Source organism: Numenius arquata, chromosome 8, assembly GCF_964106895.1.
Source record: "Numenius arquata chromosome 8, bNumArq3.hap1.1, whole genome shotgun sequence".
NCBI classification, from domain to species: Eukaryota; Metazoa; Chordata; class Aves; order Charadriiformes; family Scolopacidae; genus Numenius; species Numenius arquata.
Genome location: NC_133583.1, coordinates 57,270,923 through 57,559,280, shown reverse-complemented (window position 1 = coordinate 57,559,280; position 288,358 = coordinate 57,270,923). Strand labels below are relative to the sequence as shown.

Sequence of the window (288,358 nt, the reverse complement as noted above, 5' to 3'; positions counted from 1 at the left end):
TGCAAGCCACAGCGTTCCCAGCGCCTCCGTGATGTGAATAGCTGCACGCTTCGTTATAACCCTCACGGAGCAGGGTCCGGGTCCTGGTGGCTTCCAGATCTTGTGTATTCGTAATGTATCTATCTCCACTGATGTCCTTGTAGTGCTCGCCTGCGCCTTTATCTGAACTGCTGTTCCATGCCATTCCCATGTTTTCTCCTACTGCTCCAAGGCTGATCTTTGCCCACTGGACTTGTGTGGCAGCCGTGGCTGCTGCAGGGCAGCCTATGAGAAAGGTGTTTTGCAGGACCCGTCCCTCACATCTGGGCACCCCTGGGCCACCCCCCCCCAGCACAGGCCAGGGTGTCTGGCTGACACTATGGGGCTGTTCCCTAGGACAACAATGTGTCTTTTGGCCCATTTCACAAGCTGATGTGTACCTCTCTGTGTTGTGGTTAATACACAGAAGGAGATTGTGGGGTGCTCTTGGGGATGGGTGAGCCATCTCGATTTTTGTCAGCTTGTTAGCAAATTCCATCTTTTATACCCCGTGCTTTGGGAGTTTGTGAGCAACGATGGGGATAATGGGGAATATCAGATGCATTGAGAACAGAAAAAAGCACAGGAAGGTTTTGGCCACCCAAAGACAAAATGGGATCGTTTTTCAGTGCCTTTGGAGTTTTTAGAATTGATGAAGATGTGGCAAAGATTTTAAATAACCCTGATAAAGAATTTACGCATCCTTCTGACCCCATACGGTTCTGCTCTCTGTGATGCTCTGCTCACATGTGCAGCCTGACTCTCTCTTAATTTACTTATACCTTGAGCAGAAACAGGGCAGGCAGAGAAAGGCAGCACGAACACCAACCCACCATATGTTGTTTCTAATGATTGAGAATAGTGGATGTGCGCGTCGGTCTCCCAACATATTCCTCAGGCCAGGGGCCTGTGGCACTACAGCTGTTGTGCTTTTATTTCCCCCCACATTCTCGCCTCTGCTGCTGAAATCCACAGCCAGGAAGCTGAGGATGCTGTTGCTGTGATATGCCTTTGGAAGACGGCTCTTCTACGAGGATACAACTGCCGCCTCCCCCGAGTTACACAGACCAGTACCAGTGCCAAATGGCAGGGAACATGGTTATGGGTTGGGAATTACAGGTTTTTCCAAGCCTCCGGCATTAAATATTTTTGTTCCCATTGATGCGGCAGAATCGCAGAATCCACTGCGTTTCCATGATTTGGGGTTGGTCGCTGTGCCCTGCTGCTTTTGCACATCCACGCAGGGCAAGGTGGTGCCTGAAATCAGCAATCTGAAGAGACGGTAGAACCGTGTCATCGCACTATTAGTTCATATTTTTATGAAACGGCAGGAATTCGGAATATAGCTCTTTTAATGTCTCATTCGAGCAGACAGTAACATTGAAATGTATTTTATTTGATGCCCAAGAGACACACGCTAGCGTTTATAGTGACAATAGAAATCTACTTGTATTCCAAACTCTTCAGGAGAAACATTGATAGCTTTATTCAAAATAATGGCATTCAGAATTGCTGAATCGCGTTCCCAGAGCGTCTATCCTGGAGGAAAGTCAGCGGCGTCATTCTAGTCATAGTTCCAATAATTAAATAATGTCTAAGTGAAGCACGTGTGTCTTCTGGTCCATATTGCAGGGAGGGGATAACCTGTGAATACAGAGGGGGAAAACGCATCAGGATGGTCCCAGCTCTGCTGTGGTCCCTCTTCTCTTCTCCCCCATTTTTGGGGAGAGAAGTTTTCACCCACTATGAGTTACTGAATTTTGTGAGTTAGGCTGGCAGGGATGCTGAACAAAAAAGCAATAAGGGTAGTTACACATTAAATACACTTTATCAATCTGTCAGACAGCGTTTATTTGTTATATTTTTTGATGCAGTGTGGCATTATCCAACAGTAGTGAAGGCTCGGGCACAGGTGACATTGTGGTGAATGTTGGCCTCTTCATTTTGCTAAGGGTTAAAGGGAGGCTTGTTTCATTTTTATAGAAGAACTGAGGTCTCTGTATGAGCTCCACAAGAAGTAGCAAGATTCTGCTATTACATTAAATATAAGACCTGCTAGGCGTTAAAATAAAGTGGAAGTCTGTGTTAAACTGGCACAAGGCAGAAATTACCCTCATATTCTGAAAGAGGCACTGATACCACGCAGAAAATAGTCTATTTGGAGATCATTCTGCTGATATTTTTCTCTGCTGTATCTTTTTGGGGAGGAAAACAAGCTCTCAGTAGCTGAGGAGTTCATTTTCTCCCGCTGCTGCTTTTTCCATTGAAGTCATCATAATCCTCCATTTGTGACATCAGAGTTACTGGCTAGCGAGATAATTATGATTTCACAAACTGAAGATTATGACCTTCAAATGAGGAAGGCACAGCGGGGAGGACAGATTCCTAAGCAACAGCCATCAGATATTTGTGAAATATTTGCGAAAATGTCCTTGCAGTTTAAAAAAAATGAGGCAGAGAGGGCAGGAGGGAAACATCCAAAAAATATTATCAGCAGAATGAGTTGCCAGCCAGGGTTTTTTTCCCGAGTTTTCCATTTGGTGCCCATGATTCTCTAACCTGTCTCATTTAGCCTTAATGAACACGAGACATTTTTTTAGCATGCCATATGTGCTGTGGTCCTTAGGAAAAAAAAAATGCATCCAAATAACTTATTTTTTATGGTCTGACTCTACCCAATCATAATTTACATTTTGCACAGTTTGATGCCCATCTGCAACGTCTTTACTATCAGAAAAGGTAATAAGAAAGGGAGGAAAAAAAACATAGGAACATGTTGAACGACTGACACAAGAAAACCTGGTTGGAAGAAAATCATTTTTGTCCCTGTGTGAGTAAACAACTTGGAAAATGGGTTGAAATCCTGTCTCCAGTGGTGGGGCCAGCTCCTATATCAGCAATGCCTCTGTAAGATGAACCCCAGCAGTTGCCCATGTGGCTCTGGGGGTCTCTTGCTCTGTCAGGGGGTGGGTGGGTGGTCCCCCTGTGGCTGGGGAGGCTGAAGAGCACCCAAGCATCTTGAAAATGAGCCCTGCCTCTTGGTGTGAAGTTCAGAAATGAGTTCTTTCTACAGAGGAGTTGTGCCTCAACTGGATCCTTATTTGCAATTATGGGACAAGCTATTTAGTGACCACAAACTGTCCCCTGTCCAAAGCTCCTTGCAAACATTTCGTCCTGAAAAGGTGAAAGGCCTTGAAAGGACATCTGTTCCTCTTTAGTCTTCCCTGTCCTTAAAAACACCAGAATCCCCTGTCTTTACTTTGGAGGTTGGCAGGAGGAGGAGGAAAGGAAGGAAACACCAAAGGGAGGTCCCAGATAGCACCAGGAGCCCATTTCCACTGCATGACTTCCTGTCTGATGGGGTCTAAGACAGTTCCTAGACTGGTGGACCTTCTCTGCATCCTCACTTTTGCTGAGCGCTACATGGGGCCTTGTTCTTGATGACTGCAACAAATGCTGACAATTAATTACATTTAGAAAACAATCAATGTTTTCCAAACAGAGCTCCAACCGTAACAATCCAAATTAGTCACATCAAGCCATTGGAGAGCCCTGATACGGCTAGGCTAGAGGTCTGGCGTCTCTGCAGCCCCACCATGGCTTCCATGTGACCCCACGCAGGACAGGGTGTGGGACACAGCAGCAGGGGCTCTGGTATTGTCCCAGTTCCCATTTTTCTTCCTAATCACCTCTGAGGTCTATTTTTCCCTTTAGTAGCCTAAGTCAGAAAGTGTCGTGTATCCCTTGCCTGGAATGGTACCGGCTCAGAAATGTTTCATTTTGATAACACGAGCTGATGGGAGCTATTACAGCCCAACGAGACCTTCAGTTTCTTCAGCCTGGATTTTACAAACTCAGAATTTAAAAATTGGTTGCAGTAGTCAGAGTGGTGCTTTTAGCATTTCCCAGCCTCTGTGGAAAGCCAGCCGTGATTTTACGACTTACAGACTCCTTAAATTTAGCAGGTGATTTAAATGACCAAAAAAGCAGCATTTCTTACTTAAACGACACGTAGAAGAAAAATTCCTGGCATTAACATTAACTCCCAGTGCTCCATTTGGATGTGAGGAGCAGCGGGAGGCAGAGGACTGCACTGAAGGGGCACCTGGGGGACCATGCCGTCAGTGATGGAGGGTCTGGCACATGGGCTAAGGTCTTTGTCAGGGTGAAGAGGAAAGATTTCGTGACATTGGGTATAAAAGTCAGGATTTCTCCAAAGGTCAAGACCTCCTCCACACAGCCAAAGTCATATTTGAATCTGGTTTTGCTTCCCCCACTCTAAAATAGGGATGTGGTGTTTGTACGTAGCTCTGAGACTTGGGAGGTGCTCACAGTGTAGATGATGGACTGGGGATGTTTCAGAGCCATCACAGCTAATGTAACTTTAAGCTTGGCCATCTGAATGCTGGAGCCTGAAATGCCCCAACTGTTGTCAGGAGGGATGCTTTGAGAAGCAGAGAAAGCAAGCTGTCTCCAGGAGCTAGATGCGGCCAATTTGCAGTCAGAAGTACAAATCCAATCCAAATCCTCCCATCCCACTTGAATCCGCAGCAAACTGCTCATGATCGAGATACAGACTAATAACTATTTGTATAAAATATTTAGTGACTAATTTCTCATTACAGATGCTTTGGGGAACACTGTAAGCTGCTTGCAGACAATTGAAAAATTAAAAAAAGAAAAAAAAAAAAGGGAAATTATTGCCTACATTATTCACTACACATGATTTGACCAGCTTTAGGAACGGCAGCGTTAAACCACAAGACAGGACCCTGCAGAGCATCCAGAGTGTCTTTACCCACTACTAGAGAATAAAGTAGCAGCAGGTACCATGCCAGGAATGAGTATATGTTTTGCAAAACAGAATTCATTTAAAGTTATAGCTTGAAAACATTGTGGATGGAGTGAGAATCGAGTGTAGAACTGAGCCGTTAACCTCCCTGAGCCTTCCTCCTGTATTTGGCATTACTCAGAGCAATACAGTATATTTTTTTCCTCATTAATAAATAAAAAACTCCGTTTACTTCTTCAGTTTCACTTTTGCTGAACATGTATCCGTGGCAATGAACTGAAAAACCCAGCAGAATAAATAAGTACAGACAAATACATGGAGGAGTTCAATTATCATTTTCCCCTATTGAAACTGCCTTTTAACAACTACATCTTCTGACTGACAGCTTATTAATACTAATTACATTAGATATATGCAACATAACTAATGCACTAGTACTTTCAATTATCTTCCCTTGTCTTCATTCCTTCCCTTGCTCTCCGGTCCTCCCTTTTCATGCCACGTAACCGCTACCTTGGGCTGCAGCTCAGAGCAAATGGATCTGTCTGTCCGTGAGCAAAAGCCTTTTTTTTTTTTTTTTTTCTTACGTGGGTAAAAAATGTAGGAAACCGGTGCGTGTTTATGAGGCTGCGTGGGTGCTTCCAGCTTCCAGCCCCAGCAGCGGCAGGAAATGCTTTGGATGTTGGGGGAAATTTCCTATGGGGGTCCTCTGAGTTTCCTATGGAGGTCCTGTGAAATTCCTGTGAAGGTCCTCTGAAGCTCCTGTGGAGGTCCCACACTGTCTCAGGCTGTTGTGGCCTCCAGCCCCGACTTGTACATCAATTTTCCCAGCTTCTCCAGAGCGCAGTGCAAACCCAGTGCTAGTCCTGGTGAATCTGCAGTGGGTGTTCTGGTGATCTGAGACTGAAGCAGCACTGATTGACCCTCTTCTAATTATGAGCTCGGCAGAAGGTTTCTGTGCACTGGCCTTTTTCTTTTACAAAGTCACAGTCGCTCCCCCCAGGTCCTTGTGTAAACTAAAGTCCCCAGTATTGTCTCAGCTTTGTTTGTGTCTGGTTTTTTTCCCCTCTCTAATGAACTGTCAATCGCTTATGCAAATCAGGGTAGAAGAGACATTTAAAGGTTATTTATAATGCCTGAAAACATTATGAAATCAATCATTGCAGCTTTTACAACTCCCCCTATTCAAGTGTCATTTAGATCTCTAACTTTTTACATTATATTGCTATAATAGTTTATGTAAGAAGACAAATATGTTTTGATTTTTTTGATATAAGCTTGCTGATTGCTAAAACATCTATGACAGTTGACATGGAAATCAGGGAGGTTTTGATTAGGCTTTTCTGATATGTAAATGAATATTATGTTTTGGTGTTTCTTTGAAGTTCTATTTAAAAAGTAGCTAGTAGTATCCCGTAGCAATTACACTTTAAAGAAAGAGCCTGAGATGAACGTGTGAGTAATGTGTATTTAAAGGAACTCTAAGAGTAAACTTGGACTACTCTATGTAAAAAGTTAGTGGAGAGACCCTTCAGTATCCACCAAGTGTTTACACCAGGCTCTTACACAGACAGTGTGCCTTGGCTGTAACACTTCATAATTGCTAAAAGTGAGACTGGAACCATGGTTCGACACAAAATTAAATGGTTGTCCAGTAAAAAACTCGATAAGATCGGACTACTACCGTGAACTTGCAAGTGATTTCCTATACCAGGTCCTTACGCAATGATTGTCAGTGCTTGCTCCTTGCACTGTTAATGACAAGCGGAGAGTATGTCTCTGTAGAGCAGGTTTTGTGCCTGTTGTCTTTGAGATGTCCTGAACGGTGCTGGAAGGCAACGTGAGGGGAAATAGGATCACCACACCCCTCAAGATTTATTTAAAAAAATATTTTTCTATGGAGTAAATCAGTATGTTTGACCTGGTGCCCATAAGGAAGCACCACCGGGGTCATGGGGAGCTTGAGATGCTGCAGGTGGTGGGAAGTACCCCTGTGTGTGGTCCTGCTGCAGCACCGTGGGGCTTTGAGCACCTCACGTGGGCAGGTACTGTGGGTGGTGCTCAGGCACTTCATGTTTGCAGGCTTTTTCAGTAAGAAAGAAGTCCAACTGATGACAAATCTACCGTCAGTCCTCTGCAGAAAAGACAAATAAATGGTTAAACTCAACAAGAGTTGTGACCCAAAGAAAAAGGTTTAAAATCGATATTTTGACCTGGATGCTAATTAAAGCTGAATCTTTCGTAGTCTCAGTGTTTGGAGCCCATTAAGCTTTTTGAGTGGTTTCCAGAGTGGGAACACCAAACTGAAACAAGGAAAATCATTCAGTGTTGGAGTCCTTGTTAGCTCTCCTTTTAGTTTCGGCCTCAAAGAGCCAACCTGATGTTTTCAAATAGCAAGTTTGCTCTTGTGGAGCATCTGCCATCTTCTGCAAATCACACGGCTTTGGATCAAAGGACAAACAAAAAGCCGGGATGGAGGAGGTTGAATCCAAACCTCCCCTGAAATGGGGAAGTGTGGCAGGAGGTTCTCCTCGCTGGTCCATCTGCAGCCTTGGATCTTGCGTTTGTATTGTGCCCTGCTGGCATCCCTGCTCAGTTTGATGGAGTTCAAGGCTCTGTTAATTCACCTGCTTTCTTTCATCTTTCAAAGTAAATTAACAGCTATTTTAGCAGTATCATGGTAAATCTGTAACATTTATTTTGAAAAGGAAAAAGAGCTCAAAAGATTATCTAGGTGTCCAGCTGGGATAATATTACCTGCCTTGTAAAATGCCGTAGGTGACTTTGAAGATGTAAAGCAAATTGAGGATTATATTAACTTCCTTCCGATTTGCTAAAATTATTAATTCAGTGTTGCAACTATCAAATAGTGTAGGGTTATTATTTTTTTAAGTATAAATGCATAACTATCTTTTATATGCATGGCAAAGTACTGCCTTCAAGTCAATAAAACCTGTTTTGATTATATCTGTAGTAGAGGTTGATACATCTTTTTTTTTCATTATTTTTTACTAGTGTTTTCTTTATAATACAAGCTTATAGTAGCCTGCATTCACATTCAGCCTAAACAGTCAGAAGAATGAGTGTTGCATAGCAATGTGATTTTGTAATATAATAGTTTTACCTTGGAGATTCCCAAATTTTTTTTCAATCTCTTTGCCTTACCGCAGGGCAGATTTATGTTACGCGTTACTCAGGGAGCAAAGACCATGTTCATATGCAAAGCAAGTCGATGGCAGAACTGGAGACACGGTCCCTCTTTCCAGAATTTTCTAGTGTAAAACATCCCTAGCGATTTTGGAACCCTAATTCTCCCTTTTTCCGAATAGATAATTTTTGTCGTTAATCTATCCTATGTAGCATCTTATATCAGTGTTGGAAGGTGCTCTGGTTGGCTTCGCTGCATGCAGGGACTCTTTGGAAGGGACTGACTGATTCAATCTGCACTATTTTAAGGGATGCCATTGCCAGGCAAGCTCTCGAGCGGTTTCAGTAGTTTTGTGTCTGCCACTTCAGTGCTGGCTTCTGACTCTTCCCAGAAGTCTGCGTTCCCAGGGGCTGTGGGAAGAATTGCAGGGCTTGTTAGTGGAGGACATTGCAATCGCAGTGATTTAGAAGAGGATGGCTGAGTCACAGTTCAGATTCACAAAGCTGGAGTGGATGACACAAAACTGTATTTAAATCTTTTTCAGCTCTTGTGTGTTCAGGCTGGAACATTTCCTTCTCTCGTGGAGACTTGGGCTTATTGTTTATTCATTGTTCCTTAATCTTGATGCACTAGAGCAGGGAGTAGAAAGAAAAGGTGGGAATGGCCGGGAGCAACTGTTATCCACCACAGTGTAATGACGTTTTTTGGGAGTTAGGGCAGCTCACACAGATACCTGCTGTGATACCTTGTGTACTAACAGTGAGGCAGAAAAGGGAACGAAACATTTGCCCAACAGATCAAAGAAATATAATTATCTGTTGGGGCGGAATCTTAAAGTGTCTTAACCCCAGGATTGATACTGAAACGTATTTTCCAGTTCAGATTCCCTATTTAACCAGGCTTGGCTAATCCACGTTTCCAGGGCAGATGGAAGACAGTAGTCAATGCTGTAGTCCCCTACCTGCCTGTGCTCTTCTGCCTCTGCTCTGCTCCCAACACAATGAGATCATTGTTTACATTCCATTGCCTCTTCCATTAATCAGGAGCAATTTGAAATCGTAAGAGCACTGTAGCATTTCTGTTAATCAATAACTAACCGAGCTATTAATTTTCTACTAATATATTGTTCTTTAGTGTCCAGAGAGTGAAAACTTGTCGATTACCTGTACTGAACCTACCCAGCGCCCACGAGGGTCAGTGGAGAGATTTCCCTGGACTTCAATGAGTGCCCAGGGATGCCCTGAGATGCCCCATTGGAGGTGCTAAGGGTTGCAAGAAGAGCAGGAACTCCGAAGCCCCTCAAATCACTGCTGTTCTACAACTTCAAGGTTTTAAGAGCAGCCCTAATCCCAATTAATATTGGGAGGCTTGGTTTGTTTTAAGTCTTAGGATTTTTTGGACATGTCTCCTGCCTTTCTTTTCCTTGAGAGGTATTTATTGGTAAATTTGATTCAAAACTCCCTTTTCAACTAGGAAAGAAAATAACTGGGACACTAAAATACTTTAAATTGTGGTATGATGTGTATAGTAAGTTTGGACAGACACTGCTGGCCCTTGTTGGGACCAATGATATACATTCTTCCTCTGCTGGTGTTTATCATTTCTATAGCAGGGGGAAGGAGGAGGAAGTGTCCACATTTTCATGTTCTTTGCAGTTTTGTGCGACACGTTAGTATGTACGCACCTTTAACATCTGCAACTGCCCCGGTGAGGTCTAGCAGGAGACCTCTGCTAGAGTCCTTACCAAATGTCCTGCATCAGGATGTAAGCTGGAAAATTCAATAGCTATAACATTTTACAGTAGCAGAGCTCTGATAATGAGTTTAACAAAGAATTAGCTGCAGTACCACTTTGTTTTATAAAAGTGCAGTAGTTGATGAACTTGCTACACCACAATTAGGAGCTCATTAGCAAACAAAATTCAAGGGTAACAAATACCTTAAGGGCATGTTTTTAGGAGTATTTCATGAAATCCTAAAATTAAAGGAAGAAGAGTGAAGAAATGTAAATTTTCTTCCCAGACATGCTACACACCTCCTGAGGGACTGGGGATGAGGTGAATGTGGAAGTCAGGACCAAAGCTCTCTAGGCCTTTCCATATCATTAGAAATGGTGCTGTATCCCCGTTTTATTTTGCTCAACTAGTAAAATCCATATTGGTTTTCTACTCTGTTGTTTAATTTGATGGTTTTAGAAAAAAGGAACACATTCCTTTTGCTATTGCAGGTATCTCAGGAAAGAGTTTTTTCTTTGGTTTTGATCTTTTTTATTTTTCAGTCTCGTTGAGGGAATAGTAATCCTAACAAAGCTGGCAAAAAGTATTTCCTGGGCTGCTCACAAAAGACCAGGAGATACCTTCCATGAAGCCACGTACTCCATCTAAGAGTGTTTCTAGGAAATTTTTGCTATTGTTTACAAGCTTATTAGAAGATGTCATTTTCTGTGGTTAACTCTGCCTTTTCTCCAGAAATCCATGCCTCATTCTCTCCGTAATGGATAAAGCAACAGGACAAAGAGAGCTGATTTTACCCTTGTCCTGAAAAAAACCTTTTAGAAAATTATAATGGACTTCTAACAAATAAGAAAGCTGGTTATCACTGGAGAGAATTAATCTTTGACTTGATTGAGAATACCTATGCCAAATTACAAGCTACGATATCCATCTGCTTGCCGTTATCCAGCAATATAGATTTATTGTGACATTTTGGAGAAGGAGTAAGAAAACATATGAACAACTGTTTTGGTTCGTTAGCCCTTTATTGGTAAGGCATGGTGCTCAGTGATGTTAGAGGTGTGCGAAAAGACAATCCTTTGGCTGAAATCGTACAATTACTGCATTTACAAGGCTGTGTAGAGCATCCCCAAGGACAAGCTTACAAATTAGCTGCTGCTTTATGTTACTTGACTGTGAGATTGTTCTTTTGGTTGATACTGGAGTGATTCAGCCAGTAGCTCCAGGAGATGGGAGAAAATGTTGGGGTACATCCAGAGCCCTCTGGATAGCAGCTGCTTAGGATGTCAGACTCGCTCATCCCAGTGTCAGGCAGATAAAAGAACCTCATCTTTCCTCCAGCTCCTCTGCCACCACGGCTGGAGAGGGCTGCTGGCAGGGCCAGCGTGGGCACGGGGCAGCCAGGGTCTCCTGCTCATTCAGAACCAACCTGTCAGACCCAGGGCAGGTGAAGGAAGCACCCCCAGGACAGTGTCTCCCCAAATATTTCCAGTTTAGACTCTTAGCTCCGGTTGTCATCATCAAAAACCCTTCATTTGTGGCAGGTTTCTAGGCTGGAAAATCCATTTGTGTTGTCGCTTTCTTTTCTCACAAGTATTTACTTTTAATCCACTGTAGTGGGCTATTCCACGGGTTGATTTATTTGCAATTAAGGATCTCAGAGTCAGGATCTTACATCCTTCTAAGCCAACTCCCTTTTCATATGGGAGGACCTCTGGAAATGCACTTTAGGTTTATGACACTGGCTTGGCTTAATTTAATTTACTGTTCACTTAACCGATTATTCAAAATACCAGATGTGACAGACAATAGAGTCAGCTGCAATATTACCTCACAGGCATGTTCAACATGTAGAATATGCTTTCCATATGTGAAGGTAGTGAATGTCCCCCATCTACATGCATGAGCAATCAGTTTGGTTTTGAAAGGGTTGTGAGGCTGAGTGGGGGACGAGGTCCCTCAATTCTTCTGCAACCTTTGTGATGGCTGATGTGAGAGTCTAACCAAAGCTCTGTTGGGGGAGATAAAATGTGAATATCTAAAAAGGCCAGCGGCAAAGGATTTGTCATGTGTTAAACATTTGTTCTTAATTATTTACTGATGTTAGGCTAAGTAATTCTGCTAGTAGCTTTAGTAAGTACCTTTAAGTCAGACAGTAAAATGGTGGCAGAAATGTGGAACATGCCGTGTTTTTAAGAGTGTGTGTGATGGCTGGGACGGTCTTTCTGTAATGAGAGGTCAGACAGAACAGCGTTGGTAAAAGCGTGTGTAGGTCACAAATGCTTGCTAACTTTATGGTCATTGGTGCACTAAAACCTTGAGCTGGAGTAAGGTTCAGGTGCTTCAAGAGCTGGTCTTTAGAGGTGGCGTTGGCCATCAGGCAGGAACAGAAGAGTTGCAGTAGTCTGCTGAGGCCTCCCAGCTTTTCTCACACCACTGCATTTATCCTTTGGAGCAGGGTGATATGTTTGGTCAAAACAAGAGCAATGGAGACGTGATTAATTCCAGGAGTACCTCTAGTTCAGCAGGCAAGAGACCTGGTTTCTTTCCGAGAAGCAAGCATCGGATGCCCATCATCAATGCTTTTGAAGTTTATGGTCTGAGATTCGTTCCTGTTGGGGCAGGACCTCTCTAGGGTACTCATCCAGACCTTTACTATTAAAGAAAGATTAAAAATTAAACTTTCAGTAATGCACGAACCTGAACTTCGAACTCCCCTGTGCCAGTGGAATGTTAATCTGATCTCAGCAGTACCCGATAAAGTCAATCTGTCTTCCTTGCCTAGTTAATTTTTAATTGCTTCTATGGATAGAAGAGCTGTGGTAGGTGAGACTAACAGAAGGCTGCCTTACCATAGCCCCTAGATCCCAGTATGGAATGGGGAACAACATGAACTAAACTTCTATCATTATTTATATTCTGTATTATACCCCTGTGTTTATTTATCCAAGACTTAGTATGTAGGCGTGTTCTCTGTCATTCAAGGGTAATAGTACACCAAAAAATCTGCTTGTGTGTACGTGTTCACAGTATACTGTCAGGCTGTTAATGGGAACAGTATTTCCTAGGTCTACAGCAAATGTTTTTAGCAGCACTAACTGGGAAAGAGGATTAATGTGATCAAAACCAAAACCACTTTTAGCTCCAATTTTGGGGTGATTCAGTAGTCTATCCCGGGGTACTTCTCTCAAAGTTTATAGAAATATTTAAAATTAACTTTTAAAGCATTCTTTTTAAGATAATATTTTGATTCTGCTATTGGTGATTTTTGCAATATTTCTGTCGTTCTGCATCAACATTTAGAAAGCATGTGAGGATGTAAAGATTAATGCCCTGTATCAGCACAGCACTTAACGTGCTGAATTGTATCGTTATTGTAAAGGGAGGAAACTCAGACATTTTAAAGCCCATTTTCATTACATGGACGGCCCCAAAATTACAGTGCTGAAGTAACGGCAAGCCCAGGCTCAGGCTCTTGTTGAACCAGGGCCACCTTAGCGAAAACTGCTCTAGACCTTCCTGTGCTTCCTCTGCCACCGTCTCACTGCTCATAGGGAACAGGGCAGCTCTGTCAGTGACACTGATTTGGTTTTGTGGGCTCAGGAAGCTCCCACAAAGAGACCAGCCAAGGTCGGCAAGACCTAAAGGTTCAGGTCACTGCCAGGGGAAATGTGTTAACGATGGCCATAGGACCTCAGCGGAGGAAAGTGGGAGTTAGAGGGTCCCCAGGTGGCTGCAGAAGGGGAAGTGTCTTCCTTGTTCCCTTAAACATGGACTTTTCAGAAGCATTCGTGTGCCTAACTTGTGCCGAAGTCCGAGCTGTCCGGCAACTAAAGGACTTTCAAAACCTAACCCCAATTAATTATCTGTTTGTAGAAAAAAAGCTGGATCAGCAAGAAAATGTAGAAAAAATGAAGCAAGATGCTGCAAATGCAATATAGAGAGCTGAAGCATGCACTTCTGTCACTAGATTACCCCAACACGTGCATAACTCATTCAGGCAACTGTAACCTGGAATAACATTGAATTCCCATTTTTTTTTCCCAAGGTAGGGTGTATAGAACAATTTTCTTTGCCTGCTCTCAGATCCGACCCCACCATGCCTGTCTGTCCGGTGGCCTTTAGGTGAGGTAGTCCTGTCTGGCAGTGTGGGAGGTGACAGGCTCTGTGCAAATAATTAGCAGAAATGCAAATCAACTTAAGTACGTTTTTTAATACTCCGTGCCTGGAGCTGTGCTAAACTTAGCAGCTATGAATAAACAGCATCAGCGTTCCCTTCCTTGGAAGGACGAAGAGCCTCCTGGTGTTTGGGATGTGTCTGCTACATTTGCTACCTCAGCGGAGCCAACCCCAAACATTTAATAACGTGAGCGGGTCCTCAAAAATTACCGAGATTAATAAATGTTGAATGTTTTCATTTCTGAGCCTTGAAGGTGTACTTAGCTAACATCTTTAAGCTTTTCTTTGCAACTGAAAGGCTGGGAAATTACTCCTGGTTAATGACAGTAAGATTCTCATGTAATCACCTTATTTCAGGAGCAAGACTTTTAAATAAATTCCAAGAGACTCCTGATAAAATAGCAGGAACTGGCAGCATTGAAATATGATCCTCTATCGTTAAACCATTCGCTCTTAATTAGTTTTTATTTGCAATATTGGCAGCTAATCTCCTCTCTCTATTACACATGTGCAACTTCCAGTGATTGGCATAGCAGAGTATATATGTAGTTGAAGACATAATTTGATCCTCCCCACATAAGATTTCCAAGCCACCCAGGATTTTTTAGTAAAATTAAGGTGTATAAGACATGTGGGAGAAGTGAGTAATTTCAGACCTGACCTTGATTTCCCCTGGTTTAGAGATAATGAGAGACGTATGGGACCACTGACTAGATGCAGCCCAGTGGCCTGGCTGAAAAAAGGTGGTGGATGGTGGAATAATTGTATCTGTCTTTCAACATCATCCAATTTTTGAAAAATAAATAAATAAATTTTAGTTTCAACAAGGTGACATTTGATGATGTTCACTAATTTAAGAGAGACTGATTTATGCATGTTTAATCTTCACTAATGATGACTCCAGGGCAAGAAATGAAAATAAGTTCAGTTAATAATATGTGTATATATTATTAACACCTTTACTGATGGAGACGGTTCTCTTCCTGGTAGACAAATGTACAAGCGATTTGTGGAAGATCCAAATGACTCAGGGTTGTCAGAACCTCTCTCTAACTTACCAAAATGTAGAGAGCAGGAATATTTGGACAGTAAAAATTCTTAGCTGATCAACTGTGATTCAAAACTTGTTTGAAAACTATAAGTAAATACAACAAGCAGCTCAATCCCTTATGTTTTGAGGTGCTGTATAAAAGTGAAATGCTGTGTGTTGCTGTTATTATTATACCCTGATTGTGGCTGGCTTCTCCTCCTGCCATACAAATATTAAGCAGGATGCAATCCTTGAATTTGGTCTACGTGCTGACAGACAAAACTTATTGCGAATATTAATGTGCTTAGTCTAATCATCCTGCTAGTTTTTGTGTAATTTGCTCGGTCAGGGAGTTGGAATTCCCTCCTAGCTGTTACAGATTCAAGCATTTATGCAAAATCCTCCAGTCTTGAGATTTACCGTGGATTATCTACAAATATTTGAATACATTAGTGCAGTCTTTTAAATGCTTTCCCTTTATTTACATATAGAGCAAATAACAAGCAACTTGAATGACAGCACGGTAATTCCATCAAGGAGCTGGTGTCCTGAGAAACCACAGAAATAAAGCACTTAGAGACCCGTGTGTTTGGTGGATCTTCGCCCTGGAATTACAGCTCCATAACCTGGATTTCATTCAGTTTTCATATTTGAAAAAAAAATCCACAGTTTCATAAATTGTGGAGCTGATGTCGTGTTTGGGTAGAGGGAAGAGCCGGAGAAGGGTGGGGGTGGCACTCTCTCCTGTCACCTACCTCTACCGCAATCCAGGAAAAAATTAGTTATTTCCTTGGTCTAATAATGTCCATCATTATAACAGCAGATCAGAGAGTAAGCACTGGATTCCCGTTATCGATGGGGTGAGGGAAGGTTTACTGCGATTGATGGTGGGGGTTGAAGAGCTCCTTTAACCTGACTCACCTGGGCTGAGGAGGGGTTACCCTCTATCCATGACTGTTTTAGAAGCTTATGCCATTTGCATTGATTTATGAGGCTGCTGCACTCGCGCTCAATTGCAGATTATCGCAGTGCATCGGCGGGTGGATTGATGCGAGAAGACCAGCCTGGGCTTGGTTTCTGCTCCAAATGTTCCTTCTAGAAGGAAGGGAGAATAAAATCAAACCCAAAGACTTGCAGGCTTACCTCTGAAGTAAGAGAGATGGGTTCCTGCCGATCCCAGAGGTAAAGCCCTAACACTTTCCATGGAATAGTCAATTATCTGTTTCATTGCACAAGCCAATATCTTTTCTCAAAAAGATGTATTAGAGTGTTTAGCCATTCAAGTGATCCATCTGGCTGAGCATTCTGAGATGCTCTTTAACTTGATTTATCAGGCCCAGAAGCGGTGTCCTTGATAGCTTCTGGGACTGTATGGGGACTGTCCATGCGTCCGCTTGGTAGTCACAGGGGCTTGTGACCTTCAGTTCCTAGCGGAGACGGGGCCTGTGCCATCACGCTTCTCAATCAGGACAGCCTTATTGCACGTTAGCCTGAGGCTGCAGTGTAATGGTGGGATTTAAAAATTGCCGTTGCAGATGAGGGCTGAGGGGCCACCAGATGCTTCCAAGGAAAATGCAAGAAAGCCCCCAGGCAGCAGATCCCTGATAAGACACCGTCTTTTTCTGCAGCAGAATCTGCACCTAAATCCTAATGGAGTCTCGCTAAACCCCTGCAGCATGAGATTGTATATTCTGTTTAAATCTCCTCTATTTATAAAATACACATTACAGCCCCAGTATTCACGTTATCCCCATTTCCATCGGGTATCTTCTCCGACGCAGTTAAAACGTGGCACAGTGCGGTTTTGGGGGTAAGTCACTTTTCTCGCGTTCTCGTCTCGTTGGCGGCGGGGGCTGCACCAATCTGCAGCCCCGGAGGGTTGGGCACAGCTACGAGATGCCCCCGGGAGAAGGGGGCAAAGCTCCCCCCGTAAAACAGGGAATCGGGATTGCAGCGTATCTGGGTCGGGCATCGTCGGGAATTGCTGCCGAGCACGTGGTGAGGTGCAGACCCAGAGCCTTGGGCTGCAAAGGAGGGGAGGGAAACCCACCCGAGGGAGGTGCTGGAGATGGGTTTAGGACCAGAGAGATGCTCCACGCTGAAGGTAGGACCCAACTGCAGGGCATTGCTGTAACACATATAGCAGCTAGGCTATATGTAATGTTTACATCCTCAAAGTGCATTTCAAGGCAAAAACATTTACTGTAACACAAGTAAATTAAATCAATGGTGTAATATTTTAATGACTAAAAACTTCAGGCAAAATCCTACGTATTTTCTTCTGGGCTATCATCCAGCTATACAGCATTCTTTAAAGGTAAATTATTACATTATATGAAGCTTAGGTTCCCACTTGCTGCTTTTTAAAACTGAAGATTGCCACTGGGCAACGATTTATTCTTCTCCTCCCTCCCGCCCTTTTTTTTAAGTGAGAATTGCAACAAAGTGCAAGTATGAATGCATTTTGGAGCAAGTGGAGTTATATATTTAATATAATCCGAAACAGATTGTCTACTCAAACACTGTTCATTAAATGAACTGTCTGCAAGTGTGATTTACAGTGCAACGTGGTCATGTGAATGTCTGTGTGTATTTAATAACTGCACAGTAATAGCTTATTGGCAGGAGTGGTAATTCGATTTTGGAGTTTTATCTTATTTTTGAATTTCTGGACCGTGAAATCCTGCTGTCTGACACACTTTCCCATTGCTTAATCTCCTGAGATTTGTGTAAAGAACAACAACTTCCCTCCTCACCGAAGATCCAGTGCCCTGCTGTGTAGTTTTTTATTGCTAACCCCCAAGTGCAGCTACTCACATACACCCATCTCAAATTTATGGGCTCAGTACCACAACACAAACTGGAGTAATAGACAGAAATATTGACATTTAATGAGCTATGACCTCCAGTGTTGGAGAAGATAAAATCTTCCAGTATTGCCTAAGTGCAAAAATTTTCAAGGATCATTTTCTGCATAATCTGTTGTTTTCTGTATTTAACTTTCTATGCTTTTCTATTGATTTAAAGTCAAAATGCTCTTATTTAATGTACTTAATGAACTAAACCAGTAATTCTTATTCCACACAGAGACTTGTAAGTGTGCTCTCTTCCTTATGGCTTGCAAGTTGGGCAGGTTGGCACTTGGATCAACCCACATTATACTGTACTTGGATTTTCTGAAGGCTTTGAGAAAGAGTTTTAGAACCAGGCGTTGACGTTTTTCCTTTGGAGCGATGTCCAGCGTCTGTACATTACGGCTACGCTTCCCAGAGAGGTTAGTGGCCACAGGGGCTCTGCCGAGCCCACGGAGAGCTGCCTCGAGGCTGCTCCGTAGAGCAGGATGAGGATACAACACTTGGGATGGCAAGAAGGACACAAGGCTGGTGGTGGCAGGATTCATCGAGGAGAAGGGGATCTTTCCCTTGGCCCACACTTGGGTGTGCGGGGCTCATGTGGTTATGGGGTAGGGAGGCTACATGCATAGTCTGATAGGGAATTATTATTAATTTGCATTTTTTCAATCATCTGCCTTTGCCGTGGCTGTGGAGAATGATGTCTCACAGCAAGTTCAGCTCCCGCCTCCCCGTTCTTTCTTTCCTTTCTCGCAGAAATGCTCTACACGATTGAACAAAATATTTTGAGTACCCATAATCAAATATAATTCCACCTTCTGAATCAGTCAGCAGTGTAAAGGCTTCATAAAGGGTTCCAGGGGCCCAAATAATAGCGAACCCACCCTCTTATGTGACAATACAGGCATCAACTGTCATCTCCTCACACTGGTAACGCAGGTTCTTTAATTCACTTGTCATTATTTTTAGTGTCTTTCTGCCTAGTGGAACACTATTGTCCCCATAAATGCACGTCTGAATCAGCTAATTACTCATCCAGGATTAGAACTGAAATCCTTGCTTTAAGGCTAGCTCTACCCCTGAAATCATACTATTTAAGATTTTAATTATTTTAAATCATACATAAAGTTGTTTCCTTTAAATGTTGGAGCCAATTAGTTGTCAAATATGGTGGGGCAGTGCAGATTTGAGGCAAAAAATATTTTTCTATTTATTTCTTTTTAGAGAAGTAATATGTTCGGTAATTCCTTAACCTATAATCAGCTTGATAGTCCCGAGGCAGGGTCACAGAGCAACTACTAATGGGAAAGTAAGATGATGCAGAAAGTTAACTAAAACAAGGTTCATTTATGGGGAATTACAGGTGGGAAAGAAAGTTTTACAGCGTAGAGGTTTCCTTTACCCCTACAACAGTGATAACCAAATCTGAGGGCCTGGTACAAAACCTTTGGAAACCAACAGATAACTTTTAGTTAATAGTGGCTAATTCTGAAGTTTTATTTCTATTTTATATTTGTTGTGAGGAAACAAAGAGAAAAGTAAAGAAAACAAAAAGAGGGGATGTTTGCATCAGCTTTTTTAAGCAACAACCCACGCTGAGGGCCAGGACTGAGAGGGTCATTGGAAACATTTCATGTAAAGAATTGTGAAGGAATTGTTGAGCCTGAAAAGTTTGAAAACTTTCTGAATAGGAAATCATGGCAAATAATTGTGATTTTGTTGCTGTGGTTTGATACTGTAAAATATTTTCATGTTGCTGTTTTGTTCAGCTGTATTTTAATGCTTCAGATCATACTTAAACATTAACCCTCATTATACATATTCATAGCACATACATAAGTGCTCGTTTTATGATCCGAAATTATCTTTCATTGTCTCAAGCTGAAGCATTTTAGCATTATTACAGCAAATCTTCTGATTATTTAAAGTAAATATTTTCTCCATTTTTATTTTACCAGAGAGGTTGAAATGGAAGAAGGGTTTGGTATTCAGCATGGCAGCATCTCCTGCGAGAGGCTCCAACTTGGAGCAGCTCTGGTGTTCGGTGAAAACAACAGCAAAGCAGCAGTAGAAGATATTTCATGAATGTGTTTTAAAGTGGCTTTTGCTGGCCAAACCCTTCTTACCTTGAAATCAGTGATGAGACCCCCGTGACTAGAGGGAGGCCAGCACCAAACAAAAACTCCATTTGAAACCCCCATTTTTTAAAAGAAAATGTTTATTGGAAGAGACAAGGTGTTTTTCAGAGCCAATATAACTCACAGTCATCACTTAAACGCACAATTTTCTTTCTTTCTTCCCTTCCAAAGGAGCTTCATTAACACTGGTATGTAGTTTAAGAGACATTAATATTCGCCTTCTATTCTCTTGACAAAGTGTCTGGCTGCGACGTGAAGGACCATATGCCATTAATGTAAACCCACGCACAATGCAGATTGCCTCTTATATACACCATTCTTTTGATAACTGGAAAATTAGGCAAGAAGGGGAAGAAAATATATCTGGTGAGATCAGAGCAAAAGCAAGCTTGTGTGTACAACTGCAAGAAGTGGATGAGGTGGCTTGGGTGGAATTTGGTGCCCTTGCAGTAACTGTTCAAGAATTTTAAAGGTTTTCTCCGAGTTTTGTGGGTTTTTTAGTTAAAAGACGTGGTAACGAGAGCTGAAAAGGTTGGTGAGTCTTAAGCTGCTCTCTGTGCTCCTGGGGTTTTATCAGTCTTAGCTTCTTTCTTTTGTATGTGTGTGTGTTTGTATCTTATCTCTGTACAATAATGGTATCTAGCAGGCTAGATAACTATTTGGTGCCTAGAAGTGTGTTATCTGTTTGCTCTGAAGTTTTCTATCAGGTAAGTGAATACGAACTGCGGAAGCTTTGCAAAATTGATGCGTGCGTTAGGGGAACGAGGAACCTGACTGCGTTTCTGCTGCCTGTGCTGTTCCACAGACTGACTGCGTCTATGAAGAGTTCTTGCCCTGTTAACTGTGGCTTGTACTGTTCTAATTGATATACTTGTAGGGTTCAAAAGCATTAAGGCTCTATGACAGCACCCAAGACAGTGGTCAGAACCCCCCAGAGCCACCACAGTAGCACTGAACCCCGATTTGCGGAGTGTGTGATCTACAAAGCACGCAGTGTTATGTCGATGCCTTCTGCTGCCAAATCAAAATGCTTCTATTTGCCAGCTCCTGACAGTACAAAGCACAGAAGTGTTTTAGAGTTAAAAATGGGAAATGGAAGTGAAAATTCAGAAATCTGGTTTCCTGAGTGCCAGGAGAAGTGCTGCCTTGCTTTGCCTTTTTAGGCTGTGGGCTAGTGCAGACATGACATAGCAGAGGATGTCAATCCTGCAGGAGCTTCAAATGCATGCACAAACACTGTCACAAAATGTACCGTCCTGGTACCCCTTCCTCTTGTCCCTTCCCTTTCATCTCCCCTTCTTTTCAAAGCCATGTGCATCAGAAAACATCTGGACTTGAAGAGGACTGGTTGCCCACAGAAAAAGGTGTGCTGTGGAGGGGACCAGGTGGCACTAAGGGTTCCACTGTGCCTCTCCAAACTGAATTTTGGCATCCAAGGAGGAGGGGAAGGCCATCTGCACGAGGCTTAATCACAGTAGTGTATGCTCAGCCGTGTCGGCTGTTTTATCTTGTCATTGCACTCTATGTTCGCTTCTTCCCAATGTGTCATCCGGTCCTTCAGAAATTGCTGAAATCATTCATTTGGTCCTCATCTTTGGGCTTCGTCCCGGCTTTGTTGACACTGCTGTGAAGCCTGGACCTGCTTTTGCATACATTGAGCATTCTAGGTAGCCAGTCCCAGTTAATACTTGGTATTTGTTAGCGAGTGCCTCCGAATCCCTCCCGTAGCCATCCATCCTGCTGTTGTTCCCTATTGATCATCATGAGCAGCTCTTCCCTCTTCTTCTGGGATCCAGGCACAGACCTGGTTTGCTTTTTAACTGTTCACAAAAACACAAACAAACAAACAAAAAAGCACCAAGAAAGAAAAGCAGAGTGAAATAAACACAAACCTGACATTTTTTTGCTCTTGTGTTATTGATAAATGTGCTCTCTACTCATCCCCAAAAGGCCGTTGTACATACTTACGCTGTTGGTGCCGTGCCATAACAAAACCCAAATCATTCCTCCCCACTTTGCCATATCTCATCTGTTTAGGCCTCTCAAATGTTCTTATCTTAATGGAATTTTGCCTTACGATCCAGAAATTGTACCAGGGGGCTCTTGCATATCCCAGGCAATGCTTTAGTATGCATATTATAGCACTGCATTGTCATATGTTACTATAAATAGCTCTCACAAAGAGTCCATATTTCTGCAGAGATTTGCCTGTCAGCTCTTAACAATGGTAGTCGTTCACAATGGGAAAATAGAATACCAGCTCCATCAACCTTTGACAGACTAATAGGGGTTATTTGACTTTCAATTTTTCATTATCGGGTTTGGCAGCCACAATCGTCATGTTGAGAAATACAAACTGATCCGCACTCCGACAGGAGAAAACGCTCCCGGTCCTCCTTCGGCAGGTACACGAGTGCCTGCAACGCTGTGTGGTATGTGGCCACTGAGAAAACAGGACAGAAAAACAGCGTGTCATGTTCCAGAAGTTCAGAGATCCCGCTATTGGCCTTTCCCCCCCACTTTTGATAGATGGAGTAGAGTGGAGGGATCTTGTATTGCTGCAAAAACCCCACACCTGAGTCTGACAAAAGGATGCTACCTCTGTAATGAGGGCTAAAAAGCACCCGTTCAGGACTGCTGAACTCGGGCTCATCACTGTCCTTTTGGCCTTTGCAGCTCCTCAGTTTGTCCCCTGTAATCCTACTGCCACGATGTGCTGCATCCTCTTGTAGAAATGGATTTTTTTGGGGAAGTGACATTGTCGTGAGGCAGCTGTTCTGGGCTGTGCAAAAGGTGAATCGCTCGATAAACATTTCAAATTTAGCTCAGATTTGCCGCTGGCAAAAAAATGCCACATGAGGGTTGGAAACGCAAAGGCTTTTACTTTGTCTGTGATGTGAAAAAGGCATCTTTTTACACCAGGATAACTGTCTTGGTATAAAATCTGGCAGCAATAAAGGACAGTGATCTACTTGAGGTCACTGCTTTTACCACAGAGTAATTAGTCAAGACCAGCTTTATAGGCCCTTTACAGGACCCAAACTGGCTATTTAGGAGAAATAAAACACTAACCTTTTTCCTGGAGAAGATGTAGGCTGCGTGTCACACATTTCAGTAAGGTCCCCTGTGTGCTCGGATCAGCTCCATAGGTGCCCAGGCCCTATCAAGCCATTGGTTGTAAAAGCTGAGTCAGAGTTTGGACAAGGAATATCATAATATATCATAAATATGAAGTATCTTGCAGGTTTCAGTCCTTAAACTGCAGAAGATGTGAGTCTGGTGGTGATATCCAGAGCGTGAGCGCTTAGCAGCTTTTGAATCTTGGACTTTCCTCCGGAAGGGCTCTTCAACCTCCTGCTGAGTATCCACTGCCACAAAAGACAGCACCTTGGGAAAAAATCTAGAAATGGATTTTCAAGTAGTCAATGTTCCTCTAATTACTTAAGAATAAGTATCAGTAGTAGGTAAGTCTTGTAGCATGAACCTCCGTGTAACTCAGCAAGGTGAAGAGTGGGCTGCTGCAATGACCTTGATCCATTATCCAAACCTAAATCCTAGTGGCTCTGTATTTAAGGGCCATCCAACGCATTTGAATATAAACGATTGTATGACTCTGTTAGTTCAGAACATAGTCTAGTACTGACTTACCTTTATAAATTACAAGGACTTACCCTTAAAAATGACGAATTACAAGAAAACCGGCTTTAATGGGAACCACAGCCTAAGGTACTCCAGGGCCATCCTCCTCCACAGACAACAGTGGGGTAGCTTAGTCCCAAAGCTTAGAAATGGAAAATTTCTTTGTTTCCTTCTGACTCTGGCATAGCAGCTGCGGGGATTAATTGAACTCATGAAATCTATTGATTTTCTGTAGCTGTTATTAAAAAAAAAAAAAAAAAAAGCACTTTTGCACCCCGTGAAAGGTATGACTATCTCTAAATTGTGTGCAATAAACCAACAAGGCTCCGGTCTGTTGAGAAGCCCAGAGTCATATTAGTCTCCTAATTTTATTTCAGAGCACAGAGACTTTTATGAAGTTGCTGGAACTTCTGAGATAGTCCTGCCGTGCCATCAGCATCACCTCAAGGAAGAAATCCTTCATGATCCCCATGTCTCTCTTGCAGATCAGCAAGAGAGATGCTGATTTGCCAGAGAAGCCGCCCAGCCTTGCCAAAAAGAGGTTCTCGGTTCTGCATGCTGTATGGTCAGATGTTTGACGCCAATGTTCTTTATCGCCATGTGAACTCCCACGAATACATCCGGAAAATGAATTTCATTTTAGAAGATTTGCAGTGTTCCACTTGGGATAAGATATTAAGTCTTGTATTGCTGACCTCCCTGCTGATAGTTTAGTAAAAGGAAAGCTGCTTTCACCCAAGCACCTCGGCAAAGTCCCCTCCACTCAGGCCTCAGAGAGTTTCCAAGAGCTGCATGGGTTTACAACCTTGAATAAATTACCTCCACTAATAACAGGAATGAAACCAAATCGCATGGTGTGTTTGGGGCTTGTTCTTCCTTATCATGTCAGTTGGTAGATCTACAGCACTGCAAATAGAGTGGTACACAAGCGTTAGTTTTTATTTTTAAACATAGTTACACTTATATAAAACCCGCGTTGTATTTTAAGACCAGACCAAAATCCAAAGACAGCAGTGTAATGTTTTAAATCTGAGGTTATCTATCTTAAAATATTTTGCTAATTTATATTGTCATCTTAAGTGGCACGTGGTGGTGGTGGCAGGAATCTACATATTGCTTTAAGACTCTCTTACTTATTTTAGTGATAAGGTTATGGATTGTGTCATCTCTACTAAACAATGTAGTTAAATAAATCCCATACTCCGTTCTCTATAAACTAACAATTTATTGAGGCTTGTATTAGTCATGTGCATGACGATATATTATGAGCAAATTCCGTTCTGCCTTCTGCATTAACTAGAAGGGATTTTAGAGGATACCTGTTAGATCTGATTTCCCAGATCACTACGTGCATACCAGTTTTGGTTTTCTATGTTTCTGGGGGAGTTTTTTGCTAAGTAGTTGTTAGATAACTCAGCTAATGATTGGAAAATCCTTTGCAAATGAAGAAGTACAAAATACCTGGTTGGTGGTCATAACATGATTAACACTTTAATAGCTAATTCAACTATGCGTGTCTCAGGCAGCAGGAGGAAAGGAGTCACATTTGGCATGAAAAACCAGTTCAGTCTCTGGTTTAAAGTTTTCCAGCTCTTATCTCCATTTGTCTAGGTCGAGTGCTATTTTATTTCATTTAGTTTAATGTAAAGCTTGGAAAGGCATATATATTTATTAAGATTAAAGGCATTTATCCTTCTAGTTCTCTAAAGACCTGAGTACAGGCTTATAGCTCTCCTTATAAATCGTGAGAAAGGAACGAAGAGGAACAAATAGACTTTGCTTGATGTTTGAGCAGTCCTGATGGGGTTTTGTGTGCGTGTGTCTCCTTCAGAGGAAGCATCAGCCTTTCAGGGCTGCAGTAATTGGAGTCTGTTTTTACACATTCCCTCTTTGAGCCATTTAAGCATATGGAGCCTTTCCCATTTTTCACTCCGCTGTTGGCAGCGGTGCCTTTGCGGTTTCAGAAGTTGTCCCTTTTCAAGCATGGCAGGTCGTGTCATAGTTGAGAAACATGACAATGGTGTGCAATTGTCTTGATTAGATGGATACCAGAGAGTCAAAGGCTTAATGAGGTGCTCTGGTGCGTAATCATCATCACTAATGGGTACTTGGTTAGAGTGCATTATTCAGCTGGGATATATTGTGTCCTGCACTCTCTGGCTGTAAATAATATTTGCAACATTGCACAATTTGTTGACCAGCTGAACGAGCTTTCAGTGCAAACCTTTAAAAATCCACTTTATTTTAAATAAGAGCCCGTGTCTTTCCATTACAGCACCAATGAGAGCCACTTTCGGAAGCTGTGTGGGCTCAATGTTGGAATTGGTTTATTTTGCCACAACAAAATCACCGTGTGGTGCTTACCTGAGCCTGCATGAGGCTTGGATGGGCTCACGTCTGGGGCCAATGGACAGGAGGAGGAGGAAGAGAACTGCGAAAAACTTTTTCAGGAAGAGGAATGCTGGTCATACCGTGCCACTGACGAGGAAAAATGGATGTAGACAAGGGAAAGGTCTGCATTAGCATGGGATGGGGGCTGAGGGAAGCTGATCTCAATGGCAGAATTGTCTTTTGATGTCTGGACTCACCGAACTCTTTGTGCTGGCTCCCTGTATCTTTGCTTCTTTGCTGACACCCTGTTCTTGTGGTCCTGCATGCCCAAAATGGTTTCTAATGACACCGCCCTTTAATTGAATTGCACGTGCTGACTGTCCTTTGGGGGAGAGTCAGCAGTGCTGTTGTCCCTGTCCTCTCCCAGCAGCCTGGTCAGATGGTGGCTCCAGAAGGCTGTGTCCAGCTCTTCCTTTGCAAGAGTGAGTTGGTTACAGAAAACTCTGTTGCCGGCTCAGGTTTAATTACCATTAAATTAAGGCAGCAGTTATAGTTTCAAATTGCATATTCTAAACAAAAGAAGAGTGGATGTTTAATTACCTGAAGGCAACACTCAAGGCCAGAGGTGTAGGAACAGGGATTGATCTAGAGACCTTTGGTTTGTAAAGCCGGAAGGGACCAGTGTAATAATCTCTTCTGACCTCCTGAAGGCTACCCTGAGTTAATCCAGCTGAGCTGAGGTGTATCTGTCAGAAAACATCACTTGTGAAATACAAGTTTACAATGTTGAAGAACGCGGTTTAACTCTCCATAAATCATTTCCAGTTGTTAATTACTTTCACTATTAAAAGCCGGCATCTCATTTCAAGTCAGAACTTGCCTACCTTAATTCCCAGCTACTGAATCATATTATAGCTCCATTTATTTCATAAAGAGGATTCCATTATTGAACTTAAGCGTCCCGTGTAGGTATTAATAAGCTGTGATCAACTTGCGCCCCCTCCTTTATTCAGATAAACTGAGTAGATTGAGTTCCTTACTTTTTGCACTTAACACATATTTACTATTCCTTTAATCATCCTTGTGGCTGTTTCATGCAAGACCCATCATGGGGACAGCACTACTACATTATTGCTGTGATTGTACCAATTCACATTAACAGTGTGATATAATCTTTCTATTCCAGTGTGGCTTTATTCTGCTAACACGGTCATGGAATGCATTAGCTCCTTTGCTAATGGCAATGCTTGGTCATGATTTCCAAGTTTTTCTGGGTTTTAGCCCCTGGCTTCCCAAAATAGACTTTTCCAACCTGTAAAAGTGCCATTATGTTCTTTGTTCCTAGGATTCAGTTTTTCCTAATTCCTAATTAGGATTTAGGACTCATTCAATAGCTGTACTGCAGAGCACATAATGTTTGCTTGTGTTGATCTTATCAGGTTGCTTTGAATCAATACCTTCTCCACTTCATTATTTACCATTCTCCTCATCTTTGTCAGTCATTTGACATTTTTATCAAATAATGTTTTCATATTTTCTTCTAGCTTGTTGATAAAAATGTTGTATAGCTGAGGGTCAATTACACAGGGTCCTCATAGGATCTCATTAGAAACACCCACCACTCTGTGATTCCTCTGCGGAGTGATTGAAACGCAGCAAAATCAAATGAATTGATTAGTGAAGTGATGGAGGAAACAGTGACAATTAGGAAGCTGCCACATTATACAGTGCTGCGATGGTAGAATTCGATGGCAAATCATTTGGTGGAGTTGTCTTTTAAAAGAATTTTTACTATCTCAGTAGAGAAAATAACCTCCTGTTATAATACAGTTGTTCTGGACTGGGGCTTTTTAAGGCAAAATTTTTATATTGGAGGAAGCTTCAGTATCGGTATGGCTGTGATTTTTTAAATGCTGTGGGTTTTTTTCAGGTTCTTTTTTTTGGCCTTGTTTTTCCCTTGAGGAGCCAATATGTGTTCACCTGCATAGGCAGAGCCACACTGACAGCAGGAGGGTTACCTAAATAGCTGGTGCATTGATACGCCTCCGCCTTCTATAGTAGTTTGCATTGTTATGTAAGTGTAGTGGGTGAGGATGGGGAGTGACCTTGCTAGAAACTGAGGTTTCTGAGTGCTGCTTTACACAGCAGCAGGGCAGGCATTGCAGGAGAAGCTCAGTGCGTGCTGTTGGGTGGTTGTTGAGTTTGGGGTAACATACAGCATTCTTTCTTGAAGTGTTAATGTGGAATCAAGTCTTTCCTTTTATCTTTTGAGTAACCGAAGAAACAGGTTTAAAGCAGAGAGTCTTCCTCCTCTGTCCTTGCATGCCCAGCCAATGTGTCCGTATTCCTTGTTCTGTAGCCTGTCCGTGGTCCCACCCCTGTGCAGGTCCCTTTTGCAGGGGGCTCAGAGGAGACCCCTGCTCAGCCCCTCTCATCTGCTGTGCCTGCTCCTCTCCGGCGTGCCAGGATGGGCTATTCTCGCGCAAAGTGGTTCCCTGCTGGAGCACGGGCATCCACATCCCTTGGCAGGTCCTGTCATTGCTTTGTGAATCAAGGCTTAGCTCTATTACAAAATTCCATCCCTCCCCAATTAGCCTGGTGGGCTGTATTTCCAGTGGAGAAACGGTGGAAGAGGTGTTCTGCCATTGTCGCTACTCAGATAAATATAAGCGAAGCTGATGGGCAGGGTTTTGTCAACCTCATTGCATTTACAACAGAAACTTTGCCTATTTGAGTCATGTAGATTATGGGATGTGATTTTTCACGCTCTGTAATATCAAGCCAAACCCTACCAACAAAGCTTTGTTGCCTCAAGACTAATGAGGTTGTAAAACTCTATCCATAAAATCAGAATAATAGTATTCCCTTGCATCACAAGATTGCTGTGAGTACATATGTATATTCTGCACTCACATGGCCTAATGTTATGTGCTACACAGAGAACAAAACTTCATTTATTAATGCGAAGAGCAAGTGTCTATATCTCACAAGGTTACAGTTAAAATCCCAAGGTTTTCCACCTACATCTCACTATGTAAATAGAGAGGAACACTGATAGAGTTCATTTTATACAGTGAATAATATAACATCAATTATTGCTGAAATCTTTATTTGTCTTTTCATGTAGTTATCTGCTATGGTTTCTTTCCTATGTTCTCATTTGTTTAATTAAATTACGTTTGGTCTTTTTGGAGTCCTTTCTGTCCCTGCTTGTTGTGGACATTTATTAATAGTGTCACTTGGTTGATAGTCTGTTAATTTTAATCTAGTCTGAATTTGATTATCTTTATCTATTTACACTTCAGAGACTTTTCCCTGAATTCAGAAGGACCTGCTCTTTCTTCCCACTGTTATGCAAGGCAAGTTGTCATGTGTACTCTGCCTAGGTGCTTTAATGGCACTAATTAATCAAGAAGCAGTGCAACAGAGGAAGGAAAACATTACAAATGAGTGCAGCCAATTTATATGCAGAGTACCATGACTGACCCGTACTGGAAGGCTGAAGGGGACCGTCTTTGCGCTGGCGTTACCCAGCGAGCAAAATCAGAGTACTGCAGGAGTAAAGCAAATAAGATCACCGACAAACGATTAGTGGCTATTCCTTGGCACCCATCCCTTTTGCTTTAGGTCAGGTGAGGTCTTAAAGCGCTAATCTCTAGTGCTCTAGGTTTCTGAAATCCTGTGATAGCGCGGTGTAAGTACTTAAAGGAGTCCAGTCACTTCTGGACACGTTCTGTGCACTTCAGTGTTAAGAGCATCATGTTAATGTTCAAATGAGTTTTGTCAGCTCTCAGGTGTCTTGTCTTTTTCTCGGGGCATCAGGTCTCGACCTCTCAGCTTGCTCTGCTTTTCAGTTTCTAGTGCTTATAGTTGATGGAGAAAAACTTTTAAAAAGTGAACTTGAAATACTCAAAAACCTCTCTGCAAAACAGGAGATAAGTGTAAACACTCGAATGCATGAATTTTTAATTCCGTCATCTTAGATCATTCTCGGAAGGGCTGAGGAAAGGTTGAAGGGAGCCAGCTGTGGGTGAGTGGGTGAGCTGCCCACCTGTGAGCTTCCAGGCTCGCTCGTGAGGAGAGTTGGCTCTTGAGCTGGTATGTGAGCAGGAAAGGAGACTTCCCAGGGACCTGGCTTTTTTGGAAACTGGTGAGTGCTTCCAGGATTAATTAGAAATTTGTCAGGGTGGGAAAATGGAGCAGAGGATGTTTGCATTTAGTCTATCTGGAATTTTCTTGATGGTAGCCTGCAGCAGGCAGGCATCTCTTGCCCAAGATGGGGAAGATCCTCTTGGTAGAATTCGGGTTTCTGACACCCTAAGTGCTTGGACCACCGAGGATCGCAGAGAGAGCAAGGGACACTTTCTTTAGCTGGTTTTGAACAAATACAGTCACCTCTCCTTGTTTATCCATTTTTAATAGAAAGGCAGGGCATGTCGAATCAGGGCAGAGCCTCTTGTGCAGGAGAGAGATCAAACACAAGGCACATGTGTCTCTTTGCTGGTTGTGTTGAGTGGGTTTTTGGTCTAGTAATTTCATTTATGGTAAAATTCACTCTTGGTCCCCCTTGATCTCTATTGGAAAGTGAAAGACCTAATTCTTAGTTCCAGATTCGTGTGTAGGGTTTAGGAGTTTAAGTAGCTCATAGCCCAAAGTATTGTTGTCCAATTAATAAAAGTGTTTCTTTACATTGTACCAGTGAAAAGAGTGAGAAGAAAACAGATCTTTATACCCCTGTCTATTCAAAGAGGTAATGTGTAATTAATAAGAAACGCTGTTGCCAGTTGTCTCCTTTCTCCCTCACAATGGAAGCACGGGGCAAGGATCACACACAATCACCTTTCCTCATTTTATCTAACGAGGGTGAAATTCTACTGTCAGGCATATTTTCCAGTTACAGTCGTGATGTACAGCAGATTGTTATGCACGATTATAAAGCCTAATAAATTTCTCACCATCTCATTTTTCCTGGCTGGGTAGAAGTGGGGAATTAAATGCAGTGCTGCTGGGTGGTGAGGTGAGCTGGAAGGCTGCAGTCGTAGCTCACAGCATGGGCTGCATCTCCCCCTTAAACTCCGTGTCAGGGACGTATCACTTGTGTCAGCTAATGTGGGGGAGTCAGTATCTATTTCACAATTTCGCTACCAGTTTGGGAGCTCACAAACAGGTGGGTGCACCAAGCCTGGCTTGTGGACCTGAGCCGGAGGGACTGGGACTTGCTGAGCCACAGGAGTGGGAAAGGAAGAGCTCGCCTCATGGTCACGCCAGTGACTTTGGTTTGCTAAATGTAAGATGAGGTTCTTCGGTCGCTTTGTTCCATCATTAGTTCTGATTTCTTGTAGGCAGTTGATAACCTGTTGAACGGTAGAATGTCTGCTTGGGTTATCCTGAGTAGGTGGTAGTGCCTTAGGCAGGGCCACGCTTCTCTTCTACAATTAATACGAAATAAATTGTGGGAGAAAAATGGATGAATTATGATTTGTGACTGCTCTATTAGCTGGCTTCTCCTTGAGTGGTGCAATCCTTACTGATGTTGGCTTTCATCATATGGAACAAAAGCCTTTGTAGTTTTCATATTCATTTTCTTACATCTGCATTCAGTGCTCCACACTCCCTGTGACTACTTTTTTGCTCATGGTGGTATGAAATGTTTAACATAGTGATGATCAGAGGATGAGCCTGGAAATATTAGAGAGACTGTTACATGATGAGGTTAGGAAGGGAAAACAGTAAGAAAAAATTGCGGCCTCTGTATTGTGTTAACTATTTCAAAGGTACTTGCGAGTTTTTGGCTCCTTTTAACTTCTCAGAGTTGTGAAAATGTTAATTGAGTATCTCAGAGGGTGATTAATAAGTTTCTGGATTATAACATGTTGTTAAATTGCTTATCTTTGCTAAAGATAGAGATCCATAATGCTAACAAGGGACAGACTACAGCAGATGTTTTTTTCTAGAAAGTTCTCAGCATGGACAAGCGGTTTTTGCGGTTCTGATGGGAAGACTGGCTCGGCTCAGCTCAGCACTGTCAGATTGTTTATCTCAAGGGGACTGTCGGTGAGACAGGCATTTTCCATTATTGCTTTCCTAGTGTTAAATTTGATTTGTTCTCTTACCTAGTTCTTGCTACAGAGACTAATCATGCCCTGATTTATTTCCTTTTTTTTTTTGGTTACACAACCATTTGGAAAGAACACTCCGAATGATCTATTCAGCTTCAGACTGGCACAACTCCACTAAAAGGTTGGAGTCATTTAAACTGCTTTTTTTATCTCTTTCTTCTCCCTCTCTCTCTTCTACTCTTCAGGTTACTTAAACCATCAGCAAGAAAAATACTGCTGCACCAGTAATTACTGGAAATAGAAGTTCTATTTAAATAAATACGTGCGTCACAATAAGTATTGATTTTCAAGAAGTGTGTAAAACATCCGCTGTAGATGGAAAAATGAGGGGCAAAGCGGGAGAGTGGCAGAACTGGGGTTCAGCTGGGTGCAAAGCCTGGGTTCTCTGGGTCAACAACTGACCCGACAATGCAGGTGGAGGGAAGATTGTGGGAATGAAATGGGATCTGTGCTGTAATAAAATGTACTATTCGGTTCTTGGGGAAAAACCCATACCACTAATAAGTCAAACCACCCCTAGTTACGGCTGATACTGACAAGCAGGAAGTTGCTATTGGAATAATTTGAATGACCTCGGTGGAGTAAGGTCACTCTTCCCATGACTTCCTTGATTCTTTGTAACTGTATGCCACATGTGATTTTCTGAAACAGAATTCCATATCCCTACATATAAATGTCTTAAAATTATCCTCCCTTATCATTTCATGTCTTTATTAGTTCAAATCAGTTTCTGGTCACTTTAATTTTTTTCTGTACTGACATAGTGTTTTCTTGCTGAGACGTGTTTTCGCCTGAAGCATATATTTGTGAAAGATCCTGCATGTCTGAGATTCCACCTCGTTAAAACCGGGAGTGTTCCTGAAATTGCTAAAATACAGATAAACAAACATGGATGTCCTAAATGCATTTTGCGCAGCCTGTAGCATGGGTCTTATTTCTCCTGGATGGCGCAGGATGGAATGGAGTAAGGTTTAAGGCAAATCGTGAAATGGTAACATCATTAACAAAGGAAGCTTGTTAATTGATAGGTTTGAGAGGGAGTAGCTATTTTGGTTCACTGATCCCTATAGATTTATTGGCAAATGCAATCTAATCGTTGCTTGCAGTGCAGTTCCGAAAGGGGAAGAAAAAAAAGAAAGGAAGCTTTTCAGAGCTCAACTTTATTTTAATAGGTTAGACCGGTGCAAACCTGTGTGATAGCGTTTCAGATGAAAGGACTTAGATCTAACAAGTCTCCTTTCTGTCAAAGTAGAAAGGACATGAACTATTATTTTTGACACAGAGGGGAAGTAATCAAATATTTAGGTCTTTTGTTTTCATTAAGAAGAACAGGAGGATAAAAAATAGATACCAGAATATTCCTTTTGATTTGCTTCAAGAGTAAGTGAGCCATAGCTATTCATTCTTCTTCATTTTCTTTAAAAGATGAAAATCAAGAGTAGTGCTGTCCTCCCAGAGTGTGCTCCAGTTTGTTGTGGTAGGAGCATTTTCTCTGTCAGCTTAAAGTGTCCATACAGAGCACTTTGTCTCTCTCTGTCTCTCTTTTATTTATACGAATGGCTTTTCAGCAGAAATAAGTGCTTAAGTGCTAACTTTTTTTTTCCCTTGAAGATAAGATGAACTGCGTGTCACTGTATACAGACAATGGATGGAAAACAAACAGAATTTGTTTCAGAGGTATTTTCATTTACACATTCTCAGAGCTTGATGGGAAAGTGCCTTTAAAAATGCCATAGACACATCGGCTTTTGTACTCTAAATGAAGACTGAAATTCTTTGCTTTCCAAGAGAGCCGCTCGAAAGGGTGAAATGTAACAGTTATACATTGATCCCTCTATAGAAGAGTGTTTTATAAAGATATCCTGATCCCCATTTTAGAGGTGGAGAAACAGAGATAGAGGCAAAGGGATTTTTGCAGGGTAACACAGCAGAGGGCAACAGCGAATGCAGGAGCATAACGCAGGTCTCCGGAGTCACAAATGAGAGATGGTTAAATTCTTTATACGGCAGAGTCTGGGCCATAATGTAAGAATTTATTCAGGGACTGCTGGGATGTATATTGCAATATGATAATCATTTGAATGGACAATTGTCCCACAGGCTGTCATTGAACCATCCGAAAGTATGGTTTGTCTGCTCAGCAAAGAAACTGTAAATGAACTTTTTTTTTTTTTATTCCTTTTGTTTTGAAGACCTTTTTAACTGGAGAAATCATCCTTATGATGTCAGCAGGGAAAGATTAACCCAGTACATTCTTTCTGAAGGTGAAAAAACACTGACAATTGCCTTAAGAAAATTATGCCCTGTTTAAAAGCCATTAATGCCTAAGGCGTTGGAAAAAAAAAAGGCATTGAAATTTCAAATACAGTGGACAATTTTTTTCCCTGGCATTTAAAGGAATGAGTGTATGCTAATTATTTTCTTACTCAGATTGGCTTTTGTAGGTTTTGTCCAATATTTATTCATTGTGTGAGAATTAAACATTGCAGAAACACCCCCTTTTTTCTTTCTGCAAGACATCCTGGACAATTTCTCCTCAACAGAGAATTCAGTAGCTTACAAGTCATGTAATTAGGGGATTAAAATCTAAGTGTAAAAGGAGTTCTGAGACTCAGGTAACAGCTGGAATGAGCAGGTTTTCTTTGCAATGTCTGTAGGAGGTTGTCAGAATTAGGATCCATCTTACTAAAGAAAGGTGTAAATCCTGGAGCCAAGGATTTTTCTTTCTGTGTGCTAGTGGGGAGGACCTCTTTGATTTAAATCTTGGTTATGTGAATTTTGGAGGGGAAGAAAGTTTCTAATTGATCCAAAGCATATTTCACATATGGCTTTGTGATTCGTTTCAACACTCTGACTTGCTCTCGGAAGCAAATCAGATTCACTGCATTAAAAGACTGACCAGAATAACCCATTATAGGTTTGGAAAAGCTGGACTATCTAGTAGCGGCTTTAAATCTACTATTCATGGGAAAGGGTGGGAGAAACCTTGGAATAAATGTATTTTAAATGTCTGCCACTGATGTTATTTTCTGATAAGCTGACCTTCATGCTAAGAAATGATGGAAGATTGGCAGTCCTTTGCTTCCTCTTGGACTGAAACAAATAGCACCAAGATAGAGGTTGCTGCATTTGAAATGTATTTGACAACAAAACTGATGAAGAATATTTTTTTTCAGTTCTGTACCCTGGCACCATGAAAAACATGTTTCCCTGTGTGAGGAGGAACAGCCTTTCGATAACTAGTAGCATGTAAGAATGAAGGATCAAATCTGCTGTTCCTTGGGCTGGATTTACCAGGTTGCATCTTCACTGACCCTGTTGACTCTGGAGCAAGAAAACATAACCAGCTGCCAGCGGGTCACTTCCATTGCTTTAAAAGCTGCTGTCCCCAGCTGAGATGCATCGACTGATTGTTTGCATCCTTCTAGTCCTCTGCAAAGCCAAGTGAAGCAGCTCAGGTTAACCTGCCACTGGGCTGAAGTCTGTTTTACTGCATGTTGTGGTAGATGAGGAGCGTTGAGTACCACTGCCTCTTTGATTGCTTCCTCTGGAGGAGGCAGTAACTTAAACTGCTCTAACTGTAGCTCATGCCTTCAGGCAGGTCTCTGTCTAGACCCATAATTGTTATGGACATGATTCTAGTCTTCAAACCCTCCTCTGCGTGCTCTGCAGTAAAAGAAGACGGCCGAATGTAATCATCTACATGTGTACATAGCCAAATTATTCTTTTAATTGTGTTAGTACAACCCATCTTTTGAGTTCAGTAAATGCTGTGCCCCAGCACATTTTGATATGGACAGCTGATTAGCCCACAATACATATTTCACTTTACCACCAACAGGACCTTAACCTCACTTAAAAAGAATAATGACAAAACAGCCCAATTATCTGTTCCCAGAGAAAAAGTCCATTACCGAGGGGGAACCAAAATTACCCTCTCTGTTCAAACAGCCCAGTTCTCTATTGCATTTGCATTAAAAAGGGTCTGCGATTAGGTTGCCTTTGTGTTAGGCACTGTACGAACACCTAACAAGAAATAGGTCCTGGCCCAAAGAGGTTAGAGCGTAAATTAGACAGAAGTGGAGAGAAAGGCAGTGGCTTTTTTTCTTTTCCTAAGGGGAAATGTGAAAAAAGGCACAGAATGTGTTACATAGCAGAAGTGGATGCAGTTAACTGTGAATGAGCTAGAAAAGTCCAGATACAGGTATTATACTGCCAAAAGGAGATATGTAGTGATCTGGTTAGTTTGCTTCTGGTTTCAGGATTCTGGGACACTCAAGCGATGTGCAGACATAAGCACTCATTTGAAACTTGCTTGGGTTTCCACATGGAGGTAGTGTTTTAAAAAAACATTGAAACAGATTGTGGGACCTGCAGTGTTTCTTCTCTCTCTGTCTCTCTTACTGGGAAACACAGAGCCCCAAAGCCACAGGGTCCCTGGTCATGAGTTAGGTACCCCTGCATCCCTCTCCCCAGCGTGGAGAGATGGATGTGCCAGGTGGGACTGCCCAAGGCAGTGGGCAATGGAAGTCCTGATTTCCGAGGAAACCAGCAAATGAGCTATTGGGAAGGAAGAGCATTGAAGGTTAAAACATCTCGATGTCAATAAATCAATATTTTCCCCCTGAAAATCTATTTTGTCAGAAATTTGCTGATGAACAGTGCTAAAAGCCAAGCTCTGTCTCTGTTCATCAAGGGAAGTTCCTAAGGGGAAGGCAGTAAAGTGAAGGTAGGAAGAAGCCAAGGATGGCTTTGGCCTCTCAGCTGTGTCCTGCTCCCCCTGCCAGGGCGCTCTCTGGGTCCCCTCGTGTCGGGCTAAAACAACAGCACTGATTCTTTCTTTCTATTTTCTCCCCCACCCACCCCCTTTTCTCTCCCCTTTTCTTCCCATTCTGTGTTCTGGTTGAATTTCCATACCTTACATCGCCTTTGTGTTGCTGGGAGGATAATATAGCCCTGAAGTAATCATTCATTTCAACACCACCGTATCTTTGTCTATAGTTCGAGGTCATTTTTCTGACCTGCAAGAATGAATTCTGAATCTTCAGTGAATCTCACTTTTTGCTTAAAATGCAGTTGTTGGTCACATCTTTTCTTTTTGACTATCTTCTTTCCCTCGGAAAATCCACGGGTAGAATCCTGACTTGTATGAATTTATTGGCAAAGAGGCCGAGAGCTCACCTCGTGTGTTTGGTAAAAGACCTTTCACAACTGCTACAGGAAGAACTGCCCTTAAACAAGAGCTCTGAAGAGCCTGGAGCACAGCCAAATGGGGAAACAAGGTTGTTATTGGCATGATTTTAATCATGATAGACAATTAGCAAGGCTTAATTATATTGAGAAAGGAAATCAGAGCAAGTGCCAGTAATGAATTCTCCTAGTAAATCTCTTGTGCTTCAAAATAAAACTAGCTGACCTATAAACGCAATGAAATTAGAAGAGGTGGTTGCTTGTACGGCTTAGCTCTGTGCTGCTCGCTGCTTGTTCTGTGAGTGCAGCTTCTACGCGTCCCTTCTTAAATATCTTTCTCTCATGCAGTAATAATCCTAGGAACAGTATTGCATTTTAGTCATTTAGATGACATCCAGTGTCAATAAGCGGCAAGAGGAGGCTTTTTTTTTTTTTCCTGTAGCTGAGTTTGGTAGTATTAGAAGTTAATAGGCTTATAGAACTGAGGATTTTTAAAATACTGCCGTTAGCTAAAATAAATATTATTTAGAACTTAGTAAGTGGGTTATTTTTTAATATTGTGAAAGTCTTGAATATTTCCAGAGGAATTTCTGGCTAATATAAAAATACTAAATTGACTACTATCAGCCTTAAAATATTTCAGAGAGGATTTCTCATGTTTGTGTTAGTAGCCTATAGGTCTGATACTTGGTGGAGAGTGAAAGCGTGTGGCTTAAATCAAGAGTGCTATTTAAATCATTAAACCTTTTAACAGTGCCATAGTAATGGAGCTTATAAAACAAAGAAGCTTCTGGTGAAAGCAAAGAACCCCCTGTGAGAAGTTTTATGTTGGATGTCTTTAAATGAGAGCTGTGCTTTATGGACGTGTGAGCGGTTCTTTCTCTGACTTGCTTTAAAGCCCAGGAGACCAAAATGCATCTCACTGGCCAAAGGCAGCCAGGCGGGTCCCCCTTCCCCTGAGTGGTGAGCCTGAAGTGACCTTGAGAAAGTCCAACCCGCTCATCTAGATTTGCAGGGTGGCAGGTGACTGAGGACAGAGCTCCCCTCTGCTCGTTCCACTGCGGTGCGAAAGCTGGAGGCTCCTGGTCCATTGATTTATTTGACCCCGGGTAGCCGGGCTGCTTCTCGTGTAAGGACCCATCTGTTCCATGGGTGGCAGCGCTGTGTCAGAGTTGTAAGCCCTATCAGTTCGCTCCACTTGCCCAAACGAGGGTCGCTATTTTGCAACTATTTACATACGTGCAGAGTTGTGATTTCCATGGGATTCATGGAACGAGTGAAGTTCACGGGGGTGCATTTGCAGGATCTACGCCCCAAGCTCTCTCTTCTGCTCTCTCGTTTCTGAATCGCGCTTCTCCTGACTGAAAGATGAGATGAGATGAGATGTCTCCTGTCACTGCCATGCTGATTTCCACTGCTCTGCATCCTCCTTGGCAGTTTGCAGCACAGCTGAATGCATAGAAGAGGGGTACGCTGGTCCCAACTGGCATCCAGCATGAACATGCCTCAACTGGGATCACACTTCCCTGTGTGTCCAGTTCTGGGCTCCCCAGTTCAAGAAGAACAGGCAACTGCTGGAGAGGGTGCAGCAGAGGGCTACAAAGATGATGAGGGGCCTGGAGCATCTCTCTTACAAGGAAAGGCTGAGGGACTTGGGTGTTTAGAGAAGACTGAGGGGGGATCTGATCAATGCTTATAAATACTTAAAGGGTGGATGTCAAGAGGATGGGGCCGGTCTTTTTTCAGTGGTGCCCAGGGATAGGACAATAGGAAACGGGCACAAACTTGAATATGAGAAGTTCCCCCTAAACATGAGGAGGAGCTTCTTTACTTTGAGGGTGGCAGAGCCCTGGAACAGGCTGCCCAGGAAGGTGGTGGAGTCTCCTTCTCTGGAGACATTCAAAACCCACCTGGGCATGTTCCTGTGCAACCTGCTCTGGGTGGACCTGCTCTGGCAGGGGGTTGGACTAGATGATCTCCAGAGGTCACTTCCAACCTCATATCATTCTGTGATTCTCTGATTCTGTGTTTTGGGAATTCTGTTCGTGTTTGTGTCCCTGGGGAGGGTGCCGAGTGCTCAATTTGGTTGAAACCAGAGAAGAAGCAGGGAAAGTATGTTTGTATTTTTCTGGAAGCCATGAGGATGCGCTGGGTTGCTTTACTACTCCAAATTGGCTTTTCTGTTAAACTCAGATACGGATCTCCGTGGCAAGTCACCTGCGATAGGGTCGGCACAAATTTAGATTGAACTCAGATATTCAAACCTGAGAAATTTCACATCTGGGGCTTTACTGTGGAACTCTTCTCAATTTGGCTTTTTTAGTCTCATCTCCAGACTATCTAAGCAGATGGGAGTGAAGGTCTGCTCGCGCTGCTGGTCTTAACAGAGATCCTAATTTTGACTGGCAAGTCGTATTTCCCCAAACAGAGGAGAAAACCTGAGAGAGAGTCTCTTTCCAAACCATTTCCGAAAACCAATTAACTCGCTGGAACAGTCTCTAACTAGTCTTGTTAGACACTCCAGTAGCTAAGCAAGGATACAGAGCAGGATTCTTGTTTTTTGTGGAAAGGCTGCTGTGTGAGTAGCGACAAACAAGTTCTTGCCCGTGGAAAAAATCTTTTATAACTGAAAGAAAAAATGTTTTAGCATTTCAAATAGCTAATGCTCTGAGATCAAGTGAAGTTCTTTGCTTTAGGAAGTGAAATGAATCTGTTTGACGGGATATTTTATTAATCGGTTTTAAGTTTTAGCAGTTTAGTTTTACATTTCCATTACTATTGGAGTATCATCGGAATTTGAGATAATATTATTGGGATTATTACATGCAAGTCATTAATAGCAGAGAAGATGTAAAAATTCATTACAGTCATTGAATTTTAGAGGGAAGTTAAGTCCACCTAGTTATGTGTGATTTGTGTGTGGAACTATATAAGCCGAAATAGCTCAAAGCCCTTCATCTGCATTTTGTTGTGTTACTGAGCCAGCAGGATTTCAGTTGTGACAGTGTTCAGGCAGCTTCTGCTCTGTCTTACACCACAGTAAATCCTGTGGAGCCACCTAAGATGGAGAATGGACTGGAAGCTAATTTGTCATATGCGGTGTATTACGAATATTTTCCATCTGTAGTTAAGAACACAGAGAAAATGAACAAAGTCCCGTTTTTACTATTTGCTTAAGGCAAAATCGTGCAATTAGGGGAGGGGGATAGGTCGATGTGCGAGAAGGGGCAACTTGTGTTGCTATCTTTTTTGCAGTCCCTGTTCCCGGGTTGAAGTTCTGGAACTAGAATTAATGCTGGAATTAGGAAAGAAAGAAAGAGGAAAATATGTATACAGCTCCGTACGTCCTCCTTAGCTGGGCTCTCACAGCTTCATTGGCTTCTGTGGAGCTATGCCACTATTTCACCAGCTGAACAATTGCCCATCAGGGTGTACTAAAAGCACACAAATATCTGGGATAACACCTAATAAAGCCATCATTTGCTTTGGTTGCTGAATTTAGTCCCTCGAAATTAAGTTATTGCATGGGCACCAGTTCTCTTTCTTTCTATTAAGTTTCCTTACTGATACAAAGCTGGATTCAATAATTACAAATAAAACATTTACTCGCTGGGAAGCGCGCGCCCTGGTGTTGTGCGGTTGGTGAAGTGGATTTTTCCTCTCTAGCTCCAATGATATTAGCAACTGAAAGCAAGATCTTTCTATATCCTGTCTATTCACTGCTGGACTGATATATATCTGTGGCGAGTGCCTGCCTCCAGCTGACTTCGGGGAGCGGGAAGAAGTTTCATGCGACAGTGTGGCTTTTGAAAATGAGGTGAAGGAGGGGGAAAGTTTTTGTTTGTTTGTTTGTTTTTGTAATAAGAAGTACCCTAAAATATTTGTGACCTTTCTCTTTGTGGATCCTAGCCCTTCGTGCTTTGGAATACACACTTAAGAACTAGTCACTAATTTTGAATGCCTAAATCAACCTTTTTATTGGCTTCTTGTCTACAAAGTGGGATGACATGTCCTCTTCTACGGAGGTTAATAAACACTTGGGGAAAGCTTGTATTCCATAATGCTGAGTGCCTGGAACAGTCTGTAAAGAAATGAGCAATCTCTCTCTTCAGAGACAGTTTTGAGAGGCGTGCAGTAAATACAGCGTGGATTACGCGGTGGTGGGGCAGATGAAGTACTCTTCCATAGCTGCTTGCTGTGTGAACAGCCCTCGTGGCTTCTCCTTCTGTAACCACCCTGCAACCAGGAAATGAAAAGCTGTATCCAGAGGCAGCGTAGAAGAGGGCTGAACTGAAATTGTGTGGGAAAGATGTTCCCAAAGGTCTCAGTTCTAATGCAGTGGCTCCTCTGTGGACTAGAGACTATTTCACGTGTTCTCGTGAGGTTTTGTTTCCTTTTCCTAGTTGCTGTGTGGAAGACCAAAGAGCGAAGGAATGCGTGTAGAGTTGTTTACTAACCTGGATTTATGGAAGTGCACACGGGAGCAAAAAAGCTCTACTACTTATGTATATTTAAATTAACCCAGATTCCTGTAGTAGAGCGAAATGGAAGGAGTGATCCCATGTGGAGCTGTGCCAGCAGATGGGCATGGATGGGACCTCTGGTGATGGAGAAAGGACCGATGTGGGTGCAGCAATGTAAATCAGCTTCTCTCAGAATCACATAGTCAAGGCAAAGGTGAGAGAAGTGTTTCTACAAGTTTATAATAGTAGATTTTGTGCAAAGCATTACTCCAGTCTGCATTGAGTGGTCTTATTTTCAATAAATCTCTCATTTGGGGGCAGAAGGCAGACTTCTGCTTCTATCTGTAGTAGTTAAGGAAATTAATGCAAAAGCATCCTTGCATTTAAAGGAAGATCAATGGTGGGTGAAAGCAATGGAACATTTATTCTTTCATTCTGTTTTTACCAGTGGCTGGTAACTCTAATTCAGATGGAAGAAACTTACTGTGAAATACTATACCTGTAAGTGCCAGACTCCTGTCAGCTTATGGTTAGCACCTCAGGTTTTTCATTTTTAGGAAAGAAAAGAACCATAGCAAACCTAAGAACAGTAGCAAATCCATATTATCCTACTATGCTTTAATGGTTAGCAAGGGCTGGGGAAAGGGGGTCCACAGGTTAATTATGTATTGCACAAAAAAGGAATTTCCTTTTAACAGGTTGGGTTTTTTTTTCCTGAATTCCACAGAATTTGTTCAATAAATAGCTATATGCCTGCATTGTACCATTCATTTCCTGCCCTCTTGTTTCCTCTCTAAACCCTCACTACAAGAAGGACATTGAAGTGCTGGAGCGTGTCCAGAGGAGAGCCACCGAGCTGGTGAGGGGTCTAGAGAACAAGTCATATGAGGAGAGGCTGAGGGAACTGGGCATGTTTAGTTTGGAGAAGAGGAGGCTGAGGGGGGACCTCATTGCCCTCTACAACTACCTGAAAGGAGGTTGTAGGGAGGTGGGTGTTGGCCTCTTCTCCCGAGGGAATAATGACAGGACCAGGGGAAATGGTCTGAAGTTGCGGCAGGGGAGGTTTAGATTAGATATTAGGAAGAATTACTTTACTGAGAGGGTGGTCAGACACTGGAACAGCCTGCCCAGGGAGGTGGTGGAGTCACCATCCCTGGAGGTATTTAAGAAACATGTAGACATGGCACTTCAGGGCATGCTCTAGTGCCCAAGATTGTTGGGTTGGGTGTTTTGTTTTGTGTTGTTTGTTTGTTGTGGGGTTTTTTGTTGTTGTTTTGTTTGGTTGGGTTTTTTTCGTTTTTTTGGTGTGTGGTTGGACTCGATGATCTCAAAGGTCCCTTCCAACCATGAAGAATCTGTGATTCTGTAAACCAAACAGACTCAATAATAGAAGCTCAGCCTTGTGAGAGCGCTGCTTGTGCCACAGCTCCTTGTTTGCTGTCCTGGCAGTCACAGGGCAGATGTGCCACTAAGTATTATCACCTCCTCGGAGCCGTTTTGGGTTGGACCTCACCTCTGGATGGCTTGTGCTGGCTCGTGTCGGTGCCTGCCTGAGCACCTGGCCACTGTGTCCCTCTGCACGGCATGGGCTTGCCTTTCACTCGCCTCTATGGATGCCTTTCCCCATCGTGCTCCTTCTGGTCTGTCAAAATCAACCTGAGTTAATACAAGCTGTAACGGCGGATGGTGTGGGCATTACTCCCGTGGGTCACAGCTCCTGCCACGACGCGCCTGCCACATCAGTCCTGCAAGCTGTAGAACCGGGCAACTTATTTTTAGCGAATTCCCAGCCTGACTTATCAGTAGAGCACTTTGAGGTAACGACTTCGGCGCGTTTGATGATTGTTCATTTTGAAAGATGTCATTTTAAGAATTTCTGGAAGTTTCAAAACTGCCCCGTGGGAGATCTTTTCCATGCCAAAATGTCATTTCAGATTCTAAACTACATCCTCCCTCCTACTTTCACTTTATAAATGTTTCACAGCACCTGCATTTTTTATCATTGCACTTTTATGTGACCTATGAGTTCCTTGTAGCTAACCTACAAGGCCCATCTGAGGGAAGGAACTAATATATATTTTTAAATTGGCTTTTTCCTCTGTCAGAAGATAAAACCACCACCCGATTATTTCCTCCTTGTGCATAGATATTTGTATTAATATTTTAACAAACGCAATGTTTATAGTGTCACTCATAGGTCTCATGTTAAAATGGAAATAAATGTGTCCTGGAACGTGAATGCTTAGTTTGATTTCTCGTAGTTGTTAGAATCAGGCCTTACTTCTTCAGTAGTAGATCAATCTCATGATATTTTCTGCAAGTCATCAAACTTCATCCTCGGGCTGTAATTACGTGTGAAATCCTGCTTGATCGTTTTGCCGGCAACACTACCGCTCAGCGCGCAAAGCTAACATAAAAATAACCGGAGCTAATATTTGCGTTGCCATCCTGCGCGCCATGAGCACCACTGAAACATTAACGGTGTTTCCCTTCAATGAGCCATCGTTAACGGGAAGGCCAGTGAATACTTTAAAGGTTCCTACAAAGGCTGGTTGCATGGGGAGGTGAATGTCAAGTGCAGACACGCGGCTCTAAAAATGGAAATGTTTATTAATAACAGCACAAAAAAGAGATGCACAGCCTGCGTAATGACCAGGAATCAGAAGCTCTTTTCTATCCACAGCCCTGGGAAGGCCTGTGAGATGGTGGTTTGGGTGGGGAGGAGCACTCCCAGGGAAGCCTGGTGGACACCATGGGAAGGGACTCTTTGTCAGGGAGCGGAGCGATAGGACGTGGGGTAACGATTTTAAAGTGAAAGTGGGGAGATTTAGACTGGATATTACGAAGAAATTCTTTACTGTGAGGGTGGTGAGACACTGGCACAGGTTGCCCAGAGAAGCTGTGGATGCCCCATCCCTGGAGGTGTTCAAGGCCAGGCTGGATGGGGCTTTGAGCAACCTGGTCTGGTGGGAGGTGTCCCTGCCCAGGGCAGGGGGGTTGGAACTTGATGATCTTTAAGGTCCCTTCCAACCCAAACCATTCTATGATTCTATGACGTGTAACTGGGAGCAGGGCTTTTAACCTGTCCTCTTACAGCCTGTGTGGAGCGGGACGCAGCCACAGGGCTGCTGATTTGTTCTGTTGCTTTTGATCTCTTCTGTTAAAAGCCCTTCCACTTCGTAAGAATAAATATTCATTGAGTTGAAGGGGAGGAGAACAAAAGACTGAATACTTGGACTTGAATTAGGGAGGGCATGAACTTAAAAATGGATTCCTCTTATCTCAGACTCTTTCATGGAATTTGATGAGAAAATTCATCCTGAATCTATGAACTCTTTGCAAAAAAATGTTTTAGGTAAACTGATTTATCTCCAACCTCCCACAAATGCAATGTTTTTAATGAACTAGGTTGTGCTGGTTAGTGTGCACGGTTAAAAACTAGTAGGGAGGGCAAGCCTGAGGGAAATTTGCTCATTAATGTGTCAGTCACACAAAGATCATAAGGATGTACATCCCCAGTTTTCATTGGGGGTGTCTGTACTATGCAGCTGCAAAAGTTAAACCTGCTCCTTCCACCTGTTTGGGTGTTGCATTTTGGATTTTTTTTTTTTTTTCCTCCATGAATAACTTTCCTAGGATTTCTTGGTCCCCAGAGTCCTGCATTGGATTTTTCCTTTCTACCGCGTTGTGCATAGGATGGTATAATAAGATCTGATGGTTATATCTTTTCTTACAGCTACAAAGTCGTGAACTCCAGGGTAGTATTTCCACCTCACAGCAAGTTTCAATAGAGCAATGGTAATGCCTCTGGCAGCCTTGGGCTGCTGTGTTAGGAGGAACAGTGCTGATTTAAGCTCTACAGTTAACATTATTTTTAAGGACTCCAGACACAGAAAACCTCAGAGAATAACTGGTCGTTTCTGTGTTCTCCCCACAGAGCTGATACCGAGTATCTGATGTCACAGCAGACCTTTATAGGCAGTACTGGCTAAAATTGTTCAGTGGTGTCCTAAACAGCAAATAACTAATTGCTTAAAACCAAAGATAAATGCTAGGAGATATTTGTCCATAATTTAAACATCAGGAGGAAGAGACTCTGGGCTCAGATGTAAATAGCTCCTGTGGAATGTTATTTTTATGCTGAATATGTTATTTTTGTGATGCTAATGGAAACTAAAATCCTGTAATGTCACCCTTCCTTCCATTTCCTTTTGTTGCTTGCTGATGAAGACGCGTGACCCTTCCCACCACACCCCGCACCTCCATTTCCCCGGCTCTGCTCCGACAAAGATGTTTTCATAACCAGGCACGCCAATAGATTTCCAAGGGTGGAGAAGGTTAATGAGCAATTGGCACTGATTGCCCTTTTCCAGGCCTGTGAAGCTGGGAGTCCCATGGGGATCAGGGACGCTTCCCCAGTTGTCCTCCCTGGGGACAGGAGGGGTCACTGGTCAAACGGCGAGAGATTGGTATCACTTTGTTTGCAATTAGCGCTCCCTCCCTACTCCGCTGTCTTCTGGACCAAGCTAGCAAGTGCTATAGCTTAAGAAGGAATTAATTGCAAAAACTAGTCACCCTGTGCTTCTTTATTAGGAAAACAAATGTTGTGGTTAAAACAAGCTTTTTAACCAAGTCAAAGAAATCAAGAAATATTTTGGTCCGTACCTTGAAGCAGGCTCCCAGGCAGTAGTGAACAGCTGATGGTACACCAGCATTTATTTCCAACAGTTTGCAAGACTTTATGTAAGCTTGTAGCAAGAGCACTGGCTGGAAAATGATAAAACTGCCTGGATGACGTCTCTCCACCAAGTACAGATCTGGAAAAACACAAGATAACAGGGCTTGTTCTGAAGTCAATAACCAGTTCTGTTTACTTCACGTTTAAAAAATGGCTTTTTAAACTGTGAACAAGCACTGAGAAAAATGACACGTTACTATTTCTGTTGAAAGATTAATTTAATTTGCATTCAGTTTCAAATTAAAACATTGAGTTAATATACATTTAGAACATACTGTTACCAGGAGCCAGCTAAGAGGCAGTGCTTTACTGGTTTTGGAGGAAGTGTTTGTAATCTAATTAAGAAATAATAAAAAAACCCACAACACAGGAAAGCTAGAGGGAGGTGGTCAATGAGAATAGACGCTGTGTTTGCAGTGAACTTGTGACAATAAGGGAAAGTTTGGGAAACCTTAGAGGAGTTACTCTTTCCTACAAACCCATTTATGGCCAAATTTGTTCCAACCTGTTGTGGTGATTATTTTTTTTTTTTTTTCTTTCTCTCTTCAAAATAAAGTCTGTGTAATGCTAACAAACCATATGACTTAGACGCCATTAATGGTGTAAATCAGGACTGTGGCCAGAAAGAACCAAAAGCTGGTTTTGATGTGCTTGTTTTTAAAAGCAATTATTAATTTGCTGTCCATAGACCTGCCTGTGCAAAAGCTGCTATTAGGAGAGTTTGTGGTGTTCACCCACCCACGAGCCGAGATGGGACCTGTGTCGCAGCCTTGCTCTGACTCCGTCTGTCCCTTCGGCTCTGTATCCCCATTCCAGCTTCCCTGCATGTGTGCCTTCCTCTGCCAGGCTTCCCCACCCCATCTCCTTTTGTTCTCATCCCATTAGGTTACCTAATAACGTTCTTATCCTTCATTCAAAAATCACAAATTAGAATAATAAACTTGTTGCTATGAAAATATATGTGTTCAGGGCTCCCTTCCAGCCAAAGACTCTATCAACTGTTTAGATGGTCAGTTCCTCAGGGCACAGGTCCTCCTGACCTGTTTTTATGCAGTATCTAATAAGAAAATTGGGTCTTGAAGCCATAACTTTTGTACTTTTTCGTAGTGTGTGGGTTATGTGTTCAAAACTCCTCAATGCAAGCGTATAGAAAGCACATGCTTTGGTGAAGAAAGTTACCCCAGAACCTCTGCCTTTGATTTTATAGCAATTATTGGAGAATGCAAGCTATGTGGAGAATTTCTTTCCAAATACTTGTACCTTTAAAGGGATACAGAACATCTAAAGTGATGATTAATATGTAGAAAATTACATAACTCCAGCACTATGGATAGGACTTGACAAATAGTCGGCATTCTTTAAGAGAAAATAAGTAACTATTGTAAAAAGTCCTATAAAGAAATCCTTTATTCCCTTGATCTTTTAATGAAGACATGTTAATAATCCCTGTTAAAATGTAAACACATGTAGTAAGCTATTATTCAGAAGTCTTGATAGCTTTTAACTTCATGATTTTTGAAAGTCTTTTAGACACATTCCATTCTTTATGAACCATAGCTTCCCTTGTCCCGATAAGAAACCTAAAAAGACGGCGGTGATTGAATGCTTTGTAAAGATTCAGAGGGAAAGGCTGAGAAAAGAATCATATGATTGTACTTCCTTGCCACTGCTGCAAGTAATGCACATTCTATTTTCAAAAAGTGGGAAAAAAGAAGTTTTGGCAGGCTTCACTAGAATAAGTAATTTAAAAGCTATCACAGAACTATCTTACCAAAGGACTGTTTTTAATTATGCTTATGGGATAAAGTAATATAAACAAGAAAACAGTTTGTTAAGATTGGGCGGATTCTTACACAGTTGGTTCTGTTGTGAGATGATCCAACGGGAACTCATTTTCCTGCAACGTAAGTTATGCTTATTGTACATTATCCCCATGCTATATCATGTACCTCATATATTTTGCTTTATGGGACAAATCAGATAACAGTTTAAGGCTGAGTGGTAGCTGACTATATATATTCCCAACCAGTTAAACTGCTGGTTGTCAATGGGCATCTTTCATGTGAAAGGCAATTTCAAGGGGATGAGATTCTATCTAACAGAAGTACCTCAAGTACATTTTTATACTTGCTCACACGCAGTATTTATTTCATAGCTATCTATGCAGAAGATAGATGAGAAAGGTACAATTACTGAAAATCCCTCAACCTGCTTGTGTCATGTAATTCTTTCCAGCTCAAAGAAAGGTTTCAGATGATCGTCCCTTACACAAAAATGACAAAAATGATCTTGTTTTTTTTTTTTTTAATAAAAGCAGTTTTGTCTATTCTTCTATTTCATGTTGCTGGAGAGGATTTCATAATACACGTGCAAATGTTTGTTTATATTTGATACCTTATAAGCAGTGCGACAATGACCAATTTTTGCCAGCTCAATTCCAGCAAAGAGATAATAATAGATTTTGGTTACTTCATGTCTTCTGAGTTTAAAATAATTCATTGAAAGTCAAAAATATAAATTGGATATCCTTATGGCTTTTCTGCACATTTGATTGGATGTTGAGAAACCAACAAATGTATTTACAGAATAAAGAGGTTGTCCTATAAAGAGAAAATTGGCTGAAAGAAATAATCTTTAATCCATGTCTACGGTGACGTAGAAAATGTGAGGTTGTGCTGTTATAAGAGTGATATTGTTTACTCTGTTCTATTGATATAAAATCATATCGATCGTATTAACTTTTGCATTTAAAATGTTCTCCTGGCTGTTGATATTTGTAATATCTTTCCTTTTTAAATTTTCTGTTCTTTATATAAAGGGGTGAAAATGGGGCAGTGCCTATTCCAGTTCGACTGTCTTGAGACCCTTCTGTATGGATTTTGCGTGCCTTCCAGAATAGTAATAGTAACAAACTTTCAACCAAATCTGTAAGGGCAAGATACTTTATAATTATTAACTGCACATTCCTTTCAAGTTTCTCGGTGTGCTTTACCAACGCTGCCTCATCAAAGCTCATAGTGTGTCTTGAGGTGGCTGGAAATACACCCATATCCAGCAGAATAACAGAGACACAAGACAATACGAGAGAGAGAGCTGTAAAGGTTTTTAGGTACTTAATGCATACTGATTTAGATAACGTTAAACATTTTTAAAAGTTAGGCCTTACTGTGTTTTCCCAGGGTCCTTTGTAGAGTGAGGAATACAGCCTACATTTTCTGTGGGGACTTGGTTTATAATTTCCTACGGTCCCTTTGTGCAATGGGAAAAAAGATTCACTGCAGCAAGAGCGAAGGATGCTCTGGCTGGCAAATTGGTTGTCAAAAATAAAGCTGTTTCAAAGCTGCCCAAATATTAAAAAAGAGGCAATTAATTGAAAATGTGACATTCTCCTCTGTTTCTTTGGAAAAAGATCTTAAAGTATAGTAACATAAACAATATCTTATTTTTCCTACTATTTTAATGTGATAGATACGCTGGCCCATGAATAGTATTTTACCACATGCATATCCAATATTGCAGATATGTTTTCCTCCTAAGCCTTTTCTATAACCCCTGCTACTCTGCATTCTGTAATTGTGCGGATCCATAGCATACTGCTTTTTTACCAGTTGACCTTTGCTTTTCACTGACATTTGCAAAATGTGACTAAATGAAACCAGACTAAATGGATGTTAACAGCAAAATCTTTTTGCTGCTCTTCTTTCTATGAAAAAAAGTCTATTTTCGGAAACTGCAGAATGTAAGGAATAATGCGAAAGTTCAGATATTTTCTATTACTACACTACATCCAAATGCAATTAAAGGCATTGACCACTTGCTTATTTTTATGTGCTGATTTGCACAAATCTATTCAAAGTAATGAGAAGCCCAGCTGGTACAAATCGTTACCAAATGCCTTTCAGAGCCACCTTTAGCTGGAGAGCATTTGTTCTATGTTAACTGAGAACAAACTGCTTCAAATCATGCTGGAGTCTCTCGGAAGTATTAGACACTGGTTTATCAACTGTTTTGAAAGGAAGAATTTAATTTACGTGCTTCTCTACCACCAGATGTGTGTTCTGACAGGTTGTGGTACAACGGATCCCGGTGTCTCAGTGCAGAGCCCCAGCTTTTGGGTGGAGGGGACATTGCTGGGTAAAGCAACCTTGGCAGCAAAAGCTACTCGACAACCTATTTATTAGTATCTGTACTCCTCCCCTGCTGTTATATTAATATAATGAATTGTTCACAGGTGCTTCAAATGAGGTTTAGATGATCGCTGGGAGCTTTGTTACTCAAACAAGCCAAATTGAAAGGAGCAGATGCAACAGTCCCCTAGCAAAAGTACAAAGTATGACTTAATGAAGGTCATTTTGCACATTTTGGCCTTGGTGACCCTAAGAACAGTCAGACGCTCATTATTTTACTGTTTCTAGACAGAAAGGCGATTCCTTCTTGCCCACTTGCCTTGATTTTTTTTCGGTTGTCTTTATTACATCATTGGGAGCTCTTAATTGCATTTAATCCTACTCCCTTTTAACTGAAATGAGATACTTCCCATATGATTGTTGTTAAACTGTGCTCTAAGTCATGTTTGAGCTTTAACGCTTTTTTGTGTGGCCATGTTTCAATCACAATTAGTACTCAAACACTAGGCCAGGTGAGTAGACAGTAAAATGGAAATTCTCAGCTGGAGATGCAGACCAGGGAAAAGAGAGGCATTAGAGGTCGTGCCAGATACATGGCCAGAACGCTTTCTACATCTAATATTTGTACTGTCCAAAGCTTGTGGTTTTCTCCTCTTTCCTTATTTTGGGGCAAATACAGAGAAACTAACGAACTGCCACAAGGGTCTGTGTGTGCAATTAGCTTTCTAAATGTTGATTTACTGGTCTACGAGGTCTCTTCAAAGGCTACGCACGGCGTGAAAGAGCTGCAGTCCCTGGAAGAGGAGCTCTGTGTCAGAGACGCGTGGTTCTGAAATGAAGGTGTCAACCGAGCAGTTGGCACAGACCTGGGTCCTTCCCCCTGGCTTTGCCACAGATTTCAGTGGGATTTTGGGGAAAAGCTCACTTCTGCCCTATGCCTCCTGTCCTTATTATGGAAACAGGGATGAGGATTTTTTTCTAGCCAGCCTTTTTAGCTGTGTTTAGTTTATGCATTTTTGAGATACGGCTTTTCTCTTGCTTTATGTCTTACACCACTCGTCATAAAGGGATTCCAGTCTCAGCTGAAGCCTGTAGGGGCTATAATAATTGCAATAAATGTGTACCTAAAGAGCCACTTAATTTCCACCTCCCCCCAAATGGAAAAGAGAAGAGGCTCTTTTCCTTCCCTTTTTTTTTTTAAAGATGTTTAAAGGGAATGCACTAAGGTCACAATGTGCATCAAAGGCCTATCTTTGCATCGCTTGACTATCCACTTGGCAAGCTCTCTACTGTGTATACTTTGATAGTTCAGTGACAGATATCGCCAAGGAGAAAGGACAGCATTTTAACCTTGAGCACACATTGCAGGAGAAAATTACACAGGGACAGAGAAACCCATGTACAACTCCTGTGCAATGAGCCGAAGAAAAGTGTCTTCATTGGGCTTTTCATCTAGAGAGGGTTTTGGAAGGAGCTGCCAAATGCTGTTGTTTTGTAAGAGGGGGTTTACAGTGTGTTCATACTGGCTGCAAGTGGTCAGTGATGGAATTGCCAATGGGACACCATTCCAGCCAGCAAATATTACCGATGAGAGTGAAATTATAGTGTAAAAATAAGCACAATATTCTTTGTTCCTCCCAGAAGACACATCAGTTTTGTTCTTTCTTCAGCCGTGTACATCCTTATTTGCTCCAGCAGGATATAGCGTATTCAAGATTAGATATAACCTAAGTCTTGGGTGGGTTTTAGTGTGAAAGATGGGTATTTGGATGGTTTTCTGTCTTGTGCCTTGCTAGACTTTGTTTATAAAAGTTTACGCTGGACTCCTGGGGTAGGTGTCTCTTTCATGCTTATTGGGCTTTATGGCAGAGTCCACAGAATGGAGCACGGAAGTAATTGTTGAATTCAACCATGAAAACTGCTATTACTTGGTTTCTCGGTGACATCTGTTACATCCTGTTGTGCATGCGATGAGAGGTAGATTTTGTTTCATTTTGAAATTTGCTGGTGAGCTTGAATAGTATCTAAAATAGTTGATGGCTCATCAAAACACATACAAAATCCACTCTTCGTTTTTCTCAATGCAAAATCATCTCCTGAAGGTGTAGCAAATTAGCGTTCAATAGAGAGAGGGATTCAGTTTCCAGACTATGTTAGAGGCAAAGCAGTGATTTGGTATGTCAGTCAGACTGCAAAACCCCTCGTGGATTAGAAAAGGAAGATGCTAATCGAATATGAAAAGTGGGAAGGTGGATTTATGGCTACCTGGATACAAACGTTAGCAACTTCTAGTTTTGTTTACTGGTAGTGTTTAATTTCAGCAGACTTTCCCATGAACTCTACTGTCTCCACTCCAAGTCATGCTTATGTCTTAATGGGAGGTTACGTACCAAGCGCAAACATTTACAGCGAGATGCAGGGCTGGAGCATACATTACTGCAGATCTGAAGTTAACATAAGGGCATGAGGCTGAGGAAGCTGCACGCTTCCATTTTCTCATCCAGTGTGACCCTTTGCATATGTGTTCCCTCACACTCCCGTAGCCATGAGTTTTACAGCCCTCTTTCTTCCTCATCAACAGGCCAGATGGATCTAGTCTTGCTTTACCACCCACTCCTGTGCTCTATTATTTATTGACATTTGCCAGTCCCAAGTGCTTCTATTTCAACAGAAGGTAACTATTTGGTTGAATGCTATAGATATTTTGTGATCCATTATCTCTTTAATCAAATTTGGATTCTGTTCCTCGCTAAAGACCATGTCTATGATGTATTTGAAGCCCAGCGTGAACATGCTTGCATGTTCAAAAGCTGTGGTTTTTAGACAACATGGATTTTTCCCTGCTCTGAAAGCTGACAAACATCTTGGTGTTCTTGTTTAAGTTTATTTTTATGTTGAGGAAACAAACTTGATTGTAAAGGGAGATACATTTAGGCAGATGTTGATGAGAAATGAAGGAATCAGAAAGGAATGGGTTATTCAGCTTAACAATAACTTGGGATTTCTTTTTATTCTGTACGTTACCTTGATTCCATGCAACTTCTTGTCTGGATACTGCTGCTGTTGTTTTTGTCAGTTTTCCTAGAGGTTGGCATATAGATTCAGCCTTTGATGTACAGTACAGGTGAAAGTAAGCCTTCCAAAAGTTGCAATAGTGCGTGCTTAGCACCTGAAACTGGAACTTGGTCCTCATATTGGGTTGGGGGGGGGCATTGTATTCTCTCATTTGTTGAGTGTTATCCTGATTTGGAGAAATACCACCTTAGCCAGAGGAACCATGTATCTGAAAAACTATCACTTCTTCTGTGTATATGCTGCATAATCTTAAACTGAGCCTTAAGCATAAGACAACCATCAGTCTTTTAAAAACCCTGTTTGTTAACCATCTTTGAAATTACCCTGTTGGATGAGGACTCCAAAACTGGGTTTTATAGGTTCTGTCTTGGTTCTGTCATAATTTCTTATTAAATGTGAATAAGAAAGCCAGGAATAAAAAGTGACATAGACATTTAGGAACCTAAACTGTAGCATTGAGCAGTTCTCTCATATAAATAAATAGTGTGCATTCGAGATATTTTGTTAAACCTCCATGTTTTGTCTCAGGCTAATGTTATAATCTCTTTCAAGTGAAGGATTGTCTTTTTAGATAAACAGCAAAACCCCTTTAGAAATGAAGCCCTGATCTAGTTGACACCTATAAATTTATTACAAAATAAAAATACTTCAGACATCCTTCATTTAAATTGTTATTTGAAGATTTATATTGTTGCATTCAGTTGCTATGGTGGCACTTGCAATTTACATTTCTGCCTGGAAAGCTTATAGAGAAAAAAATATGAATACCGAATGTCAGAAAGTAATGATTTGTCAAGTTTTGAAATGTACTACAGAAATATCAACTTAGGCAAATATGTTTGGATGAACCCTGGCATGCTGCCTAGAGCTGAGGTTTCCAGGCTTGGGCAGACCATCACTGTGCAGAGAGTGTGGGGATTGGGAGCTCCAGCGTCCAGCCTCGTGTTGGACAAAGAAAATTGACATCCGAGGAGATAGTTCTACTTGTATGTTAACTTCGTGGTGTGTTGTAGGGGTCCCAGAAGCACAGAGATCTTGTATTTGAAGTGAAGGTGTTAGTCCTGGCAGCTGTCCATGGAAGTCTGGAGTTCATAAGCAAGTGAAGCATCCTCACGTAATCCCTCAGTCCTTGGTCACAACGTACTCCACAGCCTGAAGGGTGGATGAGCTTTGGGGATGGTCCCACCAGCGTCAGTTCCACTTCCATCACGAAGGAACAGTGGCAAAACAGTCAGTAATAGACAGCTGTTAAAGAGGGATTGTATCTGGGTTTGGAAATGCTGATATTGGTTCTGAAATGGCAAAGGGAAACACCTATGGTTTGGTACCCATGAGCTAGACTGGGAGGCTGACCACTCAGAAACATAACAAGAGGGTAAAAGGAGTGGCCAGGAATGTAGACAGTAAATGCAAAGAGATGTACAAGTTTCTATTTAAACAATAGATTTAAAAATGTTTTATTATTAAAAGAAAAATGATTAAAAATTGATTTCATGCTTTCAAATATCATTTTACATAGCAGTGGGCTCAACTGACTTGAAAGTGGGCTAAGCAAGTCTCAAAGAAAAGTGTTAGGAATCTTTTCTAGTGCCTAACGGAAATAACACATTAAATCTCACTTGAAAATGCCTTGTTCAGCCAGTGCTCATAATACCATGCTGAGGGCATTTTTCAGGATGAGTCTGAGGTTAAGAAAAACACCTATTGAATAACTAGTGCCACTTACTTCAGCACTTGAGTTTTCCTCAGAGGTCTTCCATCCAATTACTGACCACATCCAGTGATATTTAACTTATCAGATCTGACAAGAGCTGAACCCAAGGTAGAATGACTGCTTAAACATTTATTTGTGTCAATGACACGCTTAAAACTCTCTGCTCTGTCTAAATATTTAAAGGGAAATATAAAGAGGAAAATGTAATGTGACAAAAGAGGAAAGGAAAAACAACTTTACTTGTTGAGGACATTGACTACAGACAATTGCTGTCTTCTGAATACCTGTTATTTTGGCAGAAATTGAGGGGAATGCAGTCCTAAATATCATGTTTGTCTGTCTCTTTTTAACAAAAAATGATTTTTACAATGGCAAGTGGATCTTTTGCTGTCAAAATCACGGAATATGACAACAGCCAAGATCTTTAGGAACCCCTGAGTCTGAAGTTTTTGATTGTAAAGCTAACATCTGAAAATGAAGAAATAATGAAGATAAATATATACTTAGTAAAAAGAAGTTGCAGTGCTGTCCAAATCAGAGAGCTAAAATGTGTTGACTGCTTGCTAAAGTAGACTACAGCTCAAGAACAAGCTGCAATAAGCTTTCTTCTTGGAGAAGCAGATAATTTAAAACAAAATCTCCAAACCCCCTTTTACTGTCTAATTCAGAATAAAGGCAAATTTCAAAATTCTCTATGAAACAGATCTGTATTTTCCACAGGTAGGTAGATTTTTCTATAGTAAATACACGTTTTCCATGAGAGAGATCCTTTGCTGTCAGTTTACGTGTGTTTAAACCAGTGTGAGCACTTTCTAAAGTAATACGGAACATGAGGGCTTTCCGTATATAAGGGATGCTGAAAATTTTCTTCATCTGTGAACTTTTCTTAGAAAGGAGCTTATTAAATTCAGAGATTTCTCCACGTGGATCGTCAGTGCTGTCTGGGGGGGACAAGAGAACAATGGAGCTCTGAATGTGTGCATATATCACGCTCTTAGCAACACGTTCTCTGTTGGAACCTGACACTTATGTTTGCAAAAGCAAGCCCACTCTAAATTAGTTTGCAGTTAATTGGCTGTGAAGGGAAATGCACCTTGCCAAAAAGGATTTGAAATATGAAGCAGTTTGGATTCGTGAAGAAGTTGATCGCTGTACTTGAAGAATCACAGGCTCTTTCCTGGGCATCTGGGAAATAATGTGGTCCATAATCTCCAGTGCTTTCACAAATTCTGTTACTTGGCAAGGCAGGCACCTACTTGGTGCCATCTACTTGAAGATTGATTTTAGAGGGGCAGTCGTAGAATGTATGTTGGAGCTGTTCATTTGCATTTGAGGAAGGAGATTTCATTAGTTCAGTAATGTTTTGAATATGTGATGGAGAATAAGGGGAGCTAACAGACACAACAATAAGCTTTTTTCCTATTTTTCTTCCTGGGACTCAAAGTGGAATGAATGGTCACGTGTACAATAATGGTTAGTGTTTATGTATGTCCTTCCGTGTCTCTGTGGTCTTTCCAAATATTGGTGGGGAAGGTCTCATAGTGGGCCTGTGACACAGGTGTGGTAGAGATGGACATAAAAAAAAGTATAGGTTGACTCATCCAAGGTCACACAACCGGTCAGTGATGGAGCTGGGATCTGAACCAAGCTCCTGAAGCTTTTTTGCATGTCTGACTACAAGATTGTGCAGACATGTCAAAGGAAGAGTTCTTTCTGTGACCAAGCCATAGTACAGTAGGAACTCCATCTTCAGAAACCAGTGATGAGTCCCTGGAACTTTCAAGAGTTAATTTCATTTTTAGTATTTCCACATGCTGGCTTTTCATAGATGTACTAGACTTTTCAGGATAATACACATTTCACCAGATTGCACTGTGTGGTCAAGAATTATCATAACCTCTTCCTCATGTGCCACTGCCAGAAGATAGAGGGGCTTCTCATTTTCCATGAAGGGTCACCACAATTTTTCTTCATAGATCTTTTTGATGAGCAAGAGTAGTATTCAGGAACATATTCTATTCAGTCACCTATCTGCTGAGTAGGTATATGTAGGTAAGGAAAATATCCATAATAGATCCTTAGTGAAATGAGAGTGCTGATTTTCTTCCCCTTTGAGAAAACAGAGGATGAATGCAAATGGTTATTAATTCTGCTGAATGGCTAAGGAGCTAACTGTGTGGCTACAATGGTAAGAGATGGGCTACCATAGCTACTGATAATGCAGCAGGTATTATTTTCAGTCAGTACCTAATTGCCTTAGAGGAACTTATTAAACCGAAACCACTATTGTGTGAGGAACTATTCACGTAGAGTATCTCCAGAGTGATCAAGATGATCCTGCTGTAGGCTACAATATAGATCAGTAAATGGGAAGAGTGGTTTTGTGAGGAAGCTGACATTTTGAGAACTCAGTTGGCAAGGGATGGTCTGCACGCTGTTTTGCATTTTAGTAAGATGTTAATAGCAGAAATAATGGCTGATTCTCTTTTCAAATATTTGAATACCCACTCCAAAAATCACACTTGAATCCAGTGTAACAAATATCTTTCACTTCTAGGTACTCTGAAAGCACCTCCTAAAGCTCCTTCTCGAACATCTCTCCAAATTTCTCTCTTAACATTTTTTGGTTGCCATTTATAATCACCACAGCTTGAGGTATATGAATTAGTTTAATGAAAATAAGACCTATATTCCATCTCAGAGAATGTCCAATTCTCATTAATACTAATGGCTTTTACACATCTGCACTGACAGTAACCTTGCGGGTTTCATGGCCTACTGATTTACCATTTATGCAAGATGATTCTAGTTTTACAGCGTGGATACTATCTTAGCATTTCATGTGAGAAACACACAGGCTTGCAGCTGGACAAAGCCCAGTGGATTAAATAACAGAAAACTTTCTTCTCCTTGGCCAATAGAATGCTAAAATTTTGCATTGCCAGAGCGGATTTTAGGAAGGGAAGCTCTGGAGATCCACCTTTCAGCAAAAGGTCCTCATTTGGGTCTGCTCTGAAAGGAAACAAGCTCCGTTCTTATTTTGTGTGCCTAACCAGGGCTAGCTGATGCTGATTAACTTGCCCAGGAGGTGAAAGCAGGAAGGTTTTTGAGTACCCTTTTCTTAGGGAGTCAGAAAACTTGACTGTGAATTTTCAATAATTATTCTGTGAATTATCTCTTATTTCCAGGTAAACTTTTTTGCTCTGTGGGTTACTTCTCACAGCAGCTTACTAACAACTGGCAGTTCTTACTGTAAATTGGGTGGGATAAAAAAATTACCTAAAATCGAGGTGTGAAGGTATCAGTAGTGGATATTTTAATGTTATTTTGAGGCAATTCTTTAAACAATTTATGCAGTGCTCTTGGTTGTAATACTGAATTCATCCCTATCTTAACTAATGTGTATCGAACACTTCAACAGATTATGGTCGTTGTCTTGTTAGCTCAAATCTAATTAAGAATTAACAAGATGATACTACTTTCCCTTCAGCTGTTGTAGCGAGTACTAAGGGGACTGAGTTCTGCAGAGGTGACTGTTCAACACCTTGGAAAAATAGTTTAGAGAACTGTTCTTTTAGGTTCCTATCTTCAGCTTCTCCAGCTGGTCAGTGGTTAGTGGAAATGATGTCTTTGGCCTAAAGTTTTTAATATACAACTTTTAAATGGTTTATCTCTTAATTTGTGGTGGTATGGTACATCATCAGAAAGGAGAATATGGCAATCTTGATTTTAAAGAAGCTTTACAGATAAAGACAAAAGAAGGCTATGCTGATCATCACACCAAATTTCTTACTCCTTTGCATCTTGGTCTTGTTTTTCACTAGAGAGGAGGAACTGTGACCATATATATGTTCTCAGGTGAGAATTTGTGTTGAAAAGTTATGGCCTAAAAAATATTTTACATTAAAACAGAGCAGATTGCTTATGGCAACTCTTGCATAATGAAGGAACACAATGAAGAACCGTGGTTCATATTGCTCTTCAGGTCTGTTCTATTTTCATAGGTTTTTTTTTTTAAAGTAGAAAATTGCATAGTATAATTACAAGTTCATTTGCATTCATATTACAAGCTGTGAGCTTGTACAGTCTTTTATATTTAAAAAATATTGTTAGCAAGTGTGACTTGCATCCATAAATTTCAGAAATGGAATGAAGTTGACACTTAGTCAGTCCCTTCTCTTCTTAGTCAACTGCCAGTACCCTTCCTGTAAACTGCAGGATGTCAGCAAGGCCAGCAACTTGCTAAATGCAACTTCATTTTATAGTGTAATGGGCAAGGGTGTAGTTCATTTATTGTTTTCCCAACAACAAAAAAAAATATACCTCTTGGGAACTGAGGATCACCATTTTACTGGACTTAATACTTACAGATGAGCACAGCCACATGTCATCTAGAGGATGCTGTCTGTCATTTCCTAATGGAAAAATTACTTCTATTACATTATTTTGTTTAAGTTCTTTGGTAAGAACTTCACCATCTCAGGAAGACAATAGGAAATATTACAGAATCAGAGAATCACAGAATGATATGAGGTTGGAAGGGACCTCTGGAGATCATCTAGTCCAACCCCTTGCCAGAGCAGGTCCACCCAGAGCAGGTTGCACAGGAACATGCCCAGGCGGGTTTTGAATGTCTCCAGAGAAGGAGACTCCACCACCTCCCTGGGCAGCCTGTTCCAGGGCTCTGCCACCCTCACAGGAAAGAAGTTCCTCCTCATGTTTAGGGGGAGCTTCTTCTAGTCAAGTTTGTGCCCGTTATCTCTTGTCCTATCCCTGGGCACCACTGAAAAAAGACTGGCCCCATCCTCTTGACACCCTCCCTTTAAGTATTTATAAGCATTGATCAGATCCCCTCTCAGTCTTCTCTTCTCCAGACTAAAAAGACTCAAGTCCCTCAGCCTTTCCTCATCAGAGAGATGCTCCAGGCCCCTCATCATCTTTGTAGCCCTCTGCTGTGCCCTCTCCAGCAGTTGCCTGTTTGCTCCAAATATTGCTGCAATTAAGTTTACTACTAGGATTTAATTTTTTTAAATCCACATTAGAATATGTGGGTTCAATTGATAATCCTGCCTTTCATTTCTGGAATAAATGGAATTGAAGAAAACACATAAAAGTCTCCATTCCAGCAACTACTTCTATAAATGTGGTATGACTTTTGAAGTGCATTTTTGTTACGTCGTAAAGGTGACTTTAAAGATGACTTTATCTTTTATGCTTAATACCTAATGTGCTATGGAAAGAGGAATTGAGGAACATGAAGCTGAAAATATTTGAGAATGTTATCGGATCTCTGCTCGCACTTTCAATCAATCTGTTTGCTCAGCCTTTCCCTCTGCTCTCGGATGGGCACTCCCTGCCCTGTTAAGCGTATTGCCACATTGGTTCAGATCTCCTGCCTGTCAGTTGGAGGTAAGATAACCTGTAGACATCTTTCTACCTTGTGAGCATCTTGGTGATCACTCCTTGACTGTCATCTCGAAGAGTGCACATCAGCAGTTAGATATTTGCGTGCCCGGCGTAACGTCTTGCTTGTAATTTGTGATGAGATCGGATACTCTGTAATGGTTTGAGCCCTCTTCTTCTGTCAGCCGAAGGAGACGCTGCCACTCAGACCCGGGGCGGGGGGGAATCAGATCTGCCTAGAGGCTGCAAAAAGCTTTTCTTTTAGTCATTTCCCTCAGTTAGCTAGCGCAGAGCCGCTTTTATGCCTTGATTGGAGATAATACTAGTGAAATAGCAATAACCTCGCGAATGTACTTCTCTTCTGTATGTAAATCCTTTCAGGAAGTGCATGACAGCCTCTGCTTTCTATGGGGCTCCGTTTGTAAAGAAGCTGTTATCACAGAATAAGTTTAATGGGTCGTGAATTTTGTGTTGAAAGGCGAGTCTCTCCATGACTTCTGATCTGCCTGCAATAGACCTATTGGCTCGGCAGCAAGTGCATTAGGCTAAATATGCTTCCTCCATTGACTCTGAAGGTAACAGCCCTAAATGCCTCATTAAATTTTCATGGGTGACTGAGAGAAGCCATGAGAAAAACACCACGCTAGTAGCGGTGTGACGGCGGGGCCCCCCGTGTCCCCCGTCCCCACACGGTGTGCGCCTCACGGGTCGTGGGCCACCAGCTCACGAGTGGGCCCGGTGGCGGGGGGAAGGGGGCAGCCCGGCCACGGTCGCTCCCGTGCGGGCACGGAGCCCCGCGGCTGTGAGGGACGGGAGCGGGGGGACACGACGCGACCGTGTTCACAGCGCCGTGGGCCGGGTTTCACGCGTGGGCAGGGGCTGTCGGGTCGTCCCGACTGACCCACTGACCGCTCCCCCATCCCCGCCCCACGGGGAAGCCCCTTTTTACCGACACCGCCAGATGCGGTGATGCGGGAGCCGGGCGGCGCTGAGGCGAGTTGGGCGGCGGGGCCGCCAGCCGCTCCCTCAGACGGGGGGCTACCCCGGAGGCGAGTGACAGGTTGGGGGCGAGCGGGCGAGCCGTCCTCCCCCCCCCGCCCTGAGCGGGGAGAGCCCAGCCAGCCCCCCTCCTCCCCTCCCGTCCCTCTTCTTTCTCCCTGCCCAGCTGTACCAACGGCGCCGAGACCCCCAGCCCTGGCAGAGGAGGAGGAGGAGGAGGAGACCGACCCCTCATCAGCAGCTTCCCTCCGCCACACGCCTCCCCTTTTCCCCTCCCTCTGGCCTCAGCGCCGCACTGGCGGGGGCCGGAGAGGGCAGGCAACGCGGGAAGGCGGCTCTCCCAGCATGGACGAGCCATGTGTATCCTAAGGAATAACAGCAGCTGCTGCGCCCACGATGGGGAGCAGAGGAATGCGAGGAGGAGAGGGCTCGCTGGGGCAGGTGAGGGCGCCGGTTCCCTTCTCTTTTCGGCGGCGGGGAGCGGGGTGCCCGATCTCGGGGCCGGGGGGTAGCGGGCGGCTGCCCCCCGGGGAGAGCCCCTCTCCCGGCAGCGGGCAGGGGAGGGCAGCTCTCTCCGGAGGAAGTTTGGGGTTTTTTTTTTGCCTGTCCTCTTCCCGCTCCCCGCTCTCTCCCGTCACCCGGAGTGGGGGGGGGAAAGGGCTGAAATCTCTTGCGAGTCGCGGGAACTTGCCGGGTTGGAGGGGAGCGGGGTGGGCGGCTTATCCCTCTCCTAGCCCAGTCGCGGAGCAGAGGCGGCTTCTGTCACCCCCCTAAATCCCCTCCCCATCCCTCACCAGCCCGGACTCACCGTCCCCTGGAGGGGGGTCAAGAAAAAAAATGGAAGGGGGACCCACAGACGCGGTGCGGCTGCGGGATTTCCATCGCCGCGACCCCCCAGCGGTGCCGGGGGAAGGGGTTTCCCGGGGCTGCTCCCGCTTTCAGTAGCTTCGGCGGCGGCCGTGCCCCGCTTCGCTCGGTGCGGCCGCAGGGGGGCTGTCAGGGCCCGGCCCCCGGTCGGGGAGCCCGGCGGCGGCTGGGCTGCGCCGTCCCCGGGAAGGTGCGGCAGCGGCGGGAGACGCCGCGCTGAGGAGCGGCGGGGAAATGGCGCCTGGAGCTGCGGGGCCGCTGGCCGGCGGGGGAGGACGAGCTCGCCATCCCGAGCCGGGGCCGGGGACCGGGACCCTCCTCGGGAGCCGCCCTCCGGTCCTGGGCGAGGAGCCGCCGGCCCCCTCGCCATCCCGCTGCGGGCGGCCGAGGAAGCGGGTGTAAAGTGAACCGTCGCTTTATGGGGTGCTGTGGGTTATGTATCTCTCCATTCCAATTATTTGGGGGGGGGGGAAACACCAACCAACAAACAAAAAAAAAATCCCGATATGAATGTTTTGGGTGCTTTTTTTTTGTGGTTGTGCAAGGCCACCGAGTCACCAGGAGCGTCTGAACAGACAGCCTTGAATTAGTTAAAGTTGAAAATTGCTCCTCGGCTGCCGTCTGTGGGCAGGGGCTCGCTGCCAGCCTGGGGCGGGACAGTCGTGACAGACCCTACGAGGACCGGCGGGGAATAAACTCCCCGGGAGCCAGGGCCACCTCTTTCTTTTGTGTTTTGCAGGGTGTTTCAGCCCATGGGAGCTCACAGTCGTGACCGGTACATTTGAAATGCCTCTGTGCATGGTAAAGTAGCGAGGTAGGGAACTGGGAGCGGTATTCTTCTGAAGAGTAAATAACAAAGCTTGTTTCTGGTTTGGACAGTCGTGGAGCTTGCAGATGAATGGGAAGTTTTTAATTTCCCTATGAGCTTCTGTTTTATTGTACGTTTCAAAACAGCTAAGTTCATTTTTAGGTCTTGCCCCCAACGTAGTTTTAAAAGCAAAGTCCTTGGGACTCTCTGCCATTTGTCTAAATTCTGAATGCATGTCTGAAGCATTTAATCATGTTTATTGTTTTCAACCACTCAAACGGAATAAAAATTACTTATCGTTGATGAAGCTTATCTTGCAAGCTGTTTCACAGTATGTTTCCGTTGCAAGACACAGCACTGTGTTAAACTACTGATGATTGTATTGTTTATTGTTCTTTCATTCTCCACCCTAACCCCCCTCCTCCCCCCCCCCCCCCCCCCATAACGCCAGTATCAATCTGTTCCTTACTACTATACTCAAAAATAATGGAAGAACAAGTTTTCACCAGTTAGTTTGATATTTCTACTCGTATCTGAGATTTATATCTTTTATATTTGCTCTTAAGCTATTTTTCGTTGAGTGTGCTAAAGGCAGCTGATATATTAAAAAAGCAATTAAGGCACAAAGCTAAAAGGCACTTTCAAACTCTTGAAATGAAACTTTAGGTGGAATTAGTGCTGGATTCACAGGCATCGTTTATTTCTTTAGCCACATACATAACACCTTCCTGAAACATAAGATTCCTTGCCCCTTTGTAATTACCACTTTGTTTCATTGCACCTTTAAAATGCACTATTGGCGTTGGTCTAGAAGTTCAGATTTATTGTTTGGAGTGTTTTGATACAGATGCTGATCTTGGACTATGCCTCATAGGTGATTTTGCTGCACTTCAACAGTATCTCAGCACAGTGATGGAGGACACCATCATGTTTTCTTGTAGGATTACCTTTGGGACTTTAGCGACTGCACACATCAGTGGTTTCATCTTAGGAGGATTGAAATTGATTTTCTTCTTTTTCTTTTTCTTTTTTAACTCAGCTAGTGAAAGGGGCCCTGTGTGTGTCCTTTGACCCGTGACCTCACATGATGAAGTGACACCAGTAGTGGAGGATGTAGACTTGAAGTAGCTGCTACTAGGGCTTCAAAAGTAGAGGTACCAGAGTGAATGCATTGTCCTGGTTCAAGCCTGGCTTGGTTCTTTGGGCAAGGCACAGTTTTTTTAAACATGGGTTGGAAGACCCATACATAGATGTATCAAAAAATTTTAAACCGTGAACCTTGTGATTCTTTTTTAATACTTCTAAAATGTCCTTGCTCAAGGAAAATACAGGAAGATTTACGTTTCTCTCTCATCCATAACAGGCCCGGTTTCTTGTAAATATTTTAGATTTCAAATTTTGCAAGATAGTTGTATTGAATTTAGCAACAGCCAAGCTACCAAACTAAATATTGATTAGGTGGGAGAACTTCTATTTTTACAACTGTGTTTACATTTTAAAGTGATAGCAAATACTAGTAAAGAGGACCAAGATTTTCTAGACTTTGTAGTTCAAATTGTTCAAATTAACTTTCCCAGTCAATATTTAGTCAAGATCTTGATGGTTAAAGTTAACGGTCCAAGTCAATGTTTAGTCAAGGTAATGACTTGGTTTTTATAAACACTACCCAAGCATTCTTGCAAAATTAATCAGAGTTGCTGGATCACAATACGCTTGCTCAGCCAATTACTTGGGAATGAAAGTACATTATTACTTGGTCTCTCTTATGTCCTATACTCTTTGGTGTTATTTCAGCGGTGCTTGCCTTCAGCCCATCTGTGGTTTCATTCTTACAGTACTAGTTTTATCTTAAAATAATTTCGATGGATTTGTGAGATGAAGTCATCCTGGTTTTATGCGTAGGAAGATGAGGTGCGGAGATGGCAGGTGCTGGCTTTGGGAAGTGTAGAGCCTTGCAATGTGTAACGCATACATGAAGCAACGTTCATGTATGTAGTTCCAAGAAAGTTTTTCAGGAGCCTGTGCAGAGCACCCAGCTCCTCGTACAGCGTGCGGGAAGAGGTGGGTACTTGTGATACAGCAATCATTGGATAAAATATGAAAACAATTTTTGGTGTCTGGAACAAAATTGATGAAATTGAATACGTTGGTACTTGTAGCAGTAGATTGAAGGATATGTGACGTGGGAAGGAATTGGAAATCTTTATTGCAGTTCTTTTCTTCCTTTCTTGGGAGAGTCTTCATTCTCCCAGATTGTCACTTGAGTCCCTTCAACTGGCACTAAAAACACAGTCTGGACTTCAGTTGTGCCAGTGGTTTTTTTTCTTTTCTTTCCTTTTTTTTTTTTTAATTGTACCACTTGCAAATGCATTCCATGCAATTACATGGGTATTAGAGTAGATATTCATTAGGATTTTACTCATCTGAACCTCAAGTGCTGTTCTGTGAATTTGCCAGCCTTTGTAAAGGAGTGCTTGACTTCATCAGCTGCACTGTTTTATTATGAGTATTTTGATACAGTAGAATGAAAAGCATATACTCTAAACCAAGTAATTAATCAGATTTAAACAGTTTCATTTTCATACCTTGACTTGTCACATAGAGAACCTGTAACTCTGTATTTTGCCCTTAACACTAGATTTTGCCCAGTCTAGCTACAACAAAATTACATTTCATGGTGCTGGTTTAAGAATTTCATCCATGAATCAATCTTCCCTTTCTGTTTAAAGGCAGCAGAATTGTCACAACTTAGAAAAAGTGAGTAACCCGGTACTGTGAGCTACAGGGAAGCTACCGTGCTACTGTGTGCAACCTCATCTGTGTGTCTAATCTTACACTGCCATCAAACACCTTTCAAGTGCTATAGATGTAAGAAGTGTTCATTGGTTTTAACTATGCAGTATGAAACTTCTGTTTGGAAGGGGCTTTCACTTGTTTAAGCAACAAACACTGTAAGAACTTGTGTAGAAATGGTTGTAGTGCAAAGTCCTTACCTGTCTTTATTTTCGGTGGTTCAGTCGCAGACAAGAATCCTGTGTGAGAATCTGCTTGTGTGAGCCATGCTGGTTACAGAGGGGCACGTGCAACCCATTTTTGGTGGTGGGTCTGTTTCAAGATGCATGCAGTTCTGAAAAAACAGACCAGAGAGAGACCTGTCAGCTTTTGTCTCTTAGTATATTGCTTTCTGAGGAGATGGAGTGAAGCTCATACCCTGGTGTGGCCAGTTGTGTGACTCTGCTGGTGCAGAGGCTTTAGGCTCTTGTGTCCCCAGCTGGGGGAGAAGCAGCTATCAAGGACATAGCTCTTTAGACTCAGCTGTGTGTCCAAGTCTGTCCCCAGTAGAGCAACAGGACTGCTGAAGGTCACATCTTGGTCTGACTCAGACCTCTTCTTAGGTAAGTGAAGTAGCTGGTGTGATCTTACGGCCCTTGGAGGTATGAAGATTCAGTTTAATTGCTTATAGAATCAGAAAGGATGATATTAGACTGCTTTGGGTTGGAAGGGACCTTAAAGATCATCTAGTTCCAAACCCCTGCTACGGGCAGCGACACCTCCCACTAGACCAGGTTACTCAAAGCCCCATCCAGCCTGGCCTTGAACACTTCCAGGGATGGGGCATGATAACTGTGAATAAACTTTTAAAAATACAACATTCCTGAGCCCGAGAAGCCTGCCAGGTACAGTTTCCAGCCTGTAATCTCTTTCCTGTAATCCTTTGCACTTTCTACAGATAGTGCTTCTCCTGTCATTCCATTACTGTTGGTTTAGTGAGGATGCATAAACTGTTTCTTTTCTTAAGGATATATATAATGTAAAAAAATAGGGTAGTTTAATAGCTAAGTATAAAAAAGCATTTGCTGTTTTTTTCTGTATTGAATTTTGTATATCTCTGTATATGGATACATGTATGTATGTTATATATATGCAAAGATTTATTAGCTGCTCTTTTTATTATATAAAGATTCCTCAGGTCTCCAGATATTGTCAAGCGGTTACACTGAGAGATTCCTCCCCTCCCCTCAAATAGTGATTACTCTTGTGGGTAGAAGAACATCAGTTTCTTGAGAGTCTGTGCAATTCCCCAAGCCTGAAGGCAAATGAATAGAAATTTAGTGGACCACCTAGTTCTTGACACAGAATTCTCCAAAGAGGAGTCTGACCTAATTTATATTGTATTGAATCAAATAATCCTATCATGCATGTGTGCTTGCCATTTTGTTTTCTTTTAGCAGGCATATGCTGCTGCCTTGCAAAAGAACTTCAGATTCAGATGTTAGGCAATGTCCCTGTGGTTTTAGGAGGTGCTTTTCCTCAGTGAGTAGTTACTGGAAAATTACATTTAGAGGACATTTGTGAAAAGGCAGACAATCAAGGCATAATGCTAGGGCTGCTAGAATTATTCATACCTGAATGTGAGCGTATCATTGTTTAGTACTGAGGGTAATCAAGAGTCCTCTAATACAGAATCCTCCTATTACTGCTAAAGATTGAGCTGGCATCTCCCCAAAATGCTTTTCATAGCAAAAAGTGGTATAAATATCTTTGTGAGTGTGATAGGGGTACTGATAGGTGTGCTTTGCTGTGGGTGACTGCTGCATTTTGGCTTTGAAGCTAATTGGGAGCTGATTAGCATCCAGGCACTGCAATTGTGGCCTTTTAAAGGAATTCCTGGTGTGCAAATCCATTTTCTGGTGTTATTTTTTAGGTGGTAGGACCCATCAGTCTATCTGTAAGGTCCCAAGATACTCTCCGAAGTTTATCCGTCTACATATGTTCATGTGTAGAAAGAACTTTTTTAAACCTGCACAGTTTTATTCTTGGGAAACTTAGGAAAGTTGTGCGTTTGTAGAAATTCAAGATTATAGCAACAGTTATCTGAAAGCAGTTCTTTGCTTTCAGAGTGTGTAGGTATCCCAGCTGCGGGACTCTTACATTTATTCAGTGTAATTCAGGGAGGTTTTGCTTAATCTCTTTTGACAAGAGTTGCTTTTTGGCTTAAAAGTGCCTCTCTTCTATTTTAAAATGTAGTGTTTAAAAAACTTTTGGCTTTGCAGTTAGAGATTAGTTTTGCCTCCACTTTCATTTTAGGAGAGCTGAGCATAAGCACCTCTTTAGCGTGGGTGAGTGATGAGCGAGTCAATAGGTTTGACAGTCACCGGGTGACTCTTCTTGTTTTAGGTCCCTGCAGAATAAGAAAGGTCTTACTTCTTTTCCAACTGTGGAACAAATTGTGTGAGGTTACAATTTTCTTGGACTGTGTGTGGTCAACACGAGAGAGAGAACAGAATAATGGCTGTATAGTGTTCTTAGCCCATCTAAATGATACTCAAAACCAAAAGAGGTTCTTTGATGGACACTTTCCTAATTCCCACAGTGTCACATTGCTACAGTTTTTCTCTTCCGCTTGTCTTTGAGATTCACAACAGACTTAACTAGGAAGAAAACCCACAGTCTGAAGATGTTCGGTTACAAAACTTTAAAATAATATTTTTTAAAATGGCCAAAAAAATGCATACTGAACAATAATGGGCATTAAGAATAATCACTTGATGTAACTTTTAGATAGTACTAAATGAGTTGAGTGGACGCTTTCCGGTAAGCACAAGAGGTTCCAAAGTTGCAGTGGATTCTGCAGTGTTACGGTGTTCAAGTCATGGGAAAGTTTCTTTTTTACTGTATCTGGTCTCATACCTGTACTCGTACCAACTGCTGTTGGTTAGAAGTTGAGTCACTAACGCACAGCATAAAGTAGCTTCTTAAACATATGGCTGTCTTAGTTCTACCTATCAAAAATAATTTTATCAATCAATTGAAAGGTTTAAATGAGATTATTGATATTTGTAGCTTCACATTTAGAATTTAGAAATGCAAAGACTTTCAATATGCCCATTTGAAAATGAAGAACCTGAATTACTGGGAATCCAATTGATGCAATGCACATTTCTTATTTTTCTTTTACATAACTGTCTTCTAACCTACTGATGGATTGCTTACTTAAAGAATAGCAGCATCGTATTGGTCATTTCTCAGCCTAAAGGGTTATAAATTTTTCTTTCAGTAGTGGAAGTAACTGAGGGAAAAAATGTGAGTGATCTCTGTACACTGTACAAAGAAAAAGTTTCATTTCTGTTCCTAATTACTTGAGATGCAGCTCTTAATAAACTGCGCTAAAACAGCAAAGAAAAAGAGCACTTCGACTTGCATAACCTTCCTTGGATTTATTCAGGTGCCTCAAGTAGTTCCTGAGATCAAGCCGGAATGAAGAGATCCAAGCCGGCAGGACTCATGCAGAAGCAGACAGCGTGTTAGTAATTTGACAGCGTTTCCAGGACCTGTCAGTCTCTGCCTGGAGACCGGCCATAACAGTTCAATTGGCATGTGCTTTTTGCCAGATTAACATGTAGTAGGTCACTTGAATTCTCCCCTTGTTGAGTTCCTACCTTTTCTTTGATCCTCTCTCACAGTAATCTGTCAGTGTTGGTGGGAGGCAAGAAAAACTTTCTCTGTATTCAGGATGGTGGGTATTTTTAACAGGTGGTTAGCGTGAAGAATTTAAGTTTTATCCTCTTTTTGATTTCCTTGTATAACCTTTACCAATCAAATAATTGTTAACATATCATGTTTTGCTTGTGGCTATGGTGGTGTAGGAGACGCCGCTTCCTTGATCTTTGCTAGCTCTTGAAGATAATGGTGATGGGCTGCTAATGCACCCATGTGTTGCAGGAATTTCCGACTAGCTACGTGATTAAGCCACGCATAAAGGTAATTAGGGAAAAACCAAAATATTTTTAAACTTTAATGCAGTCCAGCTGGTATTAATGAAATTGTACTGCTATTTAGTTCATCAACAGTCAATGCAGTGAATATTTTATTAATATTTCAATTTTCCCTCTCATTCTTTTATGTAATGAAATACACAGTTAAGTTGGTTTTATTGCTACTGCCTTTTACGGCAGTTGTCTTCAAGCTCTGAGGCGTATTAGCAAATTCAAACCTTTTAATGGCAAGATTAGATGACCTGTTATGTGTTCACGTCTTAACTGTAGCGGCTATACCACTAATATCAAGGGTCTTCCTAGTAGGTTGGAGATTTTTCCTCTTTTTTAACATGATAAAGGTTTTCCCATGCTAGGATTTTCCTCCCTAAATGTGCATACGTTTTAAAATTTGGCCAGTGTGCCACAGTAAAACTGGAAGTATCACTTGAAAATTTTCAAGGCCCCTGTTTAGTGTTTTAAAACACCTGGTAGTTGATTACAATAAAGACTCCCCTTTTTAATTATGCTATAATTAATACAAAACAAATCAACAGGAAGTGCTACTTCACACAGCATGTTGGCAGTTTGCTCAAGTTTGAAAACAGTAAAAAAAAAAATGTCAGTGAGTTTAATAAAGATTATAAATGGGGTTTATATTTTTTATAAATGGGGTTTTTGGTTTTGTGGTGGGTTTTTTTTGTTTGTTTGGTTGGTTTGGTTTGGGGTTTTTTTGGTGGCTGCTGAAGTAATAAAATCTCAGTTTATGGCTTCAGGACTGCTTTCCACCCACCATCCCTGTGTGGCAGTTTTCATATATTCAGCCCCATTTTTCTTCCCTCTGAAAACAAGAGAAATAAAATGTTTGAGAAGTCCTAAAGAGGGTAACAAATTGAATTGACCACTTACTGTTCCTGGCACTCAAATTTTATGATCCTTACCTCCCTAGTGATAGAGCGAGCTATTCAAAGGCACTGTTTGAGAGTCACAGCTGATGAAATTTGGTAAAATTCTTTCAAATCAGAAGAACTGGACTGATTTACATCAAATGAGCGCTTGTCCGCTGTTGCTATGTTACATTTGTAGCAAATGCTAATTGATTTTGGTGCATACAGATCCTCAGAGAAAAGTGAGAATTGTTATTGAGCGAATCCCACTGTGCCAAGCTTCAGCTGCTGGATTTCAGTGCACGATGGTCCTGGAGAGGACATGAAATCCGCTTTATGCTGTGAAACAACACTAAAAAAATAATTCTGCCACAGCTGCAAAAATGGTCAGCCCCGATTTTGGGCCTGACAAAGAACAGCAAGTGATTTTCATAAAGGAGCTCTCTGTTTGCAGCTTTGGTGGGGGTTTTTTTGGGGTGGTTTTTTTTTTTTTGTGTGTGTGGCAGGACTGTGGATCCTACAAGGTACTTACATGTGGTTGTTCCATTTGAATGTAGCATTTGTCATGTTTAATACTTGCGTAATTTTTTCTCTTGGGCTCTTGCATAAGGTGAAGAGACGGCAGAGAGAGGACTCTCCATGGGATGGTTCTATCACTCTCTCTTCTTTGTAGAAGAAGCCTAGTTCGTTAAGTTATACAAGATGCCCAGTCCTGGCAGCTAAAATTTAGGTGAGAAGAATCCTATTCTCAGTCACAGAACTCTAGTTGCCTTCCTTTTTCCCGACAGCAGAAATCCAGGGGAATGGTTCATGTGCATCAAACTTTGAAATATTGCTCAAGCCTCTGTAGAGAGCTAACTCGGTTCTTTATTGCAAAGATCATCTTTAGTTCAAAGTACAGATTGCAAATGACCCGTAAACATTGTGGGTGGCAGATTCTGCTAATCACTATTTTTAGATGGAACTTTTCGGTAGTGATGGGAAGAAGCGCAGTACAGAGAAGGAAAATAGTACAGGTACATGTCATTTGGTTTGTGGATCCAATAACACCAGAATAAATTGTCTTGATGAATACAGTGTTGATTTTCTTACTTGTGGCTGGAAGTATGTGCATAATTTGCATGTAGACAATGAGGAAGCAGCTATAATATCAGTTTTAATGTCTAATGGACTGCCTCTGAAATTATATTTATTTTTTTCCAACTTGGTGTGTTGCGCTGTATTATCTCTGGCTGCTTCATAGTGATTATTTTTTTTTATTATTTATTCATTAAAGAGAAGTACTCTTAGGTGAAGGATAGTGAATGTATTTCATTTTCATAGGTGGACATTTATTTTCATGAGAGAAACTAACATTGAATTTTTCCAAAACTGTCTAGGATTTGATTTGTTAGGAGAAACAGGCATCAAGAAACCACCAAGAATTATGCTGGTTTCTGGGAAATTAGGGTACATACAGTTTCTTCTCCAAAAAAACATGCTGGAGGTCAATGTAGGGTTGCTGTTGTGCATTGGAACAATACTGGGAAAAAACAAACAAAACTGGAAGCAGGATCTCTGAGGATAGACCTGCTTTGGCAGGGGAGCTGGACTAGATGATCTCTAGTCCCTTCCAACCCCATATCACTCTGATTCCTTCCCATTTCGGACACGAATGTTGCAGGTGTTAGGTAGAAAGAGCAATTTAAGATTAAGTTATAATCAACAAGAATAGAAATAGTTTGTAATAGCTCTCTAGTTTTCACCTTAGTAAATCAGCGCTCAAAAGTTCAGCCTGGAGTTACAGAAGATTGTCGTACAGGTTTTGATCACTGCTGACATACTTCTGTTGGACTCTGCATCCTTAACATTTTAGTATCACTGCACGAGATAAAATGCAGACGTGATGACATAGCGTATATTAATTGAGTCAAGTCCTTATGAGAGTCTTGATTGTTCCAGGAATTACTTCCTGTAAGAAGCTGGCTACACTGGATGCGTTAGGGAGAGCACAGTGCTCAATAGAATGAATTGTGTATTCAGATGGACTTTAGCTTGTACTTCAGTTGAAAAAGTGGAGAAAATCTTGTCTGCCTGTCTTGAAAGTATGAGGAAGATGTCTGGAGGAACAGTTCCAATGCTTGGCAATTAATAATAGCACTTTTAAGAAAAGCTTTTAGCAGAAGAGAAGGACATAGGTTACAAAGCAGTACGGAGAGCAATGTATTTTTTGTGCTGTTCCTGATATGTTGAGATCAAATAGCTAATTAACAGGAGAACAATTTATAAGCATGATGCAAGTGGAAGAGCAAAATTCTTCTAAATATTAATATATTGCCTATATTCTTTATTGTTGTAATAAAAGCTTGAGCAGTAAACATGGGAGACTGAAATGCCTTGCAACTTGTAGTAGAGTTCACAAAGGGCTTTTTTAAAGCAAATTTCCTTTAAATGAAAAATATAATGTTTTGGTGAGATACTTGTAATAACTTGTAATGATTCTTAGTGCATCTCTCTGCAGTAATGTGAGAGGGAAACTTCTTAATCATGGTGCGGCAACTCAGGATGTCTGCAGTGCTCTGAAAAGAGCTTGGAATGAGAGGAGTTACGGTCACTCATTCTGAGGAGCAAATACTGTGTCAATGACTTCCTCAGCACAGGAAGGACATGGACCTTTTGGAATGGGTCCAGTGGAGGGCCACGAAGATGATCAGAGGACTGAAGCACCTCTGCTATGAAGACAGGCTGAGAGAGTTGGGATTGTTCAGCCTGGAGAAAGCTCTGGGGAGACCTTACAGCCCCTTTCAGTACCTGAGGGGAGCCTACAGGAGAGATGAGGAGGGACTCTTTATCAGGGAGTGTAGCGATAGGACAAAGGCTAATGGTTTTAAACTGAAAGAGGGGAGATATAGGTTAGATACCAGGAAGAAATTCTTTACTCTGAGGGTGGTGAGACACTGGCCCAGGTTGCCCAGAGAATCTGTGGATGCCCCATCCCTGGAGGGGTTCAAGGCCAGGCTGGATGGGACTTTGAGCAATCTGGTCTGGTGGGAGGTTCCCTCTCCATGACAGGGGGGTTGGAACTTGATGATCTTTAAGGTCCCTTCCAACCCAAACCATTCGGTGATTCTATGACTACAGTGGGAGGGAGAAGGTGACTTTCCCTGCTGACTGCGGGGAGGTCGGACTAGATGACCTTTGGAGGTCCCTTCCGGCCTGGACCAATCTATGAATCTATGAATCTAAGGTCTGACTTACTGGTGGAGTATGGAACTAGGCACAGAAGCACTGGATGTTTGTGAGTGTAGGAGTCTGGTTCTGGTATGCAGCTGGGTTGCCTGAGTGAATCGAGTATGTTTGTTCTCTCAACTTCTTTAAAGACTATTTTAAAGCTTATGAAAAAATTCTTAGTATATATTATGTATGTAATATGTGTATTATATAAGTTACATAAAAGCTTTTCCATAAAAGTAGGAATCACTAATGGGGTCTGTTTTACGGTTTCATAACAACATACCACACTTGGAAGAGAAACTCTTGAGTTTTGGCACCCAGAATACAGCCTTACTGACCCTTCCACCTCCAGTCTCAACACGCCAAAGGTTACTTTTTTACAGTTAAAGAAGCCTATTACGTTTTGTTGTTATGGCCTTAGAGGCTATGCTACAGTGTCCCCAGTATTTTTTCAAAAATGTAACATGAAAAAACACATTAGGAAAGAGAGCGTGGTACAGAAAAGAAACAGTTGCTGTTATAGGTATAATGTGTTATTACACAGGGCCTTCCTTTCTCCTCTCTGAATAATTGTATATTTAACCAGTAACTTGGGAAACAGTGTAATGATCTGTTAATAAACGAGAGTGGGATACCTTTTAATTGTTGGTGTTTTCAAAGGTGTTATCTGCTGGTCTTAATTCTTCCTATCAGGAGCATGTGTATGTGTAGATGAATATGTATTCTTTTTTTTGAACAGCCCATTTTTTTTTTTTTTTATACAGTACGAAGACTTACATGTTTCTAGCACTCAGAACCCTAACATAACTCTGAATCCCCTACTGTGATAATTCTGACTAATCACTGATGCTTTTAAGACGCTAATACAACCTGTAGAAGAATTCTTAACATATGACAGAAATGTATCTTGCTTATTTTGAAGAAGTGGAGTTTGCTTATGTTCACAAAGATTTGTAAAACTGTTCCTTGTAAATCTTTGCAATGATTGTAAGTCAGACAACGAGTTGTAATGGAGACTTCTGCCGCCTTGGTATTTTGTGAAAGCTTTTCCATGCATTTCTTCTTTTTGTTTTGTTCTTGCATGATTTTCTGGCATGTGTTGATGTTAGAAAGATTGTTGTCATGTTTCAGTATGAAGGTTTGGGTAGAAAACAGCTTTTCTGATACTAACTATGTTCTAACGTTAGCAGTTAGATTTTTTGGTGTTAGTCAGAGATGCCCTTCCTGCTGTAGGTAGTTTCATATATTATTGTTGTTGATTCAGTTGTATGTAGGAATGTTTTTATGCTTAACATAAAAAATGTTGCTTGCCCTTGGTTTTACGCTGTGGTAAAACAGCCGTTCTTACACTCTCGTTTAATGCTTTATGCTGTTGTGTATCTGTAAATCATAGAGACGGGGATTCTCTACTCTGGAGACTCAGTTTTGTCTTGTATCCGAGTAAGCAGCAAAAAAGCTCTTGCTCTGCACAGAAACCCAGAGGCCTGTAAGCTCTGCATCTGCTTCTGACTTTAATTCTTTCATAGGTATTGGATGTAGGTAGAAAATGTAACACTACTTTCCGAAATGGCCATCATAGCTTTCTAATTAGACATTTGGATTTTTTTTTTCTCTCCTGTGACAGAGTTTAAATGTTACGTATTAGCAATAATGCTTAAATTGATGAAGTGTAAAACTAGTGAAATGGGTTACGGGGAAAGGAAGTGAAAATATTATGAACCATATGCCCTAATTTATGTCTTCTTAGAAAATTTGTCTAATGAAATAAAGTATTTGAAATAATTCAGCTTTAAATATTCACCGAGAGGTACAGCAGTAATGGTAGGAAGATCTTGCTTTTAACATAGTAAATGAAATAGAACTCCTATTTTGCTTTGGGGAGAAAGAGTAACATCAAATCACATTGTGTTGAGATCCATATGTATTGTCGAGACCATTTTTTTTTCTTGTCCTTCCTATGGACAGGTTTATACCATCGGGTTTAATTGAGTAGCTGTGACAGCAGTTTCTGCCATGTTCTTTGTGACCGTTAATAGAGACAAATGAGATGCACGTTCTTCGCATCAGTTCTTAATCCCGGTTTCCTGGGTACCATGAGTTGGCTCTCCTTTTCTCCTGGCTCCTTACCTAGATGCAGCACCTCTCTTATAGATGAGTGTCTCCATCCACTCTAATTCTACCCCTCCCCTGAAGCCGTTTGTGTCTCTTGACTCCCAAGTTAAACCTCCCAAGTCACAAATTCTTCTCTTCTCTTCTTGGGATACAAGTTCATGTCAAAGTCTGTTTCTCTGTTCTCTGGTCTGGTTCTTGTACCTTTTGCATTCAAATCCATCAGCTTGCTGGGTGCCTTAATGGAAAGACAAACCTCTCGCTGTTGGTTCCAGTGTTTTGTGTCATTGCAGTTCAGAGCAGTAATTACAGGAATAGCCTATTATGTGGTACAGTGTTTATAGGAATGTGCATGTGCGTTTTAGTTTCTTCTGGAGGATGCAGGTGATGGTGACAGCGTAGAGAGATTTTAGTATAAAGGAGTCGTCACTGGACAAGTTTAAGTTTATCATTTTATAATTTGGCTAGTTTTGTGGTGTTTCTTAGGATTAGCAAGAAAAACAGATCCATGATATGAAGAACAAATCTTATTTCCAGTTTCAAAACCCAGTAAACTTTCCAAATGTAAGTTCATAATGATTATTTAGCGTGGTCAAAGCATACTATTTTCCTACAGTCTAAATCTTGGAATTGATTCAACTCATTCCTCTTCCCTCATGTCCTGAAAATCACCCCGAAGCAGACACACTTGACGTGTAAAATTGTAGCCTGAACAGATAAAATTCTGGCAAAGTTGCAAGCAATTGAAAGGAGACTGTTAGAGTGGGAAGTGCCAGACAACCTTAATAATAGGTGGTGCTTCCTGTCCTAGCTTTGAGTAGGGATAATTTAAATAGGTAACTTATTTAAAGGGAATTATTTAGCAATGTTACTGTTCATAGCAGCATCATAAATAAATTGCTCAAACTTTCCAGTGAAATGTCTGACCTTGAGATCAAAGGTTTAAGAGGTAACTGGAAGAATGTGTTGCGTACGGGTTGTATACTCATTAAGGTACTCTGTGTCCGGTCATTTCAATGAAAATCCTACCTCCTTCTATCAGCACATGTGACAGTGACTATTTTGAGACCATGCGTTACACCTGATGACTTCTGTGAGGTGGAGTGTAGAGGTCATTGAGACCAAGAGTCCTGTTGACTTCTGTTGACTGGGAAGAGCAGAATTTAAACTGTGCTGGTCTTTGGGCCTTGGTGAGAAGACAATTTGAAATGGAGCTTGGAAAATGAATCAACGTGACGAGCTCTTGCACTTGGGAAGTGATGGAGAGCTTCTGAAGAAGAAGGAATGCTCTACATGTAGTCACAACACTTGGGCGAATTCAGATGCCTTGACTTCTGTATTTGTTTTGCAGTTCTAATGCTACCAAACTACCCTGTGGTGATTCAAACGTGACTTATTAGAGTTTACATAGCAAGTGGTATGTCATTAGCAAGAATACACTCAATCTATGTTCTGCCACGTAATACCGGTATCGGCTGTTGACTTGTTTTCAGGAGCATATACAAGTATTTCCACCTCTATCTTTCATATTCAGGAAAATCATGGTGGTGTTAATGGACATGAATGAAGCTTTTTGCTTAAGTAAATGAGTTTGGGATGTGGTGTGGGAATTTAGAGGAAGATATATGAATAAAAACAGTATTACCCTTCTTGGGTCCTCCCTAGAGAATTCAAGACATGCAAATACTAAGTCAGTGAGTGGAAATGTCGTCCTTCAAAACCATAAGAAATGCAAGGACTACGATGTAAGTATTGTTCACTTTAAGGTATTTGAGTTAAAAGGAAAGCTTGTAGTTCATGGAATTATATCTATGAGCCTTTTAATATACTCGGGTTGTTCTTTATCTCCTACAGAGCGCTGCAGAATTTGTTTCCCTGGAGGTGTCAGAAGTAAGGCTAGAAAAATCCTACCTGATCTTTAATAATCCCTCACACGCATGGTAATACTCGAGAATTGTACTATCATCGTATAGTTTACACTTAAATCCTTTCATCTCTCTGCTCCCACCCTTGGAAAAGTCCTTTAGTGTTCTAGGGAGCCGGTGACTGCATACTTGAAATACCTTGGTCGTGTTGCCAGTTTAGACTCACCTGCTTTGACTGATTTATTGTGGTTTGGGGTTTTTCTTTTTCGGAGAGTAAGACTGAAAAACACATTTCTCCCATTATAGTTAATAGATTCAGGAAGTAATTTGCAGATCGGGAAACAATGGATCTCATATAATAAAAGCACTGCCTAGGTAATTCATAAGGAAGATAAACTTGTATTGTTAAGCTTGCACATTTTACTCTTACTTGTAGGCCATATATTGCTCTCCTGTGCTTTCCACCATTAAGCAGTAATGTTATTGCATTAGTAAAAAAGCACTGCTACTTTGACTGGCTTTCAAAAACACACACAAAATCAAATAATGCATTTTACTGAATTATGAAGAACTGTGTTATTTGTTTATAACCGCTTACTTAGTTATTGCTCTCAGTGCTCCATGTTACAATTTAATCACTGCTCTGCATCTCTCGAGTTCGTGCAGGCTGGTGTGAGGCAGCGAAGGGACAAAGCAAGATGACTGGCAGTTAAGTGTTTCAATCAGTCAAGATACTGATTTATTTCTTTCAGGAGGAGTGTAAAGGAAATGAGAATGGCTGTTTTTTGTAACTGATGCACTCAATAGTCATCAGTTAAACAGTGGAGGTCATACATATGAGTGGAAATAGTTCTTGAGAAAGGAGGAAAAAAAACCCAACAAACAAAACCAAACCCAAACAACCACCCTACACTAGAATGTGTCTTGTCATCTACAGCGCACCCAGTCTTTGTGAAGCTTGTGATGTTCAGCATGTCCTGTAAGGGCATCACAAAGAATGAGTCTGGAACCCTTTCACTTACCGTGTTTTCATCTCAAAATAAGTTACAGGAAGAATTAAACCAGAGGGTGTTAGAAATTTTTTGTGGTCTGTCTAGTTAGTTAAAAACTTTGCAGCTGTATATCCTGTGTTCAGGATGATTTATGTGTTGATATTGCAGAATGTTTTAACTAGAATGCCACTTGGCTATCAAATAAATCCTGTCTCTTTGGAATAGAGCAGGTGGTATGAATATCTGTGAAAATGGATCCTTATGGAGTACAAACTATAACTCAACTAAGAGCAAAAACAGGAACAAAAACATTGGTGGAATTTTATATTTCTGCTGTAAAAATAGTTATAGTTATGCCTGAGATAGGAACAGATACATTAAAGATTTGATTGCCCACTTTGATGTAATAGAAATAATGTAATTTTACATTTTTTCCTCCCCCAGCTGAACTTTGTCCATTTACTAAAAATCATTTATTTTCCTTACCTTGAAGTGCGGTTTTAATATGGAAAAAAAAATATTCCGTAGCAAACCTGACAGCATTAAATGGTATTTATAAGATACAGAAAATTAAACCAAAGTTTGTTGCTAATGGTGTATTATAATTTCTTTTGCCCAATTCTATATTCCATCTGAACTCATACAGATATAAAATCCAGAGGAAGCAAGCAGACAGTGCTGAAGGAAATTAGGTCTTTCTGAGACTTTAAACCTCCAGAGCCCACTGAAAATCTGTGCTCAACAATCATTGCTTTTACAGCCAGAAAGATACCTTACCTATCAAGAGATTCTTTAGTGGGATATTCCCTAGAAAGCCCACTATAGCCTAGCCTACATTTCATGTTCCTTTTCTAACCTAAATCCTGAGGTTTTCAAACAGTTTCATAAAATGTATGCACTGAATTTGATGAAAATGTGGCTACATACAAAAAAATAGAACTACTTTAAGAGAAGCTTTCAGCGCTGACAATAGAGGAACTTTTCACTCTCTCGTGGAAAACTGCTTGGCTGAAACTGTGACTACAGAGAGAGAGAAAAGGTGACTTTTTACTCTTGGTCAGAGGAGAAGTTTCCATGTGCTCCATGTGAAGGTATCTGCGGTGTGAAATGATAAAACCAGCTCTTACTATGGCAGTGTCTGGGTGGCAAAGGGGAAGCCCCGCTTTTTAATGACACTGATTTCTGGATACTTTATGCATGTTGCATGCGCTGCATCCAGATGAATTGGTATTTCTTTTGATGACACCCATTAAGACAGAGATTTTGGGGCCCGTTTTGTCTCTTTCTCAGGGAACGTGCAAGATGTGGTGATGGATGTATGATCATGATAGTTTTGGAATGATGAAGGAGAACAGAAAGTGTGCTGTGGACAGGAAACAGAGCTACTTCAGCATTCCTTTACCCTCCTGCCTTTTTTTTCTGAGCTAACAGTCCATTCAGTCTGAATACAACAGCCTGAATACAAAGACTTAATGTGTTGAACTGCATTATTTAGCCCACCACTGCAAGCCAACTTGTTATCCCCGGGGATAAAATTGCGAACTTGATTCAATAGAGCTTTGTTAATCTAGAATTTCATTTATACCTTCTCTTGGATCTGTCCGCTGTCGGCTCTTTGTATTTATTAAGTATGATTTTGACAAAGAGGACACAAATATACAGTAATAGCAGTTATTTAGCTGGCTCTTCAATGCCTGGTAGAAGGCTGTCGAGGAGACTCTTGTCTTGTAGGAAGCGGTTGGAACTTGCCATTAAGTCCTATAGTGCCTGTGTTCACACCACATCGATCCTTTAGGAGTGAGACACCGAAGAAGCAGATCACTATTATGTTCCTGGGCTGTGAGTAATTACTGAGAAATACAGAAAAAGAATACCTGAGTGTTTTATTCATAATCCACTTAGTGGCTGCATTCCTTACTCCTGCATGTTTTGAATACCATTTGCTGGAAGGCCCAGTTGAATACACAACCGACCGCTGGCAAAAAAACATGTGCAGCGGTTAAAAATACTGCGAGGTGTGTCTGTCAAGACAGAGATCTAAATAGTCCCCTGAAAGATTATGGGTAAGGATTACATAAAAGAGAGAATTTTGCAAGTCTGGAACGTGTTTTTCCTGCGGTATCTATTTCCATTTTCTGTGAAATGACTTTCAATTTTTAGGTTATTTCACATTTTGTTATAATCTCTCAGATGGAGAGCAGATTTGAGATTTACAGTCTGAAGACAGGTTGCAGAGGTTCTTGATGATGTCTGGAATATTTGCAAAGTTTTAGCAGCCGATACGATGCAGATGAGTGCATAAAACAAATAAGTGTTTATTGTCTATGTTGCCATCCCATTGCCCAAACTGTAGAGGTGGATTGGGGCTCTCCTTCCCTTCAGTTTCCCTCAGTGGTGCCAGGCACTGCATAAAACAAAAAAAAACCAAACCCAAATCTCCTTCTGAAAATGCTCGATAGTAGAGACAGTAGCTGTTTTCTGATGAGGAAATACCAGAATGATGGGGCTCTGGTTATCAGGTAATCAGTGGTGTCAGTACTCAGATACTTACATCTTCTATCCCTTTCTTTCTCTTTCATTAAATCGCACTGTAAAAGATACATTTGAGGTGAAGTTTTAACTACAAAGAATTGGCCTTTGAGAACTGTGTGGCACTGCTTTAGGAGGGCAGCCTGGAAACCCCTTCATAAAGATGCTTGTTTGGCAGGAAGGTGTGGTGATGTAGGTAGAAAGGGTCAGAAATGGGATGAGGACAAGTTATTAGTGGTTTATGAATTTTAGGTGTGATAAAAATGACAATGACTGTATTCATCCTCCACATCAAGGAGAGATGTGATGAAAGAGGGCACTAAAATGTTTTTTGCAGTAGCGTTTTGGTTGGATTATGAGTGGAGCAAGGCGGAGGTTTGCAGACAAGAAGCTGTAGTGATAGGCTTGTGGGACAATAGCTCACACAGGCTGTGTAGCTTTAAAACTAATTTGTGGACCAAGATGTTCATAATACTGTACTGAGCCTCCCTAAAGAGGGAGGGGAAAAAAGTTTTCATAACTGCTATAAGCTCTTAGCTTTCTTATTTTCTTCAAGGACTGCATTCTGTAGACCTTTCCAGGTTGAATTTTGCATGATCTGTTGTAAGCTCTGGCTACCGAGCAAAGTAAAGTAACCCTCTCACCTGACTTCTCTAAGATTTACCATGGGCAAGAAGTCTTTCTGTAACAGGTTTTTGTAGGATCAGGCTTCTGTTTGTGGGATTTGTTTGTGTATTTCTTAATGGAAAAAGAAAAAAGTTCTGTATTACCTGTAAAATGGTGAGCCTTTAAAGGGTTCTGCTTGCTAACAGTTTTCCAGTTTGTAATTGTTTTCCCATAAACCTCTATTCTTTCCTAAATTATTCTGTCTCCTCAGAGCAATCCTCGGTTAATTGTGAGGACAGATTTGTCCCGTTAGCCGTATATTGTCTCGAAGCTGAGATTTGCGCTAAGGAAAATATGGTTGTGATGTAAGGACAAAAGGGGGGGTCTTGCCCATATTGCCATGTTTGTCCATAATTTATGTGTTTGTTTCTTGTGAGTTTCAAAGGATTTCTTTCTAGTCAGGAGTTAAATGGACCCATTCAGTGTTTACATTTATGCAAACGATCATTGTGTCACTAGGGTTGCCACATTAAAAAAAGAACTGCCAGATATTTTACGTGCCTTTGAGTATTAAAGTGATTAAAATTACCTACATAAAAGGAGTTGCTTTATTAATTAATTAACTTGGAGAAAAAAAGCTAGTGACCCTCTGAAGGAATATCAATAACTGAAACATTAATTATGCAAATAAGAACTGTCTTTACTGTTCATTATTCATAGTTTAACATGAAAATTGCCTTTTAAAATAATGCTTCATTCATATATTTCAATAAATGTCTAATCTGACTGGGCTGTCACTTGGATCTAGATTTTGAGACAAAGCCTCTGCGGTGACATTGATACAGAGAGACCGCGCGTTCCCTGTGGCGCTTCCTTCACGTCGCCAGCACCCAACTGGTGGGCTAGGACTTCTTGGAAGGCTTTGGAGGGCAGCAGTCCCCTCTGTGAATGAGTTCTTGCAAAATTTGAATTAAGGGAGACAGAGTTACTACATTTCATAGGTGAGGAATGGAAGGGAAGAAGCAGCAGAATATTTGAGGAGCTTTTGTGACTTTCCTGTGGTTTCAAAAGGGAGGCTGCAGCAGAGCTACAGAACCACCCCGGCTCCACGTCCTGCTTGAGGCTGTTGAGTTGTGGGGTTGACTTTTTCTTTGGCGAGTCAGTAGAGGTAGTACCAAGGCAAACAAATACCATGAGGAAAACAAAGTTAGACCAAGTGTTTGGTTATTCTGAACTGAGGCACTCGGTCATCTTGCTGGTCCTTTTTACATTTTGGAAATGTGACTATGTGCCAGCTCTTGGGTGATGCAGGAGATTTCATGCAGATGGTGAGAATATTGTCCTTTTAAAGAGCTCTGCCTTTTTATTTTCTGAAGTTTCACAGAGTGTGTTAGCAAATTCTGATGAAGGATTCTGGGGGAGGGATTTTTCCTTTTCAAATCCCTAAAGACAACAGTGAAAGATTTCCAGGGCTACTTCTTGCTCAGGTGTCTATAATTATTCCTATAACAGGAGAAAGAGGAGGAGCTGTGTTTTCTTTTTCATCAGCTGAAAGGCTGTGCTGCAAATAATCTTGGTTTTGAGTATGAAGACAAAAAGTAGTAGCTATGCAGTCCCAGAAAATCTCTTACTCTCCACTCCCTGAAGATTCAAACGTACCCGCTTTTAAATATGAAACCTTAAGATTTCCCTTTTTTAGTGCCCTGGAACTTGCTGTGCCAATAGCAGAAAGGGCTGATGAAGAAATATATGTGTCCCCCCCACCCCTTCCCCTGTAGCATGATGAATTGTGGAAGTCCTGATTGAAAATTCTAATCACAGCCTTGCAGTCCTTCAGATCACAACCCTTGACAGTTGATTCACTCCTTTTCATGCCTCCTGCCTCTGACGGCTTCTGGTGCCTCTTATGCATGAGTCTATCATTAGCACACAAAGCATGATGGATTGGTTGGGGTACCTCTGTCCTTAGAACCTGGGAAATGCTTCTTTTTCAGAATCAAAGAACCTGTGTGTGACATCGTCATGAATGAGAGAAGAAAGTAATACAGTATTGGATGTGCCTGTTTGCTGCCACTGTTTAGAGGGAAAATGATGCATTATGGGGAATGTAAGTATATGGCCGGTTTGTTTGGGTGTTTTACTCCTCTCTAGCAAACGATGCAGAAAATCATGGATCTTAAATAGTGCATACACTGAGTCTGGCAAATGCATGGAAGTTTTAATACTTTTTGGAAATCTGAACCGTAAACACTTCCAAAATTCTACTTGAAGACCAGCCTGTTTATGAAATCTAATAAATTTCAGTGTGATCTGATGACTAAAATGATTAGGAATAATTGGTTTTGGTACTGACTGTGGACTCATTCGCTTTTGTGGATTCTCTTCTATAGACCTTTGCGTCAGGAAACTTTTGCAAATGTTTGCAACTGCGAATGCAGATGTTACATTTGCAAATGCTTTTATTCATCTGTGTGACTTGGCATTTAATGTTTCAGTGAACAAGACAGTTAAGTTTTGGCTCCAGTGAAAGATTGATAGGAACAATTTTCGAACGTGGTATCAAAACAAAGTGAAAATATGTCATGTTCAAATACAGAGCTCTGATGCGTCGTGTGGTCCTGTAATAAATGAAATGGCACTACAAACCTGACAGATTTGCAAGAAAATGTTTTTAAATTTATGATGATTAATTTTGAAGATGAACTGCAATAAAAAAAAGTTTTAGTAGATACTTAAAGAAGGTAAGGGGAAGCAGCTTTCTGAAATGAAAATAAGCAGGTAATGATAAGGCTGCCTTCACTTTTATATCACGCTTTTGAAAATTTGTGCAGTGAGTAAATTGATATTCTGGCTGCTGCAGCTGGCAATGACAGCTACTCATGCAAGTGTAACATCTCGTGGAAATTCCACTTCTTGGATTTGTACTATTTCTTTGTACTGGTTTTGTCGGAAATAGCAGTAACACAAAGCAGAACTGAAGATTTTTTACCAGGATTGGTGATTCTCTCTGAGCCATCAAAATAAACCAGCACTGAACCTAGTGAGGAAACAGAAGTAGCTCTGTAGTTCCTTGAAAGAAACCCAAACTTTTCTGAATCTCAACATGTTCATTCTTTTTGCACACTTGCTACTCGAAGATTTACTTTGTTTCGCATTAGGACAGTAAAATGCAAAGAATGTTGTCTGGTAAGATATAAATGGATTTATTTAAGCATCGTTGGGTAGCATCGGGCTAAAAACATGCCTTGATACCATTTATACTTAGCAAGAAGTCAGCCATACGTGCCAAGTGCTTAAGTTTTATTTGTATTGATTTAGGTTTATTTTTACCGGTAGGGTTCCTTGCTTCACTTCTTCCCATTTCATTGTGTTTGCACAGATGCCTTGGCAATTGACAGGTGCAGAATAGCTTTATGCACCCATTAGTACAATGTAGTTGCTGGCAAACATGATTTAATGACGTGAATGAAGGAGTTACACACTGGGATGGATCCTGCATCCCGTGTAAATCGGCAAAGCTCTGTTGCACCAGCATAGCTGTTTTGCAGTTGTTTGTTCCATGCTGTTACAGATCAGAAACTACATTAAACTGGGTGACGATTTGCATGTTAACTCTGTCTTTGGTAGCATTTAGTTTAACCAACACTTGCTTTTTGAGTTACAAATTGCCAGTTGAAGACTGCCTTAAGTAGATATAGGCTTTTATATATATATATACACACACAAATATAGACCATCTAGTCAATATATAAAGTAATATATTGAAACAGTGATGTTATTTGAGTGTGTGTTTAGCAGTTTTTCCCCCTGCAAGGCCTCTTCACTGTATCTATTTTTGCTTGTAGTATCAACTCCTGCCAAATGCAAAAAGGGAAAATGGTGTGTTTCCCTAGCAGTTAGCCTTACTTATCCTTTATTTCAATAAACTGTATTGCTGTGAAAACTGATAGAACTTTTGCTCATGTCAGTTAGTCTGCTCTTTTAGTCAAAATCGTAAAATGGATTTATGTATAGGCGTTGAATTGATGTTTCAGATGTTTATTTTAAAACTAAGCACTGAAATACGTATTTATGCATCTAATTAAATGAAAATACTGCTACACTTTGGTGGGACCTGATCATGCTCAATGTTTCAGGTATCTTTCTAACAACTGAGGCTGCATTTCCATGAGCAGATCATCGCTGTCAAAAGGGTGAGTCTTACTCCTCTCCTACATATGCCAAGCTGTTGTTTTGTTGGGTCTCTCGTGTTTAGCAGCTGAGAAGACATTTCTGTGAGAAGATATTGGAAACCTCTTAAAAGAGGCTGTTAGGAAATAAATGGGATGGATTTGGACTTAAGCATGAGAAAGAAAGGAATGAGCTAAAATATGGTGTGTTTGGACAGAGACCTGGCTTTGTCCTAGTGAGGCCGGAAGAGAGCTTTCAGGTTGGACTTGGTGGGGAAAAAGCTTCAGAAAGGCTATAAGCTGCACTTTTTCAGAACAGGAGTTCAACAGAAAAAAAAAAATCAGAAGTATCAATGTGTTATTTTGAAAGAGCTAAAATGCATTTAAAAGGAGATGTTAGAGTTATTATTAGCACTCTAAACTTCTAGATGAGAATGTTTTGCGTTGGGAAGAAGTTAGGTGGGAAGCCCCAACAATTGTCTGCCACCTGTTAATTTCATGCACTCTGAGGATACCAGACCTGCAGCACCTTCTCGTATCTTGCCTTCCTCAACTTCAGCACCTTCTCTGTTAAAGAAACACACTTGATGGTCCTAGAATTTTCCCTGGTGCCCTCGGGGCAGTGGGTGTGCAGCTTGAAGGCAGTCTTTTGTCTATATATTAGAATTTAAGTTCACTTGGTACATAGTAGGAAACAAAATTTCTAGAAGCCATTTTGGTGAGAAATAATTTTGAGCTGGGGTTGCTGACTGAAGAGAGATCTGAATGTGCTTGCCTGTTTATACTATGTTTTTTTCAGCAGAGATGCATGTCACAAACAAGGTCCTTGCTGGTCCCTACCAGGTCCCTATCTTACTGTCCACAGAGAAAAGAAAAAATCAAGGCCCGTTATAAGAGCTTAAGGATCCAAATATAAAATTAGTATAATAAACTGGTGAAGAAAAAAAAAATAACTACTGAAACAGATGAAATAGGAAAAAAAAAATACTGAAACATCTGAAACAACAAGTGTACAGTATATTGTGCTTGCTGTCTTTAGTGTACTTCATAATGGCTTTCAAATGCAAACAAGTTGCTGTGGTCCTCAGTCCTTAATATCAGGAATTGTTTTTATCCACTAACGTCCCCAAAGAATAAGTTCAGTTCAGATCATGCTGGAACTGCATGTTCTTTTCCCCCAACTAATGCCAGTATCTGTGCTGGGAAAACAAGAATAAATCTGTCCTCTGCAGATGCTTGCAGCTGTGTGTTTTATCAGTAGCCATAGAAGGGGAATGCCTGTGTTTTGTGCTTGTCTAGAGTGCATCTCGCTTTTCAGAGGGAACCAATATTTTTCAGGGGAGTATCTTTCATCAGCACATGAGTATGTTCATGTGTTCAGTACAGATCAGCATTAATTAGTTTCTCAGAATACATACAGATTTCCAACATCACTTAACAACTGGATAGCCTATATATTTACTGCTTAATATTTGTAAAGCATTATACAATCATCCTATGTGGGCTTGTTTATACTGGAGCCGTTTTCCATTCCCATTGAATGCTTTGTCTCCACTCTGGAATTGCCAGTATTCCATTGACGATTCATCAAAACCTGCATTTTTCACAATCTTAGTTTGTTTTAGAAATGAGAATACTCTGGAAGCTTTTCATGATCGTGACTGATCAGTTATACTGTGGCATTTACATTTGGACAGAATTCAAAGTTTCTTGAGCATAAATATTCACACACATATGATGTCTCATGTGGATGTGATGTTTAAGGATTCTGATGTGTGTTAGCACCTGACATGGAGTGACCAGAAAAGTGTATTCATTACTTTCAATTACAATTGATTGTATCTCTTTTGCAGATTCTGACAAGTTTAGCTATCAAATAACCTGTAGCTATTTACCATCTGAGCTGTTAAAGCTGTACAGGTTTTGGAAGTTAATTCAGAGAACATTTGAGTTGCGCTTGCCACTGAAGAGTTCTGTACATAGTGGGCTGGATTATACTCTAAGGGTGTAAAGCCCCAGGATTGTTTGTCTTAAGGATTTATATTGTCTGTAGTTACACACAACATCTAGCGGTCTAAAGGCGCTACCAAAGTAGGGTTTTTTTAAATAATCTTTCTCCATTCTGTATTTCATATGTGTTAACTTAGATTTTCGGATATGTTTAAATCAATGAAATTTCATGGAAGTGTTCTATTACATAAGCATCAGCAGAAAAGATGTCATAAAATGAATATAAAGACTTATCCAAATTACTCTTTATTACTATGTAGAGCTGCAGTTCTGGCCTTTGTGGCTGTACCAATGTTAACTTTAACCTGGGCAGCGGGAGCACTGCTGATGTCCCACCTGGGACCGCTGAGGTTTGCAGGGGGGCAGTGCCAGCTGACCCCCACTCTCAGAGCTCACTGGCCTTACCTTGGCTCGTTCAGGGTCTGACTTTGGCATATTCACACAAGCCGCATTCCTAATAGCTAGGTTTATGTCTAAATAATTCTAGATGGATCTTCTGCGGTGTCTTGTAGTGATCCTGCGTGTGGAGGTTGTCCTCTTCCCTCCAACTGCCTCCTGACAGGGATGCTTTTGTGTTGGGTCTCATTGACTTGCCTGGAGTTTTGAATAATACTGGAATTGGCTTGAAGAAAGAGTTGCAAATTTTTTTTAAGATATCCCGCACTAAATAGACAATGTGGTTCCTGTTTTCAAATGTTAACAAATACAGATTTTCTGATGTCCTTTGTTTGCAAATCTAATGCGAAAGAAGCTTCTTATTTACAAAATAAGGTGATATTAATGATCAATGTAATGCAAGTATGTAACTTCTTAGCACACAATAGAAAATACATGTAAAAGTAGGTTGGTATTTGAGATGAGTATTCTGAATGCTATCAAGAAATGCCTAAATTGCATTCACCTCAGTGACTTAACATTTTGATATTTGCAGATGGGCCTTTGACTTTATAGTTTATGACCTTAATTTCCTGGGCTATGTCAAATCTGGAATCTACAGTTTGAAGATGGAGTCCATCTGTGTGAGCAAAAAAAAAAAAAATTATTTTATTTTTAATAGTTCACTATAAATACTGTTTATACCTGAAGATAGTTCCCATCTGTGATATGAATTACCACTATTGATATAGTTATTAGATTGGATTGATTAGTTACTAGAGCATTAGAAATAATTTGAATTTAAGAATGATTATGGGTTGCAGTCCTTATGTAAAAACTTCTGAAGAAAATGGAAAGACTCCCATTGAAGTTAGCTGACTGATCCCACAGTATGTTATTTCTTGTGATACTTAAGGCTGCGGTTGTGCAGCCTGGTATGTATGAGCCACATAGTAAGAATGGGGATTTAGGATTTGTCCAATATTTTAATACATATTTTGACGAGATGAGCTAAGTTCTTAGTGGAGGTTTTAATTTGTCTTAAATTGGAGAAATATTTTTCTTCTGAAGACTGAGTGTAGAGTATTTCATCAGGTTTTGTATGTGTTGAACTTTTCTATTTGTCGATGGAGCAGCTCATACCCCTCCTCTGTATGTGCTCAGGAGGAAGTTTTGTGTAGAGACTTCTCACGTTAAGAAAGTTGACCGTGTAAACCCAGTGTATGTGCCTAGTGATAATTGCTGGGAAAATGAAAATGTCCAAGAAAGCAAAATTTCCATCCTACTTTGCCATTGTTTGTTGCTAACGAATCATTTTTGCAATAGGTGATTCAATATTCTAGCTTCCTTTCTGACTTGTATTTTGGCAAATACAGGCAGACCAATCAAAAGAGACATTGTCAGATTACACGTGAAGTCAAGATTTGTACTTTTCCAAGGAAAATGTGGATTTCTATATAGACCATTTTACAGTCCAACACCAGAGTTTATTAAATATTAAAAATGTAATCTGTAATAAAAATGAGAAAACTGTATTGATATGTTCCTCTTTTAAGCGATAATCAGTGTGGCTTGTCTTAAATGGTCTAGACTTCCATTTTAACATCTAGTGACAAAGTGGAAAGGCTGCACAAACGTATGGTGCTTTAATTAATAGGGGCAATATTAAGCTTTGAAAGTCCTCTGGAGCTTTTGTCTCTGTTGGAGCGCTCTGTGCTGTGAATCTTCCCTAATAGTTAAAGCAAATGAACTAAAATAGCCTTTGGGCTATTTTGTTGCACTGTGTTGTTGGGGGAAAAAATTAATCCTGTGCCATTTTGCATTTGCTGTCTGTGAATCAAACTGTGAAAGCTAATTTAAAAACTTTCACACTTGGCTTGAATGAGGACTGCCAGTGCTTGGAGAATGTTAAATTGAACGCAATTAGCTCGGAGTGGGCTAGCTTAGATGTACCCACCAGCCTCAAAGCGCCCAGGTTTAGTGACTGCTCTGACAAACTAACGCAGAGGTTACAGAGAAGAATTTGAAGGCCGTAAGTTGCTACTAAAAGCTTACCCTCTGTAGAATAGGTCTTGGAAACCAAAATAGTTGGTACACCGAGGGGTAGGGGTAGGGATAGGCCTCAATGCCTCTGTTGGCAAGGAGGTGGTGGGGCCCTGTGGAAAATTAGATACAGTGGTGCTGCATCTGTGAAAGGGAAACAAAACACCTAATGAACCTGCTCAGAAGTTTTAAAGGCATAAGTAATGTAAGTAAAATACGTTGTGATAGCCATAAATTACTATTTGTGGTCTCTAGAGTAGTTGGGCATCACAGATACTTGAAGAAGAGGCAGCTGGTACAGCTATGGTAGAGAGAGGTCCTGGAATGTTTTAGGGAATGAGGGCTGTACCAATGCTAGTGCTTTCATTTGGAGACATAACATGGTTTTGAAGTTAATCTATTAATTGTATCTGTTTATCAAGTGCTGCATCAACCTGTAATGGGGATGTGAGGTCTAAATGTAATCAATAAAGTGGAATTCCATGCTTGGTGTGGGAGTTCAGAGTAGCTTTCAAACCAGAGGAGAGCAGGTCTCTCAGGCTGCAGCTGCTCTTGCCTAGGGATTTTTGGAAAAGGACTGAAGAAGAAAAAGATGATGAGCAGCTGAAGTTGTGAGCAGAGTTATCTATAATGACATTAGCTGCTACTCTTAAATATAATGCCTCTTCTCTTGGAAGATGGAGGGTTTGTCAGTCACAGCAGACTGTGGCTTTTGGGATACTGTTTTTCCATGACAACGAGTCAGAATATGTGTTTGGAGCTCATTCAAAACCTTCCCCCCCCCCTTTGTTTTTTGTTTGCTTGATTAGTTGGTTTGGTTTGGTTTTTTGTGCGTGGGTTTTTTTTCTTTCCTCTTCTTTTTCTTGGAGAAAACTCCTGCAGAGTGTTATCTCCAGGTGCTGAGTGAGGTCTCAGCTCAAGTTATTCTATGAGGATTGTACTAAGTGACCGCTGAACTTCCTAGTGGAGAGACCCTGATGGTAAATTGAAAAGAACTGAGTCTGTAAAACAGCATTTTACATGTCATACATTCTTATGTGAGCAACACGAGTTGTGCAGACAACAGCAACATTTTTAGTTAATGAACCCCGCCATAAGCACTATTCACATTTAACATGTTTACAGGGAGTAGCATCCAGTCAAAAAGTTCCATTAATTCCTTTTTGCATGAATACTGTGTGCATGAGTGCATACATTTATGTGTGGATTTGTATATGTGTGTACGCTATTAGTGTATGCAGTGTTAAAGCATATATAGTAATTCAAAAAGAACCACTGAAAAAGTTTCATTATGCATGTAAATATATTCAGCAGAAGACTTAAAATAACTATTTAATGGAAAAAAAAGGAAAAATTATGCCATTTGACATGAGGAGTCTATTTTGAACTATAGTATATGCACAATCTGTTTTCTGCCTTTCCCTTCTTGAAACTGTTGCCTGAAATATTATGATGGCATGCAAAGGCTTTGCTTTACGTTTAATTTTAAATTTAATTTGCCTGAATGCTGTCAGGACATTTTTAAATAGTAAAATCGGAACTTGGTAATATTTGGCACTCAATTTCTATAGAAATGGCATTCAGGATGCAGCTTTGGACTCATAAGTAAAATAAGACAAAATCACACGTGTTAATGAAGATTTTTAAATATTTCCAAGAACATGTAAATATAATTTCTGCCTTGATTTGGTTAGTTATATGGGCAGCAGGGGGAGGGTTTGTAACAGTCATATAGATATAAAGCCATGAATGAACTTTTTCAATCTGTTAATCCAAATGTTCTTTAATGGATAAAAATAGAATCAAATTACTGCACATATGTCCCGGTTTGAAGTAAAACCGAACCAATTTTCTGTTCTGTAACTTTACATCCTAGCTAGGCCTCCTCTAACTCTCTGAAATTAACGGCATATTGTGGAGAAAACTGCTCGTTCTCAGAATGATAAGACCAATGTTTGTGCTCCATGCCAAGGAATGGTATGCAGGGAGGCCCTTGCTTATACTTATTGCTATAACAACCAAGGTCGGCCAATTTCGTTATTTGCCCCCTTAGAGGGTCGGAAACGGAAAAAATGTAGAGGGGTCACATCGGTGGGGAGGAGTGGACAGGAGAGGTGACCCAAACCTGACCAACTGGGGTATTCCATCCCATCTGCCCCATGCTCAGTATAAAGGCTGAGGGATCAAAGGGTCAGCCCTTTTTCCTGCGATGGCCGACATGCGGAGAGGACTCTGTCTGTTCATCTGCCTTTGATCCTGATCCGTGTGTTCCTGACTCCAGAGCTGGAATCCAGTTCCCATTCGTCACTGAGTCCAGTCTGGGACTTCCCCAGTGCCTGCCAGTGATGTAACTGACATCCTGGGAGCTTGATACGGTTTTGTATATATTGTATCTATTTCATTATTTTCTTCTTTATTTTTATTTTAATATTAATTTTTCATTAAAGTAGTTTAGTTCATTCTAAACTTCTGAATCTCCTTATCTCTTTCTCCTCCTCTCTCCTCTTTTGGGGGGGGAAGGAGGGGGAAGGGCCATCTGCCGGTCCGGTTTTGGTAAATTCAGCCAAAACCACGACAACATATAAAAACCTGGGAGTTACTGAGCTTCAAACTGAATTATTTTTCCAATAATATTCTGAGTATTCTCGTGTTTTGGTCTTGAATAGACTGGCAGAGGGTTACTTTGCTGCTAAAAGGCATCCTCACCTCTCTTTGCTTGTGATCTGGTGACATCAGTTGTTCTTCAGTTACACTCCGCTCCTGATAGGAAGGCTAAGTCTCGCTGAAAAAAGTAATAATTTAAAGGCTTTTATTAATATTAAGTACTTGTTTTTAGAAGATGTTCAACCTGTTAATACATTTGTTACCAATACAACTTTCTCTTAAATCGTGGCTGACTTTGTGAAGACTTTTGTGAAGGTTACGGTGGATGTGTCTCGTGGTTTCCAAGTGGTTCCACTCTGATGAGGACCCATCCCCGGCCTCCCAGTGCTGACTCCAGCGCAGGTTCAGTCCCTAAGGGTGGACCCAGCTGCCGGAATCGATACGTTTCTTTCTGCTCTTATCAGAGCTGTAGCATTACAGTGGAGGAAAGCATAAATCACAACAGGACATCTCTACCATGAGTCTCAAGGCATATGTTCCTTTCCAAGTCGTCAATCTGGAGAAAATAAAAGGAAATTTAAACCCCATCCAGAACATAGACAGATATCCTTTCTTGTCTATCTGGACCAGAGGCTGTATTGCAGGTGTTCTGAACTTGCCCTCATGACCCCTCTAGCATCATCTTGGGCAGTTACAAGATTCATAGATTCATAGATTGGTCCAGGCCGGAAGGGACCTCCAAAGGTCATCTAGTCCGACCTCCCCACAGTCAGCAGGGACACCTCCTACTAGACCAGGTTGCCCAGGGCCCCAGATTTTGAGCTAGCCTCTCCGTATGGGAAACTAAACTGGCAACCAGTCTCGCCTTCTTCAACCAGGCTGCTTCTCAGTGTATCCCAGTGCTGGATGTGCACAGCAGCAGAATTTTATTCCCAGTTGATTAGTTGAGTCAGGTCAGGCCCAGTTGGTTGACTGGCCAGAGCTTGTAGAACCAGTAACCCTGCCACTCTGCATTCATTCTCCTGAGGAGAATCACCATGATACTTCATCGTGCGTGCGAGGTAGTGGTAGATAAAGTACTACCAGTTGTCATTAGTGTGCATAACTTGTGGAGGGGAACCGAGGAGATGAGAGAGAAGCTTTTTTTCTTGGCTGAATGTCATGTTTCCTAAGGAAAGTCTTTGGCTCAAAGATGTCACTTTTTGATACTGCTTGGGCACAGACCTGAAAGTCACAGGTACAAGCGGACCTCCTGTTTTTCTTTCCTATCCTTCTCTGCCAAAGTCTTTGAAAGAGCCACTTCTGCCACACTCTTATCCCATATTACTGAAGTAACTTTTGCAGGAGTAGGGCCTGAAAGATTGCAGCTCCCAAGATGAATGCAAGAAGACACTGCAATATGGTTGGGGTACACCTGTGTTTCCTCTTTTCCCTCTGTGTTATTACACACATACATAAAAATGTAAATTACTATTCCAGAGCCAAGCACATCAGTAAGGAAATGCTAAATTTAACGTTGTCCAGATGGAAGATAACTGAATGCAGAGTTGTGTGTGCAGTCACACAGTAACTTTTCTTTCCACATAAAGTCTTAGTGCGAAAGAACAGATCTGTGCTGGAGGAGCAGAATCAGGATGGCAAGATGAAGGCAGTCGTTGTCTGTAGGGAACTGCTGCTCACTAAGAAACATCGGAGAAGGAAGGGGTTGATCTCCTGCCTCAGGGCAGCAGGGCCAGCTCTTGGAGGCTGAACTGTATATATCACTGCTCTTGCTATGTGGCATGCAAGTCAGCTCCAGTAGATATGCTTTGGTTTGGTAAAGTTCTAAGAAGCTAAAATGAGAATTCGTAATGGGAAATGTCAGGCAACTTAAACACCACGTGATGTTACCAAACACCGTTATACTTAAACCAAAATACCTCGTCAGTCACCACAATAGCAAAGTATCTACAAAAATGACCAAAAAGGCTACTAAAATTCTTGTAAGAAACGTTAATTTTCACTCAAATTTTATTGTGTTGTTTTGGGCTACTGTAATGTGCATTTATTTGAATGGGTTACCTGAGTTAATGCATTAAATATAATGAATTGTAGCCGCTATGTAGCCACATGTAGCTTCTGTGTGCATATGAACTAGAAGTATAAAGTGTTTTCTGCGACTGTGGTTGGAAATAAATCCAGAAAACTCTTATAAGCGTAGTTTGCAAAGGAAGCAATGTTGATCTGATACCATGTCAATAGTCTTTTTTGGGGTTTTCGTTTCTTTTTTTTTAATTGACTATTGCTAGGCACTGTTCTGTAGTGTTACTGTTACCAATATAATAATAGGGAATCTGCCCTTCTTGCAGTGTTTTTGGGAAAAAATATAACTGAAGATGGAACCCAGTGTGCATGTTTTTCCAAAAAAAAAAAAAGGCAACCAAAAAACCCCAAACAGCTCTATGCTGTTATTAAAAATAAAGAATATGATGTATCTTGTTTTTTTTAAAATCTAAGCAGGATGAAGAATTCACTGCAGATGATACTGTGGAAAGGCTTTGCAAGAGGAGGGCAATCAAGTAGGGATAATTAGAGTTACTATTTAAATATGCAGAAAGCAAAAAGCTTATCTGGAAAAGCAGAGTGAAATTATAACAGCGTAAGACTAATGTAAGAATGATTTGCAAGCAATAAAATCACATCTCCCTGACTTTGTAAGTACAAAATAATAAGCAATATTGAATAATGGAGACTGTAATAGTCTAGGTTATAAACGCAGCGGTATGTGATTTTACCATTAGATCTTACCTAAAGGGGATAGATTGGTTTAACGCTGATAGAGTTGAGCTGTGAGAGGATTACAGGTATTTGGGATGTGTGTGCAGTAAGGGACGAGAGTAATTGCTCAAGATAATCTCCTACGAGTTAACTCAGAATAATGATACAAAGTTGGCAGAACTTCTCTTTTTGGGATTTACTTCTTCCTTCAAATTGGTCTGAATGTGTGGACGACTCTCAAGGAAGGAGATGTGACTCGTGCTGCTGGCGTCATTTTAAAAGTTTGATGAAGAACAGAAAAATGTGCTGTTAAGAACAAATCCTCCTTGGCAGAGAAATGGGTAGGATGGTCTTCAAGTTCTTAATCATCTCTGATTTTTGTAACTCTGTCATTATTGTCATTAATTAACTTGAGTGGGTAACACAAACATCACACGTCTTCCAAAACTAATATTACTGCTGCCTGCTATTTAGTCTGTGGAACTGAAAAAAAAAAGAAGAAAAAAAACCCCAAAAATGTTAAAGTGACACATAGGCAACAACTTAATTGAACATGTATTTATCCAAACGGCTTTAATTGGACATCGCCTACAGTCTCGCCATATTGCACTGGTTTCACAGGCTGGGCAAGGCCAGGCCTGCCTTATGCTGGGCTTCCAAGGAAAGGCTGTGATTCAGGAGCTGGTGCCCTTCCATGGGGCTGCCAAGGGTGCCCTGGCTCAAAGGAGAAATAGAGCCCAGGGCCCAGCCTCTGGTAGTCATTTGAGTTCCTGTGGCCCTTTCACAAGGGCATGGGTGCTTAACCCAACGGTCCTGGCTACCTTCCAAGTGGAGTAATTAAATTCTGCATTCCTCAGTTCCCTCTCATTTTAATTGGATTAAGTATTCCTCACCTTTTGGCTTTAAACTTGACTGGCTAAACAACTAAGTTTTTCATTATAGCAGAGTCTTTATTTCAGATTAGGTTATATTATCCCTGCATATAACGTACCTTGTTTGAAGTGGAGCAGGTGTTTCGGGAGAGCAGTGCACAAGGTAGATCCACATTTTACTTATATTTTTAATTTATTTTCTTTGCTGTACTGAAGTACACCCTCTTGATGGTTATTCCGGATTACTCACTCAATTTACAGGTCTTGTGGAGACTGTATAATCAAAGACAGTTTATAAAAATATTTTAGCTCTCCGCTGTATCCAGGAAACCCTCTGTTTGCAACTTTCTCTGTGTGTGCAACTTTCATCTCCTTTGTGTAGTCAGTGAAATCTAGGGCATCACTAGAAGTTTAATCTTCAGCGTGTATTCAGATGTTCACCTGATCGCTGAGATTGCTTGGTACTTTGCAGAAACGAGCTCATAAACAAGGGAATCTGTGCTACCTCTTCTCTAAAATATGGCTTGGTTTCTAGTGTGCCAATAACTTCTGTTCAGGTACTGGAGCCTAAATAATTGATTATTTTTTTTTTTTTTTTTCAGTGTGTGCCATTGCACAACATTTTAAAACCCAGGCTGCAGTGTGGATGTGTGCTGTGATTCTGCGGAAGTTTTAATTAACGACTGGGCGTATCCAAAAGATGTATGAAGTAATGAGAGTGAATACATGGTTTAAAACTGAGAAGTTAATTTGTGGACAGTACAAACCTTCGATATGGATAAAATTCCCATTAGTTCACTTAATGGTTCACCTGGACCTAATGATACCTAAATTTAGAATTTGCGAGCACCACTGGCCTGTGATCAGAATATGTTTTGCCCTGCATAAAGTGGAATTATATTAGTCAATTCGCGTTAGCCAAGTCTGAATTCTGTGTCTGGTTGGATTTAGTTGCACTCTACTGATGAGAGAGCTCCGTTTGGCTTTTTGTTTGACCTGGATATGTGCATCTTTCTTAGTGCTGTCAATCTTCTCTTACGTTGCTCAGTGCACTCTTGTTACTGAAAATCCAAGATCTGTAGCCCTTTATTAAATTACGTAGTATCTTTCTTGTACCTGTACTATTTACCTTTGGGCATTAGGACCTTTTTTCCTAGAAAATAACCTGGTACAGGATTTTGTGGGAGTCTCTTACTCTAACCTCTCTGAAAACTCTTCAAAGGAAAAAAAAAATAATAAAGGAACATGAAGACATCGAAGCGTATCTTTGTGGGCAAGTCTTAAAAAAAAAAGTAGTAGTAATGAACGAATGTGTGTGTGTATTATTCTTTTTAATTAAGTAATTTCTTGTAAGTAGTTGCACAGAAATCTTTTTAAAAAAGAGGATCCCACCTGTGTTATGAACTATTAATGCACTTTCTACAGCATTCTGGCCCCTTTCTCTGTATTAATTCTAGAGAGCTGCTCTAAACCGACATAAAACCTTTTTGCTGTGGACTTGATTTTGTTGGTATGCATGGAGGAGGGGGTTAAAACCAGCATCCCATCTTTCATCCTTCTGGATGAGGATTAATCATGATCACAGCTGCAGAATAATGCAGATCTTAGCTGCTGGGGCTGGAGAGGGGGAAGGGACAGGCAGTGGGGAGAGCAAGGGACATAGGCTGTCTTTACTTCCACGTGGCCTGTCTCCCCTCGGAGGCACTGCCTTTAACAGGGGAGTTGCAAGAAGCAGATTCTCAGAAATTGTTTTCCTTCTGTTGACTTAGCGGATCCCCTTGTATTTCAATTTCTGCTTGCTGTCTGCCAGCAGCATTCCTTGACTTCATGTGCACTGTCCCTTATGCAGGATACAGCACGGTGCTGTCTTCACTATATAAGAGCAGTTCGTTTTAAATAAAGGCACAGATTTGCTGTTGCCCTAGCTTACCTTTTGTATTTTGATTAATTAATTTTTCATATGTTTTTTCCTTTAATCATAAGGAATGCATTCAATTTACCAGCAAGGCACATACACACGCAATTTTTGCATGGCTTACTTGCTTTCTTGATGATGCATTAGGCAAGGGATGCCGAAATGCTGCTGGCTCGACGGTACACAGATTTAGACCAGTGACTTTTACTATGTCTCTGTAGATAGCCCCTAAATGCCTTGCAGGTCAACTGTTTTTGAAATGGATAAAAGTGTGCTAATTCCTTCAAGGTAAATCAGAAGGATTATGACATCTCGGAAGAAGGGGCTGCCAGACAGCTCATGAGCGATATAACTAGGACTGACCCAATAGCATCTCTAAAGCTTCCCATAAAATTGCCTGAGGAGTCTGCCAAGAAGCCAGATGCTGCTGCTGGAAAAATACCTTCTGTAGCTTGGCATTTGTCCTGTAATTGCTTCCAAGAGAGAATAAACTGTAGCATGACAGTAGAAGGTGAATGGCTTCTCACTGCATGCTACTTGGGTGATTTTTAAAAATATTTAAAAAATAAGCATGGTCTTGTGATGCATTACCACTAGTGCAGGTCCATATACTCGTTTCGCTGCTTAAATACCCCATCTGAATAATCATGAGCATCTTTTTTTTTTTTTCCTGACATTTTAGCTTGGCAGTGGCTTGGTGGTTTTTTTTTTTGTTGTTTTTTTTTTTTTTTCTTTCGGGTAATAGCTTTTACAGGGTCCCTAACCTGATCACTTAGGCTTTGATTCTGCAAGTGCGTGATGCGGTCACATAGACCTCCCCAGCTGCATGGTTATAGCAGGGTGGAGACCAGTGTGTTTCCCTGTATGGATGTTTCTCTGTATGGAATTATGATAGAGAAAACAACACCTGGCCCATGCAGTTTGAAGGGTTAGATTGTCATTTGGGTTTGGTTTTTTTTTTTTTTCCCTATAGTGCATTTTCCAGCTGTGGGAAGACTACTGTCTTTTATTATTTAGAGACACTGCCGAATCTTACCCATGAACAGAAAATGCGTAGAGCCTGACTTCTTGTGGGAGGTGCTTCTGCCCTTTTAAAGTGGTTAACGTTCTCACTGATCTGAAGCAGAGGCATTTGTGAGGCAGTGCAATAACATGATCAGATACAGAGCACCGCATTTGCAAACGAGATAAGACCAGATAAGTGAATTAAAGAAAATTATTTATGGTTTGAAATTTCTCCAGTAAAATCTAGCAGCCGTTCCAAATACTTCTGTTTGGTATCGCTCAGAAACCTGCCCGCTCTTCCCCTTAGCAGTCATGTGGAATTACCTTCATGAGTGACTTTGCTGATCTGAAGACTGGAGTATTTAAATGGAGTTGTCAAAAGTAAAAAGTCCAGAAAGCTTCTTGCTTTTTCCCCTAGTCAATGAACTTTGGAAGAAGTCTGGTGGTTGGGTTTGGTGTAATAAATCAAAAGTCTGTTCACGGTGAGGTGAAGTCCTCTGATTAGTTTTCCTAATACTTAACTGTCAGGGAACAAGGGCTGAGTGTTGAAAAATAGCAGTGAATAAAGATCCTGGCGTAGGGGGTTTTTGTTGTTGTTGACATTAGGAAAGTTTGCTTTGCTGTAACGTCAGGAAGCATTCAGAAAATTGAAGGGCACGATGTGTAGGTTAACTCGTGTGACTGAGCAAATCTCAAAGGGACCCGAAAAAGTTGGTGCAAAATTCATGTCCATTACGAAGGCCAGTATAAAGCATCGCTTCAAGCTCTACTTCAGCTTAAGTTAGATATTGTGTAGGTATTGTGCTGTGTTTTATTTAAAATGAATGAGAGGGTGAGTCCCAGTTCAGTCTCACTTACAATATTAAGAAAGTCATCTTGAAATTATTTTAAAAAAAAAAAAGCTGAATTAAGATATTTCTGGAAAGGACAGGAGATTAATAAGTTGCCTTCAACTTACTGTGCCACTTAAAAACATGCTGAGCTGTCCGGGATGTGAGACATTTAATTCCATAACCTTTTCTTCCAATTAGAAGGCACAGATTCTGATTGTGAGGAATTTGCATTTAAATATAAACCGTGGTGTCTCTGACATTGCTTTTACCTTCTCCCTGGTGATGCTCCTGGCTGCGTACTTCTCCCTTTCCTTCAGTGTGATGATTGCACCACTGCACTTTAGTAATCATTTAACAGCTCTAATTACAGAATACTGTGATCCCAACCGTGTACTTTGTCCTTTTTCCCTTCTTAGTCTTCACTCTGTTTCTTTGGTGTCGAGAGGATCACAAAAGAGCCGTTCTTCTGCTTTGCAAACCTAAATTCCGTAGACCCTGCGTCGGTAATGTACAGATTTGCATTTTCTTGTTGCCTTAGAGTTAATGACATTGAATTTTAGACGTAGAGGGGTTGGTTGGTCTGGTGGTGTTTACATCAGTCACGCCGGCATAACTTCACTGACACTAATGCAGATACACCAGCATAAAATTGGTGTAACTCCAACTCCATTAAAATCAATGGAGTTACGCCAATATAAGTCAAATGTAACGCTATTGATTTTGTGCTGGTGTGGCTTTATTGGCTTTAATGGAGGCAAGGCAGTTTTCTGCTAGTGGAACTCAGATCGCAGTCAGGCTGTGCCCCGGCAGTATTTGTAGCAGTTGTGAGTTCTGTTTCTCGTTTGTTCTTACACAGTGTTATCAGAAATGCTTTTTCTTATCTGCTCCAGGGTCAGCGGTGGAGCGATCTGGGGACAGTAAAGTGTTGGCATAACGCAATTCATATAGGAAAAGCATTTAGGTAATTCAGTTTCTCTGGGAGCACAGGGAATCTCTAGTCCAACCTGAACGACTTGCTATGTTATCTGGTAACAGAGCAGCCTCGCTGGATCGAAGGAACGATGAGAAGGTTTTTAGCCTGTTTTGTTCAGCGTCAGTGCTTTTTTTTTTTTTTTTTTTTTTTTTTTTTTCATGTAATGCCCTGCAAAAGCTTACAAACAGCACTTTGAGTGGAGTTTTGCATCTCGGAGGAGAAAAATACGCTTGCAGGAACAATGTGTGTTGGATTCATACCTCCCAGCACACAAGAGCATTTTCAACTCTCTGGGCTGGAGTTGCCTTCCCGGGGTCCGGTGGGAGAGTGTCAGGAATTCTCTGTGTGTCCAGCCTTTTCCAGGACTGACTTGTTTCGTTCAAGGCTGCAAATACACTTGTCTGGCAGACTTGGATGCTTTCTTACAGAATTGAAGGCATTCAGCACTGCCACCACCGTTTTTTAATAATTGCCATTCCCATTTTGATTTCTGCCTGCCCAGGGAGGTGGTGGAGTCGCCATCCCTGGAGGTATTTAAGAAACGTGTAGACATGGCGCTTCAGGGCATGCTCTAGTGCCTGAGATTGTTGGGTTGCGTCTGTTTGTGGGTAGGTGTGGGGTGTGGTTGTGGGTGTTTGTTTTGTGTGGGTTTTGTTTTGGTTTTGGTGTTTGGTTTTTGGGTTTTTTTTTGTTGGTTGGACTCGATGATCTCAAAGGTCCCTTCCAACCAAGTAGATTCTGTGGTTCTGTGATTCCAACCTTTAATTTTCCGTGGCAATAGATTGGGGGTTTGAGCCTATCCCCTCTATCCTTGCAAGACTCCTGAGAGCAATGCAGCTCACGTGGCGTGATGATGCTCCCAGGTACGTAAATCCTACCTCGAAGAAGATGTAGGTGTTCAAAAAACCTGTGGAAGGGCTGCTAAGTGTTATTTTACAGAGATGAAGCTGATACCTGATTACTGGAAATCAGACTGAGACTAACTTGAGGGACCACAGCAGCACGGGAATTACCCAGCACTAGCTCTGGTCAGCAATAGAGCAGAACAGGGGAGAGCAGCAAGTCCTGGGTTCTCAGTGCGGGGTGGTTTTTGTGATTTTTGTTTTTTTTTTTTTTTTTAAATGAAGTTTTACACTGTGATTATAGAAACTCTTTTAAGAGGATAAATTTCATGTTGAAAGGATTGAAGGAAAAAAACTATAAATACTTTTCTATTGGTCTTCAATGAGTTGACTGGCTCAAATTTAGCAGTTTTTCATAAAAGTATTTGAATATCCTTCCTCAGAGAAATTATGAACCGACATCACGTCGTTTTTCCTGAATGCAAAATGGCATACTTCTGAATATTTCACAAATCCTGTTAAGGCAAGGTTGATGTCTTCTGTTTTGCCTTTGTTTCCAGAATGCTGTCCTCTGTAATATCAAATAGAAACTGTAATATTAAAATGAAATGTTAGCAATTTCTCATTAAAAATGTTGATGAAATCAATTCATTCCCATGAAAAGCATCGTTTTAATTCAGTCAGCATTTTCTGTGAGTAGAAGATTCACAGCACTTCTGGTGAATAATTGGTGAGGTGGAGGGTAGAATTCTCCACTACATGGAGTGATTTCCAGGAGGAATTTTAGTAATTATTCCTGCTGTCATTGGAATACTAATAAACATCTTACTTTGGAAATATTTTATAGGTCAATTTTTTGGCAAGATGCTCTTCTGGTGGTAAATCAGCTACAGTGGTGCTATTTACACCATCCGAGGAACCGGGTAGCATGCCTGAAAGATGCCCTAGAGATGGAATAATGAAGCATATTGTAAACCACAGTAAATTTAATACAATGTATTATTGGCCTTAGTTACATATAGTTGTTTTGGGTTTTGTTTTTTTTTTTTAAAAAAAGAGCTTCTTGTTTTCAGGAGATGAGACGTATTTTATAAATATAGCTAAACAAATAGCAACTGGATACAACGGGAAATGAAATGTTACGGCTTGAGTAGTTTCCTCACGTCAGAAGAATTAAAAAGGGTTAATTGGGAAGTGTCATTCTCACTACAGACATAGTACAGACAGCATAGTAAAGCACATAAATCTCTTCCCTTTCTCTTAACGTATAGAGGTTGGAGCTGGAGGGGAGCAAACAAAACGAAGTATGGAGGCGTTGGTGAGTCTTTGCGAGCCGTGTAGCTTAGGGAGGCAGTAGGAGAAGTTGGGTGCTGGGTTTCAGAGGGTTTCCAGTTTGCAGGGGAATATTCGAGAAGCTAAACTGGGCACTCTGCTTCCCCCATGTTTGCTGAGGGAATGAATTTTTGTGTTGGATCTCCGTTTGCGCGCATGAACAGTAAGCTGCCTTTCTCCTTACTGGCATTTGTGTAGCCTGTAAAAGAAATCGCAGGGAAACGCGGTGATTGACATGCGATGCCATGACAAGAGTAATTTGACTTTGTCACTGGGAGCAGTTTATTATGTTGTTCTGTGGGCAAATGACAAAACTAGAGGAGGGAGACTGGGCACATGCAACAGTTTAATGGAGATTGGCTTCTTTTGCCGGGTGGAGAGAATTTTAATGCATGAGCTGTTTAGATTTTACTGCTGAACACGTTGTAGTAGAATTTGCTTTAATGAAATATATACAGAGACAGCTTCCCCGCTTTTCTTTGCATCCTCGTTTTCTCCTCTGTGTCAGTATCTTAAGATGTCTCTTTTACCTCATCTTCCTCATTTTCTGGTTCTTACAGGCCTTATTAACTGAGATATTTCAGTGGGTTTTGAACCAGTCCCTCGGCTTTCGGTTTGGAATTAGTGTAGTGCCTTCTGTAAAAGATAAATACTCTGATACCAAGGAGCTTCCCACAGGATGTTTGCAAGACCTGACCATTGGTGAAATGAACTGGTGAGCACAAAATAGTGTGAGCGGCTCCAAAGGGTTCCGTGGCCTCCTCTCTCTGGAGGGTGTAAAGGGCACTGGTGGCGAGCATGGGTTTTTCCACCATCTGCTCCTCTGCAGCCCCACTGAAGTTCTCCAGATGAGGCTCCAGGGTCAGATGAGAAGTTGATGAGTAACATTTTCCCCCCTGGATAGCAGTCCTTCGCGCTTGAGCTGTTTTCAGTTTTCCAGGATCATAGCACTTTTAAAATCATTTTGTCACTTTTATTCTACCCTTTCATTATGCTTGGGCTTTGTCTAACACTCGCAAAATCATGTGCATCAGCGACCCTTTACAGATGATTATGTTGGGTGTTTTGGAGGAAAGCAAATGCGTTGCGGGACTTCGGAGGTAGAAAAGCAAGAGCTAAGGATGGGGAGCATGGTTTTTATTTTGTCAAACCAGGGTGTGGGAGGCACCATCCTCTTGTCAAATCCCAGTTTGGGGCTGTGGAGAACTTAAATACCTAGGGAATGCCAGGGCTTAGTTACAAATCCTTTCTAAGACTGCTTTTCCTTTACATAAGCAGATGGAAACTGGTTTCAGGGGAGGGAACTTCTTAAGTTTTGAAGCCCTGGAGAAAATTAATAAATTCATGTATTTAAAAGCCAGAGGGAAAGTATTATGATCGTCTTGTCTGACCTCCTTCATAACTCGGGCCAGGGGAAGTCGCCTAATAACCCCTTCATGAGCTCGCTCAAGCGTGGTTGAAAAGACAAATGATTTGACAGAAATAGTTGTTTTACAAATGCGTGGGGGAGGCGGGAGGATCATGTGACGAATTTCCCTGCGCATAAAAGGTCCAACGTGTGTTAATCCTAACTGCAAAGTGAATTTACAAAAACATTTCTTCACTAAGGTTTTAGGTTTTATGCCAGCGTAGGAGTAATACAGAATGCAGGCTTAAGACTTCGCTTGGAATTAAGAGCCAGTTAATTCCAGAATGCGCTGATTGTGTTCCTACTGTAGCTACTTAATAAGGGAACAGAAAATGTCAGTATTTTGTTAAAACGAAGAGCTCTGAATCCTCTTTAGGAAAAGCTGAGGCATGCACGTAACGTAAGAGCTGGAACAGTAACGAGGCACACAAGAAGATCATTAGAGTGTAAGACAGTGGATTTATTATTTGTTTGTTTGGTTTTTTTTAAATGCAGCTAACAAAATTTTGTCTTTAGAGCAGGGAGAGAAATGTGGCAGAACTGATCAAAGAAAATAGCATCTCATTGATAAAACACATGCTGCAGTACTTCCCACAGTTGGAAGAGCATAGTATTTAACAACGGTGACCTAGATTGGAGGAGACAATAAAAGCTGTTGCGGTGAAGAGCAGATTGACTGCCATTCTCATCTGGGTAATAAATGGCTGAAATATGGACACTATATGAAAGTTTACTAATGTGGCTTACATAAAGACCTACACTTTTGGAGGAATTGTCTCTGTAACAAATTCAGTTTGAACTATAGCTTGCATCTGACAGATGTTTATGTGCTCCTTTACAAAGACACCTATTACGTTATTCAAGGATCTATAAGCCTGCGAGAGTATGACCTGATTAGGTTTTAAAGTAAATCAATATGTGAACCTGTCCAAAAATAGACATGCATTTATTTTAAAAAATATTACTCGGTGGGATAGCCTCGAGGGGATATAGCTTTTCTGGAGAGTTTCAAATGAGATAGCAGTCATATGTTGTTATTTTAAAATATTCAGTGCCATTCAGATGCTGCTATTTCAGCCATCCCGCTGAAAGTGGCTGACAACAGGAGATGACATTCTTGATGCTTTGTACCTAAACAGTCTTCTAAGACCTTAAAACTTGCTTAACTCTTGACCCTGGGGGTATTTTTTCTTTCCTTTGTTTTGGTTTTATTATCAATGGACCTATTATAAATATTTTTCTTTTGTTAAGTGTTTCATGTTAGTGTTTCTTGCAAAGTTATGCAGTTAACCCTTAGGTAAATATAAATCCAAATTCTAGAAAAATAAACTGTCGATCCAGCTGTGATTGAGAGATGCTTTAAGTGCCATTGAGCTGTAAAGACTGATGCATTCCTACTGTGCTGTAAAACTAAATATTGTTAAATTGGGTTGTGTGCAGGGGGAGGGGAAGGAGATGGGGGTTGGAGGGACATCTGTTCTCCGCAGCGCTTCCCTCCCTCTTTGCTGGGGGGGATTTCAAGCGTAAGTGAGGAGCGACTCCATCGACAGCAGGGTGAGGTGGTTCCCTCGCAGCACAGTGCGTGCATCGCTCGGTGCCGGGACCCAGTGGTCACTGCACGTGGTGGCCCACTGTGACTGTGTCTGGGGTAGAGACATCTCCCTGGCCATGGACCTGGCCATAGTGCGCTTCAGATCCTCACAGACTGCGGCCGTTATCTTACTCCTTTTCTCTCTTTGATCAACCTTCATTTGCCTTGCCCTTTCTTACTGTCTTCTTAACTAAGAATGTTAATGAAAATGCTTTTAGTTTATTCAGGTACTCAGAGAACGCGTATTTAGCAAGGAGTGCAACTTTAATTTGTACGTTGCTTTATTTTTCTTCCTTTTTGCAATGGGGCGCTTATTCAGACTCCACAGAGGAGGAACAGGGCACGTTGTATATCAAAATCAGTTCAGCAGATTTTAAAAAACTATCTTTGCATATTCTATAATACACATACAGATTTGAAGAGCTTATTAAAGAAAGCCCCTGACACACTTCAGCAATATTAAATCACTTCAGATGGTGCATGGCAGTGTAATGTTACTGAAGCATTTTAAAATGTTAAAAGAGCCTGGATTTGAAAGTACTAGAGGCTTCACAGCCCTTACTGTGAAAAGTGATTTAAAGTGTCAAAATTATTTCAATGTTTGCAGTGTGTTACTTTCTTAAATGACGGAGAAGGGACACTAGTAAATAACTATAACTGCAGTTAATCTCTGGCCAGCTAACCAGCTGATATGCTGGGTTAATTTCTTTATTAAATGCTTATTTAATAACTGGGCAGCTGTTCAGACAGGCCAGATGGACTTCACCGTAATTGTGCTAATAACGAGAACTTTTTCACAGTAAGAAAGAGCAATAAGAAGATGCATTTAGTGAGGGAGCATCATGACAAATGGCTTCAGGACGGTATGGTCCTCTGCCCTTAGCAGACGGGCTGAAGTAGGTGGCTCATCCTTCAAAGTGCGAGTAACTGGCAGTAAGAGCTGGAGTAATGGTTTATTCTTTGTTTGGTTGTTTATTTTTTTGTGTATTCTTTGCCTCCATAGGCCGTAGATCCCTGGTCCTACCTGCAGCCTTACAGTCTGCCTCCCTCGTACTGCTCCGGCACGTTTCTGCAGTTACTGCTGTGGGTTCACAGCAGTGATTGTGTGTATCACCCCAACATGTTATATAAAGCTGTAGCTTGCGCCCTGAATGTTCTCCCCTATCCCGTTTGTATTTTGTAGGTTTAATTAACTGTATTTTCAGTCTTCCTTGCAAGAAAAATTACTAGATGGGCGTTAAGAATTATAGCTTTGTTTACATGGAGGCAGATTCTTTTATACTGGAAACATCATCATAAGCAAGAGGAGTGGCAAAGTATGATGTTGGCAGTATGAGTAATGAATACGTTTTGCATTTGCAAGTAGGGGAACAAAAGCATTAAGAGAGCACTTGAGGAGTAAAATCTGAACTTACTATCTGGCAATATATTTTTACCTTGCGATTGTTGTATTAAGAATTGAGTCCTTGCAGAATTATTTGCTTTTGGTGACATTTCCAGCTTCTTCCCGGATCATGGTTTTTGTCCTCCAGCTGCTGGTCCAGAAGTACAGGTCTTCTGCACACCTTCTGTGGTCTCTGTAGCCTGTAAAGACATCTCAGATATGCCAAAACATCTCAAACGGGACTCGATGACTGTGTTTAAGCATCTAAAATTGTGGGTAATTGACTCTGTAGTTGGAGAACTTCAAAGGTTTCTTCCTCAGTAAGCTTGCAATGGCATGCCTTTTTTTAATGTTTTAAACTTAGACAATGACCATTACTTTTTGTTTCCTTCTTTAACAGCACTCGAAAGGAGTGAATGAGATGAACTGTTTGGGTTATAGTATCTGAAAGGCTAAATTATTCTCTTGGAGAGACGTTCTAAATGAGCCTGACCGAGATCCTGGATCTGTGTGAAGAGGACTAAGGATATAGGATGTCAACTGAGACAGAACTTCAAGTGGCTGTTAAAACCAGCACAAAGAAAGACTCCAAAAAGAAAGGTAGTGACTAATTTCTCTTTATTTGTCTGTATTTTGTACTTTAATCAGCTCCTACATCAGCTACCTTTTTATGCATCTGTGATTCTTCTGTTATCTGTGTGCTTGGTGAAAGTAAAATTGTGAAGCCCAGTGGAAGTCTGGTATAAGAACATGGGATTTTATTTTCTGACATGAAAATGATATCTTATTGAAATATATTTAAAATGCAAGAAAGGGCTTATGTATTACAGTTCATTAATTTTTACTCTATATGTATATTGCAATTGTTTCACAAATGGAAATACAATTTTAAAAATTACTCTTAGCAAAAGATAATTTTTTTTTTCACCTGTTGATAAATAAGTTTACTTCTAAAGGATTTGTTTCTACTTTGTTTTGAACTAAGCAGAGCTAAATGTACTTTCTGTTACTGGAGGTTGAGTCTTACTGACGCGTTGTGAAGTTACAGAGAATTCCGTAGCAATCTATAGAGAGATTAATTGTAACCTGGCAAAGGAAATATAAACAAGGAGGAGGAAAACTCAAAATTAAGGAGCAGCTATGAATAAATGCATGGTTGAATCAATTCATATTTGTATATACAATTTTGCATCAGATTGTAGGGCAGTTCTTTGGTCTGATAAGTATGAGAAATGGGACGGTATGAATTTGGTGCTTATGAATAGGAGTACTGAAAGATTTTTAGTAGGGGTTTTTATCCTTAGATTTCTATTAGTATTTTTTATTGCTTATGGTTGTACTGATGAACTTGGAGGCCAAGACCTTGATTTCTAGTGGTAATTCCTGTTCTTCTGTGTAGCCGTCTGATCTTTTTTAAAATCTGTACAGATAATGAGATTAAAAACAGATTTAATGTGAATTGCTCAAATAAAAGTAAAAAGTTAAACAAAAAGAAAAAATCATACTTAAATAGGTTAATACTTGAGGCAGCAAGATTTGAATTTTCATGTGGGCTTTTCAGCTTGTCGTTCTGTTTATTTTTGTGGGGGTATAATTTAGCCATTTGCTTTTGAGGATTTTTTACTTTTTTTAAGACATTCTCATCTTTGCTCCTGTATGTGTGTGTTGCAAATCTTACTCATCTTAGACATCTGATAAATAACTCGTTTAGCATCTGGGTGGCTATACAGTTTACTGCAGTGATTCTACCAAACCGTTAATTAAGGCCTTGTGTTTGCTACAGCTTTTGTATCAGAAATCTTTATATTGGCGTATTTAAAAAGAGACCCAGCAATTAAAAAATTTCAAGTGTTTGTTTGGGAAGATGGTGTAAGATCCTTATGACTGCTCTAGGCTTACACTGACAAGGAAAAAATGATTCATTTATGATAAAAAAGCTGAGGTTTGGAAAGGTAGAAGTAGGGGAACTTTGGTGGAAATGAGAATGTGATCTGAGAGAGATGTTCAAGGGAAGTAAAGAAGGTTCAGTTGTATGATCATTCAGTATTTTTGGGCAGGCAGGAAATTAAAAATTGTCAGTTTTTTGCAACTCGGGTAACATTTCTGGTGTGTGTCTCCTATGTTATTTCTTCTGCTGGAGGGTGAAACTTTTGAAAACAGCAAACAACTGTTTTAGGAACTTTATGTTAATAAAATAGCATCCAACTTTTAAAAACATTTTCATAAATCATAATAACTGAACGCTTCTCTGCACAAAATATGATTCTATTCCCCACATGGAAATTCTGAGAATTACCTTTACTGCTGAGAAGTATAAAATATGTTCTGTGCCAGCGATCAGAGCTCCCTGCAGCATGTGCAAGTACCCAAAGAACTGGAAGGGACAGTGTATGCTGTACACATCTCCAGAATTAATCTTGCTCTGTGTTGTATGTGCAAGTCCGAGTGCATCCGATCACATCCAGCCATCCGAAGGCCTCGTGGTACAGTGAATGCTATGTACAGACAAGGTATACAATTCAGACAGTGTTTGCTATTCAAATCCCCCATAATGAAAGTCAAAAGAAACTTGCTGTGCTCATTTACTTGTCATTGAATTGTATGAGTTTGCGTATATTTCAACAATGAGCCCTCCCTTGTATAGTGTGAATGATGGACATGTGAAAAACAGGAATTTTTTTTTTCCTCTTCTTTTTTCTCAAGTTCATTAACTGGGAGCAGTGACAGTTAGCAAGTACTAACATGAAGTTTCTAATGTTACTAATCAATGAGTTTGATTATGCAATGGAACTGACTATTCCCAAGAAATTAGTCTTTGCTTTATAAACAGAAATTTCAGCTCTAGTGTGTTTCCAGTGCATCAGGTTTTGTTGTACTTCTGCAAGGGCCACACGACCATTTCCATCCAGAGCAAGGAGGGGCCTCTTTTGCTGTATTATCTACTTTTCTGGTAGTTCTCCTGGTGGTTATTCAGATGATGTGACTCGTACATTTGTGGTATAGTGCCTATCTTGTGTTAAAGGCACTGTAACATAATTTGTTAAGCAAACAAATTAATAATCTGGACAGGTTAGAGGAAAGATCCAGAAGGAGCCTCATGATATTCAATGAGGATGAATGCAAAGTCCTGCTACTGGCATGGACTAAGTCCCTGCAGGAGGGTAGGATGTGTGTTTCACGTTCTTTTATGGTTTCTTGTAATGGCTTTTAGACTCTATGGCACAGATTACTGATTTTTTTGGTGACAGGGAGATAGTTTGATTTCTGCTGCAGATGGGGCACATGGCATTAAATGCTCCTGCAAAGTTCCAGATTTTACCGAATATTTTTTTTTATGTGTTGGAAACTTGTCTCTTTGTGTAGTCTTATGCAAAGCAATTCTCTTACAAGAGATTATTTAAAACATTTCTCATTAGGCACGCTGCTTTTACAGCCATAAGCTTTCTAGTCATAGTCAACTCTTCAGTCTCTCTCCATCGTCATCAGACCTGGTTTGTAAGGCCTATTTCCTTCTAACACTGAAGGATTATTACTACCGTTAGAACAAGAACTTACATATGAAATCCTCTCAGAAGCTGCTATTTAAGCAGAATCACAGCTGCGAAACTCTAATGTGCAATAGGTAAGTTCAATATTAACATGATAATATCAAATTGTAATTTCCAGTGTTAACATTATCACCCTGGATAATCTTAAAAATAGTCTATTAAAAAATCAAGTACTAATTTTGCCTTTTATACAGTCAATGTTCATCTGACGGATCAGGAATTTGATGGGCTCTAGAAATGCTGCCTGGTCGTACTCCCAGCAGAGGGGAGGAGTTTTAACTAACTTGAAGACACGGTTTTGAAAATAGAGGTGAGCCGAGCACCTCCCTTCCTCTCCAGATGTCGCTTTTTGCTCCGTGTACTGAGAAGGTGCTTATCAATGGAGGATGTGTGTTTCACCCTGACCTCCACAGCCCTCCTTTCTACACTTCACTCCATTTTAGAAGTTCACAGCACACTAGATGCTCTTAGAGGAGATTATATTTCTGCCACCCCCCACTTCCAGCCCTAATCTTCACGCCGGTCTTGACTGATACCTACCAGTAACTGCGTTGTAATTACCTTTTCTGAGAACAAATTTTAAAAGACATCCTGAAGAAGTTTCATGTTGCTCTCTAAAAGGAACTCATGCAAAATTATCAGGAGATTTAGAAAGCTCTATTCTAGGACTTTTTTTGTGACTTTTTTTTTTTTTTGGCAAGTTTGCCAAAGATCATGTGTTCTTTCAGAAGCACTTAGAGAATTAGTCATTCAAATAATCCTCTTAAAGGTTGATTTTATTTCATTTGTTTATGTCATCTGGTTCATTGAGAGGTGAAAAAAGTTTACATGTTTTTACCATTCAGGATAGGAAATTAGAATTTTTTACTAGCCAGGGCTGTTAGAAACACAAACCATGTTTGTCTTGTAGTACATGGGGGAAAAGCCATTTATAAGTGTGTATGGATTATTGAATCAAATGGAAAACATTTACTTGAGCCTATCGGAATTTAAATTGATTTAGAAACCTCTTCGGGGGAAATGTGTTGCACTGGTGTTGAATCTACATAGACAACTGCCTTGAAAAATCCCTTCTTGCAAAATTATCTTAAACAGGAAAACTGAAATGTGAGGTTGGTAAGCCTACCAAATTTGAATGTAGATTGGAGGAGGCCAGGAGACGTTTCTATGGATTTGTTTTCTTCTTCTTGCACTTAAATTCTGTAATTATTCTATTTGAAGCATAGAATTATTTTTTTTTCAAATTCGTCTCTCATTATATCTGCTATAGTAAGACTTTTGAGTCAGTTTTCAAAATGACAGGGACTTTTGAACACGGAAGCAAGATACAAGGAGTAGCTCAGGCGTGTTGACAAGCAGCATATTATGATCTTTGATGCTAAGGATCCCCATGGGTGAAATTCCCTTATTTAATAGGTTTCCACGTCAATGCGTGGGAAACACGTGGCATCTGGAAGGAGATTTCACAGCAGGCAGGTCGCCAAGCCAGGGATTGCTGTAAGTAGCCAGTAGGACCGTGATATTTAGAAGGGGGTGTGATGTGGTAAGTCTCTACCCAGAGCTAGATGCCCTTCCACGGCCATGAGTTGGGCACTTGGTTTTGACTGAATGAATATCCAGGTTCGGAAGCTGTGTTTGAGGAGGGAAAGCGAGAGCGGACTCCGCTTGGGGGGCTCCTTAATGCCAGGTAAGGAATTACCCTGCTTGCACCAGCAGAGCGGAGGGTGTTGCATGACAGTACTTTCTTGGTGGTAGAAGATCTGATTTTGATCCTCTCGGGTTAAGTGTCCCCTTTTAACTGTCTGACTGTTAATTAAAAGGAGTGCAGTGGCTCTGGGACCACTCACGTATATCGGATCAAGCCTCTGGCAGAGTCACATCTATTTCCTAGGTCTTTTAAGCTCTAATGAGAGAGTGGAGTCTGTCTAACTAGCTAAAGGAAAACTTTTGCATCCCCAGAAGCAAAACTCTAGTCATACTAAGATCAAACAGGAGGTATCTAGTTAGTTTAAAAGCCTCTGGGGGTAAGCAGCCTTTAAACAAGGTCATGTTTTGTCGTTTTCAGCTTCTCTCATAGGTGCCTAATGCTACCCAAGTCCTGTTTCAGGTTTCTTAGCCCTCATTTGAATCTAATCTTTGGACTAATCATTGCTAATTTTGAGAGTGGGATGGAGCTTTCTGGTTGATGTGAAAGTTGCAATTTTGCTGGCATGTCGAAATCTCAACGCAGTTTGTACAGGTTCATTTCCAGATCAGAACTTCAGTTTCAATTAATAAGTGTTACGAACAATCATGGTTAATTTTTTTTAAATTATTTTTTAATTATTATTATTGAACTGATTTATTTTATTTTTTTTTACATTACAATCAGCTAACAACAATTAAAGCATCCTCACTGTAATGAGGCATTTCAAGTTGTCAGGTTGGTTTAGGTTCATTTATTTTTCTGATTACATTGCTAGGGTCTGTGGAACCCAGCTAAATTCAGATTTGATCTAAAGAGTAATGAAAGAGGGGCACGGTCAGGAGCTTATTTCATTGACGGGGAGTGGATTTGCTTTGTTTCGTTGCAATAGTTAGGAGTTTTTCAATAATTTATACATCAAGTAACAGCAACGTTAATTGATACACTAATTGAGTCCACATGCCTGCCTTTAACAAATCTCTTTTGTGAAGTCGTTACTGACAATATTAATTGCACATCTTTTGAGTCTTGATATAAGTTATGAATTCATTCTCAAGTTGAAAGAGGGTGGGAAAATCATTAATTTTGACATTGTGTAGCTATAATTAACAAGAGTTATCCAATAACCTATCATAAATTAGAGAGCTCGTGAATTGTATTTTAAATACTGCATTCAACCGAAATGGGTCCATGGTTGTGTTAATTGAAGCATTCTTTGGGGGTGATGGATGCTGTCTCTTGTTGCGGTTAAAGTGTTTACTGTTGTTTTTAATTGAGAGAGAGGTCTGCCTAAGTTGAGGTTGGAGCTCTGTTACTTTGCTGCTCCTCAGGAGAGGAATCAATAATCTCTTGAGTGTTAAGAATAGCATTTCCTGAGAGCTTGTTATGTTATCATTTCTCAATGTTTTAACAGTCGTCAAAGCATTTCAGTTGAAACTAGTAATTAGGAGCTTAATGCAATGCATGTTCCATGGAGGATTTGACTCATGTAGCAGTCATTAAATACAGGTGGGTGTTACTGCGTTCTGGGGCTGGCTGTACCTTAGGAAATCTCTTGGTTGCTGGTAGCGAGGATCACCTGTACATCCAGTTCAGCCTCTGCTCTACAGTGGTTCTGGCTTCATCCACTTAACCTATTAAACTACATCTGAGATTTGGTTGAAATATGCAGAGAGTGAGGGGCTGAGGCTGGTAAGGAGGTAGAGCTTCCAAGCAGGCAAACAAAGTAATATTCAGGGAAACCTTTTATCTACTTGGCAGTCATTGAAAAGGCTCCCAGCAAAGTTTGTATTAGGACATTTGTGAACAAAAATTTTGTTTAGAGAGTTGAGGGAAGAAGATTCGGTCATGTAAGGATTGTAACTGAGCAGGAGTAACTTAATTCATCCAGTTCAGTAGCTAAAAGGCCTCTAGAGGTTTGGATTAGTGGAAGTTTCCTAATATTGCTCACATAGAAATATTCTGCGGGGACCAGTATGTTCATGATGATAATGTTTTGGTATCATTCTTCATCCAAAGATATTTGCTTGCCTAATAATTGCGTGCATTTGAACATTTCTGCTTTTCTGAAACATTTAGCCTTTTCCATTGACATCATGGGAAGTTCTGCAAGTGATAATAAAATACGTCAAACTCACTGTAAAATACAGGTTGGAGGTATCAGCTCTACTGCTAAATGCTCCCATTTTGCTGAAGGGAAAACAAAGACAAGTAAATCTGGAAAACTGAGCTTGATCCCAGTAATCTTGGAAGCATGAAACTGCTCACCTGTTTTCCTTGAAATAAACAGATAACACTTAGCATTAATGTCCACATTATTGCAGTGCATACTTTTTCATATTATTAGGGAAAAATTCTCAAAACTTATTTAATCTTATATAATTTATGGAATGTAATGAGCTTCTATGACCTGTGTACATATGGGGGAAACATAAATTGATTTCAAACATGGTTAGCTCTTTGCATCAAAAGCCAGTGCTGATCTCTCAGTTCCTTTCCTAAGATTAAACCACAAGCCAGGGCAGAGCGTGATACATAATATGAGGGCCCTGTTTCTTATTTTATGCTCTAACCAATATGTTTTGCTCTCTCACTAGTGATATCACAGTAACTTCATCTGTTAACTTGCGTATAAAAAAGTGTGGAGCAATGTACAAGTTAAGGGAAACATGCAGGGTTGTGTCCTTAATCTTTAATGTCCTAGACCTTTTGAACACTGGTCACTTAAGAAAAACTTGCCACAAAATTGGTAGCCTTTTGAAATACACTGCAGCTGAATTTGTAAGCCCTTCATTCATGTGTTATGGCATATTCCTGAGCTTAAAGAAATACACAGTGAATTTGGCCAAGTAATAGGATTGGACCTCCTGTGATAAATATGTCAGTCCCAGACATTCACTGTGCTCCTCGGGAGTAAAGAAAAGATGTGGTTGTGATTCTTGTAGATGATGTGCTCTAGCTATATAATCAATATTCACATTATTGGTCATCCAGAATAAAGGTAATAAAATACGTAATGTATTTGGGTTGTCTAACGGCGCAATGGATGAATGTGTTTAAGTATAACATTCCTCTTGAAAATGAATTCCCCTTAGAGATAAACGTGTCCTCAAAAATAATTACATATTATTTGTATTATTTTAAGTTAAACATTGTTATATATAATAGCTAGTGTTAGTGTAAAGACAGGAAAGAATGCATTTCCCTGCTTTTACAGTTGTTTGGTTTTGCAGACAACAATATATTTAGTTTTTTTAACTAAATAATGTGTTTATGGGAGTCTTTTGTCTGAAGACAAAGAGCTGAGTAAAAAGCAAAAGAATTTTTCAGTTTTTTTTCAAACTAGACCAATTCTTAGTGAACTCATGAGTATGTATATTATATGTACTTAATGTGTATTTTAATGCAAGTGTCAGATGATCAGATCTTAATGTATATCTATGGATTTGGAACAGGCATAGTAAGTATGAATAAGAATCAAGGTCCCTGCGATGTGAGCAGCAAGAAAGAGAAATTTTTTTTAGAAACTAACAAGCAATGCCAAAGACAACTGAATGCTTTTGGTTTTGCAGGAAGGGAGAAATCAGGGTACTTGTTGGTAGCTTTGCTCTTCCAGGAATATGCCCCAAAAGATGTGTGTAGAATCCTGGAGTCCTGCATGAAATAGGCTTTGGATCCAAAGGAAGATGTGTCGCTCGGGAAGGTGACAGTGGAGGAAGCCCTGGTAGAGCCAGGTAGCCATTGCCAAGGGTCAGACCAGCTTCTGTAAGTGGTTTTTGGCCCCTGTGAAATTGTGGGAAGCCTGCATTCTGAGAACAGAGTGGTGGTGTACAATAATCGTACCCAAACTGCCAAGGGTAGTCCTCATGCCGTGTACCTCCAGAGTTTTTCTCCTGTTCACCTGCTTTAGTGGTTTCTGTTGCTGATTTGCTGGTGCCTATAACATTAAAATCATGAACAACTGGAGGGTAGACTGATGGATTGTGCACCTATGATCCTGTTAACTCACTTTCAATGAAAAAAATACTCTTTCCCCTGATAGTATTAAGAGCACTTGCCACTTAGAAAAATATTGGGTCCTGTATGATGTTCAGAAAGATGGTAAATTCAATGCATCAAGTTACTGGTACTCATCAGCGGTTCACTGAAGACCTTCATCATTAGGGACCATCTTCTGAAACTTTTTCTTGCCTTGAATAACTTCTTAGTCTGCATTCAGATATCATTCCCACCAGAACTGCTTTGTGCCCTGCTATCCCAGAGCTCAGGCTGCAGAGGCATCGATCTGTCTAGTTGGACACGTTAATGGCTCAACACGAGCAGGAGCTATGCCACGTTTCACAGTTAGTGCTCTGTAGTGAGGAACGTTCCAAAGAGAATCCTTTTCCTAAACCCTGAAAAGGTGAGTCTTCCCTGCTGGAATCTGTGTAGCCTCCGTGAATAGAAACATGAATCCAAGCCGTGAGGAGCAAATACTTGAACGCTCATTGACGTTTTGCCTTCTACTAGTAACAAGAGTGAGGCCAAAGCTAATATCCCAGCATTGAACTAACCCGAGATTTGGAGAAGGCTGTCCTTCGGTCTCTTGCTGTCTGTACAACCACCTATGGAGGCACTTTTGACATCTTACAAGCTACACTTTTGTACTTTGATCCTCCTTGAAGAGCCGGTGCCTCTTTCCCACCACCTCTTTCCGTAGTTAAAGATCAGTGGAGTTGACTCACTTCTGATTTAGACACAGTGTTTATCCTGTTCTTGTTGCCTGGGCTGAAACACCAAACAATAGAGGTTATCGCTTATTTGCAAGCAGGTGAGTTTACACACTTTATTTACTATGGTGGTGTTGGCTTTTCCCAATTCTTTTTATTTATGCTGTTGTGCAGTGCAAGAGGGCAGTTGCCAACACAATATCCATTATTATTCTGACAAGAACAGAGTAGCTTTCACTTCCATTTCTTGGAGACAGCATTATTCATTGCAGCAAAACAGCAATAAAAATAGGAGAAGTAGGGCAAATTACCATTTGGCTGCTGAGTTGTGAAACCGTCCTTCCTTGCTGCAAGTAGATGAAGTTTGAAGTGAAGGTGTGAATAGAGTGTGGTCTCTCTGGGCTTTGTGTCAGCTTTGTGATGCTTGCATTCGGGAACAAAACGAGCTGTTCCTCCGTCAACACAAAAGTCACTATGTGTGGAGCCAAAACGTTAACATGATCACGTTTCCAGGATCTTCCATTAGAGGTAATTGAATTTGGTGGGCTGCAGGGCCTGGGGGATTCATCCTCTCCCAGCCTGACACAAGGCTGCTGCGGCTCTGTGTGTCCCGCTCCAGGCAGCAGCGAGGCCGAGTGTGTATTCCCTGTAGGTGTGTGTACACACACTGCAAAGAGCCCCACACGGAGCAGAGCTTTTACCAGCACCCACAGGGTCAGCAACAGCACCTGTGTACACATGGACACCGCAGAGGGCTCAGTCCTGTTCCTCTCCTCCATTTGATCAGGTGATATTAGACATCCAGTTTGTCCAGTAGCTGTCCTTCCCAACATCAGTCTCCTCCAGTTTTTGCCACCTGAACCTATGAGCCCCTCAGGATTTCAGCTTCTTGCCTCAGTGGATGGCGCTCAGACCTCTCCTCCTCGTTGGCCAGTCTGACTTGAAGTTCATTAGTGCTCTCACACTGGCTCAGAATGGAGAGCACGCCTGCAAGTGAAGTCCTGACCAGGAATACAGAGTGAGCTCAAGGGGAATAATAGAATCACGGAATTGTGTAGGTTGGAACACCTACCTCACCCATAACTGACCTCAATGAATGCAGCTGGGGAACATGGGGAGATCCTTCTGGAGGTGGTTTCAGGGGTGGTAGGATGTCCTGCTTTGGGAAAGCCCTGCAAAGTTGTCCAAAAGCACAGAAAGCTCTTGCCTTCACAAATATTAACATTTCACAGCAATATCTTCTACAAGTGTCAGGAGAAGCACCTTTCTCTGGAGTCAGCTTGCTTTTAATGTCTACCCCCATTTTAACTACTAGCAAATGTTGAACAGCTAATCTGTAATCTATAATTACACCTCTGATTCTTTTTAGTTTCGTTAGAGGAGAAATTATATAGCAAAAAGGATGATTTGGGGAGTGGAGTGAAATGAAATGAAGCATAATAAGTCTTTTGAGGTTAGCTATTAATTTCATTTTTAAATATAAAATTGCCATCAAAGTAATAAGAGGGTAATACTTGCACGTCACAATAATGGGGGTTAGCATGCTGATACCTAGGTGGAAGGCAAAAATATCAGTAGTAGTTGACTGAATTAATCTTTATTTATATACCTTGTGCTGCCTGTATGAGTTACACATTGAACTCAAATCTACAAAGTCACGAAAAGTGAATTAAATACATCAGGGAAATTGGGTGTACTCTGTACTTGGACACGGCTTAAATTTAATATCAATATGGTTACCTGTGTGTGTTTAACGTTTGCTCTATTTACTAGCCTAGAAATGTTTATCTATTGCAGTTTTTTTAAAAAATGCACAGACTCTGAAGTGTCTCTTTAAAAATAACGTCTTATCAGCTCTTTTCAGTAAAAATGGATGTGGAAGAACACAGCCCCCGCTGTTGTGAGCATGTCAAAAAGATGGCAATGCTAGAGAGACACCAGGGATCAAAACAGAAGCTAGCTACAGGGTTCTTTATCTGTCTCACCTATTTTTTTTCCTCTTTGCTAGACTATAACTAAAGCAATATATTACATCTATACCTCTGTATTTAATCGCATTAAAGAAAGGCTGGGGCTATAAGGTTAAGAACTAAAATTCTAAGGAAGCACAGACTCAAAGTTGCCTGTGTAAGCCTAATTTAACATCCCTTCAGGATATACATTTTCATACAGTTTTTAATGAGCTGAGCTCACATTGCTATTTCCTGGAGACCTTTGCCTCGTTCAGTGAATGGAAGGACAGTGGTCAGGGGATGTGCTCCATTTGGTGCTGATTTCTACGCTTGACAGCCAAGATGGAGCTGCCTGTTTTCTTTGCATGATACCCCAACCAAAGAGTGAATACACAGATCTTCTGGTGCTCCCATCAACATCCAAATTTTTGACATTTTAGCAACATTATTTTCATTCTTTTTTTTTTTTTTTTCTTCAAAAAAAAAAGTATATCTAGTGACAGGTAGTTGTGGTTTTGTTTTTTTGGTATGTGGTTTGGTTTTTTTTTTTTTTTTTAGAAGGATTTGAACGATTTTAAGGTGGCAGTCTGATAAATAGCTTTTGCAAAAGGTCACATCATAGGGCCATGAAAGGAACTGGGAAGTGCTTCTGGAAGAAGAACATAGTCACAATATCCAAGCTGATAGTGGTGCTTCAGTGAAAGAAGACTGGTCCAGGTGAGAATTAAATAAGGGCATAGAAACCATAGGTGTTCAGGAATTACTCTTGGATGTTTTTTCAGCAAAATAACAGAGGAACTTTCCTTGGAGAAGTCCTGTTTTCAGCTACAGCTTCATTAAGGAAACTTCTTCAGATCCAAGATAACATTTCAGAAAGAGCAGCTTTGTGTCAGAGGAGTTGGGGATCCCTTCTGCTTGTAGGGACAGGAGAACAGCTTGACCCTCCTGCTGAATGTGGGGCATGATTTTGGGGGGAAGTCCCATAGCTCAGGTGATCACCCTGGACCACTATGACATGTATGTGTGTGTCACCATTCTCTTCATCCTTTCTTCCTTCTTTGTTTGCTTTTGTAGCTCCCTTTTCCTTTTGGAGAATATCAGAACCAGAAAAATCTGAATATTTTGAATGTGGATCTTATTTTTGAGCCAGCCTTAGCTGGAATAATGGAAAAATATGTTTGAAATGAATACTCTGAATGACTGGAAATCAGTGCAGGGCTTCAGAGTGGTGCTGTCAGAGCAGTATTCAGGAGAGATTATTTTAATTGTACTTTCTGAACAAATAAGATGACCAGGAACCAAGTGATGAGAAGAGACTGAGATTGCAGCAGTTGAGAAGTTGGTTCAGAAACAGATGCTTAACATGGTCACAGGGTTAGGGATGAACTGTCTTTAATGATATTAAGAAGAGGTTTCTTAGGGGTCATCGAATTCTATTTAAAATGATGCAAGGGCCTGTACTTCGTGGTTTATCTGTATGTGCTTATGTTAAGGAGGTCCAAGATAATGCAGGTTTATCTTCTTTCTCTTTTGGCCAAGTCCTTCCCTGCCAGGCATGTGTAGATAGTCCCACTAGCTGCTAGACTACGTACTTCAATGAAACAAGCACAACTTAGGTGTTCAAAAATAGCTTGAAAGGAGTGCTAACAACATGAAAGCCCACTTTAATGCAAATTTTTAGGTTCGTGGGTGTTTTTTTTTTTTAATGTAGAAATATTTAAGAGAGCAACGAGGATCCTGGGGTTGGATCTTGTGAAAGCAGTGAACTTTCATTGTGTTTAGAAGTATTTAGGATGTTATATTAATTTCATTATTCATTCATTTTAAATTATCTCCTAACCATTTTCAGGGACATGGTCTTTTCATCAAATAAAGACAAGTAAGTATATTTGAAATATATTTGAAAACCTACTAAACTCTCCACAGTAATTCTTTAATTCAGTAATTCCTCATATGCTATTCAGTGCATAAACTGCCAATGTACTGAAAAGATTATGAAGATCACGGAGGAGGCTTAGTTTTCTTTTAATCTTTTGGTGGAACCAATCATTTGTGGTTAAACAGTTGGATGCAGGAATTTTAGTGAGTGAAATTATTGCATGTTTATATGAAATACTTCATGTATTTGTATTAAACTTCTCAGTTCTTAAAACAAAGGTAATTTAAAAAAAATATTTTGAGGGAAGTTTTGGATCATTTTTGTAATGAAGCAATCAATGCACATTTCAAGATGCAATAAGACCTTTTATAAAAATACTATGAAAACGTATTTTCTATTGTCAGATGATCATCCATTAGGATGATCTCTAACCTGACTTCATGACTCTTAGGTCTTACTGGAGTCTAGTTTTATTGTAAGACTTTTGCAGTGGAGGAGATTTTGAAGCCTTGTAATTTTGCAAAATCAACTTTACAAGTTGTTTTTTACCTTTTATTTGAAGTTCGGCTTCCAGGAAAGTTGTATCAACATCGAATCTATTTTTACAGTGGGGTTTCTTCTTCCTGAGAAACTGTCTTATGTAGAGCTGTTGGCAAACACAAAAGAGTAAGACACTCGGAGGTACACCTTTGTGCAGAATTACCAGAGAGGACTTCTATGTTTTATTAAAAAATATTAGATTTGTGTGCCACATAGTAGACATTGTTTTTCCATTCTGAATTCTAGGGGGATGTGCTAGTTAGAAATGGGGGGGAGGGGAGGGGGAAGAAGATACCAAAGGCGCATATCTTAGTGTGTTTTTTTTCAGAAAAGTGACGATATCTTGGGAAACATGAAACTCATGTGAATTTACTGACCATCAGATGAACTCAGTGAGGTCAGCATTACATATTCTGTCCTTTCTTCATGCTTCCTTCCATACAGTGTATCTCCAGCAGATAAGGCTGAACCATTACAGCATCATCTTTTGCTAATGCCCTATAACCTCTGCAGGCAGATTTTGTCATTCCTATTACCACACTAATTATATCCAAACACAAGTTGATTTTTTTTTTTATTTTTCAAAGCAGATGATGTTTGGAGGAGACTGAATTCTCTAAGGTTAGTAATGAAATTTCCATTTGAAGTAACCTAGTTCAAAGGGAAAAATTTCCCCTTTAGGTTTAGACCAAAGGTTCTAAAAGCCTGAGATGTGAAAATAAAGAGGCACTAGCTATAAATACCTTTCAAATTATGTCTCTTTAGACTTGCTGAAATGTGTGGTTAAGCTTCTTTCTTGCTGCTTTAAGATATTCAAGGTTATTGGCCTGCATTAAACTCAAAACCCTTTAAGTACCGTTTTTTAACCCAAGTTATTCAGAACAGACAAGCTGAAAGATTTAGAAATGGTTGTCTTTGAGGGGAAAAAACAGATTTGTGAGATGGAACTGGGTATTTTCTCCTAAAAATTGATACATTTTAATATTTTCACACACAAAAGTGAATGATTTTAATTGCCAATAGTAGCTGTGTAACACCACCAGTTCCCTATTGCAGGTACTGCTTATGTCAGCTAAGCATCCCTGGAATATGGGTATTTAGTCAGCCAGACTTTCATGTCTAAGAAACATTAATATGCTTATGCTGGTGTGACCAAGGCAAAATATTCAGAGTACACTACCTTTCCAAATTCCTTTTGCCAGCATTTAGAGTAGGATTTTCATTTGATCTGTTCTGTCTGATGCACTCTGAGGTCTGAGTTTTTGAAGTCAATGTTTCTGTTCATTGGAATTTCATTTAGAATTTCTTTTAGAGATGTTAACTTACTAGTTTACTCACCTCAAGCCTAGTAGTAGTCTTAAGTTAATTCTTAGTCACAGTTGTTGAAGGAAACTTTTTTTTTCAAGAAAATCTCAACTTTGACTCTGGAATTTGATGGAGTCCAGCTAGAACAGCCTTGTCCCAGTGTATGTACAGGTAGGTCAGTTCTTGCCAATGAGGATAACCATATTCCTCCAAATTAGAAAGGGAACCAGATCACAGCCTGATGCGAAGGCTGGCGTGAATCCCCACAGTCGTCATATTGAGCCGAAGCACTAGATTTGTTGTATGATCGGAGACAGCTCTTTATGCTCCTTTTTTTATAAACTTTGTAACACATATATGGTATTAAAGATGGCAAGATTGTGCCAAAAGCATTGAATAACTCTGAATATATTGAGCTATTGTAGCCCGCAGATTTTTATTTCCTATATAAGAGGTGTGGCTAAAGCTTCATATGATTCTTCTTTAATGTACTTAACCTTTGTACCAAAAGCATTTTTATTCATGTAGCTGGTAAGTATGAAAGGAGATTGGAGCAGCATGCCATTGCAAAACTCTACAAATGCTGTAATCATGGTATTAACCTACTTCAAAGCCTTGGGAGCACGCTCACTTTGTGAGGGTAGTAAGAATGTTTTCATCACTCCTAGTTCACTGACAGATTTTGAAACCAAATCATGTTCCTTTTATTTGTGTCTTGAAGTAGAAGGCTACAGTGGAAATTATTGGTCCAATTAGAAGAATAAAGATTTCTTACACATTTTCTGTGCCTGCATGAGAAGGTTTGTATTTATTGCTGCTATGCACAGAGGTAGAGATTTTCCTAGAGCCTGGAACGTTGTTTTAGGAAAAGGAATTAACTGCTTGCTATATCTCAAAGTAATTTGCCAGTCAACTTTGGATTCCAGCTTACAACAGCTTATAGTCATCACAAGCAGAGCCCTCGCAGGTCTTTAGGCACAAGAATTGGGTATAAAAGGCAATGCTCATGTGCACCATGTACAGTTTTTATGGCTACCATATCAAAAGATTCCATGTGTCTAAAACCAACTTGGTTCTTTAGTTAGAGACCCACATACAGAAATTTAAGTACCGTCAGGTTTGTAGCCAACTGCACACAACTTTGTGCCTCTTTCCAGTTCCTACGGCCTGCAAGTGAAATTCAGCTTTCCAGATTTGCCAGTGTGATTTTGGGAGTACAGCCCTGTTAACATGAGAGAAAGTTCAGAGGAAATCACGTTCAGCAACTCGTTCAATAAAATCTGAGTTGACCCCCAAATGGAGCCTTCAAGGACAGAAGATGAAGAAGTGGGAAGGAATAGAGGAATAGAATTGCTCTAAATACAGGAAGTAATCTGGAAGTGCATCTTTTTCAGAATGTATTGAACAAAATGGTAATCTTTAGAAAGGCCTTGACGTCGTATTTGTCATTTGAGGATCAACTTTTCTGTTCTCTTCACTCTTTGTTTTCCATAATACCAAAACTGTTAGTGCAGGTTTAGATGGAGATGATTACTGGAACTCCAGGGAGCTGGGATGTGGCAGGGAAGGGATCTGCAGTGAAAGGGCAGGGGGACATCGCCGGCGGGACAGAGAACTTGGTTGTGGTTGTAGCTACAAGACATCAGCCACTGTCTGGAAGAGTAGACAACTGGCAATACTGGGGAACTGAAGAAATGTGGACATAAAATATCATGACTGAGGGCCCAAACCTGATTAAGATGTCTCCTGGTGCTGATCCAGAGTCACAATTTATTGCAGGGATCTAATTACTCCTTCTATAGTCTTGCTATGTTGTGAGTTTTCTCCTGTATTACCCCTCAAAAGTGTCAAGGATAAAACACCTGTGGGTGGCACCGATCCCATACCACCTCTCAGACCTTGCGTGATCACAGTGCTTTCCTGCTCCCTCTCTCCATATGGTAGTGCTACTGCCTGGGTTGACCTGTTACCTGTGGACCAGGCAGGTGTCTCACCTGGAGAAACTCTTGGCTGAAAGCAGCCCTGCTAGAAGGCATGGCCCACTTGCAGCCTAGCTGCAGGGCTCAGTAGGTGACACAGAAAAGGTGTGTGGTCTCTACTGTTTGCTGTTGATCCAGTTGATTAATTTTCACCAGCCATCATGCCTGAACCAGCCCCACAGAGCTCAGTACAAGATCATGGCACTGCATCTCTGGCATGCCTTGTCTCCTTAAGAACAAAAGAGGGTGGGAGCCATTTCTAGATAAATGATCTCTGTTTTCCTTTCAGTTACTTCTCAGTGAAAAGAAGCAACAGCCAGTTTTCTAGTTTTACCCCCTCTCATAATAATAGCAAGTTGGCAGCAACAGTGAAGAAGGGAAAATGCATGCCTTTGCAGCTAAACATTTTGTTCTGAACTGTATTTTAATTACAGAATGTCACTTCATGATAAATGAAACTTTCTTCTTCTGGCTGGTTTCAATTAAGTTTTGTTTTAAGAAGGAAGAATAGGTTTTAATAAGGCTCAAAATACATGAAAGTATTTCATTTTGGTTTTAGTGGAACAAAGAGGATTTCAATATTGAATCAATATCGCATAACTGGAAGTTACCTTGGCTGTGTGCCTTGCTTTCTTGCTCTCCAGGTTGCTCCTTTTACTGGCCAGGGTCAGCACTGGTTCCAGTGGGTGTTACCTTTCCAGGCACTGAAGTGCTGTATCCCAGATGGTAGCAGGAAAAGTCAAACCAGCCTTGTGCTTACGATTCCTCTGGGCTTAGAGATTTTATGGAATTAGGCACACAAACATGGACTCACTTTATGATTAAGGATTTTGCCTTAAAGGAAGAAACTGTTTCCAGGATCTCATGAAGTTCCAACAGTTCCAGCAAAAAGATTACTATTTTGTCTTAAAAATGAAGTTGAGCCTTTATCCTGTAATACATGAAGGTCAGTGTTTGTCACAGCTGTACTCCAGAGTTCCTGGTCCTGACTCAGTAATTCGACTGGAAATATCTCACAAACGCAGAGATTCATCTGAAGCTAAGAAAGTTAATGAAAGCCATGTAGGTGATAACTTCAGATGCGTAGGAAATTGGGAGGTGCCAGAAAAGCTGGGGAGGGACTCTTGATCAGGGAGGGAAGCCATAGGAAGAGGGGTAACAGTTTTAAACTGAAAGAGGGGAAATTTAGATGAAATCTCAGGAAGAAATTCTTTCCTTTGAGGGTGGTGAGACGCTGGAACAGGTTGCCCAGAGAAGCTGTGGATGCCCCATCCCTGGAGGTGTTCAAGGCCAGGCTGGATGGGGCTTTGAGCAACCTGGTCTAGTGGAGGTGTCCCTGCCTGTGGCAGGGGGGGTTGGAACTCGATGGTCTTTAAGGTCCCTTCCAACCTGAACCATTCTATGATGAAGGAATCGGAGCTTTCTTGCGTAGGTCTCTGTGAGCAGCAGCACCCAGTGTGAATCACCAGGAGGTGACTATCCTGACACCAGCACAAGAGTGGCTTGAACTTTTTTCTTGGTGGCTTGAATGTGTGCACGGAAAAACAATTGCAGCTTCCTCTGGGAATGAGAGTGAGTTACCAATATAGCAGCGTAGGTCAGCTTGGGCAGGGATGCGCTGACATATTGTTCAGACAGTATTCTTGACAGCTTCCATTTGTTTTTCCAGTTAAGTGGAAAATCTAACCTGCAAATTGGAAACACTTAGTGAAATAAATGCATTTTAAATAAGTAAAAACCTGCCTGAAAAGAGCAGGAGTCTTTACTCTTTACCTCTGTTGGGTAACTTTGGGCTTGAAAGATAAAGGTCTCTGCTGATAGTGAGATTTTACTGTGGTGAATAAACATGATGCTGTAAAATCACAGTTTTAAATTGACTTTTGAGGTAGTGGATTCATCAGAAGACAGTTTGCTAAATATATTCTGTTTGAATCCCATCTGAAGTGCTGTATCGTTCATTAAGCTCCAAGCTGAAGTTTCTTTGGTGAGATTTCATGTAAGCAAGAAACCTGGCACAAAATGTTTGCACTCTTGTGGGAAGCTAAGAGAGAATGAATTTTTTAGTTTGCTAGAGCTATCGCACTTAAGACAAATTTGTGGTGGAGTCTGAATTGGAACTAATGCAGTTTTGCACATTTAATGTGATGGGCTGAGCTCTCAGTTGCTCCAAAATAGATCAGTGCAGACCATTTTCCCAGAAGTTACCAAACTAAGACATTATTTTAAATAGTATCTCCTGCTGGTTGAAATCAGACTTCTTTAGTACGGAAATGCTTTTTCCTAGAATATACATTTTGAAATGGACTGTTGTATTTTTGTATTTTTTAAGACTGTAAGATAAAATTGTGTTTGTTTTTCAAGATAGGACATTCCATCCTAATTGGGACCAGCTGAAATGGGCAGGAATTGTCAACATCGTGGCAAAACAGAAGTCAGAAAGGTTTTATGCTCGTGCTGATGTGCCTGGCTTGTTTATTATTGTTTTTATCTGTTCTAGTTTTCTTTCTGAATAATTGGCCACTAAATTGAGATTTATAAGGTGTTGTTGGAGTAGGAAAGTGGATTACAGAAAATAAACAGAAGTTTGGGTTTCAACTATTCTGTTGAAATATATGCATCACAGGAAACTAAGATGTGCCGGTTATAACATAGGTTGTGGTACAGCAAGAAATACTAGGATCCTCGTGGGTTTATTAGTTTCCTCATGAAACTTAATTTTTGTGTTTGGGGAAGTAAATGATGTTTCTTGAAACCATTACACATGCATAATTTTCTTCGTTATGTGGACAAATACTTTAATCTTCCGCACTCATTTTGGAAAGTTCCTGGAGGAAGGGAAAAATTACGGCAATATTACTGCTGGCACAAGGCAGGTATTTTTCTGCAAAGCTTTTTAAATTGAAGCTTTAATTAATTGAAAATTAAAAATTTAAATTAAAAAATTTAAATTTTAAATTTAAATTGAATTTTAAATTGAACACACTCCTGCATGGAATATTTTGGAGGTGACCAGTTCCTGTGCAGGGGTTGGCTGAGAGATTGGCAGTATCCTTAGGCTTGTGAGGTGCTTGTTCATGTTGCTGCCTATAAAGCTACTTATGGATTTACAGTTCAAAATAAGCATTTAAACATTACTAGGAAATTCATAGGCAACCAATAAAAGAATTTAAAAAAAAAAATAGTTGTGAGCAGCCTCTGTTCGTTAGCGTGTGAGTGGTCTTGTGGAGTTCCTTAAGGCAGGGGACATGGCAGTGATTTCAGGGAATTGATGTCCCAGGTGTCTGTCCATGGTGCAACGTTTTGATAAAAGAAAATTTGGAAAAATAGCACTATTCTCCAGATGAAGGCTTTTTCTTTTTCTTTCCCCACTGAGCTAGACATCAAACCCACAAAATGTTGCAGTGTAGACAAAGCCTCAGATTGGCTAAAAGCCTTAAATTCCCCTTATTGCTGGCTGCTGGGCAGTGCATCAGCCACGTCCAGGCTCTTAATGGAGCGCTCTGGTAAGGGAATGTGATTTTCTCTCTAAGATACCTGAAATAAAGCCGATTCTCTAGGGAGGAGAGGTTTTAAATATCTTGTCTTTGTGAAGGGATTTTAGTCCCCAGCTGTAAGAATAAACACATGTGACTCCAGGTCTGTTGCTTACAGAGTCGTGCAAAATACTTTGGGGAAAATAAATAAATATCGGTGATTTCTCTCGTTATCTTTTAAATGTAAATAAATGCACAATGCAAGGTCTGTCTAGTTTTCAGAAAGGTCAACGTAATATGGGTTGTATATGTGCAATCTAGTGCTGGGAAAAATCCTATGGCAGTAAGAGAGACGTGGCAAACCCCATGTTGGAAGTGTGTTGGAAGAGGGGCAGGTCAGTATTTAACATCGAGTAGCTGCTAAGCATGCAGATACTTTATTTTCTTTGTTAGTGGAAAAAGGCAGAGCTATTACGGAGTGCAAGCAAATTGGAATTTCTCTAAAATTTTCATTTTCTTAGAAATAGAATGAAATTGCTACTGAGGAGAACAGAAAAGCTGCTTCAGAAATCAAATTGCTATTAAATTCACTGCTTTGTAAATACTGCTTGCTCTGCGTTGGCTCAAGTTCGTCACTGTCGCGTAACATGACCTTATTCACAAAAATAAACCTTTATTTCTCTTTTTTAGACCCATTTTTCCCCCCTCAAGTCTCTGATAAAGTCATACGTCTTACTGTAAACATGTAAAAGGCTGTAAATATTTTCATCTCCCGCAGGTAAAATATGCAGTGTGAGATAATTAAAATATAAAAATATTCACTGTATTTCTTAACCATTTTTTCCCCCATCATTTGGCAGAAAGTTCTTAGGATGTTCCTAATGAACCCAGTCTGCAGCACGGCAGCAGAAGCCGCTCTCTTTCCAGTATCCCTTTATGAGTTAACAAAGAGAGAAAAGTAGGAAAAGCGTGTCGTTGGCATCGAAGAAAATGACAGGCGGCTTCAGGGGCCCGTGTTGCATCCGCACAGCTCTGAAGGTGTCGGTGTGCCTTAAAACACACTTTGGACTCCGCTTGTAGGAAATTGAGAATTCTGCCCAAGGCAGATAAAAAGGAAATTGGGATTTGGACAACTTTTGAAAAAATAACTTTGGCAGAAAATCCTTGGGGTTTTGTTTGGTTTTTTTTTTTTTTTTTTTCAAAAGGGACAGAGAAAGCACTTGTTTTCTGGGGTTTCTTTTTTATTTTTCTTCCACTTCTTTTTCAGCTGTATGGCAGATTTAGGCTATATCATGCTTGAGTTTTAAGGAATTTCTGACAGTTTCATATTTATGACTTGTCTTCCCTTGGGGAAAACCGTCATGCTAAATTGAAATTAGACATACTAGCTGGTCTGTAATTTCAGGTATTTCCTTAAACTATGTGCAAATATTACTGGAGCACATCAAGCACTTTTAGCGGTGTGTTTTCCCTGAACTGAGTGATTGCTTTGAAAACACCCACTTTAATTTGTCACTTTATACTTCACGTCCTTTGTATGCTGGGCTACCCTTGTAGTCCAAATACACCCAGGTGGGAATTTTTTCACCAGCATTGGAGGTCTGATGACAGGGAGGGCTGCAGTGTTGCTCTCTGGCTTCGGAGATGTACTCCAGCCCTCTGGGGTAAAGGAGCTGGGGGCTGCCCCTGTGGAAAGCTCCTCAGTGCCCTGGCTTACAGCTGGGACAGTTGGTAACCTTCTTTTTTCCACGGTTATTTTTTGCTTTATAATTTGGCTGTTTATGGGCAGGAGTTTGTGTTTACAAAATGAGACTGTGAGGCTAGTTATATATTTATTCTTGATGGAATGAAGCGCCTGCTGCTGTCTTCCATAACGTCCTCATAGGTGAGCTTAGGAAGTGTGGGTTAGATGAGTGGACAGTGACGTAGATTGAGAATCTGCTGAAGAGCTCAGAGGGTTGTGATCTAGTTGGAAGCCTGTAGCTAGCGGTGTTCCCCAGGGGCCAGTACTGGATCATCTTGTTCAACATATTCATCAGCGACCTGGATGTGAGGGGACAGAGTGTACCCTCAGCAACTTTGATGATGATACAAAACTGGGAGGAGTGGCTGATACATCAGAAGGCTGTGCTGCAATTGTGCAAGACCTGGACAGGCTGAAGAGCTGGGTGGAGAGGAACCGAATTAAGTTCAACAAGGACAAGTGTAGGGTACTACACCTGGGGAGGAATAACCCCCTGCACCAGTACAGGTTACGGGTTGATTTGCTGGAAAGCAGCTCTGCAGAGAGGGACTTAGGCATCCTGGTGGACAAGAAGTTGACCATGAGCCAGCAATGTGCCCTTTTGGCCAAGAAGGCTAATGGTCTCCTGGGCCACATTAAAAAGAGTGTGGCCAGCAGATGAAGGGAGGTTATTCTCCCCCTCTACTCTGCCCTGGTGAGGCCACATCTGGAGTACTGTGTCCAGTTCTGGGCTCTCCTGTTCAAGAAAGACAAGGAACTACTGGAGAGAGTCCAGTGGAGGTCTACGAAGATGTTCAGGGGACTGGAGCATTTTTCTTATGATGAAAGACTGAGAGCCCTGGGTCTGTTTAGCCTGGAGAAGAGAAGACTGAGAGGGGATCTTATCAATCCTTATAAATATCTAAAGGGTAGGTGTCAAGAGGATGGGGCCATCTCAACATGAGAAAAAACTTCTTTACTTTGAGGGTGGCAGAGCCCTGGAACAGGCTGCCCAGAGAGGTTGTGGAGTCTCCTTCTCTGGAGATCTTCAAAATTCACCTGGATGCATTCCTGTGCAACCTGTTCTAGGTGAATTTTTTTTGGCAGTGGGGTTGGACTAGATGATCTCCAGAGATCCCTTCCAACCCCTACCATTCTGTGACTGTGAATAACCATACAAGCTTTTAACCTTTGTCAGGACAACCACTTTGCATCACTTGTTGGTTACTTGTTGGTTGGGGCATCATCTTTACTAGGAGTCCAAAGAATAAGTAAATACATGTGACTGTTCAGGTTTTGTCATGTTTAATACTTTGGGTTTTTTGAACTCTTTTTAAAATAGTCTGAATCTAAATGAAAATTTTTCTTTTCAAATTGGATTTAGTAGGATATTCCTGAAAAAGGTTAATTCTTTCTCATCTCCTCATCAAAACTGGCAGCCCAGAAGTGACTTCGGGCGTATGTGAACTGCAGTATTTGCAAACAGTAGTTTCTCTAGTACAGATGTTAATCTTTACGGGTTTACCTTCATAATTAATTAACCATAACTCTAAATGAAAAACTGTTTAGGTTTGTTGGTTTTTTTTTTTCCTTAGGTGGCCTGAAATAAAATATCTCAAGTAAATTGTCTTTCAATGTCTTCCCAATTTAATTTGTCGCACTTTAATTACTACTCTGGCATCATTACAGTCTTGTTTCCATTTCTGTCTAAATATAATGTTTCTGCAATGCTTTTTCAGCGGTTGCAGGTAAAGAGCAATAACAGTGATGCAGAATGGAAAATGATAGTGCATACGCAGTCTCGCAAGGCTGAGAGACAATGCTTAGTGTAGTTCATGGAAAAGAGCCAAAGTTTAACTTCCATGAATTACTAGAAGAAGCATTTTGTAATCATGAAAACAAAACGTCGTATGGTTATTGAGTTCAGAACATAAAACCCTGGTCAGTCACCAATCATAGCAGTATATTTGTTTCGAGTATGGAAATAGATTCTTTCCCTGAAGCGTCAGGAGCTTCAGTGAACTGCACTGATTAGCCCTGGCCTGATTTTTTTTGGACCTCCTATTGCTGGGATTTTCTCACTAACACTGTTTTACAGCAGTGTCCTGGGAGGTGTTGCTGGCCAAGTGCAAGGATTGTTTAACTGTGTCCTAGAGGCTTTCTGCAAATCTGGCTTACCCTCATCTCTTCTGTTATTGCTTCCCTTATTATACCCATATATCCTGACACCATGAGCTTCCTCACAATCCTACCCATGCTTACACCCTTGCTGACAATAGTCTGAGATTTGCTTGAAAAAACTTATTCTGTGCCTATTCTTCGATAATACACTTTCCACGCAGGTTTCCAGAATTAACCTGTTATTTAAAAAAAGCATCCTTTTGCTACTTTGAAATTGAAAATAACCTGATAAAAAGATCCTCGAAATGGTTTCTCTTTATTGAACTCAGGCTGAGAATAATTTTTGGGAATGGCTTTAAAAACAGCCATGCTTTATAGCAACTTAAAGTGTGGCTTTATATAGTCTTCCCTTACCTTTGCACATTGTCTAGGAAACCAAAGGAAGGTTTGTAGGCATATAATAATGCTGTGCTTTGTCAGATATTATGTATTTGTGTGATTATGGAGTTCTAATGTATTTGCGCTCAATACAGGAAAGAGAACCCGTAACTGAGAAAGTCTGATTAGGATTGAGAACTGTATGCACTGAGTGACTGCGAATGTGGTGACACTGAACTAGAAAACCATTTTTCATGCTTCCCTTTGCAGTTAGAGAATCAAAATATAGAACAAAGAGGTCAGAGTTGCAGAAAAATGAAGATTTGGAGCAAATAGCAAATATATAAAATCCAGGTGATGGTGTATATGGGGACTCTCACCTGCCTTTTTTAATGGGCTCAGAGGAGTTTGATCTCTGTTAAAGTTGCAATTTGAAATTGTGACTTGTGATGTTGGTATCTTTCCATTCATTGTAGGTAAGATAATACATGCAGAATTGTTTTAGTTCTCACTCTTGCAGTAAATTATGATACAGTGGAGAATGTTGAGGGGACACAAAAATGGCACTTTTTACAGAAAGCTCTGCTATAAGCAAAGAGGGTAAGGAAGTTTCAGGCTAACCTTTAGTGTGAAGGAGGATAATGTAGCGACCAGTAGGAACATAGAAGGGATGAACATTCAGATGCCACTGCGAGAAACACCACACTGTGAGAATGTATTGGTAAGCCAAGAACGCTCCAGCTGATGGTAATCAAGTGCTACAGCAGCTTCCCATCCTTGCACGCTTCGCATGCAGGATATAGGCAAGTATTTTTCCATTAATTTATTTTACTGAAAAATTAAAATATTGCGCTTTTTTCCTTCGTTTTCTGTAGAATGGAAAGGAAGAGCTGCTAAATGTTGAGTCTTAACCTGACACATTTAAAAAGTATTTTTGAAAACTTGCTTTCCAAGAAGCTGGTAATGCTAATGTGCATTTTGAGCTTTCCACTGCTGGAGATATTTATGACATGTTTGAACACAAAATTAGTAGAGATGCTGTACACATCTGTAAATACTGTCTATGGAGATGGAGGTCTGCCTTTTTTATCCTACATCTCAAAGTATTATACAAACTTTAAAACTAAATAAAGATGAGATTCACAGAATGCTGCCTAGAAATCACGGGTGCACTCTTCCTATTGTGAACAGTGCTTTTTAAAATTTTATTTTAGAGCTACTTTTTAAAAATGAAAATGAACCTGCATACATCAGTGATGGGCAATGAATGCAAAAATAATAAAGCAATCAGCCACCACTGAAATGCTGCCACCTCTCAAGAAATGACAGCAATTTACCATATGCCACAGCGCATTACGGTATCATCCCTCATTTTAATATTTGATTTCGAAGATTCATGTTTCTGATATTTATGACAGATGTAAATCTTCGAAATCCAGAGATGTAAAATTATGGACTCATTGCCCGGAGTTAGGCTTTTGTGCTTCTTTTCTACTAAATAACATCAGAGTTAAAGGAAAAAAGATTCTTCTGTCTGAACGTGAGTCTTCCCAGATGTGAATGTCTTTAGGTGGTTTCTCTGATGATATGTTACCAAGTTCTGTGGTTTATCCTATATATCAGTGGAGAGTAGATATCCTACATTGATTTTACAAAAGAAAATGCTGTTTTTCTGTATTAAATGATACCAACAAAACTACCTGCTTGTAAAGCATCTTATTCTCTGCGGAGGCATCACTCTTAGGTTTTTGTGTGTTGCTGGCTTGAAGTGCTCCAGGACTGGAGAAGTTGTATCTGTTTCCGTGGAAGGACTCACTGCCAATGGGTCTGTATGAAATAAGATTTTCATTTCCAATCTCCAACGTGAGTTAAAAGCTGAATTTTTATCTCGCTATCACTCAGCTTCACTTTTGTGAAAAACTTGAAGTGGGATACAAGCCCCATAGGTGACAGCTTCAGCCCGATGCTGCTGCTCCGAGCGGTGCCGTGGTCGGTTCTGCCACTGAACAGGCACGAGAGCGAAAGGCATTGGGGTACTGAGTTCCACGTCCCATTAGTACTTCTTCACTATCAACACTCTGTCAGAGTATTAGTTGTAAATGGTATCGTTTTATCGCAAGACCGGTTTTAGGTGAGCCCTCAGACAGTGATGGTGGAAATGCTCAGCCTAGTTAAGTTCTAGCAGTGCTACGTGCAAACTTGGGGATGCTTTACTTGGAGCTGAAATGACTTGTAGGTGATTAGAAAAGACAAACGTCCGTTTCTCAAAAATCATATGAAACCAATCAAAATTAAGAAAGATGTGCCCTTTTAATGTTCACCTGAATTTCACTATGCCTTTGTTGGTAGGAGTTGAATACTTAATCTGTATTTTATACTTTCTTCTCCATGCTCTGTTTTACCTTGTCTGTCATTGGTTTGTTTTGTTTTTGTTTTTTTTTTTAATAAAGAATAGGCTTTTTCTGTAGCAAGTGAGCAATTTGTATTGTAGATTAGACATTAAAACGTTTCAGTTGGGCTGAGTCGGTCGCTGCTGAAACTCAAAGTGCAGGAAGGGATTAAGATCAGACAGAGCTGTGCAAAGTTGGCCGTCAGCTACACTCAGGCTTCTGACGGGGGATGTAAATTATACTCCACTGCGGCTCTCTTAGTTAGTTGATCTATGGAGTGAAATTGAACCTGACTACCCGGGCGGCTGTTCATCTTTCTTCTTGATTGAGAAAAAAGGTGCTAGTGGCACCGAACAGCAAGTACCAATGTAGAGGGAAAAGGCTCAGGCTGGGGGAGATGGAGGATACCGCCGACAGCCTTTGGGAGCGGGGAATGATTGAGGCCCCAGCCCTCCCTCACCTCTGCTGCTCTGTAAGGGGAGTGGGGGGATCTTAAAAAAGAATAAGAAAAATTATAGAATGGCAAATAGAAGAAAAATACCTTAAATTTAAAAAAACCCAAAACACTCAGAAACCAAAGCTGAGTTGTAACTTTCTCAGAAGTGTGACTGCAATTAATAAATATAAATATATATGAAGTACTTAGAAAAGAAAGTCAATATGAAGTCATTATTTAATATAACTTGTAATTTAAAAATGACTTTACTTTTATTTTCCAGTGCTTTTGCTTTTGTCTATTTTGAGAGAATGAGGATATGATTCTGTAAAGGATTTTCAGGTTTTACTTTTGCTTTCCAGCGTGCTGTAAAAATTATTCTTGAAGCATTGGTTTCCAAAGCAGATCTGGAAAATCGGTTGTTTTGGTTGTTGGTCATCCAGGTTATGAACTGACCAGGACTGGGGGCAAAAGAGGATATGAGTAATTCTGTGGCAGCTGAGTCTTACTTTCTCTTACTTGCATTGTTTAGCATCTAATGATGGGATTGAACTGGTGTTGCACCTTTTCTCTCAGTGGAGACCTTCATTTGAATCTTTCCCCTCTTTCTGGCTTCTGATCTTCATAGAATCTATGGGAACTTGATATCTTCCGTATTCTGTTGAATTTAATTGCAGTTAGTAGTTCAAATCGTTTTAACAAGAGAGACAGGAGTTTGGGCATCATGTCTCTTTAGGAAACAAACTTATAAAACAAGAATGGAAAAGAGATGCCTAAGGGAAAAAACAACCCAACGATAAAATACTTTTCCTTGTAAACTGCTAACTTAATCGAGGAAATATGGTATTGATGGTGCTCAATGATGAACAGCCGTGGACGTTTATTTCTCCTCCACAGGAGAGTAATGAAGGTCTTAGGTTGGAAGAGAAACCACAATGACATTACTTAAAGGTACTCTGGGGAACTTTCCTTTACATAGGGCAAAAACATGTAACTATATGTTTACTTGTAAATATAACTATATATTTACATTTGAGTCAGCACTGTGCCTGGGAAATTCATGGTGAACAATTACTATTAAGAAAATAAATGAAAAATATTGTGCTTCTTTTGACTCAGCTGAATCCTGTGCAGTTCAGTGAGATAATACTCAGCGTGGTTGTGTTTTTCACCTGAAAGAAATGCAGCGGCAAACTGCTGCCAAGGAACAGAAAGAATATCTCTAGAATTGATGACTCCATAGAAAGGTTGCAGGAGGAAGGCTGAAGATGAAAGCTGTAAACTTTTTGACTCAAGTCATGGATGGTATTAAGTTTACAGTCTTCAAATAAAAACATCTTGGCTTTATAGGTTCTTCTAGGAATTTATACATTAAACTTCCTGGCAGCTGGGAGTGGTGGGTAAATTACAAATGCTTCCATTTATCATTTAAAAACATTAGCTTACCAAAAAAAATTTAAGTGATAGTAGAAAATGAATTTGATATAATTTTATAGAGTTATGGGGCTTGAGAGTCCTTTAGAAATCACAGAGGTAAGATCTGGACCATGCCAAGCGGATGTTTGTCTAAGCTGCTCTTATAAAAACTTTAAGAAGAAAGAAGCATGTTATCTATAGGTAGGTGTTCCTGTGGTCCAAGTGCAGGACAGAAAGTTTTCCTTTATCTCTGCCCTGTAAACTTAGCTGGTTTCTTCTTATCTTTTCCCACTATACAGAGAAAAGTTAATTACCTGCCCCTTAATTTTAACAATAACATATTGTGTCTAGAGAGCTGAATAAATAAATAAAAACCTGGAAAAGTTCTGTAACACCGTTACTGGGAAGTATAGTCAAAAAGATGGTAGATAGGGAAAAGACACGAGAGAAGTTGGATAAAATTAGAATGGTTAGTGCAGAGAGTTGGCAAAGATAAATCAGGTTCTTCATGCCAATAGGCCAAACAAGAAGTAAAACCTCAAAAGCAGTAAGTTTAATTTTTAAAAAAATGAAATTGGTATATTCCTATTCCATATTGGTATATGGAACTCACCACTGCAAGATACGAGTGCTGAAAAGTTTCTCTTTAAATAATCGACAATTATTCTGAATACCTGGATAGCCCATTTTTTGTAAAAAAACAAACAAAAACAAAAAAAAAACCCAAAAAACCCCAAACAAACAAAAAAAACCAAAACCAAAACAGGGAACAAAATCCTGTCCAGTCACATCTGGAGACTTTCTGATAATGGATTTTGCAAATCTATTGAATGAATTGAGAGAGAAAAGACTTGCGTGTTAGCCAGTGAGGCACAGAGTCAGAGATAGGGCAGCTGTAAATGTTTACCTACTGTGCCTCATTTAAATGTTAAATATTACTCTCTGAATCAGTTGGCGTGTGGGAAAAGGTCACCTCTGCCTTTTCACGCTGTGGGTAGGCTGACTGCTCAGGAGCAGCAAAGATTGGAGTCAAAGGATAAAAGGTGGTGATGAGAGGCAGAAGCCTGTGGTGGATGGGGATCCTTTGCCCATGGGTGAGAAGCTCAGCCCGGCGCTCTGCAGCGCTGGTGGGTACGTCCTTGTCCTTTCCTCTGTGATCCTCCCCTTGAGCCTTCTGCAAGGAGAGGAGACAGCCAGAGGCTGCACAGGGTTCATGTTTTTCCAAGTGCTACTTCCACGTTATGAGTTGTTTTAAATCAGAAGTTGCCAATCCCTGGATCGGAGCTTCTGCAGTTGTTACAGAAGTCATTAAACTTTATCTATTTGAAAAAAAAAACCCACCAAAAACACAGGTAGTGCACCTCAGTGCTTCTGCGCCTTAAAGCAAGCACGTGTGACTTCTTTGAAATGTCTCATTACTGGTTCTCTTCTTCTCTGCCGTCATTTTCATTAGCCAGCATTGTTGGAGTGAAGCTCTCCAAGGCTGGGCTCTGATTTCAGCACACCGAGCGGCTGCTCGCTCGGCGCATCGTGACGGGAGGCTGCGGGAAAGCATTGAAGGGAGCCTCAGAAAGCAGATGGGGTCTAACGCCAAGACCACAGGCACGTTACGACTTTCAGTAGTTATCCTCATTACTCAATAGCTCCGCACAGAATCATTGTTAATAAGCCGGGCTGAAAATCCTATTTGTCAACAGAGATGTGCCAAACAGGTAAACTAGCCCTTCAAAGTGCCTGCCGGTGTGGGCAGGATTTCCTCCTGCGCTTGCGTGGCTGCACAAAAAAGCATTTGAACCTAAGAAATAGTAAAATTCAGTTGTCCATCTTTAGCATTTGTTCTCTAATTTTTCCAGTGTTATTCAAAGGATGAGCTCATAGAGGATGATAATGACATGTCCGGCCTGGCTGGGAGCAGATGCCCTTGTATAAATGAGTGCGTATTTCTACTGCTTTTTTAAGTCTGAGGAATTTTGAAATGACAGCACTAACACAAACAGTATTCAAGTCTGCTTTGTTCTTTTACTGTTGTGGCGCATGTGTTTAAGATCCAGTGTTCATCGTTTTAATTATAGGTAAGGTGGAGATGTGGTGCTGAGGAATAGGTTATGTAAAGGTCTAGGCTGTGGATTCAGATTCAAGGTAAAAGAGCTTAATTCCGGCAAGCTATTTTAGCAAAAGCCCCAAATTGACTAATTCTCATGTGACAGACCAGCCTGGAGAGGTTGTCATCACCCTGGTATTCCTCTGGGCTGCAATTAGAAAAAACTGGGCTAATCCTGCCTTGTGGACTGAGCTAGAACGGCACACGTAGCCCTGAGTTTGGGGCTGCTGTAGTTATTGGGACCTCTGTAAGCTTTAGTGATTGACATTTGACTGCTCCATCCCTGGAGGGGTTCAAGGCCAGGTTGGATGGGACTTTGCGTGTAGTGGAGGGTGTCCCTGCCCATGGCAGGGGGGTTGGAACTAGATGATCTTTAAGGTCCCTTCCAACCCAAACCATTCTATGATTTTATGACTGTATGGAGGCATCAGGATCTACTGCTCTTTCTGAATGAAGCTCATTTGTCTTCCTGCATCAAGAAGTCACAGATAACTATGCAAAATATATGTTTATTGTAGTCTGCTTCTTCAGTGTCACGTTGCTATTTCCAGTTACCTTCTGCATATCAATACTAGGCTGGGGGCAACCAGCAGAGTTGAATGTCAGGCAGATGACTCTCCAGCTGCAATGTAGTTGCTGGTTTTATTTCTTGAGCTTCTTTCTTTGCTTTCCTGGTCCCCACTGCAGGTCACTACAGTAGATGTTGTTCTACTCAAGCCTGTGTCTGATTTCTCAGATTTGTTCCACCATATCATCTTCCAGAGCCCTCTTCCCTGTTTTCCCCTAGAAATCTAATAAGCCTCGGAGGAAGATACCCGAGTGAGTAATTTGTATTGCCTTGTTTCCACGTGCCCACTACTCCTGGGAAGGCCAGCTTTAAAAGCTCCTTGTTCCAGCTATTACCACCACCCTTGTAATTTCTAGCGTTAAATGTTAAATACCCAAAGAGCATTGACAAGGTCTTTATGTAGGTCTGTTCCTTGTGTTCGTCTCCTTCACGTGTGTACTTTGACAACAGCTTTATTCTCTTCCACCTTGGTGTTGGCAAAAGGGAAAAAATCAAAGAAAGTTTTCTTCATGTTAGGCTCTGGGGTCAGTATGCAATATTTAGCCATCACAAAGCAAATAACCTTCTAATTTTTATTTTTTTTTCTTTTTTTAAGTATTGGATACATCTTAGTTTTCTGCAAATGTTTCCTTGGTTTTTTACCTGGAGAAAATGAGAACTAATCTCAGCAGGTTATAGAGAGCTCTTAGTGCTGTAGGTGTCTGCCTTCAGTGGAAGGTGAGGGAATTGGCCCGTGAGAAGTTAACGACCTAAAAGATCTCTTGTTTTCCTTCCACACCTCCCTCTAATTTACATTCCGGTTGAGGAAAAAGAAGTCTAACTGTAAATAAATACTCTATTTCTACTTTTTGTTCCTTCCTGGAACAGGCAGACAGAAGATAGCAGACATCTTCGACAGACTGAGAGAGCTGGGGTTGTTCAGCCTGGAGAAGAGAAGGCTCCGGGGAGACCTTATAACAGCCTATCAATACCTGAAGGGAGCCTACAGAAGAGCTGAAGAGGGACTCTTTGTCAGGAAGAGTGGTGACAGGACAAGGGGCAATGGTTTTAAATTGGAAGAGAAGAGATTTAGATTAGATATAAGGAAGAAATTCTTTACAGTGAGGGTGGTGAGGCACTGGAACAGGTTGCCCAGGGAAGTTGTGGATGCCCCATCCCTGGAAGTGTTCAAGGCCAGGCTGGATGGGGCTTTAAGCAACCTGGTCTAGTGAGAGGTGTCCCTGCCCATGGCAGGGGGGTTGGAACTAGATGATCTTTAAGGTCCTTTCCAACTCTAGCCATTCTATGATTCTATGATTCTATGATCTTTGCTGTACAGGTTGAGGAAAAAACAGCTGGTTTTGTAGCATATTATTTCAAATTTCCAAGGACACCGGTTGTCTTTTAAATGAGCAAATAGAAGGTGACTATTTTTAGGGGGGTTGTGACGCGCGGAAACAAACCCTACAACTCGAATAGAGTTACAAAGCAGGTATGTTTATTGCGGCGCCGGGTGCAAGGGGGATTTCTCCTCCTAACTTGCACACCGGCTCGTAAAAACAAGCATCTATTTATGATAAAAAGCATACATATTCATTAATGTGGGCTGGGTTATTATAATTAATTCTAAGAAAAGGCATTACTATTCTAATTATTTCTAGGAACTCATTATCATAAGTCTCCTCCCCTTGCCGCATGCGTACTGTCGCCTGGTGGTCGTGGGCCGGGGTCTTCTGGAGGAAGGCTCATAGTCTTCTTCACCGTGTACTTTTACCTTTGGCTTAGAATGCTGGGCTGGCTGGACCCCAAACTGCGAAACTGGTCCCGACCAGATGGACAATTTACCCAGACAATTGGGTTCCTCCTTAGCATGCAGGCTGTTCCTGCTATCTTATACACAAGGCCAGTTCCTTATCTTGGAATGCTGGGCTCCTGGGCTCCGAGCTCTGTTCTTTGCCAAGCTGTACTAAATCTACACTAACGACCTTTAACCATTCATTCTCTGAATCAGTTGAAGTAATGTTTTTGTTAATGGGGGTTTTGGATTGTTTTGTTGGGGCACATGGCTTAAAGTTCCAATCATAAAATCACTGTTTTTCCTGTGAAAAAAATTTCGGAAGTCTGACGTGAAGTCTGAAGTCCAGGAGAAGACGTTCGCATCTACAGTTGTTTTAACCGAGCAGATTTGTAATGGAAAGCAGCAACATCTGGGTTCTCGTGGGCAAGAAGGTGACTAGTTGTTAGGAGTGGGAAGCCGGAGAGCTGCGACCACTGGAAACCCTGCACTGATGCGAGGTGCTGTGGCAGGTGCTCTCCTCCTTCCCGGCCCCGGGGGCAGGACGTGCTGTGCCGAGAAAGCTGCTGGCAGGTAGAGGCAATTTGAAGAAGACTTAAATTAAATTCAATCAGGCACGGCAACCCTGAGCTGAAGGGCCAGATTCTGTGCAGGCATATATGCCCTTAACTTCTACGTCCGTCTATAAGGTTTGAGAAATGCTGGCATCAAAAACGTGAGCAGAAAGCATTCTTTGCATCCCTCCCGCATTTAATTTTTGACAGTCTTTTCTTCCCTCTTCTATTACATCAGCTCTTCCTTTTATCTTTGAAGAATGTTTCACTGAATTTAAAATCTCAAGACCTAAACCGTGTGTAGACATAATGATGTCACTTTGTATTTACTTAATCTTTATTTGTTATCCGTACAATACTGGCTGTGAGGCATTTTCCTGGGCAGGGTTTTAAGTGATGTGTCTTCATGAAGGAAGGGGAAAAAAATGATGAACATTTTGAATAGAATAACTTGACTTATTTCAATAAAAGTAGGCAGGTTCTTTGTATAATATGTTAACCCCCATTCTTTGAAATTGTTTTAGAGTCCTTCTGTCTTGAGATGGTAAAAGACTGGAAGGGAATTAAGGAGACCAAAGGAAGTCCCTTGACATTTTTATGTGCTGAAGTACCAGGCAGGCAATCCTGCTTTATACAATGCCGTCTTCCTGTGTAGAACAATTAGTGCTAATATGGTAATGATAATTGTTTCTGTAAATTATTCTTAATTAACTATTTATGTAATAAGACACTTAAGAATCTGTATTTAACAATTTTGAGGGCGCTTTTCCCCTGCTAATTGGTTTCCCTGTATATTTCTTCCCTGTGCTAGTGACTGTCTTCTGTTCAGTATTAACCATGTGACATCCAGGCTTAAAATTTGGTATAGATGATCCTTAATTAACACAAAATGGTGCATAAATGATCTAGTAACAGGTGGATTCCTTCCTTTAGCAGCATTGTAATTGCCGATTGCTGGTTTTTCAGTGAAATAATGAAACTCTAATACAGCTCCCAGCTTGTGGGGCCACCAGTCCTACCCAGTATTGTCACCCTGCAGCTTTCAGCGGGTGACAATATGCCCCTCTGCCTTTCAGATGTTAAACTTTATTCCGTGCCAGATGTGAAAGTGCCTTTTGGGGAGTCTTCCGTATCCAACTGGCACCGCTGAGTCAAAAGCAGTCAGGGGAAAAGTGTTTAAAACAAAAGCTTCTGGGCAGCCAGTTTACGTGGCTGTTCATAAGCCGGAAAGAGAGTAACAACCGTATGACTCCTGCCTCGTTTGACGTTGCTTAATATATTTTGAAGGGGTATTGAATCAAGGTAAGGGAGAGGGAAGAGCCTGCTACATCATGTGCTCTTTAATTAGATCCCGTTGTTCTTCTGGTTAGGACTTTTTTCATCTTGAAAATGTCGCCTGCTGCCCTGCTTTTTCCCCATTGTTTCTTTTTTTACTTGCATATGTGTGAAGCATATACCAATATTTTATGTACATAATTGGCCTAGATTTCTGTATACTGCCTAATATAAAGTGCACATTCTCTTTTTACGGTGGTTTATGTTTATTGCACTCACTACATTGTTTTATGTGCACAGTGTGCTTATTGAATGTGTGGTGTAGTCGGAGAGATGTTAGATTCCATTCTTAGCATCATTAGTGCTGTTTTCCTCACTGATTTTCATCAAGCTATAGTTTAATTTAATTCACTTGGTTATTTTGCAAAGCAGTTCGTATCGGTTGGATTTCCCTTCTGTTGCTTTTAAAACCACCAGTGTCTCAAAACAGTGAGAACCTAGGTATTTTTAGCTTTGCTTTTCCTTTTTTGACATGTTCTGAGCATCCCAGGATTTCTATAATACAGACAATCAGTTAAAGCCAAATACTGGTAGCTTTACAAGTTAATTAGCACCTCAGTTCATCAGCAGGCACACTCAAATTAATACCAGAGTAAGCATATCAGAATCTCATCTTCCATTTGCATTTAGTGAAGGTGATTTTGCAATATGTTAATTTGTATTGTGTGCAGAGTGTATTTAATTTTCAGTGCTCTTATTTTTTTGACCTATTTAAATTCAGGGTCTAAAATCTTACAGGAATTGTCTTGTTTCAGCTCCTGTAAAGAATATGGAAAATTCAGTCAATTGCTAGGACTTACTCTGATTAAGTAACACCAACATATTTCTCTAGACATTCACTTGGAAGGTAGATATTTCTTTGACTATTTTGACTTCTTTTTAAGTATATGCAGCTTAGGGCTCTTGATGTAAATAAAAGTAACTACATGACTAAAGTAGGAAAAATAACTTTAGCCTAATCAAGCCTTAATTGTGTGGATTAGTAAGACCTACAATAATTAAGATACTTTGCAGAAGTAATAAGCTATTCATATTCAATCCATTGCATCCTTAGATTTTCGCTACATAGGCTTTTCTTTCAAAGACTGAAAGAAATGGTGGAAAGAAATATTTACACTGATGGTGAGCTCTGGTATATATGAGAACAAATAATTGGGATTTCAGAGACTCGATATTTTGGGAAGAGTACAGATAATTACTATTTATTGTTGTCCCCTCAGCTGCAGCATATCAAGAAGAAGTAGCTAATATAAATTACTCTTCCTTTAGAGATGATTAGAGTGGGAACACTTCATCAGGAGTCGCCTGCACTGCTGCAGAAGACTCTATCCGAAGGCTGCTGGTGAGCAGGAAGCCAGTAGTCCTTCCTCTTCAAACTCAAGGAAGGAAAGTCCTTTAAGTTGCAAGTCTAATTTTAGGCCACTGCAGTGATGCTTAGGGCTGAATGTGGTGGAAATTCATCAGTACTGCTCCGCGAGCTATATATCCCTAATCTAAGCAAGCAGTTATTCCCAATGCTGATATATGGATTTGGAGTATATTAAAAGTGAAAATCAGGACCATGTCTCTCAAGAGCACTGCTTGTGTCTGTGTTTGGGTTTTTAGGAGTGTTCTTCAGGGGTTTTAGCATATATACAGAATAGATAGCGTGCCATCATGTCTTCCTTAGGTTTTCTTGGGGTGGAACAGAATTAGAGGAAATCTGAGTTTAGCCTGTTTACAGTAAGCACACGAGGCAGGATAGATTGCCTGCCTGCTGGAATATAGACTTTTATCAAAATTTATTGAACAGGGTACAGGTAAATGTTTCTTTCTTTTAATCAAGGTTGATTAAATTACAATCAGAAAGATGCCCCTGCTCCCTTAGGCACATCACAACCTTGTTAACATCTCAGATTCATCTAGCCTTTCAAGAGAGGGTTTTATTAGCTCTTCCTAATCCCCAAATAATTACTCTAGACAAAGAGCTATTTGTAGAGAACATCTTGTCTAAGGAAAAGGGATTCACAAGAATTTACAGGCCCTAATAAATTCTCTGGTGCTCTGTGATGTGAGTTTCCCTGGTTGTCCTTGATCTTAAATCACAACTGGGTCACGCAGCTAAATAGCTGGTAGGGGAATGGTACCTCTGTCGACAGAGATGCCCCCTCCTTGGGGTCATGGGGTTGAAATTGTATTCTCAGTGCTTAAACCTTGTGTTTGAAAAGGAGCAAGAACTTTTTGAACAGACAAGTGAAAGGGAGAGTAGACTTCCTCTCATAAGAGTTTACATTTGTCCTTAAGCACACAGTGAGGCATGGTTGCACAGCCTCCAGAAGTCGTTTTGTGACCTGCATATAAAAAGATGTTTAAGTGGGCTACGAAGATGATTAGGGGACTAGAACATCTCTCTTTTGAGGAAAGGCTGAGGGACTTAGGTCTTTTTAGTCTGGAGAAGAGAAGACTGAAGGGGGGATCTGATCAACACCTATAAATACTTAAAGGGTAGGTGTCAAGAGGATGGGGTCTTTTTTCAGTGGTGCCCAGTGACAGGACAAGAGGTAACAGGCACAAACTTGAACATATGAAGTTCCATCTCAACATGAGGAGGAACTTCTTTACTTTGAGGGTGGCAGAACAGTGGAACAGGCTGCCCAGAGAGGTGTTGGAGTCTCCGTTTCTGGAGACATTCGAAACCTGCCTGGGCGTGTTCCTGTACAACCTGCTGTAGGTGGACCTGCTTTGTCAGGGGGGTTGGACTAGATGATCTCCAGAGGTCCCTTCCAACCCCATATCTGTGATTCTGTGAAGTGTTCCTCACATCATGTATGTAGTGACTGAAAGTTGCAATGCAAACTTTAAGATGCATAGTCTTCCATCTCCCCACTCCGTTGATGGAGTCCAGACTATGCCAGCTCCCACTCCCATGCGAAGAGTCCAATCTCCGAGGCTGAGATTCCGAAGAGCCTGTAGATAGACCAAGCCAGGAGTCTGACATCCTGCCCTGCTCTACGTCTTGGGTACCTGGCACCAGGCTGCGCAGCTGTGTTTGCCTCTAATTAAGACGAGACACCTGAGTCCTCCTGGGATTTGCACCCTTTCCTTGGGCATGGAGCCAGGGTTCCTCAATTCTTTTAAATACTGGCACCGCAGGAAGAAGGGGTTGATTTTGATGATTGGTGCCGCTGCCCTTTTTTATAAAATAGCTTCATGATTACAGGAGTAGGTGGTAAGAAACCCAGCAGGATTGTTAATTCTTTAAAGTTTTCACTTTTTTCATTACAGCTACCTCTGAAAAAGATTCCTAGTTTCTGAGCTTACTGTCTTTCAGGCATCAGCAAATTCTGTGGGGAGTTTTATCACAGTAACAGTAAAAAAACCCAACCAACCAACCAAACAAAAAAACCCCAAACAAACCTAGACTATTTTATATACTTTGAAGTCATTTATTTACTTGCTAATGAAACACTCACTAACACCCGGACTATCTGCTCACACCTATTCCTGTTTTAAGGGAAAATGACTTTACTACTGCAAACAGAGAAATTAAGCATAACTGCCTTGTTCCACAAAACACACTCCCAGCGATGGGGAAGGTCTGATTTTCTTTTTTTCTGTTTTTTTTTTTTTTTCCCTCAAATAAGGAAACTTAAATTACTTAAGGGACTACGTAGCTTCCACTGGTGCAATTAGATTAATGTAGGAGGAATTTTGATTTATTTCCAGAGATGAATATATGTTTCTAGGTCAGTAACTCTATTTAGAACAAAAGGTCTTAAGATTTTTCGAAAATAAATCAAAATGTAGAGTTAGGTGTGCTGCTCTCCGTTTGAATTTCAGTTTAGTCTTCATCTGATTTATTTATATATATATATTTTTTTTTTTTTGCATGAGTCCAAAAGTGTTAAAGTTCAGAAGTAATAAATGAATTCGGACTGAGGGGAAGTGGCAATAAAACGGTGATCTTCATTTGCACTGCCAGAGGACTGATGTCAATCACCCTGAACCAGTAGCGTAGGCCAGGAAGGGGGCAGATGGAGAGGCAGTGATGTTTGCTAGCGGTAAAATACTATCCAAAGCAGCAGAAATGAAAGATAGCAGTGAAGCATTGAAAGGTGTGTTGATATTGAATAACTGGGCAATGAAACAGGAGATACAATTCAATGCTGATAATGTAAAACAATGCACAGAGAGGGGGAAAAATAGTCATAAATTTATATGGGCAGCGATGGGCTCTCATTTCTCAGTCGCCAATTTGGAAAGATAATCTGAAAGTTTAGTTCTGCAAAACCAAGTGAGTAAGTGTTTGCTGTTCCTTTGAGCAGAAGCTGCACGGGGTGGGTGAGAGCTGGTGGGAACTGGGTTCAGAGGGCGTTCGTATGCTCCATCACCCGGGACTCGTGCAACAATACGCTTTAGGCAGTAGGGTTGTGTCAGATGCTTGAAGTTCAAAAAGCAGTTGGGCAAGGTCAATGAATTAAAAAATAAATCAGAGGCCGCTAATTTGTAAAGCTGTTCCCTTCTTTGGGAAGCGGGAGGGTGTTTCAAAGTGGTATCACTGCCTGCTTTTCCATCCCACCAATCATGAGGAACTTTATTGACATGTTCAACACAGGCTGCTGATTGCCTTAGCATCCATCTCTAGTCAGTGGATCTCCAGAGGGTGATTGATATTTTGGTTGGTGCTTAGTGGTGGCTGCTGTGTATGGAGGTTCTGCTTGAGATAATGACATGTCCAGGATGGGGAGATCCTTCAGTGAACTGTGATTATTGATAGAGAGGTGTGAAATGTGTTCTCAGCGAAATGTTTTACTTCCTATCACTAGAAAGGTGGATTTGATGAAGCTGGAGTTTGCTGCCTGTCAGATCGTGACTCCCTTTCTATGAATCAAAAACACATTTCTGGATTTGGCCCCTTGGAGAATAGGTCCTAAAGGGTGGGAATTTTATCAACTGAAACAAAATTAAACGTGCAATATGTTGCAGCGTGTACTACTGGTTTGGTAATGTATCTGTTGACAAACTTCACAATAAAATTACTAAGACTTGAGCTTTGGAGAAATGAAAAATCAAAGAATTAGTTGAGGCTCTCTGAATATTCAGGATGCCATGCGAGACTGAAAATTAACTGGTGTTTCTTGTGGAAAAAGATCCTCTTGCAAACTGTTAAATGTAAATTTTGAGGAAGTTATATGTATCTATGCTAGTTTAAAAAAAAAAATAAAATATCTTCTTACCCATTAGATGTTCAGTATCATAAACTTTCCTCTTGATAGCTAAGCTGCCCAGGGGATTTTATGGTAGGTGTTGGCTTAAAAAACAACTTCATCCCCGAAAAAAAAACCCAACTCTTTCTCCTCCCCCAAGAATCCCTTGCTCAGTCTTCAAACACCAAGCCGAGACCCAGTCTGTGTCCCACTCTCTGGAATCTGCTGCCATTTGCAACCACTCTTGAGTGCGGTTGCAAAGATTTGTGACTGAGCTAATTACCCGACGGTATCTGAATTTACAACCTGATAGTTAATTATTCTGTATATGCCATGTACTGTAGTTTACATGTAAACAGTTGTTGGAAAGCAAAATAATCCTCCACGGTAGAATTGAGTGTGTTCTGTGGAGTATTCTCTGTTTGCGTCTGAGGAGCAGGGTGCTCTTCTCTCATGTTTCAGCTTCTTGGGGGGTTTTATAAGTTGACCTGTTATGTGTAAACATGATTTATCCCTGTTGCCAATAGTGCTTATGCAATTGTAGTCTAAATACTAATCCTGACATATAGTTTAGGCTCCTTTTGTATTCATGATAGATTTTATGAACGTTTTTTGTTGCTGGTGATGTCAGCAGAATCTCTCTATTGAATTATGGATTAGATATTTAATCAAGGTCTGTGCATTATTACACAAATCACTTCTTTCTGTTTTCTCCTGAAAAAAAATGAAATAAATAAAAAGATTGATTTGCAGTAGAATTGAGTGAACAGCTGATAAATAAAATTCAGTTGTGCATCTTGTACCTCTGTCTGACACCATGCAAATACAAAATGTGAGGTGTATGTCCAGCAGGCCTTCCTACTGAAAACCAAAGAGATTTCCTACATCAGTAAGGAAGGAATGCAAAATTCAGAATCACTTCCACCGACTCTGATGCACTTTTCTGGAGTTGTTCCTGCAAATGTTAGGTTTAAAACATCTGTTTGTCCTGCTGTTTCTTTTCTCAACATCTTGAATTGTAGTTGAGATGTGGCTGCAAGACCAGTCCAAGACCACCAGACTCGCTGGTTTAGCAATTACTTCTGTTTTTATTCCAAATTATGGTTTTGTCCAGCTGTCTTTTAAAACCATTTCTATGAGTTGCTAGGATACATTTCTAAAAGTGGAAACTGTTTACACAGCCTCAATATGAAAAATCTTTGTATTTCACTTATTTCTTGCCAAGGCTTCATTACAAGGCGCTGCTGAAGTTTACCAAGCTCGCAAAATTGTCATACAATCCTGTTTCTTTGTTTGTTATAATCAGAGAAATACATAGCTGATTAAATGAGTCTTGTTTTGTCTGCTATTATTAACTCCTTTGCTGAGCTTTCCGGTGGTTCTAGTCGAAGTCAAGCTGAAACGTCTCCCTTTCCTACATGCACACGTGCGTCTGCGCTCTCTGCTTCACAAATGCCTAAGATTTGAGACTGTGGAAAGGTGAAATGGGATCATCTGAAACAAAGTCAAACCCACACATTTTCCCAAGGAAAGTATTGACGTTTTAGGTAAACAACTTGAAATTTGTGTAAGGGAGGGCTGGGTTGAAGAGACAGTGCAGACCAGCCAGTGTCAGCGTTTGCCTAATGAGATCAAGTTTTCCTCATCTTACAACATCTATTGTCACTTGCTTTGTCTTATACTGTTAAGTGTTCTAAAATTTGAAGGGTTTCTTTATATACAATAAGTCTTTTAACTATAAAACCTATACAGTAGAAATATTTCTTCAACACGTGAATTTATATTTTGATCTGCTGCTTCAAGCTCACTGCTGATGTCTTTAATATTGAATAGATTTTATTTTTGTGGTATCACGTAGGAGGGTGGCTGAAGAAAGAATTGGCATTTAAAATTTCAAAGAATTTTTCTTAAATGCTGGTTCTGAGATTAGTCTTGTTAGCCACCGTTGTGTTTCTTTCAAACCATCCCAATAGGCAGTTAAATAACTGCTACGGACATAATCAACAATCAGATTATATTGAATGCCTGCAGACTCCACCAGAAAGGTCTAAGGGAAAACTATTTAAGATGAAACAAAACATAGCATTTAAATCCTGGCATGAGAAGCAGCCAGACAAAGAGAACACAGATCGCGGTTTGATTACCCCTGCAGAAGAACATTTAGAAAATTAATATTAGGGCATTGGTAATTGAAAGCATTTAAAAGTGCTAATGCCTTCCTTTTCTTGTCTTTGATGAAAAAGGTCGTTGACAGAACAGGGCTGTGTGCGTACGTGGTACCCCGAGCAAATGCGGGAGTAATGGCTGTAATGTCTCGGGTCTTCATCCAGCAGGTGCCAGAGACCAAACTCCCACGGGTGGGACACAGCTTCTTAAAATTTCATGGTGGCCAGAAACACGCAGGTGTATTTAGTATCTGCGTGGTTGATGAATTAGTTTCATCCTCTAACAGTTTTTTCAAGTGCAGCCTTTCTGACTTGGTTGTTTCAAGGCGACCTGAGGATTTGTTAACACACAAAGGCGACAGACCCTCAAAAGGGTTCAAGTCTTGTGTGTTTAAGGGACAACTTCTTAACTGAGGAAAGGTAAAGCTGTTCCTTCCTCTCTGTCCTGGAAGCAAAGAATCCTATAAATTATAGTCAGGTATAAGCTATTCCCTGTGACCTAGGAGGAGAACCTGCATGTGGCCTTTGCACCTTTTGCATCTTGCTGTGGGTGTTGCTCTGAGGAGCGTCTCTTCGTTTTCACTTACCAGTAACGGTGCTAGAATGGCATAAAAGAAAACATAATAAAGCGAAGAATTAGGCTCATCATTTTTTGCCTTAGGAATGATAATAGTACACATTTTTCAGTTGCATCTCCTGGCAGTGTATTAGAAGATGAAATATAGGCTTAGGCAGCACTTCCTTGGGGAGGAAAGTTAAAAGACTTCTGCCACGCCTAAAATTTTTAGGATATTTAGTAGGGATACAGTTTGTAAAACAGTGGAATCCATCATGTGGATGCTGATAAAAGCAAGTACTGGTAAAAGCAAGGGGAAATCCACAGGTAATCTGAATGCTGCAGCAGGGTACAGTGGAATGAAGGAAATGATGATCCTGAAGACCTTTTCTTTTCCTGCAGTAGCATTGAAAACCTCAGAGATGTTATTTGTTCTTGTCTCTATATGATCAACTAGTCACAGATGGCCTTGGCTGCGTAATGAACTTTTCCATCTCCCTGTTATTGCGCCAGTGTTACCTGCAGCTCAGAGTCATTCTTAATCTCTCACTGGAAGGGGTTAGATCTTGCTGAGTGTGTGGATGATGTAAGTCATTACATACCTGCTTTCCTCCTGGTAATCTTTTAATTTCCATGGGAAGACTGTAGTGAGTTGAGGAACTGGAGAAGCCTGGCTACTTCAGTCTTGATGTTGATCTTCTGTGTGGATTCTGGGCTCTAGGGAAAGACAAGCTCGCATCATGGCCTTTCCTCAGCAAATTCATTAATAGGGTCTCTCTCCTCTATTCAGCCACCTATTTGCCCCTGACCGATAAAGTGGAAAATTCGCAATATAGGTGAGACTTGAATGAAATGGCCCTGAAGGTCCAAGTATTAATGCAGGGAAGAACAGGCGTGAGAAAGGAGGGTGGAGGCTTCTGTTGCTTTGCACATTCCCACATACACCCATGGAGTGTGTGGCTGTGTTACTCTTGTTTCCTTGGGAAGCCAGACTAAAAATAGTGCCAAATAGGAAATAAAAACAACTCTTTGTAAGGGAAAGATGTTTTCCACGGCTCTGGATTACCAGAGTGTTTGAAGCTGTGATAACCCAGTTGTTAGCAACCATAATTTAGATTTATTTATTTGTTTACATAAATATGACTTATTTGAAGTATGTTGAATTAGGAAACTCATGAATAAATATTTTGACATAATCAGAATTATATGGCTAGAAATTGACCTACTTTGCATGACAGATGCTTGAGAATCCCCCAGCTAATGGCATACTAACCTGGCATAGCAATGCCCTATCTTATCATACACTAAGCTGCATACAGACATTAAATTATTAGATTGTTGTGGTGTTGTTTTTTTTTTTTTCGTGGAGATTAGACGCAGTCAATTTTGTTTGTAAATGAATACTTTATAGGCAAGTTATTGGGGAGGCATTGGGGCGCAGTCCAAAGGAGGACTCATGCATCGTTTGATCGGTGTTTTCAACGTGGTCTCGCAAAATACTGTTAGAGGAAGAAATAGTCAGAAAAGCTTGATGGTACCAGCCACCAAATAACTGGAGTATTACACCAAGTAGACCAGTCTTATGCTCTTCAGAAGATAAGCACAACTGCAAAAGGAATAGTAATGATTTAAAAGTCTGGTAATATTTTAATGGTATAAATAGAATCTCTTTTCCCCTGAGTCTGTTCTTTATGCTTGTGCTGATTTTGGCAGACTGATTTTATCTGCATCTCCTTAAAGTTAATATGGCAAGGATTTTGTACAGGTTCAGTCAATAAAGAACTCTGACCTAAGAATCAAAGAGTTTTATCCTCCTTTTGGGTTCATACGGAATTTTTTTTAAATCATCTTCCTCTATTGTTTTAAGAAACACAGGTGATGAAACAGTTTAGGTGCGCTTTGCACAGAGTATAGTTTTCAAGCTTCATAAATTTTTGTTGTTCAAGTCTATCACAAGAAATAGTAGTGCTTTCATTTGTAAAGTACCACTGTTTATTTTTAATGGGAGAAAGGTAACTTTATCTTGACTCGGTGATAGTGAAGAAAACCCTCTTCTCTTTTATTTAATTCATGCAATGAAAAATAATATCATATTCAATTTCATTAGCTTCTTTATTCACTTCCTGGTTGTTTTCTCTGTTTTTAAAGAACTTCTATAGATAAAGTCAGCTTTGTTCATACTTTTTTTTTCCAAGGTCTTCAGAGGAATATGATTTTGCTCTCTTATAATAAACTCTTGCTACCACAAAGGTAGTAAAAACACATTTATAATCTTGGCAAATAATATAGAATCATAGAATGGTTTGGGTTGGGAGGGACCTTAAAGATCATCAAGTTCCAAGGACACCTCCCACTAGACCAGGTTGCTCAAAGTCCTATCCAACCCGGTGTTGAAGACCTCCAGGGATGTTCTCTTCCAAGCCTTAAGCAGGGGCAGACTGAGACACAGCCCCTACCCTATAACTTGATTTACTCCAGGTGCTTAAAACTTCCTAGAACTAGCTTAAACCATCCAAGCTCAATATGAGTGGGTACAGTGGTGAAGAAAGCCAACAGGATGCTGGGTTGCATCAACAAGTGCATCACCAGCAGAGATAAAGAAGTCATTATCCCACTCTACTGAGCCCTTGTCAGGCCACACCTAGAATCCTGTGTTCAGTTTTGGTCCCCACTATACAAAGAAGATGTGGACAGGCTGGAGATGGTCCAGGGAAGGGCCACCAAGATGATCAAAGGACTGGGAAGCCTGCCATATGAGGAAAGGCTGAGAGAATTGGGTTTGTTCAGCCTTGAGAAGAGAAGGCTTGGGGGAGACCTTATCACCATGTTTCACTATCTAAAGGGTGGCTACAAAGAAGATGCAGGCTCCCTTTTACAAGGACTGACATGGAAAAGACAAGGGATAATGGGTAAAAGTTACTCATGGGTGGATTCTGATTGGACACAAGAGGAAAATTTTTCACCATGAGAACAATCAGCCATTGGATTAATCTCCGCAGGGAAGTGGTGGATTCCCCAACATTGGACACTTTTAAGATTGAGCTGGACAGGGTGCTGGGCCATCTTTTCTTGACTGTGCTTTTGCCAAGAAAGGTTGGACCAGATGATCCTCGAGGACCCTTCCAACCTGGTATTCTATGATTCTGTGATCTCTTTTATGATCCCTTTTACAGCCTTGTTCCAAAAAGGATACAATTCGGTCATCCTTGCAGTGCCCAGCTGCCAGAGACGGCCTGGGGGCTGTAAGCAGAGATACCTTCAGGTACCGCTCAGTTTGGGGACTGAGCTGCTCCTTTCAGGTAACAAAGGCATCATTTTAAAATGTCATGTTTGAATGACACTGGTTTCCAGTTGGGCAATTTGGATTCTTTGGAAACTTCACCAAAGGGCAAGAGACAGAGGTGACTATTTGGCTGGGTTAGTTACAGTCACCTTTCCAAGAGCTTCTTTCTGGCTTGCAGGGTGTTTGGAAGGAGACTTGTTGGCAATTTCTTTCTGGTTGCACTGTACCTTCCTGTCATTTTTTGGGTGAACAGCTCTGAAATGCTGGACTGGTCTGCAGGTGGCTTGGCAAATTTGTTAAAATTTTTAAAAATTTTGGTAGCACTAAGCATTCTTTGATCTTTTCTCTTTTTTCCCCTCACATACCAACAGGCTCTTTGGGGTCAAACATTCCAGGTTAGCTTGATGGGCAGTTGGGTCCTTGTGCCCTTACAACTCAACCCATTTACCCAATGTCTTGAAAAATTGCCCCGCTTTTCCCAGTTGAGTAATTTTCTTTCCTCTTACTTGAAGTAGAGTTACCTGGATGGCTTTGCTGGTTTGTTTTTGTTGGATTTTATTACTTTTTTAACAATACTATGTTTCTTTCTTAGTTTCCTGAGTACTACCCCAAACACTCTGGCTCTTTGATGCCTGATCAATGTAGTTCCAGAAAGAGAAGAGTTATCCTGATGGGGCTGATCCTTCGTGGCACTAAACACACGAGAGATGAGCAAACCCCACTTTCTTACCTCTGGAATTCGTTATGGCACAGGGGTGTTTTACTTCTTATTAACGCTTTGCCCAAGGGTGATTGCCGGCAGTAGTCTTTTCATTTCTGCCTCCTGCTGCCACTTTGACAATAGGAACGGCAGCAGGAGGCAAAAATGAAAGGACCAGATTGAAAGAAGCACTTTGCCACTGTTGTAATTTTGAAATTGATGGCGTTTTTTAGCCCAAAGTCTCAGGAAAAAAGCTGCTTTCGTCTTTGCCTCCTATTGTTTTTCCAACAGGGAGAGACATTCTCTGATGTTGCAGAGGCAGTGGGAGGCCAAAATGAAAATAATTTTCTTCCTGAAACATTGGATAGCAAAATGTGAACAATTTCAGCAAGGAAACAGCGGTTTGTTTTTCTGTTGACTGCCATGTGGTGAATACTGGTATTTCCATTTGCGCATGGAAAATAAATAGTAGCTGCTTCTCTTATTGAATTAATGTGATCATAGGATAATTTCTACAAATCTATTTACTGTCCCTTTTTAATATGTCATTTTCATTCTTTTCCTTTTTCTGCATGAGAACAGGCTTTGTAAGGTGGGTAAGTAGCTCCCTTCTGAGGCCACCTGCTGCCTCTAATTCCATGGCCTTGGAGACAGCTTTTTAAGACAGAAACTTATGGCTCTGCGTGTTCCAGAACTGCATTTTATACCAACATCATCAGAACAACTAATAAATCCAGACCTAATTGTCAGTGCCAATAATTCCATAAGAAGAAAGGTGCAGGCTGGTTCTGCGGTTGCACTGTCACATCAGTGATGCAGTTGTCATCTGTAGTGGTTTAACCCCAGCCAGGAATTAAGGACCACACAACCTGCTCTTTCACCCCAGTTCCCATGGGATGGGGAAGAGAATCTGAAGAGTAAAAGTGAGATAACTCATGAGTTAGGATAAGAACAGATTAATAATTTAATTTAATTTAAATATTGTTTAATTATAATAATAATATTTTAGTGAAAAGAAAAATAACCCCAAAGAGAGAGAAATGAAACCCAAGGAAGACGAATGATGCAAATGAAAAACAATTGCTCACCACCAACTCATCGATGTCCAGCTTGTACCCAAACAGCGGCAATCCCCCCCTGACCAACTCCCTCCAGTTTATATGCTGAGCGTGACTTTATATGGTATGGAATATCCCTTTGCCAGTTGGGGTCAACTGTCTCAGCCGTGTCCCCTCTCAGCTCCTTGTTTACCCCCAGCCTTCTCACTGGGGCATGAGAATCTGAAAAGTCCTTGAATTAGTAAGCACTGCCTAGCAACAATTAAAACATTAATGTATTATCAATATTATTCTCATGCTAAATCCAAACCAGAGCACTATACCAGCTGCTAAGGAGAAAACTAACTCTGTCCCAACCGAAACCAGGACATGGTCACAGCATGGCGCATGATGCTGTTGTGATCTGCTGCATCAGGTTGGTAACTGTTTTAACTCGTACTGGTGTGAGTCTTCCAACAAAGACAGAGGATGGCTCAAGGAGAAGAGTTGCAGCCCTGATGTGGTCCTGGCACGGGACCATGATTCCATCCAGTGTGGTGCACAGTGCCATTTCTGTGGGTGCACACAGCGCTGATGCAGTGGGAGCCCAGAGTGTTGACACGAGAGGGCAAAGTGTAAATCAATGAACGGCTTTTTCCTCCTGCTTTAGCTGTTATGGGCTATTGCTCTTTTCTTTGGGGACTTTAGTGTCTTTAATTAGTTATCTTGAACGGAAAGATCTTTCTCTTATTGAACATGTAAGAAATTTGGGAATGTTAATCAGCAGAGCATAACCTTTTCTTAACTTGCTTTTTTTATAGTCCCGGAGAATTAACATTTATCTTAGGGCAGCACAAGAATTTGGCATTTGTATGAAGTGAACTGATTCTCCACCCTTTCACTTTCTTTATACATAACAAAAACTAAACTCTTTGATAGCTTCATCAACAGAATGTATTTGTAGGCTTTGAAGTGTAAATTGTGAATTTGTGTGTCTCAACATGACTTTGGGGCGCCGCGCGTAAGCGCATGCATGTCTGTGTCCTGGATTAGTTAAAGTCTAATTAAAATTGTTCCTGAAAACTACATACTTAAAGCCAGATATAGGTAGACACATAAAAGCAGCTTGATTTATATATATTTTTTTTTCATAAATTCTGAGCACTTTTAGTTCTTGTAGGATTAAAGAGAGTCAGGGGAATTTAGCAACTCTGCAAATCTTGTTGCACGTTCACATACCGAAATAATTATTTAGCTGCTCATCTTTAAATGATCAGTTTTCTTAGCGTTGGCTAGTTTTTCAGCTGCTTTAAGGTGCTTCCCAGTGCTACGGTGGAGCTTGGAAGGAAAAGCAATTCTTATTTATTTTCCTCATCCCCAGCAAGTTCAGTTTCAGTTGGGAAATGGCACCTTCTGGGGTAATTTAGCAGCACCATTTGGACTGGCCTCTCCTTGCTGCTTTGGAAGTCCTTTATGGAGATTTCTGGCAGTTCATGGTATCTTTTGGCTGCCCCTTTAGGGCTGTTTTGCTTGGGCATGTTAGTGCAACTGTGATGGGTCCTTTGGTTTTCAGAGCTTTTATCGTGCCCCGTCCAAATGCAGTGCACATATTAACGCCAATTAAGGATCTCTTTAAAATCAATTACCTTTTATTAGTGATTTTGTCTCAGAAGCAACCAATTTCCTACTGACATCCAGGCAAGCGGGTAAGGAATGAACCGGTTGGTGACCGTGTTTTCCCAGGGGCTTTATTTACTTGACATCTTGATGTCTGCTTGATTTAAACATTTACCCCAGCTTTGAAACAGTAGGTGAACAAAGTTTGCTGGACTATCTTCTGCCTCTTAAAGAGAACAATCCACAGATAGCTGTCCTCTCCCTTCCCCTCTAGTTGTACAGAAAACATCATTTTTATTCTTAATCTCTAAGAGCAGAAGATTGACCACCAAATTTTCCTTGTTTCACTTTTGGTCGCTCCCTAAGGCTTGCTGAACAAGGCTGATACCCCAAAACAAAGTTTTACTGCAGTGTCTTATTTCAATTTCAATCGGTGTAGAATTTGGGACTTTAGCTGCTTCTACATCCAGCCTGTAAAAGGCACCTTACAAAATGGCTTTCAAAGATTTATGAAGACTTGCATGGTGCAGAGGCTGAAAGGAAGTTTAATTACATTCAGCTTTTGGTCATTTCTGTGTCTGAGGATGTGCCCATATACTGTCGTCTCAAAGACCATCTAAGAAAATAAAATTGATCAGTGAGCCTTCTGGCTAAAACTAAAATGAGTGCTTTGTCATCTGCCCGTGGAGCATATGTGCTCAATCACTGCCATCTCCCGTGTGCTTGCCCTGGACTCTCCATCACTGAGATTTGTCCAAAATTTTAATCAAATGTTATTTTATACTGAGGCCATCTCTGTAAATAATTGAATTCTTCTCTTGACATACTCCCACATACTTCTTTGTACTATAAAGAAATAATTTAATCTGGTCAATGCAACCATTTTACTGACAGTAAAATGTACAACTTGTTTTGTATTAGCTCGTGTAGCGTAGAAAGCGTTAAGATAAAAACTTGGTAAATGGCGATTGCTGTCACCTTGTGAATAACATCTCTGCTCATAAACCTCTGATCAAAGACAGCAAATAATATGGGAACATCTTATTTACTTACATAGGAAACCTGGTTCCAAGAGCGGGGATGTGTAGGTGTCTTTGAGTACAGTAATTCACGGGCTAATAATGCCAGAAGCCGTAAAATCTCTCAGTTGGAGGTTACTGTGAATAGCAGCACTGAACAATCGGGAAGTACTGCTGAGATGATAGTCTGAATGATGATTGAGTTTTCCTGGAGAGCCCTTATCTGTGTTTAAAATTGTAGGTAATGTTTTTAAATTTAACCATAATAGAAGTTCATTGAGCCTTCAGAGTGGTTGCTGTTTCCCCTCTCTAAATGGTTTATCGCGTTCTGTAGAAATATTCTCAGTCTTTGCATTCAAGACAAATGTTGGCGTTGCTGTCAAAATGGGGCATTTTTACCTTTTCCTGAGCAGAAGGACCATGAGGATGGAAGCAGCAGCGGGACAGGAGGGAGGTTCTCCCTCTAGTTCCTCCAGCTTGGAGGCTCACGTGCTTCCTGATGGCACTCTTGGGCAAGGGCAGCTCATGGGAAGAGGTAGGTTTCTTGGCAGGAGGAGGTTTAAAAGGTAGTTTCCTGAGGTTTTATGTACTTGTATTTTGGCAAAATCACTTTTTGAATACAGTAGACCCCGTCAGGATTCACCTGTTTGACCCTACAGCAAATGATCTCTAGCTGGGTAAGTAAGATAAAAGCACTTTTTAAAAGTTTGGACTTTTTAGGAGTTTCCCTGTCAGTTGATGAAAGAAGTTTGCATTCAAGTTGTACTCATATGCAAACCGCTTGGTTACAGTATAGGTTTCTATATAGAAAAGAGGTACTTATTCCCTATAAAATTTTAACATGCTTTTTAAGGTTGTAATGTACCCCAAAAAATAGGTTGTATTTCACTACACCAGTAGGTTTTTTTCAGTTGCTAGGAACTAGCCTTCATCAATGAAGTAAAGTGCAAAATTCAAAGTACGTCTTCATTTAAAAGGTAGGAATGATTGATGTTGTGAGCAGATCTTGCTGCGAATGTACTCTGGTCACTTGAGATGAATTATAGATCTTGAAATTAAACCCTCTAGTAACTCTCATGTTAAAAAAAAAAAAGTTAAAAATGGCTAATTGAAAGAAACTCATTTGAGAAATATTGTTAGAGGAAGAGAATGCCTAGTGATAACTCCAGAAGTTAAATTGTGTGCATGTGTAGTGCTAGATATGATGTGTTTTCTTTTGCAAAATGTTATGTTAAAAAAGGAAGAAGATTATACTTTTCTGTGTCAGATCTCTAGGCACAGCACAGTGGGTTTGGGCAGTCGCGCTCCAAAGACAGTGACAAATACACGACTTGGCAACTCCCAAGTTTTCTACCTCTAGCAGAAGAGTTCAAAGATTAGATTAACAGATAGCAGGAGAATCTGAGGACTTGTGGGTTCCTTTTAGTTTTTAAAATCCCAAATAAACATGCTGCACTGAATTTTTTTATGCCCTTGGAGGAAGAATTGTGTTCCCAAGGTGCTGTGGTCCTGGTATGAAGATCCATCCCTTTGTGTGATGGACAGCTTTGAGCCCTCTGCATCGGACGTGCGGTTCTGTGAAGCCATTGAGGAAAATGTGCCATCGAGGAGAATAATCTCTTTGAGCTTTTCATGATTCCTTCATGAATTGCTGTTTAGTTGCTGCTGTACTGAAGGGTACAGATAATTATGTATGAGTACTTTCCTTTTAACACCTGCATATGTACTTTTTTTTTCCTGGGGAAATCTGTGGTTGATTGAAATTACTGTGAATTTTCTTCACATAATTGATACCAAATGAAGCTGTGCACCATGTGTGTATGCATATGTGCAAATACATAAAATTATAGGTGCATATATTTGTGGACATAGGGGGGTATATATGCACAGCTAATGAGAAATATCTTTCACGTACTAATTAATTCACTAGTTTTCAGTCTTAGAGGTCATTCTGCACCGCAGTGTTTTGTATTTCCCACTGCATTGGTGCTATAAAAATGCTAATTGTCCCCACGAAGATGTAGGCTGTTTATAAGTGCGTATGTGATTGTTTTTCAGCCCTGTGAGATATAAGGAGGTGTTATTTCAGGTTTATAATTTGAATGTGTGATGGATACAACTTTGACGGTTTATTAGCTAGAAAAGAAAAAAAAAAAAAAGATAGTGGTGTGTAGTTCTTCAGTGAATTGATTGCCAGGAGCATGTTATTGACTTTGGTGATAATATCATTATGTATTTTACAGTCGTAAAATCAAGAAATTCAGATTATGCCCTGAGGGTTTCACACATTTAAATAAAGGATATAGCCATTTCCAGGGCTATTGGTTTAGATTAGCGGGTGCTGTGAAGAATGTGTAGTGTGTTCTAAGGGCACACAGAAAAAGGCAACAGTGTGCTTATTGTGGTGATGCTTTGGTGTATTTTCTTTTTCTATTTATTAAATAGGCTTACTTACACATCCCCTGGGAGAATGAACAGTGTTTGCTCTAAATGTTAGCATATTAATCCAACGTTAGCATGGTGCTTTGTTGGGCTAAGAGCTGGAATCAAGTGTAATCCTTCATTTGTACCAAGAGTGAGGGTAAGTCTTCTTGAGACACTTGGGTCACTCACCAAAACACACAGTGCCTGGGAAAGAAACCTTGAGTGGGCCTTAGTGTGCAAAGTCAAGAGCATTACCTGGAGCCAGATAACACCCTCTGGATGTCAAAGTCAGGGTTGAATGGCAGCTGGTGGGCTGCTGGGATAGTAACGTTCCCCAAGTGTCTCCAGAGACCACTGCTGATGGGCACAGCCTGGGGAGCACTTGCCTCCAGCACTCAACTTGGGCTCCTCAGACCAGGATCTTCCACAGCAGCTTATGGTCCTCTTGGACTGTTTACCAGTCACATCTTGGAACTGAATGCACTTGAGGTACTTGGGTTGAGTACTTGGGGTTTGTCTCTAGCTTGCTTTACGGAATCTGGGTTAAATTAAGGCATATTGCCTCAAATAAAAATGATTGACTGTGTTAAAAACCTTGTTTATTACTTCTACAGCATATTTAGTGAGATGGATAATGTACCGTAATGCCGATCGCAATGATAAGCCTCTCTCTACTTTGGATGCAAACTCGGAAGCACATTGCATCACCCAGGTCCAGGGGTTTATTGTTCTCTTAAAAGACCATGGAAGTCCAAGTGCAATGTCACAACTCAGCAGCAAAGGTCATACTTTCCCACTTACGCAGGAGCAGTGCAGGAATGGTGCCATCTATAGAAGTAGATAAAATAATTACTCTTACATTTATGTTTTAAGGGTCTCTGAGGATTATAAATCTATATGCTGCAAACAAAACATTCCGTTGCCTGTGTCAACAGCGGCACATTTTCTAATTAAAAGGGTTCACCTTTCTAATTTGAATTTGTGTGACGTTGTTGTTAGTGGGTTTTTAGCTGTTGCATTTTTTCTCAGTTTGGGGCATAAGAATCAAATTGGTTTGGAGTTTGTTGATAATCTGGTTCCATTTTGGATTGTGAAATGCTTGTGTCAAGTTGTGAACAAATGCTTAGGATATTTCTTTGCTTGTGAAAAGATATTTTTGAAAGAATTTTAGAACAGACCATTGGAAAATACTCATTGTTCTTGAAGTTAAAAAAGTTTTAAGAGAAAAAATTTAATTTAAGGTCATTGTAGAATGATGTAGTGGTGCTAGTCGTCTGATGAAGAATGTTGGGCCAATCCCTACCTGTGCAGGGTATGATGGACAACAGAGATGGGCATCACCTAGTGTGGCTTTGGCAGCTGTGCTCTTCTCTGCAGTCAAGAAATCCTAAAATGAGATCTCAGGAAACATGTGTTGTGGAAAGAAGTGGCTGTCATTAAACATGTGCTTCTGATTTTGCTGTAGCTTATGGTCTGGTAATGATTTGAGACCTCAAGCTTGAGTTTTCCCTAAAAACTTCATAGCGGTTTGTGAATGTCCTCCTTCTTGCCCTTGAGAGGTTATTTGTAGTTTGAAGGAGGCCAGCTGAGGGTGAAAGCCCCAAGATACGGCTTCTTGTTATTCCGGGATAATCCTCCTTCCAGCCGGCTGGGACTGAGCAAGTGGGGTGGCAGGGAGTGGCTGGGGAGCTGAGCGCGACAGCGGGTCTCCGCTGACAAAGGCAGGAGCCGCGAAGAAGAAAAGGTTGACTCCGCTTGTTCCAGGGAGAGAAAGAAGCAGCACTTTCCCGGGCGGGTTTCTGGCACAGGCACAGCTCTCTGGCTTAGTGGTTTAATGTTGGCACTCAGCCTCCTGAAGCTTAAGAAGAGTTACAGCCTCGTAATTCAGGCATCTCTTATTTATGCTGTTTCAAATACAGAAAGAACCTTGTTCAAGAGCTGTCGTTAAAAAAAAACCCAACTTTTTTGTTTTAATGATGAGATGTTTATGACAGTCTGGACTATGCCCTATAAGTGTCCAGTGTGCAAATGAAGGGTCACCCCACATAAATCTCACATCTCACGAGTGCTTTAAAATCAACCATACTGACAGTGTTTGTCCTGTAGTAATTTTCCAACCAGGTAGAAAATTTTTCCTTGCTGATTACAGCCCCAAAATTTTGGAAATACAGTATGAGCATAGATCGAGGGAGATCTGGATATATGCTGAGAAACAGTGACTGTTGCAGGTGGCTGATTTATAATATAGGGCAGTGTGTGTGTGCATTTTCTATGCTTTTTCATGGGACATATGCTCTAGGGTTTTACGGATGAATTTGTAGTCTCTAGTAATTTACAATTTCCACCACAGTTTAAAATATCTACATCATTTTCAGGTTGATGATTTTTCCCAGTCATTTATCCCAAAAGCATTTTATCTTACTTAATCTGGGTCATAATTGACATGGGACTCGTGCGTAAGCAAACATAGCCATAAGTTGTGTTTCAATGGGCTATTAACGTCAGGGATTTAGTTACGTGCAGAAAAATAGATCAGAGGTTGGAATAAGTATAAATGTTCAAATAACTGATGAATGCAAGGTCGCTCTCATGACTTGGACCCAGGAGACACTCTTGAACACTTAACATGCTCCCACTATTAGCAAGCAGCTGCCTTTGGCTGTAACGAAGATGTAAGGTTGGAAATTATTGGCAAGAAAGCTGTTGGAATTGGATTTTATTTACTGCAAATCAACAGGATATCTTTGCAAATATAAAAGACATACGGAAAAGTCCACTGTTATCGTTGTACTTTGTCATGTCTCCAGATGTTCTCCCTCCTGCCCCACTCTGGAGCTGGAAGTGGAAAATGGTTTTCCATTGTCTTTAGCCTGCCGGTGCCAACATCTGCCTTGGCATTTCCCTGGGGAATGGTATTAGCACTTTTTCAATTTTCTAATTTATCATTTATGTCTCATTAGATTTTATTTTTTTTAAATAAAATAATAATGTAAGAGCATGAAGTTTCAGTCTTCTGTTTAATTCTTTTTGAGAGTGTGAAAATGAATCAAGGGAGACGGTTGGGTGGCCACTGAGCTCTTATCAGCTGCCTTATTTTTAAGGGGCTATAAATGAGGCATTAAAACATTGGTCTGAGCTGGTATTTTTCATTGAAAGAAATAGTATTTGTGTGCTCAAACACACTTGAAGATGTCAATAAGCTTAAAATAGCTCTATTTTTTAACATACATTTAGTCCTTCATTAGCTCATAGCATGGACTGTGCTGTACTCTGGGGGAAGGAGAACAAAACGTGTGTCTTCATTTGTCATTGCTTGTGTATGCTCTCTAGTTTTTCCTATAATGGGATTGTAAACATTTCAATTCCATTGTTTTCAACGTAGTTTGATGGGTACGTACGCTTGATGGGTTTTTAACACTAGCAAAGTTGACCCAAATGTTGAATGCTGGAAAAGACGCTTTTGATAGAAATGCAAAACAAAATAGTTTCCCCACCTCCCCAATCTTTTGTACTCTGCTTGTCAAAAACTAGCTGCACAGAAGCAAATTTTATTAATTTTTCAGTGCTTAAATCTGACCTTTCAAATAGGGATGAACCATGGAGGAAATTTGGGCCAAAATTCTGAAATATAGGTGTTTCATACTATACTCTTACCTACGGTTCATTTATAGCAGGCTCTTTGTTAATTTTCCACAATAGCTAGAAGAATGGGGCAAAATTGGTGACAACAGTCCCTAGGTGATAATAGTATAAATTTTAGCAAGGTCAGCCCAGGTTTTCTGGTGGAATCTGTTGGGTCCAAGAGACTTCAAATTCTCCAACATCTCACATTTTTGCTTGCTTCTTTTTTCCTTGAAAGTTGTTCGGTTGGTTACTTGCTTGGTTGCAATTATTTACAGTTCACTGGTGGTTTTTTGAGATCCTAGCAAGAAATTCCACAGACAACTGCAAAATATATCTTTAATCAATTTTAGGAAGACCGATTCCCTAACTAACGTATTTCTTCCAGCTAAGACACAGAATAAACTCTGCTGCAGATACTCGGGGAAAAAGTCTTCCTGAGAAAACTATCCCTTTCATGGATTGCTGTAGTATCAGCATCGTGTGGTTCAGGCTAATCTGAGAGTTGTAATTTATGTACGTGGGTCCTATCAGTACGGTACTATCTTACACCCTGATTGCTTTTTTATGAAGAAACATCTTGTGCCATTTTTTAAGCTTCTCAGGGTGAGCCTGCGAGAGCCAATGTTGCTGGTTATGTTTTTTCTGTATACATCTATAAGCAGAAATAATAGAACAAGGAGACAGTATTTTTTTTGTGCCGGTTTTAGAGCAGCAATATTCTATAGGCAAATAATTTGTTTTTTCATCATTCAGATGGTAATAGCGTAAATATTGCTGATACGGTTAGATAAGTCGGTGTACGAGGAAATAGTAGCATGTTTCTATTAGAGTTTTGTCTGCAAAATGAAAGATTCTCAAGTGTATTGGGATTAAAACAACCCATACAGATCAGAAGTTTTCAGATCCACGAGGTCTGATTCAGGCTTATCTCTTATTTCTGTAAACCTAATTTGTGTGCAAATTTTGTGCGGAAGATTGTGTATGGCAACAATTCCACTGTGAATTCATTTGAGGTAGAAGGGCAAAAGGTTTTATCGAACTAGGACTTTTCTTCTAATTGTATTGAAATGTTCGCATGTTTTGCTGTTGAGGTAGGAATTAGATCTAATTTGCCACTTAATTGCAAGTATTTATTCATTTGTTTTCCTTTGCACTCATGCAAATTTCCTTGTTTCCCTTACGTCTTTTCAGGTCAGGATCGCAGTGAAGCCACTTTAATAAAGAGGTTTAAAGGTGACGGCGTCCGATACAAAGCAAAACTGATTGGGATAGATGAGGTTTCTGCCGCACGAGGAGACAAGTTATGCCAAGACTCCATGATGAAGCTCAAGGTGCAGTGAAACTTTTAATGTTTAATATTATGGAGTCGAGGGGAGAGAATTTCAGCTTGAAATTTGACTCATTCTCCTTTCGCGACACTCAGTCACACTCTGGTTAATTATGTATTGAAATCAGTCAATTTTACATGAACTTCTGGCTGGTATTGCTTATCCCGGTTTAATTTTAATACATTATCTCTGAGTTCAGTAGTTATTCATGACTGACACCACTGCAATTTGTCCACAAAATTATAAACAACACATCTGCAAATTGAATAATTTTATTATGCGAAAGGGGAGGCAAACCCCTATGAAGAAAAGTGGTGTATCAGAACGTTTCATATGACAGCGCTAATCAACTACAGCCCTGCCTTTGACCTTTATCTCCTGTTGGGACAGGCAGGAAAGGGTGAGGGACGTTGTGGGGTGCTGGTAGCCAGAAGCATCCTTTATGTGGCCCTGGGAATTGTGGAAGAGCTGGAGTGGTTGAGGAGGAAGTGTAGATTGTGTTTTTCTTGTGCGGTGTTGGCTGTTGGCTTCCCATCTGCATCGCAGGGTTAGGTCTAGGAGTAAACCCTCCACAGTCTTTTTCCCGGTTTTTTCCTTCCAGTCCTCTCCCCAGCACTCTACCAAAAGAGCTGATGGATTTCCCATTACTTTTTTATTCAGGAGGAGAAATCACTAAATAGTATCTTTTACGTTACCAAGTAGCGGGGTTCCAGTCCCAAGGAACTGGGAGGAACAGGTGGTTGTTTAGGAATAAACAGCAAAGGGTGACATGGTGTTACGGTTCAACAATCTAAAAGCAAGATCTGGTAGATAATTTACAAATCAATTACGAGCATTTTATGACAGGCAAGAGCTAATCTGTTGTAAAAGGTACACAGTTGATTTATCACATCTGCCACAATATTCCTATCTGGTTTAATTGTATAGTGGATATTTCTCATCATTTCATAGTTCCTAGAAGCAGCTTGGGAGAATGGTCACTGTTCTGCACAAGCCTTTTTGTCTCTCTCCTCCGTGGATCACCGTTTCCCCATCCCCCAGCTGCCCGATACCTGTTTGCAAAGGGGCAAGATTGATCTAAACAGTGTTGTGAGATGAGTATAACTATTAAGGGAAAGGAGCATTAGAAATTCCTGTTTGTGTGTAAGGCAGCATAGCATGAAGCTGTGGGCTCTGGAAACTTAGTGTCTAGCCATGAGTTTTTAATGCCGGGCATAAAGTTTTGACAAATGACTCCATTTGACTATTGACGAATGACTCCATTTTTTTTTTTCCTCTTTCATTCTCATGTCTGTGTAATGAGAACAACGACCTCATGAAGGTCTTAAAGCATAAGTTAGTGGTTTTTAAAACGTGTTGAAATTGCAGAGCACCAGATAAAGGCTCAGTATTTTTGTTTATTTACCAGTGCAACTGATAACATTTGATCTTACGTTCAGGGCAGGCTCCTGAGAAGGTGGAAATAGAATTTACTATTATACTGTGGGACAATAATACAAGAGGTACATATCAGCAAGTTCATTTGCAAAGTAAAAGCCTGAGATCAGGAGAAAAACTAACCCTCAATATCAGTTTTTTACAGCAGAGGTGTGGTTTGATTTTGAGAAGAATATTCTTCTATAAAAAGCTCAATTTGCTTGTTCCAGATAAGTGAGCCCATGAAGTAAGCTAAAGTTGGTGGGTTTTTTTCCTCCACTGCTTGTTGTGGTTATTTTTCTTGGGAAAAAAAAAAAAAAACAGAACAGCTTATAGCTGGGAAAAGTGTGCTAGAAATGACCTTCAGCTTCCATGAAAAAGAATTTCATGGAGGATTAGCTAGTGCAGGGGTTGGAAGCGGGAGCATGTTTGAAATGCTGTCTGGGTAGTGTAAAGAGATGTGATACCTTGCAAAAAGGGAGGAAGAAGCCAGAAGTAAGAGGGGGACTGTTCCTGGAAAGCCCTTAACTTTTCCTAGAAAAGTGGAGAATCATCCACAAGGAAATCTTTGTGCTCTGCTGTGGCACCCGGAAAAGTAATAAACTAGCCAAACTGTTCTTCGTTTCAACAGGGAATTGTCGCCGCGGCTCGTTCGAAAGGAGAACATAAACAAAAAGTCTTCTTAACGGTCTCCTTTGGGGGAATCAAAATCTTCGATGAAAAGACAGGGGTAAGTAAAATAATCATGTGATGGAACAAAATTGAATCTTTTCACGGGCATTTCTGTAAAAGCATTTCCTGGCTGGGCAGTAATGTCTCACCAGTGTAAGCACACCTGAAGCAGCATCTGACAAGCTTGATAAAGGGTTATCATATATCAGAGCAAGCCTTTAGATAACTGAGGTGTAAAGTATAGCATGGGGACGTGGTTTATTGCAAAGCCTTGTCCTGGATAGTTCTGCAGAGCCACTTACTTGAGTATCCAGATGCTCCTTAAGTCCATAAACACTCACAGCTCTGAGTCCAGAAAGTGGCAAGAAGGGATTTGTTTTCCTTCTGCCAGATAAAAAAAATAAATAAATTACTTCTTGGAAATACCAGCCCCCTGTTTTTAGCAGCCCCTGGCACAGACCTTGCCCACATGGGTTTTCTCATCTAGCCCCAGGCCCAACTGCCCCAGTGCTGCTTGAGACTCTTCAGCAGTTCCAAGTGACTTTTGAGAGTGTGATAATAAGGGATTAGGATGGTTAGGATTGTCTTGGATTGGGCCCTTTGTGTCATGGGAAGCCAAGGGGAAGAAAACAAGCTGCAGCAGGGAGCTGTGGACAACCCCAGGAGAGTGAAGCTTGTTTTCCCCACTGATGCCTGAAGTAGGAGGGGAAAAGGAAGGGCAGTGGGAGCTGGGGAGCTGCAGGGAGCGGCACACACTTAGCTGGGATTGCCCTGAAGATGTCCCAGGGGAATCCTAAGATTATTTCAGATCCATACTTCTACATGAACGTAGTTGTAGTCACCATAATGCCATATAATCCTATTAACAGCAGTGACGGTCTTCTGTGAGGTACGCCGTTAACTGTAGGAATCAGAGCTTTTGTATCACCAATGGTAGAAAAAGCATATATTGTGTGCAATTGGAGGTTAAAGATATTGAAAAGTTTGAGGTTGCTATTTGAGGTGGCCAAGCAGCAACTCGTCCAGTGGCATCTGGTCGAGGAAGTTGCAGGAGACTTCCATGCCTTACACAGTTTTTGCCACAGCAATATCATGTTTGATTTTTTAAATTGCTCTGAAAGAAGAAACCTAAGCAAAACATTATACTACTTAGATATAAAGCGACAACACACAAACTGTTTTAATCCTAATTAAGAAGATTTTTACAGCAGTTTAAGCTCTGCCTTGAATTTTAAAACGCTCTTGATTTAATCTTTTGAAAGATTAACTATTTAACATGATGCCAGAAATAAAACCCTACTGATGATAGATGAAATTATCTTTGCCAGTTAATTTATATTATTAGAAAATCAATGTCATTGAGCTCACTGATACATAATACAAGCAGTTAGTAATGAAAAGCTCATTTGGAAAGTGTTGTGTACAGCATGTGGAAAGTATTCATACAAAAGCAGTGTTTAAGAGAACATGGCTGAGGTTACAGTCTGTGCTCAGAAGATAGGAAGTGTCAGAATTAGTGCTGCCAGTGCAGCCATGGTTGGGTCGTCTAATAAGTAGATATTAGGGGAGTATTTCAGTAAGTATGTGATGACGTACCTTTTTTTGGCCAGAGAACACCAGCTTTGCTCTGTGTACAGAACAGAGTGTAATACACCAAACAATATGGTAATATTTTGTTTTCTTCTTCATCTGCAAATTGAACTGAGACCACAGTTACTTCCCTAAGACTAAAGTCTTTTTCTTGAGAAAGTAAAGAAGAAAGAAAGAGAGAGACGTGTTCCGGTGCACTTGTCTCTGCAGGTTTCAAAAACATGGGATTTACTTTCATAAAATAAAGAGGGAAAAGGGAGTGTGTTTGGAAACAAAGGTGTGGTTGAGCCAAATTGCCTTTTCTGCAGCGTCTTCCACACTCTCCTCTTTGTAACTAGTGAGGTGGGGACATGAGAACAAATCTCCTTCATTTCATAACTCTGACACCCTGTACTCTAAATCTGACATAACTATATCATTCTTATAGTAACCCTGTCACTCACTCACTGAGGCTTAGACTGAAACCTTTAAATCCACCTTCCAGACATCTGCCCCTGAGCTGCTGGAGTGATGGACAGGAGTATTGAGTTGTCCTTCTTGAAACAGGGCTGTGACAGAGGGATGTGAGGAGCCTTCAATATCGGTTTTTATGTGTTCTTTTTTTTTTTTGCAAGCAGGAGAATTGTGCTTTCCATGCCAAGCTTTTAAAGCAGGGGCACATGAACTCCTTTGCTGGTTCTTCACAGCCACCATCCCTTCGGCGTTTTCCCTTGCTTGGGTCTCTCAATGTCATAGAATCATAGAATGGTTTGGGTTGGAAGGGACCTTAAAGATCATCGAGTTCCAACCTCCCTGCCATGGGCAGGGACACCTCCCACCAGACCAGGTTGCTCAAAGCCCCATCCAGCCTGGCCTTGAACACTTCCAGGGATGGGGCATCCACAGCTTCTCTGGGCAACCTGTTCCAGCGTCTCACCACCCTCACAGTAAAGAATTTCTTCCCGATCCAAATCTATGGCAAAAAGGTTGTGTTTTGCTCACACAGATCTTCTGATATTGAGTTTATAAAATTTGGAGACTGATGCTCACATGTGTACAACAGGGAGAAGAACATGCCCATTGTAATGGGGAACAGCCTGGCTAATCTTGCATTACTTTCCCTTCCTTTAACTGCCCTCCCTCTCCCCCACAATGCTTTGTCCTGTAGTTGTGTTTCCATGATTTTGGAATTCCCAAAAGGATAATTTTGGGCCACAGTGTTCATTTATTGCTTATTTGGAAAGGTTATTTACCTCTCTAGAGTGTCCTTTCTTAATTTTCATCATTGGCTATTGCTATTGTGTCTGGCACAATGGCAGTCTGATGTGATAGAAAAGAGAAAAAATATTCTGAAAAAAAGTAGGCTTCTGTATGTTTAGTATCTTGTAGGCTACTATTGGATTTTAATTTATCACAATAAAAAATCAATTTGTAGCTCAAAACTAGCAAATTTTTTAAAATTGGCAATGTCATAGCTGACTTCATACAGATGATTTAAGGGAATTGCTCCATAATTCATTACAGATGAAGGGCTGTAGTTGGGTTACTACTGAAAATGATAAGCAAGGTTTTTCCCCCGGTACTTTATAGCTCTCTTTAATACATTCCAGACCTAATATTCATCAAAAAATATTGATTGTAATAATGGTGTTATTCCAGCTATCAGGAATTCTACCCTTTGAGTAAATTTATCCATGAAGGAGATCAGGTTGAGGGTGGAATATCATTTGGGAAGAATTTATCTCAGCAAGAAAAGCACAAGAAAGATTTGCTGTGAGTTTGCACTGTAGATGCAATACAATTTAGTTCATCTATAGCACTGCGATAGAAACAATAACACTCCTCTCTCATATTTCATCATTCTGTTCCATTCTAATCTAAATAAGTCCTTCCAGACCACTTGTCAATGTATTTAGAATGTGATACAAGGGCCCTGTAGGTTGCGTATACTCTCATATAGACTCTCAGCTGCTGGAGGAGCCTGCTCACGTGGGCAGAACACCACCAATGGTTCTGCTGTTAAAGTCCTAACATTAGCTGTATAATCCAAAATTATATTTAATTTGACTAACAAGATGTTCTCCTCTTGTATGCCAAAAATTGTCATTACACATGGGGTTTGACCCTATTTTTTCATGGGATTTGACCCTAATTTTTTCTTATAAATGTACCTTTTTTGTCTACTGTTGTAGATAATATTGGCCGTCCATCCCATTTACCTTCTCCAGAATATGTTTGCCAAATATATACCTGAAGAAAATACATTAATTTCTTTTTAACATAAAAAATCTACCACAATTATTACTAAACCCAAACTTTTTCTACCTAAAGTAGAGATTTCATGGCTGCATATTATATGGAAATAATTTTTGATCATTTGTTCTGTCATATTCCCCCTGCACCCTGGTGACATCTCAAGACGTGATCTTTCAAACACAGTATGGCACAAGCTGAAATATATTCTTCATTAGTGGACTTCCATGAGAGTTCTTTTTATATTTTCAAAGGCATGGTCTGTAGAAGGCAAAATTGCAAATTTGTTGCTCTTTGTGTTGTGCTATTTAATACTCTCCTTTTCAGGGTGGAACTTAATGGTTAATGTGCTCCTTAGAAAGCAACAAAACCCTTAACTCTCAATACCGCAGGATATGCGAAATTTTTAAAGGGCCATCATTGTTCGTTAGCTATTTATGAGTATTATTTTGTTAATCACACACATCAGGCTATCTCCCTGTGATAGCTTAGTAATGCTTCATTAGACGTGCATGACTAATATGGCCTCCTTAAAGAGGCTGTAATTGTCTCGTTGTTTATTTATGTAACAATAAATCTTTGTTTACTGTAGGTTACTTTCCGAAAATGTATTTAAAAATAATAATTAAATTCTATAAAATACGTGGGAAAACATTTTCTTCTACATTCATGTAATGAGGTGTACTTTTAAACTCTTGTTCTTTCTAATTGCAAAATCCTGTTGACTTTAATGGAAAACCCAGACACTATGAAAGAGAAATAAGATGAAAAGAATAAACCCTAGCATTTGGCTTTAAGTAAAGAATTATTTCTATTAAAGTGGGTTTCATTTGCATTGTCTATTGTATACTTTGGAGAGACTGGCCAGTCTTTCAGAGATGTTGACCCATATCTTTATCAAAATACAGGGCTTGGGCACAGTCTGTGGGATTGTAAAATTTCTAGGAATACTCTAAGTGTCTGATTGGATTACAGTATTGCAGAGAAGTATTGCAGTCTGTTACTCATGGTTTATGAATTTAATCTGTAGCCAGTTTCTTCAGGCTGTCAGTATGAAATCCAGGAAGGAAAACTGTATGTATAAATATATATATTTCATGTTGACTATATATTATCATTCTTGTTATCCATCCCTTACTCTAACCCTTATTATCTTTGGGGAGGATTATGTGACTCTCATGCTGCGCAGGGTTTACCTACGGGAGAAGGTGTTACCCAGTGAATAACACCTCCTTGTTCTATGGAAGGGGGACCAGACCTTACCTGTGGCCACAGAACTAGTGATTGTGCTTCTCCTTTAACTCTTAACGATGTCCAATTAAATAACACATGTAGTGGGTGGCTGTAATGGTTATAATCCTGCTGGCCTCAGATTGTTCTCTTCTAGTGAGACAATGAGGCTGTGATATGATCCAGCCACTGTTTTAGATGCCTATATCTTGCCCATCTTCCTGCCCTTTTAAGCTCTCTTCACCTTATAATGCACAGATTTTTCAAAGTTATCACTAAGGCTTCTGTAAAGCATTTTCCAGCCTCTTCTGGGACTTTATTGGGTTTGTGCTGATAACCCCTGGATTTGTTGCTCTTCTCCATTTGAAGTGAACGATAGTGTTAATTATGCTGATAGATTGCTAACAGGACAGCTAAACTTGGCTGAAAGAAAATTTTAGCAAGATTGAAATTCTCACTGTTGGCAGAAGATACCTCATTTAAAATGTACCAAAGGTACTTCTTGACTTTACTGGAAATCTGTTGGTTCTGGCATCTTTGACCAGAAATCGAGGTACGATTATGGATCTGTAGTTATTCCTTGAAGCACATGTGCTGGAGCAGATGAAATGTCAAACTGTCAAGTCTCTATCACTGAGCCGTCTCTGAATATTTAAAAATAGAAATAAAAGAAGGAATTAATTTTATCTGCACTCTACTCGCTGCGCAGTGAGCAGGAGAGATGGTGCGATGAGTTCACTGAATTTTTGTGTTTGCCAGAGCATGGTATTGGCCAGGAGATTGTTAATGGTCCCTGCCTGGGGCTCCTTCCAGCTCCAGCCCAGAAGCTCCCACAGGTGGGTTTTGTCCCCTTCATTTCTTTGAAACTCATCTTCCCAAAGTTCCTGCTGGTCTCTTCATGGTTGATCTCAGGTGTGGCACTTCGGTAGCATCGTTAACTGATCAGCTGATTCTGAAAGTCCTTCTACTTGGCCTCCATGGCTCTTGTGTCTGGATTTTACCCCTGTGTTTCTCATTTCTCTTTCTCTTGCAGTTTCCTCTGGGATTTCCTGGGTGCTCTCTGTCCTTGATTTCTTTTTCTTCCTGCTATGCTTTTTATCAGAGTTACTTCATTTGCAAATATCAATTTGGTTATTGTGTCAAACCAAATGGTGCCAACCCTGTCTCCTTCTGTTCAAATCTTGCCCTGTCTCTCCAGCCCTCTCCTTACATGTTTAGCCAACAGTTCAAGCTGAGCGTGGCTAAAGTGGGTCTTTTAATCCTGACTCCCAAAGGTCTTTCTCTGACCTCCTTTTGCGAGTGCTCAGGAAAAATATCAGCATCATCTATTATTCAGCCCTGTAAACTCAGCAGCCTTTTTTTGACTCAACCTTGTTTTCGATTGTCACATCCAGGGTAACTCCAGATCTTGCAGATTTTTCTTAACTGCTCTGAAATGCAGCATTTAATGTCATGCTTACAGTTAAAACCCAGTCCTGCCTCTCTTCCTCTTGTGTCTCAATTGTTATCCTTTTCTTTGTCCTTGACAAATGTGACTTTTATTTCCAAAATCCATCGTGACTGCCAAGATTGCCGTCTCAGCTTATTCTTTTGATCATGTCACACTTCTCTTTGCATTCCTACGCTGAATCTGCCTTCTCTATTTTATCAGCCCATTGCCTGTTATTTTTTCCCAGGCTCTTCGTGACTGCCTTTACTCTTCATCCAGTTTCAAGGAGTCATTCCACAGAACCAACTTTCATCATTCCATTTATTCAGTTTTCAAATAAATGACCCCAAGCCTCTTCCCATCCTGCCCATCACACTTTGGATGAATTCTTTGTACTTTATTCATGGAGTACCTCCTTATTTTATCTTCAAATCCTTTCTTAAAGCACTCCCATGCTAGAAACTTGATAAACTCCATGGTGCTGAGGCTACTGGTGATCCCAGCCTGTCACGCAAAGCTGTGCTGCCTCTTGTAGTCACCCTGTTGTCATTTGCCTGGCATGAGGACAGCCCATCTAGTGGCTTGTAGATCCAGCCCATGACATCTGGCCATCTTGTCGTTTCTGTTGTGGCCTTGCAGAGGTGTGGCTTGGGGAATGGTTCCGCAGATCGAATCAACCGTGCCTTCTACTGTGCCAGCCTGGCGTTTCAGGGGTGGGGTGCTCCCAGCGTACTCACCCGGGAGGAAGGGGCAGAGGGGTGATGGAGGGCATCTGCCAGGGCAGTGAGGGAAGGACTTCTCCATGCCCGAGGGTTTATGAGGAGGAGCTACTCCAGGCACCCAGCTCAGAGACGTCCCAAGGGGCATCTGACCCTTGGCTTTCAAAGGTTGGAATTAAAGTATAAACTCTCTGGGATTACCTTTTAATTCAGTGTTTTTAATCAGAATTATTTGTTTGTAGGAAGTTTTTGTAAGAAATGTTGGGTCTTGGGCCACGCTGAGGACTTGTAAGGACTACAGTGATAAAAATATTACTCAATAACAATAAAGAGCATACTGAAAAACAGCAAAGTCAAATTTTGCATGTACATTTGCAAATGGTGATATTTGTGACCATACGCCTTACAGGGATTAGAATGCATTGTCCACAGCTTCTGCTGCTAAAGGTTCCTCTGGTCAACTGGGAGTCTTTCCCTGTTGCTTGGCAGTTTCCTGTCTTTCTACTTGTAAACTTGAATGTTAAGACACGGCATTTACTGTTCTACATGCACTAAGTATATCTAATTAGAATATGGCAGAGTAGGGGACGGTGCGCATTACTCTTATAAGGTAGTTATATTCTTTTGATACTTTAAAAGGGAAACAATAACACACTTCATAAATATCATTTGACAGCAAAATGTAAATGACAGAAGAACCTACTTCCATAATTACATCCCTTATTTACTATTGTAATTCATTTCTTATTGGTCTTCCAAACTGTGCCCTAGACAGTTTAGATGGTTCCGAGCTCTCCACAGGAATTTTTAATAGCCACAAGCTCATAGAGGTAAGTTTCATAGATGCCCAGTTTGCTGTATGAAGATTGTAAAAGCCTTATGATTACAGAATGATCACAGAATCACAGAATGAAATGGGGTTGGAAGGGACCTCTGGATATCATCTAGTCCATCTGCCCTGCCAGAGAAGGTCCACCTGGAGCAGGTTGCACAGGAACATGCCCAGGCGGGTTTTGAATGTCTCCGGAGACAGAGACTCCACCACCTCTCTGGGCAGCCTGTTCCAGTGCTCTGCCACCCTCAAAGAAAAAATCTCCTCCTCGTGTAGATGGAACTTCATATGTTCAAGTTTGTGCCCGTTACCTCTTGTCCTGTCACGGGACACCACTGAAAAAAGACTGGCCCTATCCTCTTGACGCCCACTCTTTAAGTATTTATAGGCGTTGATCAGATCCCCTCTCAGTCTTCTCTTCTCCAGACTAAAAAGACCCAAGTCCCTCAGCCTTTCCTCAAAAGAGAGGTGTTCTAGTCCCCTCATCATCTTTGTAGACCGCTGCTGTACCTTCTTGAGCAGTTCCCTGTCCTCCTTGAACTGGGGAGCCTAGAACTGGACACAGGGCTCCAGATGGGGCCTCACCAGGGCAGAGTAGAGGGGAAGGATAACTTCCCTCAACCTGCTGGCCACACTCTTCTTCATGCACCCCAGGATTGTATTATAGGGTGTATTATGGCGGTTTTGTAACTGTGAAAAAAAGATCCCAAAAGGCAAAAATAGGGTGTGATATTGCACTTTGTGAAGTCTGAGGGTTTGGGGATCTAGATAGAGCTTTGGTTTGAACCTTATGTTCTTCCTCCTCTTGGCATCCAGAAGGCGGCTGAAATTTCTCTCCTTCTTCTCATCTGGAAATGTTCTGCTCTACAACTGAGTTCAGCCTTCTGGTAGTGAGTATCTGCAGGAACTGCCTTGTGAGATTTCTGACACTAATTGGCATGAAGATAAAATAAAGCTATTCCAGACATTTTAGCCAAAGTGAAATAATTTGTGGGAATTTGTTGTAGTTGTATTTTTCCGTGTGAAAAGGGTAAAAATTTGATTGCTTTCAAAAAGGCAGAAAATTAGATTTTGTGACTTTAGTGATGGACTCATTTGGCTGTACTTGGCTTCTTGTTGTTTAACCCAAGCACCCTGGGATGGATTTGAGAAAGGGGGGTACTGCTACCTGCTCCGTGTGTTACGGTGTGGGGAACCTCACTATATACGCATTCCCAAGTCCCATTTGGCCTCCATTGCATGTGGGGGTGGTTATCTGTCTGTAGAGGTGTTGTAGTAAAAATTACTATGCAAACACTTCTGATTTTGGTTTTTTTTGGTATGCTTAAACAGAATTTAGGATGAATTTTACTAAAAACTCGAAAGTCAGCTTTTGGTGATAAAAATGCTGGTTATTATGAATCCCGTTGTATAGTGGAACTGCACTGCACCTCTCCGGGGAGGTGTTGTCCCACAGCAGAAAACTCAAAGTATAGAGTTATATTGGGGTTTTTTTGCTTATAATCACTACCCTTTTGTGATTCAGATGAACAACTTAGGGTAGGAAAGCCACATTATACTCCCAGTGACTCCAGCTGTGATTTGGCCTTATAGAAGAGCACCCAAAATACAGAGATGCTTGGGGCGGGGGAGTTGTTTGCAAGTGCTGATATTTTTAAGCCAGGTTAACGCATTAACTACAAAAATGAAAGGGAAAAAAAAAACCACACTAGAAAAAAGCATTTCAGGCCCATTTTCAGCACTATAATGGCTGGATTTCAAACTGCTCAGGAAAGGGTTTAGCAAGAGAAATGCTGACATAATAATAGCGCAGGCGGCTGAGATGCACTGAAGCCTCCCTGGAGTGTGGTGGGGGACCTGCAGCCCTAACAGAAAGTTACATCCCCCCTTAGAAATCCACTACTCCTTCTTCTTGGAGATGGCTGGGAAGCGTTACGCCCCAGGAGTGCTGGTGATTTTCCTGCCTATTCGGTGCATTTTGTCTGGTAGGCTGCTCTGCAATTTTCCGTTTGCCCCGGTAATAGCAATACAACTGGTGATGTTTCTGAATTCCTGTGCTAACTTGTAGGCTGGTTAACCTCTCCTATTGCTGGGGTCGGATGCAAGGAGGACTGATGACCTTCGCTGTCAGTGTAATGGGAGAGGGAAACTACAGGAAGGTTTACTTTTAAAGTTACCCGGAGTTTGCAGGATGTTAATAATAGATCTCTATTGGCAATAAAATCAGTGGAGGATGTTCTGCCCTCAGGAACACACTTCTATTTACAGGGAAGTCGGCAAGAGCCTTGTTCAATCTGATAGTTCAGGTGGTCAAGTAAATGCCTTTTATTCTGCTTATTTTATGTAATAAATGGCCCTGTGGAAGGAGAAGAGGAGGAAAGACACTGGTTGCCACTGGATGCTCTTATTTGTCAACAGTTACCCAACGCAAATACCTGTTTTTATCCCTGTCTTTCAGTTGAAGAAAGTAATAAATTTCAGATACCAGTAGATCTTTGCTTAATGTATAAATAACTCTTCATAAAAGTTCTCTTCCTAAATGAGATAATTGTACTCGTAACCTTTCTGGTTTATGCCCTGTGTGCTCAGCATGTGGGCAACCGTGTGTCACAGAGCCTAAGGGCTGAAACAGCATCTCCCGTCGTGCTACCCAGCACCTGGTGGTAATTGTGGAATTACAGCGGTGCCAAACGTGTGCCTGCATTGTAGCACTCTAGAAAAAGCAGCATTTAATGGACTCTGCCTGCACTTCTTTAATCCTTTGTGGTTCCCATCCTAGTTCTGCATCATTGTACTCCCAGTAAAGCAAGCAGCTACGTCCTGCAGACTTTAATGACATAGGTGAGGCAGAGCACTAATTAATTTGAGTGCCTTGACATTTAAAGCAAATCAGAAGTCTGGGTGTCTGAAAATATTGCATATGGTTCCTAGCCCCTGTTTTGCATAGCTCCGAGTATTTTCTTTTTTTTTCTTTTTAGATTGTCAAAATATGGATCTGAATCCAATTCTTTTGATTGTGTCCTTGCCTTTAAAAAGGCTGGGTTGGTTTGTAGAAGGTTTTAGAGCCTTATGGGATCTGCAATTAGCCAAATGAGCTCCTGTGAATGATACAGGAATTTGGAAGTATTTTAAAGTGTGAAGCACGTGAGAGTGTAACCTGTACATGCATAAGGCTTAGTACTGAGAGTGAAGTAATGAGGGAATTCAGATTTTGATTAGGAGAAGAGAAGCAGAAGACACGCTGTGCACAGAAGTTGTAAAGGGTGGGGAGGACTAAAGGAATAAGTAGTAGAAAACAAAAGCCAGCATCCAGGCATCAAAGCTATGAAAGATTCTGCTGCGTGCCTTTTAAGTAAAAGGTGAGGGCAGCGCTGCCCAACAGCTTTTCTGAAAGGCAGACCCTGTGTGACACCCAAAGCCAGGAGAGAAAAGCGAGACAGGGAGAGAGAAAAAAAGTGTGGTTGGGCCGTGTTCTCTGCTGGGCCACATCTGTGTGCGGACTGTTTAATCAAAGTTTGCTTTCTGGAGATTTCAATTAGCAGGAGAAGACTAAGACCAAACATTCAGCCTGCTTTACGTGAAAATGAACACGGAAGAAACGGGTCTGGGCATTAAAATGTGCAAATGGGAGCTTTAGGGCTTTTTTGGAGGGTTCCAGGGCAGAACTTAGAAATACGCTCCATTGCGTGCGTTGAAATCTAGAACTCTCATCACACAATGTGTTGGCACCTACTGAGTGTGACTCCAGAAATTCCTACCTCAGGATAATTCAGGGTGGAAAAAAGCCCAAAATCGAGCCAAAAAATACCTGCAAGTTCTTTGTTCTTTTTTAGGGTCTCTTTGAGGTTTGCCTTTTACATTTTATTCTTATCTTTGCGCTAAAGTGCTGCACGTGCTTGTGTTACTATGAAGGCTTTATATCCTACATTAAGTGTCTGTTGTGCGACCTGAGCAAATGAAGGAGTGGAACATTTATGGGATTATCTGAAGAATGGTTATACATGCAACTGTAACTCAAAAAAAAAATAAAATTGTTTCCTCTATTTTTCTCTAGGAAGACTGAAAATAAAATTGCTCAAAGTGCCAGTGTGCTATTTATGACCAGGACAGGTAGTTAATGATAGTGTTTCTGAACTGTAAAGCTCATCTCTCCAGAGTCTTCTTTTGCTAACCTGCAGGTGCACTGAGTCCATCAGCAGCCTTCAGGCACCTTCAGCACAGGGGTCATTATAACGCTCTGTGATCGTACACCTTCAGTTATGGAATAATCTGAGATCTTACAATATTGGTAGAGATTGTTGCAGTTTTGTGGTAGAGATTGTTCCAGTTCTGTGTTGGGAAGAATATCCAGTAGCTCAGACGTCTCTGCTGGGAAGCAGGAAGATTTCTCGTGATAATATATTTTCGAGAATGTGGTAGTAGAGAAAGGTGACCGCAGGATGAAAGGCTTACCTGTTTATGGTATAGAAAAGGTAAATTCAAGTGTTTCTCATCTGCAAACTGATGCCTGTGGTAGGGGACACTCCAGGATGTCTCCTTTACTTGTATATTTATATATACTGGCCACTAGGAAATTAAGCCATTGGAGATGAAGAGTTGAACTGAATAGATTTTGTCCAGTTTGATACTATGCCACTGGAAATTGATCGGTCATTGTGGAACACAGGATTCCTTGCTTCTACGCTTTAGTTTATTTCTGATCATGAAATCACTTTTGTATTTGAAAGATATAAAACATTGTGTCATATGAACTTAACGTGGTTTTTTTTTTGCTTTCATTTTCAATTGGCTCATGAACATGATATTGGTTCTACACAGTTTGTGAATTCTTAGAGTCCTTTCCTATTCTTATTCCTTTCTGTACATGTGCCTTTCCCTCAGCCCCCTTTAAATTCTTATTAAATTGGTAGGAGTATTTGGGAGAGAGAGACAAATATAAAATAAATCCCTCTTGTCCTTTTTCCCCTTTTCTGGAGAAATTTGTAACATTATAGAAGCAGATTTATGGTTGAAGGAAGTTGCTGTTTGATGACTATCCAGTGCAAGTTAAATTTTAGTATTGCCAGTATGAGTGGGGTTTTTGTGATCTTTGCGAGCTCTGCTTTCTAGGGTTTGCATGACAAATCAAGAGAATCAGAGGCTGGTTTTCACTGATGAGCTTTTCAAATCACAGGCTGCAAGAAGAGGGTGGGTCGTCATGCTTGCTGAATCTGAAGCAGTTAAGATCTGAGACAGTTAAAGCCAAAAATTACCTCCAAAGCTCCTAGGAGTTGTACGAAGGAATTTCTTGTGCTGTTCATGTAAATCAAAAGCATTTCGGGAGGTGAGGAATATTGGTGTGAAGGCACAAAAGAACCTTGTAAAAGTAAAGGCTTCTCAAAAGACATTCACAGCCTATAAAGATGAACGCAATAAAAATATGGAGAGGTTCAGTGATACTGAAATGAACTGACTGTCTCATTACTCAATATTGTGCTCCCTCAAGTTCAAGATTTAATCAATAAGACTCTTAGGAACTTCAGAGTATATCAGGAAAAAACACAAGGCGTGGTCAGAGGTGCTGTGCTCAGGCTGTTTGTAAGCTTTGGCTTGAGAGTAGAGGGCAATATTGGCATATTTATGGCTATTTTGATCTACTGACCATTTTGCAGAAGGTGATGAGGTGGGGGGTAAGGAGGAGTACACTCGGACAGATGTGTTCCAGCCCTGGAAACCCAGCAGTGGTCACCTGTCAGCTGCCATCCCAAAGAATGAAATAATACCCTTATAAGCAAATATTATTACTTGTAGTGTGTAAATAGTGTAATGGCAAGGTCAAACAATTTATTGTGGTCTGTAGGTGGTCCCATACAGTTGCAGTCTAGGGCCATATTGCATTACTGAGCTGGTAATGGCCTCGTGGGGCCATTGACTTCAGTATCAAGGATCAGGTTTGCTGCTTCTTGATAGCCTTGTTTTAACCATCCCAATAAAACAATGACCGTGTCTGATACAGAAATAGTAAGAAAATAGTATGAGACTCATGGCACATCCAGCATCACAGCTTTAGTGTAGCACAGTTGTTTTTCCAAAGGTCTTTGAAAATGTTCTTTGTCCTGGAACAATATTTGCAAGTACATATTTAAAATATAACTTGGGATTAATAGTAATTGCACAAGGGGGTTTAGATTTAGCTAGCTACTTTCACTCTTGGTACAATTAAAAATTGAAAAGCCTTTGAAGTGAAGATACGAAATTGGCCACATGTGCGTTCCGGTTTTGTTTTGTTCCTTTTGCAAGTTCACATATCTAATAAATGGATCTTCTGCATGAGCAACTTAGCATTTGCTTCCTAAGACAATGAACAATAACTAAATTCATATCTGGTCTTTGTCAGACATTATTACAAATTATGAGAGCCAGACAGAAGTTTATTACCTTAGTGGTGTTCTCTTTTACAAATTAGGTTCTTGGAACATCCAGTGAGCTCAATATCGCGGATCCATTCATCACAATTAGACTGCTGCGCTGGCAAAGTTCAGTCCCGCCAACTTAATTGACTCTGGGCGTACGCCGGGGGTCTCGGCTGAGGACAACTCCAGGCCGGTGGAGAGAACCACTGCATGTGCCTGTCACAGGAGGCACAAACAAGGACATTTGCATTTGCTCTCTGAAAAATTTGCTGCTCTTACTCCGCAGGTTAGATACAGGCAGTAGCAGGATACTTTATTCATCAAGCAAAGGAAACGGTAAGGATTAATTCGGATTTTACTGAAGCTGAAGTACCATTTTAAGCCATCTTCCGGAGTCCAACCAAACAGGCTCCTACCTGGGGTATTTTCGCTAGGGGCTTGCCTTTATCTAGGATGAATTGGAGTGTACAGATTGAGCTTAGTCTCGCGCTTCACTTGAAGACGTGCTGATCCCTACACATACGATTACGCTCACTGACTTTTGTCCTTGACTCAGCTCTGCGTTGCCGTGTAAGCTTGGGAAGTCGTATAGTCTGCTTTTTGCTTCAGTCTCCTCGGTTGCAGGAAGAGAATGGCTCTCAAGAGTTTATTATTACTGTTATTAAGAGGAAATGAAATTTACATATCTTTTGGGTGCTTTGCTGTGTCACAGCCAGACTTCTGACCCCCTGGAGGGAGTGAGTCTGTGATAACTGGGGCTAAATCTGTCTTGATTCTTTTCTTTATCAGCACCATATTTCATGTGCCCCTTTGTGATGCACAGACCAAGCTTTGATCTGTGTATAATCTGAAACTGTGCTTTTCGTGCCAAGTGTTTTTATTGCAAAGCTTCTGCACTGAAATGCCTTTTAGAAGTTGGCACTTGGAGAAGTCAGTCGTTAGGTTATTGTATGCAAAATCAGCGTGTATGGAAGAAGCACAGGGATTAGACAGACTTATTTTCTTCTCGTCGTGAAGACATGCTTAAAGGCTGCCATCTGAGAAGTCCCTTCAGGCTTGGAGGACACTCCAGAGGTTACATTTTCCTTTCCTGCTCCTATTCTTGGGTTTGGGTTTTGTGCAAATGAAAAGTTTATAACCTGTTGCTCAGCCCAAACTCCATGAGTGGCTTTGGCTCAAAAAAGATTCAGGGCTGAACCGTTCATTTCAGCTGTGCAGGATGTAGCACGTGTTCAGTCTCCTTCAGCAGAAGGGTTCGGTCATGTCCAGACTCGGGCTTCCAAGACCTTTCTGCAGTGTGTGCTGCAATAACCCCTATCGTTGTTATCCTCATCATATTCTTTTTCTCACTCCATGCTAGAATGTTCAGTTTATGCTCTTTTATGTACAAAACTGATCGTCTTGGCCTGTGCCTGGAAATGCCTCCAAATACAGATACCTCCATAACCGCAAGAGGTTTCTAGTGGGTTTTGCCTTTCAGGTATTCATATGTGACACTTATTTTTGAAAGCTGAATTGAAAGAATACCTTGTTCCAAGACTGCTTGCTGTTCTAGTAGGAATTCAGTATTTTGATAATTTGCTAAGCTTAAACTCTACTGCTCTCTTCCTTTTCTGGATCAAACTAGATTAAATTTTCCAGGTATTGTAGCAAATGTTTATATATCAGATTTTTCAGTCTATCAAGTGCTTACCCACGCCAACCACTACCACATTTAAGCCAAATTACCGTGATCTGTCATATATTGTTTATTCTGCTGTCCTCTCCCCATGGACATGCAACTGGAGTACTCATCGCAGTAGGAAAGGATTGTCAGATTTGAAATATGATGGTTCCTCTCTTGCATTTTGTTTAGACATATAGTTTATACAGCTGTTTCTCTTGTGAGTGCTGTTTTTCTCCCTTTCCTCAAATGTCCCCTTTTTTCTTATATGGCCTGGGTGAGCTGCTCCCCTCTTGCCTTTCTGACACATTGGAGCAAAATCCAAAGAATTTCTTGCAGTCGTCTTTGGAAAATGGGCCAGAATAATAGAAAAGAAAAATGATAATGAAAGCATCTGCCCAGCGGAGGCAGAGGAGACTGCAGTGGTAACACCGTGATTTGTAGCAGCCTTTCATAGAATGGTTAGAGTTAAAAGGGACCTTAAAGGTCATCCCATTCCAACCCTCCTGCCATGGGCAGGGACACCTCCCACTAGACCAGGTTGCTCAAAGCCCCATCCAGCCTGGTCTTGAACACTTCCAGGGATGGGGCATCCACAGCTTCTCTGGGCAACCTGTTCCAACGGCACACCACCCTCAGAGTGAAAAATTTCTTCCTGATATCTAATCTAAATCTCCCCTCTTCCAGTTTAAAACCGTTACCTCTCATCCTATCACTACACACCCTGATAGAGTCCCCTCCATCTTTCCTCTAGGCTCTCTTTAGGTACTTGGAACGCTGCGATAAGGTCTCTCTGGAGCCTTCTCTTCTCCAGGCTGAAATTTAGATGTTTTGCGTCTGCTCCTTAAGCATGAGTTTGGACTGTGGGGTGTTTGTGATGGAGACGAGCAGCCCCAGACCACCTCTGCTAAGTGCATTTTAATGAAACAACAGAGAAGTATTGCAGACAAACGCCGGCAATTAGAGGAAGGCTTCTGACTAGTTGTTGTCCCCGTGATCCCTGCAAATCTCAGCTAAACCAAACAGGAATTGTAAGGAAATGGCCATGAAGAACATTTGACAAAATGCCATAGTGTGGGCGTCTTGAGCACTACTAACGAGCGCAGCAGCCTCCTAGGTGCCGTGGAGGAGCACATCTGTCCCACTCAGCGTTTCTTGCAGCAATGAGATCAAATTCATCTCGGAACCACTTGCTTGTTTTACAACTCATTGTTTTCACTTAATGTGTTGCAGTAAATAATGGTCAATGTCCTGTTGCGCCTCTGGCTTGCTAAGCTTGTTGTTGAGGCATTACCATGATTTTCCACGCTAGATTCAGATTCTACGATTTGTTCGGTAGTCTTCCAAGTTATTTTATTATGAACCCATTAAGGGTTTTGCAGTTTGGTGGGTAACTTTGAAGTTTGGGGAGCTTTATGCGACACGCTAAATATATTCTTGCTTATTCAAATATGATAGAAGCGAATGGACAGGAATAGAAACGTAAGGGATGCTGGGGCCATGTCTTGTCCCCCACATCCCAGTATCGATAACGTGGAAATGGTGGAGTTACCACTGGTAGCACCTGTCTGAAAACAAGCTCAATGTTTGGTTATTCAACGTGAAAGGCTGTGCAGCTTAAATCCCTGTGAAACTTGTCCGTATAGATAGAATATTGTACGCTACATGCTCTCTGCTTTCGGTGGGGCAGCTTTTATAGGAGGCTTTGCAGCTTGCAGGCTATTTTTTGTTGTGGCTCTTAACACGGTGCCCCAGGCTCCACTAAATAGACAACCTCATTAAAAGAGAAATAGCGATAGTAAAGCAGTGACTTTCTCATGCCATCTAACTCACATATTTGACATGATTGCTGGACCCTCCAAGTACTTAATTGATTGACTTAATTGATTTAGTGGCACTGGAGGCTACAGCATGGAAATAAAGGGGCCAAGATGAGGATAAGGGGTGAAAAAATTTATGATAGGTGCCAAGCGGCCTGAGGGAAATTAGAAATGCTACACATCTCAGAGGCAGCTAAATCAATTCAATGTGATGTACAGGGAGAGACCGGGGGGAAGAGGAGAAGAGGGGGGACAGAATGGAGAAAAGGAGATAAAGTAATGGCTACTGGGAGAGAGCAGAGCAAACTTAAGCGGAAGAGGGAAGACAGCAGCCTTGGTGGAGATGGATATTTTTGACTTCTTTAAGTTTAACACCAGGAAAAAACTTTCTAATATATGAATAAAATATAATCGTGACATCATGTTTAGCCTAAAAAGAAAGAATTGTGCATCACAGGACCATCTTAGTTATCCGCTTTGAGATTTTATCTCTGCTTGCATTTAAAATCCTCGACTTTTGCAATAGTGACTGAAGTCACAAGAGACCGAAAATAATTTGGAAGCTATATGCAGTGGATTTTTTTAACAACTGAAGCTTAAATGTTAAATTACTTTCTAATCTCTGCAATACTTAATTGACTGTATTGAACCATAATACAAATTAAGTCTTCTCTATAATTTGTTCTGTCGTACTGCAGCCCTCCAAAACAATTTGATACCTCACTTATGAATTGGCAAATGGCTCGTAGCAGCACTTGGAAAGATACAGTAAAAACATCAAATAGCGTGTGATGGAATCCATCAGCATGGGCATACAGGGGTGTCATAAACATCCCTGAGTTGTGAAACACTTCTTTTATGTGCTTCTGACCACACAAGGGACAGGATTAAGTCATGGTAAAACCCTGAAGATATTAAAAAACAGAAAGAGGCCAGGGAGGGAGAGGAGCAGATCAGCTTGTGAATATTCACGGTGGAGCACGGGCCAGCAGTTCTGCTGGAAGCAGTTTTATATGGCTTCTGTTTCCTTTCCTTCCGGAACTCTTCATATCGAGTATCGAGGGGTTGACTATACATGAGCAGTTACAAACTGAGGGATGATGAAGATGAAATTTCTATTGGTTGGTCTGATTTTACGGGACAGATTATCTGTGCGAATGCACCAGGTGCGAATCAATCAAAACACGCAAAGACGGTTTTAGGTATCCTCAGTCGTGAGTCTCTTCTGGGTGGCTGGGTGAGATGGGGTTGATCCTCGTGCTGTCCCTTCTCCTGTCCTTTGCTCTGGTGCAGGTCTCGCTGCTGTGAAGGGCTCTGGGGGGTCCTGGGCAGGCTGCCTCCGGCAAACAAAGTTATACAAAGAGGATGCAGTTCTGGTCTCGCATTTTATGGTGGTAAATCTCTACTGACTGCAACAGGCGTCTCATTTCTGCTTTATGATGAGCAAAAAATCGGGCACTCATTAAATAACGTTTGGAATGAAGTATTGGAACATGTAGAAAGGACAGATTAGATGAATCGAGGGCTGTGAAAGGTTCGCAGGAGTGATTGTATCTACGTTTGAGTACAGACGCGTGTATGCAACATTGCGTTTCATGTGTGTGTTCCAACTCAATATGCCTCAAACAAATGAAAAACTCTTGCTAAACACTCTGTACAGTAAAATGTGTAAAAGGGCAATGTTGCAGTCACCTTTACTTAATTTGTACATCTATTGATACAGTATGTAAAATATCATAACCATTAAAAATGTAATGATTTTCAAACGGTTAATGAGGGTTCCCAAATAAATTGGAGTGTCTCCATCTGCTCTCTTACATTGTGGGTGATACTTTTCCATGGTAGAATGATCTTCAAATTTAATTCCATGAGGAAGGAATCTGATCACAGTTTAATTTCAGTGCAAAATGCTATCTTGCAATCAATAAAGCAATGTCAAAGAACTTTGATTCAATAGGAGCGAGAGATAACGTTCCCTGTCATATGCAGAATAGAGAGATGGGAACATTTCATTTCATTGTAACAGATAGCGTGCAACGTGGTTTTCAGAAAAACCTAATAAATCAATATCCCTGTATTATCTAAGTAAGATCCCATCATTAATTTTAAACGCTTAACATGTTGGGAGCGTCTGAAGCGCACCTTCGGCTTAGCCACCTTCAGCCTGGAGTCAATGGCAACGCTTCCATTTTCCTACGGGAAAGCAGTCTTGATCTGGGCAAGTTAGGAGTCACTTACTGAGACATGAAAATGAAACATGGCCAGTCTTTTGTTTTATACGTACTCGTCTCTCTCTTGTGTGCTGCCTCTCCTTTTAAATTTCTACTGAAGTTTCATTGCTTGTCACTTGCCCTGCACGTGCTCAGCCTTTTCTCTTCTACACACACGCATCCTCTCCGGTTTTGAATTTTAAAGTGTTTTTTTTTTTAAAAGAAAACAACTCTAAAAATAACTGGTTGTTTAGAGATTGCCTGGATACCATGCTGATTTTCAAAAATGTGCTTTTCTCAAAACCAGCAGGGATCTGGACCTCAAAAGAATTCTTTGTGAGGCTTTGCCTGCTCTCAGGAATAGCATTATCCCTAGATGATATAAGAGCAGGTCAATATATCAGAAGGTAGAAATTCGTAGTAATAGATTGTTTTAGATTAACTTTTCAAGGACATTATTCTAAGTAGAAATACTTAAGTATTAGTTTGGTAATAAAATACTATTTAGGCCAAAGTAAGAAAGATGCTGGCACTCTGAGACATGCTTATAGGAGTCTCAGATTCCTGTCCTGGCGCTGGGGGGAGTTTTACACATACATTTTAAAAAAAACAAAATTGAGTCTTTTTATGATTACAATTGAGCAAAGTGAGATTTTAAATAAAATGAACTTTTGCGTTTAGCATTGATTTCGAGTTGGATAAGTGCATTTCCGTGAGTTTTCTGGGAAAAATACATTTTTGGAGTTCTGTTACGGCTTTAAATGAAATAATGCTTGCTGGCTGATGCTGAGTGTTGCAGAGATAAAGCCAGCCTGGTGTCGATTCTTTGAGAAATTGGATATCTCGGCTCTAGCTCTGCAGCCCCTGCAGATCAATCTTTCCTCAGGCTTGCCCTGGATGAAGCTACAGGTGGCTGCTGCTGCTTCTTTTAGATACCTACAAACATTAACTCTGTATCTAGAATGCTGTGTAGGCAGTAACTAGGTAACGTGATATTTTCTATTGAATCATATCTCACCAAAAGATACCAAGAAAGATATTCTATTGAAGCTTTAATCAAATTATTAAAGCAAGTCAAGTTTGGCTTAATTTTGAAAAGAGAACAGGCTTAAAGAGTTCAAACATTAATTGATTTTGATACCAGGTTTAATTCCATAGGTGTATTGAGATCCAGGTAAAGCACCGATGAAAGAGAAATGGGCTTTTTACTAGAACATTTTTATGGGTATTTTTATGGATATTTCTTACTGTGGTTTTTGTTTGTGGTTTTTTTTTACTAGCTACTACAGCACCACCATGCAGTTCACGAAATTTCATACATCGCAAAGGATATCACAGACCATCGAGCGTTTGGATATGTATGTGGAAAGGAGGGAAATCATAGATTTGTGGCAATAAAAACAGCCCAGGCAGTAAGTATCAGATCACTGTCATTTTCTCCAGTGTAACTCAATAGAAAAGCCATGTTCATAAGAAGCTGTTCAAGAGGCCAATCTTGTGTTGTTTGTGATTGTATTAGACTTGTCACAAGAATCTGCCTACTTGTTCTTGAAGAGCAAATTAATGAGGCCAGCTTGGGAAAAAGGGAATGTATTTCACTATTTCCGCTTCTTCATGATATTTTTTTTATAATTATTGTTTTCCTTTCTAACTAAACTGGACTGGATACAGATAAGTTTGGATGTATTCCTATATGCATTTAAGCAGAAAGTGATAGATACCAAATAGCTACTTTTCATATAGTCTACCGTAATCCCGTTGTATGAGAAACCACTAATAAATATGCCTTTTATATTCACAATTATAATTATCATTAATTTGCAAATATAGTGTGTTTGATAGACACTAATCTGAGCTGGATGCCAAGGTAAAAATGAATTCTGTAGGAAGTTCTCTCCAATTGTATTCTCTAACTGCTCTGTCAGTGGGACGGGATAAGAGGAGTATGTTTTCCCATATAGAAACTTTCCTTCCTGTTTTTGCTTCCATAGGCTGAACCTGTAATTCTGGACTTGAGAGACCTGTTTCAGCTCATCTACGAACTGAAACAAAGGGAAGAAATGGAAAAAAAGGCACAAAAGGACAAACAGTGTGAACAAGCGGTATACCAGGTACACGCATAAGCTTAGACTACTGCCAAGAAAAGTGTGGTTTGAAGTATCCCCCCAAAGTTGCTCCAAAGAGGCACTGAGCATCCTCAGCATTTCTTAACAGCAATGGGTTTGAACGGTCCTAGCTTCAAATGGACAAATGGGAACCTCACAGCCATCGTGAGCTCAGAAGTAGGATTAAACAGTGATGAGAGCTGTCACTTGGGGTGTGATGAACATGTCTAGCAGCTGGAAGTGATCTATTCATTTCCCATGTAGTGTTTCTTCTGATTCAGTAGGAAAACTTTAATGATGGTCAGTGTGTTGTAAGTCAGGTTTTTAACAGTGTCTAATACTTTAGGGAAGATTCACTATACTTCTGAATGTGTGTTTTTGAATCAAATCAAATGAGGTGCAGATTGTTAAACGGATGAAACTTGAATAAAGTTACTTTGTACAATAATGTGACCTTATATGTATACTAAAGAAAGAAAACTTTATACTTACCTGCCCATTTTGCTTATTTCTTTGCTGTCCTTTAATTTCTGAATACAGTTCTTTTATCTCTACTGTTTATGTTCTTTGCTTTTACTGCCTGTCCTCTTACTTTGCTGTAGACAATTTTGGAAGAAGATGTAGAAGATCCTGTATACCAGGTAATTTCTGAAGCTGTATGCCCTTGGAGTTTCAGAAATGACTAAATACGTGTTGTCTTTAAACACAGCCAATACCTTTAACAAGATGTTTTGAAATTTACTGAGACAGGTCTTCTGAGAAACTTGTAAGATTTTTACAGAAAGTAGCATATTTAGAGAATGAGCTGTAAGTAATAGCACAGTATGTCTGATAGTAATATTAGATTAAATATTTCCTAAAATGTGGCTTGTGAGTCCAGATTATAAGTTTCCAAATGAGATTTGTCATCATTTTTTAATACAAACTCTAACAGAAAGTGAGTTACTTTGAGAAAAAGGAAGGTGACATCTTGTTCTGACAGTAACAAATTGACGTTTTGGTTTTGGCTTCGATGGGACCAGAATTTAATTCAGAGGATAAATATTTGGGGAAAAAAAAAAACCAGTGGAATTGATGTTATAACATGCTCCCTTGTTGGCATTTGGGCTATGATTTAATAACAGATCTGAAATTTAAGTCTTGTTTCATCCAAGCAAAATGTCTGGGAGCAAAGATGATTATCAGAAATACGTCAATATATTCATGTCCGATACCCTACTGAGTGTGAAGAAGAAAAAGATGTAATTTCATTATCGTGTTTCTGTGCTGAAACAAAATGCATGATAGTTTACTTTGCCTTTTTCCTGGAGATTTTGTGTTCTTCCACTTAGGCATGTCAGTGGGAGGCACGCTGAAAGAAACTGATTCAACCATTAGTGAATATTGAACAGTGCCTAAGGTGCAGCGAGAAAGATGATAAGAATTAGGATGCCCTAAATTACTATTCAGCTTTTATAATGTCGGGAGTTTTACTTTGTGCTCTTCACAATAAAGCAAGAACCTGAAAATGAAAAGTGTTGTGACAGCTTTTTGCCATGTGGCCTGTTACGTGAGCACGTGAGCCTATTCTCCCAGTTTGGATTCAGCTTTTTTTATTCATAGATAATAAATATATGTGGAAATAATTGCCATTATGTAAAAGAGGCAAAATTCACATTGACTTCAGAAAATTAATATTGGGCCACAGGCGGTTTCCCTAGTGAGAGAGAATTAGGAAGTTGCTCTAATGATCATTAGAGGAGATTTAGGTCTATTCATTGCCGGTTTATGAAATATGAAACAACCTTACTCTGCGCTTTCCAACAAACCGGTTGTCCTGCTGCCAGCCTGTACTTTGAACTTGTTTCTTTAATGCCTGCCTATGTTTTTACGTGGAATTCCAAATCGCCTTTTTCCCTTCTGTTTCATCTTTGACTTTTCCCCTCTGGCGGCTGGTGTCATAGTACATTGTGTTTGAGGCTGGACACGAGCCAATCCGTGAGCCTGAAACGGAAGAAAACATTTATCAGGTATAAAATCGCTAACTTCGGTGTTTTCATTGCAACGATTGCAAGCATTTAGTAAAGTACATTTCATATATATTTCACTTTTATTAGTTTTCATTCATCACGAAAATGTCTGGCATTTCATTCTGGTGACATAACATGAATAATATGCCCAGTCTCAGTGTGATTTTTCTGTTGTTTGTCATTTCAGCTTCTGCAAATTTTATTAACTTTCTCAACTTACGAACCGTCTTAAACTTTTGAGTACACCATATAAGGTGATAAACAGTGGATTCTCTTTTTTTCTGTTCATTTTTTGAAACTTTTTACACCGATTCTAAGACATGGATACTGAAATCCCATGGAGGGCAGACCATCCACGCGATTCTTAGAAAGATATTTTGATGGCAGTGCTCTTCTTTCTGGCTAACCAAGGAAATAACTGAGCAAAACCTCTGAGCTCTCAACAGATATCCTCCGGACTGGGGAAAATATTTTCAGAGTGCATATGTTATGTCAGAGCCCAAGCTTGCATTCTTCACACTGACAAAAAATTGCATTGAAAGCAATATAAAATAATCTTTTGTCGTTCAACTTATCCTCAAGGGATTGGTACAGGGTTTATTAAAATATAATGTAATTCATTTTGTATCACATACTAGAGGCAAATCTGGAGATGGACAGAAATCTCTGTATGCTGTAAGAAAATTGCGATTTAAGGAAATCATTTAGTATGGAGGGGAAGGAGATTCAAGCAGTGATTAAGCATTTCATCTAGCTGTGCTAGAGGTTGATCTGCTAATAGGAAAAGCTCTTTTAAGGTAGAAATAAGCAGGGATAGAACAAAAAAGAAAAGGGAAAGGTATTTCTTTAAGTAATAGAAAAGGTAGGAAGATAATAGAAAAAAATGAAAGGGTAGAGCAGCGGTGAGGCAAAATATAAAGAAGCTAAGTGGGAAAGGGAAATGCGAGTTAAACATTAGAAAATAACCATCTCATAGACCCCATCAGAGGGTCATTAGGATGAGATTCATTTAACCTGTCTCTGTTGATTTCCTGGCACCCCGCCATGCACACTAGAATCTGCATCTTTCTGTATCTCTAGACCAAGACGTGCAAAGCTCTCAAGGTGAGAGTATGCCTAAGGTGGAAAATTTTCTGCCGCATAGTGTTGAAAGCTTGACTATTTTCAGGAAAGCAGTCTCTTAATTAGTGACTACTCTAGTTGCCGGTCTTGTGCTAGAAACAAAATTCTTATGACAACTATATTCAGTTGAGAAATTTCTGGTTATAATTCCTCAAAGTGCAGAGCTTTTAGTGATGTTGTAGAGAAGTATCAGTGTAAGTAAGGAAAATGGTGTCGTTGCTCCCAGTGTTTGGAGATCTCGGAGCAGACTGGTGGGTAGGGAAGAAGTAGGAACTGTACTCTGAGGAATGGCCTAAAGAAGAAGAGGTCTTTTTGGACAGTTTCTTTTTCTTAAAATGGAAATAGGAGCTGATAACCAGACAGTGAGATCTTACCTCATCTCAAGATACTGCTGTTACTGTCCTGTAAATCACCAGAGAAGTGTTTCCTCCCACAGCGGTGCACAGGAAATACCTGTCATTAATATACCATACTCTCAGTATATGCAGTCTAGCATTGTCATTTTCTGTATTTACTACAGACAATACCTTGAATACAGTAAATGCTGAGATTGGGGAGCTGGGAGTCTTTTTCTGTTATTTATTGTAATTGGCAGATGCTGAAGTATCACTGCCGTAGACTTGCCCAGAGCCGTGAGCTTCTGAGTTCCCATGGACTTTGTGAGCTCTTGCCTTGCTATAAATCTGGGTTCCTGCAGCTCAGATCTTAAATTACTGGCAAAATTTTTCTCTTACAAGATCTTGATGATCTCAGAACCACCCAGGCTACTATTAAAAATTAAATTAGAAAAGGTCCTCTCTTTTTTTTGGTGGTTTTTTTTTTCCAGTTTGATGTAAATTTGTGCCAGCTTCTATTATACAAAGCTTTCGCCATACTGCGCTTTGGTAAATATGCATCTGCTCGGTAACCTCATGCATCCTCGCTTCAGCCTCACCAAATCTTTCTTCTGGTGCTGCTCTGGTTTTTTGACCAAGAGCTGGGATGCAAAGGATTCACTTCTCCCTTGGTGGAAAAGATTCCTGCCCAGTGGGTAACTGGAGATGGAAGATACATGCTGAAAGTGACAATTATAGACATTTCTTTTTAACATAGTAGAGGTCACAAATTTCTTTTCAAGCATTATTTCCTCTGTCTGTCACCTTTCTTTGATACATTACCCCAAAGACTGTCTGTGTCTGTCTCCTCCTTTTAATATTGTCTGTCTATATAAGTTGCTCTAATGTGTTAGTTATGCAAGGATTTGATCAGTGAGCATGTACCAATCCTCTCACCTAGTGTCAGCTTTCTTAATAGCATCTCTTTTCCTGCCTGTTGTTTTGGCGAGGTGGGGATGGGATTTTGAGAGGGGGTTTTGCATTGTGCGCGTAGCAGCACCGCTCTCTATGGAGTGGCACGTTCTGCTCCATCAGGAGCTGACAATCTGAGTGGGGGGTTTTTCTGAGCTGCGGTTGCTTGTGTTGCTGGTAAGATCCAAGTACGTCAAAACGGTTCACAGCCCATCCCAGAGCCAGAGCTGTCGGCAGCAATAGTGCTGGTACCTCTTTGCTGGTGGTGCTAATCAAAGAGAAAACAGGAGAAATCCCTTGCAGACCCCCCGTCTAAGTAGCGATGCAGAAAAAGCGGGATGATACATGGCAAGTAAAAACAACAGGAAGACAGGCGGTATTGAGTGGGGAGAGAAAAATGTCTTTCAGAAAAGTTTCTCTGTCTTGATATTAGAAGTCAGAAGCTTTTCTCTAAAGTAATTATAAGCTGGAGTAAGAGTCGGGGGAATCGATAGTGCTGGGAAAGGCTCATTCCATAATAAGCTGTGGATAGGAATGCGCAAACTAGGGTGACTTCATGGAGAAGTTGACTGATGGGGAAACTTTCCAGAGAGAAAAGAAAAACATGTGCTGCTGATAGTTCATAGTTTTTCTTACCACATTTGTCCTCTTATTATGAAGGCTAAACTTGCCAATGACTTATTAAATACACCATTCTTACACTGTCACTTAACAGTCTGTTCCCCTCTTAGCAGTTCCGTGTTATCTAATGTCATAGCGGGTTTTAGTGGAGAAGACAGTACTTTGAGAAAGCCAAGGCAAGCAAGTTGTTCCCGGGATAGGAATAGAAGAGGGATATTTCAAAAAGCTCGTTCAGTTTCTGTGAGGGTTCTCTGTCTTGAAAAACTTCCACAGTGTTCACCAAGTTAAAGATGCACCATTTCCTTTGAAGACTTTGACATTTAAACACGGGCAAGAGAATGTTTGAACAGTAGAGATTTTTTGACATGCTATACAGAATAAGAAACGATAGCACATTTCAATGAATAAATACCATTCCTTCAGCTTCCCCTAAATCAGACCTACTCTAATATCAGAACTCTAAGATATTTATTGCCTTATAACCCCAAAAAGTAATCATTTCTTTTTTGTCACAGCTGCAGCATTATTTCTCATGTTAACCTGTGAGGTTTCATTAATATCTGACATGTAACCTTCTTCTGCTGAATGCCCTTGTTCAGTGGAAAAGCAGCACTGATTTACTAGAGCATTTGTGTCTGTTTAGAGCATATTTTTACTGTTCTGTTTCCTTGTGTCATTAACAAAAGACCTTCAGTGCTTCTAGGAAGGAAAAGCCCAAATTGTATATATGTAAACCAGTAGTCCTTAGGCAAGCAAAGCCCAGTATTACAAAGCAACTGAATTTACATGAGCAGGTTGTAAATGCCCAAGGTGTAAGTCATGACTGTTGACTTAACTAAAGACTCGCCCAAAGTTTTTTTAAGTGCGTTGTGCCCTGCCCACGCAAGGCTCTTGGCTTCAGCTCCCTGGCTGTGTCAGACTCTGACAGGCCCATAATTCCTTCGTGAAATTGCAGAATTGTAACCAAACATCGCCTAGAGCGGCTGTAGGGCCCCATCACTGCAGGGGTACGTGTTATGACTTTATTTGACTTAGATAACTAAAGGAATTGGAAAGAAGAAATCTAAAGCCATAGGCCAAACATCTCTTTCCCTCAGATCGGTAGCTCTGCTCTGGATCTCTGCCACAGAAGGTGGTGACATGCTGACCTGATCATGACTTCCATGTGCATCTTCTAACCCCCAAGTAAAATAAAAAAACAACCATTTAAATAGGAAGGAGATCCAAGAGCACCTGGACTTAATGCAGCCGAACCTGACTGAGAATGAAAATCTCATTTCTAACCAGTACTGGGCTTTAGGATTCAAAAAATTCAGATAGATGTTTTATTTCTTTGGTATCATCTCCATTAATGGTACTGCTTGGTTGAAAAGAGAACCATCCTTGATTTCATTAGTATTAAATGACTACCCTGTACATAAATACCAGTTGCACATGTCACTTTTTCATCAAACCTGCTTGGGTAGTGACCTCAGTTTTCATTTGCTCTTGTAGGTTCCTACCAGCCAAAAGAAGGAAGGTGTTTATGATGTGCCAAAAAGTCAACCTGTAAGTGTAAGTATCTTCTCTGTTTATATGCAGTAAAGAAGATGCGTCTTAGCTTCTGTGACTTTCATTGTTGTATGTAAAATTTGATACATTCCTCGTGATGGGAATTTTATCAGGGATGTGTTATGGGTTGATTGGGTTGCTTCAGAGTAACCAGGATTGTAATGTCACTTGTATCCATCTCATTCATTACTTAAATTTCCTTTCTGTCTGTTTTGACTCATTCTTATGGGAGTCACCATTTATAAATGTGTTATCAGTTGACAATTAGCCTTCTGCATGTTAATGCATGAATCGTTGCTGCCTGGATTAGGAGGGTTCCTCTGTTACCCAACGCTTATCACTCTTTATTGAGCATGGGCTGCATTTTCTCCCCTGTGTGCTCTGGCGGAGCCCTACTTTCTGTATTGTGCTCCTTCCAGCTTGGTTTAGTAGGACAGCAGGGGAGGCAAGGTCTGAATAGAATGGAGGTCAAGAGAAGTAGCATTAGGAAAAGGTGTATCAGAACATTGTCTGTGACCTCTGTGGTGGTTTTCTGTGGCTATAACGTCTACACCTCTCAGAAGACTTCCTGGTGAATACAACATGCTGATAGGTAAGATTTCATAAGGACCTTCAAATCAGATGTTACCAAAAAAATGGGAATTTACATTAGAATTGCTTTTCTGTCATTTGGAAAAAAAAAACCAACAAACCCAACCAAACAAGTTACATCAAAATCCAACCTAACATACACCATAGAAAAGCAGTTATTTTTCCAATAAAACCAATTTCTATGGTAGGTTGGCAATGGCTGTAGAGTTGTAGGGCAGAGATACGTGTAATTGTCATTGGTTTAAACAGTGTGCAAAAAGACCTCGCTCAACAAATTCCTGAGTGGCAGAATCTTTGCTCTATGTATTGCATTTCTTTCCTGGTTATTATGGGCTGTAATCAGCACAAGGAGATATCCTCCCAATATTGCTGTGTATTGTTTCTGTAGTGCTTTAAGTGTACAAGTGGCTACAGGTCGATGTAGACTGTAAACTTAACTCTTTCTGTCCTGTGCCTTGCATGGGTAGTTGACTCTGTTCAAAAATTGGGGTAATATGATGTTGTATCCAAATGGCACCATTCCCTTACTGTGTATTATTTCTGTGTATTTTGAAGAGGTGAAGCGTTTATCCATGTATATGGAATAGTGACAAGTAGTTGAGAGGAGGAGTGGAGTGGCAGATGCCTTAGCAATAAGGGATGCATTTGCTGAAGGGCAGGGCAGGTTATACTGTTTCATATAAATTTGTGCTATAAATACCTCGAGAAATCATTCAGTTGCGTTGGTTACATGCAAAATTAGTGTTTCTGAGTATTCGTGTGAGAATGGAGAAAAAGAAAGAAGGTGGTCAAGAATTTCAGTCTGCTGTAAGCCTGGGGAAAATGCCTGTGTTCGAGAGAGAGAGAGACTCCTTTCACGTAAGGATGTGGTAAATTGCACAGCTTGGGCTGCGCACGGAGACCGAGATGCCGAATAAAAAAGATAAATGCTGGGGAGGGGTTGGATGGGGGCCTGAATTGTGACACTTCTGTGGTTTGCACAAACAAACAAAACTTGCCATAAATATTTCATGATAAGCCACTGGGAGGAGGGAGGCATCATCATGTTGCCTGGGAAATTCCAGTAAAATAACTCATGTTGCATAACTAATTAAAGTATTTTTGGACAAGGAATAGCTGTAGATTTTTCACTCATTTCTCGTATAGTTCAGTGTTACAATTTTTCCACTGTACATTTCCTGTGACTTTTTTATTATTCCTTCAGCGATGTTTCATATTTACTCTGGGTATAGTCTGTAATTTAGGTCGTTGCAGTATGACTGGGTGTACAGTACACTTGCAATCATGTCTGCAGACACTTTGGTATTAGACTGTCCTGGAAAAGAGCATGACTGTGAGATATAGGGCATATGGAACCTACTCTGTAATCATCAAATATATTTAATCTGTCATCTCCATGAAGCTGGTTGCAAACCTGGTGGGTTTTTTTTGGTTTGTTTTTTGTTTTTTTTTTTGCTATTTCATCATTAAATTTAAAGTGATTAGGGCTTTATCTCCAAACAAGTTATGTACTTTATGAAGAAAAAGAGAAGAAAGAGAAGAGGAAGAGATATGTAGCTGAGATTTTTGTTTCACCTTTTTATTAGTATGCATTAAAAAAAAAAAAAGCAGCAATAGCTCTTAAAATTAGCAATTTAATATTCCACTGCCCATCTGATTTATTGCTCACCCTTCCACATCTGAGACTCTCTGTCATTGAGACACTTGCCATAATTTTTTGTTCAATTTATAGCTGTCATTATTATATAAACCTCTAAAATTCAATCTGAGGGCAAATAATCCAGCTCATCTACCTGGTTTAAACATATAAGGACACTTTCTTTATTAGGAGATCTTGCTTTCATTAATTTCATAATGGATGAATAAAGTGAGAAACTTTTTGTAGCTCCTAATGGGTTTCAGGCACCATGAATTCTCTTTCCCGACAATAAATACAACACTTAATAAAAATGCAGCAAGTTTTGCTTGAGTTCAAACTGAATTGCTCCTGTTCCCTGGACAGAGATCGATTTTCCATCTTGGGATTGTTTTCCTCTGGTGCATTCTCAGGCAAGTTATCTCTAGTCTCTGCACATAAAAGTGAGGGATACTGAAGTAGTCATGTAGGTGCCCTCTACCCTTCTCTCTCTGTAGCCAGTGGAAAGAAAACACTGCTTCCCAGGGAAGTTCCTCCTGTCTGCGTGAGGTGTCCCTCGCAGGTAGAAATAAATGTATGTCTGGACATCATTCTTTCATGGCTGCAGAAGTTTAAATGACTTGCAGGTATGATAACTTCTAAATAGTTAGGCTTAGGTGGGATGAGGTCTACCACAGTGTGAAAACTAAGAGCCAGGATCCGTTTTCCAAAGGTCTCTTTGAAACTGGGTAGTGTAATTCATACTGCTTTTCAATAAATATAGCTTCTTAAGAAACCAGGACCGTTTGGGCACATAATGCTTTCTCTGTGCCTATGGGATCACACTGGAGCTGAAGGCATGAAGCATCTTCCCAGTAGTGCCATGAAGCAGAAGTATTCAACGTTGTGTAGGAATCGAGATAGCTGATGTACTTACACAACGCCCTGCCAGTTGTGTGAGGCCATTTGTCAGAAGGCGTCAAAGGACTTTATAGTGTGACTCCTCATGATCTCTGATATCAAGTAATGTAAATACGGTGCAAATGGGGCGGAAACGGATGAGTCTCGGATCTCAGAACTTGAACGTACCCACTGAACTCGATTATGAGCGGTGGCTGGTTGCCAAGTCACTCCTCTGACATTGGGATGAAAAGATTGCTTACTCAGTATAAAAATTGTGTTTCCCCATCTCTTTGCTGCATCCCTTCCCAGCAAATCCTACTGTCCTGTAGATTTCCTTTCCAAACACACACTTTTGTACTGTGTCCAGTTCTGGGCCCCTCACTACAGGAAGGACATTGAGCTGCTGGAGCGTGTCCAGAGGAGAGCCACCAAGCTGGTGAGGGGTCTAGAGAACAAGTCATATGAGGAGAGGCTGAGGGAACTGGGCATGTTTAGTTTGGAGAAGAGGAGGCTGAGGGGGGACCTCATTGCCCTCTACAACTACCTGAAAGGAGGTTGTAGAGAGGTGGGTGTTGGCCTCTTCTCCCAAGGGAATAATGACAGGACCAGGGGAAATGGTCTGAAGTTGTAGCAGGGGAGATTTAGATTAGATATTAGGGAGAATTACTTTACTGAGAGGGTGGTCAGGCACTGGAACAGCCTGCCCAGGGAGGTGGTGGAGTCGCCATCCCTGGAGGTATTTAAGAAACGTGTAGACATGGCACTTCAGGGCATGCTCTAGTGGCCAAGGTTGTGGGGGTCTTTTGTGTGTGTATGGTTGGACTCGGTGATCTCAAAGGTCCCTTCCAACCATGAAGATTCTGTGATTTTCATGCTATGAGTATCCTCCCAGTATCTTTCTCTTCCTCTGTATCAACTCACACTTCTTGTATTTGTTCCTATTTTCTCTCTGCTCCTTCCTTAGACCAAGTCTCCTATTCCAGTCACTGAGAATAGGCATCAAGCCAGACAAAGCCAGCAAGCGTATTCCAAAGAGCTTGTGTTAAGTGGTACACGCTCCACTTAGAAATTGTAGTTCTGTATGTGAAATTAACTGTTCTAAAAAAGTGAAATGTTTAATGAGCTCTTTTTGTCATAATTTCCCATCGTCTCCCCATTATACATCCACATCAAGTTCTACCTGTCACGGTGTTTTTAGTAATAAGAGTCAGACTGTAAATACCCTTCATGGAGACTGTCAGTCACATCACAATAAAACCTCTTCTCATCAAAATGTCTAAACTATCTGCTTACAATTTTATGAAGGCTTTCAAACAACTCGTCTTACTGCTGTTTAAAGATTCAGGGCATTATATCTGATGCCTTACAATGCAGGCAGTCATCTGGCTAGTACCAATGAGGTGGGAAACGTTAGCAAACCAGGGTGGAATGGACGGGAAGGAATTTGGCTGCCTTGGGGGCAAGGCATGGGAGGAGCAGATGAAGTTGGGCTGGACCCAAGTGCACTCAGGTCTAGAAGCCGTAAGGGCTGCCTGACCCTTTTGCCCAAACTAGGAAGCTGCCTTTGGGGAAGCTCTGTTTTAATTCTGGCTGGGATTCCAGTGCCATTTGCAGGTCTGATCTCTTCAGGTCTAGTGTCAGAGGAATTGTGCCTGGGGACATCTGGAAGGCATGGGCAGCCCTGGGCTCCACCAGCTCACGTGGAAAGTCAGTCCCTGGAGAAACGTCCAGGACATGAAAATGTCTGGCAATAAAATAGTTCAGAGCCGCTTTCCAAATAACCCTCACCATCCTCACCAAAGTGAATTCTTTTATGACACTTGCTCTGGAGAAGAGCTTTGTAACTCTGGCTTTTCCCTAAGTTTGTGCCGGTGGCTTTACAGAACCAACTGATGACGTTGACTCCAGCCTCCACAATCAGGCTTTCAGGATGAAATTTTCAAAGATGAGAAGGAAGAGAATGCACAGACCCGGTCTCTGACCACCATTTTTATTTCCCTTTGCTAAAAGAGACACCTGTGTTCAAATGCCCTGACTTAGTTACACTCAGTTAAACCCCATGTACGAGGTTTAACACTGCGGTGTGGGATGTGCATTTTAACAGTGCGGCTACTTGTTGCAAAGTTTGAAAATATATTAGTTTGTTATGATAATGTCACGTGGCATGAGTTTCTTCGATGTTTTAGCGGGCTGTTGCTATTTTTTCAAGTAGAAGTGAATATACATACCAGTATCTGTAGTGTGGATATTGCACTAACTCTTCTGAGAAGATCTTGTGCAGCCCTGGAAGCACCTCTGCACCATGGGCACCTCCTCTCAGCTTGTCTTTTGATTTAATACCAATATTGACTCTGATACTGATGCTGGCTTGTAATGAAAACAATTAGGACCATGCCAAAGGTAACATCTGAGCCCTGAAGGTGAGATGTTGTTGTCACAGGCATGTCTTCAAGAGCAAGACTTGTGCTGTAGCAGGAGGCCCGTAGTTTAACAGCCTCTCCACACGTCAGTGTTTGTTTCTGTCTGCTGTGTGGGTACCATCTCCCTTGTGACCTGCATCCCCTGCATTGTGTTATCCTCTGGGCAATCACAGTGAGTGCTGCTGGGTGATCTCCAGCGATGTCGCCCACATGGCACTGTCATGTCTTAAGATACTTCTATCTGTGGGATTTTTCCTCCTTCCTTTGGGGTTAGAGGGTCCCACATTCCATCAGGTCTGGCTGACGCAGGAGAGGCAGACCCCTTGATGCTGTGGGGCAGGTTTGGTGCGTTGGGGAGGCAGGTGACACATCTATTGCATTTGGACTTTGCATTAGGTATGCGTGTTACCCGTCAAGGTCTGTCGCTATCTGTGATTTAATTACTTCTACGTTGTAAAAGGTCACTGAGATTTGTCAAGGTGGTTTTTCCTTCCCTTTAGCAAGACCGATGGGTCTCATCTGCTGCTGTTTTATACTTTCCGCTTCTGTTTATATCTGTGCGAAATGCAAGTAGAAACTGAATAAAAGCCTTTTACCCTCACTCTACACTGGCACAAACAGCTATGCAGCTGGTAGTTTGGAGTGGATCCACGGCAAAAAACACGGTAACACCTGAATTTTCACTAGCAGGCTCTGTTCAGCTTTACCTGAGGTGAGAGGCCAGGTCTGAGACTTTGCTCAAACCCCCGAATCTCTTTTCCAAGGAGAGAAACAAGTCACCCTCAGGGATGTTTCAAGGAGATTTCAGGTTTCAAGAGTATGACGATGATGTGGTATTTGATAATGAAAGTAGAAATAACTTGTTTCTTGGCTATAGCTCCAGTCACCTGTCGCTTTGAAAACCATTAGATAGACCTGTATAACTGTGCCTTGTATTTTAAAAAAGTAAATTTGGGGTGGATTTCTAATTTCCTTCCATTGTTAAGTTTATTCCCTGCAAGCATCCAAAGGTGTCTTTGCTTTTGCAGTCTAGAAGTGGAGTTTTGCTCTCATGTGGAAGTTTGGATTCTCGTCATCATTTGTCTCTTGAACCTGCAGTTAAAGCAAGCCATCACGTGTCAACACGGCTGGCTGCATTGTGCCACCCGGCTGGTGCCGTAGTCCCCTGATACTAAAGAGTTCATCATCTTTCCCCATCTGAGCATTTACTGTGTCCTGTGCCACTGTCCTCATTCCCATTTTCCCCAGGGAGAACTGATGGAGCTACACACTGGGAACGAAAGGGGCATTACTTTCAGAAACAGATCTTCAGGCAAGAAATGCCACTGATGCCAATGGATGTGTCTTCAAATAGGTCTGGATGGAAACCTGGTCATGGCTGACATTGAACCAGCCAGCAGCTTGTCCTTGGTCCCTGATTTTCCTACTCAGATACCCTTCCTCACGCTGAAATGAAATCTGGTGCAGGCTGGCTTTTGCCACGCTACCAGCTGAAATGTTTTGCTCTTTCCCTTTGTTTCCAGTTTTCTGTTAAATGGAAAAATATGTTTCATTTTAATATCTTTGCATTGCATCAGCCACATGCAGTAAATTACATGTATTTGTAAGGGTACCTAAATCTAAAGCCAGGCTTGTGTTTCTAGAAGACAGGTGTCAGGGCCTGTTAGTGCAGAGTAGATGTAAATTACAACAGCTTTTGTAGCTTACATCAACATTTTGAAAGCCTCAGCGCTTAGTTCACCAACAGAGTGATATCTCTGGGCTTGCAGCATTTCTTTTAAATACATGTGATGTGACCGGTGTATACCATGCTCTCTGAACCCGCCACATGGTGTCTGGAGAAGATATGGAGGAGGTGACCATGTGGCTGGGACCTTTGTATCAGCATTCTCTGGGCTCTGGGAAGTTTAATTATCTTGGGTGTTGTGTTGCCTGGAAGCAGCATGGGTCTGGCTCTAAGCTGGAGTCACTCTTTTGGACTCTTGATTTATTAGAGTCTGTCAGAGAGGAGTGAAGCATTTTAAATGTCATTTCCTCTAAGAGTAAATACCTAAAGTACACAGGGAATTCAGAATTAAGTTCCCTTCAGATGAAGAGAGAATAAACAAATGAGTAAGCGCATGTTTTGATTGTATGAATAGATCCTTAATTTAAAGGAAGCTATCGAGCAACAGTGAAGCAATTCACTCAAACACTCCTCAATAATCTATTATGTTAACTATCCTTAACCATCCCACCTCTTTAGCTGCACAGGTTTGACTAACAACATTTTTAACCAGCACATCCAGCGCTTCCCAGTGAACAAGCAAAAGGAAACTGGACAGTTGGTGAATGCCATGAAGCTCAAGGCTACCCTGCAGTTGGGTAGATCCTACCAAAGTCACTACTTGGGTTTCTTACTTCAAGTAAAAATACAGAGGAGAAGAATTACCTGAAGAAGAGTGCTCCTGACAAGTAAGAGTTACCCTATGAAACTGAAAATGCAAACTTTAAACAGGAGGGTTCCCCTGTCCCATGGGATTCTGAGCACTGGATTTGAACCCTGTGTAAGTGACGGATGCCAAAATGCATGTATTTTGGATAAAAGTCAATCAGTGTAGTTTTAGGGCAACCCATGTGGCTGATGTGACCTGTAACAGTTGGGAATCACCCTAAATGTTCACAGCAGCCTTACAACTAAAAGGTTGTGCTCAGCGATACCTGTGTAAATCTGGGCTGATGGCAACGTCACTGTTGCTGGTCTCTCTGTAACTGGGAAAGGTTACGGCATTTGAGGACCCTTAGGATGCGTAGGAGGCTGAAGATTGTGAAGACATTGACAATTTTTTTTTCACACACGTATTCTTCGTTGTATTCTCTTTAATTAGAAAGTAATTGAGCAGTTCTTTGTTGAGTTATCATGCTACTTCATTAATCCAACAGTAGTTTTACAGGAAAACAATATGTCTGTTGGTTGTTTTCAGCATGTCTCAACCTACTAGACGTGGTTTGACTGATGATCGCTTCAGTCATGATCGTGACGTGCTACTTCGTTATGGCTCTAATTGTTTTTTAGAATGAATTGTGGTTAATTAGCAAGCTGCTTGCAGCTCATGGAGCTCAGTAATATCAACATTTGTTGTATAAGGTTATGCAAATAACTGGGGCTTTGCTTAACTAAAGTAATGCTTGGAACCATCAGAAGACATATTTGACATAGCCAAAATATTTACATTTTCAACTAAAATAAGAACAAAAATCTTTAGTTTGACTAACTGTTTGACTTGTCATTAGACTTCCAATGTAAAATACGTGGTAGAAAAAGGGAATTGCAGCGCAGTTGGATGATCCTTCTTTTTCTGTGCTGGGCTGACTGGTAGGACATTTACCCTAAGTGCAGGAAACCAAGTTTAAATCCCTCTGCTGTCTTGAAAGATTCAAATAGCTAATACCCAGCTCAAAGGTTAATTACTAATTGCTGGTTATTTCCTATATATAGTACCCTTCATACTCTTTTTTTTACTTGCTGAGCTCTGTATCAGAGTGGAAATTAATTACTGTGTATTTTTTTCGTGCTTTTTAAGCACCATCTTTGCTTCAATCTCTGAGATTTCAGCATTTTGTAAGACACTACTGTAATTATCTCGTTTGCAAAAGTATAGCAATGTTAAGCAGGTTTTCTCATGCTGTAAGTCAGTGTAGATCCCTTGCCTTTGGTAAAACCAGTAATAGAAGTTGAATATTCAGGCTTGTCATATATATAGGAGAGAAAGAAGTAAGGTTCTTCACACTTTTATGAATGCAAGAGGCCTGTCTTAGATTTTTTCTTTTAAAATCTGAACTTTTTTCCCGATTACTGGGTGATCAGAGGGAATATTGTATTTGATGCAGCTTTATGAAAGCTGCAGTTTACTTACCTCTTATCGTGGCTTCTGTACTCTTGGGTTTTGTCCAGCTCTTGGACAAAAAGGTTTTCTTTAGTGAATAGTGAAAAGCGTCGCGAGGAATTTCATTACTGGCTGGAGTGGTGTAAAAAGCCTGCTGCTGCTTTAAGAAGCCAGATTTACATATTTCATGTTTAAAAGATTTACAGTATGTCTCACATGCCTGTATAGAAAGATGGAGCTTTCATTATAGGTTTAATGTCACCGCGATACAAGGATTAATACTCTTTCCTCCGCCTCGGTCTGCGCGGCCGGTCACCAGTGACTGGTGTGTTCCTGGTTGACTAAGCTGTAGGGGTGTTTTCATATTCAAGGAGCTGCATTTTTGAATAATTAAAGCAAGCTTTTACATCACTCCATGGAGAAATCCACAGCCAGCAAACCTAGAGGAAGATCAAGGACTGGAGCGTCTTTCCAGGCTTCTGGTTGTTTTCTCTCGTGCGCTGGGGATGGAGGGAGAGGACTGTTGACTTTAATTGCGAAGGTTAAGCTCTTTGGATCACAAAGATGAACCAGAGGAAGGCTCAAAGGGCCAAATTCTGCCCTCGGTAGCCGTGTTGCAGCCTTGGCATGGTCGTCGTTGAAGGCTGTTCCATGCTCTAATAGACAGGAGGATATTTCACCCTTAGGAAGTGTCTTCTCACCAGCGTGTGACGCAGAACACGGGCTGATGGAGGATGCAGCTCAAGTGCTACAAGATAATTGGGCACTTGGGGATGTGCCGTGACATGTTGGGCAAATGTTTTCTGCGAGGTCCCGCTGTAGCACAGGTGGGAATTTCTAATGGCCCGTTGAACGCTGCGCACATGTTTCCTCTGCGCTGAGACAGGGTTATTTCTCAGCTGGTTTCACAGAGCGATCGGGGTGGCTGGGGCCAGGATCTGCCTCAGAGCGACACAACCTGCATCCCTGGATGCTGGAGGATGCAGGGGGGTTAAAGGATGGGGCTATCAGAACAAAAAGTGATTAGCTACTGGCCAAAACGGGTCCCTCCTGAAGGCATAAACCCTTCTGGTTTCATTTTAAAAATATTTTCAAGGTCTGTGGAGCTCTTTGAATAAACGGACACAGCTTTTTTCCACACTTTCCTTACCTGGGGCTGGGGTAACACGTTGTCGGCTCCAAGAAGGTGCAGGACTGGGTCTTCTGGTTGTGCATGGTGGCATTTTCTTCCTTTAGCTTTGCCTTTTGCCTGTCTTTTTTTTTTTTTCCTTCAGGTCTGTGATAAGATGGGGAGGGGAAGAAGGGGGAAAGCATTCTAGGCTGTTTCTGACATTTTTTTAAACTTCTTTGTTTTAAGATGGCATGGGATTACCAGCTGGTATCTTGCATGAAGCTTCTCAATCATCTAAGATTTGATTTTCAATAACTTGCTGTTGTGTTTGTTTCTTAAGAAGTAAAATCTCCAGCACTGCAATAAATGTTATCTGAAATACAGCATTCTGAGAATACTGAAGTGATAATTTGTGTTAAATATGTAGATGGATATAGATATGTATGCATGGGTGGGCAGTGTACTCCCACGTATGTTTACACACAGAGAAACTATGGATTTAAATATAACGTGAATTGATTTATGTAAGTAATTTTAAAAATTCCTGTGGAAAGAAAATACTCATCTTAAAATATATTTACATTATGTTACAGTTCTCCTAGTTCAGAGGAAGCTGTGTTTATCTGCAAATACTTGCTTTTAGAGCTTTTGCTGTTGAAAACTCAAATTTTTTTCCCCCCTGAGGATGTAAAGTCCTTTCTTTCACCAAGCCAGTGAAAAGTTCCATTAATGTAAGTGGGATCAGAGCTCACTGGGTATGCTTATTGTGGAATTAATAAATATCTGGGAAAATAAATAAGCAGTAAAATTGCCCTATACACCAGAAGATGAGATTTAGCACAAATAAAGTGTATGTTTGCTCCACATCCCAGCAGCGTTCAAACTCACTGTTTTGACTGCATGATTTCATACCTGTGCTCACTGCAAGATGGAAAGGGTTTTCATTCAATACTGAAGTCAATAATTATGGAGGTTATCATTTTCATGCTCAGGAATTCATGTCATTTTCATAAATCATTCATTTCATTTCATAAATCATGCTTTACAGCTGCAGAATGGAAACTTATTGCTGGACATTGATGAAAATCTTGTTTCAGTCACTCAGGTAAGGTTGTGACACTAAAAATGTTTTAAGGAAATATAGATGAAATCATCCATAGGAATAGTGCAATTTAAAAATTTTTGGCTTGGGATTAACTTCATTGGAACATAGCTAATATGAAATGTGAATAATTTAAAAAAGCATAATGGGTGAAATCAGTTCTGTAGGGACAGTGAAATCACAAAAATAAAAGATAATTATTTGGTGTCCAGAATCTCATATGCTGCAAGTGGATAAATCTACGTCTATGTCAGAGAAGATGCGTTCATTTATTCAGGCTGGGAATTGAGTTGTAGAAAAAAAGAAAAACTAGATCCAGAATCCAGATCTGAGCCATTTAGGACTTTAAAATCCCACCTCCAAGCGTTGCTATTTAAAGCTGTCTCTACTAAGTAAATAATGAAGTTATGTACCCACTAAGTTTCTGTTTACATTCTCTGACGTAGTTCTGTAGCTCCTGTTGCGTGTAAGGTTGCTATTCTGTAAGAAATAATTCCCCTGTGAATATATTCCTTTTTCTTGGGGAATATTGTGAATGAGGGTTTATTACAACCAGTAGCGAAGTTGTCTTTCCTGTCACTCTCTCCAGCTGCCTGTTTAGAAATCCATCTACAGAGTTTCTGTTAAGAGCTTTAACAGAATTATATCTGTGAAGAGTTTCCAAAGATCCTTCACCTTGAAGCACTCTGAAAAGCATTATTATTATTATCCCCCTTTTACAGGGGCATTGAGGCATAGACATCTGAGTTGCCACCTTTCAAATACATACCATAATTCCGAGTTCAAAAAATATACTCGCTATCAATTTTCAGTATCAATATGAAACTTATAATATTTTTTCCACAAAAAAATGTATAACTTTACAGGCACTTCCTCTTGGCCTGTGTAACCACGTGTGCCCTGCCCTTTCACATCCCCTCTGGCTTGCTCTCCTGCTTCCTCACCTGGAATGGAGGCACTGAGGGAGCCTCCTCAAAAGGACACAAGCAATTTCTTAGCAAGCCGGAGAGAAGAAAACAGTGAAAAACTCCCCCATCCTGCAGGAAAAGGGCAGATTTAGGGGTGGTGCTGAACAAGCAATTGGGAGAGATGAGAAGAATGTGGCTCTTTCCATGATTCAGTGTCACCTGGCATCTCTTGAGTCAGTAGTGCCTACAGGAGGCTTGAAGTGATTTCCAAACAAGTGCTGCTGTTGTCATTATTCCAACTTTTCTGGGCATTTTAACAATGCTTGCCTGGTGTGTTTGCACACACTGAAAAAGTGACTTATGGGCTTTTTATTTTTGCAGAAGGCACTTCTAGCAGTATTTTAGTAATGTACAGTAGAATCAGTGTACCCCGAAGAAAAGGTGGTTTTTCTTCTTTCTCCCTTCTTCCATTTCCACGCAGATACTTAGAGGGATATATAAGCCCGTAAGAAGAAAATATATTGTCATATCACTAAAGCAATGTGATCTACTTAATATAAGACTTGATGTGAGGAAATGTGAAATAATTCTTCCCTAGGTACATCGTTAGACATAAAGCTGAGAATCATCCAAGCTGCTAGACAAAATTCCAGGTCTAAGTGATTGTAGCATTGCTTTTGTATATGGGAATAGAGATGGGATTGCAGAAAGGTATAAAACTCTGAAATTATTATATTTTGAATAATAGTCTTATTTCTTGAAAGATCACTATCATAGAAGGTTGGTGGGAAAAGAAATATCCTTTGTTGGTTGGTTGTAAAGGCTGACCAGCCAGTGGGGTTAATGTCCAAAGCGCTGAATGTTGGCTACATTTGGAGGTCAAGACTTAATGAATCTCAAGCCTATATAGGTGATAGAAGGCTGCAAGGTTTATGTGCCTAAGCTGGGGAGGAATTTCAATGAACTGAGTTAAGATTTGCATTAAATCTCATTCATAATGAGATTTAAAGCTTCCCACATATGTGGGTGTGATTGAGTATGATAGAGGGAAGAAGGAAAGCCAGTGAACTCCAGATGAACTGATTTGCAGGTGCAGATGGGTGGAAGAGAGTAATTTTACTCCAGAACATGTGAAGGACCTTTGATTTTGCAGCCACTCAAGGTGCTCCTAATTATGAAAGTGCTTTTTCCTCTTCTGGTCCAGTTGAGTGAGGTCTGTATGGGTGACCTATTTTGAGATCAAACTGAAGGACGCCCTGAGAAAACATTTATAGCGTGAGTTAAATGCAGAGCTGCAAACTTCTAATAACCCAGTTGTGCATCATCCTTCAAGTCCACTTATCCAGGTCACACCTGTCCCATGGGCAAGGGGAAATCAGGCAGCACTTTAAAAGCCCTTCCTTTCTGTACCCTTCTGTCACTTCCACAATCTGCTGCCATGTTTTAAGACCTTGAAATGAGGGTTTAGAAAAGGAGCCAGGGAAAAGGACTGGCCATAAATCATGCTTGGTGCTCACTGATGTTCAGGACAGAGCAGTAATGCATCCAGGCCCATTCAGGATGTTTTTTTCATGCTTTATTCATTTTTATATTTTTTTTATGGTGGAGAATTCCCTACAGAATCATTTTATAGAGTTAGCTGCTGGCTATTTGGGTCCATCAGCAATATCAAAATCCCATAGCTTGAACCCATGTGCTTGCTCCATATGGGACCTGACATTTGAAGCCTACTTGGCTTTTTGGGGGGCTTTCTATTGCTAGCTGTTACTAGTTAAGTTTGCAAGTTCTAACTAGTTAACTCATAGTTTCTTCTCCTCAAAAGATAAATGGAATTTTTTTTTTTTTTCTCTTTACAGGCTGTTACCCAACTAGAGCTTTTTGGGGACATGTCCACTCCTCCTGATGTAACCTCTCCCCCAGTGAGTATCCAGGGAAACTGAACTGTGCGTTTTTCTACTTGCTATTTTCAGCATATTTATTGAGCACATTTACAATTCAGGTCATCAGCCATTCCAGTAGGGAGAATTTCAAAGTAGTTTTTATGTTGCGAGAAAATAAAAGTGAAGCAAATTGAATGTGGAGTCACTGCTTCACGATGATGTGTAAAAATATCTTCCATTTTTATTTTTCTGATATAGGGCTAGGTGTCACATAAGATATAACCTGAGCTGCAGATCTCCTTCCCTGGTGTTTATCAGAGGTGCATGCTTCACTGCACTCTCTCTCTCCACTGCACTGCAGGAAGATCCAGTCTTCCTGGAAGAAGCCTTATATATCATGTCTCTTCGGTTCCACCAAGCACATATCCCAGAACTGCTGTTAAAGGAAGGAAAGACAAAACAGTAAAGACAGAGAGGACAGAATGTGTTTTGAGGGCAAAGAAAAATTTTTCAACATGCTTTTCCGCATCGTAAAATGAGAACCCAATCATTTTCCTGTAAAGTTTTTGAACCTTACATTAAGCTGTAGGGGAGTATGAATCTACTGAGAAAACTCAAATGCTGTGAAGCCTCAGATCTCTAAGGTATTCTGGAGCACGTCCAGGACTAGAGGTTCCAAGTCCTGTCTCCTCATCCTTAGCTTGCTCAATTAGATTGGATTTCTCCTTTAATGTAGACCTATGGTTCTGGTCCTGTTGGTTAATTGGAAGCAATATGTATTCGCTTTTCCATAAATCCTACAGATATGTCATTTGCCTTTACTGTTTCTTACATTAATGCCTTGGTCTTCTGCCTCTACTGGTTGGCACCTAACACCTAGAATCGCAAGTCTGTGTGTTCTGGAGAAATAAATTATGTCAATATTTTGCATGTGATGTATTCCAGGCAAATTTTATTTTTATTTTTTCCTCTGGTACAAAGTCTCTCCTTTTCTTCCTTTTTCTCCTGTCTCCAGCAAATTCTAATACTGTTATTTCTGTAGCTTCTTTCCTTCTACATCTTTCCATTCTTTTTGCTTTCTCTTTCTTCCCTCCAAACCTGTATTTTTAGAGTTACGGATGCTGTGACAGCAAAGTATGTGCTGCAGAAGCTGCAGCTGATATGTCATTGTTGTATTTTATTCCTGTCTTCTTGCAGACTCCTGCTACTCCAGGTGATGCCTTTATCCCATCTTCATCCCAGTCACTTCCTGCAAGTACAGACATGTTTGGTTCTGTACCTTTCAGCACTGCTGCCGTACCCTCAGGTAGGAAATCTGCTGGAAGTACAAGCTCGACTCAAATCCGGTGATCGGTTCTCAGCTCTGGTTTGCATTTCAGTATTCAGGGCATTAATTTAGAACAGTGGAAGTGGGAAAGGATTTTGAGGACAGTGCTGCAGGGCAAGGCAAAACAAGTCTTTAACAAGCAGGGAGTACATTATCTTGAATTTACCCCCATTTTTTAAAACGAAAGCCAAAACATTCACTGGGAGTTCAACCATAGTTCAGCCATCTGGATAACATACCTTCTAGGTACAGTAGTAACAAGACAGAAAAAAGCATTTATTTTAGCTTTGCTGTTTTTGTGGTAGTAATGAATATCCTGTGCTGTCTCCAGTAAATAGAGAACTAGATATGGAGAATTTGGTGGCGTTTCAAAGGTATTCCACTTAGTCAAATCCTGATATTTCCTTTAGACTTTTCTGTGTTCCTCAAAGTGCTCAAAATTCAAAAGCTGTATATCATTCTGCACAGACACACAAGGCGTGTGGTTTTGACTGCTCATCTCTCCCCGGGGTACTCGGAGCACTGAGAGAGCTGCGCTCTCAGCTCCACTCAAGGGGGAAAAAAAAGGGGGAGGAGGAGGAGGAGGAGTGCCTTGAATCATTCAACAGTGACTTTCTAATTGGTTAACTCCCTCTCTGATGGGCTGTGTTGCAGCATCGGATTAGCCACCGCATCTCCAAAAGGTTACACTGATGGTGAAGTTTCTGGGGATAATGTCAGATGAAAACCCTCGCTGCTTGGATGAGGTTACAGTGGGGGCAAGATAAAAGGACATCTAGAGAATCCATCATAGCCATCTATTGAAACAGATATATATCAAAGTTACTGTTCTTTCATCACTCGTTAATTTGGTCTTTCAAAGTTCTGTTTCTATTTTATTTTTACTTTTATGATTTTGCAACCACCCTTACATTTAGCATTACAAAACAGCCTAGAAATAAAGCAAAGAGGAAGAGGTACAGGAGGACTCAGAAACACACTCAGGTTAGAAAGAGGAGTTTTAAAGCTCCGACAGCAGTAAAAAGTAAAAGAGGTTTTCATATTGTATAGTATTAACAGTAAATCATTAATTTAAACATGAAGCAGCATACCTGTAAAGCATAATACTTCTATCAGTGGAACATAATTGTATTGCACGGTTTAATTTGTAACATTTTTTACAGCAGTTTTAGTTTCAGAGTATTTATTTTTTTGGTTTAACAAAGTACCTGATCATGTAATTCTTACACAGTCAGACTCTTGGTAGCTTGAAAAGAGGGTTCAGGTCTGACAGGAAATTATAATTTTAGTTTTAATCTTTAATTTCCTCCCCAGCTAGAAAGGTTTTATGTTAATACCTGAAGCAGTTTGTTGTTATCAGGTACGTAGTACAGGAGAAGCTCAGGATCTTTTTGATGTTCTCAAGTAACCGGGTAATAACCAAATGTGGGGATTTTTTAATCTGAATTCGTCTGGGCTCTGACTTCGTATTGTGCATTTTGAGACATTTGCTTTACTCTTCGGAGTCCCAATCATTTGAACTGTGTCTCTGTCAGAAGAGATGGCGCAGAGTCTTTCTCTTGCAAGAAGGTCACACAGTCATTAGAGCACCCTTGAGCTATTATCTAACATATATGAAGGTGCTTCCCTCTAACTTAAAACCAGTTTTGTCACTATCCCACTGGCAGGAGTTGGCTGGTGTTTGAGTCACTCTCCCCAATGAAGAATTTAAAAAAAATGATGAGGAACTGCAGCAAAGCTGCTCCAGGGTGTCTTCTTCCATCCTTCTGCTTGCTCTGGTAGCTCATCTTATAGCAGCGTGTGGGCTGCTCTGAAAAGATGAACTCCATCCCAGCCTGATGCAGTGCGTCATGTTCAGTCCCAGAGATCCTCGCCCCAGGAGGAACAGGACAGGCAGAGGAGAAAGGCAGAGGATGGGGGGAGTCAGGCTAGCAAGAAGAGCCTCAGTGGTGAGGAGCAGGACTGTGGTGCAAGGGAGTGAGTTTAGGGAGTGTTTTGGGAGCTCCTGTGGTTCTGGTACATGATTTGACCAAACTGGTCCCAGCTGAGTCAAAGACAGAGCTCTGGGGAGGGGAGCTGCCAAATGGCCAGCTGCCAATGAGGTCCACGCACACAGGTCTTCACAGACCCAAGAGGGTACTCACTGAGGAAGAGAAGAACTTATTTGTTCAGATGAGGGGAAGGATTATTGCCAGTATCCACCAATTTGTGGGTTTGTATACCAGTATTTGTTTAGTGGTGGGAATTCAACCATGTCTTTCAGTTTTCAAGTGTGCTGAAGCGCTGGGAAGACTAATGTAGCCTGCATGTTTCTAATTTATTGTGTAGCTTTTTCTGCGGGGTCTTGACAGTGGTGTTAAAATCTTTCATTAATTTTTTTTTTTCTCCCCTGCTCTCTTTATTCTTTGAAGGTTATGTTGCCATGGGAGCTGTTCTGCCCTCATTCTGGGGACAGCAACCACTTGTTCAACAGCAGTTGGCCATGGGTGCTCAGCCTCCAGTTGCTCAGGTGATGCAGGGAGGACAGCCGATCGCGTGGGGCCAACCCGGTATTTTTCCTCCTACTCAGCAACCGTGGCCATCTGTAGCTGGTCAGTTCCAACCAACTGCCTTCATGCCAACACAAACTGTTTTGCCTTTACAAGCAGCCATGTTTCAAGGTACCATTGCTCCTATAGCTACTGTTCCACCCACAAGTGATTCCACCAGATCAAGTCCACAGACAGACAGGCCCAGACAGAAAATGGGAAAAGAAATGTTTAAAGATTTCCAGATGGCTCAGCCTCCACCAGTGCCATCAAGAAAACCAGATCAGCCTTCCCTCAGTTGTACCTCAGAGGCCTTCTCAAGTTACTTTAGCAAAGTTGGGATGGCACAGGAAGCAGATGATTGTGATGACTTTGACATCTCTCAGTTAAATTTGACTCCTGTGACTTCCACGACACCCTCTACAAATTCACGTGAGTATTTATATGCTTTCAGACGTACCTTTCCTCGGACATGACTGCTCCTCAAAGCATTTCTTTTTTTTTCTGTATAGTAAATTGCAACACAGATATGAACTGGGAACCTTCATGCATGGTCTAGCTTATTAAATGTGTTCCAGTCATAAACAAAAGTATCAGAGAAGAGTTTCAGAGCCCCGATAGCTGCAGTCTAAAATTTAATTTCTAATAAGACAGTAATGTATATTCTGTGCTAGAGACATGCAAGCTGGTTGGAAAATGCCCGTGACATTCAGCCTTGCAAATGATTTCACTTCTGTCCCATTCAAGCCATAGTTTGCAGAAATTAGGGGATGGGTATTTCTTTTAATAGCTTGGCGTATTGGACATGTGAGGTAATTCATTGAAGGGCTGTAAAATAAGCTTATCATGTTTGTACATAGAGATGGGGTTTTTTTCAGATTGCTGAAAAGAGGATTTCACGAGACACAGATTGACCAGGGGCCAGCCAGAGACCTTCTGTTTCGCTTACCTGCCATAGGGCAGGCGACTCACGCATTCTTATTGTATTGTAGTGGCGTCTCCCTGGTTCCTAAAGACATATTCCAGATGCAGCCAAACTTAATTTTGAAACTGCTGAATGAAATCAAATATATGGAATTGATAATGGCTGCTGTGTTCAAATTTACCTCTTACAGCTCCTCATTAGAACATAATTTTGGGGGGTAATAAGAGTTGAGGGCTCTAAAGCATGAGCAAATTTTGTGCTGCTGTATCTTTCTGAACAAATTAACAGATATATATTCTGTTGCTGTTACCTTAATCTTTGTTTAGCTCCAACCCCTGCACCCAGACAGAGTTCTCCATCAAAATCATCAGCATCTCATACCAGTGATCCTGCTGCAGATGACCTCTTTGAAGAGGGGTTTGAAAGCCCAAGCAAAAGTGAGGAGCAAGAGGCTGTGAGTAGCAACAAGGTTTCTAAATCCTAATTATCTCTTTTTAGCTAGGAAAGAGAGAAATTATTTAAATGTTATTTGGTAGTGTCAGAAATAACTGTTCTAATAGGGCAGGGGGGTACTTAAGGGGGAGCTGCAGACAGCATTTAATTCCCGGTTCAGTTTTGATAGCTAAAAGCATGACATTTACATTGATATGCATTAATATTGCATACAAGGAACCAAACTCCGAGTCCGTATGTAAGGTTATGTATGTTAGTCATATCTGATGTCCTTTTTAGTATACCAGCATACACTTGTTGACGGTAAGGAAGTCCGAGGTAAAACAACATACATGCTGAGGCTGCAGAAAGAGATGTGAGAGTTTGTGTGTTAAAAAAGATGATGGTTGATGTTGTCTTGCACATTCTTGCATCCCGGTTGCTTGCCTAGTTACATTCCTCAGTGTTCCGGCCCTCAGTATGTGATTTCTTTGCCTTAGACTCAGTGAAGCAAAGCAAGAAATGTTATCCAAGCAATGACTTTAAATCCCAAGGTACCTTAGGCAGATAAAAGCCTAAGTGAGCCAAAGGCAAGAGGGAGTCTGTACAAAAAAAGGACCCAGAGGTACAAAACAACACTAGCTTGGACTCTTTCTGATTCACATAGATTGACTGGCTTTCGGGCCCCTTTGCAGTTCTGGTTTGTCTGATCCAGTACCTTCTGAAGTCTGTGGCAGCTCCTGCATGGGCTCCAGCAGGTACTGGTGTGGTCCTTCCCTGCCTGCGTCAGCTGTAGGAAACCGCTTTGGCTTTTGAGAACGTAGCAGCAGTGAGGTCTCACTTTGTGGTTTTCATGAGATAGGATGTACTTGTTATGCCCACAGCATGAAAAATAACCTCATGTTGACTTTTCACTTTCTTATTGTTGAGAAAAAAAGGTGTTATGTTCTTGTATTCTAGCCTGATGGGTCTCAGGCCTCATCCAACAGTGATCCATTTGGTGAGCCAACTGGTGATACTATAAGTCCACAGGTCGGTAGCTAGATAGCGCAGGTTGGGGTAGGTATCTGTCCTTTTTTTCTCTACACCTTGAGGTGCTCACTTATTCTTCCACCAGTGCCTACCATTGCTTTCATGGATGCATGGTTTGTTTTTCCTTTTCATCTCTTCTGCTTTTCCCCTCCATTATCCACAGTGTATTCCTCATGCTCAGCGGTTTGCATGGCTTTTGCCATTCACTAAGTGTTGCAACTTACGCAAATATGTGTGTTTCGGCTGCCTGCATGCTTTAAAGAAATGTGGACTTGTTATTGTGTTCAAATTCTAAGGGGAAATAGGGAAACTGAGCCATTACTAACAATGTTTTAGGCAGAACATTTTTTTGTTATCCACTCTGGCCTTTAGTCAGACATAACATATTAAATGGAATAAGCCATCTTACCCATAGACATAACAAATATTAAATAAAATTATTTAATGACACGTGAACACCTCTACCCTAAATCAATGTGATAATCAGTAGAAGCACGTTTATTATCTGCATGTAAAAAATATTGAAACGGGTTTGTGTATTTTTGTCTCCAACTGCAAATTAAAAAAATCTGAAAATTATTATCATTATCATTGGTATACTGATGCTTTAAAAATTATTCATCAAATGTAAGTCATTTAAATCCAGACAGACGGGAAAGATGATCTTTTCATCTTTTGTGTTAGAGAACACGTTACGAAATGTGGCTGCCAGTGAATGTTCTGTGATTTGTTTCAACAGAGTATATATGTTTTACCAAAAAGACAGTAAAGCTACAAAGTTTTGAGTGCTGAACATTGTTATTCCATCCAAATACTCTCTAGTGTTGCTACTTGAAGGATATGTTTCATTATCTTCTCCCTGTCTGCCATTCACGTTTTGTATTACCCAAATAAGTGATCTGATAGTGCTTCTCTGCTTCAGCACAGAGCTCCTGGAGCAAATCCATAACAATGGTAGAACCCTTTTTATTTTTGTACAGAAATTGCACTGTGTTTACCAGTGACTTATCCAGCCTGAGCCGAAGTAATTTGGTTTCAACTCAAAATTAGTAGTTTCATTAGGAGTCAGTTTACTTTGTACATTAAATATGGTTAAAAAAATCTTACAGTAACTTAGCTTTGATCCCCTTGGGAGTAATAAGATTATCTCTTAATAATATATGGTACTGTAAGAAGGCATCTCCCTCTTCTTTAGCTTCACCAACGTAATGCTCAGCTCTTGGGGGCTAAAGCTAAAGTAGCATTAAGCTTTGTGTCTCATTGAGCCTAAAAATGACAGTGCAAGGACAGAATCAAGCTGGGATGGGCTGCTCTAGCAAGAGCATCCGTTGGTTATTGTAATCCAACGAGAACTGCTTCTGCAGATTGATGGTGCCACATAGAAATTTGACTTCGGCTTTGCCTGACCTCGGCCAGCACTGACATAGCTGGCTCTCCCACCTTCAGACCCTTTCAAGAGTTCTTTCCTAGATCAAGAAAGAGAATTTGACCTTTATCTGAGTCCCGCGCTCTGCAAACCCGTGTACATTTGTTTATTGCGGTTTATCCTAGTCAGGGTAATTCAGAAGTTCATCACAGGGAGAATAATGATAAAATCTCTTTCTAATTTTCTGACTGTCACAAAGATAGTTAGCATCATTTGTAAACTAGCATCACGCCCATATACCTACCAGGAGTTCTGGAGATAACTTGAAACAGTAGTTTAAATCTGTTAGTGTATATTACCGTGTAAGGAAGTCAAGTGAGGGACTCCTTTTGTCCTGCTTTTATATAATTCTTAGTAAAATACATTCTTTTACCTCTCAAGGGTTTCTGGGAGCTACCAGAACAGTATATTACCAGTGATTCCATATGTTTTTTCTATATTTTTTGTTAATCCTTCTAGAGTCTTACATAAAGAATGTATAATTCTCAGAAATATAGCCTGGGAAATGTTAAATAATATTACTGATTATCGTATTATAGTAATTCTTGAAAGCTGTAGGCAGGAAGAGGAAGCTGAACAAAGAGAAAGCCTCTATCCAGTGAAGTTACACTAATATCATTGTGTGCCTCTGTGCAGTGCCATTCAGCAGCATGCCGTAGGAAATCCACTTGCTAAAACCAGCCCATCTAATTCTGAAGCCTAGTAGCGTCAGAGCAAGGGAAAGTCTAATCTCCATGGAAAATTATCAATTCAGGACTTACTACTGTGTTGTGTATTGAGCTCCACATTTGAAGAGAAACTTAATGGGGAGAAACATGTAGTACAAAAGAATCGCAGTCTGCATAAAAGCCACTTTTGTGTGTTAGATGGGAGATTACTCCACTCTTTAGAACATGGTTCTTCACACCAAGAAGAGAACAGTATACAACTCAGATGAATGGACCTCTCAGGAGCATGACACAGTATTGTGTTCAGAAATTTCAAATATATCTGTTCCCAGCATCTCTATGGAAGCTGTGCCCATGTGATATCTTGACTTACCTTGTCTTGATGTATTCAGGATGATCACCTGCCTAGTATTTTGTATGCTGATCTTTCAAGGTACCTTAGCAATTTGGTCTGTTGATTCCTTCTGATACTCCTTATTCTCACGGAGAAATAATTCAGCAACTTTCAGTCACTTAATTTCTCCATTTTTCCTCTCTTCCTTTTGCAATCTTCAACTTAAGCTCTCAAAATCATCATCCTGCCAGTAGCCGTTCTTATAAGTGACTCTGCTACAAATAGCTATGGGTTCTTTGTAGGTAAATGTGACATTTTATAGATAAGTTACATTTTTGTCCCTTTATGGTTGGAGATAAGCGAGCAGGCCTAACTTTCACGGGTGAAATAAAATCAACCATTTGCAGAGCTATTCATAGCAAGATTTGTATTCGGTGGTTTTCCCTCTGTTCATGAGCGGCGTTGAGGATGGATAGTGATTTTCCAGAAGGGGCGAGGAGAACACTGAATAATAAGACTACCATCTTCAACTGACTTATATTTAATCCCTACTGCTGTCTTAAGACTTTGTGTGGAGGATAACTATCATGCAAGGAGAGAGAGAGAAAGAACTGTGTTTAGCTACGATTCTACCAAATATGTTAAACATCTCTTATTATTGATATTTTGGATTAAAGTGAGAAATTTGAACAAAGGATTTTTCTCCTGGTCATCCCCTTTGCACCAGCACACTGAGTCAGACTGAATTAGAGGGTGTTGGGTGCAGACCCTGCCAGTGCAGTGGGTCTACCACACTGTGACACTAGGAAGCCCTGAAGCCATACAACTGAAAGCTTAACAAAAGCTGTAGAAAGGGAAGCCTTCAAGCACGATGAGAAAAGGGAAAGCAAGGAGCAAACTTTGGCTCTCTGATGTCAGGCTTCTTTGGATGCCTGTGGTTATCTTGGCTGGAATCTAGGAAAACGTCCCAACTTTGGAAAGAATGAATTCAGCCTGAAGACTGGGACTGGATATCACAAATGTGGTCTAACCGTACAAACTGGTTCTTGAAGCAAATTAGCAACAGGGTGAAACTTCTGAAAGAGAATAAGGGGATATTTGATGCCACAATTATTGCAGTAAAAGTCATGTTAGGTGCTGGAACAAACGCGGTTCTGCCGATATGATGCCCAGTTCAAGATTTGCACTGGCAGTCGTTCATGAGAGATTCTCAGGAAACATTCAAAACATTTGTGGCTAGAGCATATCTTCCTCAAAAAGTTGTTTAGTTGTTCTGTGAAATGTGTGCAGACAATTATAAGCCCTCAAAATATGTCACACTCTTCACAATTCTCTCAGCACTGTCAGGAGAGCAACAGTTCATTAGAATATTTGTCTATCAGCTTTTGGTGGTACTTTGGTGGCTCGCTGCCATCATCCATCTTTGAGAAAGTGCCATTCTTAGTGATAAATGTTCCTAATAATCTTAGCTCCAGGATAGACTACTATAACTCTTTATTTGGGCTGTTATTAGGAAGTTGAAAGAAAATAGCAACTTATGGACAAAGCGTTGGCTTATCTGGGAGCTTGGTGGGCCTTAGGAGGGCATATTAAGCTGATTCTGCAACCTCCTCTTCCTTTCTGCCCGCTCTCTGTTGTGTGAAGAATCTGAATGGGCTCAAAATATCGAAGACTGGTTTTGCAGGATCTGTTACCATCACTCACCCAGGTCAATCGGAACTGAATAGAGTCCAAAGAGAAATTCATAATGATTATAGGTGGCCTATTCTTACCGTAGGCTCTAGAGCTGTCATTCTCAAACTAAAGACACAACACCCAGCAGGATTGTGAACCTGAGAGAGAAATAAACTTGAGTTGTGCGTTTGGAAAGAGATCACAGTTTGGGAAGTACTGCTTCATTCCAGAGTAATCCTAAAATTGTCATTTCAGACCCCATGATCCTTTGTTCATCATCATAGTTCACAGTGAATCTGAAGGGACAGGACCAGAGAAATCCAGGCTGCTCTGTGAACAGAGGCATCCTACAGATTTGCCGCCTTCTCCGCTGCTAAAACCCCCTTTGAGCTATCCATTTCATTATAACCAGCCCATATACAGTTTTCTCACCTCTTTCAGTGTCTCCAAGCCCTCTTGAAGTAGCCAGGCACCCTTCCATTTCTCCAACTTCTTTCTCTAAACAAGAAACATACTGTGTAGCTTGCGTAGAGCCGCGTACTTGCTGATTGGCAATCCAGCAATTCAATTAGGGGACGAGGTCTCCTAGCTTTCTCTTTAATGAGGTCATTTAAAAGTTCCTTGTCTTCTGAACAACAACTGATTTTAAAAAGGCGCTTGAGATAATTTAGTATCTTTGAGACTTCTGAACAATTTGCTTCAAATTGGCTATCGGGTTCAAAAGTTATGAAGGAGAATTGACAGATGCATAGATGGAAAGTATAATTGCGTGGCTACTGTTTTGTTAGGAAAGGGGCCCAGAAATAACAGGCGTGTTTCTTTGCTGCAGTTCATTATTATACCGGGAACAAGATGGAGCAGGGTTCATTTTTCTGAGTAGTTCTCATTGTTTTTTCACTTTATGGATGTGTAGCATGCTAATAAAACTAGATATTTGAGACTAGGAAATATTCCTGGGTAGGTTTATAATTAAACTAGATATTTGAGACTGGGAAATATTCCTAGGTGGGTTTATAGTAAGAATAGAGGCACTCTCCAGTCATAATCCTGAACTAGAAGGTTGCTGTAGTTATGCTGCAAATAGAGGCTAACTGTAATAAAAATAACGAAAGATAAGCCACCGGCTGTTAATGGGAATTACCTGTCTTATCACCAAAGATATTTAATTTGAATCCCGCTTGCCAACTTTGCTATGTCCTATTTTATTGAGCCAGCATGCACTAGGGAAGACACATTGCACTCCCGTTCCCTTCACTTGCATCCCCAGCACAAGAACTCGCGTTTTGGCTGGCGCTCCAGCACACGTTTCACAAAACTCTTATCGTTTGAGCCAGCCCTTTCTGATCAGTCAGCCAGGAGTAAAACCGATGCTGGGAATCTATTGTAAAGGGCAAAGAAATCTCTGCGGGCCTCACCTCTGCAACTCAGTACATCTCACCTGGAGCTTTGCACGTAGCGGGGCACCTCGCAATGATGAAACAGCTGCCAATGGAAAAATAGTTTCCCCCTTAACCAAGTCCCACGTTAGGTTCTGTGAGTGAGCTCAACTACACGAGCCCAAGTAGACGCTGAGTCTTTCAAGAGATGTTCTCCAATGATTAGTTCTGCTGGGGAGCAGATGTTAATATCTTTAAATTGGATGCAAATTTACTGCTCGTATTTACATAATGTTATTCAAAACCGTTAGCAACCTTGTTACATCATGCAGTAGTGTGCTATACCAGGCGTGCTTACTGTTTGCTACAGTCTTGTTTATTGTGCAAAACATTCCTTAAAATGGGAAGAATAAACTGATTTAAAGCATGAAGTATCTCTGGAATATGTAAATGTCACATACATAGGGAAAATTTTCACTTTGGCAATTTTTGCAATTAATTCCGAGACACCTCGTAACTCCACATTTTCACAACCTACTTGTAGCTTTCTAAGTATTTAGGTGTCTAACTGAAAGCTTGTGTATTTAGGCATTTCTGGTTCCTTACTGCAACCTCTCACTTTGGTCACACACCTGACCTATGAATTCATACCTTCTTCCTCCAATATCTCCTTATTTAAAGGCTACTGTTCAACCTAAAAAGCCCCATTAGTATGTGAGAACAGAGCTAACCACTGCTTTGATAGCAGCTTCCAAACATAAAGGAAAACATTTACTTTTCAGAAATCTGCCAGAAATTGCATATCCTCAGAGTTGATAGAAGCCTTTAAGTAGGATTTAGGAGAGAAAAAAAAAAAAGGTGTTGCCAGTTGTCTTCTTGGTTTCTCTCTGTGGGTTGATGAAAGCACATCAGAAGTGCTCCTGGGCCAATCCTATGGAAAGGAAAACACTTTAAGGTTCAAGGCGTTTATGTGAATTGGAAGCTTTGTATGCTATTTTACTTGTTCCTCTTATTTTTTTCTGAAAAAGACCCATTCTTTCATTTCCTTCCCTCAGAATCTGTTCCTAACGCAGTGCTCGAAGTAGAAAGCAGAAAACTTTGGTGAGGTGATTCTGATGCTGTGAGAAGAGTTAGGCTCTCCTGCCTTTTCATCCTTTTCATGACATTCCCTGTGACCTTTGCATGGAGTAAAGTATGTAAAAAACGGGCTTTATTTCTGCTTCCAAGACTCTCCAAAATAATGCTTGTGAAGCCCCCCTGCCTGGCAGTGTGAAAGAAGCTATTCGTGAAGTCAACAGCACTCAACTCTCCTTTTGCCTCTTTTCGGTCCCTTTCTGCTCTCTTTTGCTTTCTTGAGTGTCGTTATCAATACTTTACAGATACCATTCGCAGTGTAGGGCCACAGGCAAGATGCACTGCTTGAATTATCTCAAAATAATACTAGAAAACAAACCTCAGTCATTGACAAAAAACTTCGGCTGAGAAGACTGCACGCAATTACTGCAATTAATTTCTCATTTAGGCTTCTGAAGGGGGAAATCAACTAAAAGGAAGACATAAGAGCACATTTTTCATTCAATATGCTCTGGTCTACTGGAAGAAAAATTATTCAAATCAGTGAGAAATGCAGGCCTTTGCCATGTGAAGTGTATGTTCAGATAAATACTGGGTACGGGTAAAAGAAATTTCTAATTCTACCGGCTGCCTCATGCGCTGTTGAAATTGCTGATGGCCGATGATGAACTCCTCCTCCTCTTCCAATGGTGTCAAGTTCAGTGACACCTTAGGACACCTGTTACTTAAGTGCATCTGCATATCTTAAAGATATTTGAGGACAGCTCTAACAAGCACGCTTGACATTTTGAAAAGCTCTTTTTTCCCCCAAAGACATTTGAAGAACTGACATCTTTTGTTCCAAAGGGATGCTCTCCCTCCCTCCCCTTTTCTTCTCCTCCTTCCTTTTCACTTCCCCTTGCAATCACCTCAGCTTCAGCAAATGCCTGAAGAATGGCCTGGTGTATGTCAGGTTCCCACATTAATTAGTACAGATTTTTCTCTGAACTAGCTGCAATAGATCATTCTGCCAGCTTCGTGTCTGCGGTACATGAAAATTGGCATAGGTGGACTTAGCACACAGTATGTGAAATGCAGTTATTTACTCTCAGTCATCTCTTCTGATTACCTTCAGTTTTTCAAGGTCACAAAATATATTTGCTTCTTGCTGAGGGTAACTTCAGCCGCCTTTATTTAATCATTCCAAAGGATTTTTCTCATCCTCCCGTAACGCTCGTAGTGTGCTCAGGGCTTCACATAGGTGGGAAAAGGGGAAGCAGAGTCTTTGCAAGTTCCAGAAATGCAGTCATTTCAAGGAATAAGAGACAACTTCCCTTGGCATGGAGGACACGGGTCATATTTTGAATTTGTTGCGTTGCTTCTCATTCCACATGAGATGCACGGTGAGGTGGGGCAGGGCGCTGGGACAGGGCACAGACTGGAGCACTGGCCAGGCACTCTGGGCACAGAGTAAATACAGCCCCACAGATCCCCCTTTGAGCTGTTTTTCTCAACAGCAGCATCGTTTTGATAAGCAGTGATTAAAATCCTGTGCCATCCCCTGCCAGACATCTCTGTGCTCCGCGGTGCCCAGCGATTTGCCAGCCTTCAGAGGTTTTTTTTTGCTCAAAGTCAGCTTCTGCTGATGCTGCTGTAACATCAGTTGATTCTAACTTGGTTAAATTCAACGTCGTGGCATGGTATTTGAATATTTATCAAGCTGTGGAGAGTTAATGCAGTATGGCATTAATTAGCCTTTCTGCCTGTCTTGTTCTTTTTTTAGATGTCATTCTTAGTTTAATAAATTAGTTTCTGGAAATTAAGTAGAATGGATTCCAGGGTCCATGGATGGTTTGCTTCCCACTGCAGCCAAGATGGACGTAGTTTGTAAAGCACAGGGTGTCAGCTGTGAAACGACACCGAAGAACACGGCAGCTTTTTTTCCCCACCACATCCAGGAAATTCCCAAAAAAGTATCTGTTAGCAAATCGACACGCTTTCCTCCCAGCTTTAATGATCGTACTAACGGTTACACAGACTCCTAATCAAACTGCATGGAGCTAGCTCTCCTCGTTCTTCATAGGCAACTCATATTGGTATTTTAAGTCCCATCACAGCTTCATTAGCTCAGTTTTCAGCAGCGGTTTCTGTTTGCAAGTGGTTTTCTCCATGAGGTGTGTAAAACCCACAGCTCTCTTCTCTGGGGGCGGGGGGCGTCCCCTCCTGGTACGAGTAATGGCATTTTACGCCAGCTGCATTCCTGGCCTGTAAACTTCAAAACACCTAGTCATATAAATATCATTTCATGTCTTCATATGTCTACGTCCAGCAATACCTCCTGAGGATCGGTGCACAGCCGATACTGGAAGAGGAAATTGATAGTAAGCATTCATTTTCTGAAATAATATCACTTTTTCTTCACAATTCAGCCAGGGTGCCGTGATCACTCAAGGCAGCCCGGAAGGCAAACTCTTCCTTTGGGTTTTGCCTCATGAGGTATCGCTGTTCTCGAGCAGATGTTCTAAAAATGTTCTAAAAACTGTCTGGAGACATCTCCGCTTACTGTATTTTTATTATCCCCAGGAAGCAGAACCTCTCTACGCCCAGATCAACAGACCTAAGAAATAGCATTGTTACAGGCTTGTGGTGCTCCAAGGCTCAAACGAACCCCAACAACCTGGCAGGCCTTTGGCTTTCATGCTTTTTTCCGATTGATTTTGTCTGACAAGGAGAGATGATGCCCTCCTGGACTGGCTCTACGAGTGTTCCTGACATCTTTCTTTTTTGGCAACCAATGGCAGATTCCTATGGCAGCACAAAACAAAAAACTCTCCCTGCTTATCATACCGCGAGTCCAGCCCCGTCCCCACGTCATGGGTATCCAGACTAGGAAATCTTATTCCTCGGTCTTCTTTTAAACGTTTGTTATCTTCTGTATGCCACATATAAATAACGAGCATCTGAAATTTATCCAATATTAGACATTCTTTTTCTTTTGAGCAAAAAAGCAGCGTCTGTATGTAGCAGTGGCATTATCATTCAACAGCCTTTTGGGCACAAGTTGGCACTTTTTATGTCATGGTGACATGTTTTTCATCATCACTGACATCAGGCTGATCCTGACCTTTTTTTTTTTTCCCCCTGTGTAGAGGTATTTAAACAACAACAACAAAAAAATACTGGCAGTGTCATTGGGTTTTTTTTTTTTATTATTTCTTATTCTGTAGTTCTGTATGAGTGACAGATCTAACAGCAAAACGCCTCCTGTGGAAAAGATTCCCAACTTGAAACCACAGAATAAAACTCAGCTGTTTATCCATCCTGACTGAAAAGGTTGCCAAATGGACCTTTAAGTTCTAGCGCATCATGAGGAAGAAATGCTGCTTTTCTGTTTGAATACTCATGTTGTGGATAGAGAAAGGACATCGAGTCCCACTGAGGAAAGACGAAAGAGTCAGTATTTCCTAGGAAACTCTAAACAAAGTGCAGAAAAGGAATATTTTTATTTCTTCGATATCTTGCTGCTGTAATGCTATGCAGACAAGCGTTTTCTTCTCTGTGTGCCATTTTTGATGAAAAACAAAAAATCATTTGCCAAATAATACTGGTATGATTCTGGTTTAGGAACTTGGATGAAGCGGACTTTACAAATGGGACAAGGATGGCATGGATTTTGGAATTACAAACTGATTCTGTGATCAAATTGTTCATCTTTATCACTTTTTGTACATCAGAAAAATCAAATGGGATTTTTATTTTATAACTTGAAAAAAATCTTACTGTTAAACTCTTTAAATGTTTAAGGGGAAATGGCTTTAAGGAGTTCGAATGAAAATTGCCAGTTTTTTTGTAAATATAAATGTTATGAAAATTCTTTTACTAATGCCATTACACAGTAGAGAAGGTAGCAAGTTGCAGTGCTTGGGAGGTGTGGCAAACCCAATTTGTGGTTCTCACATCACGGACGTTTTTTCACATGCTTACGGTAACGGGCTGAAGCTCGAGAGCATTTGCCAAAAGCAGTCAGCTTGTCAGCGACTAGTGAAATTAATGGGAACACATGATTTTATGATCTAGTTTTCACACGGACATACTCCGCTTACCAGAAATCCCATTTCATTGACGTTCCTTTGCGATTCCAGAACCTCTGCATAGAAGGCATCAAACTGTTTACACACAGAACAAAAGAATTTAAAACTTCCTTTTTTTACATTTATGAAGCAAAAGTGCAGTGTTTGGGTTCATATGTTTAGCACATGATTTTCATAAAGAATCTATATATTTTTGCCCTACAGAGAATTGTTATACAGGTCAAATGTGTTTTCCTGATGTTCCTATGCAGTTACAGTATATTGAATTTAGTGGTTTAACACTAAAAAGAAAAAAAAAAAAGAAGAAAAAAAGAAAAAAAAAGAAAAAAGAAAAAATAGAAAAAGGAAAAAATGTTAAAGAAATCAAATGATTAATGAGTTTTTAGGGTTATTGTGCAGATTTTGTTTTTAAATTGACACATTAGGATTTACATTTTTGTCATGATTAAAATAGGCCTGGAGTTATAAATATTTTACTTTCTTTCATCTCTATTATAAGCTAAAAATGGTTTAGAAGACAGAATAACTGGGGTGGCGATTGTTGATATGTACAACCAAATCTCACAACATGATTCCAGTCTTTTCCTTTGAATTAGAGAAATTAGAGAAATGTGCGTTACAGAATGTATGTGAATGAAAATTTAGCTGTGAATAGACCTAATGAACCTGCAGAGAAGAGAACTTTTATCCCCATTCACGGTCATTTGATGCTTATTTCTTAGTCATGTGCAAACAGCTTTGTAGCAAATCTTATTTTCCCATCGAAGAAAGATCAAGTTTTCTAACCGGAAAAGATGAATTAAAACTTGGTGGATTGAGTGTTTCAGGATTAACAGCAGAGGTAAAAGCGTTTCTGAAGGACATTTCTTTACGAATATTTTCCTAATTTGCACAGTGGTGCTACTTTCTTCCTCAGTGGCTCTTGGGTTTTGCCCTATATACGGAACCACAAAGACGATTTTGGTTCATCATGGACATTTGAGGTTTAGTATCATCAGTGCATTTCCACTTATGGGGTAAAACGTTGAACGAAAAAGAAGAGATTTATGTCTCAGAGGATCCGTTGACATCGTATTTGTAGGAAGCAGATCATTGACGTAGTCCTTGCAACGAATAGGTGCTGAGGGAATGAGGCTGGGATTTTAGTGTCTCATGGGAGACAGCTGGACCATCACCGTGGACTTTTGTCTTACCTTTATCAACGCTCATAAATACAAACAAATTCTGAATTGTCTTGTCATACGATGAGATCGTCCTTGTCATGGTTGAGATGCTGAGTTGAGAGGACTTGGAAGGCCTCTGCACTGTACCAGTATTGTAGATAACTAAAATATCCAGCTTGTGCAATTGTTTAATCCCTCATCCTTCACTAGCACTAAATTCGTCACTTTAAATTTAAAAACCAGGGAATCCCACCAGCCATCCTGTTATCATCCCCCGTAGGTTCTTGATCTTTACCTGTCATGAAAAGATATTTTGATAGATCGTAGTCATCCAAGTGTCTGATGAAACCTTTCATCTAATAACGTACTGGGCACCTTCTTTGCAAAAATGTTTACTCCGTGGTTTTCATTCATTTTTATTTCTGCATTCTGACACATATTTTTTTAATAAAGATGAGAAAGATAAAATGACTGTTGCAGTACATTTCTAAACCTACTTTAACTTTACCTCAGATAATGACCATTTGTTAACATATACGGACACATTATTTTTAACTTTATGTATAATGCATTCAGCAACAACAAAAAAACCCAACAGATTTTTAGAATTTTTCCATTAATTTCTGTAACACACCATGTAATACTGTTATGAATAAAAACATTTTAAAAAGGCGTCATTTCAGTAAGTGTGTTTCATAGCTTTTGCTCTTTGTGGTAATTCTGCCATTCTTACGGTGCTATTTGGGTGTCTGTCACGGCAATATTTTTGGCAGTGGAAATATCTGGGAAAGGAGGAAAACGAGTGGCTCAATTTGGGGAATACCTGATCTTAAACGCTCTAAGTGTTGCTTATCTTGCAAATACTTAACTTGCTGCTTTTAATTGCTGCCTCCCCGTTTTTGGCCTCTTTTTGGGTGTTTTAGGACGAGGATCCCAAACCAGTAGGTATTTTAGCCACCTTTAAAATCTCAGATTCCTGGGAGAGACCACACTGTGCAGTGCTACCAAAGTTGGAGTACCTTTGTGGCATGAGAAACTGTAATTAATTTTGGTTTTCCTCTTCAAGTAAGATTTAAAATGTGCATTTAAACATGACAATTTTGAAAGTAAAAAAACCACAGAACTTTCCAGTAATTGATTAATTCCACAGAATTGAGGGCAAAGCCTTGATCCAGTAAAACATGTTAAAGATACCACCTTCTCTTTCAGTGGGACCTTCCTACTAGTTGGGGCAAGGCGTTGGGTGGGCTGAAGTGTTTTGCTGGTGTGAAACTATTGATGCCACATGCAAAATGAAGTTGTGTGATATTCAGAGGTACCAAGTACTGGATCTCTCAGTGAGAGAAGGAATAATACCGTTCTTTGCCAAGCGAGCACTGCAAATATGCAAGATACCACATTGAAATTTAAGGGTAAGAAGTACATGTCTATGTACAGGAAGAGAGAGAGGTGTGGATGTGTGTACATATCTTTTATTGTATTTCTTCTTGATCTCTCATCCCTTTCTCATCCACCAGAAATGTCCAGTAGGTCGTGCCAAAACATTTATTGCCTTTTTCAATGAACGTTGTTGAAATACTTGGATCCCACCTGAGAATAAAGGTCGTTCTGTTGTGATGAAGACACGCCAGTGTTAATGTCATTTTGACTTGGTACGGAGCTAACTGTATTCAGATGTCCTTGGAAGGAGGAACATGATCTGTTTTGTTTGCAACAAGCTACAAAATGTCCAAGTGAAATAAGACATAGCTAAAGATGGTTTTAAATTAAAACGTATTTTTACAAAGTAGGCCAAATCTACTCATGTTGATATTCATCTGGTACCCCCACAGTGGTGTTGGGTTTATGTTGAAAAATCAGAAAAATTGGCTCGTGTTGCATGGTTGCTATGCAGACTTGGTTTAAAATTTCAGAATGAGCAGGTTTGAGATTTAGTCCGGTGATGGTGAGGCATCTCAGAGTAGGAAGGACGTGGCTGCGTGTTGGCCTTGTTCAGAAGAGGGAAAAAAATCTGATTCTTTCCGTACTGTGTCAATGTACTGTATTACATTAATATTGCTGTAACTTAAGAGCAGTAGGAGCCTGTAGTTTGTATGTGAGAGTATTCAGCTCAAACGTGACTAGTTCAGGAAATGGTCCCATTTTAACTAATGCTAATTAAGGCCATGATCTCTTGCAGTAATGAGAATTTATTTAGCAATGGTTTGCAGAATCTACCTGCGGTTTTACAGAAGTGAGGACTCTGACAGATCTCTCTTTTCCCTGTCAGTGACTTCTGGGAGAGCAATTGATTGTATAGACTGGGAATATGCAGTTTTAACTCGCTTATGTTGGATTAAAGGCTATGTTTCATGTGCTTTAATCACTACACAGTGACAGTTGCTGCAACAGATAAACTAACCTCTTTCTTGCTTTTTCTAGGTTGTGATATATGTTTCCATGCCCCGTTTCCTTTTTTTTCTTTCTTTTCTTTCTAAACAACTCATGTCCTGCCAGGTTCATATTTATTAGTTTTCTGGCAAATACTGTTCTCAGTCAGAAGAATATCATTTCAAAGAAATGAACGGGGCTATCTCTTGGCAGTTTTCTACAGAGGTTTGAATCCATTGTCTACAATTGTCTCTTTAAGTCAACATGGGAAGCACATGAACAAAGTGAAAGTCCATATGGCAACCAGAAAATGGAGGTTTTGGGTGAATGTGTGAGTCTGGGTCATCTATACAAGATCTATGCTAATGCTATTGCTATCACTGTCTTTACTGCTGCCTGCACTGCTCCTGGATTCTGGTTCTGCTGCTATGTGTGAAGCCAGTGGGACTCACCCCCTGCTCCTGACTGTGCTCTGATGTTGCTACTGCAAAAGCAATGATTTGTAAGAGGACATTGTCAGCTCTTGTGACAAGGTCTTCCACAAGTTGGTCTTCTCATACGGATTTGCTTTTTAGGATCAGCCCCGTTAAAAGCCTTTTTTTTTTTTTTTTTTTTAATGCCTAATGTAAAGCACAGAACTTGCATGGGGAAGAAAAAAGGGTATTTTTTTCTTGCTTTACTTGCTGTCTGAAAGTGTGGGGAAACTGAATTATACATTTCAGCATGACAGTGAGGAATATGGGGAGATATCCTGATACGATTTCCTGATTACCTGTAACATTGCCTGTCTCTTTCTAAAATTATTCTACTGGAGGCAGGAAATATCAGGTCTATTAGTGAAACGACTCTCCGGCTATTAGTTTTTAGAGCTTTAAATAGTCTTATCTCAATGGACATGTTTGCCCTGTGGCTCATCTATCACCCCTAAAATGTTTTATCAGCACCTGAAAAATCTCAATGAGAAGAATAGCCTCAAATGTTACCCATTCAAGGGGCTTTCCGATACAGAATGTATTTTTTTAAAAAAGGGTCTTTTAAGATCTGATATTATTTGCTGGCTTTTCAACCCCATTTCATAGCTCCCGCAGCACCACTTCTATAAATACTCCTGACCAGCGAAGAAAGGAAATCACAATAGATTACAAGAAAACCAGGTTAACGGGCAGCAAATCAATGTCCATTCAGCCTCAGACATTTGTGAAAATAAAGGATTATGAAGAATTATTGCCAGGTACTGGGAGTGTGAAGACCTTTTGTGGCACCTTTGTCTTCTTTAACAGATGGTTATTAGGGGTCTGAGAAGAGCTCTCAGCATCTGAAGCCAGTTGTATTAGAAATAAGTGGAAGTTATAAGGCTGTAAGATGTTGCATTTAAACTTTGTACTATTTGTCATACCAAGATTATGAGTGTCTTGTTTTTTTCTTTTAAAAATGCTGTTTCTAGTTTGAAAATGGGTTCGTGTGTTATCTTGGGTTCTAATGGAGAGGAGATAGAGGCAAGGAATGTCTCATGGTGGGGTTTTCCTTTCTTTGTCTACTCCTTACTGCAGCCCCTATCTTCCCATCTTCACAGGACCTTAGAATCAGAGGTTTTGAAGTGGATGAGCTCGTGCCCGGTTTGGACTGAGTCACTATGAGGCCTTATTTTTAGTGAATCAAAAGGCAGAAAAAGAGAATTAAGCTCCGCAAGGTGATTTTTTAATATCTAGGGCTTTTCAGAGACCAGCCTCACCACCAGAAAATGACTCTATTGGTAACAAAAATGGTGATGCCATGGAGTCAATTGTAGTAAACATCTGAAAACATTCCCTAGGGTTTCTTATTTGTAAATGTTACCATGTATTTGCCACCTTATATTCTTCACCATTAAATCCGTGGGCGAGCCTCCTCTTGCCTTTGAATGAGCTGGTTGTGTTCTTCTGCAGAAGGAAATACGTTATGAGTTATGAAGCAGGGAATGAAAAGATTGTCTCAGAGAAGAAGAAAAATAAACTCTTTTTGAGAAGGGCCCTAAGAGTGCCATAAACAGCTACTTGCTGGCTCCAGTCTAACCTTTGCCAGGGAGAGCCTTTCATCTCTGATGTGTTTCTCAGTTGTTCTTTGGACAGGAAACTGCCATTTAAAAAAAAAAAAATAATAATCTTCGGTGAAACTGTACAGGTTTTATTTACAAGGAGCAAGGGGTCACAAACTTCTGTTGGTGTTATGAACTCTGCAAAGGATGCGTTGCGCTTGAGAGCCTGGTGTTCATGATGGACGCTCAGTGAGGCTTCATTTTCAGGTGTGATGAAACCCACGTTCAGTGACTTACAGCGTTGTTAGCGCTAAGTGCTTTGGGACTTAAAAACAGCTCAGCAGACAGCCACGGCTATTACAGTCAGCGATGAAGAAGGATCAAGACTGGGGAAAGAGGACACAGCCGGTGTTACAAGGCAACGTTCCCACTGCTCCATGGACCCGCCAAGCCGCAAACTGCAAGGAAGTGGAAAAAGCTGTGGTGGTGGTTGTGAATTTTACACGTTAGACCTACCTCTAATTAACCCAGATTATAAATTATGTAGCAAACCTGATTTTGCTTTTTAATTCTCTCTGAAAAGTGTGTTAACATGTAGGAAATTGGGTGCCTGCTGTTGTTTTAACCAAATTTCTTTCTGCTAATTCAGGAGCAAGCATGGTCACCACTAAGATGTGCACGGTGAGAGGCAGCAAAACAGCTGGTTGCTTTGAGATCTTCACGCTGTCACGGTTTGCAGTTAAATCTCTGAGGGTGCTCTGTGGCTATAATCTTAGCTTCTCTTCTGCTGCTGTCGAAATATTGGATGCGTACTGCATTTCCCAGCCAGCAAAGGTCCCGCATATGAAGAGATGTTTCCTGTAAAAGTGTGGGTTTTTGCCACGCACAAATGATTAACAGCTAAATCAATTGTGTCAGAGGTTGAGCAAGCCGTATCGCTTAAGCACATCTTGGGTTTTAGTCTGGGGCAAAGTCATTTGAAACAAAAACATAAAGCAAAAAAGGCAAACAAAAAGCTTTGGGCAGCCTAAACCATCTTTCCTAACAGTTTGTCCTCCATGTCTGGAGATGAAAGGGCAGTTAATCACTGACTGCCTGTTCAGTAACATTGGGTTAAAAAAACGGGCTGCCTGAGACACAATCTTTTTATTCGGAGCAGATTCCCAAAAGGAATCAGTTAACGTGCTTCTCTGTGTTAAATTGTTGTCATCAAGCTGCCAAACTAGAAAGATACAGCAGCCAGTAGCTTATTTTGCAGAGACATGGCTCTGCAGTCAGAATAATGTCATTTGTAAGGTAACTGTGACACATTAAGTGGTGTAGCACTTGGCCAGGTAATGGTGTTGAGGTTGTCAGGTTTGTTTTGTATTAGTGAATATGATTAATTTTATCTATAGCATCCATCATTCCCATAATGAGCAAATTAAAATGTATTTATTCTTTGTATCGTAGAAGCACTCAGATTTAGCCCAGGGGGAGAAGCCATGCTGTTAAAAGTCATAGTCGCACCCAGTGCAACTGTTCAAAGAACCTCTGCTTGTCCAGCAAGAGGAAGGGTGGAAAAACACAATGATACTCATCATTTTGTACAGGGAACTACAGACTTGGAGAACTTTTCTCCCTCTAAGACACTCATTGTAGCTTAAGGCTAATTAGGAAAATGAAGGGAAAGACTGCTGCGTCTCAGAAATCACAAAGAACTATACCTGAAGTGAGAAGCAGTGGGACGTGAAGGCTGCCTCAACAGGCAACCGAAGAAAAATTCTTCAAGATTTTGAAGATCCTGATCTGCCTTTGAAGGCCCAACTGAACTGATGGGAGTCAGCCCTTGGTAAAATCTCTGCCCCTGTTAGAACCATTTAAGAGAGAGAATGACTCAAGGTAGTAGCTAGAAAACACCAAGATGTTTAGTTTGATACCCAGACAGGTCTTGCTTCCGCAGGCTCAAGACTTTGGGTACGTGGAGCAGAGGATCTCTGTGGACAAGGGATGGGGCTCTTGTCCTTCCCCCGCAGCCTGAGCCCCGCTGAGAGGCAGCAAAGGGCGCTCTCGGGGGTGGAGGCTTTCCCTGAGCAGTCAGAATAACTGCTGACGCCTGGCTTTCCTCTGGAAGGCAGGCATGAAAAGCAGAAATAAATAAATGATTTTGCAGTCTACTCTATTCCTAGAAAGCCGACTTTAGTTTACTTATCGCTTCCCTCTTGCCAAGACTGGAGCATGTTTCATTTGTTGAAATATTCATTTTTCCCCTTCCCTTGAAAGGAGCATTACAAATGAAAGCGTAAATTGCTTCTGGACAGATCTTTGCTTCTTTCCCACTTGCCTCCAGAAAGCCATGTACTAACAAATGCAACGTTTACCTTGTGAATCTGCCAGGTAGCGGGTCATCTGCTGTTTACAGTGTGGAAAAACGACCCTGTAATTTATCTTTTTCTACTTGAGCCATTTTCAACACCCCCCCGCCCCAGGCAGACGGAATGGGAGCGGTGGCGGTCTCGACTCGCCGGTGGAACCTTGGAGCGATGAACGCAGCACGTACAGCGGTTCCTCTGGACCCCGTCAAACTGTTGCTGCTTTATGCCGTCCTCGGCATCCTCACCGTTCACGGCTTTGGGTGAGTGAATGTTTCCGAAGCCGTGTCCGTGGGGTGATACGATAAAGAGTGAAAATCACTACAGACTCTCTGCTTTCACGTTGGATGGCACATAATTGCTGTCTGGAGCGATTTCTGTATTTCTAATGAATAGCGAAGGACATTGTTTTGAAGTTAACGTAGTGCAACGTGTCTGCCTTTAGAAAAATAAACCTGGTTGATAAATCTCAGATGACAAATTGCCACGGTCATGTTGTAATGTGCCATTTGCAACATACAACCTCCTCCCGTGCTAGCTGCCCGACAGCGTGCTGGAGAGACGGGCTTTTGTTGTCTTTGAGTAGGTAAATGGCAAGAATCTGGCTGACAGTTGTTTCTTTCTCTGCTAGCTTAATAGCTAGTGCTCTTTCGGAGGGCTGCGGTCAATCAGTGACTGTAGTCTTTCCAATCTAACTATATTTTTCCGCTGTTCTCTGAACTTTGAGCTCTGATTTCATGCCTCAGTGAGCTGATGAGTTTTTGTAATTCCTTTATTCCATGTGATTTTTAATACGCAGTAATGAGAGCCCCTTGCCAGGCACTAAATCATACTTAAAGCTTCAGTTGATGCTATTCCTTGTCATGGTGGAAGAATTGGGAACACTGCTGGGGTAGTTTACTTGTCAAAGTGGGTATGAAAAGGAACTAATTGTTAATGTTTTACTACAGCTTTCCACTTAGATTAGGAGCTACAAGGAAGCGTTTGTCTGGGACAAGGATTTAATCAGAAATACTGAATCTGCCAAAAGAGTAGGCAGCATTTTAGCTGTGGCATCGTGGAAACCTTGGAGACAGTTGTCATGTGAGGGGGCAGGAGAGGGGCTAGGGTGAAGAGTAGAGGCTCACATTTGGGGTTCAGGTTCACTACTGGGATTAATGGGTTAATGACTCTCTATTGTGAACTGAAAATAGAGTCCAAGACTAATGGGGTTGGCCAGCTTGAGAAAAAATAGGCTGCTCAGCAAAGGGAGGCGCTTGAGCCTGGTTTTCAAAAATCCTGAGTGCACACCAGTCCTTAGAGTTGCCACGGGTGTTTGTCCTAAAGGTGTTCCACCTTGGAGCTTGTCATCGTGTATGGCAGCGAGGTACAAAAGTGGTGCCCGTACAGCAAGCAACAGGGAGCGATGGGGCAAGGGCAGCAACTGATGGTGCAGATTTTACTGCTGGCCACTTGGCCGGGTTATTTGGTAGGGCTTGCGCAGCTTGAGAGGAAGCTCAGGTTGGTGGGACATGGGTTGAGTTTTTCATGCTGGCTAGATGAAACGTGTGTCCTGTTGTCACCCCTCCTGAGTGCTCTGCAGACTTACTCTCATGGTGGTGGTGTAGAGGACTAGGTCTGCTCTTGGGCATTGAAGAGTGGGTCGGGTTTCATACAGAATTAATGCCAGTATGAAACAAGTACCGAGACATAGATGTCGCATGGAAGATTTGCTGAGGTCTAACAAGCGTTAGTTCCTTTTGGTGTGTAGTTTTACACAGTTATAGTCCAAGTTGCTTTGTCCTCACAACTCTGTGGTTTCACGTGATGAAGCTTTACTGTTGTTGAATGCAGTGGTGAAGAGGAGGCCCTTAACCTCAGCAGCACCAACAAGAGCGTGGCCAACGGCAGGTGGGCCCGGTCAGTGAGCAACCGGCCACAGCCCCGTGACTGCGTGCTCTCCGCCTGGTCCTCGTGGAGCAAATGCGATCCCTGTCAAAAGAAAAGGGTGAGTGTTTGTGGTCTAGGCATGAAGTTTGAGGAACCAGGAGGCAGGACCTCCTCCAAGTCTTGTCTTTTTTGTCCATGGGGTTGGGCAAACAGTGAGGAGCTGCTGAGGAAAGCCCTGTACAAGTGAGGCTGCAGGCTTTTGCTTTCAGGTGGCTTTTAGCTCTTCACCTCCAGTAAATCCAGTGTTTTCCAGGCTGCCTCACTGTTTTGAGGAGGTGTAAGCCCAGACTTGGAGAAAGAACAGGTGGGAAGCCGAGGCTTTGCAGGGACTTTCTCGCCAACACAGTCCTCTTCCAGCATCAGTGCCAGACACTATCACCACTAATGGTCTCCTGTGGGACCTGGAGACACTCAGTGCCTCTCAGGATTAAGATGCTTTTTCTTGTCTGCCAATGAGCATTTTCTACCCAAGAAGCTCCATCAAACAAAAGTAATGATCCCAATAGTGTGAAGAGCAAAATCCCTGTTGCTAGAGGGACCTCTGCTAACGAGTTGGAGAAGCCGTTCCCAGGCTTACGCGGGAATAACCGGTGATGGGAGTTGGGAAGAGTGAAGCTTCATATCAAAGAGTTAATCTTAAAAGCTGGGAAGAAAAGGAGGGCTAACATATTGGACGGAGTAATTGACTGCTTCACAGCAGTGTTGTGGGCGGAAAAAAATCCCTAATGATACAGAGGGCCAAGTAAATACACTGACAGAAAATAACAAGGGATGTCGTTACCAGCGCTAATTGAAAGAGAGGAGATGTAACTGAATCCTTCCTTATTCTTGCAAATGCCCGCACTACCCTGTCAGGCTCATTTAAACAAACTGTCAAAGAAAAGCAAACTTTCCTTCATCCCTTCCAATCCTCAATCCTTCCTTAGTAAAATTAAAACTGCCGCAGATCAGAATCCTTTGAAATGAGGCACGTTACCAGCATCACACTTCTTTACCGACACTTTTTTTTTTATGTGACAGTACTCTTAGATCAGATCTCCCCAACACAAAGTTTGTTTTTTAACTAGGCAAGCGTGAAATTCACAATTTCTATACACTTGAGTCAATATTTTTTATTTCATCACAGTACAGATTTGCCCGCCTGGAACAACCTTCTCAGTTCAACGGAGATCCATGTGATTACTCTGACAAAGAAACCGAAGACTGCGTTACAAATAATCCTTGCAGGAATAAAGTTAGATGTGATGGGTTTGTGTGTGCAGTTACAGGTAAGGACTTATGGAGAGAGAAGTGGTGGTGCTCAGGTGGCATCTCTGACGACACCACGGTGAACTTTCTGCTTCTGCAAGGGTTTGCTGGTCTAAAGAGATGTCAGGAGTGACCCGGGTCCGTCCATGCTTGTGTTGTGTTTGCATCAGTGATTTTGAGTCTATCAATCAGCCAACGTCCGTCAGTCTAAAGCATGTCTTTAAAATCTCCAAGCAGGAAGTTAAAACCCAGTTATATCAGTAAAATCTGTAGCACTGGTGGATCTGACAGCAACAGGAGAACATGCATCGGGCATCCCTGACACATGCCCAAGAGCACAGCAGGTTACGATGGAGTTCCTCATGGCATTTCCCTCCATCCTCATCAATGACTAATTAGTCAGGAACACAGTAAGCAGTGTGGGGAATCCAGGCAGCGGTTAGCTGTGTCCAAAACCTCATCGGCCTCTGCTTTGCATCTATACCCTGGCAGCGGAGAGGACAGTGTGGAGGGAGCAGAGTACTGGGGCAGAGGAGATGGGGCAAAGGAAGGCGGCTCTCATCTCTGTCCCCCAGGCTAGTGGTTTGGTGAGACTGAAAAGCAAGAATTCAGGAATTATGCACATGGGAAGGGGGAAAAATAATAATACCACATACAAGGTCTGCTGAACAGTCTCCAGCATGTTTGTTGTCTCAAAACTAAATAATTTTAGCAACAGAAAAAGTCAAATCCTTTTTATACTTTTAACTAGGCACGTCTTTTTTTTTTCTTTTTTTCTACGTTGAACAAGGAATTTTAAGATTTTGAAAGTTTTGAGTAAAACTGAGCAGATGGAGTTTAGTGATTAAAAATCTGAGTTTTTCCATGCAGATAGAGAGGAAATATTTTCCAGCCAGCGTTGAACCATTCACCACAGGAGTCTTTTATTTTGTTTCTAGACTCTGAGTCAGGGACTGTGCTTTTGCAATATTGCCAGTAAGCATGATAATACGTTGCTTTATAAGTAATTTTTCGCTTGCATCCTAGGGAGATGCATTGCACGGAGGCTGCTTTGTAATGGGGATGATGACTGTGGGGACCAGTCAGATGAAAAAAACTGCAAAAAAGTGTTTAGAAAATGTGACCAGAAGATGGAGCAATACTGGGGAATAGAGAATCTGGCAAAAGGGTAAGTCGGTGACCTTCATGAGATGTTTTACTTAAGGATAAGAATGGTCTTAGGTGGCTTCAGTCATAAACATTGAATGGACAAAAGCTGTAGCAATTGCTGTATCCGGGAGTTGGGATCCCGCAGCCTCTGGGGTCCTGGTCCAAAGCCTGGTGGGCAAATCCTGATGGACTCCCTGAGTTTTTCGGAGAGAGATGAGGTGAGGACAAGGTCCAGATGTCCCCAGGAGTGTTCACCCTGCGGAGGTCATCAGCTCAGCTCACAAATGTGTCCTGCAAGAGCCTGTGTGTGCTCTTTGTGTTGCCAAAACCCGGTGGGTGAAGAGGGAAATGTCAACACCAAACATTTCTCTAATATCTGCAGGTACTTGCCCTTAAATTAATGACTGGGAGAGTTTCACTAATCCAGTTATTTTGCACAGATATAAGTAGAATTAGACTCTGGCCTGATTCAGTCTGTGGGGAGCAGGAAACCTGGCCTTTAGGAATGAAAAGACTACTTCAAACTATGCTCTTGAAATAAAAACAAAGGAGGGTTTGTTAAAATCTGAACGTACAGTTATACCAGTCTTTATAGAGTGACTTAAATCAGCATCTTGGTGTCACGGATGGGAATATTTGACATGGTTATGACTCAGCAGCAATTCAAAATTTATTAATAGTTTGAGGTAAATCAAGAGGTTAAATTTTAGCAGCACTTAATCATTAACCAATTTAAGGATTTACACGGTGATTTAACAAAATAATTGTACAGTGCCTTAATGACAGATTCGAAAATGACAAGATTCACACTAACTTAACTATAAGGTATCCTAAATCAATATATTTGTATAAACATCAAAACATATAAACACACACCATTGGAGGAGTCGCACACACATATACCACCTGAGTATTTTAACTACTAGGACTTTGCAGCAGGTGACTCTGATGAGCCAACGGGTGTCGCTTTTCCTAAATCAATATGTATCTGTATAAACACAAAAACATATAAACACACACACAGAGACAGAAAATATTTGGATCCAGTAAAATATATGAACACCCACACTCCTAAAAGTTAACGTGTATGTCAGGAACACATCGATAGACAGAGAGGTGGATGAAAGAGAGACTAGCCTATAGTTAAAATTTTTCTCTTCTTGAGTTCAGAGTAAATGCTCCCAAAGCATCGGCATTCCTCAATGGGTGATAATTGAGACTTGAGAAAGTTGACTTGCCCTGGCCCTTTAACCCTTGGGGTATTTACCTGAGCGGCGTCCTAACTCAGGGGAGATACTGGTCGCAGCCTGCTGCGATCCAGGAGAACTCAAAGGGTCTCTCTAGCATCACTATTTATAGGGTCCAAGGTAATTGACTTTCATCAGGTACTTTTCCACTCCAGCCCAACTCAGACAATGGGATATTCTGGTACATTCCACCAGTTGCACAAGCCCAGAACTTGCTAGATCTTGAGGTTCTGGTATCACCCCCTCTCTCTGGGCCACAATCCAGGTACTGCCAGGGGGTGATTGATTATCGACTGTTTCGAAGCAATAAAGGACACGGGAACCAGGTGCACTAAGGGGTTGCCATAACGTTCTGGTCCGTGGCTCTTCACGTTCTTTCCTGTTTTATGTTGGGTTGTTATGTGTCCCAGGTTGCCATGTGGTCCAGGTGTTAAGGGGTTGCCATAACATTCTGGTCCATTGTCCTTTGCCTTCTTTCCTGTTTTTTGTTGGGTTATTGTGTGGCCCAGATGGGGGGAAATCACGCCAAGCACTGGGTGGCCTAAGGTGGGGGGGGAGGTTGCACCACCACACTTGGATTGCCTAAAATCTGAACCTGGCTATGGATTTGTATTTTTGCAGAGTGTATGAATTGGAGGGGGGATGTGTCAAAATGTCATGGATTTCTTCTCCAGCAGTGAGAGATGGTGGAATTTTTATCCTTTGTGTGAGTGGGGTAGCATTAACCTGCATGTTACCAAGTCCCAACTTTTTGGGGAGTCAAATCCATATCTGAATTGATCCAGCTTTTACTGGTTAAGACTGTGGCAACTTTCTGTAGGACTGGACTGTGTGAAAAGAGTCTTTTCTCATTCTGCAGGAAAAAAAATACTTTTTACATTAAAAAAAAAAAAGCAAAAAATCATATTGCAAGGAAAATTATAATTTCCTCCTTATTCTCTGGAGATACGGCTGCTGCACATGTCATTGCTAATGCTTTGTACTTCTGAGTTTAATCAAAATTAAAAATAATGTTGGACAATTATAGGAACATGCTTCTCATCTCTTTGAAGCTACAATTGCTCAGTAATTTGCTTTTAGTGGACTTCCCTTCTTTTCAGATTGTTCTAAAATTAGAGTTAATATTTTAAAGCTTCAAAGCCATTATCATGGAAGTCTCTCTCCCCAAAACAAGGAGAGGCAGATCTAACAGAGGTCTGGAACACTAATAGGGACACAACATGGACTATTAGCAATTATCTTTTTTTTGGTGAAGTTTCCTCTAATGACTCTTGTTACTGCTTGAGTACGAGTTTGTGGAGGTGAGTGCTATGTCCTCAGCTGTGTGCCACGAGTGTGATGTGAGGGTGTCCTGACAGTGAGCCACAGAAGGGTTTTTACTGCCATGGATCCCATCAGCCCGGTTTAACCACCCCATCTAAAAAAATTGCAGTGTGACATCCTTTCTCAGAGCAGACGGGTTAAGATTACTGTCCATCATCCACTAAAATCAAAGGAAAACTTCCCAGTGATTTCAAGGAGTAGTTGAACATTTGCTCAAGTACCGAGATCTTGTTCCCTGAGAATTTTCACTCTCATCTACTGACCTCTGGTTGATCCTTGATCAACCCAGCAAAGTTTATGACTGATGAAACAGAACAGAGAAATGTAAATTAAAAATGAGTCTGGACTCATGACAAGGGTTGGAAAACCAGTCTTTGAAGCTGGATGCTGCTGCACTGCCACGGGCATTCAGGGATGCTTGGGGTGAACAGCCTGGTGGGGTGAGGGTTTGGCTGGTCCAGTTTGTTCTGCTCTTCCCAGAGAGTTCCAGTAAAGGCTACAGAAACTGCCAGTGCTGGTGGCAGTAATGCTCTGGTGTATTTCCTAGCTGGGCGGTGAAAATTACCCTTCTGTAATTACTGTGCTCATTGAAGTGTCAAAATTTGACTCTGTCTTTTGCTTTCTTGTGAGTCAGGTTTTTCAGGAGCAAATGGGTTGATCAGACAGTGAAAGAGGCAAAACTTTGTTTTGGGGTTTCAAAATAAAGAAGCCCTCAAAAACAAACCAAAGAGCCCTCAACCAAACAAAAAATCTTTTGCCTTTCTCAGCCAAGCCATTTGATGTTTACCCCTAAATCGATGACAATCTTAATATTTTGTTGTTATGCTTCATGTACAGGTTAAATATCTTCACAAACAACCTGGAAGGATTAGTTCTTGATCACCAGTACTATGCTGGGGGATGTTCTCCCCATTATATCATGGACACAAGATTCAGAAAGCCATACAATGTAGAAAGCTATACACCAGAGGTATGTGTCAGGTTCGTCTGCAAATAAACATATATTCCAATGAAATTAGTGAGTAATACTGATAAAGCTTCATTATTAAATAATTTTATAAAGAATTAGAAAACTCATGGGATCAAATGGGATGGCACTGAATTTAGCCCTACTTCTAGAACGTCATTATACCCCACGCACTATATGAAGTTGGACACGTCCCCTTATAATATTCATGTGTATTGGAATAGATGGCAGTGTTCCCTTGCACCTTGTCTTTGCAAAAACTGAGCTTAACCTTCCCAGTGTCATCTGTACAAGAGGATCTGAAAGCCACCCACTGGGCATGGGGAGGTTAATTTTAGATAGAATTGTGGAGTGCCCTGAGAGCCAGGCTGGGAAAGGTGTCCTTGTGCAGCAGCCTCGGATGTAGCAGCATACCGTGTGCTCCGTGCGAAAGCAAAGGCAGCACCGAGCTCATTTCTGTGGTGCATCAAGGCTGTATTTCAATTATTATATATTTGACCTTAATGCTTTTGATGACATAGTGTGATATTTTTGAATGTTGCCTATTAGGAAACCTTTTCCTCTTAGAATTTCGTACTTCAATTGATGTCTGTGTTTAAGATTTCACCTTCTTTGCATAAGATTGACATGTTAAGTAAAAGCCCGAGGTCCTTGCAGTATGGAGGAGATAGTAGCTTTCCTGCTGCTGTAAGTCAAGTATTCTTGAAGTACCAGTGTTAATAATAATAGTGCTTCGCAATTATACAAGGCTTTTCATCTTCAAAGTGCAAGCATTAATTCACAAGTATATTTGTATCTGTATTCCTTCCTCATGCTTCAGGTATACAATCACTGTGCAGGAAATTGAACGTGTTGTTTTTGCTTTCTGTTTAGACCAAAGGCAAATATGAATTTACAATGACTGAATATGACTCCTACTCAGATTATGAAAGCAGTGTCCTGAAGGCAAAAGCTTCGCAGTCTAGCTTCAGCTTTGGTATAAAAATACCGGGATTGTTTGAACTTGGTTACAGTTCAAACGACAAGAGGTTCAAGAAGTTCATTCAAAGGATGAAAAGATTTTCTTCAACTGTAAGCACTGCTCCACTTAATTCTCTGTGAGCTTGTTACCTGTATGTGTGTGTGTGTGTGTGTTTATCGGTTTGTTCCCCATCATCGGGTCAACAGGCAGGACTAGGATAAATGAAATCTTTCCTCTCGATCGGATCTTGCAGTTTGTATTGGTCAAGTGTTTACTAAGGCCACGACGCCTTCATCTGTGTTTACAGCACACAGGAACTTTTCCATTCCCCTGTCAGCCAGGAACCGGGCTGGCTGACCTCCAAAATCAGCCACAACTGAGCACAGTCTCTCCAGTGTCTTGCTGGGCATCCACATTTGGACGTTTGTAGTGAAGTCATTTTAAAATAAATGAAACTAAGAAGCAAATGGCCTCCCCTCCATATAGTGGCCTTGCTAGGAGGCGATGTACAAGTGACACTGGTAGCAGGGTCTCCGTGCTGCACCCCAGCCGTGGGATGCTGTGCACCTTGTCCTGCCAGCCGTTAAAAAGTTCTTACCACTGATGCCCAAACAGTCTGGCAGGTGGGAGGTGAGCGGGTGCAACCAACACAGTGACTGCCTCAAGGGAATCTGCGCAGATAGAAATGGGGTTTAGCTAAGGAAGCCAGGAGCCCAGAGTTCCCTCTGGCCTATGGGTGAGTTACAGTGACTAATAGAGAAACCTGGGGTGAAAGAAGGGAAAACGGGATTTTCTGCAGTTCCAGAAATTTCTGCACCTGTACACACAGTCCAGAAACTGGTCTGCGGTGTGGACGGCTATGGTGTGTGCGATCACTGCAGAATGTCATCTCACACGTGAAGGGCCATCCCTCTTTTAGGTGGGCTCAGCGAGGCAGGAGCTGTCACTTCGGTAAATGATAATGCAAACAGCGAAGCCAATCTGTTCAGTTCTACGGCAGCCTTGACAATAACGCAGAATGAAAACTGCTAGCAGCCCTTCCATGGGTTTAATTATAGACTAACACATGCCACTTTACTTCAGTTGATGTGGTCTATCTGCCGAGTGCATCCTTCACCAGATCAGGACACACACACACCTCAAAATACGGGTGGCACGATCACTTCCAGTCTCGTCTGCAGAGATTTGGTCATGGCGGTGATCTGATGCACGCTTTAAGCTGTCTGGAGATGCTTTAATCTATGACTCTTAGGACTGCTTTATGAGATTCAGTCTGAGGTGGTGTGTGCCATCATTTGATTTCTTTTTTTCATCTGTTACTGCTGTAAACAAACCTAGCTCTTGTCAATGGTTTAATAGCATCACTGATCTATGTCTCTCCCCTCAGTATAAAGTGCACTCACAAATGGCAGAGTATTCCTTGTTGCTATTAAACTTGCATTTGCTTCCTGCAAAGTGGCATTTCCCATGACAAGATCAGAGGTATATGAGACGCATTTGCAATAGATATCCATAAAGAAACCCAATACTAAGTCTTGACTTCATTAAGCTACAGAGTTTTATATTGAAACCCCCTTGATGTGCTCGTCTTGCTGGCCACAACAACTGGACACTAAATCCTTTGGAAAGACCTCTTCAGTTCCTGACTTTTACACCAGAACGGGGACATACAATATATACCCACGTACACATATCTATACAGAGACGTATAAATACACGTGTGTGTATGTGTGTGTGTGTGTGAGTGTTTGTGTTTTCTTTTTCCTTTGAGTTTTGGTAATGGCATGTTCTGCAGAATATAAATTTAGATCTGATAGGGAATTATCAGTTGGCATACAAATCATCACGATTTCAGATGTCAACATTTCAAGAAATTATGAAAGACACAGGCTGGTTGACATTATTAGTGATAGAGCAGTCTCTTGGGATGCTGCTTGTGTCCATGCATCCCAGGTCTGTCAGAGCAGTGCCTGGAGCCTGGCTGTCCCCATGTCCCAGTCGTGGCCTGAGCCATCACCTAACCTGTAATGGGTGTCTCTCCCTCTTTCTCCTCCTTCTCTCCCTGTAATACCGACCGGAATCCTGATTTTCAGAAACTTAACTACTAAAAGTTTTGGTTTTGCTAAGTTAAAAGATTTCCAGTTGCAAAGTGTTAACTTGACAAATCCTGACCAGCGTTAATTGTTTAGTGGCCAATAGCTACACATTGTCACAGGAATGACGTCCCTCACTTCTGGATTCTCTTGTGTTTCTGTGTTTCATGTAGTCCAGCAAATTTATTCATGCCCGTTCTGAGCTGGCTGTTGCCGTTTATAAGCTGAAGCCCCGAGCCCTGATGCTGCATTACGAGTTCCTGCAGAGACTCCATCAGCTCCCCTTAGACTACAGCTACGGGGAGTACCGAGAGCTCTACAGAGACTATGGCACCCATTACATCACGGAGGCTACCGTCGGTGGCATCTACGAGTATACTTTAGTCGTGAACAGCAGCGAGCTCCAAAATGCAGGTATGTGCATCCGATGGCTGTGAAAAAGTTTTGGGGGTCAGCTTTTTGGTGGGCAAACCCCTCTGCAGGCACCCAATGACGGTTTAGGTCCAAGGCCAGAAAAGAGAGGTGGCGGAGGAAGGAATCAACAGCATCTCGAAGAAAGCCTGCAGGAAATATGGGAGTAGAAGTGCTTTATGGCAGTGAATAAAGAGCCCGGTTTTCAAAGCATGCTCAGCATCATGGGCTTCATCTCGCTCTCAAGCTGTGGGTGCTGCCAGTTCATAAAAAGGGCCCTGTAGCAAGTATTTTAGAGGACACGTTTTGGAGGCTGACAAGATGTTGAGATGAATGAGAACCGTGTAGCTTAACGCTTTTGTTAGCTTTGAAAACCTTCACCTAAGTTCTTTTTCCATTGCTTTTCAAAAGACAGTTTTGAAACACCTTTAGCCTCGAGAGCTTTTCCAGCATGTAGGAAACAGTAAATAATTTGCTGGGTGACTCTTGTGCCTGACATTGCTCTTGCTCTTTGACTCTGGCTTCTTTTTTTGCGAGGAATGATGATTGTTGTGTAGGATAGAGCGAGCCGTGTGACATTAATCAATAGCTGCACTCTCTTATTTATTCATTGGCGTGGGAGTGAGTAACTGCCTTCGCTGTCTATTTGTGAAAGCATTTAGTGGACTCTGCTGTGTGTGACACTCAGTCTGTTTGCTCTTCTGCTGTCTAGGAAGTCGCTTATCCTGTAGTCAGACACAGCCCGGAGGGACAGAATTTGGATTCAGATTTCAGATATTCAAAACATTAACGCTGCCCAATTTCTCTGCTGTTGATGTGGGCCCGTTACAAGCCACGTTTGTTTGAACTGATGGGTATCACTGTTTGCATCAAAATGCTGCCTGGCAGTGTCTGCTGACTGAGGTCAGGATCCTGCTGTCGTACCAGCATTTTCACACTATCCCCAGTGCTGAGCTGGACTGTAAGTTCTCACCGGGGTTTGGTAGGTCCAGTCTGAGAATTCAGGTTTTTCCCTTCAAATCCATCATTATGTTTTAGGTCCAGTCTGAGAATTCGGGTTTTTCCCTTTGCTATGTTTCTACTGTTAGCGCTGGAAATCAAGTCTTCTTTGGCAGATGTAGTACCACACGCCGTGTCACCCGGTTGGTACTTGCACGGCTTTCACATATAATCCAATATGCCAGATGTGTCTGTGGTTCATGATTTGCTGCTTTCTGTGGGAAAGACAGCAGGAGAGAGCTCTGGATTGTGCTGTACAAGGATGTCATAAAATCGTGGTTCCTGCCTTCATGTGCATATGGATTATGAGCATTAATAGGGACCATCCTGAAACCGGCCAATATCAGATGTATGAGAAGAACATGAGAACAGGACAGCCATATAGTGATACCTGCATTGTGAGCTCATGTAAACATCTGTATCATCAAGATATGAGTTTAGCAAAAAAAAAGTAAAGAATTCAGGGAAACGTGGGGGATTACAACAAAAAAGCGGAAGAAAAGAGATACTTGATTGTCATATCTGGTGTTTCACCATGATAACTGCTTAAATATTCTGGAGTGTCAGGACAGCAAGGAGTTTGGAGAAGGACTTTGGGGAAGAAGATATGATGGATTTACAGATTTTTAGGGAAAATTCTTACATGCCAGGAAAAAAGTTATAGTAGAGCTTCATGGAGAAACTTCCATGAAACAATTAAGGCTCTTCTGGCAGCAAAGAGTTGGAGATATGAGCCAGCAAAGGGAGGAAAAGCTACTTCATCAGTTACTCTTAAAAAGCCTGGCTCCTGGTGATGGGGGTGAGTGGTGGATCATCCTTTGTTAAAGATGTTTGGTGTTTAAGTCACAGACCAGGCTCCCACCCACTGCAGCTCTGCATAACCCAGTACAGCTGAGTTGGTCGTTAAAAGCCTCTTCCAGCATTTACCTTGCATTTGCACTTTGTTTCAGAGTTTTGTAAAATGTACAGATTTCATTTCATTTCATATAGATCTGTTAAATATATATATATATAAAAAAAGGCTTCTTTATCTCATCTCCTTTTTTCCCAAAGGAAAAATATTTATCAACTCACATTTTCTGTGTATACGGACATAAAACATGGAGCACTTGTATTAAAATGCTACTTTTTCTTTTTATTGTTCATTTAAGGTTATTCTCTGAGCGATGTCCAGAAATGTGCACAGTATGGCTTTAACATTGGTGGACTTATTAAGGTTGTCTATGTGAACGTTGGAATAAATGTAGCCGGCTGTAAATCCCTTTTAGATGAGATTGGAGGTAAGCATGAAACACTTCTGCCATTTCATTTCTAGCCTTTGTCATAGTGAAAAGAAGATTTTTTTGATCTTGCCTGCCTGAAAGATTCCTCCGCTGCCTCACAGCTGCTTTTGAGTCTGCTGGCTAACCCCAGCCAAGCTTAACAGAGGTCTAGATGTCTCAAAACTTAGCAAGATTTTCTTTGCTAGGTAGAGAAGAAATATCGGCTCGATGTCCCAGGGAAAAGCAGGGACAGATCAACCGTTACCCACCTGGCTGGTGCTGTGTTACCAGTTTACCCACCTCTCAGCAGAGCAGCTCAGCATGTGGCTTTTTACACCCAAAAAAGCCCAAATGGGGAAAGCAGGGAGGTAATGGCGTTGTGGGAGGCCAGAGGGGACACATGGGAAGCTGGGAGTGTTGCAGTGGGAGGAGGGTTCACCTGAAGATATGTGGAGGCAATATACATGGTGGTGAGGAGCATGGGGCTGTGGAAGGACCTGCAAGCTCATAACCATAGGGAGGAAATTTAGGGGTATAGATATAGGGTGCAGGAGAGGAGAATGGGGATATTGCTACAAGGGAGCAGGAGAGGCATAGGACGCTGAGACACTGGAACAGGTTGCCCAGAGAAGCTGTGGATGCCCCATCCACAGCCAGGTTGGACAGGGCTTTGAGCAACCTGGGCTAGTGGGAGGTGTCCCTGCCCATGGCAGGGGGGTTGGAACTAGATGATCTTTAAGGTCATAGAATAGAATCATAGAATCATTCAGGTTGGAAAAGACCCTTGGGATCATCGAGTCCAACCATCTACCCTACTCTACAAAGTTTTTCCCTACACCATATCCCCCAACACCACATCTAAACGACTCTTAAACTCATCCAAGGATGGTGACTCAACCACCTCCCTGGGCAGCCCATTCCAGTGTCTGATCACTCTTACTGTGAAGAACTTCTTCCTAATGTCTGGTCTAAACCTACCCTGGCGCAACTTGAAGCCATTCCCTCTTGTTCTATCGCTATTTGCTTGTGAGAAGAGACCAGCACCAACCTCTCTACAGTGTCCTTTCAAGTAGTTGTAGAGAGTGATGAGGTCTCCCTTCAGCCTCCTCTTCCTCATACTAAACAGTCCCAGCTCCTTCAACTGCTCTTCATATGATTTGTTTTCCAGACCCTTCACCAGCTTCGTTGCCCTCCTCTGCACCGGCTCCAGCACCTTGATATCTCTCTTGTATTGAGGTGCCCAAAACTGGACACAATACTCGAGGTGTGGCCTCACCAGTGCTGAGTACAGGGGGACAATCACCTCCCTACTTCTGCTAGGTCCCTTCTAACCTAAACAGACGTGAAACACTGTGGCCTTTTTCCTTTCCTCTCTCATTGGGATGGGTCTTATACAGGGGTGTTTTGCTGTGAGCTTGTATCTCATCTGCAGTCCACAAAGACATACCCTGAGCAGAGCTGACCACTTTCTGAACACATTTTTGCAGACAGCACCTCCAAAAAACGGATTGTGGAAGATTTCATCGCCCTTGTTCGTGGCGGAGCAAGCGAATACATTACCACGTTGGCTTACAAAGAGCTGCCAACGGCTGCGCTCATGCAGGATTGGGGAGACGCTGTACAGTACAACCCTGAAATCATAAAGCTAAAGGTACCGTACCCCGTACCCATCACCTCCTTCAGCCTCTGAAGAACTCTGTGTTTAAATACATAGGTTTAAAAAAAAAAAAAAAAAAAAACAAAAAACAAACCAGAGAAACTTCTAGGGCAAATAGTAGACTTGTATTGTGCAAGATGGTTTCTCTAAGACTGGGTATTCAGGAAATCCAAGGTGTGATGTGTTAAAAAGGGTGGTGTGGTTGGAATGACATGAATTAAACAGCTTTAATCCTTCTGAGTTGGCTGTGAGGATGTGATCCCTTGCTGCCTACCAAGCAGGTCAGACTCTCCACTTTCTGTTCTACCAATGTATCACTTATCAAAAATGTATCTGGCAGCATATATTTTATAAGGACTTTTTTTTCCCCTGAAATTTCTCCTGTCTTCTGTGAGGACCAGTGACTATTTAGCAGCAATTCTCTCCGGTTCAGAAGGTCAAGTAGTTCACCGTACATGCCTGGGTGTTTGCGCAGCAGAGCTAAACCTTAAAAATATGAGTTAGGTTTTGAAGAGTCAAGGTTTTTGATCCTGAAGAGTTTTAGAAATGCAAGGCACAGTAAAAGTAAGAAGTGAGCAGAAGTATGTGGCAATTCTGCCTCATCATTTTTAATGTCAAAATAAGTTCACTCTGAGTGAATAGTGCAAAGGTACAAGAGAACATCCTTTTAAACAGGAGTTTGGGTTGGTAGCGGTGGAAGTTAAATTTGTCATTGTGTAATTGTTTTTCGTTGTAAAATGTAATTTTAGGCAAAAATACTTGTATTTATAAAAGGTGTTTGCTTCTCATAGAAAATTCTGACATTTCATTTTTTTTAAAAAAAGAGGTGAATTCTAAAAAAAATACAAACCAAAGCAAAAATGGGTAATTTGGAAATACAGCCAGTGCCTGTCTGGCGCTTGCTGCAGCGGAGGTGGCGTTCCCGAGCCCCTGGTGTGCTGTGGACAGACCTTCCAGAAATGTGCTGGGAGGTCTCTGGGCAGGAGACAACATCAATGCAACCCTCCACGCTGGATCCCATGGACAGAAAACTCTCCCACAAGAAATTGCAACGTTCTTTGTCTTGCCTGGCATCGGTGACCAGGCTGCCCAGTGAAAAACCTCAGACGGATATAATTCGGATTTGGTATCTATAATCCTTCATTTCCATACCAATATCCCTGGGGGCTTGAAGATCAAAAGTACCAGCAGAGTGTGACTAAATGTCAGCCCAGGAATGCTTAGTTAGGGAAAACTAAAGCAAATCAGTTCATAAATCATCTGCTGAAGGGACTTGGCAGGTCACTCTTAGTGTATTTCCTCATTTGTATGATCTGAATTCAAAAAGCAAAGTATGGATCTCAGATAATTGATGAAGAGTGAATGTACAGCAGCAGGAAATGAACATTTTTTTTTATTGAAACATTCTTCTGTTTCTTGTAGCTTGAGCCTGTAATAGCAGTAGGGTGATCTTTCATGCTTACTGTGTTGCCATGGCCCGTGCGGCAGGCACGTCTATAGCAAGTATGGGAATTTGGGATGGATCTGCTGATGACACGTGCCAATATCGTCCCACTGGCATTGGTGGGTAACTGGCAACGTTGAGACCACACTTTAACTTTCCCTTGCTCTCAGGAAAAAAATAAGTGAGTGAGTCAAAGTCTCCTTGGCCCCTACTGCGCATTCACCGTGCTGTGCACCCCCTTATCTTCTTCCACCAACCCCATCTGCAGATGAAGGTCACTATTCTCTCACTTCTGAAGGCAGTGGAAAACTTTATCTTGGCTTCATAATGAGAGAAATCAGCCTTGAAATGCAGAAGGGGTTATGGTGAAAGTGCAAATGTGAATGTCCATGACCACGTGCTGTGTGGCTGTACAAGGAATGAAGGAGATTTTGGTGGGTGGGTTTTTGGGGGGATCTTTTTTAAATCGGAGTAAGAGAACACGCAGGAAACGTAAGTTTGAGCAAATCTGATCTAAAAATGTCAAAATTAGGAAAATGGATGAGAAAGGATTTAATGAAACTACTATGGAATTTTGCCTGTGTGTCAATTAATGGTATGATGGTTGTATTTTATTATGCATTTGCAGTTTCTTTGGTGTTGGAAAGCAAGGAGAGGTTCCCTGTAAGTACTCCTGGCATCGCTGCCTCGCTGTTCATGAGGTTCAAGGAAATACTAATGGGAAACCTGGAGCCTGTACTACAAGGCCTTCATTTCCCTCTCCAGCTGTGCTCCCACCGAGCCCTGCGACGCTCACACCATCTTGAACTTGGAAATAAATGCAGTTTCTTCCCTCCCTTTAGACAGAGCCGCTGTATCAGCTGGTGACTCCAACTGACTTTGCTAATGCAATCACAATAAAGGAAAATCTGCGACGGGCCCTTGAGGAGTTTCAGCTGGAGACCAGTTCTTGTCGCTGTGCTCCGTGCCAAAGCAATGGCATCCCCTTTCTGCAAGGTAGGAGGATTTTGCATCTCTTCTCCACCCTCTAAGAGAAATGAGCTGGGAATTTGTGGGGAGGGAGGGAGGGAGGGAGGGAGAGAGGGAGGGAGGGAGGAAGCTTGGCGAGTAATTTGCTCTTTAGTTTCTTCTGTCATTTCTTGTTCAGGTAATTAAATACTTTTTTTTTTTTAAAGTTGGTCTAGTGTAGAGTGCCACCAGTAAGTAAAGGCAGTAAAGTCAAGGGATGGGCCTTGTTAATGGGAGTGAGCATCTGTGTCGGTTTTGCGGAGGAATTTGTTCCATCTCAATTATGCATTAAAAAAAAAACCAACCTTGACATCTTTAAATCTCCTCCTTTGCTTTTAAGATTGCTTCCATCCTCCTGGAGAAGTGACTACTGTCTCAGCATTAATTAGTGTTTGTAAAAGTGTTTTGAAGATGAGAAGCACCATATAAGTGCCAAGCACAGTTGTCACCACCACCTCCCCCCATTTCTAATAGAAGCTGTCCTCCTTTGTGAGCAGGCTGTGATTTAAAAATGAAGGGGAAAAATAATCAAATTGAATGAAAACCGCACTGCCTAAACAGAGATATATGATGTGATGAGAGCTTCTAACAAAGGGACCATTTTGTCAAGTGCATAATTCCAATCTGCATCTGCAAAAGTCCTGATGAGAATCGTTATCATCTAAATGTATCTAATGCAGAAACCATCGCTTCAGGTACCAGCTAGTTGATTGTAGCACTTAAACGATTCATCTCATGATTACCCTTTTTTAAATAACTTTTTAGGTGCTGAGTCAGGTTAGCGTTTCATTTAGGAATTTATCCACAAGAGGCTTTAAATGACTGTTATTTTCCAAAGTGGGAGCCCTCCTCTGGGGTCCTGCTGTGGGATGCATACTGGGCAGCCGGCTTGGGGTTATGTGGACTTTTTCCCTGCCACAAAGCCAAGCTGGGACACTCCTGTCCTGGGTGCTCATTCATGATGCTGCATTTTCCCCCCTCTCTGCTCTACCAAGATACCTCGTTTGGGGAGGAGCAGGGGGACTGACTTGTGGCACCCTGGGTTGCTGAATTACCCCACCGGTGTGGCTGAGGTTGAGCTGCAGTGCAGAGACAGGAACAAATGGCTGGGGAGGCGAGAGGGGCGGCAGGGTAGTCACAGCTCCCCTGCTTTATTGCAATTTTATACTTTCACCATCGCAGAAAAATGCTGATATCATTTCGCCCGCTGTCCCTTCCTCGCAGAAGATGAAACACTGAGAAGAAATTGGTGTCTGCAGGTAAATGTGACTTGAAGTCTCTAATCCCACCATCTCTGCTTACTTTCAGGAACCAAGTGTGAATGCCTATGTCCCCTTGGTTACAGGGGCACTGCCTGTGAGATCAGCAAGAGGGGAGGTAAGAGGGACCCGGACCCAAGTCTGAGGAGACGGTCCCAGCAGGATTTAGGAGTGTCTGGGGACGGCGAATGATGGATGGGGGGCAATGCCCAGCACTGGCTGTCCCCACTCTGCCCAGCCCAGTGCACAAGGGGTTAGGGTCCTGCAAAGAGACAGACACACTTTCCCTGCCCTCTTCTGAATTTCTTTGCACTCATGAGGAGGTGGCTTTACTTTTGCAGTTCAAAGTTGCATAAATGCATCTTGCACTAATATCAAAATACAAACTCCTACCTCATTTACGATCCATGACAAGCCTCAGGTCTCCTCCAACAGCTCTCTTTCTCCAGTTTTTCCCTTTGATACAGCCAGTATGTTGCAAACTGTTTTCCCCCAGATATACTACCAGGCATTTTAATCTTAAAATCTTATTATGTTGTTTTGAAGCATTTACTAATGCTTCTTGGTCACTTTGGATCACTGCTGTCTCCTGACTGATGTTCTTAATTCCTTCTAGTTTAGGATGATCTGTGAATTTAATCATTTTGTTTACTTCTTCCAACTCATTAATTTAGGTGCTAAATAATACCAGATCTCAGGCACCCAGAGCTCTGGCACCATCCCACAATTTGAAGCCCTGCATTTATCATTGTGCTTTGTTTACAGTCTTTTATCCAGTTCTCATTCTGCATGACTGTGTCCTAACTAAGCCAGTCTGAAACACATTTTAAACCAAGCAGAGGGTCAATTTTGTAGGTGTTTCTAAGGAAGACCGTGGAGCCTTAATCTGTGGAGTCCCTTACACCTTGTTCCAGTCTGCTTACCACACGCGTAATCGCATCCGACCCTCCCAAAGACTCACATCCATCCACTTGTCAACATGTAACTTCCTTTCTCACTCCCCTTTCCTCCTTTTATGCATTGCCTCTGTGTTCAGCTCCCCGATTCTCAGGATTCTGAATTTATGTCACTCACATGCTCAGGGTCCAGAAGAAACAGAGTAATAGGAAAAGCAACAGATAGAAAGCTGAATATTCAAGCTGTTGTTCATTGAAGAGGAACGTGGTAACGTTTCCCCTAGCACCTCAAAACGTGGCTGACACGAGTTTAGTTGCTCTTTTTCTTACCTAGGGTTGGACTATGTCAGAAAAACACCCTACAAGCAAATATAAAGCTAATAGGTTTTTTTTTCCTTGTCCTTTCTGCATAAAGAGTAGTTTGAACAAACACCAGAAATTCTGAACAGAGAATTAACATCTTCAAAACAATCGCTCTTTATTAATGACTGGAGTGTATTCCTAGTGATGTGGACAGGGGCAGAGCTATTTGTATTTAAATATGATTCATGGAAGCTGACAGCTCTTCCCATGGAAAGGGCTGCTTTATTCTGACAGTCCTTTCTGGCTTTGGTTTTTTTTTCCAGATGTTGCTATTAATGGAAACTGGGGTTGCTGGGCCAGCTGGTCACCATGTTCAGGAGGTCAACGAACAAGGAGACGACAGTGCAACAACCCTGCCCCGCAAAACGGTGGTTCATCATGCTCAGGGCCAGATGCTGAGACAGTTCTTTGCTAGAGGGAATCGTTAGGAACTGACACAAAAGTGACGAGCAGTTTGCAAACGGAGTGGGAAGATGTCACCTGACGGGCTTACTGAGCTGGCCTCACTCTGCCTATGGGTCTCATCCAAGTGCATTGAAGTTGGAACATTCCAGAAGACATTGGGAGCTGTGTGTGTGTTATGAATCACACCTTCAGACATGCTTTGTAGTTGTCCCATGGGACCGAATGTGCTTAATGTTCTTAATATTTTGATTTTCCTCTGTCTTTATTGCAATGGGCTAACTGAGGCAAGCTTTATCTCCTGCTTTATTTGGCAGCTGCATGATTTTGAATTTTACTGTCTTGTTTTTGAAGGTTCCTTTGAGATTAGAAGAGACTGTTTGATCTTACGCGCACCAGAATGTGCGCTAATATGCAGCTTCTGTGAAGACAGCTGTGTCATGTGGAGCAAAATACAGCATATTAAAGTCTAAATCTCAATGAGCACCATAGTATCTAATGTGACATTTAAAGCCGCTGTGCCTCACTACCCCAGTTTCCTGATTTATTGCATTTAACTTAAATTGTCTGTCGCATCAGAAATTGTCTTGAAGGAGTGAAAACCGAATTGTGAAGAACAGTCTGGTGACACTGAAGCACTGTTAGACTATATAGCAGTTGTACTCCTACCACAGCGATGAGCTTCCCCCTGTGTGTTTCTGAAGTAGAACACATCCATTGAGAGTATCGGATACACCCCGATGCGCTCAGATACACCAGTGCTCCGGTTCCTCGGGAAGGGGAGGGAAGGACAGAGGGATGCTACTGGGATGGGGAGTTGGAAAGCAGCTACTACTCCTTCCACTGTTTGGGGATATTGGAAGGCAGGAGAGATGACTGCGCTTGGAGGAGAGGCTGGACCTCCTGCACCCTGATTAGGGGCTGTCCCGTCTTTGCACATCCCCTGAGGTCTTCTGCCCTCAGTAGTTGCTTCTGCCCCAAATGGGCTCTGGTTCGTCTCTCCATATTAGGATATTAGGAAGAATTTTTATACTGAAAGGGTTATTAATCATTGGAATGGGCTGCCCAGGGAAGTGGTTCAGGCACCATCCCTGGAGGTTTTCAAAAGACGGGTTGACGTAGTGCTTAGAGATGTAGTTTAGTGATGTGGGGGGTCCTTTTGTATGGTTTTCTTTTGTTGTTGTTTTTTTTGTTTGTTTTTATCAGAGTTAGGTTGGCAGTTGGACTAGATGATCTTAAAGGTCCCTCCCAACCTAGACAATTCTATGATTCTGTGATCCTAGGAAAGCCTGTATTTCAGCGGCTGCACTGCTAGTCCACTCAGGATAGGACATCTGAGATGGAGAGCTATGAAAAAGCCATCTTGCTATGAAAAGAGCCAAAGCAAAGCGAGTGGTTTGCCCTTTGGTACTGTCCCTGGAGCCGTGCATCGCAATGCAGGTCAAACAAAAGAGCAACATGCAATATTGTGCACCATTTCATGACTGACCTGAGCCTGGCTTATTCCAGGGATTTGCCTCCTACAGCTCCATTGCTGGTTAATGATTTTTGTAAAGACAGACATTTGTCGGGGCGTGCTGTAAAATAAACAGCAATAGCTTTGCTCCAGGAAAACAATTCCACCAGAGCAAAGTTGTTCATAAGTGTTGTGAGTCTTCTAACATCTGCAAGGTCAAACACCGTTTGGAGGGTTTTTAGCAATGCTGGTGATGATGAGTTGGTATCACCAGTTTCTCTCCTTTTAGACTGACGTTGTCTAAGTGTAATTCTTGTAAGAACAACTCAGGCTCTCTGACATCTGAACAATGGAACATGCATTTAGTTGTAGCCCTCATGCCGCCTCCACACTTATCAACAAGGTTTCTGTGACAGCTTTAAGAAAGGAAGAGCACATTGCATATGTAAAAGAAGAGTGCTCTGTGCTCATTATGGGCTTCATAATTGAGCTGCCAACCCAAAACATTTCCATTATCCACTGTGTAACTGTGATATCTTTTGTGTGATAAAAATTTGCCAAGAGGTTCATGGTCAAATAGGTCACTGCTTATGCTAACTATGATATTCTTCAAAGCTTCTTAAAGAGACACTGTAGAAGCTGTGCAGCAGAGGACCCTGATCATGGTTCATGGATGCTTGTGAGGGCACGTACTGCAGTGCGGTTGCATGCTCTTCTCAAGAAGCATTGACGTAGCCGGGTTAAGGAACTTTCTCAGATGAGCTGAGTGGCTTTTGTAAATTTGACCACCTTTCCTGATCATCAAGCTGGAGTAAGCACTCTGACACATAGCCATGGTGTGTCCATCCACTGCCGTGGCAAGCAGAGCCAAGTGTAGCAACCTGAATTTGGACTGTTGTTCCCAGATCAGAAAAACCCAGATTTTTTGAAGTTGCAGTGCCTGGGTATGGATATTTGGGAGTTTTTCTGGAGGAAGAGAGGGGAGATTTGACAATCTTCAAGATCAGCAGGATAGTCTAACTGAAGTATGATTTCAGTAGTGGTTGAATATTGAGCCTATAGGCTTAGAAGCCTCCCTTAAAGGACAGAACTTTACCTTGTCGTTGTGATTTTGTGCTTTGATTCAACTAACTAATGAATTATTATGACATGGAGGGTAATAAAAAATACTCTGCTGAAGCTTTTATTGTTTCATTTTGGTACGCATTGAATTTTGGTATTATCTTTTACTGGTGTTTCTAACTTCCACTTTCTGTGTAAGTTTAGATTAATAACCCATGTATGAAAGCTTGGGGAGGCTGCAGGCACGATGCGTGCAGGTTCAGCACTGGTTGCACTGCTCTAGCCCATTTCTCTGGTTAAGACACTTGCCTCAATAGGCTTTGCTACATCCTATATTGTATTTTCACAAGCAGTTTGCTGGTGAGAAAATAAACTCAGTAAACATGAAGAAGCTGCTTTTTCTCCACCCAGTTGACAAGGCTTAGGAAGCTCCCAAAACAGTATTTTTGGTAAGTTTTAATTGTCACATCCAGCTTTCCCAGGACAAAACCTGCTTGACTCTTGCAGTCCCTTAACATCTCCATCACGAGTGGGTAAATCAGGCCGGTTTCCAGCCTGGGTTCATTTCCTCTTTGTCTTTTCCTGTCATGTAGACACTTTATGTTTACCTGTGAGGCTGGGACATGGTCTAGGCTGCAGCTGGGACTTACCAACTCTGTGGTAGTCACAGTGTTGCTAAATTACTTTATCAGGCTCCTGTTTCTCCTGCTATCAGATGGACATAGTTGTTCCTCCCCAGGTTCTCTCTCACATGGAGAGATTTTGTTGAAAGCGACCCAGCGAATCCATCCAGAGGTGTTAGCAGTCCCCAGATTTCCAACTCCTAGTTCTTCTACCTTGGTGGCTAAAGAGCCCAGTGAATACCCAAGACAACTGCCAGATTTCAGGTCAAATTATGCCTGCAGATTTGTCTTCCTTTTATATCCTATTTTAACACTCCCCTGCTTCTGTAAATCAACAAAACTAGAGATAAAGACAGTAATTATTACCATTATGAACATTTTTTTCTTACTTAAGTGTAATGCAGCACCAAGAGTCCTGCTGTGTTGAGCACGATAGAAGAGCACAACAAATGCCAGTCCCTCCCCAAACACTCCGGAATTTGGCATTTCTTTTGTTTCAGGTTTTTTTGGGGGTAGGATTAAATGTTTTGTATCTTCCCGTGCCTCTGCATTAAACCGTATAAAAAGGAAGGCAATAATTTTTGAGCCGCTCCTGCTGGGGAATTTTTTTTGCCTGCTCTAAAATCGCAGGCTCGGAGGGATGTGGGTGTTCGGGTAGTCGCCGTGACATTGACCCCGAGGTAGAAAACAGCTCTGTCTCAAGCGCTGCCCTTATCTACTCTTCTGTTAGCTGGTTATCTGGAGTCTGCACCTTGCAACCTCAGGTGTATTGTCATCAATCATTTGCTATTTTCTTTTGCGTACTGGTTCCTCTCTGCCCTTCCTTTGTTAATAACCCAGTTTGCCTATATCCATAAAAATATCTGATTGTGATACCATTTATCCAAAGCACCATACATCCATCATGTACTTATGAGCAAGATAAACAAGGTCTCCTGGGAAATATGCTGCAAGAAATATATAGGGTACATAACTATATCAAATGTATGTCAGTGTGCAAGAGGGGAAAATCCATTCATTAAAGCCAGGGTAGAACTGCAGTATTTTATTGTACCCTCTAAGCTTTAAGTTTAAGTAAGAAACATACGTTTTTGCTGCTTATCTCATCTAGCACAACTCTCATGCGGGCCACTTCAGCATGAGATATACTAGCTTCTTTGACTGGCATTGTAAATGTGTAATTGCTCATAGTCTGTTTGGTTTGGGTTTTTTTCTCCAGATCTTGCAGGCAGCTCCTTCCTTTCTTTTGACTTCAGCTTCGCTGCTCCCGAGATTCAGCCATGCAGATGTCTGAGCCCTGGATGTGGAGTGGGAGGAGAGGGGCTGCTGCCGAGCCACCTTTGGCATTTGAAGGGAACCCTTGGCTTTGTTTTTCCTTGCCCTGGGTTGCGAGGTGAACGACGAGCTCTGCCCCGCGTGTATCCTGGCTTTCATCTCTCTGTTTCGACACCATGGTGTTCAAAGTGGAGAACGAACAACTGCAGGCAAATCCCAGCTTTTTTGCTCTTATTTATATGTGTGTCATTGTGGTATTTCACATGTGGTTTCTTTAATCACTTGGATTTATTCTTTTCTGTTTTTTTGTTTTTTTTTTTTTTTTTTTTGTGGTTCTCCAGCCTGTGATCTATCCTGATAAAAGTGGCTCTAAAAGCTGAGGATGCAGGTTGCCTTCCTGCAAGCCCTGTCCCTCCCCAGCCTCCAAGGCATCCCATCTTTCCATTCATTAATTTCTTCCTTCTGGTCACAAAAGAAGCACACATGGCTTTCTAACTACAGTGACTTCATACTCACTTATTTTCAGGCATTTTCCTGAGTCCTAAGCAGTCAGTATAAAGGTAAGAATCTCCTCTGAGCCAAACAAGTCCTTGGTGTAAAAGCACTGTCTCATGTTTCTACATAACCTGCCAGCCTGACGCCAGACAGTACCGATAAAACCATGGATGGGAAACCTTATTTTGATCATTTCCTGTTCCTCTGGGATGTCTAAATCATACCGATATATGGGTGCTTCATGCTGCTGCATTTTCCCAACATAGAAGACATCAGGTTCAAGCCCTTGGGAGAATATTCATCTCTGGGTGAAAATCACTTTTACCTGGAAAAGCAAAGTTGGCATAGGGTTTTTGCACAGAACAATTACATGTCTGAGTTCGAGACAACATGGCTTGTTTTCATATACAAAATGATAGTTTCATTTCCAAGCAAAAGAGAAGTGGTGAAAAAATTGTCCTTTGGCAAACATGCACACAAAAGAAAACATGGGCCCAGATCTTCAGGTAGCATAAATCAGCTGCAGTGAAGGAGCGACACTGATTTACATCAGGTAAGTGTTGAGCTCTAAATCACCACTGACACTGTTGAAAAACAAGCATTTCCAAGAATCAGAGCTATAGCCGAGCAATTTCTTTCACTAAACCATGATTCCTTTCTACTCCCTGTTTCCATTCAAATGTATATGTGCCTTGAGGTTTTGTTGCTGTTGTAATGCCAGATTCCTTCTCAGGGCTTTTTTTTTCTCTTCTTCCCTTGTAATGAAAAGCACAGTAAAATGAAGTGCCATTCGCCTTCCTTCCACCCCAGATTTTTTCAGCAGTTCATTAAGAGGGAGCTGTGGGCTCTCGCTGTGGTCTCTGGACACAGTTCAATACTGTGGGTATTCTTGTGCCGAGATTTACGTCTTACATTCAGGCGGCCTGTTAGCATCTTCTCTGGCTCTGGGTGTCTGGGAGATAAAAAGCCTGCATGCTAATAGTCAGTTCATCACTTATCTTAAAAGAGGAGTAGCCTTCGCTTGTGTGTGAACATCCTCTGCAGAATGGTTGTGTTTGAGCATATCTGTTTATTGCTTTATTTATATATTTCAGATTTTTCATCAGCTTGGGTTCATGTTTCGCAATAATGCTTTTGCTTTAGGCTTAAGCCTCCTTCCATATAGAGCAGCATATGGCTTTGCTGCAAATGCAGCCCTGGCCAATATGCTGGACTTAAAAATCTGACAGCGCCAACTTATAAAAGTTTCATGCTACATATGTCAATACCAACTGCATAAAAATGCAAGGATCGTGAGCTTTTAATGTGTTTTCCAAAGGCAAATATAAAAATCTCTGTGAGTCAAGCTTACTCATGTAAACACTTTTAGTAAATTTATTTCATGACACCTTATAGACCCAGAGTCACCCAGCACCAAAACCACCCATGTGGATTCTCCACCATCTCCTGTACCGCAGCCCTGCTGCTGTCAACTGGTGGGGCTCCCATCACATCTTGTGGTGTGAGGGGGCAGCCAGGGATGGCTGTTTTCTTAAAAACTTTATAAAGTTTTATATTGGTCTGGTTTTATAAAGTGAATCCAGCATGTCTCCATATAGAAATGCAATACTTGACAATTATTTCTCCCCAGAGCAATTCCATTGGAGGGAGGATTATTCCCGGGGAATTTACAGCCCAGCACAGACTCCAAACCGTACCTGTGGGGAGCGATGCTGTGCGGTGGGTTTTCAGCAGGCTTTGCTCTGCTGGTCCCTCCCAGCACAGGGCTCCCCGCCACGCTGCGGGGACGGGTTGTTGCACTGCCGGCTGCGCCGCGCTGTGCCCGACTGGCAGGGACCCCACTGGGACCAGCAGCTCCAGTGGCCATTCGTCTCCCCACCTGGAAACGCATTAAAATAGGGGAAAAAAAAAGAAAAGAATTATTCAGGTCTGAAGTGCTACATATGGCCAGGTGACAGTGACATACTTTGGGTGGGAGCAGGTTCCCTGGTCCATCCCAGCCGTGCCCAGCACACAGATGGCTGTTGAGATAGATGCTTTGAAGCCAGGGGAGATGAAGCAGCATCACCTTCTTCAGCCAACAATACCTGTTTCTTTTCCTGCTCTCTTCATTTGAAAGGCTGCAGTTTGCCTTTCCTTTCCCAAAGGGCAGCTGACAGCTCTCTCTGCACTAACTTTCCCACCTCTGACCAAGCCAGAGGGACAAAAGTCTCCTAACATCGTGGAGGTGTTTTGAAAAGTCTGCCCATCCCTTTGGAGATTGGGTCATTTCAAGGCTTTTTCATTACAGTACAGACTGAGTTGTCAGGAGCGCTCGATACTATGGATTATGGCGGTGCTCCTGAATGATGGGAGTGCTTGATGGCTGTCATTTACTGTCGTTTTTTATTTACTCAACTGGCCTTCATGCCTGGCTTGGGCACTTTATTAATCCAGACAGCACAAATGGATGTGTGTGCTCTTACTTAGTGCTGGCTGAAAAGCTGGGTTTCCCGTCTGCTGGTACATCATTCTTAAAAAAACTGGGTTTGGTCATAAATGAGTTTTGAAACTAAGAATTGGCTTCGTTTCCCATGAGCTGGAAGTGCGTGTGTCCATCTCTGCTATTACTAAAAGCAGGGAGCACAGGGGCCAGCCAGTTTGGTGGGCTACTTTGGGGCCAGGTCCTGAGCTTTCCATTCTCCTCATCTGAAGTAGATTCCTTGGATTTGGAGACAACTCAAAGAACCTGAGATTTTTTTGAAGCAACCCACTTTTGAGTCACTAAAGCAATGCTTTTGAGTTCAGTTTCATAAACCATCTACCCAGTTCAGCTCTAACTCCTTATCACAGCTTTGGTTTTCCAGTGGTGAGACCCTAGTTTTGAGCAAACAGTTGAAAGCCTAGAGCTCTACCTGATGGAACTGCTCTGAAGATGGATTTTTCTGCCAGCTTCATTTAGATTTTTTTGTCATAATTTTTTGAGTGCAGGTCTGGAGCCCTCAATGTAGAAAGGACATGGACCTGATGGAGCGGGTCCGGAGGAGGGCCACTAAAATGATCAGGGGGTTGGAGCACCTCTGCTATGAGGACAGGCTGAGGGAGCTGGGGTTGTTCAGCTTGGAGAAAAGGAGGCTCCGGGGAGACCTAATAGCGGCCTTCCAGTACCTGAGGGGGGCTACAGGAAGGCTGGGGAGGGTCTGTTTACAAAGGCCTGCAGCGACAGGACGAGGGGCAATGGTTTTAAGTTGGAGAAGGGGAGATTTAGATTGGATATTAGGAACAAGTTCTTTACTATGAGGGTGGTGGAACACTGGAACAGGTTGCCCAGGGAGGTGGTTGAGGCCCCTTCCCTTGAGATATTCAAGGTGAAGCTCGACGAGGCCCTGGGCAACCTGGTCTAGTTGGGGGTGTCCCTGCTGACTGCGGGGAGGTCGGACTAGATGACCTTTGGAGGTCCCTTCCGGCCTGGACCAATCTATGAATCTGTGAATATTTTTGAATATTCAGGTCAGAAAGAACTGACTTTTTTTGAAATCAAAGAGTATGTTCCAAGGTTGGCTTTTTTTGCTAGCCATTTAATTTTTTAGGGTAGTATATAAAGGAATAAAGAAATCATAAATAAAAGCTCATCACTTTGGAAAAACACATTTTTTTCTCCCCCAAAATAGGTACTTCCCTCTAGTTAAAAACTTTCCCTATGGGGGGGAAATCTGGCAAAGTGGCAATTTTTAACTAAAACAGCATTTTTGGTGACACATTGCTTGAGCACCGCTTCCCAGTCGCTTTGCCTGCCCCTTTCAGCCTCCCTGTTGAGGTTTTCACTCTCGCCCTTGTAGCAGGCATCCATGGGGGGATGCCACAAGCGCTCTGGAGAATCGCCATCCCACTGACATGCTGGGCAGTGAGGACCAGGTGATGGTCTCACTTACAGTAACGAGCTGCATCCGTAGAACACCACAGGCAGGCAGAACTCACCCTTTAGCTGACAATATGGCCTGCTGCTGCTGCACCTCAGCTCAGCTTTCTGCAACATGTCGGTAAGTCTCCAGCTATTAAACACATCCTCATTTCCACTAATTTATTTTTAATAATCACCTGAACTGTTAGTTTAATTCTTTTACAGGGCTGCTTAGGATAGTGTAGCTACAAAAGTGATACAGGAGTGAAGGCTTGATCAATGCGTGGATGCAAAGAGGTGTTGGTTAATGACATGGAGAGGAAAACCCTCTCCCTGTGCTGCTTTTTGCCTTCCCCTGCTATGGGTGCACGCTGGGGTCTTACCTCGGCGCTTAGTTTGCTCGCAGGCAGGGCCTCCATCACCTGGTCGACACTGGCAGAAACACGTGTCTCCCACCAAAATGGGTTCGCCGTTGTTCTGGCACGGTCCGCAGCGGCAGGCGTTGAATTCCAACAAGTAATCGTCCAAAGCCCGTTTCAGGTTTTGCCGTTTGGCTTCCATGTCGCCAAGGTTGCTCCTGCGGAGAATTTCGTGGATGGGCTGCAGCTGTGTAGGATGGAGATGAATAGCACAGAGACAATTTCAGCTGGGCATCCACTGAGATGCTACCACGCGGCAGTCAGAGAGCTGTGACATTGCTGGATAAACTCAGGGCTCGGAAAAAAACTCATTTGTCTTCCTTGACAGCTCCATGTACATCATGCAAATGTGTTACCACGACTGATGGGCCCGGGTGAGAAACCACCGTTCCAAAACCCTCCTCATCTTAGAGGTTTGTGTGGGATTGGCTTTTCTGGACATGCGTTGGAGTTTCAGACTGGATTCAAGTGATAAATTAAAGCACCCCAGTAAGCCCATTTTTTGACTCATTTCTTAGCGCTGTCATGATCTCAGAGATTCTTACATGCTTTTTGCCTGTTTGAACCAAAATGTTTAGGTAAGAGGTTTGGACAGTGGGTATCATCAAAACGTAATGCCAGCTTAGCTAATGATGACAAGATTGTGAACCATCCAATAAATGCTGAGCGTGACGAATTTTATCTACCTACTTTTTGCCCTTTGATACAGCGAAATAATATTGTGCCATTTACAGCTTTAAGAATATAACACTCTAATAGTATTTTCAGTAGCAAAATCCAGTTCCTATATATCATTCAGCTAAAATAGTCCAGTGTGGGCCATTGTAATTATAATTTGCCCAACTGAATATTAATATTCAACTGAATATTAAAGCTAAAAGCTCAGGGCTGGTCTGAGGACAGATATTTATTTTTTGTCCATCTATGCATCTGTGCAAACGCTGCATGTCCCGGCTCGGAATTGGTGGAAAGCGGTCCCAAAGAAGAGCTGGGCATTGTCTCATTGCACAAGGTGCAGTGAGAGCGATCTGTGGGGAGGATCAGCTGGGCTTCGGGAAGAGCTCGTAGACAAATTTGCACAGGGCTGTTTAACAAACGAGGGGGAGCTGCCGATAAGAGCTGCGAAGTGGCCATGAGCACTTATCGGCAGCTCCCATTGCACAGCGACTGCTGAGCTCTGGAGCAGCCAGCAGAGAGGTCAGCGCATGGTTTACTGGAAAATTGCAATGAATTTTGCCCAGAATTGATGGCAACTTGTGCAGAAAGGTGAATAACCTGCAGCATGCGTTCAGCTGGAACTGAAAGCGGTTCTACTTAATCAGGGCTCTGTGCCGTCAGGGTGCTGCCCAGGAAGGTTTGCAGATTCCCTCTTGCCCTGCCGGCAACACAGATGGCTCCTGATTCCACCTTCCCTTCTCCCACCCTCTGTCAGATCTAGGAGTGGGAGTGCTTTCAAATGAAGATGAGAGGGATGCAAGTGGCAGTGTGTCCTTGCCATGACCAAGGTCCTTCCCCCACAAGCCACAGCTGTTCTCCCAGAGCAGACCGGTGATGGTAGCATCTCAGGGTAGATGTGCTACTCCTCACCACAGCTGAGGAGCGTGCCTGTCTCCTTATGCCTTTGTGGTCTCTGGGCCTGGATTCTCTCTTCCTTTCCATCCCCTCAACTTGTACCCATTTCCTCTCTGTCTCTGAAGCCCTGTAGGATGCTTCAGTGGTCTTCCCATTGTATGAGGCACCCAATAAAATGAAGGGAAGAGGATAACGTGGCTGACTTTTATGGACATGGACCTTCTTTGTGGAGCATAGGGAGAGACAGGACTCACCTGACAAAGCAACCAGGAGCCCTCTACGCTAACACTCCTGGAAGCACCCATAGCAATACCCACCAAGGTCTGCAGAGGTTTGGCATAGCCACTGCAGCTGTGAGGCAGGTGAAAAGCAGGGGGGGTCTATGCAGAGCCTTTGCTGTGAGGAAGAAGACTCCTTCCCCAGCCCCCCACGAGTCCCCTGCTTATACAGGAGGGCAGACAGTGCTGGGGAGAATAATAGGGATGAATGTTACCGCAGAGAGCCATTCATTGAGAAGCTGTTTGGGGACACATCAAAAACTTAACTCGGCACTAATCCAGCATTAAGCTCCTTGTCTGTCTCCCTGCGGATGCAGTCGGTGGGAGATGTACTCCCCATTGTGAAATGAATAAGAGGTTACCAGATCAGTGGCCCATTACATTTAATCTTGTTCTGTGATGGGATCACAATAAAAATACGAAATGATCTGCTCGACTACACTTTCATTCCTTATAGCAGCAGAGTTTCTTCAACTGCAGAAAAGCCTTACCTCAAAATCAATAACAGCAGGATTATATTTTAATGACCTTCCCCAGTGACGATACATATTGCCATCCCAACTGTTTAAGAGCCCTCCGCTGTAACTGGTATCTCCACCTCTAATCCGGGGAATAATATCTTCCACAACTGCACTGTTGCTCTTAGGATCTGAAAAGTTGAATTGCACCCGTATTATTTAATTATCATTTCCACACACACACATGAAACTGCTTAATGGAGGTGAGATCAATCGTGTAAGGGGCTATCGCTGAGCAGCACTGATGCTGCCTTCTGAAATCAATGGGAGCTTGGTGTCCCCTACTCATGGGGTAAGCCCTGCCACATTATCACAAGGCGGTCGGTGATGAGTTGAGCATCACAAATGCTCTAAGCTGGTAAGACCTGAAAAGCCTGCATGCCTCCAGCCTTTGTTTCTAGTTAGCACATGGGCAGTAGAACACACTGTCTATAGCTGGTTAAGTGATTTACAAATCTGGGGCTTCTTAGCCTCTTTGAGTACTTTTTAGAGTCAATTTTGGCTTCTTTAATAGTTGCCATGTTGCCCTTGTCATCTGTGCCCAGTCTGTTGTCCCTACAGGGACTGCAGCCTCCCAGCCACCCCATGCCTCTATTTACACGTGTTTCTACGCCAGGTATTGCTACCTTAATTCCTGCTCTTTCAAGAGCAATCAGTACTCCTGGAGCCTTGGACCAAAGTCACTTTGGTCCCACAATTGGGCCTGAGCCATGTCTGGGGATGGCACGAGAGCTCCCTTCATCATACCCTTCTGTGACCCTGCTTGAATCTCTACGCCCAAGTGACCAAAAGAAGTGACACCAGATGCCTTAACAAACTGCCCTGCTAGCATACCAGTTTTCATAAATCCTTGCGTTGCACAGTAAGAGGGTGACACAGATGGTATCAACTGCAGTTTCTTCACGACGGCTGTAAGGCCGATTGACAGCCCAACACAGCCATTTATCTGTTCGGTGCGGACCTCTGCAAAACAGAAAGGAAGCCAGTAAAGCTGGTGACTCATTCTGAGTGGAAGGATGTTCATATTCCTACTTGGGTTTTTTTCCTATCAATGAAGAAAATATTCAGTTATTTGCATAGTCTGTTTTTCAAAGTCATGACCTATTCCAGGCAGAGGACAGCTTTCCTGCAGTGGGAAAGCCAATATTTTATTGGGGTATGTTGGACCTGTCCCATAATGGGTGAAAAGGGAAATGTCCTCACTGTAAAAACATTTCCTTTGAAAGTATTAGAAGAAAGTAAAAATCTTAACACAAGGCTTCAGGCATGTATTTCCTTGTTTGGTTAATTTATTTAAAAATAAAACATTGGTTTTTTTACAGACTAACTTGTAACCAGGGTAAAGCTGGGAATAGCAGCTGAAATCAATAGATCCTTGCTAATTTTCCTAAACTGAGGATCTGACCCATGTATTAGTGGCTTAAGCAGCATCTTAAGTAGTAACCTGCAAAAGGTTTGTCTGCTGAGAGTTGCCAAAGCCTTCCTTCCTGCTGCTGGGCTGCTGCTACCAGCACCACCACATTCATCATCAAAATATGTAACTGGAGACCCATGAAGCGACTGCAGAGGGGAGAAGGGAACTAATGAGGTGGTTTCACCAAGGTAAGCAATGCGCATATTTCATACAGCCTGGTTTTATGTACACACTTCAGTGTACTGCAAATATAAGGCCATCTTCTGTAGTAGTTAAAAAATCCATTGATTTCAATAAATGTGGGTATTGTAAGTAATAGGTAACTTTTATATTGCTCTTTTTGTCAGAAGACCTTAAAGTGTTTTACAAAGCAGCCTAGCGATCAATACCCCGGTATTGAAAGGGAGGCACAGAGGTCAGCGGGATTTGTGCATCGTGGCTTAATGGTCTGAAGATTGAACGTCCAGCCAAGCCCCAGCCTAGAGCGCTGTCTGCTGAACTGCCTCACCCCAGCACTGGGGAGCAGCGTCCTGTCTTCCTCACGTCTAAAATACTGGTAAAACACCCAGAGCTCTGGTTTTGCTCGCTTTTGCACACCCGGCAGGAGAGGCTCGCTGGAGTTGCGTGGATCTGCTCCTTGGCTTGGTAGGTCCCAACCAGCGGAGGTGCTCAGCATCCTATGAAAGGGGCTACAAGTCCTGGATTCAAACTGGTGAGAGCTGAAGCATGCTCAAGACTTCAGGGGGAATTACATCCCATTGCAGAACTGGGCCCTTGAGAAAGATTAAATGTGTAGCACTCAATTACTTTTACTAAACTATTCAACAGTTGTAAACACAGTGGGTAAAGTTCATTCACCCAAAGCAACATGAGTGATTGCTTATCTTGGTGTTGGAGTGCCATAAAATTAAACTTGAGGAACACCCTGATTAATTGATTCACCATGGTTCCCGTTGAGTAATTATGTTCAGCGAGGGTCTGTCAATACAATTCGCTATTGGTTGCAGCAAGATCGGGTCTTGATAAATGAAAAGTGGTTATCATTGCAAAAGGGTGGTCATAGAAAATATCGGCACTTGAGGGGGGAGCCTTGATAGGTTTTTTCATATGATATAATTTGCGATAGTTAAATGTGCTCGAGTGATAAGATTTACTGCTGCATTTTGAATTAATCAGAATATATGAAGAGTCTTTCTAATTTACTCTGCGCATAATGTTTCTCCCATAAATGTTCTTGTAATGTGTGAACACATTATACTGTTTTCTGCTAAATAATAGAACCATAACAATCTATTTTAAAAACAAGTAATGAAAAATATTGATGGCAGAGCAACAAGGGACCTCGTTCTGACATATGTATTTATTTCACTCATGACCACATCCATACAAGCCCTTGCAGCCTGAAAACTAGAAAGGGGTCTGGAAGAAAAACTGCAGTCTTAAGCTCTGCACCAGTGAGTTGTTGGTCTGTTCTTGGGTATCTAAACACAGAAGGGAACCTCATTTTCAAATTTCACATTTCCTAGGTGGTTAAAGTCCAGCTCATGCCTATGTCTAGCTGGATGTTCAGTGGCTGCCCAAGCTGGATTCAGCCTAGGCATCTTTTTCCTGGGCATGTGCTTTAGTCACTGGTCTATAAAAAAGGTGTGTTTTCTCTTCCAGAGTGTTTAACGTGGAGCCTCATGGGCTAGGTGGGCTCTCAGGGTGCAGTGATTGATCTAAAGAGGGTGCCGTGCTGCTCAGCCCTGTGGGGACTCAGCGGTACATCTCCAGGCATCTGCGAAGCTTCAAACTCATCTTTTGAAGCTCTAATTTTAAGACTTGCGTGCTGATATCCTGATCCTGACCATTCCTCAGGGGAGACAGATAATCCTCTTGCAAACACAGCCTTCAAGCATGGCTGTGATCACCGCTAGAAGAATCAAATTTTTTACTACGTGCTTTAGGAGAGTGGTATATAGGCCACTGCGGGTGGGTCCTTCTGGGTCTACGTCGTGTGACGCAGAGCGTGCTGACTTGGTAAATGTGGACTTTCTTGCAGAGTCTGGGTTAGATGAAAATTACAGAAGCGTGCTACGTTAGAACGAAAATCACATCTCTGCTGGGACGCATTTTTGTCTTTTGCTGAACTTCAACATCCTTCTTTCCTAAGATAAGGCATCTCGTGGCAGTAAATCTCCTCCTTATATACACAGCAAGCACAAGATAAAGCAAAATAATAGCCTCCCTCCACATGCTCTTAATTCATTCTTCCTCTGAAATTGGCAGTCTGCTTCCTGAAGACTTGCTTGCCAAGATCTTGTTCGCTTCTATATTACTCACTCTTCAAAGTGAATAAACGATTTGAAGAGACATCATGTTTCCAAACATTAGTAGTTCAGTAACTTGATGAAAATTCTCTCAGTCGGTAATTTCTTGTGGAAAAACTGGCATGGTTAAAACTCAATATGGAGTGCATGATGGTACCAAACCGTTTCAGACCGGAGGCAGAATTTGGGATAGAACCATGGAAATTAATGGACTTAATGGAATTACAGCAATTTGCACCAACTGCAGCAATTTGCACCTGTTGTTCAAGATCACCATTTTCTTTTGCATAAATGTCCAGCCTGGAGTTACCCCAGCACTATAGATGTCCAGCGTTACCCTCAGCAGAGCAGAGTGATGGTCCTTAGGGGAAGTGGGATCTATTGCATTGTCAACACCTTTGCAAAAGTTCACAATTCGGTTAGTGTGCTAAAGTACCATATTATTGTTCTGCATCTTCTGTTCTTGATTAGAAAAAATGTTATGGTTTGGCTCGCCAGTAATGGCTATTCTTGTGCTCTAGACATCTGCAGTGGATATTTTATGTAACTGAGATTTAGAGGTATGGCTCTCCAGCCTCATAAACTCTAATTTGTTGAGAACTGGAGATAACAGAGGTCTGTTAGTCTTCAGATACTACACTAACCAGAGTAAAGTGGCAGAGGTATTGCCAAGTGCAATGCATTATTTCCATTTACAGAAAATTGAAACCCTCACTATTAGGAGGCTAAAATGTGAGTGGGCTATCTTTCTTTAATCTGGATGAGTTTCCAGTCCTTGAGCATTCATGACAATGGCCAGAACAAAGATTATAAGAAACAAAGAACAGAAAGAATTATAAGAAAAAAGAACAAAGATTATAAGAAATAGGAGAAGTTTAGAGAAGTCTAGCAGGTGACATTGAAAGAAAGGGAGAAAAAGATGCTCAGGTTCCTTCCTAAGATACCAAAATCTCACCCAGATTCTTCTGAAATTAGCACATTTTGTGACACTGAAGCTTATCCCCTGCTACGTGGCCAGTGGTGCATGTGGATACCCCTACCCCACCTCCACTCTGCATTTCTGGGCTAGTGACGAGCATGTCGCTAGCTCTATCTATCGTGATGAGACATGCAAGCCAGCTTGGCAAAGAGGGGCTGATGAGCACCCACCCTCCCAGGGCCCAGGGAGATGATGGTGGTGCAGAGCAGCCAAAGCCAGATTAATTACTCTGGTGGACTGGACCTGCCCTGTGGTCTCCAGGTTGGAAATGCCCTGTTTAAAGCTGAAAGTTGCGAACAGAGAATTTCTAGTATTTTTCTAACCTTTTCTTCTCATTTCCTCTTTGTTAATGACAAGGATGTACTCAAAGACGCCTCCCATAGTGCCGGATGTCATGAAGTGGGTGCCGTAGTCGTTAATGAATTTGGCATACATGCCATAGTTGTAGGTGTCTGGAAGCTCCCGCAGGGAGAGCAGCATGTCTTCATCCAAAACGATGTTGTCCCTTCTCATCTTGAAACGGGCTGTCTGCACCTTTGTCACAGCTCTAACGAATTCAAGCTCCTGCAGATAAAGAAATCAGGAGCTTCCACTCAACATCTATTTTTAAAAAAACAAACCATTTCTATTCTTTAGGTTTGCAGAGAAAAGCCTGAATCTTTGACTATCAATGGATGTTAAGGGCATGAAAACCAGCCACATTTAAATGAAATAATTCTTTTTTCAGGGAGCGTCTCTTGTTTGCTGTGTGAGGTGGAGGGCAGAGCCATGGCTTTGCACGCTATGGGTTTTTTTACTGATGTGTGAATACGATCAGAATTAGAGTCCACATAATTCCACTCCCTCCTCCATTTCTACTATTTCTTTTTTCTGGTTTCCTTTCCATATTGTTCACTCCCTTTTGCTTTTTTTTTTTCACAGCCTTGACCAGTGATGCAAGACAAGGGCTCATGGTAAGCCCAGCCCAGCCTGGCAGTGTGGGAAAACCTGGCCAGGAAGGTGCTGATGGGGAGAGGATTTCCAGGATAAACCACCAGATCCACAGCTGCTCTTCTAGATTAGCCGTTGCCTCGGACAAGGCTCCAGTGCAACCAGAACAGCCTTTTACATGATTCCTCCAATAATTGATCATCGTTTAGCTTGCAAACATCATGTGAGTCTAGACAAGGGCACAGTAAATACTATAATGGTGCCCATTTCCAACAGCTTTTCAACTCAGAACACCATCAAAGTAATTCTTCTTTATTGTTTTCTGTCAGCAGCCACAAGAGAAGTGGAGACGGAGCACGGTAAATGTGGGAAATACCAGCACTCATGATATAAAATTGGAAAGAGGTCGTCACGGCTAGTCCATGATGTAAACTCGCTGCAAGAAATACACCCTATTATCGGGTACTCTTCTTTCAGCGTGGTATTTTAACCTCTCATAAAAAGTAACGTATTTCCCCATCATAAGGCAGCTTGTATTAATTTGAGCAAGATATATCTGCTACCGGAGATCATTCCCTGAGGACAACTCAGATGTTTTGATCAACATCTTGGTATTTCCTCCTCCCTCATCATCACTTTAAGCATTTTTTCATTTATGTGCTTAATGTGGCCATGAAACAGGATGGGGTGGGATGACATGTGTTGTGGTATTTCGTAATTCAATTTTATTCCCACTCCCTGTTTGCTAAAACGTAATAAGAACAACAAACAGGATTACTAACGATCATACATTTGCAATTACATGAACAAATTAAGGTACAATTACTATGTGTTAAAAAATGCAATTGAGAGAATAAACTGACATAAGTTATAGCCAGACCATGCGATGCACAGATGACACAACTGGAGCATATGCATAGTTGATTATTATCTTTTTTTTACCTTTGAATTGTATTGTGTGAAATTCTTCAGGGTTCCTTTGCCACCCGACAAAGTGAAGCCCAAGTTTAACTGCATAGGTATTTTTTTAGGCGAAATTCCAAAGTTAAGGCCTATTGATCCGGATTTTTCCTTTTTAAGGGCATCAAGCAGGTCCTTTGAATCTTCGTAAGACTCAAAAGTGAATCCAGAATCAGCATGAGCCTAAAGTGAAAGGAGCAGACATTAACTTTTCAGGTACTTCCCTTCCTTTTTAATCTCCATTTCTTTAAGGAGCTGATGGTGCCTCTATTGAAGCCTGTGATGCTCCTGACAGCGCCGACACTGACTTTAGTGAACACGGAATAAGGAATTTAGTCATGTGCCGTTTCATTTGGAAATATGTGAGAAATGCAGCTAAGCCCATACCTTTTGCTTCATCCGTCTCCAGGCAGGGGAAAGGTTTGTGTTCAGCCACTCCAAGCAGTACCATTTCAGGCAGAGCTGGTAACGGTGCCTATTAAGCTAGCTTGACACTTCCCATTACAAAATCCTCCTTCCAGTTCCTTACAGCTTTGCCAAATCCTAACGATTTGGAGTTATTTTTTTCTCTCTGGCCTGCTTCTGGATGAATTTATTTAGGAAAAAAGTTAAACAGCTCTGATCCAGCCACTTGCGTGGGCAACGCTGGAAAACAAACATTGTTTTGCCCGTGTTTGAGAGAAGTGACCTTTTCCTTGACAGCTCTACTTTGCCGGCATGTGGAATTGAGCAGCCCTGCTGAATCTGGGCTGTGCCATTTGCCGTGTCTATAAAAAGCTGGTTAAATTACCAACACTGAAAAAAAGCATCTCACATCGTCATCAGTGACTTCCTAGACCCCGTCAGGTAGAAGCTCCTAAGCCAAGATGTATATGGGGCATGCTGAAGCGTCCCTAAGTGCCTGACCATGGTGCAGATGTCATTCCGCTTCTTGCAGCAGATAAAGGGGAGAAGAAAATGTGGCCTGTGTGGTGGGTCTGTCTGGGCTGAGACTGGGGACTAAGGGTCACAGGAGAGTCTGCTTGCTGGGAGGACATGAAATCACTTGTATTTAGCTGATGTCTGTAATATTCCCCTAGAATAACGTGTGTTTCATTCTTTTATTGCAGAAAGCATAGTAAATGTTTAACAGGGTGGCCAGGGCACCCGCTGGGACATAGGAGGCTCAGGCTGAACCCCTGCTTTACTTAGTTCAGTCTCCAACATCAGGTGTGACCCCCCCAGATTATAGGTGGTGTGATATATGATGATGGCTTTCAGGATCTTTTTCTCACTCAGAATTTGGATTTATGTCCCTTGTAGCCGTGCTGTAGACTTAAAATGCTTTCAAAGATTGAACTGGTAGCAGTGTTCCCATTTTACACATAGCCAACTTCATCCCTAGGGAGGCAAGTGGCTTGCACAAGCTCCACAGCTCACTAATAGCAGAATTTAGAGAAAACCCATTTCTCTTGGCTCTGACTAGGCCAGAGTACGCAGATGCCTGGGTGATAAAACATGTCAGTTCCTTGATGTGCCATAAACAGCATTTATATCATCGATTGCTTGTTTTCTTGGGGACAGCTGGAGAAAGGTACCTTGAAAGGCAACCTATTGTGAATGATAAAATATACATAATGTATTTATAGGAAATTTGGCTTTTATCTGGGAACCCATTGCTAACTTTGACCACCCAAAGCACTTACAAGGAACTGGTATATGTGAAAGTTGTAAGGTTTGCGGAAATACTTCTCATCATCTCCATAGTACAGATGTTCACATGCAGCGTCGTACTTCAGCTCCCGCCACTCTCCGTTGTAGACATACTCACAGTGGCCTCCAAAAAATTTACGATCGTATACGTAGTGGCTCTCTTCCTGTGTTAGGATATTGTATCTTGGAAAGAAATAGCATTCAGAAAGTTATCCATAGCTCCTGTTTTATTTCCATAGCAGTCTCTGTCAGTGTTTCTGTTCTCCTGACACTATACATTATCTGTCTGTCTCTGAGGTGAGTCTGTTCTCCTTGCTCTCTCCTTCCCAAAGCTAACAGGAGACAAAAAGCCATTTTATTTCCGAGATATTGGTTTGGACTCATATGCTAGAGATGGAAGAAATCAGTTAAATTGTCCAGTTATGAATTGTTACAGTTATGAAAGTCCCAAACTCCTGGAATTCCTCCAGGTCCCCCTTGAGTCTCTCGCAGCCTAATGCATCTCACTGTCACCAAGTGTCTCCTGGCGTTCCCTGTAATTGTTTTCTATCTTTATTTCATCTCCTTCCTTTTAATAATGGTCCCATTTCTCAGGGGACTTACCACCCTCCCTAGACTTGCAGTCTGCTTGTGCTCTGCCAAGTCTCTCACTTATTATTTCCTTACGCCTCTTTCTTCCTGCTCTCCAGCCATCACAGCTGCTGCCCTCTGAAATCCCGCCTGTTACTTAATATTCCCTGTACTTCCATGGCCCCAAATGAAAGCATTATTCAGACTAGACAGCAGCATTGCTCCTCACAACAGGGAATCGTCTTTAAGACTAAGATAGTAAATACTATTGCTTTTGTGTGTTCTGCGGGAGAAACACATCAGAGGGGGATATTAAATGGGGTGCTCGGTGAAAATTAATATATGTCTTGAAAAACTTTTGATGGACCCTACCAGGCCCTGGGCCAGAGAGGCATTTATCTCTTGGACCCCAGAGAGCGCTGGATCCAGCTGATGGGAAAGTTATCTAATGGGTGACTACATTCTTATGCTGTAGCCCATGTTCTCCAAGTTTAAATAAGCAGTATCTTGGTTAAAACACACAATTAAAAACAAGAATGTCACAATAGACAATTTGCCTTTCAAGTTGCTCTGGATTCCTTTTTTGCACGTATTGCCTAACCAACATTTGAAACTGAACAGGGTAATGCTTTTTCATGGATAGAAGTATTTACCCTGCACATACTCATGTGAAGCTGAGGCTCCCTGCCTTGAATATCTGCTCTGAAGTCCTAAACCCTGGAGTTAAATCTTTACCTTCAGGATGAACGCCAACAGGATGCTGCATCTCCAGAGTCTACTATTTGCTTTAATATATTGCTTTTATCAGCTGGAGAAAACTTTAAGATAACTGGGATATACTTTTTACAGGAGTATAAAGAGGACATCACAAGTACAGAGTAGTTGGGAGAGGCCAAGATCAGGTAGTAAATTTGAGACAGAATTTGAAATAAAAGCTGGAATGCACCCTCTTGCCTCCCTCATTGCTACCCATGGTCAGGTGGGTCAGTAGCTCTTCTTTGGGTTTTGTATAGCTCCCTTATAACTTCATGGAGCGCTGCTGGTACTAAGGAAGAGCAATACCAAAAGCTGAATCCAGATTTGATTGTGAGCGTAGCAGCTATTGATCAATTACTTACCCTTGGGCTGCTTTTTCAGACCCTGGGATCGGAAACAGATGTTCACAAGGACTTTCGATATCTTCCTCCTCACAGTTTTCCTCATCAGACCCATCTCTGCAGTCTGGCTCTCCATTGCACACAAGATGCCGTTTAATGCAGCGACCTGAAGTGCACAGGTACAGGCGATCGCTCATCTGCCCTTCACAAAACCTTTTTGGCAGCTTGCACTGATTGTGCTGGTTTCCACCCATTATCTCAGGGCCACAAGAAGTCATGCTGGGTGTTAGACACAAAGCTCTTCCATTGGGAGCTTGGTTTTCCCAGCTCTTTTGGGGGGGAGGTTTTCCGTTGCAACCTGGAGCGAGCAGAGCTCAGAGTCCAAGCCAGCCGCTCCCTTGGGCTCCCATGGGATGGGAATCAAGTAGAGGTCACCTCACTGGCCCGATTTTATTATCTACAATCATGGTTCTGGAAGGGAGCTACAGGAAGCAATAGATTCTCCACTTGGCTTAGGGAAGTCAACTGTTTAAAGGGCATTTTTTGCCTCTTCCCATTGCAGGAGGTATTTGGGGAGTTTATTGCAATAATTATAGCTCAAGAATGGGTATTTGAAGGAAGGGCAACTTGAAAGTGCTTTTCCTCCTGGGAGTAAGGAGAAAGCCTTGACGTGACATTTGTGGCAGGAGGCAACTGGTACTGCTGCACTTGCCTCAATGAAGCGATGATGACCTGCTCCAGTTGATGAGCTGGTGCGTATTTCTAAATTTCAATAGAATTTTCTTTAAATGCTCAAGATGGGAGTTTGAGCCATTTGTGTAAAAACAAAAATCTGTTCAAGGCTACTCAGACTTTCAGAGAACAGCCGTAGTATATCCCAATCCTCAGAGCTGGGGATGGCTAAAAATAAATAAATCACCCCACCAGATTGCTAGTTGGATTCATGATTGAACTGTCTTCTGCAGGGGGAGAAAGGGGTGCGTTGTAGGAGCGTTGATGCCCATGGAGGGGAGCGTGAGCGTGTAGCACAGCAGTTGGAGCAGAATATTTCTATTCTCTTTGTTCCACTGAAAAATTAACCTTTTCCATGTTACACAGCCTTCTTTCCTATCCAAATCTAAGCGTAACATGGATGGATTTCTGTAAAAGTGGGGAAAAAAAAAATCAAAGATGGGGAAATATCCAGCTTTCTCTTGCATTACTCACCTGTTTCCTCGCACTGAAAGTCCTTTCCGCAGGTGGGGGGTCCAGTGCAGGTTGTCTCGGTACGGCAAGCTTCCTCGTCCCAGAAGTACCCCGCACATTGCTGCCCTGAGAACATCGCTGGCTGCACCAGCCTCCGGTACCGGTGCTGAACCGCACAAGAGATTAAAACACAGCCAACACCTAACTTTTATCCCCCACAGACATCACCTCCGCAGGCTATAAAGCAATTAGAGCTATCACTTTTCTCTATATTGTTATTTTTTTGTGTAGTCCACAGACTTTGCATGTGATAAATGGAGAAGGAGAGTCAGCAGAGGTGTGGGAGCTCAGGAGATTGGCTTGAAGTTCACACAGGTGAATTTGGTGGGGGCTGGAATGACTGTTTTTAAAAATCTCTTCCCTCTTTTATACCTTGGAAATAATATGGCATTTTTCCAGTTACATATGCTTTGTCCCAGAACGTAACAGGCTCAGATGGACACAGGCACTAATTACAACACTGATCCTGCAACATTTCTGATGGATTATTAATGAGAATTGCTGCTCTTTAAACTAGGGAGTTAAAAAAAAGAAAAGGAAAGAGAGAAAAGCCAAATCATTGGCTGATTATAAGCACAGGAACAAAAAAATGCAGGGATATAAACTCAATTATGTCAGGTATTCGAAAATAAATTCTTGAATTATGAAGACATGTGAAATGATGTACAAAATTGAGATCAGGAGCTGATGAATGAAGGCTGCTTTTAATTTCTTTTCATTGGAATATTTGCATTAAGAATCAGGGTATACTTAATTAAATCTGAGATAGAAAAGGAAAAAAGTCCTGGGCAAATATTCTGGTCCGATTCTTCCACCATTTGCCTTGATTTTTTTTCATTTTGCTGTTCTGCTGCCTTAAACGAATTTATTCCCCCGTTTACACCAGGGTAAGTACGAGCCTCTCTAGTAGAGGAGCATCTCCATCATATTTGGATGAGTTTACTGGATGCTTCAAAATGATGAATATGTATAATATATATAATTAATGTGTGTACATCCTCATCACGGACACATCTGAAGATAAATGAATACATTACAGTAGAGTCTTACTTTTTTCTCTTGGCAAGGAAAGCAATCAGTCCATTCTGACCACTGGCTCAGCCGACAGTCGACAGGAGCTGGAGAATTAACATTTCTGCTGCTTCTTCTAAGGAGGGGAAGAGAAAGCAGTCTAAGGCCTTTGAAGTTGTGTTTTAAGGAGGGCTGGAGGCTAGCAGGGAGAAAATGATCTCTGTGTGTGTGTTTTTCCACCAGGAACCTATTTTGTAGGAAATGAGAAGCATCCCTTAGCAAGAGTGGCTGTACCACCCGAGATGCTCCATCCAACTGTTCAACATAAAATTGGTCAGGGGCAGCAGGTGAAGGACCTGAGGACTTTTTCTTGGGATTCCTGCTCTCCCAAAAGATCCTAGCCCTTTCCAATAGGTAGATTGCAATAAAATATATGTACATCGTATATGTAAGACTAAATACACTGAGTAAACAGAATGAATGTGAAGAAGAGACAGGTTTTAAGGAAAGGCTTCTTTTTTGGTTTTGTTCTCAGACACACATCACAAACTCCAGGAGTAGTGATGTTTATCACCTTGGGCTTGTTCTGAAATCTACTGATTTCACTTTTTTTTTGTACCATAGTGAACTCATGGTCAGTATTTTTCCTGACAAGTATGAAATCAGGGTCTGATTCCCATGGATTTTGCGGAGTGGTGGGAATGGCTGCACCAATAGTGCTGAGAAGGCAAGGTACAAAGCCATGCTGACTATGAGAATTTGTTGGTTGACTGTTTCTAAAAGGAAATATGTAAGTTCTGAGAAGAGGAAAATAACTAAAGGAAGAGTATAAAAGCAGAACATGGCAAGGGTACTGTATCGCAATGGCCCTTGGATCAGACTCTCTGCACAAACACTGAAAAAAAGACTTTTCTTGCCTCCCAGACCAGTTATTATGATCTCTGTTTCTGTCCCTGCTCCTACAATCTTTATCTATATAATGTGTTTCTTTGTCTTGAGGAGCAATCTGTGGCATGTCAGTACAACTCTGTGTTTGCCACAGCCTTTGAAGCATTTTGAGGGGTTATTCCGAGCCAAAACATTATTTTTATTATTTTGGTGATTAACTAATGAGCAGTCTGTTTTACTTGTGAGACTGCACTCCAAAGAGAAATATTGATAATTAGCGGAGGTACGGAACACATTGGGGATTCATCAGAGGCTGTAGAAGAGAGACTTACTCAATGAAAGCCACAACGGCTCAGCAAGGGAGCCCGTGGATGCAGATCAGCGCGTGAGATAAAACCCCACCACCTCTCTAGGAAAACAACAGGAGCCTGCAGACAAACACAGAGCTGGAGGACACACATGTATTGATGCCTTTTCGCTCTGACAGGAGGATTTGTGGGCTGTATCCTTCAGCACTTCACAAAGTACTTAATTGGCTCACCTTCGATTGGATTTTACATTTACCTCTTCATTATTCTGCCGTGTTTGATAAGTTCATCAAACATCAAAAATCTCGTCTTTGTTCATTTTCAAAAGGGATTATCGGAATAAGCCTTCATAATTAAGTGTATCACTACCACTTTTTTTTTCCTTTCTGCCTTCCCCTTGTCTCCACGTTCCAATTATCACTGATACCTTTTTTGATCCATCTAAATCATATTTGCCTTTAGAACAAGCCTGAAACTAATAGCTGTAGAAAAAAAAAATCCAACCATTTTCCTATCATGACACTATAGCTTTAGAAAAAGGTAACTTGTTTATTCCCTTCCTTCAAAGCCTAAATGACACTCGCATAGGTTAATAATATTGTTCAGGGATAAAAAACAGAGGTATGAGGATCTGGCTTGGATTGAAACTTGGGTTATAAACATGCACGTGTTAACTTCGCATTGTCAAATGCAAAATAATTATAATGAAAAAGAATATGAAAAATATTCACTCGTAAATTGTCCTGTATAGGGAGTTCATTCCAAGTGCCCAAAACCAGTATGGTAATTTTGGTAAGGAAGTTTAAGAAGGCTTAATAGTAATCTCTAAAAGAAAAACCATTATGCAAACAGTTCATATAAGAAGGAATTACGATGCCTAGCTCGGGCTTTGGACAACTGCCAATATATTATTTTTTTCTAGTAGCTGTTTACAGAGAGCACAGTGTGCACATGCCTCAAGTCAGGACAAAATTGATGGGCTGACCGACTTGCCTGTAATTTCTATATGTAAAGTTGGGAGCAAGAGGGGTGGAACAGACTTACCTCTGGGAGGGCAATGCCTCGAGCTCCCTGTGTGCCGTGGCTGTGTCCTGATGTGCTGCTAAAGCCAGGGAGCATATAGAAAGGATCAGAGGAGAAAGCTGACGCAGGCTCCACCACATTGTTTTTCCATATGTAAATGTTTGCTGTAGACTAGCTGCAAAGAAAAGCTTTAGGCTTCGGGACTGCTAGAAGGAGGACGGAGCCCACCTGACTCCAAAATGCTGTCGGTAAATCATTGTCGACGGCCCAGATCAAATCACAAAGAATCAGGACACATCCCGGAGGCCTTTGCCCTTTTGGAAACAAATTCCCAGTTTTCTGGCAAGGGAATATATTAAACTGTGCAACTGTTTCCACATTAAAGTCAATCAAGTCCTATTGCAGCAGTGTGTTTCATGTCCAGCCTGCTCCCTCCTTTTAATTTGAAGGAGGAGGAAACTCGTTTTATTTCCCATAGTGACTTTACTGCAATTTTGGTGCGTCTGGGCACTTACCGGGGAGAAGCTTCCCAGTACAGCAAATTGAAGATTATTACAAAATTCTGTTATGAGGAACTCGTGCCTCCCAGATACATCAAGGAAATGTCAGTTCAGCCTCTTCCCATTGCCGTCCCCATGAGTCAGTGTCCCATCTCCAAAGCTGAGGTGAGTTATCAACTGGTTTTTGATGGCCCTGCACAGTCACTGCAACACGAGAATCTAAATCTTTCTTTCCTAAAGTGATTCGGGGTGAGAAAGATAATGCTTAAATCTGGAATTGTGTCCTTTCCAATAAGCTGAACAAACTGATCCGTCAGTGATAGCTCTAATGCTTTTCACTGGTTGGGATTCAACACAGAAGTAGTGGATGTGCACAAATACAAGAAAGCAGTACCATCCAAAGAAAGAACATCATGGGTTATTTATTATTGAGATAATGGTAACAAGGTGAAAATATTTAGTTTTCTTGTGTTGGAAGAAAGAGAAAATGGCCGTTGGAAAGACACTTGGTCATACTATAGCCCAAGTTGCCCCACACCTATTTTCTTGAACTTGCACACAGCCTGCAAAATTCCCCCCGAGGGCTCCTGGGCAGGCACAAAAGCACGCAAGGAATCTATAACTTTGTTAGATATTAGTTAAAAAAAATAGTAAGAGATCTATGGAGACTTTTGTGTTCGACCAAGGGTCTGTATCTCCCTGCTTTTTCTTCTGCATAGGTGGGCTGAGATGCTTCATGCGTAAATTAAGTGTTCCCAGCAGAAAAAGGGAAGCTTGAACCTCAATAAATTTAAGAGGAAGTGTAATTATTGTAGGAAAAATCTAGTCTTGGGCTATTACAGCTATTAAGCAGACAGTGAATTGTCCTCTGTCCACAAAAGACTGGGATAGAAGTGTCACTTTGTGTATTTCCCAAATTAATTGCAAAGCTCGTTTCAATAGCTGGTATTGTAAATTATCAAAATAAAAGGACCTCTTACCGTGTTATTTTAATGTAATTAAAGTTCAGAATGACCCTGGGGCTTGTCTTTGCTAAACACGATGTAACGTAGCACAGGGGTAGACTCTGTAGTGAAATGAAATGAAATGAAAACTGCCTTTTTGTGACCTTCGAGAGTATGTTAATGTAGTCCCTTACCTACTAACGCACTTCAGATGAGTTCAGAATGTCCTTCTCCCTTCTTCGCCTACACAAGAAGGACTCAAATAAGTGTTTTAATATTTTTTAAAATACTATTAAACCTAAATTGCTTTTGCCTGGGAGAAAAGCAGGGGACTGAAATTGGCCTAAGGCAATCCCCACTGTTACCTCCCTGTTACACATTACAGCCTCTCTGCATGTCGCCGTTAAGACAGAACGACATAAAAAGGTTTCAGCAATGCTTATAGACGTCCGGTGGGGGTGGACCCCACTGTCCCCATGGTGGGAGCCACCCTGGCCGCCTGCCAAATCTGTCTTCTTCCAAACCTTCCAAACTTCTGCCATCCTTTGATATATAAATGGCTGCTTTGCACAGCCAAGTGCCTCCTCAGCATCTAAGCAAGACTGTCGAAGCGTTATATCTTTTCTTTTCTGATAGCAGCATCAGAAACACACCATATATATAATGAAAGTTATTTGTGGCACGTCTCCCAGGTAAAAGGCTGGGCTGGTTTGTGCAATCAGGCACAACAACAATTTCGCACTGATAGGTGAGGTCGTTTGGGGGGAGGTGTGTGAGAGAGATTTAAGCGGCAAGCAAGGCACATCGTGTTAGAGGTGAAATTAAAGAACCTTTCTCAAAGGTGTTGTGTTCCAAAAGTGATATATATAAAAGTTATGGTTCCATTTATAACGTTATGAATTGAACTTGTCTCAAATGCGTGTTGGATCCTTGCCTCTAAACCTGAATTAACTCTCTGAACCTCTGGCTTGCGATGCTCGCCGTGCTGTCGATAGCGACGCAGTCACCTTCAGGAGGGTGAGCCACAAACTGAGGTCTTGGGGCCCTTCAGGAGCATGAAAATACAGGCTGGGATGAGCAGCGAGCTCACTGCAGCTAAGCCTGAGTGGGAGTTTGCGTCGTCACTTTGGGACTATTCCCATCACAAAGCTCTTTTCCCTGACACTGAAGAACTCTTCACTGCCAGCCTCTAATTAGAAGGCACATAACTCCTCATTTACAACTCTTATGTATCTAAAATCAGAAGCAGATTAACTCACTGTAAACAAACTTGGTCACCCACTTTTCCTCACTGATGGCAATACAGGATTTTGTTCCACTTCAAAAAGTCTCCACTTCAATCCTCCAGTCTCTCTGCCTCAACAACGGGAATTAATTTCTGCCTGCAGTACGCATTGATATTTTAAATAGCACCTGAATAGCACATTCAGGAATGTGGCTATCTACACGAGCCTAGCTCCAAGGTGAGGGTATGTTATAAGAGCTAACATAATGTTGTTGTTGTCCAGCAATTTGCATTTGTGCTTTCTTCATATGTAATTTTTATTTTTAGTATATTCACATGGTTTTTGCAGCAGGGGATACAGTTAAAAGAATCATCCTTTTTTATGCCAATATTCTATTTATAATTTTTTGTAGTATGTTATTGATGCAATACTGTAAATCTGAATTTTGTTCCTGACTTGAAGACCATGAACACCTAACGACAGAGCCCTGTTCTTTGTTACGCTGTTCGATACACCATACCCCCAAAGTCGTAGCCGAGCTTCTTGCTGTCGATGTGAGTGACGCCTGCCATGTGCTGTTTGTTCTCTCATGGTTCCCCAGGGAAAAGTGCAGAGCAGACAGCCTTTCGTTCAGAGGTAGGGCGTGGGTTTTTTTTTAAAAAAATAATATAGAGATTGTTGCAAAGTACAGAGGTTATAGAAACGTTAGATATGGCAAGATGAAGGAATTGTGCCTAGCAATTGGAGCTCTGCCCTTGGAAAGTTCACCGTTTCACGCGTGCTTTTGCAGCACACATGGGATCTCTCAGCTCATCCTCTCTGCAGGCGCTGAAGAGCTTTCTCTGCACAGGAGCTTGGTAAATAACTTCTGTTCTGCCAAGGAAGCAAAGCTGGTTACCAAGGTCTTCATCTCTGAACTTCAAAATCAAAATCCCAGCACAGATACCTTCAAGAGAAGGGGTTAGATTTGGAAGATGGCTTTATACACAATGGAAGTATTACACAGGGTAAGACAGACGTGATGGGTTTGCTGTAGCATGCATTGCTGAGCAGATGCTCTGTGCTGGATGTTGCTTCTGCAGTCTTGAAGGCCTCATGCCCATCTGCTCTGCATCCCTGCAGGACAGGGAAAGGATGCTGCAGGCTGTACCTGACCCTGGTCATCAGCCTCCGTGTCAGTGGGGCGACAGCAAACACTGCCTGCAGGTGCTGGCAGGTGTGGGCACTGTCACAGTGATGGTCCCACACCACAGGTAGCAGTTGTGTCCTTATAACAGGGCTGACCAACCTCTGCAACCACCAACATGCTGTTCTTCTCTGCACCAGTTGCGCATCTCATTTCCTAAGGTTCAGCTGTTCTTCATCCACGGTTTGGCCACTGAGTTCTTGCGGTGAGACTGGGCATTGTAAGGACCAACAAAGTTCACTGTTATTTATGTGCATCGGGCACGTGTCCCAGTTACTGAACCCGCTGGCTGCAGAGAGGTGTGGAAAAGGTCCACCTAAGGACCAGAGATGACCACTGGACATGCCAGTGCTCATTTGGTGTCAGTGAACAGTGAACTGGTTTGATCCTGCACCTTCTACCAGCGTAAACATTTAGCTTTAAACACACGAGCAATTATACGGGCTTTATTGCTAAAAAAGCTGAAACACTGCAAGGCTTTTACATTAATTTTCTTAACTGCTACAGTGCTTCAACGGGGCTGATCTTAAAACTTCTGAAGGAGCCACATGGGTACCTTCATTGGCTCCTCCTAAACAAGCTTTGT

General features: G+C 41.3%; 3 protein-coding genes across 3 annotated transcripts; 2 read left to right on the top strand and 1 right to left on the bottom strand.

Moving 5' to 3' along the window:
* The first annotated feature begins 84,311 nt into the window (after positions 1 to 84,311).
* DAB1 (DAB adaptor protein 1) lies at positions 84,312 to 229,673 on the top strand. The gene is made up of 17 exons (XM_074151831.1): positions 84,312 to 84,425; positions 86,455 to 86,511; positions 108,832 to 109,031; positions 167,099 to 167,238; positions 169,283 to 169,381; positions 190,721 to 190,852; positions 191,432 to 191,551; positions 192,148 to 192,186; positions 193,489 to 193,554; positions 198,078 to 198,137; positions 209,689 to 209,745; positions 212,507 to 212,569; positions 213,728 to 213,836; positions 216,269 to 216,817; positions 217,637 to 217,764; positions 218,703 to 218,774; positions 227,889 to 229,673. The coding sequence occupies exons 3-17, from the start codon at positions 108,965 to 108,967 to the stop codon at positions 227,931 to 227,933; spliced, it is 1,746 nt and encodes a 581-aa protein (XP_074007932.1). The 5' UTR covers positions 84,312 to 84,425; positions 86,455 to 86,511; positions 108,832 to 108,964; the 3' UTR covers positions 227,934 to 229,673.
* Positions 229,674 to 237,420: 7,747 nt separating this feature from the next.
* On the top strand, positions 237,421 to 257,925 carry C8B (complement C8 beta chain). Its single transcript, XM_074152196.1, has 12 exons — positions 237,421 to 237,557; positions 239,128 to 239,281; positions 240,350 to 240,491; positions 241,498 to 241,639; positions 245,028 to 245,160; positions 246,031 to 246,228; positions 248,385 to 248,625; positions 250,773 to 250,901; positions 252,371 to 252,534; positions 254,827 to 254,980; positions 256,301 to 256,369; positions 257,774 to 257,925. The coding sequence occupies exons 1-12, from the start codon at positions 237,421 to 237,423 to the stop codon at positions 257,923 to 257,925; spliced, it is 1,815 nt and encodes a 604-aa protein (XP_074008297.1).
* Positions 257,926 to 264,550: 6,625 nt separating this feature from the next.
* C8A (complement C8 alpha chain) lies at positions 264,551 to 284,056 on the bottom strand. The gene is made up of 11 exons (XM_074152257.1): positions 283,938 to 284,056; positions 281,737 to 281,833; positions 280,648 to 280,792; positions 279,463 to 279,607; positions 277,768 to 277,957; positions 276,065 to 276,265; positions 274,516 to 274,756; positions 270,325 to 270,453; positions 269,464 to 269,621; positions 267,087 to 267,309; positions 264,551 to 264,702 (listed from the first exon to the last, which is right to left on the bottom strand). Exons 1-11 carry the CDS (start codon positions 284,054 to 284,056, stop codon positions 264,551 to 264,553), a joined length of 1,800 nt encoding a protein of 599 aa, XP_074008358.1.
* Between the last annotated feature and the right edge of the window lie 4,302 nt (positions 284,057 to 288,358).

Bases quoted from the DNA above. Each gene is read 5' to 3' on its own strand.
- DAB1 (XM_074151831.1), top strand. From the start codon at position 108,965: ATGTCAACTGAGACAGAACTTCAAGTGGCTGTTAAAACCAGCACAAAG. The intron at 191,552-192,147 runs GTACACGCATAA...ACTTTGCTGTAG, and splicing joins GTGAACAAGCGGTATACCAG to ACAATTTTGGAAGAAGATGT. The intron at 192,187-193,488 runs GTAATTTCTGAA...CTGGTGTCATAG, and splicing joins TAGAAGATCCTGTATACCAG to TACATTGTGTTTGAGGCTGG.
- C8B (XM_074152196.1), top strand. From the start codon at position 237,421: ATGGGAGCGGTGGCGGTCTCGACTCGCCGGTGGAACCTTGGAGCGATG. The intron at 246,229-248,384 runs GTAAGCACTGCT...TGTTTCATGTAG, and splicing joins TGAAAAGATTTTCTTCAACT to TCCAGCAAATTTATTCATGC. The intron at 252,535-254,826 runs GTACCGTACCCC...CCCTCCCTTTAG, and splicing joins CTGAAATCATAAAGCTAAAG to ACAGAGCCGCTGTATCAGCT.
- C8A (XM_074152257.1), bottom strand. From the start codon at position 284,056: ATGTGGTGGAGCCTGCGTCAGCTTTCTCCTCTGATCCTTTCTATATGC. The intron at 269,622-270,324 runs GTATGCTAGCAG...TCAACTTTTCAG, and splicing joins GCAAGGATTTATGAAAACTG to ATCCTAAGAGCAACAGTGCA. The intron at 264,703-267,086 runs GTAAGACCCCAG...ATGCGTTTCCAG, and splicing joins CGAGCAAACTAAGCGCCGAG to GTGGGGAGACGAATGGCCAC.